Here is a 237,807-nt window from a genome sequence, read left to right as displayed (position 1 = left end):
AAATTTGATGAAAATTATAAATCCAGAGATCCAAGACACTCGACAAAGAGCATGTAGAATGAAAATAATTGGACACACCAGAGTGAAACTGTATAAATCAAAGGTAAAGAGAAAATTGCAAAAGCACTTAGAGAAAAAATATATACAAAGAAGCAAAATAATACTGACTGCAGACTTTCCAAAAAAAAAAGTAAGCCTGAAGGAAATTGAATGACACTTTTAAAGTGCTGAAAGAAAATGGTCAATCCAGAATTCTATATCCATTGACAATCTGTCTCAAAAATGGAGGCAAAATAAAGACATTTTTTAAAACAAAAGCTAAAAGAATCTGTCATCAGCATATCTGCATATAAAAATATTAAAGAAGTTTAGGCTGAAGGAAAATGGCATCAAATGGAAACTGAGATCTACACAAAGAAATGAAGAGCATCAAAATGGTAAATGTATTAATATAAAATATATTTAAGTGAATTTAATTAAAGACATTCTTTTCAAAAACGTAAAACTTTCCCAAAAAGCAAACTCCCACCTCAGATGGTTTCCATAGTCAGTTAGTTGAAACTTACAAGGAAAAAATAATACTTTTTTCACAGAATATTTTTCAGAAAACAAAAAAGGGGAAACATTTGCCAACTCATTTTATAGGACAGTAATAATATGATGCCCAAACCAAATAATAAAATTACAAGAAAAATATTCAAACTAATATCCTTCATAAATATAAACACAAAAGTGTTAGCAAAATATTCGCTAATTAAATTCAGCAATGTATAAAAATCATAATGCATCATAACCAAACAGGATTTATACCAAGAATGTAATACTGATTCAACATTTGAAAATCAGCCACTGAAATTTGCCATAAAACTTTGCCACAAAATAAAGGAGAAAATTACATGATCATCTCTATAGATGCAGAAAAAGCACTTGACAAAATTCAACATTCACTCATGATAAAAACTCTCAGTAAACTGAGACTAGAAGCAAACTTTCTTCAACCTGGTAAAGGATGTCTATGAAAACCTACAGTTAACATCATACTTAATGCTGAACACTAAACTCTTTCCCCCTAAGATTTGTAACAAGGCAAAAATATAAGCTCTCACTACTTTTAGTCAACTTTGTACTGGAGGTTCCAGCCAGTGAAATGAGAAAAGAAAAAGATATAAAAAGATAGCTGTTGGAAAGAAAGGCGTGAAACTGCTTTTATTTAGAGGCAATATCACGTACGGAGAAAATTCTAAGGAACCTAAGAAGTCGTTGAAACTAAGTAAATTTGGAATATCAGAGGATGCTAGGTCAACACACAATAGAGGATGCTAGGTCAGAGGATGTTAGGAAAGAGTCAGTTATATTTCTATACACAAAATAAAAAATAATATTTAAAAGCAATATAATTTGCCATAGCATTCAAAAACATGATATAATAAGGGATAAGTATAAAAATCTTTTCAAGACCTGCACACTGACAATGGCAAAGCAAAAGCATTGTTGAGAGAAATTGGAGAAGAAAGCCAAGATATGCCATGTTCATGGATTGAGAGACTAAATGTTATCACTCTCCCAAATTGATCTATAGGATCCGTATAATTATTTATTTATTTATTTATTTATTTATTTATTTATTTTGAGATGGAGCTTCACTCTATTGTCCAGGCTGAAGTGCAATGGCACAATCTCGGCTCACTGCAACTTCCTCCTCCTGGGCTCAAGGGCTCAAGTGATCCTCCTGCCTCAGCCTCCCGAGTAGCTGAGATTACAGGTGTGCACCACCACGCCTGGCTAATTTTTGTATTTTTAGTAGAGATGGGGTTTCACCCTGTTGGCCAGGCTGGTCTCAAACTCCTGACCTTGGGTGATCCACCTGCCTTGGCCTCCCAAAGTGCTGGGATTACAGGCATGAGCCACTGCACCCAGCCAGGATCCATATAATTTTGAGCAAAATTATAAAAGTTTTTTTTTTGTAGAATTTGACAAGCTGGTTCTAATATTTATAGGGAAATAAAAAATCCATAATGTATAATATAATTTTGTATAAAGAACAAAGTTGGAGAATTTATGCTGTCTGATTTTATATTTACTAGAAAATGACACTAACCAGTGAGGTTTGTGCTCACACATTGGTGTGAGGTCAGGCATACAAATCAATGGAGAGTATATAGGGTCCAGAAACAGACCCATACTCGTATTTGGTCAGTTGATTTTTCAACCCTTTGGTCAGTTCATTCAAACAGTTGAACTGCCAAGGTAATGCAATGGGGGAAAAAGCAGTCTTTTCAAAAAACTGTGTTAGAATAACCAGATGTTTGTGAAGAAAAACTTAAATCTTGGCTTCTATTTCACATCACAAACAAAAAAGTAGCTCAAAGTCCATCACTAAACTCAAAAGTTACAACTACAAAACTTCAAGAAAGAAACAGTAGAAAATGTTATCAATCTCAGGGTAGGCAATGATTCCATAATAAAGGCAAGTAAAGCATTAATCATGTAAGAAAAAATAATCAAGCTCCATCAAAATTAAATATGGCTGTTCTGATCTTTAATACTATTAAGAAAATAAAAAGAAAAGCTACAAATCAGGTGGAAAGAAAAACAAAACAAAACAACAATGACATTATATATATATACACACACACACATAGGGAGAGAAGAGAGAGAAGCTCAACCTCATTAGTAATCATGGAAATAAAAATTAATTGCCCAATAAGTTATCATCGCACACAATACCAAATGATGGCAAGTATGTAGAACAACTGGGACTCTCAGCCAAGGCATGGCAGAGGTGAGCTGCAAACTCCAGGTGAGGGCTACACACCGAATAGATCTGTTTTCTGCATCTCCAGCAAGGCATGGGAGAAGGCCTCAAGGGCCCTTTCCCAGCTCATGCCGCCAGCACTTTGCACCTGCTTACAAGGAAACCAGGAAGCCAGAGTGCATAGGTGTTGGTGCCTAGGACTCAGGGTTCAGGGTGCTAGACAGGCAATGCAAGGTGCACTCTCATACACTGCTGACAGGAGGGTAAAATCTGACAACTACTTTGGAAAACTGGCAGTTGCTTATACAGTTAAGCATACACTTACCTTATGACATACAAATTCCTCGCTTAGGCATTTACTCAAGAGAAGTGAAATGAATGGACTCATACACAAGGACACACAGACTCACAAGGACTCATACAGGAATATTTGAGACTGAGTTAATCACGATAGCCAAAAACTGGACATAACCCAAATGTCCATCGAGAGGGGAGTGCATAAACACATTGTGACAAATTTACACAGTGGAGTATTCTTTAGCAATAAAAAGAACAAATTACTTATATATGCTACCTCATGAGCGAGTCTCACAAACATTATGCTGAGTAAAAATGGCTGGATACAAATAGTACATAATGTATGATTCCACTTAAGTGAAACTCTAGAACAGGCAATACTCTACTAATCAATAGAGACAGAAGACAGAGCTGTGGTTGCCTGGATCCAGGAAGGGGTGAAAACTGCACACAAAGCGACATGGTAGATGGCAGAAATGTTCCGTCTTGACTGTGGTGATGCTTGCAGGGGTGCATGTGTTGGTCAAAATTCATCAAAATGTGCACTTTAAATGGGTTCATTTTAATCTATGAGATTTTTATGTAAATTATACCTCAATAATATTGACTTTCAATAATCAAAAAAGATTCTATAAAATGGATTAAAAGTACGGGGCTTTGTTCTTGACCTTGCCCTGTTCCACGTTTTCATATGGCAAGAAATCCTACTTATTAGATTTACTGGTGGCATTTAGTTGTGAGAGTTTCTTTTATGTGTTTATCCAACAAATGTTCTTTAAGCATCCATGTTGTGGTAGATATTTAAGACAATAATGATGAAGAAAAGAATGAGGTTTCTATTCTCATGGTATTACCGTCTTATAGGGGAAGCAGACATTAATTGAACAAGTAGAATGTATGATTTCAAGGTGAAAGAAGCTGAACAATTCTATGGGACCACATACAGAGGGACCTGGCCTAGCCCAGGAGAGCAGGGGAAGCCTCCTTGAGAAAATGACCATCCAGTTAGACGCTTAAGGATGAGTAGGTATGACTTCATCCAATTGGGGGAGGGGATGCATTTTGCATTTGCAAAGTCCCTGTGTGGGAGAGGGAAGCATTTTGAAGGAAGTATAGGAAGATCAGTGTGGTTGGAACTCTAAGAACAACAAAGCAAGATGAAGTGCAAAAGGCAGGAAGTCATATCCAAGCCATGTCCTGAGAACCATGAAAAGCCAGCCAGGGGTCCTACGCAGGAGCAAGAGTATTAACCAAACAGTCTGGGTGAGAGAATTGGCAACTTCTGCTAGGCCAATGGCAGTGGAGAGGGAGGAAGTGGTTGCATTTGAAAAATAGCTAGGAGGTAAAAAGGACAGTTAGTGAGGGATTAGATTTGGAGGATGAGAGACAAGGAGGTGTCAAGGATGACAGCCAGCTCTCTTCCTTGGGCAACACTGAATGGAAGCATCTCCATTCTTTATGAAGGTAAAGAGGCACTCAGGGGATTTTGAGGCAAAGATGAGGAACATATTCAACCTCACGTACCTAGAGGATGCTGATAGGAAAAAGTCCAGATTACTCCACACGGTGTCCTGAAGTTTGGGACATCCGGGCTGGAGGTATGGAGATGGCACCCATCAGAATAGAGCAAAACCTTTGGGAGGATGAGGTCACAGAAACAGAGCTGTAAGGAGAGAAGAGTAGATCCTGTAACAGAGCCCAAAGGAGAACCAGTCCTTAAGTGCCAGGCCAGAAAGAGCAGGGTCCACAAAGAACAATGAGAAGGAGTGCCCAGGAAGTGGGAAGAAAAACAGAAAAATGTTATACTGCAAAAACCAAGAGGGTGCAGCTGGGGATGGCGTCCCTTCTAACTCAAGGTTCCAGAACCATGCAGAAGGCGAGTGGGAGGGTAGTGATGGCAATGTCTAACATGATTGAGTGCTTACTGTATACCCTGGCACTACTCTAAGCTCTTTATGAGAATGATCTCATGTCATCACAACAGTGGCATTGCGTAGGAAAAGGGATCACACTCATCTAGATCTCTCTGCCAGAGCCAGGATGAATACAAGACTCCTGACTTCTGAGCCAGTACTCCTCGCTCCTCTTGCCTTTTCACTGGCCTAGCCTACCTGGCCATCTCTTTCTCCAAAACTGCCCCTCAGGCTAGGTGACCTAAGTCTTCTGTACCATGGGATGTGATACTCATCAAAGATATTTGAGACTTCGGACTTCAGGGTCTTCTTCCTGGCCCACGTTGAAGCCAGCTGACTCTGACCAGAAGGGGAGGCCACTGTCAAGCAAGTCACCAGAGAAAGAGCATCTACTCCTGCAGGAACCTGGTGCAGCACCCCGTCCACCTACCCGCTTCGGGATTCCTCCTTTATCACGCAATTGATGGCACAATTTCTGCAGGAGAAGTCACTGTCACTGCAACCTGCTGTGGGTGGATAAAGGGGAATATCTCTAGCTCTGCACCAAAAGTGGCCTTCCCTGCACTCTCCCCATTCTTTCACTATCCCATCCCTTAGGTTGGCATCATTCTCTTTCCTTCCCAGGCCTTATATAGTCATGAAGTTTCACAAGAACTCAGGCTGACTGTGACTGTCTGCCAGCACCTCTAACCACTCTACTGCCAAGGCATGGCTGAAGCAAGCTGCAAACTCCGGTCAGGGCCAGACACCAAATAGATCTATTTTCTGTGTCCCAGGCACCCGAGAAGGCCTCAGGGGCCCTTTCTCAGCTCATGCCGCCAGCACTTCACACATGCTTACAAGGAAACCAGGAAGCCAGTGTGCATAGGTGCCGGTGCCTAGCACTGAGGGGCCAGGGTGCTGGGCAGGCAATGCACAGTGCCCGTGGATGCCTGGCAGGTGCTGAGCACCCACCCTTCTCCCGCTTGCTGCCTGCACAGGCTGCAGTTCTTTGTGTCTGAGTTTCTGCTCCCTGTCTGCACTAGACTGGGTGGGGTGGGGAAGCCGGAAGTGTCAAATCAGCGTCTGGGTCTTGAGAAATGCCTAGAAGTGGACATTTGCATTAGAAACTTCGCCCGTTTGGACAGAACAAGTCTGCCTGTGCAGTTGTTTTCCTCTCCTGGCCTCCTTCCCTCCCCCGCACCCACTCCTTATCACCTTAGCTCCCCTTTCTGATTTCTCTACCAACCCCCTCCCTCCCTGGTCATCTGGATCTCGTTGTTCTTGCATTTCCCCAGCTGCCTGTCTGCATTAGCAGCCCTGCACGTGCACAGACACACACGTGCTCCCGGCACCCCCACCCTGTGGCTCTTTACCCCAACAACCCCACACCTTTTGCAAATTCACAAGGCAATTCCTTCCTTGGCTCCAGGATCCCCTTAACAGAATGGATTCTTTATTCCAAAGTAGGAATAGAAAGGGCCTTGGGTATAGTTAACTTGAGTGAGAGAAGCCACCAGGAAGGGGTGCATTTTTGTATGGGAGAGTGGGTGGGCGGCTTGTGTGGTTTGCAGTATTTTAGTCCTTTCTCAAAGACTATACCATATGAACAATCTACTTCTCCACTTCAGGGGCTTCCCTAAATGAAGACTGTTGAAAGGAATATATAGGGAACACCCTTAACAAAATGTGTTTCCCTCACTTCACCTAAAGGCCTTTTGCTGCATTCAATTACTGTTCATTTTATATTGCTTATGTTAACCAATGTGTTGAAAAAGATCAGCAAAAATCTAAGACATTGTCACTTTAAGAATCTAGACTAAAACACCTTAAATGAACTCTGCAGCAGACAGATGAAAAAAAAAAAAAAGCCCTTCTCTGGCCCTTGCTGCTTTTGCCGTTATTCATGATGTAATTTTTCAGGTGTTAGTTTGGCAGAGAAAGATTGGAACAGAGCTTGTTGCTAGGACATGAATGAAGAAGAGGGATCCCATTGGTTCTTTGGGACTTGGCAGAAACCAATGGGAATGAAGGGGATGGAGGGGGGAAAAAAGCCACCAAAAGAAAAAAAAAAAAGACTCTCCCGGCTGGACTATTATTGCGTTTTCTATGTTAAAGTGGGGTATTGTAAATTTATGGGAGATTTCGTTGGTCTATTTTTTTAAGGTGTAGGTGGGTAGTGGTGCTCGATGGACCAAGGCTGAGAATGAGCAATTAAGAGGCAGCTTTGTTCAGACTGTCCTGGGTTTCACTAATAGCTCACTGTTACTGGCAGTCTGGAGAGGTATGCAAACGAGGCCGGGTACATTTCACACCCTCGCCATGCTGCCACCCACCGTTTGGGGAATACAAGTATACTAGAGCTGGAGGCAGGGAGGCAGGGATGAGGGTGGAGGGGCACTGGGATGCTTCCTCCAGCCTCAAGATTAGGTGAACCCCAAACAACCTTTTACAATGTAAGTGAAACTGCTCTGTGTGCGGAAACGAGGGGCCCAACGTGTTCCCTGCCCAACGCAAACGCTTCTGAGCCGCCTCCCAATACGCTGCCCTAAGCATTTCACTGAGTCAGGGCAAGATGTGGCCCAGCGAAACCTCTAGTTCTGATAACACATGAGCCCACATGCTTGTTACCAGTGCAGCAGAGAATGTCACTGGGACTTCCAGACGGAGGCTATAAAACGTTCCCCCACTTAAGCCGTTTGCGTTTCAGCCTCCCAGCGAGCAAAGTAAGCAGTTCTGTGTGCCAGTCATGCTTAGCTGCTTGATTCTAGGCAGAGCCTTGCAAATCTGGGCAGGAAGAGAAATATCGATCTCCACAGGTCCCCCTCATCTCCTCCATTGACTGTGTAGACTTGACAATCATTGCCCGGCCTCCGTTGCTATATTCCATTGTCTGGGCTCCGGCTGTAACCCACATCTTTTCTTTAATACATGGGCAGGGTTTGGGCTGAGTGACTTGAAACACACACACATAATAAATTGACTTCTATTGGGTTATAGACCTGGCCAGTTTATTTACACCCTGGAGGGGGCTCAACCTCTGCCAGATTCCTAACATCAGAGATTTTGTGGCTGGAGTCCAGCAACATAAAAGGATTTCTTTTTGTAATCGGAGCACTTCCTAAGACCACAGGCAGTTTCAACCAATTAACATCTCTGATTGCAATAGAAACATTTTAGAAGACTCACAAGGACTAGGAAGGTTTTCATTCACAAGCCTTTATTGAATCCATAGCATCCAGGAATTGATCTGATTATTGATTTATGATGATCATCCAGGAATTGATCTGATTATTGATTTATTTCTTGCTGATTTCTGTGACTTCTCAGGTTGTTGGCAATTTGGGAAAAAGGAGGGTGGGGTGTGGGCAGAAAATGGGAAGAAATGAAACAAAAAGGGAATTGTTTTTAATAGGCCTGTCTTGTTCTTTCAGCCAAACGAATCCCACGCACTGTTCATGTCCACCCCTCAGCATTGATAGAAAACATAGCTCCAAGTACAGAGCTTAATTGCACTCTTCAGGTGACAGGTAGCTTGTGTGCCTCAGTTCAAAGCCAAAGTCCGGGTTGAAGAAATCTGATTTCAGACAGTCAGCATTTTAAAATAAAAGCATTCACCCTGAGCCCCAAATGGGAGGTCTCTCTGCAGCTTTTTTGTTTGTTTTTTAACCAGGAATCCTGTGAGATGCACTGCAGTCAAAGTCTCCACTCAGACCTCACTTTGTTCTCAGTTCTCATAAAACCTCAGACTGCTTAACAAAGCTGCCTCACCCAAACTAAGCAGAGGCTTCAGAGCCTGGTGCCAGGGAGGGTAAACTGTACAGGAATGAGGTTGCAGGCAGCCTCCACTGGGGAGTGGGGAGCTGAGCAGCCACCAAGGGGGACAAACAGGTCTCCGGAAAGAAGAAGGAAGGTGGCAAGGCGTCTCTTTCCCTATATCTCAATGCATTAATGATTTATTTATTAATTAGGAACCTTTCTATATTTACTGAGGAAAATGTGTGAAAATCATAAGATCTGAGCTCTCCCTTTCATGGAAAAAAAAAAAAAAGACAAAAAAGACTATCAGACCAGTTGAAGAATCAATACTAGAGCTCTGTCATTTAAGCAAAAGGGATTGTATTCAAAGACAGGCTCTAACTTGAAGCCTCCAAATATCCAACTTATGTATTATTAACTGTATAAAAGCGTTGTCATTCCTGGGTGCAAGAAATTAACAAGGGCCCCACAAGTTAAGAGAGCTGCTTAGTGACACCCGATCAACCTTGGTCAGGAACCAGAAAGGAGAAAGGAACACCTCCCACTTGGATCAGAAAGGACCCTCCACCCACGAACAGATTTTAGAAATGAGCACATTTTCATTGCCACTGCGTGACCTATAAGCTAATTATGTTTTCCTGCAAGGGAAGCAAATTATATTGATTGTACAATAAAAGCTATTGTCATTCCCAGTATATTCATCATGACTCAGAAAGATGCAAAAATATTGACTTGCTCTAAATAGCATTTTACTTTTGTCTCCAGACAACAGTTTTTAAGGCGTAGCATGACTAGAGATGATTTTGTTAACCAGTCATGGGGAGGGAAAGGGACGGAGGAGAAAGTAGTTTATGGGCATAACCTCGTCCACCATTTGTGAATGACAGAGAACTCTAAGGAAAAGCATACACATTTCCAAGTTCATGAAAGAGTTAACCTTGGTTATTACATATATATTTTTTAAATTCCCTAAAACTCCCAATAGTACGCACAGTAACAAGAAAATAACGAAGCCCACTGACATCTTTGAAAAGAAGGTGATTAATTAAAGTAATTAGGCTGCACTGAATTATTAAAATATGAAGTCTTCTGTAGGGACGACAAAAAAAGGCAGAACATTTTTGCAGTTCAAAAATTAAAACCATATTCTGGTTCATTAGCTGAGACGGGAACTCACACGTTTTAGCCTACAATCTTATTCACAGATGCGTAAGTGTCTAATATTTCACACCTTTGTAATGGCTTTTGTAAAAATTTAAAAAAAGAAAATACAACAACCTGACTTTAATTATTTTATTGCTTGTAGAAAAGAGGCGATCTTTTGAAAGAATGGCAATGAGCCTTTCGGGTTTGCTTTGAAAATGCCCCAGGCTTTGAAATGCCAGGTGTGTTGGGGCCGTGACTAGGCTCAGGCTGGGGACAGTGAAGGGCAAGGAGACACCTCTTAACACATTTCTTGGCTGTGTCTTCAAAGCGGTCCGTGTCTCTTTCCCTCTTACTAAATCAAACCGAACTCCTTAGTCTGACTTTAAAATCCCTTACCACATTGCTTTGCCCTATCTGTCCCCACTCTATGAAACCTACTCCCAACGTAGTCAAACAAATCTCACTATCTTGCTCCAATCCACATTTATTTCTTCTACCTCCTCAGCGGGCTTGTCCCTTGCCTGGAAAGTCCTTTATTTCTCTCTGATATGATCATAGCATCCCCATCACTCAGAATCCAGCTCAAGTCCCCTTCTCCTCTTCTCCCATGTCTTCACACTTTAGGGACCTGGGCCACTTATGATTTAATTACGAATCTGATCATGTCACTCTCCTCCTTTGAAGCCTTCCATGGTGCCCCCTGCCTTCAGAGTAAATGTTCGGGTGCCTTAGGCTGGTGTTCATTGCCCTCTGGAATCTGGACCTTACCTGTAACAGCACCCACTCTGGCCTCAGGGACAAGCTTAGCTCTGCCTTATAGTACTACTCTGGACTTGGGCAAATTAACTTAAATAATACTTAAAATCTTTGGGCCCCAGTTTCGACAAAGGACTATTGAGATGACTAAATGAGTTACTATACGTGAAGCACTTAAAACCGGGCCTAGCACATACTTGGCACTCAGTTATCATTGTCCTTCATATCCTTCCTCCTCATCTCAGATCCTGCCCTCAAGCAAACTATTTGCTGTTCTATGTTGCTTTTCTACCAGCATGCCTTTGTTCAAAGCCTCTATCAAAACCTACCAATCCTTCAGGCTGTAATGCCATGTTCTCCAAAATCCTGTCCTGGATTCAGTCCCACCAATCTGTCCAGTCTCTCAACTAACTCAGCACTTTATCTGTATCTCTCTGATGGTGCTTAGCACCATCTGTTTTGTGTCATAGTTTTGAACAGGAATTGAGGGTAGGGACTATATCTATCTTTATATCCACTCCCACGTGTCGCAGAAACTGTTAGTGTTCATCAAATATTTCATGTATGCTATATTAAAGTTCAGCCACAATATGGGGAGCTCCCATCTGTATGGGTCCCTGAGTGACTATGTGGAGCAGACAATTCCTTACACCCTTGTTGGATGTATTATCTGAGCAAAATTAACCCTTTGTTGTGTTAAAGCTTTAAAATCTGGGGACTGCTGTTACTTCAGCACAGCTTAGCTTATCCTGCCTATTTTGACACCCTACATTTTCAACACCTGATATAGGAAATTTAGCACATAGCAAGTATTTAATATTCAAATGCCGAATACATCATATACAGAACTACCTTTTTTTTTTTTTTTTTTTTTTTTTTGAGATGGAGTCTTGCTCTGTCACCCAGGCTGGAGTGCAGTGGCACAATCTCAGCTCACTGCAACCTCCACCTCCCTGGTTCAAACAATTCCCCTGTCTCAGCCTCCTGAGTAGCTGGGATTACAGGTGCACACCACCACATCTGGCTTATTTTTTTGCATTTTTAGTAGAGACGGGGTTTCATCGTGTTGGCCAGACTGGTCTCAAACTCCTGATCTCAGTCAATCTGCCTGCCTCGGCCTATCAAAGTGCATGGCATGAGCCACCATGCTCGGCCCAGAATTACTCTTTTTTATGAACCTGTCTAATCGTTTACGTAGTTCAGTCCAACTTTAAGCATTTTGTTTTGACTCCTTACCTAGAATGCACACCCTTCGTGGGTTTTCTCTGTTGTCCAAAGGACCTAGCATAGTACTGGACATGTGCTTAGTAAGACCTGTTGATTAATGGGTCAGCCTCAGTCCACCAGTTCACCAGAAGTCAACTCCAACTGAGACTACAAATTGGTAGTAAAGGCTCTGATGATAGCTGATTCCTCTGGAGCTACTTCTGGCTCCACACTCTATCAGGGTATAGTGGGATGATGGCCATGCAGTGAGGTAGCTGTCCCAGCTCCAGAGACCACAACTCTTTGGTGGACATAGAGGGCAAAAAAGATCAAACTGGTTTTCAGTATTTTTTTTACCCATACCATATTAGTCAAGATTTTGCTAGAATTTTGCTAGATAGTTTATATTATAAACATTCATTTTCTAAGCAGGAATGTATAATGAATATATTTTTCTGAAAAACACTAGATTTTTTTTTCCTCCTTTGCCCACTCTGGAGATTCTGATATCCACCAGATGGGTGGATATCGAGTTGAAGCCCTGTTCACAGTGCAGCTTTCTACCATCTTCATCCAAGATGGATGAGCCAGGTAATACATGTGATGCCTCCCACCCTCAAAGAACTTCTCCCTGTGGTGGAAATCTGAAGACCCAGGTTCAAGTCCCAGCTATCCTAATGGATAGCTCATTCCTTCTACATCTCAGTTGCCATCTATAAAAAGGTAAAAGGTGAGGAGGAGCAAGCTATTCCACTCTCCTTCCTTTCCCTGTAGGATTATTCTGGTAAGGATTAAATAAGATACAATGGGAAATTCTTGGAAATAAAAAGACATGAACATTTTCCTTTGGGCTTTTAAATAAAATCCCCTGTCCCCTAGAATGCTCACATGCACTTACCTGTTGGGGGCTGTCACAAGCATCTGGGGCATATGAGATAGTTTATATAATCCAATCCACCTTCAAGCATCTTATTTTGACTATTTACCTAGAATGCACACCCTTCATGGGTTTTCTCTGTTGTCCAAAGGACCTAGCATAGGAGCTCTTATCTGAGCACCTGATGAGAAGACGACACTCAGAAATCTAGGTATCATGCTCACCTTCACTGTCAGGGTCATCAAAGTTGACACAGAGGGAAAGATTAAAATATCTATAGAATAAAAGCAACTCAATTCAGAAGAAGGGTAAATTTTGGAGTTTCTCTACTGACTGGAATTTAAGAAAAAAGCTAAAAGGGTTAAGAGGAGGCAAATTTCGTCAGTTCAGCTGGAGAAAGCTCTCCATTCTGAGGTCATGCTCTGAACCAAGATGCCATCAATCCAAGGTCACCCACCCTCAAAAAGGAAAAACATTGAAATTCTTTTAGAGCAGGGAGAGTTCAAGAATAGGCACTATCTGGGCTGAGATGAACTGACTGAGGTAGGCTCTTTTCCAGGATGTCAGAACATTGTACAAAGAGAGCATCCAGGGATTCAGGTAATTACCGTCACCCTGACTTGGAAAGTCCACCAATGATAGACTATGCCACGGGTCCCAGCATCTCTGAACTGCCCTCTTAATTGGTTTTATCCTGTGCCAGTTACTCTCAAAGGCTCTAAATGCCAGTTTGCCCTGTGGGGCATTGCCCCTGAGTGGACAGAACTAGCTCAGAGCTGCCAGGGCCACCTGGATGTCAGGCTGCTCTGAACCACTACATGGGTAAGGCAGGATATCCCAAAAGGAAAGGGCTGGCTGAAGGCGACCAAAGGAAATCTCAGCCAGGAAAGATAGGCTTTGTCAGGTCACTGCTTAAAATGCAACAGGGAAGCAAAGCTGGTCTCTTGAGCCAGGTGGGAGCCAAGGCTGGTAATTAAGAGGTAAGAGACACTGGAGCCAGCGGGCTGGGAATTAACTAAGCAGATGGTGGAGGTGGAAGTGCAGTTGCTCCCCAGCCAAGTTCCCTTGTGCAGAAATGACATTGTTGGGTACGTGTCCTACCAAGGGCTCCAGCTCTTTGACACAGCAGTGCGACTGTCCTGCCTCCTGCTACATGGAGACACATTATACCATACCAGCTCCTACACTGTTCTGAAACCATGCTAAAACAATGCTATCTCAGCCCCCAAAGCCTCAGCTTTAAGGGTATTTTATCCTCCTGCTTGGCCTTTGAGATTCCTTCCTTCCTTCCTTCCTTCTTTCTTTCTTTCTTTTTCTTTCCTTCTTTCAATTCATTAGACAATGAGCAAGCACCAATTATGTGCCCGGCTTTGTGCTGTGCCCTGCCGATTCTAAGATAAATGGGATTCCTGTACAGTCTGAACTTGAGCTGGACTTGGAAAATGGGTCTAGTCAGTGAGACAGACAAGTAAATATGTGCATGAAGGTGACATCGTTTCTAGGAGTGAAACTTTACATGGCTGACCAGTGCTCCCTTAACACTGTCTGCTCTGGGCTTCAAGGATAGCACAGTCACCTGGTTTTCCTCCTAACTCAGTGACGCCTCCGTCTCAGCCTGCTTTGCTGGATCTTGTTCCTTCATGTCTCAGAAAGTCCTGTGGCTTATTCCCTGGTCCTCTCTTCCCCTGAGTGACATCCAACACAGTGACTTTAAGTACCATCTATGTGCTGACAATTTTCAAATTTATAGTTCCAGCCCAGTTCTCTTCTGAGCTCAGTTCCCTACATCCAACTTCTCTCTGACATCTATGTTTGGATACCTAATAGACATCTCAAGCTTATTTACTGTTTACATGTTGACTTTCCTCTTCTTCAGGTCTGCTCCCACATCCACCAGCAAATCCTCACTCCCTCAGTACATGGCAGGACACCCATCCAATCACTCAAAGAGAAAATCCAAGATAAAGAAAATCAATCAATAAATCAATAAGTCCAAAACAAAATCCAGCATCTGCTACTTCTCACCATCTCTTATGCCCTAACTCTCACAACAGTTGTTGACCTTATCCCCAAAATATGCATATATGCAACATTTTCCATATCATTTCAGAGGTTTCATAGACTCATTCACACACTGCTGGGGGAGAGGCTTGTCAGTAGATTTCAGGTTAAGAACCCAGGTCACACTGGCTGCTACAGATGAGTGTTTATATCTGTTTAGCAGTTTTAGATGTTAAGCTACTTAGGGACAGGGACCCTTCGTGTAATTATCTCAACAGAGCACCTGGCACTGTGCCTTATACAGCTAATCCTTTAATTAATTCTTTTTGAATATAATATGGAGAAGAAAATTAATCATTCATCCAATAAACGTTTATTGAACATATACCATGTGCAGTGACCTGTGCTGGTTGTCATGGAAAATACAAAGATTTACACAAAACATAGAAGGAAAATCAGCCAACAACACAAGGAATGGCATGAACAGGAAGGGAGTACAGGATAGAATGGGACAAGCTAGGCTTGTTAAAGAATAAGGCAACTCAGCATGGCTAGAACAGAGGGTGTGGAGAGGGCTTGCTGGAGCCAAGGTTAGGAGGTGACGGGCAGTGGAAGCAACTCTCAAGCAATATTTTCCTGTGGCTGAGTTGGCAGGAGGATCATTTGACAATGTTCAAAATACATTGACTCTGAAAGGTGGTGGGCAGCCTCCTTTATTTTCCTGTTTTCATGCTGGAAGATGGAAAATGGGTTGGATCACACTCTTCAGAGGACACTGGGGTATCCAGGTACTTACAGAGAGCACTGGGGCATTGGGTGCTTAATTGTACGATGTATTTTTGAGTGTTTTACAGGCGCATGTAAATTAATTTCAAACACCACTCCCTTTTAAATAGGGGTGCCTGAACTCCACTATATAAAGACTACTAACATTTTCTTTTAGCCTCTCTGAAAACCCTGATTGTCAACATCTGTCTCTCTATCAACGGGTCTTCATCCAGTGCCCCCAGTTCCAACTCTCTGTTCTGATGGCTGTGGATTCCCCACGAAAGTCAAGTGAAGAGGAATGTCCCAAAATAATGGAAGTACCATTTGTAGCACTCTTATCACCAGTCCTCTGAATGGCAGGCAGAGGGTGACTGTGTCTGAAGCCAGGGAATTTAGAAATAATCATATTTAGAAATAATATTTCTAAGGGAATGAGCTTTGAAAAATTGAATTCAGAGCCGGACTATTCTTTTGCATACCAGCTTTTATTCAAGATTCTCAACTGAATATAATCACCACTCATATTCCTATTTCCTGGGGTCTCCTTCCTCTACACCCAATTTATCTAACAAAATCTGAAAGAGGAAATCAGTTCTGTGGTCCTACAAGAAGTTGGGGTAGAGATGGCTATAGATCTAGACAGCCTTGAGGAAAGGATCAATGTCTAGTTCATAATACGACGGCCCTACAGCACCTGGTGTGGCATCTTATTCCTGAGAGTGCCTCAACAACAAATAATCACTGAATTTCACTGAGCCTAGCTGAATCAAAATGGCCCCATGAATACTGCTCAGCAGAGAGTGTGGTAGGTGATTCCTTGGTGACAGGTTTCATCATTAGTAGAGAGAGAATCCTGGTGCTCCTAGTTTGAGAAGGTGGAATCAAGAGATGACAAGACCTCTCTATCACAACGTCCAGTCCCTAAGCCCAATCAGTTTTCCAGGTATGCATTCCCGGGCAGTGGAATCAATCACCCAAGCCATTGTCAGTTGTCCTGCATGGGATTTAAGCTATTGTTGGATCCAGTATGAAACTTTTATTTTTCTATAAGAACCACATAAACATGGTCAGCTTGGTTCTGAATTATGAAATCAACTGGAAACTTGTTTCTTATCCTTTACAGATAGGGGCCTGGGGGTGAGGGGCAGGGACAGAGAGAATATTTTGAAAACAGTCATTAAGGAAACACTGCCAGGACAAATTACACAAGCCAACACAATTACTCACCATCTGTTACATGGACAAGGGATGGTTATTTAGTGATCAGAACAGATCCCTTGGTTCCTGGCCTGAGCTCTTCACGGAAACTGCTTTGTGCTCTGAAGTTGGTGCCTTCGTCTCTCAGCACACAATTTACTGGTGTGTCAAACAGAGGTGAAACGGCCATACCCTTGCGGATGTGATGACAAAGTTTTTTCCATACAGACTGAGCAGGAATGTGACGCTAGCAGTCTTTAATTTAATTAGTCTTTGCTATATTTTGGGTGGAATTGCTGGTGAAAAGGGCCACATAGAGGAGCAAAGTCTTGTTACTATAATTTATGACTCAACTCTTTTCCCAAGCTCTGTGTTGATACATTTTGCAATCCTGTGTGATTTCCACAGCAGAGTTCATCTCTTCTACATGCATTGGAAAAACAGCTTCCCAGAGGAACACCACTAGAGGCTCTCACTGTCTTAGGGAGCCATACTTAATGCATTAATACAAGTGCACACAGAAATGAAACTTCAATAAGGGAGACTCTCCGTGACCTATTTATGGCTGTCGGTTTCTAAACACATAATCAATTCTTAATTATGCATTCAGATAAAGGACAAATGATGTAGGAATCTAAATGGATGTCAATGAAAAGATACTTCTCCTTCCATCCATTCATTTATCCACTCATTCTTGCAATAAGCATTTATTGAGCACCTGCTAAGTATCAGGAAGCATGCTAAGTTCTGGTGATTCAAAGCTGACTAAGATATAAGATTGTCCTTTAAGGACTCATGGTATAGCAGAGAAAACAGGCAAAAAAAAAAAAAAATCACAATACAAGATGATAGGGACTGTAGCAATAAAGGTATACAAAATTTCCCTGAGAACATGGAGGAAGAAATGCTCTTATTTCCATGCTGGTGAAGTCCCACTGACAACCCAGCTGATGTGGGGCCCTGGCATAAGCTGGGCAGCAGCCAGGCCTCTTTCCTGCAAGCTCTCGATCCATGGAGCTGGCAAACCAAGGTAACATGAAGATATCAAAAAACCATGTGACCACTGGCTGGTTATCCCAGCAAGCAGACACTGAGGCAAGTAAGTGTGCGGAGCTGAGTTGTGGAGCCAAAGGACTGGTGATACAAAAAGGATAAGAAGAAGAAGCAGTGGGCCAGGCGCGGTGGCTCACGGCTGTAATCCCAGAACTTTGGGAGGCCGAGGTGGGCGGATCACTTGAGGTCAGGAGTTCGAGAACAGCCTGGCCAACAGGGTGAAACCCCATTTCTACTAAAAATACACATACACACACACACACAAAAGGCAAGGTGATGGACGCCTATAATGCCAGCTACTTGGGAGGCTGAGACAGGAGAATCACTTGAACCCAGGAAGCGGAGGTTGCAGTGATGCCAAGATCATGCCACTGCACTCCAGCCTGGGTGACAGAGCAAGACTCCATCTCAAAAAAAAAAAAAAAAAAAGAATAAGAACCAGTGAGTGCATTCTAGAGAAAGCAGGCAGAACTGGCTCTTGTCAAGACTGACCTTACCTGCTCCTGGTGACATCGCGATGAGTGTGAATGGACTTCAGAAACAAAGAGAAAAGGCCAGAGTGACTAGTTCTATCTGCAGAGGTTGGGTAAAACTTTATAGAGGAATCTTATGTGCTAGTTTTGAAGAATGGGCAGGAGTTTGCCACAGAAAATTCATTAGTTAGACAACCAAGTGTTGATGGTTATACTGCAGCTACTTGTGGGTGCAGCATGAAATACATGTTTGGTTTATCTCTTCTTGAGGTCAGAGTTTTAATTGCTTGTATAGCTTTTGAGGCACCCATTGTCAGACACCAAGCAATATTTATACCCCGTTACATCCCTCCCCATACCTACTACCTTCCAGTCACATAGAGTAATCTCTGTGCCCTAAACAACTTCAGGCTCTGTAACTTTGCTTCCATTGTCCCCTCAGCCTAAAATCACCCCCCCCCACACACAACCTTGCCCTTTTCCTGTTGAAACTGTACACACCTTTCTATACCTAATTCAAATACTGCCCCATTAAGAAGCCTTCCCTTACCCCCATCAAAGCCCTAGGAAAAATGAACAACTCTCCATTTTGGTCTTCCAAGATCTACCACTTACACCTCCTCTGGCCATGTATTCTATTCTGCCTTGGATTAAATATAGTGATTCACATGTCTGTTTGCCTTTGATAAGCAGCAAAGGGTAAATAAATGGGAAATGGAAGCCCCCTGTGGACAGGGGCACTCCCTTTTGGTCATGACTTTTTATTTCGAAAACTCATCTCCAGAAAAGTTGAGTTAGTCAATGAGCACTTGATACTCCCCATCCTTGATTCATCAATCATCAGCATCTGGTACATTTGCTTTTTTTTCTGAATCATTTGAAGGAACGTTGCAAACATCATGACACTGATCCTTAAGTACTTCAGCATGTAAAATGTCTCATGTAAAACCACAATGCTATTATCAAATCTAAAAAATGTGGCAATAATCCCATTACGAGATCTATATTCAGATTTCCACAGGTCTCTCAAAAATGTCTTCTCTGGCTTTTTTCTTCTTCTTGGATCTAGGATCCAATCAAGGTCACATACTGTATTTAGTTATAATGCCTCTGTAGCCTCTTAATCTAGAAGAGTCATTCCTAGAAATAAACATTCTTCCCCATCCTTTTTTTTAAGCAGAGTTGGTACTTAACAAATGTTTATAAGATGGAATAAATGGGTGGATGGACAAACAAGCCCCAGTGATGCAAGATCCCTGGGCAGTTCCTCTAAGAAAAGAAAGAATTCTAGAGAAGGGGCTTACAGCAAGTGTCCTTTGTGAAGTCACCAGGCACTGGGTAGGGAACCAAGTCATTGTTTTTGTGTGGCTGCTCATGTTCTGACCTCCATGTTTAAAAATCATGAGTTAGTCCTAAGGTCACTGGGGAAATGCCTCAAGAGTAATTGACTTAGAGAGAGAAGAGAATCCAGAGCCTCACATCTGACCGACAAAAGGAAGATCCCAGAGATGAGGAACTCGTTGTCCCATGGAATGTCAGAGCTGGGAGAGACCTCAGAGATCATGTCCAACTTCCTGGCTTTTTTCCAGAGGAAAAAACTTGGGCCCATAGTGATACAATGGCTTGTCCAAGGTCACACAGGACACCGTTGCCTGACTCCCTGTCCAGCTTCATTTCCACTTTACCTGGTGACCACAATGTCTGGGCTCTTTTTCTCTCTTGTTCCCAATGAGTTATGGTAATATGGTAACTTCCTCAACCTTCGAGCATCAAAGATCTCAAAATATTCAAGTCAAACCAATTCTCAGAAGCATAGGGTTAAGCCAGTGACTGCTTCCTTGCCCACAGAGAACAGACGTATTTCTGAGGGTGTTTGTTACCTCCAGCAGGTGACGACTAACAAGAAAACAGCACCTTGAGCAGCCCCAGGGGAAGAGAGGTGAGATTAAAGCAGTGATGTCACCAAGGGCTGGGAAGTGGGTGCCTCCATGTTCATTTTGCCTCTGCCATCTACTTTGGCCCAAACACGGCACTAAACTTTTCTAGGGCCCAGGAGCCTCATCTCTAAAAACAAATCATTGCAAAGCAGTTATCACCATGATGGCCATCTGCAGGTATGAATCCCTTTTGGGAACATAAGTGATAAATAAGGGACATCAGGGTTGGCGGGGGTTAGATTTTCATTTCTAAAGGTCTCAGTATAAGCCTTTATTTAAAGCTACAAAGTTGAAAATTCCCCAGTAAGTACTGTTCTCTCTCGGTATTTGTGGGGAATTGGTTCCAGGACCCTCACAGATACCAAAATTCATGGATGCTAAAGTCTCTTTAGATGAAATGGTGTAGGATTTGCATAAAACCTACACACATCCTTCTACATACTTGAAATCATCTCTAGATTACTTATAATACCTAATACAATGTAAATGCTATGTGAATAGTTGATATACTGTATTGTTTAGAGAATAATGACAAGAAACAAAGTCTACATGTTCAGTACAGACACAGCCATCCGTATATACATACATATATATATATTTTTTTAATATTTTGTATCTGAGGCCAATTGAATCCATGGATGAAGGACCCATGGATACAGAGAGCCGACTGTAAGAGGAATTTCTTATAGGCAACAGCAACACAGGTTGTGGCTGATAGAGGGTTTCATTAAACAGGGAAAAGAAGTGACTGGCTCAGTCATTAATGGGTTCAAAGATTGAGGAAAAGCCTCAATCATTGCTGAGGAGCAAGGAGGTCTTATACAGAAATTCCATACTTGGACTTGAATTTGTGTGACCTTGGCTGAGCCGCTTAACTCTTAGGAACCTCATCTGTAAATCAAGGGAATTTGGGTTAGAAATGCAGTGATTTTTAAATTTTGTTTTTTAGCTTCTAGCTGTACATTACAACCACCTGGGCAGAGAGTAAAATCATGACCCCTATCCCCAACCCCTTTTCATTGTGATTTCAGCAGCTCTGGGGGTAGGGTCCAGGCAATTCTTAAGTATGCAAGACTGAGAATTTCTGGATTATAGCATGTCCAAAAACTGATTCTCAGAAGGGAATAAAGTAAATGAAGCAATGGAAAGGAATACTGGAATTCCTTAGCCATTCTACACACACAGGCGTCCAAAAACTGATTCTCAGAAGGGAATAAAGTAAATGAAGCAATGGAAAGGAATACTGGAATTCCTTAGCCATTCTACACACACAGGCGTCGAACCATTGTACTCACCTGAATGCCTAATTTGCCTACTTCCCTCCAAGGCCAAGTCCCCTCTAGGATCAGGGTGAGGCTCCCGCCAAGACAATCAGCACTTTCCCAAAAATCTGCAGGGACACATGTAGTTTTCAGACTGAAAGGAGGATAGCAGGAAGTCTGGGTCCCTAAACACTCTGGAGGTATTGGACCAGATGTGTGCAGGTCCCACCATCTTTCCTACGCCTCCTCCACACAGTGGGGTGGCCCCTGCAGCAGGTAAGTGACGAGCGAGGCCCCAACCACATCTAACAAGATGGCCACTCTGTCTGCCTGGCTGGCTGATGCCAGCACCAGCCGCTAGCTCCCGACATGCAGGACTTAAAGCATCTGCCAGACTGGTGCCAGCTTTTGATCAGTACCATGTTGAGCCAGAGACCTGCAGGGAAACGGTCAGGCTCCCTGTAGTCGACTAGCAGGAATCTTACTGAAGAATTTGAGCACAGATTTAAAAGTGAGGTGCAGGCAGGGGGAAGGGGTGTGGGAGACTGCTTGACAGAGGCTGTCTTTTCAAGGCCAGGTTATTCCATCTCTGCTAAGGGAAGAGACACCCTTTCCTGGCTGGTGGTTGGAGCAGGATTTCTGGGCTCCCTTTGTACATTTTGCTGCTCTGCCCTGGGGGTCAGAGGGAGTCTTTTAGCCTCAGCTCATGCATCTGTAATACCCTGAGACCACCGGGATGGGTCCCTAGTCTCCCCCGTGTCCAGCTCCACGGTGTTGCAGTAAAACCACAGCAGGGCCGTTTACAAGACACTTGACGACTCCAGCCAGTCCACTCGCCAGAGGGCCTGCAGGAGGGCTCCTGCCTTCTAAACGAGTCCTCTGCGGCCTAGGCTGCTGTCCTTAGGAAACCCAGTCTACATCCTTGGCAGACATTCAGAGTGCCCCTAAAAGCTGTGTGCTAAGATGGGGAGCCCCCTCCTCCACTGCCCCCTTCCTGGGACACCAAGCCAAGTGTTAAGCAGAGGCCCAGCCCCAGAAACAACGCGTTTTGTGTCTGACAATAGCAGCCTACGTGACTTGAAGGACTCTGCTGTTGGTAAACCAAATGCACGCCAGTTTTGCTTATTTGCTCTAACCTTCAAAGAACCTAGAGGTCCCTTCCTAGTTCAACAAATAAATCCAGCTCCACTCTAGCGAGCCTCCTGAACAAAGTTCCATTGTTACGCCTTCCCTGAATGTCCACTGCTCGCTCCCTCTCAGGCACCCTAGCCCCACGCCTGTTCACCCTTCTTTCGTTTGGGGATAAATCAGCCTCCTTTTTTTGTTTTGTTTTGTTTTGCTTTAATTCTTTCAAAGGGTAAGGAATGTTGACACCCCCGAAACATGCCTCTGATGTCTGGTTAGACTTCAGACGGCTGTATTTGAACGTGCGCTGACGCAGTCGGGCAGATTGGGTTAAACCAAATATTACAATTGCAAGAACTCATCTGGAACTAATAATTTTGAGGCCACCGAAAGTAAAAGGGCCCTGCTTTGGGGCTGGCCAGCGGCAGAGGCCAGCTCGGGCCAATGCTGCCACCTGCCGAGGGCGCCGGGAACAGGGTGCGCCGCCGCGGCCTTCCTGTTTTGTTCTGGCCCCGCTCACCGGCTCCCACGCAGACAGGTTCGCCAGCCAGCCAGACCAGGGCTATTTTAAAAGGCTAGCGCCTCTTCCCAGCCCTTGGTGTAAAGATAGCTAGTCTGGCTGTCCCGTGTCTTCGCTGAAAAAAAGACAACTTCCCAATTATAGAGCCGGGGCTGGCTACAAAGGCAGTTGCAGTTGGAGTCCGATTAAACATGTGCCGGGTGGATTACACGGATCATGTGTCAGTGGCTCGCCTAGGAGGAAGGCTCGTTTAAGTTCAGGATTTTTACTTTGCGGGGGATGATGGGGACGTACAACTCTGGGTTATGTCGGCGCATTGCTGAACTGCGAGTCACATGCCAGATCCAGAAATGATGAAAACATCTGTTTTTGCTTTAGACCAGCGAGGCTCTGGCGGTGGGGAGGGGCGCGAGAGGGACGGGAATGGCTTTGCTCACCAGCACCATCTGCTGAGCCTGCTGTGGAAACGCGTGCGTCCCCAGCACAATGCAGGTTGTCACTCGCCCCGGGAAGGGGGAGATCAACAGGTGGGGGTCTCTGCCGGGGCGATCACTCTCCATGGAGGACAGCCCCGATTGTGCCCTGGGGACTGTGCAATCCCGTATTGTCTCGGAGTGCTCACAACAAAGAGCTTTGTCCCTGGGGACTGCCCGAGGGCAGAGGAGGAGGAGAGAGAAGCAGCAAATGAATTCCCAGGTTGGGAAGGAAGGAGGTAAAGGGGGAGGGGAGTAGCTCCTTAGTGGTTTGCAGACAGTAAAAATTTGCTGTTCTTTCTGGCTGAAATCTACCAGAACAAAGGAACCACGTCCCTAGGAAAACTCCCAGCTGCACTTCCCCCCACCGTCCCTCTTGCCTGCGATGGTAGCTTTTGCTCGGCATGTCTGAGAATGTTCCAGTATTCACAGAGACCTTTCTGGTCTCTATGACCAAAGTATTCACAGAGACCTTTCTGGTCAGGCAGGGCTTGACCAGCCCTTCAACGTGCAATCCTCCCAGCTTCAAGAACCCAGCAATGGGATGGTTCTGAATCGGAGCCATACTGACAGCCAAGCCAACGGCATTCTTTCGATGTACAGCAAATATTTACTGCCTGCCTGCTAGGTGTCCGGAACTCACTCAGCACAACTATTTGTCATACAGTTTAAAAAACAATACAAATATGTCAGAGAAAAATGTATGTTTAGTGTCAAGTGCGTGTTTGAGACAATGACAGCTCTGAGTTCAGAGGCAAGGAGAGGATTGCAGACCTCGAATCTACCTTTCCTCAGTATTTGGGGGCAGTTCTGAGAAGAAGCTGGATTCCTCCAGCTTGTGTTTTGGGTTGTGTAGTCAAATCCCCTGAGTAACTGATTTTAATCAACCTGCTTCAGCTCTGACCTCCAGCCCTCTGGCGTTAAAGATAAATCCTCTACAGTTCCCATCCAAACGGCATCCATTACTCACAATCAGAATTGGGTGGGGACCTAGATTCCACTCCCAGGAATCTCCTCTGGGCCAGGTACAAAATTCTGAGCTACAACCAGATGAACAGTACTTCCCAACAACACACAGAGAGGTTAATCCAAGGGAGAAAAACCTGGGTCAAATGAAAAGCTCGAGGCTTGCAGACCTCATTAAGCACAGTGCCTCCCTTTACACGCAGCTACCGAACACACCCTCAGTTCTCTGCTGCCCACAGCTGAGGTTCCCAGAAGAGCAAATGCTGCTGATCCGGACCGAAGTTAGTCTCTTCCGTAGGCTCATTTTTGCCCACTTACCTATAAACTCCCAAGTTCAAAAAGGAAAGGGATCCTCTCCATTCCATCCCTTCTTCCATCCATTTCACTCCCAAATAAGTATAGAAAGAGCTGCCATTTGCGTGGGAATGGGAACTTGACGCTAGGGGATAAGTCGGAAAAAAGCCTCCTTCCCATTTTACAGCTGGACAAAAAATGTAAGAACCATCCCGATCCTCACAGAGCTTGCCGCCAGCTATATCCCCAGTGGCCACATCCGTTCCCACAGGACTCACGTTCTCAAATTATGAGGGCGCAAACTAATCCCCAAAGCCATCTACAAGTCCGTTGGTCAGTCACCTGCTCCGCTCTGATGTTGAAAGATTACTAGTTCAGGGGAGCCATGCAAATCAACACAATCAACTTCACTTTTTGTTTCAGGCCTCAGAAGATTAGAACATGAGACAGCACTTTAATCTGGTTTGGTATTGGGCTGATGTGGAGAGTTCTGATGAATTTTCTTTGTTTTATAAACTGAGGAAACCTTGTCACTGACCCGTATTTCTTTTCTGGACTCTTCTTGACAGTTTTCCTCATTTCTATCTGGTTTTGCAACAGGTCTGTGTTTGAATCTATTGAGGGCTGAAATTTTTCATGCTGCATTGACAACTGTGAGCCCAGAATTTAGGGTGTTTTGTCAACATTCGGCAAAATAAAATCTCTGAACTAGGCTCCAGCAAGAGGGTAGAAAAACTGCAGATGAAAAAATATGTGGCATGAAAATAAACTTTGGTGATTTTGTGCTTTACTAGGCTTAGGATGCCAACCTCCCAACTATTTTTCCAGGCCTATATAAGACTCTCTTTTTCCTCATTATAAAAAATAATTTCTGTTGCCCCACTTCACGCCATACATCTTGGTGTGATTCTCTTCACACAGAGAAATAACCTTTGTTCAAAGCTCTGCTCTCCTAAGCTGCACTAAATTCTGCAAGATCACTCTCCACATACAAGATTAGCACCTCCTTTCCAGCTCCAAATAGACTATAATCCAAAAGCTGCTCTTTTAAATAGAGATTCCTTTTATGCTTAAATTCCTACATAAAAGAAACATCAATGCTACTGCTAGTCTCCCCAGTTAAATCCGATTTGCAAGAAATGCTGCATGCTCAAAAATCTGGGTGTGAACTGAAGTCTGGGCTAAGGGAACGCATTTGGGATTCTCCAGTCATTCTCTATCTGGAGGGCCCTCCAGTGGCCAAAATAATACCTGATATAAACAAAGACCACCAAAGCAAGTGTTACAACAAAGGCAGAGGATGGACGCTGGCCTGCATTTAAAATGCTGCATGTGAGCCCCACATTTGCCCCTTAGAGGTGTGTCTCATTTAAAGAAAGCCAAGACAGAATCTCAGCTCACAAAACGAAGACATTATTTGCATTACAAAAGGACCCTTCACTTGATTAAAAAGAGGCAGGTTTGAACTCCATTAAACGACAACTCCCCCTAATTTCTTTAAGATTCTATTGAATTTGCAGGAAATAAAAAGACTGACATACAAATTTGCAGAATGCATGTGCGGCGTAAAACAAGGTACATTTGTAGTCACTCTGCACTACCTGACCTACCCCACCCACATCTCCACCTCTGAAAGCCTAATAAGCACTCTGACCATGAGACACGGGGGGAAAGTGCAGGTCAGAACCTGTGGAGGTAAGATCTGAAGGCTCAGGGCAAGTTCAAGGTGCTCGGAGCCCAGAGCTGCCCTTCTGGAGGACTGTGAGGGAAGCAGCCATTTGTTCCAATACAATTTGCTCTGGACCTGAAGGATGCTGTTGGTTTTCCAGAAGGAAAGTTCTAGCTCTGTCGTGTATTGTCATCTTATGACACGCAGGCATGCCTCACTTTCCACGGGTGTAAAATGAATGGGTGGACTACACAAGCCAGATACAAATTCTAGAACCTTGGACTCCCAGACGTCGTAATGATCTTTTTTCCCTCGGAAGCATTGGGCATGAAGTGGGGAGAAAGGGGGGAAGGAAACTTTCTCCCATTAAGTCCTTTAGGTCCTTCTGACTTCTGCTTCTGCACCTCACCCTGACTCCAGTCCCCCAACCAACCTGTGACCTGCAGCAGCACCAAATTTCAGCACCCCACCACAGACCACAGTCTTCACACAGCCACCCTCACCTCACTCCCTGCTAGGCAGACTCCTCCTCATTCCTCATGGCCCAAGTCAAATGCCAGTCCTACCCTTAATCATTACCAACTTCCCCAAACACTGGGCTGTTTTCTTCCCCGCTTTATGTCCCAACAGCACTGTGCACCTGCCTCGGTCCTGGCGCTTGGCCATGCTGGTCCTCTCCAGCCTGAGGACTACAGGGCAGCCACTGCCTCCTTTGTAGCTACATCCCCAGGGCTTAGCATAGTGCTGGGGACATGAGGTGAGTAAACGGGGAATGAAAGCAAGGGATTCCTGAGAGCAGAGCTCCTTCCATTCCCTTGGGAGATGAGACAGTGGTTGGGGTCAGCAATCCCTTCCCCAGGCCTGCTCTGACCCAGGGCCATAGGCTTCCACTGCCAGATGCTGGGAGAAACAGAACAATGGTCCCTCCCTTCTGCACAGTGTGGTGGTGGTAATGGAGGGATGTCTTGTCCTCCCCATTCCTCTCTTTCAATCAAGCACCCGCCATCGGTCAGATCCCCCTTTGTGTTATAATGATCTGTGCTAGAGACTGAATATTTGTATCCCCCCAAAATTTATAGGTTGCAACCTGATCCCCATTGTGATGGTATAAGGAGGTGAGGCCTTTGGGAGGTGATTTGGTCAGGAGGGCAGAGCACTTATGAATGGGATTCATGTCTTTATCAAAGGGACCCCAGAGAGCTCCCTCACCCCTTTCTCCATGTGAGGACAGAGCAAGAAGTCTATGAATCAGGAAGTGGGCCCTTATCAGTCATCAAATCTGCAGGTGCCTTGATCTCAGACTTCCCAGCCACCAGAGCTGTGAGAAATACATTCCCCCTGTGAATCTGCCACCCATTCTGTGCTATTCTGTGACAGCCCCAAACAGACTCAGATCACCTGGGTTCTTTTTGCACTTTCAACGAGGCAGGTTCTCAGTGCCGTGGGGACATAAAGCAGGGAAGAAAACAGCAAGTATCTGGAGCAGCAAGTGTCTGTCTGGAAACTGTGCTAGTGCTGGGCCCAGCCACATCTAGTTCAGGAGAAAGGACACATCTGAACAAGATGATGACGTTCTGAGGCAGGTGGGGGTGCAGGCGGCAGAGCAGTGAATTCTGAGGTGGCAGAAGCCACTGAGCACACAGGTATAGGCTGCAGGGCTGGCCTCCTGCTCTTCAGACACTCCTGCTTCCCCTCTGCCCACCAGACATGCCCCGGTCTTCCCCAGACTATGAGATCTTTCCCTTGATCTTTTTTTCACATTGAACCTACTCTCCCCTTTCTCTCTTTTTCAACATTTGTAGAGATAACTCTAAACTCATTTCTTCTCCCCACCTCTCAATCCCTGCTCATCCTCTGCTAGTCTGGTGTCGCTGCATAGTGTTCCAAAACCCGCTTGTTGAGGACGCCAATGGTTTCTTTATCTGTCAAGGGCTGCAGGAAGGATGAAGGAGGGGCACTCTCACAGGCAACACTCATAGTCTTGGTTTCGATATGCATTATTATCTCCTTATCTAATTTCATCCTCACTACAACACTGTGAGTCAGGTACTAAACCACCCTCATTTACAACCAAGGAAACTGCAATGCAAAGGGTTAAGAAACCCAGAGTCACACGGCCCCTGAGTCCAGATCAAGCCCAGGCCATCCGAGCCCAGAGCCCAGACCGTTAACCACATGTGATTCTGCATGGAAAATGCAAAGAAGAGTTTCTGGAACAGAGGAGCTTCTCCACAGTCATCATCCCTGAACTCCCTGTGGTATTTGAGCCAGATCCTGCCTCATGAGCTCCCTGCGCCCCTTGACATCTGAGTGCTCCTGATCTCCACCTACCTCTCTGGCCTCCCTAGCACAGCCTGTCCCAGGCTCCTAATGTTGGATGTTGGAAGAGTCCTGGAAGTGTTGCTTTGAGATCTCTTCTCATTCCTGACATCCTTCTCCCAACTTTTCTCTCTACCCTCCCTCTTACTGCCACAATTCAAGATATAAATCTCCGGCAAACATCTCCAGCCTAGCTCTGCACTCCAAAAAAAACTGTCTAAACTGTCCTCCCCAACCGCCCCTCCCATGCACAATTCTCCTTCGAACTCTATACCTCCCGCAGCCCCGGCCCCCCAGCACTGGTAGCACTGACCACCTTCAAACATACGATGTCACTTTGTAATCTCTTGTGTTTATTGTTTGTCTCCCTCTGCTTGAGGCCAAGTTCCTCGAAGACAGCGGTTTGTGTGTTTGTTCACTGTATTATCCCCAGCACCTGGAGTGTGCCTGGTACATAGTCACTCAGTAGATGTTTGCTCAATGAAAGAAACCAGCTGTCAACCAGTCATGCTGCCTGGAAGTGCCACTAGCCCTTCAAACTCAACATTTCCAAAACAGAACTCACCACCTTTCCCAGCCCTTGTCCTCCTTCCGCCTCTCCTATCTGGGTTCATTCAGCCAGACCCTCAGTTTTACAGGCTGGGAATGTTGGAAGTGTCCTGAACCTCGCTCTGCCTTCATGCCCCTTCCTCTAGGGGCACACTGCTAGCTGTAGTGAGTTCTCTGCAGATGGTGTGACCTCTGAGGTTTTGCAAAGCAGTGATCTCTGTACTCAAGGAGACCCCTAACAACCTTATTAGCAAGGCATTTTCGTAGATGAAACAACTGAGGACCCACGTAAGACTAGATAATGAAATGGGCGGCACGAGTAGTGTGGTGAATGCAGTGCAGCAAAGTTGGTCACAAGACATTGGCCTGGGCTAGGTGATCATTTGCCAAACATTGTCTTTTTTCTACAAACACTTATAGAAGGGAAATTCATCTAGTGCCTTCCAGCTTAAAAGCACTTGTACGACCCGGTGCTGTGGCTCACTCCTGTAATCCCAGCACTTTGGGAGGTGAGTCCTGAGGTCAGGAGTTTGAGACCAGCCTGGCCAACATGGCGAAACCCTGTCTGTACTAAAAATACAAAAAATTAGCCAGATGTGGTGGTGGGTGCCTGTAATTCCAGCTACTTGGGAGGCTGAGGCAGGAGAATTGCTTGAACCCAGGAGGCGGTGGTTGCAGTGAGGCGAGATCACGCCACTGCACTCCAGCCTGGGCAACAGAGTGAGACTCCATCTCAAAAAAGAAAAAAAAAAGAGCACTTGTACATCTACATCTTTCAAACCTTCCAACAACCCTGTGAGGTCCGCTTCCACATCATTCCATTTTATGGACAAGAGAACGAAGGCACTGAGGTACTGAGGTGACCAGGGAAATTGTCTTAGTGGTCACCGAGCCACGAAGAAGCGCTGAGGCAGGCTGATGCCTCAGCTTATACTCGCTCCCCTGCACCGCCCTTTGGGCTAGACTTAGCTAACCTGGCCCTCCGTATAATCCGGCCTGTTTTGTTTTTGTTTTTTGTTTTCTAACTTTTCATTTGTTTTACTATTATCTGCCACAGACTGTATGGCAAAGATCACTAGTTGCCTGCTCAATATGGATTCTCCCCTTCCTCCTTCCAGCGCTAGAAGTGGCAATGAGCCAGGATAAATGCACGTGCTTCCCAGACTCCTTGCAGGAAGGGATGGCCAAAGCCACACAATCAGAAGTTGTTGGGTGGAGATTCTGGGAAAACTCTTTAAAAGGAGCCGACACAACAGTGAGGTACTCTTACCCACCTCACCTCTTCCTCCCTCTCGATGCCTGAAACTTAGACATGGTGGCTGGGATGGGAACTCCATGCAGGCTGCAGACAACGTGGGGATCTAAAGGAAGAGATTCACACTAAGGATGACGGAGCAGAAAGATGGGAAGATCCTGGATCTTTGATGGCCAAAGCTTCTATACCAGCCCAAGATTTCTTTTACACAAAAACAAACAAACACACAACCCCAGTCTTTTGAAGCCACTGTTATATGGGGTTTAGGTTATATGCAACTGAGCCACATACTAACTGATTGACTCTTCAAGAACAGGTTAATTAAGGCCTGGTGCAGTAGCTCACATCTGTAATCCCAGCATTTTGTGAGGCCAAGGCAGAGAATCACTTGCACCCAGACTCTGTCTCCAATAAAAATTTAAAATCAAATTAGCCAGGCATGGTGGCACAGCCTGTAGTCCCAGCTGCCTGGGAGGCTTAGGTGGGAGGATCGTTTGAGGCTGGAAGGTCCAGGCTGCAAGTGAGCCATGATTGCATCACTGTACTCCAGCCTGGGTGGCAAAGTAAGATCCCTGTCTAGAAAAGAAAAAGAAAAGAAAAGAAAAGAAACAAGAACAGGTTAATTCATCCCCTCATCCATTCAACAGATTCACTGAGTGTCAAGGATTGTTCTAGGCTCTATGGAAATAAACAAATGAGGAGCTCCAATTTAAAAGGTTCTGTATTTTCTACTTCTTCACCCTCACTCTACCCCTAACCACTCGGGATCCAGGGCTGACGAGTGGCAGGCTTTATTCCACAACAGTTTGCCCACTCTTGGGTAAGATCAATGGCCTTCACTTTTGTAGTCTCCCCAGCAAGCTCACCATCTCCACAGATGGGGTGACTTGTGCTCCTGAAGCAGAGAGGTCACCTTTTGTGCTGTCTCCCCCTATCAGAGCCACTTCTGGCCCATGTGTCTTTGTGTGAAGAGCAACCTCACATGACCTTGGAATGTCTTTTAAGAGTGAGCCCCCAAAGGACTACTTCAGTCTGGCACTTATTCAGAAAGTTTGCTACATCTTGAAAATGTGTCCATTCATTCCAACCTATTCAATGTATTACCAAATTTTGCAGCAGTAGAAATTTAAAGATCATGTAGCTATATAGAATAGATTACTCTGTGTGTGTTTGTCTCATTTTCAATGAGGAGTGTGATGGTTAATTTTATATATCAATTTAACTGCCCATAAAGTGCCCAGATTAAACATTATTTCAGGGTGTGTCTGTGAGGGTGTTTCCAGACGAGATTATCACTTGATTGCTGGACTCGCTAAAATAGATCCCCTTCCCCAGTGAAACTGTGAATCATCCAGTCCATCAGGGGCCTGAATAGAACAAACGTGAGAGAAGGAGGGGCTTGCTCCTTTTTTTTTGATTCCTACCTGCCTGCTTGAGCTGGAACATCTCATCTCATTGTCTCCAGCCCTTAGATTAGGATTTATACCATTAGCTCCTATGGTTCTCACCTTTTGGACTAAGTTACACAACTACCTTTCCTGGGTCTCCAGCTTGCAAACAGTAGATTGTAGGACTTCTCAGTCTTCGTAACTATGTGAGCCAATTCTATGTATATATTTCCTACTGGTTCCACCCTAATGCAAGGAGATAGGGAAATCACATAAATCTCTGGGCTCACTCTTCCTGCCATGTCTTGCTGCCTCTTGTAAGACATAATTACTCTGTCTTCTCCTTTCAATCTATCCCCCTCCACCCAGAACCTCTGAATACAGGAAACACTCAAGTAAATGTCGATTCCATAAAAGAGACCATCTGGTAACTAGCACAGTGGGGTTAACTCCAGGAAGGACCAGATAGATCTGGGCTCAAAACTGGCTTTATGTTCTATGTAAAACTTGATGATTATATTTATTCCAAAGGAGTTTTCATGTTTAATGATATGGCAATGCCTGGCACATCATTGGTCCTAAATAAATGGGAGCAATTATTAGGCACTCACCCGTCCATCCACCCAACAAACATTTCCAAAATAACCATAAATTCAGAGCAGTCTAGTGTCAGTGATAGAAAAGAAGTAGACAACATGGTCTTTCATTTTAGAGAACTTAGTTTTGCCAACCAAAATAGAAGTTAGGGGAAATTTTACCAGGTGAGAAGGTAAAATAGATTTTCCATCAAAGGGTTCCAATGGCCACGGCTCTCTGTAATCGGAAAGTTGATTCCCTGATGAATCCTCCAGTGTGATTTATTTTATTTTATTATTTTTGAGGCAGGGTATCAGTCCATCTCCTGGTCTCAAGCGATCTTCCCACCTCGGCCCCCAAGTAGCTGGGACTACAGGCGCAAGCCAACACGCCCAGCTAATTTTTGTATTTTCAGTAGAGACGGGGTTTCACCATATTGGCCAGGCTGGTCTCGAACTCCTGACCTCAAGCAATTGACTTGCCTTGGCCTCCCAAAGTGCTAGGATTACAGGCGTGAGCCACCACACCCAGTCAGTGTGATTTATTTTAGTAAGAAACCACATCACACCTCAGGCCCTGTGCATATATGCCATTCCTTCACACAGCCCAACTTGAGAGATGAGCAGAAGAGAGCTGCCCTTTCAGTGAAGGACTGAAGGATGCATTCTTCACTTTCCATCCTGCTGGTACCCCTGCTACAGAAGCTGACAAGCAGAAGCATTCAGGGAAGGACTCCGTCCCCTGCTCTACTGTGCAGGGGATGATGCTATTTTCACATCAACAGGCCATATGGGTGTAGGATGCAGCTGCTTGCACCATTGTTTCAAGGCTGTCTAAAAGAGTCAAGGAGAAGGAATCCCATCTATGGAGTTCAGAAAAGGGAGGAAGATCAACTTGTTAATCTGTGGTTTAGAGACTCATTTTTAGTATGAATTACAGAGTTTAGGGTGAAATGGTTAAGACAGACATATTACCTGTGCTCCATTAAGAAAGGGAGCTGAGAAATTCTGGAAAAACTTTAAAAGGTGGGTTATTCAAAAATGTATTTTCTATGTGTGTTTTATAAACAAAAAGCTTGCCTACTTGTGTACATTTTGCTGTTATTACAGTCAGCTTTTATTTCCCCAACATAAAATAACAGAATAGTCTTAGGTTGTAGGAGAGTATTTGGGTACTGGGATTCTTCCATTCATCCCTTTTTCCATTTGAGGAAGAGTCTACATATAAAAAACAATGGCCAAGGGGAATAAGGTACCACATTATTAATAAAATCTGGATCAACAGACAACAACACAACCCTTCCGCCCCAGTGAAGAAGGTTTCTCTGAGAAGCTGAGTTGCAGCCTGACTCAGGCTGGAAATCAAATTGGAGCCTACTGCCCCATCCCAGTAGAATCACAGGATGTACAGCACAGGCTTCACTTCAGAGCTTTTGGATTAAAACTGATTAGCTCACTGATGAGCCAAACTCTTAGGCAAGTCATTTGACATCTTTATTCTCCATTTCCTCTTTTATCAAATCATTTATACTACCTACATAAGACCCGAAATGGCCTCTCAACCCTGAGGTTTTATTATTTGTTGCTCTGGAGAGCAGGAATCATGCCTGTCTTATTCCACATTATATTCCCAGGACAAATATAGGACTGGATACAGAGGAAGTACTCAATAAGTATTTCTTGAATAAATGTTGCTATTGGATCTATGCATCCAGTGCCCTAATTGACCAGGGAGTTTTGAATCTTGCCAAGTAGAGCTTGAGACCTCACTTTCCTCTTTAATTTCTCCAGAAACTACTAAATCCTCAGGATTCTCTTTTTCTCCTACTTGAACTTGATACTATATCCTGAAGACTGCAGACATAAAAGATTCCAATAGAAGGCTCAGCATCTATTCACATAGAATCCGAATTTTACATCCTCTAGCTCTGGCATCATAATCTCTTTGTCTTTATTTTTTTTATTTTTTGAGACGGAGTCTTGCTCTGTTGCCCAGGCTCTGGAGTGCAGTGGTGTGATCTCGGCTCACTGCAAGCTCCGCCTCCTGGGTTCATGCTATTCTCCTGACTGGCATCATAATCTCTATAATATTCTTGTGCTGCAATTTAATACTAAGGAAAACCATCTTGCCCATTTAACACATTCCCATTCTGAGTTGAAATGAAGAAAGTATTCACCACCCAACACTAAATACCTCCAAAGCTCCTTTCATCTCTTTCTCTTCCTCCCTCCCCATCACAGAAACCCGCAAACCAGTCCCACCACTGAGCTTTTAGCAGACTGTAGACCATCCACTTCTCTGCAGAGTCAACACCTCCTTGTTTGCAAGTCAGGTTCCTTTTGTCCTAAACGTGCTTAATGTGACAAACATGTTTGCGACCCATCTTCTGTTTATGTGCCTATGTTATGCTGTCTCATATCTACTTCTGTTCTCCACTTTCATTGATGGGATGTGTTGATAGCTATTCCCCCAATCTTGTGAGCAGCAAAACACTGAATAGTAAAAACCTGGTGAGCCAGAGATAACGAGGTGACTGGAATGAATCCTCCTGGGAGCTCCATTAATGTGAAAGATGACTCAAAGCACTTGACTGTAATGATAAGAGAGGGAGACACACAGCTGGCGGTGCAGCAACAACCCCCTGGTGCCACTGGTCTTCCGAGTAAGTCTGTATTAAAACTGCTCACAGGGACAAAGGGGGAAGAAGATCCTGCTCAGCTTCTATCTGAATTCAGATTTGTCTTTATAGTTGGAACTAAGACCTAAGAGAAGTGACAGAGGTCTGGAACACTCCCACACATGGACTTAGTCATTGTCACAGCAGAACTGTAACAGATGCCATCACTCATACAGAACAAAGCAATAAAAGGACACATACCAAATGTTAACAGCCATTATCTCTGGGATTACCTGGAAATCTTATTTCCTTCTGGCTGCTTTTAGTTTCCAAAAATGTCTACAATGGATACAAATTGTCAGGCCTCTGAGCTCAAGCTAAGCCATCGCATCCCCAATGACTTGCACATATATGCCCAGATGGCCTGAAGTAACTGAAGAATCACAAAAGAAGTGAAAATGCGCTGCCCCACCTTAACTGATGACATTCCACCACAAAAGAAGTGAAAATGGCCAGTCCTTGCCTTAAGTGATGACATTACCTTGTAAAAGTCCTTTTCCTGGCTCATCCTGGCTCAAAAAGCTCCCCTACTGAGCACCTTGCCACCCCCACTCCTGCCCACCAGAGAACAACCCCCCTTTGACTGTAATTTTCCTTTATCTACCCAAATCCTATAAAACGGCCCCACCCTTATCTCCCTTCACTGACTCTCTTTTTGCACTCAGCCCGACTGCACCCAGGTGAAATAAACAGCTTTATTGTTCACACAAAGCCTGTTGGGTGGTCTCTTCACACAGACGTGAGTGAAATTTGGTGCTGTGACTCGGATCGGGGGACCTCCCTTGGGAGATCAATCCCCTGTCCTCCTGCTCTTTGCTCCATGAAAAAGATCCACCTACAAACTCGGATCCTCAGACCCACCAGCCCAACGAACACCTCACCAATTTTAAATCGTGTAAGTGACCTCTTCTTACTCTCTTCTCCAACCTCTCTCACTGTCCCTCAACCACTTTCTCCTTTCCACTCTTCAATCTCTCCCTTCTCTTAATTTCAATTCCTTTCATTTTCTGGTAGAGACAAAGGGGACATCTTTTATCCGTGGACCCAAAACTCCGGCGCCGGTCACGGACTGGGAAGGCAGCCTTCCCTTGGTGTTTAATCATTGCAGGGACACCTCTCTGATTTTTATTCACCCACGTTTCAGAGGTGTCAGACCAGGCAGGGACGCCTGCCTTGGTCCTTCACCCTTAGCGGCAAGTCCCGCTTTTCTGGGGGAGGGGCAAGTACCCCAACCTCGTATCTCTGTGCCCCAATCCCTTATTTCCATGCCCCGACCTCTCTCTGTGGCCCAACCTCTTATCTCTGTGGCCCAACCCCTCATCTCCACGCCCCAACCCCTTTCCCGCTTTCCTGGAAGGTAAGAACCCCTGAACCCTTTCCCTCCGTGTCTCTATTCTCTCTTTTCTCTGGGCTTGCCTCCTTCACTATAGGCAACCTTCCACCCTCCATTCCTCCTTCTTCTCCCTTAGCCTGTGTTCTCAAGAACTTAAAACCTCTTCAACTCACACCTGGCCTTAAAACCGTATCTTCTTCTGCAATGCCGCTTGACCCCAGTATAAACTCAACAGTGGTTCCAAATAGCCAGAAAATGGCACTTTCAATTTTTCCATCCTACAAGATCTAAATAATTCTTGTCGTAAAATGGGCAAATGGTCTGAGGTACCTGACGTCCAGGCATTCTTTTATACATTGTTCCCTCCATAGTCTCTGTTCCCAATGCAACTCGTCCCAGATCCTCCTTCTTTCCCTCCCACCTGTCCCCTCAGTCCCAACCCCAAGCGTCACTGAGTCTTCCTAATCTTCCTTTTCTACAGACCCATCTGACCTCTCCCCTCCTCGCCAGGCCAAGCCAGGTCCCAATTCTTCCTCAGCCTCTGCTCCCCCACCCTATAATCCTTTTATCACCTCCCCTCCTCACACCCGGTCCAGCTTACAGTTTCGTTCTGCGACTAGCCTTCCCCCACCTGCCCAGCAATTTCCTCCTAAAAAGGTGGCTGGAGCTAAAGGCATAGTCAAGGTTAATGCTCCTTTTTCTTTATCTGACCTTTCCCAAATCAGTTAGCGTTTAGGCTCTTTTTCATCAAATATAAAAACCCAGCCCAGTTCATGGCTCGTTTGGCAGCAACCCTGAGACGCTTTACAGCCCTAGACCCTGAAAGGTCAGAAGGCCGTCTTATTCTCAATATGCATTTTATTTTATTACCCAATCTGCTCCCAACATGAAAGAAAGCTCCAAAAATTAAATTCCGGCCCTCAAACCCCACAACAGGACTTAATTAACCTCACCTTCAAGGTGTACAATAAGAGCAGAGGCAGCCAAGTAACAATGTATTTCTGAATTGCAATTCCTTGCCTCCACTGTGAGACAAACCCCAGCCACATTTCCAGCACACAAGAACTCCAAACGCCTGAACCGCAGCTGCCAGGGGTTCCTCCAGAACCTCCTCCCCCAGGAGCTTGCTACAAGTGCCAGAAATCTGGCCACTGGGCCAAGGAATGCCCACAGCCCGGGATTCCTCCTAAGCCATGTCCCATCTGTGTGGGACCCCACTGAAAATCGGACTGTTCAACTCACCTGACAGCCACTTCCAGAGCCCCTGGAACTTTGGCCCAAGGCTCTCTGACTGACTCCTTCCCACATCTTCTCGGCTTAGCAGCTGAAGACTGACACCGCCTGATCACCTCAGAAGCCTACAGGACCATCACAGACGCTCTAAATAACTCTCACAGTGGAGGGTAAGTCCGTCCCCTTCTTAGTCAATACAGAGGTTACCCACTCCACATTATCTTCTTTTCAAGGGCCTGTTTCCCTTGCCTCCATAACTGTTGTGGGTATTGACGGCCAGGCTTCTAAACCTCTTAAAACTCTGCAACTCTGGTGCCAACTTAGAAAACATTCTTTTATGCGCTCTTTTTTAGTTATCCCCACCTGCCCAGTTCCCTTATTAGGCCAAGACATTTTAACTAAATTATCTGCTTCCCTGACTATTCCTGGATTACAGCTGCATCTCATTGCCACCCTTCTCCCCATCCCAAAGCCTCCTTTGCGTCTTCCTCTCGTATCCCCCCACCTTAACCCACAAGTATGGGACATGTCTACTCCTTCCCTGGCAACCGATCACATGCCCATTACCATCCCATTAAAACCTAATCACCCTTACCCCGCTCAACGCCAATATCCCATCCCACAGCACGCTTTAAAAGGATTAAAGCCTGTTATCACTCGCCTGCTACAGCATGGGCTGCTAAAACCTATAAACTCCCCTTACAATTTCCCCATTTTACCTGTCCTAAAACCAGACAAGCCTTACAAGTTAGTTCAGGATCTATGCCTTATCAACCAAATTGTTTTGCCTATCCACCCCATGGTGCCAAACCCATATACTCTCCTATCCTCAATACCTCCCTCCACAATCCATTATTCTGTTCTAGATCTCAAACATGCTTTCTTTACTATTCCTTTGCACCCTTCATCCCAGCCTCTCTTCGCTTTCACTTGGACTGACCCTGACACCCATCAGGCTCAGCAAATTACCTGGGCTGTACTGCCGCAAAGCTTCACAGACAGCCCCCATTACTTCAGTCAAGCCCAAATTTCTTCCTCATCTGTTACCTATCTCGGCATAATTCTCATAAAAACACATGTGCTCTCCCTGCTGACCGTGTCCGGCTAATCTCCCAAACCCCAATCCCTTCTACAAAACAACAACTCCTTTCCTTCCTAGGCATGGTTAGCGTGGTCAGAATTCTTACACAAGAGCCAGGACCGCACCCTGTAGCCTTTCTGCCCAAACAACTTGACCTTACTGTTTTAGCCTAGCCCTCATGTCTGCGTGCAGCGGCTACCACTGCTTTAATACGTTTAGAGGCCCTAAAAATCACAAACTATGCTCAACTCACTCTCTACAGTTCTCATAACTTCCAAAATCTATTTTCTTCCTCACACCTGACACATATACTTTCTGCTCCCCAGCTCCTTCAGCTATGCTCACTCTTTGTTGAGTCTCCCACAATTACCATTGTTCCTGGCCCGGACTTCAATCCGGCCTCCCACATTATTCCGGATACCACACCTGACCCTCATGACTGCATCTCTCTGATCCACCTGACATTCACCCCATTTCCCCACATTTCCTTCTTCCCTGTTTCTCACCCTGATCACACTTGGTTTATTGATGGCAGTTCCACCAGGCCTAATTACCACTCACCAGCAAAGGCAGGATATGCTATAGTATCTTCCACATCTGTTATTGACGCTACCGCTTTGCCCCCCTCCACTACCTCTCAGCAAGCCGAACCAGTTGCCTTAACTCAGGCCCTCACTCTTGCAAAAGGACTATGCATCAATATTTACACTGACTCTAAATATGCCTTCCATATTCTGCACCACCATGTGGTCACATGGGCTGAAGGAGTTTTCCTCACTACGCAAGGGTCCTCCATCATTAATGCCTCTTTAATAAAAACTCTGCTCAAGGCCGCTTTACTTCCAAAGGAAGCTGGAGTCATTCACTGCAAAGGCCATCAAAAGGCGTCAGATCCCTTTGCTCTAGGCAACGCTTATGCTGATAAGGTGGCTAGACAAGCAGCTAGCTTTCCACCTTCTGTCCCTCATGGCCAGTTTTTCTCCTTCACATCGGTCGCTCCCACCTACTCCCCCGCTGAAACTTCCACCTATCAATCTCTTCCCACACAAGGCAAATGGTTCTTAGACCAAGGAAAATATCTCCTTCCAGCCTCACAGGCCCATTCTATTCTGATGTCATTTCATAACCTCTTCCATGTAGGTTACAAGCCGCTAGCCCGTCTCTTAGAACCTCTCATTTCCTTTCCATCCTGGAAATCTATCCTCAAGGAAATCACTTCTCAGTGTTCCATTTGCCATTCTACTACCCCTTAGGGATTGTTCAGGCCCCCTCCCTTTCCTACACATCAAGCTTCAGGATTTGCCACCACCCAGGACTGGCAAATACCTCCAGTCTAGGTAGACACTAGGTAGAAACTAAAATACCTCCTAGTCTAGGTAGACACTTTCATTGGATAGGTAGAGGCCTTTCCCACAGGGTCTGAGAAGGCCACCACAGTCATTTCTCCCCTTCTGTCAGACATACTTCCTCGGTTTGGCCTTCCCACCTCTATACAGTCTGACAGCAGACCGGCCTTTATTAGTCAAATCAGCCAAGCATTTTTTCAGGCTCTTAGTATTCAGTGAAACCTTTATATCCCTTACAGTCCTCAGTCTTCAGGAAAAGTAGAACAGACTAATAGTCTTTTAAAAACACACCTCACCAAGCTCAGCTACCAACTTAAAAAGGACTGGACAATACTTTTACCACTTTCCCTTCTCAGAATTCAGGCCTGTCCTCAGAATGCTACAGGGTACAGCCCATTTGAGCTCCTGTATAGACGCTCCTTTTTATTAGGGCCCAGTCTCATTCCAGACATCAGACCAACTTGGACTGTGCTCCAAAAAACTTGTCATCCCTACTGTCTTCTCTCTAGTCATACTCCTATTCACCGTTCTCAACTACTCATACATGCCCTGCTCTTGTTTACACTGCCGGTTTACACTGTTTCTCCAAGCCATCACGGCTGATATCTCCTGGTGCTATCCCCAAACTGCCACTCTTAACTCTTAAAGTAAATAAATAATCTTTGCTGGCAGGACTATGCTGAATCTCCTTAGGCACTCTCTAATTAGATGTCCTAGGTCCTCCCAATTCTTAGACCTTTTATACCTGTTTTTCTCCTTCTCTTATTCCGTTTAGTTTTTCAATTCATATAAAACCGTATCCAGGCCATCACCAATAATTCTACACGAAAACTGTTTCTTCTAACAACCCCACAGTATCACCCCTTACCACAAAATCTTCCTTCAGCTTAATCTCTCCCACTCTAGGTTCCCACGCCGCCCCTAATCCCGCTTGAAGCAGCTCTGAGAAACATCGCCCATTCTCTTTCTCCATACCACCCCAAAAATTTTTTGCCACCCCAACACTTCAACACTATTTTGTTTTATTTTTCTTATTAATATAAGAAGGCAGGAATGTCAGGCCTCTGAGCCCAAGCTAAGCCATTGCATCCCGGATGACTTGCACATATACGCCCAGATGGCCTGAAGTAACTGAAGAATCACAAAAGAAGTGAAAATGCCCTGCCCCGCCTTAACTGACGACATTCCACCACAAAAGAAGTGAAAATGGCCAGTCCTTGCCTTAAGTGATGACATTACCTTGTAAAAGTCCTTTTCCTGGCTCATCCTGGCTCAAAAAGCTCCCCCACTGAGCACCTTGCCACCTCCACTCCTGCCCCCCAGAGAACAACCCCCCTTTGACTGTAATTTTCCTTTATCTCCCCAAATCCTATAAAACGGCCCCACCCTTATCTCCCTTCGCTGACTCTCTTTTCGGACTCAGCCCACCTGCACCCAGGTGAAATAAGCAGCCTTGTTGCTCACACAAAGCCTGTTTGGTGGTCTCTTCACACGGACGCGCATGAAACAAATTCCTTCTATAATCCATCCCCTAACAGAACATTACTGTATTGAAAAAGGTAAACTGGCTGGTTAAAATAAATTCCTAATGTATACACCCAAAACTGTGCTATCAAAAGGGTTGTTTGGAGGGGCTGTGCAGTGAAGTAATTGAAAGCAGTCCAGAGCCAGGTTACCTGGGTTCATATCTCAGCTCTGACACTTAGAAGCTGTTGTGACCTTGGGGGAATTTCTTAACCTTTCCGTGCTTCAATTTCTTTATAATATGAGAATAATAATACCTTCCTTAAAAGGTTGTTGTGAAGATTAAATGAGTTAACATACAAGAAGCCCTCAGAACGGTGTCTGGCAAGTAGCAATTACTTACTACTTATTACGAAATACTATTACTTATTGCTACAGTGTTGCCATTGCTCAAGATATTTTCGGACCACCTTTTGGGAGTCTTGTCATGAGTCTTAAACGCATTCTTTTGAATCACCTCAATGAGAACAAAACTTCTCCTTTGAAAATGTGCTAATTCTTAGGAGCAGTCAAGCAGTTTGGGGTCCAAAATAAGGTGTATTTATGAAACCAACAGGTTGTTCTCATGTTGTTCGTCTGCTGTCTATGAAGAATTCCATCAAACATAGCTGTGCACACACACCCAGACAGTTCAGCACCACCCAGGGCTTGATCAATCCCTGGGTAACTAATAAGTTCTGCCTCTGCTAGAGAGAGGTTGAAAAACAAGTTTTAATTATGAAACCTCTTTGTCTGATAGATCTTGAAGGCTTTACAGATTAGCATATAACCAAAGGGCAAATCTCATAAAAGGCTGATTTCTATTTAAATCCTAGTCTTTTTTCTTCCTCAAAGTTTGCTGATGCTGAGTTTTAAGTATGAAATGTCATTGTTTTCAAACAAATATTCCCAAACATTACCAGTCTTCATTTTGGCATTAAATAGGGTTGCAACATTACAACTGTAACATTAGCATTTTAAAAAGCATAACATCATTGTTCTGTAAATTGTTGCAGGCTCAAATTACCCTGCACATGATCTCTTAAAATTAATGGGCCACAAGCATCAAAGCCAGTTGGGGCTGGATGAAAAGCATGGGAGCCACCTCCTTTTGCTGGGATTTTTGATGGTCTCATACTAGCCCAATTATCACCCTAATAGAACATGTGATGATGTACCTCACTGCATATGTAAATAAAGGTGAATAAGATATTCACTGAACCTTCCTATCCAAAGATGCAAAGAATTTTGATAAAATGTAACTGGGTTGCTGCAAAACAAAAGAATCCTCCATGTTCCTAATTATTGAACTCTTTGCAAAAACATTTTCCAATAAAAAAGGCTTCATTGATCTACCATCCATAAGTAATACTGTGTTCCATATAAATGGCTGTGCAAAGAAATCTAAGTATACTTCTTTATGTCTCCAAACGTTGTTTTTAATCTTTCTAGTGGGAATCCTTGAAATATCACTATTACAGATTCTTAATATTGTACTGACAGGGCTAAATAGCATGACAACTAAGAGCAGGAGTTTAAGGATGCAATAAATCTAGGTTATTTTGACTCTTCCACTTTAATTCATGTGGGACCTTGGAGAAGTTACTCTTCTTTTAAAGCAACATCTTGTTTCTTTTAAAGGAAAGATTAATACCTAAATCACAGAAGCGCTTTTAGAATTAAAATATGTATATATATATTTAATATATTTATATTCATATAATATAAATATACACAAATATATTTAATACATTTGATATTTTAATTCTAAAAGCGCTTCTGTGATTTAGGTATTAATCTTTCCTTTAAAAGAAAAAAGATGTTTTTATATCTATAACAAGATATATAATCTTTCCCATAAAAGAAAAAAGATGTTGTTTTATATATATATATAGAGAGAGAGTTTAGCATAGTCACTACCAAAGAACAGGGGTTCAACGGAAGGGAATGATAATTATTCTAATTGGATGGGCTACTTACTGTGTAGGACTCTGGTTTTATGCCAAATATTCCCAATAAGCATATTTGCTGGAGTTCCTTTATCTCTCACATAGGTTTTCCAGCAGTCTAACTCTAACTCGTGGCTTCTCTTCTATTGTCCTCGGAGTAGCTGCCTTTAGCAGCCTCAACCCATGTTCAATTTGCTGTGGGCTGGGGAACCCAATAATCATAGCTGACGGATGTAGTCAGAATCTGGCTCTTAGCCAGGAAGATTCGATTCAAACTCAGTCCAAATGCATTAATTTTGCTATAGAATGTTTTCATGAGTGGGAGAGTTTACTCAACAACAGGACATGTAGAGATGAGTCAGAGTGACCGATGTGGGAGTGCCCAAGCCCTGTCCAGGGGAACCACAGTGCATGGACTTAAAGTATTAGATCCCATTGGCAAGATCTTTTTAACTAGAAATGGATACAGGGTGTTGCAATCTGACGGCTTCAAATACTAAGTTTATATGGAGTAGATTATTCCTGTTGTGGAGTGTCAAGCCTTTGTTCATTCATTCAGTATTTATTGGGCAACCACTATGATAACCCAGATCCCTCTTACTTTTAAAACTCTTTGCCCCTGCTCTCCAAGCAACCTTCTGGTGGTGACTGGCTCCTGGGGTAGATCTCCCTACAGGGAGAGAATGCACTGGTCATGCAGACATTGTAAGGGACAGGACACTTTCCCAGGGTGAATTAACAAATGGACATTATGACGTTGCATATCAACATCCTGAGTTTGGTTAAGGTGTGTTTGGCCATGAGAGATGAATTCACTATCATGTGTTGACAAAAATTATCTAAGCCTGAAAACCTAAGGATGAGGCCATGACCAAGGAGGCTCACCCAGGTGGTAGGTCTCCCCTTGGGATTTCGCTTGGTGCAATGTGTTGGACTAATGTGTTCTTTGTGACACTGAATGGTGACATGAGGCGCTGTGGCGTCGTGATTCAGAAGAGGATCTGGGATCGGAAACACCTGGGGTGGGAGGCTGGTTTTGCCTTTTATGCTCTGGTTTCTCCTAAATTACTTCACTTTTCTATGCCTCCTTTTCTTCATTCACAAAACCGGATGATAATACTTCAGGGTTTGGCTCTGGCTCAGTGTCTAAACAAAAGCAGCATACCAGAAGACCTGTTAACTTCTTAAAAACCTGCCTCCCTCCCCCACCCAGTTCCACAGCCTCCAATCCTGACTTACAGGCCCATGGCCATTCAGCTGCCCATAATAGGTACACACAGCGCTCCTCACAAGACTGTCTATGGAAACCCACAGAAGTGCTCTTAGACACACAGCTCATCTATACTGCTGTGCTTCCGCCTCTTAGATTTGAAAATTGCCGTCTTAGCAAACTGTCTCTTAGCAAACGTAGTTACAAATTTAAGGGAGCCACTTTAGTCATTGTCCCTACGGAATAATTCTGTTTACTTCAAAACAGCCAGCACATCTCCCCCCTCCTCAACCAACACAAAGACATCGTGTTCTTCAAGGATCCACCATCTGAGACCAGCTTGTTAATAACAAAATTATTCCAGGCCTTGGTGTTCTCTCATCTATGAAATAAACATCCGTTTAAAACAGACCAATCAAATGGGGTTTGGAGACTGCGTCAGCCATCTTTATTGCGCTCTAAAGAACAACTCGAGACACACAGAGACAGTGGATTTTCAAAGAGGTGTTTTCTTGACCCAGTTAAATTTTTATTCAGTGAAAAAAGTTGACATTGAGACAAAAATTATCTTAAAGTTGTGCAACAATACAGTAAAACCTTCAGCAGATTTCAGTGACTTGGAAACTTATCGAGGCAATTGAAATTATAAATACTTAATTTCACTTTGGAGAGAAACAAGTATACAGTGTTTCACTTTAAATAAGAGTAGAATAGGCCTTTATTTTGCCGCAAATACTTTTGATTTTGCCTAAAGTTTCTAATAGTTCATAACAAGAGTCTTTAAATGAGAAGTGACATAGAATATTTGAGGATAATGGTCCACTCCAGCATTCATGCTTATTCCATTTGAGCTATTACACATGAAACTAATACCATTCTTGGGTTATTACTCGGCTGTGATGATTTAATTCATAATATGGCTGCTCAAAATTAGTGGGCAGAAACATACATACAACCCATCCTCCCTCAACCCATTTTCGGTGCTGGTACTCCATCTGAAAACACACTTACTGTCCATGTACCCAGCGGTACATACTCTTGCTATCTATTCCATATCTCAGTCTTGCATAGAAAGTAGTCTATATAAACTTAATGCACTGGCTTTTATTACACAAAAATTGTACCTGAAAGGCAGCACACACTCCAGTTAAGAAAAATAACATAACAGGAATGTCAAGATACAATCCCAACACAAGATTCTGCACAGAGTTTGAGAGTCAATTCCTAAAATCAATATGGGATGATATTCAGTTTGGTTATGTCTCTGGATGCCTTCTCTAAGGGACTCATCCAACTGTCTGCAGAAAGAAGAAAATTTTCAGGAATTCACCATGACTCCCTTCATGAAGAAGGGACTGACCAAACCTGACAGGATGGTGTTTCTGCCCTAAGGAAGTGTACTGGAAATATAATCTTACTAGATGCAGTGACCACTTGGTGAGCATCTGAAGGCAGCATTCGCCAAGGAGGAGTAGGCGCTCATCTGTAAGGGGCTCACCATACTATTGCTCTCCCAAGCTTCCCCTGAAAATGGCCAGTTCTGAGAAGGGTTACATTCCCTAAATTGCTGAGTACAGCTTCATCTAGTGGGCCAAACATGATGGGCAGGAGAGAACAGGCAGCTGTGTGTCTTCTGTCTGTCCCACCCAAATATCCCTGGTGATGCTACCAAAGACAGAACCCCAGGAATTACTTGTCCAAAAGTCAGAGTTTCAACCAGTTACCCAGAATGATAACTATTTACCCAGCTTGTCAAGGTAGCCAGTAGTTCCTGGAGCTTCTCACCTGTCTGGAACTAGGACTGCACAGACATGGCCTCTTCCTGGAATCCTCTGTAGAACTCCACTCTCTAACATTTTATCCATGTGGACTCGTATCTCATAAAGCTCAAGGGGCATTCAATACATCCAGGAGTAAAACCGGTTTCCAGAGAAAACTCATAAGCAAACCCCCTGCCCACCAATTTTTAGAGGCCCATCGTGGTCCACATGGATGCAAGCATCTGACATTCTAATGTATGCCAGGAGAGAATAAAACCTTTTTCCTGCACAGTGTGAACTTCTGAGGTGGCACCTCCAACAAGGTACAAAAGCCCCTTCTTCACAAGCAAGCAGGGACTCCGATTGGTCACAGTGAAGACAGTTATCTGGTCACCTTCAAAGGCTGCCTGTAGTACAAGGCATTTGTTTTCATTTTCTATTGGCACTCCAACCTCTGGATTCTTTCAGACAGCATATATACATGAAATCCCCACAAAGCTACACAGAGGGAAACAGGAGTGTGTGCTTCAAAAGTTCATAAAAATATACAATTTACATATAGCTGCAGCTATCTAGCTTAGTCTTCAGGAACTTAGCTCTTCTGTTTATATAAAATACTCTAGCCCTAAAAGGCTGCTTTTTTTCAAACAGCACAGTGGCATTTTCCAAGGAGAGGGGTGATGGCCAGTCTACAGTACTGTGCACTAAGCATTGGGAGGCACTGGTAGCTAGAACCGGATGCTCGGAAATATCTCAAGCTGCCAACTGGAGACATATGCTATGTAAAAAGGCTTGCCTATGGAATAACTGAAAATAACATCTCAGAGCCTTTTATATCAGCTTTTACAAATGCCACCAAAAAGTTGGCAGAAAAAGAAAAGAAAATACACTTCCTAGTGGTTCAATTAAATGACTTGCCTCCCACCAGGTTGTTAATGATTCAACTATTTAAAGAGCTTATTAAAGGGGAGGTGGTAGGGCTTAGAGTTTTGAATAAATCTCTACGGTAAGACAAGATAAAGCCAAAAAAAATTCCAGTCTTTAAAAAAAAAAACTTAAAAAAGGAGAGTGACAGGAAAGAAGAGAAAATACGCTAGAAGAAGGCTTATCATTACCACCAGTTGTTAAAATGAAATACAGTCCTACCCGTATGGCAAACTAAAGGTCGACAGCTTAAAATACTCATCTAAGTATACATATAAATAAAAATTTCAAAAACTAAAAAATTTAATTGGCTCTTTCTTTGTTTTCTAAACAATCCCTAAGTAGAATGAAACTATATTATCACCCAAGAATGATACTTGTGGTTAAAAGAAACTAAACACTTGTGAGAAGGTGATGCCTCGCACCTAAGCGGGGATGGGGTTTTACAAAGCTTGCATATCAAGGACACATATTCAGAGACATGACTTTGGAATATTCCCAGACCTCACTGCTTCTTGGCTGAAAGGAAATTCTTCAGTGAGAATCATACAGTACAAGTCACAACGATGCTCGACATTGGTGCCTACAACACTAAGCCTAAAGGGCTTGCATCGGCCCACGATGGATTCTACTAACTATCAAGTGGCCATGGTTTGAATACACGGGTGGCATTTTAAAGGCAGAAGAAAAAAAGCACAGCTTGTTTTACAGAGAGAATAAATGAACAAACTCTAGTGCTCCTGCTGTTGTTAACTGGATTGAGTAGTCTCAACTTTTTAGATCTTCTCTATCTCTATGAGAGTGTACAGCACTGTCTCTTTAGATTGGGTGGGGGCATGGGTGAGGGAGATGGAAGAAGAGGGAAAAAAAAAAAAGAGAAGGCACTGTCCAATTCAAAATGACTGCATATATCAGTATGGATTTTTAAGGACAATAAGTGGCCATCTCAAACCAAATACATAATTTTACATTTGAGATCCTTCAGTAGTAAGTAAAAACAAAAAATGGAAAATGGAAAAATTATGTACTCTATTAGCCAGTGTATGGATCATGGCACAGATCTAGAACTCTCCCCCACAACCAGGGTAAGTTTTTGCAATGACAATGAAACCAGTGTGTAATAAAGCAGTGTTATCATTTTGTAGCTCTCAAAGCTACATCTTGTACAGAGGCACATACAGTAAAATTCCATCAATTAATATAAGAGAGGAAGCTGTGGGCTTACAGGGCTTCCCAAGCTGCAGCTCTGTTGAACTGAACTCCAGCAATGACTCAGTGCTCTCTCCTGCCAAAGACCATTACATGACACACAAGTGAATAAAAATGGATTGCTTCCGGAATGGCAAAAAAATATGCTTCTCTTCCCACCCCCAACCCTATGGGTAAGGGGCTCATAACACATGTGGTGTCTAATGACCACTAAAGCCTGGCCTTACACAGAGTCCCAATAAATTAACAAAATAACATAAAGAAACCTTCCCCCATAATACACCCACACACTTTCCTATAAACTATATCCAAACAAAATGGAATATCTGTACACACTTTCAAGGAGAAGGGGTTCCACCCATCACTCTCTCGAGGTTTTTATTAAATACATTTCTGTGTCTTAGAAAAATAAAAAGATTGGCCAATTTACTGAACCGAAATTATCTCACAGACGTAAAAGCATGCCCAGCAAGCACAGCCCTGTAAGACTACATTAATGTCAAATCAAAGCAATTGGGTTACTAAAATCAACCTGGTTTGAAGTTCACAGTTGATTACTACAAAGTTTATTCATTCCTTTCTTTCCTTTTTTTTTTTTTTGTTTTTTGTTTTTGGCCCATATAAAAATAACATATTGCAACTCAAAGTGCATCTTTTAAAATAAACCATCAACTATCTTTATCAAATAAAATATTTACACCATTTGGTTTCTAGTGAGGAAAGCTCTTTCAGGCTATCACCATGGGGACGTCATCTGAAAATCCAGTTATCATAGGGGCATCTTCATCATCTTCCCCTAGAGACAAAACAGTCAGGCCTTGGTGAGTTCCAACACATTTTAACCTGACCCCACATCCCACCACTCTACCCACCCCTCAACCCTACCACAACCCTCTAGCTGAGAAGGTCAATGCCATAGCCAGGCAGCCACCATAATCAGTTGTGAAACCTAGCCCAGCTTCCCACTGTCCCTCCTGGCCACCTTCTACCCGTCGATGGATCCTCACATTTATTTTAGTGGTCATTTGAACGTAGCCAAATTAGGAAAACAAAGCTTCTCAGGAGAAGACTCTTATTACCTACTCAAAAGCTAAGTGGGTAGTTTGGGTTCCCCAGTTTGAGTTATCTATACCCTACACTAGCACAGTGAACTTCAGTGTCTGCTTTCTCTTCTGAACCCAAAGTGCTCTGAGGAAAAGGATCTGGGAGGAGTTTAAGCATTTTGAGGACAGCTTCCCAGACTAACGGCTGTCCCCTTGTGACACCCGGTATAATCCTGTGTCACCAAGTGTGGACCGACACTCAGTGACTATCGCAGGGCATGATGATGGGTCCACTCCTGTTGCCTCCAACGGCAGAAGCAAAGAAGCCACCCCATTCACACAAGGCAGTCCAGGTGCCGGCTTATTAGGCAAGAAAGGAAACTGACAAGGAAAGGGAACAGAGCTAACATCACATGATCAGTGAAGGGGAATATACAAATGTCTTTATAAACATAGATAAATAATTGTAACTAGTTAACGGAAAAAAATAAACTTGTACATTCACAGTCATTAGTCTAAGTTTGGGGAAGCCTCGTAACACACCCACTTTAGTATATTACTATCTTACTATCTCTATTAGCATTTAGGGTTTTCATTGTGCAAAGATTTCAAAACGGGAAATTTCTTACTTTTTCCCTTGCTATGTGTTAAGACAGGGATCCCCAATGCCCGGGCCGAGGGCCATCAGTACCAGTACATGGCCTGTTAGGAATGGGGGGCCGCACAGCAGGCTGTGAGTGTTGAGTCAGAGCATTACAGCCTGAGCCTCGCCTCCTGTCAGATCAGGGCAGCATTAGATTCTCACAGGAGCGCAAACCTTATCGTGAACTGAGCGTGCAAGGGATCCAGACTGAGCGCTCCCTATGAGAATCTAATGCCTGCTGATCTGAGGTGGAACAGTCTCATCCTGAAATCATCCCCCAACCCTTCCCCCTCCACCACTGGTCCAGTGAAAAAAGAATTATCTTCCACAAAGCTGGTCCCTGGTGCAAAAAAGGTTGGGGACCACTGTGGTAAGGTACATAAAAGAATGGCTGGTGAGGTTACACTAGCAACCAGAAAGAGAAACAGCAAGATGGAAAGGGTCTCCTTTGATAGAAGCTGATTGGGAAAGCATTATTTTTTATCTTGAGTTAGGATCTCCAGAGATGTCAGACCTCCAGCTCAGTGAAGGATGAGACAGGGGTCAGATATTCTTGAGGATTTTCCGATACTTTGGGAGTCTCAAGGCCTGGGGCAAGCTCCCTGTTTCAGGCCAGAACTACACAATCAAAGAGAATACAACATTTTAATTTAACTTAAAAGTTAAACAGTGAGGGCTCTGAATGGTTTAACCAAAACTCATGGAATCAAATCGCTGGCTGATGAAGAGCTCCTCCAGGGTCAAAAGAGGAGCTGAAGGTGGGTGTTTCCTAATCAAGTCATTGGCTGCGTGGGGGTCAGCCCTGGGAGGAAGAACCGACTCTCCCTGCCCCACTTACCCAGGTCATCCCCAGAGGAGAAGATTGCGGACCCCAGCCTGGAGCTGTAGTGGCTGTTGGCGAAGGCGGTGAAGCTGCTCTGCAGCCTCCGGTGCTTCGTGTACAGGATGGCAAACCCCACCCCCAGGCTCAGCAGTATCAGGAATAAGATGGGCACCACCACAGCAGCAACATCCGTAGATCTGGCAGCCTGCGTTGCAGATGCATCTGCACCTGCCAAGGCAAAGTTCCCACCAATAAGCCCACCTGAGGGCAGGAGAACAGACCAGATGACTCCTCAAGGCCCCACCCACCAAAAAAAGCTGGGCGATCGCCACAGCTACGCAAACTGCCTGTCTGGTGTGAGACGTTTCTGCATGTGTGTGATGCCTGATTGCTTCCCCACTACTTGCCATGAGCTGATAGACCAAGGGCCTTGTGCATGCAAATATGGTAATTACATTAGACTCCTAATCACTGCCTTGTTGGTTATTTAGATAATCTCTTGGAAGGGAGACCTTTGTTGGGGTATCAACATTGATTTCATTAGCATTATTACTTAAGACCACTTGCTTGCCTTACATAAGAGGATGTGAAATCAGACCACTAATTAACGAGATTGCAATTATTTCCCCCTACTTGGCACCAAAGTCACTCTGAACTGCAATTACCTGAAGCTCCATTAAGTGATACAAACGAGATTCCTACACCACAATACAGACTTAACAGCTCATGAAGTTTTATGAGGTTTTTCACTTAAGTGAAAAAGAGAGTGAGGGAGAAAAACAACTTTCCATATACATTTAACATTTTTTAAAGTTCTCTGCAAAGCCATTTCGGCATTTATAACCTAACAAAGATGGCCCCTTCCTATTGACTTAAACAAACAGGCTCTGTGATGATTCACTAATAGATTTGTACCACCAGGGCTCTAGGGCAAAGCCATGCCCCACGTCCCATCCTGCTGGGGTAGGGGCCAGTCTCCTTGAAAACGGTAGACTTTTCATGTTAAAAATCCCAGGGTAAGTCTGAACTTGAAAATGAAACCTAGGAATCAGTTTTTGGCAAAGGAAACAGACTGGACTTCCCTCAGTCTAGGTCTCCATGAGGAGCCTCAACAGGCTCAGGGTTGCTCCCTGGTGTCAGGAGAGGTGGCGCAGGCCAGGTCTCTGCTTCACTAGAAAGCTCTGTCACTCCCCAGGCATTCACCCTGACAGGGTATTCATCAAGATGGGCCAGAGAACAATCGTTTCTTGCAAACCTAATCTAACAATTCAATATTCGTGTCTGTATTTACATTTCTTTCATTATTTCCTTGCCAGAAAAAAAAAAAAAAACTCTAGCAACATCTTATTTAATATGTTCCAACCTATTCCAACTGTGCAGTGGTTAATGAAGGGGGTGTGCTCGGCTGGAGCAGTGAAGAGGAAGTCGGCACAATGAAGGCTGGGAGCTCCAGGAACGAGTGCCCTCCCTCCCCCACCCCACTTCCAAGGGGAAGGTGAACGTGAAGGGGCAAGATGTTGGCCAAGAGCCCTTCTGCCTGACAACCTTGGTTCCATAAAGGTGGCCGAGAGGGGTCTGCACAGGAATTTTTCCCAAAGCATATTTCACAGGTTGCCAATTAGTTTTGCCTAAAAATGGGGCTCTGTTGAGGAAATACTAGGTCAACAAGAGTTGGGCTGGTTTTTGTAGGACCTTCTTAGAACCTCTAATATGTTAAGATTCTCCCAAGGGAAGTGGCAGGCAGTGTTTCCCTCTCTTAGTGGGGGGTGCCAAGGATAAATATTGCACGAGATCTCACCCTGAGAAACACTATGAGACGGAACATTTAACAACTCTAACACAAGATTTTGGCTTGAGCACTGGTTAGTTCTTGGCTGAGAGTAAATGGAACTAAAAAAGACCAGTGGCAAAACATTTGTTGAAATCCTGGCCAAACTACTATAATGTAAGCAGACTTTCTGTATGAACGGAAGGGTCCTCTCTTCCATCACTAGCATGGCCCAGCATAAGACATAAGACAGAGATCCCAGGGCAAATTCCAGTCCTAAGCTTATGCTGAGAGCTAAGATGAAGCCGGGGCGGGGCAGAGGTGTGCACTGTAAAATCAGTTATATGATTTTACATGTAAAATCCATGACAAGGAGATGATCTACTGGCTTGGAGATCCACAGGATATATTAGCATGTTAGAGGTGCTGAGAAGTCCCACAAAAAACAAACGAAACTCTTGTGAACCTTGAGTTTCCCTTTTTAAACAAAGCCTTGCCTTTCTTGCACTTTATGTTCAGAATCCGGTCCCCCTGTAATCTCAGCTTCCTGTACCATGTTCAGCTCAGGAAGTATTTGTTAAATACATCACTACCTGACCAAACTGATACATAAATTATTTTCTTTTAAGCTGAGAATATCTTCCATGTGTTTTAGAAAGACACATGGTCATCAAACCATATGACATTCTTGCTATTTCCCTAGAACTGAAGACAGAAACGGGCAGCAATCGCAACTCACCAGACCCCAGCTCATCGTACAGCAGGATGGCAGGCTCCCCACAGATCTGGCTGCCAAAAAGGCATCTTGCTTGGACGGTGAACGTGTAATTATGACCCATCTTCAGGTTGGAAATTTTAAAGAAATTGTCAGTAGTATTCCCAAGGTAAGCTGTGATATTCATGGCACTATCAAACATGTGTATCTCATAGCCCTGAAAACAAACACAAGAGATTGCTCAGGAGGTCGAATATGGAAACTGACAGCCTCTATTACTGGTTCCATCTTTATGTGAGCTCCTCACTGCGGGCTGCTACAGACGCGAAAGCGCCCTGGGTTTCTCCTTGTTCTTTTTACATTACCACTGAGATACTGGATTCAGAAAATGAAAATTTTCTCATCTCCAATATCTCAAATAACTGCCACACACCCCCCCTACAAGCTATATTGTGGAAATGAAAACTGTGGCCCTCAGGAAAGTCATTTTAACAAAGCCACACTCAGAGATTTGCTCAGCAGTCTGCCTGTCTCAAGCAATATTAAATGCCACCAAGAATCTGAACAGTTTGCCATAATGGAATTTGACTAATAATAAATCCAGGTCGCAGTGGACTCCAGCAATGGGGTGAGAAAGGGGAACTTGCAATTAGAAAAGACAAGACATTTGTCCCCAGAACAATATGTAGGAATGACCTTGTCAGCTCACTTCCTGTCTCCCTGCTTTCTAGCTCCTTCTGAGCTGATCTCAGCCCCCCAACAACCTGGCCTTGAAATCAGAAGCACTGCAGCCAGCTCAGGCCCCTGTTCACTGGAGGAGAGGATGAAATGTCTTCCTAGTTACAGCCCTGGACTCTGGTGCTGGGAAAAGCCATCCTGGGGACAGCCCTGGCCCAGGATACTAGCTGGGATGAGGGCTGACAACCTGACTTCTCTGCTGATCCCCAACTATTCCAGCGTCAAAGCTACTGACACTCTCCACCATCCCCCTGAAAAGACTCCATCACTTTTCTCTAGCCACATATTGGGCCCCCTTGCATAATCACAGTCTCTTGATCCCAATACCACTGACCCATCTATTCTTGATGTGGTTTGGCTGTGTCCCCACCCAAATCTCATCTTGAATTCTAGCTCCCATAATTCTCCTGTGTTGTGGGAGGCACCCGGTGAGAGATCACTGGATCATGGGTGCAGCTTCCCCTATACTGTTCTCATGGTAGTGAATAGTCTCACAAGATCTGATGGTTTTATAAGAAGTTTCCCCTTTCACTTGGCTCTCATTCTCTCTTTGTCTGCCGCCATGTAAGATGTGGCTTTGCTCCTCTTTGCCTTCCACCATGATGGAGAGGCCTCCGCGGCCATGTGGAACTGTGAGTCAATTAAACCTCTTTCCTTTATAAATTACCCAGGCTTGGGTATGTCTTTATTAGCACTGTGGAAACGGACTAATACAATTCTTTGAACTCCTTGTCAGAGGAAGGGAAGAAGGACATGCTATGCCTATGCCAGACCCTCCACTAGGAACGAAATACTAACCTAGAATCTTAACCTAAGAGCCGGGCTCCAGCCACCCAGGAAGGATCCCCTAATGGCGACTGGCTGCCGAACTGGGATTCCCAATACCTGCCTGGAATCTCATCCCCGCATTCTTTCCTATAAGCCAGCAGTTATTACCTTCCAACTAATAGATATCTGGTGTCGATCATTTGTAAAATACATAAAGGTTATAAAGAAAATAATTGAGATTACACAACATCAACCACCCATACGTTATTTAACCCATCCTCTTCTGTTCAGCATCTCGGCTGTTTCCTCTTTCTTGCTGTCATAAATACTACACACAAATTCTTCATGCACGTTGTTGCTTTAGAGTAAAATCCTACAACTGCTGGATCAATGGGTGTGAACACTTTCAATGTTTTTGATAGGTGTTACCCAAGAGCCTTACTTGAGTTTGAACCAATTCATATTCCCAGAACGTTTACTTCCCCAACTACTATTCATACCAGTTATACTCTTCCCTGCAAATCTTTACCAATTTAATGTGAGAGGGCTACCTCTTTGTTATTTAGATTACTGGTGAGGTTGAACTTTTCTCCTTTTGCTTACTGCTGCTGGAATTTTCCGCTTTGTTACATGTCCCTTCTTCAAAATTAGAATATTTCCATTTTGAACTTACTTGAAAGCTTTCCTTCTATTTAAGGATATTAGCCATTTAGATGTCATAGTTACAAGAGTTATGAGAATTCTCACCGAGTGTGTGGTGAGAATTTTCCAATTTTAATTTCACTTTGCTTTGGCATTGCACGGTGACTATTTAGAACCCATGGCTCTTTGCCTATGCTGCATCTCCAGGTAGCCATAGTTGATTCATCACATTCCTATTTAGCAAAGGCTTTGCTGTCTCTGGGGCCAACCCAGCTTTACTCAAGAATCTGTCCACCCTTGGGTGGTAAATCTACTCCCAGGTCTCACTCCTCTTCCCCTGTCTTTTGCTGTGAATACCATATTGGCCTACCAATAGCAAAACCAAACAAAACCAAGGTGTTCTTCATAAGTCAGCACAGTATCTTCAAGTGCCTCCTGCTCCCTGTAATTTATCTGGGAAGAGAGTGCTGAGATGCCAGGCTGAGAGTGCAGCTCAACTCCTGGTACTGAAGCCACAGTCCCACCCTCAGCGAGTGTGGAATAGGCAGGGCTCCTGGTTTAACACCCTGAGCCCCAGCCCAGCTGCAGCTTCTGCGGGAAGCATAGCATGGCCTCCAGCCCATTTGTCTTTCTTCAGGGGAAGACAAGTCAGGATTGAAAAGCGCTTAGTGCAGAGATTCTCATCTTTAACAGGCAGTATAAACATTTCGCTAATTAGCAATCCCACTGAAAATGGTCCTTTAATTCTCAAGTTCATGTCCATGTCCTATTCTTTTTCTTTCTTTTTTTTTTTTCTTTACACTATCTATGCCAGCATGCTGTTAACAAGCTCATCTCTGAAACAGCATTTCAATTAAATTTCCAAAGTCATTGAGAATGAGGGAGGAACTTACCCTGCTTTCATTAAAATGCTTTTCCTTTAAAGCCAGGCTTTTCCAAAACAGAAGAACATGGTCATTTTCTGTTATGATTTTTAAGGCATCAGGTGCTGATAATGAAACTGAAAATTAAAGATGAGATGGGATGCGGTTAGTGGATATACATTTGAAACTCCATTTTCTTGTCTGTCAAAGAGAGATTAAATAATGCTAGCCTTGGAGGGCTGGGTTACAGAAAAAATAAAACACATAGATTGCTGAGTACAGAACCTAGCACATGGTAGATATTCTTTAATTGGCATCTCTTTTATTGTTGTTATAACATCTTTAGCCAAGAAATTTGGACAGTACTTAATAGCCCTTGTAACCAAGTGTGTACAAAAACAAATGGGGTGGGGTAGAAGGGTGGTGAGGAAGGAATGGGATGGGATAAGGAGTTCCATCTGAAGACAGGACACTGGAGTGACAATGGCACATGGCCCAGGCCCACTGCACACCACCAGCATAAATGGGGCTGGGCCTCCATTACCCAATATCAAAACTCCCAATAATACCTGCTGCTGTCTGAGCAACGGAGCTTACTACCAGCTCTCTGAACTTGAGCCTGACTGCCCTTTGATCTACTGCCCAGCTGTGGGTCTCCCTCCATTTCAACATGTCAGATTGCCACAATGGACCACTGAGAACCTGTCATCCAGATTCTCAGACACAGCACTTGGTCTTAGTGCTAACTATTCAGTTTTATTTCCTCTCTTGGGCATCCCTCCTCTTTTCCTTTAGTAATATCAAAACCAGCGAGGGGAGTTAAAAAGACTTAGAAAATATAGAAAACGATAGCCACTCCCCAGCCCACTGTGCCCTGGCCACCACGCCATGGCCCAGACCCTGGAGCCTCTGCACTACTCTGCCCCTGTAGGGATATTGAAGGGCAGTGTTTGCACTCCCTGTGAAACAAACGCCTAATGAAAAGTCTGTCTCTGGAAGTCTAGCGGCACAGCACTGAGGGCAGGCTGTGTGAGAAGACCGCTAACCTCTCTCCTGCTTACCTGTGGTAATTTTTATGCTGGAATCTTTGCTCATGTTCCCCAGTTGGACAATGATGTGGTATTTCCCGCCAGGCTCCAACTTGTTAAGGGTGTATTCCACAGTGCTGTTACGGGATTTTACTTTGTAGCTCCTGTCAGTCTTTCTTATGAGATCTTTGACTGCAATTGCATACAACTAGGACCAAAAAAGAACATGTGAATGATAATCAGAAAGTTGACATTTTTCACTCTTTGTAGTTCAATGGTGGACAATGTAGTATATTAATAGCTGGGACCCACAGCAACAAGAGTTTGAGTCCCGAAATCTGACTCCATTCTTTGGAAGGCCTTTGGAGCGACCAGATCCAATCTTAAAATAACTATTCACTCATAGAATTGCACATAGAGTTATCAGCTAAAATTTTTTTAACCCTCTAGGGAGGGCCACATTCATCGTGACATCAGCAGGTAGGTTGGAACAAGCAAGCACATCCAAACTCAGTACTCAACTTCCACATCTCCACCACTGCAATAGTTCATGGATGTTGTTGGTGGAGAGAGAATGAACCAAAGTGTTCAATCCTGGCTCTAAAGGGCAAGGCTCTACTTACTTTCTCCCAGGCTGCTTCTGGGTATAGGGGGGCAAGGGGAAAATAACAGGGCATATAGTAAGCACAGGAAATTCAATCATGACAAGGAAGTGGAGAGTTGAGAGGAGTATTAGCAACCAAGCATTTTAAACCAATCACCGCTGGATGAAGGGGAGTGGAGAGAGGAGAGAGGGAAGAGCAACCCAGAGCAAGGAAAAAATGGCAGTTTTTTTGTTTTGTTTAGGATCAATGCTCCTTTTAAAGAGGGGTCAGAAACTTTTTGTAAGGGTTCACACACAGTAATACTGTAGGTGTTGAGGGCCAGATAGTCTCCACCACAACAACTCTGCTGATCATTGCATGAAAGTGGTCAGATATAATATATAAACAAATAGGCATGACTTGGTTCCAATAAAACTTTATTTTAAAAAAATAGGCAATGGGCTGTGTTTGGCCTGCAGGCCTTTGTTTGCTAATCCCTGTGTGAGAGGGTCAGGGAAGGAAATATCAGCAGCGGAGGAGAAAGAGGGACAAACCAAAATGGCAGCTAGGATAATGGAGAAGTGCCAACTAAGAAGAGGTCCCTGTACGGACCCCGTCTTTGGTCAGACAGAAATGGGAGAGAGGCCTCCTGCTGAGCGCCAGAAACCAGGCCTGTGTTTCTTGCCCCATTACAGGACCCCCTTCCATCCCACCCCACCCTAACCAGGCCAGGAATAAACAAAGAGGCCTGGAAGCCCAACCCACTCACCAAGTCCTGGTCAGGAGAGTCATACGGTGATTCCCACTTGATGACCACGGAGGTTTTGCCCGTATGAACCACATGCAGGTGACGGGGTGGAAGCCTGCTGTCCGGGATCATCTTCACTACAACGTAGTCAGAGGACGGCCCCTGGTAGGGTACCACTACACGGACCTGAAGCCCAAGCACACATGAAGGAAAAAAAATACATCACGGCCTTATGCAATCTTTATTAAAGTATTTTTTCAACAAAATAATGACAACGATTAAAATTCAGTTAGTACAAAAAACCATAAAATATAAAATAATTTCCCACCTACCCCAAATCATTTTCCAAGAGGTACCACTGGTAAGAGTTTTTGTGCTTCCTTCCAGAAATCCCCTATGCATATATAAGGAAGGATATGTATGTACGTGTATCCTTACACATATATGCACGTGTATATGAAGCCTATCTTCCTCAAATATTTTTTATACAACTGAGAAAATGGCACACATATTATGCTCTTGGCTTCTTTTATATAATAATATAGCTTAGAGATTTTTCCATATCAGTACATTTAGAGTTGTCACACTTCTTATGAACGGCTGCCCTGCATTCCATTGCATGAATAAACCATGATATGTTTAACCAGTCCTCTCTTCATAGACATTTAAGTTGCTTCACATCTTTTGCTATCATAAGAATAATAATGTACCATGTATCTTTCTCCATATATCTTGGCACACACATAAAAGTATGTAGGCTAAATTCCTAGAAGTGGAACCTGATAAAAATTTTTGATTTATCTATACTTGTGATCATCTGCCAAGTTATCAGTCCTCCATAACGGAGCTGCAGTTGGTGAAAGTGGCCGTTCATTCTGTATTTCAAGCAAGAACCTGATGATGCTTATGAAGAAGAGGAAGTTGCCTCTCGTCACACACATCAATCCTGGAGTCCAGGTATGCGAGCTCCCCAGGTCCTGGGTTGAGACCAGAGCCCAGGACTTAAGACATCCCTTAAAAAACTGAAACGGTATGGGAAACTTACCAGAAACAAATATTGCTCATCCTTACTGACAATGACCGTCTTGTTGTGGAGTGAAGTAGTCAAGCTCTTCGGGTTGCGATAGAGGTCAAGAAAGGACGTGGCATAGAAAATACCATAAACCTGGTAAAAGCAGAGAATGGAAGAGGACATCAGCTCATAGGCCGATGATCTCATTTCCTTGAAATCCCCAATTTAAGACCCTGGAACTGCTTCAAAAGAGCTCACAGAGAAGTCTTCATTCAACATTTATTACATTTACAGCATTTACAGAGAAGGCACTTGGGCCAGGCACTGTATGTAGAGCTACAAAAATAAATATGATGTGGTCTCTGTCCTCAAAGCGCTCCTTCTGGAGGAGAGGCGGGCAGAGAAGAAAAACATACATAATTATAAATAACAAGTGGCAAACATAGAGTGTTAGATGCTACACCAGAAACCCACATGATGAGCCAGGGAACGGGGGGGTTATTAAAGAGGGGGTGTCATTCTACCATTGGCAGCACAGACGTAGGCTCCAAGGGGATGTGCTGAGTGGGAAGGAAAGCCATGGGAGCTTGCACAGTGGATGCGAACACCCCAGGAAGTATGTGGAGGGAGGGAAGGAGAGCAGACACGGCTGGCTGTCCAGCAGGTACCCATCCTCCCTTTCTTCCTCAGAACTCTGGTTCTGACTGAGAATTGCTGCCTGGAAAAAGTCTAAACTGCGAACCTCCCTAAGCTAGAAGAGGCTAGACAAAGAGCTTCCAGCCATTGAGACGCAGAAGTGTCACAGGAAAAGCTTTAGGAGGGCTCATTACAACAGAGGGAGGAGCCCTTCTTCCTGCCCTCTGGTCGCCTGGAATACAGATCATGACTGCAGGCCCAGGAGGCCTCTTGTACCATGAGGTGAGCTTGAAGACACATGCCACAGGCTGGAGATGACAGGGCTCGGGTGCCCAATCAAATTGTGCTGCCACGACAGAAGCCCTGCACTGCTCAACTCTAAACTTCTTTTAATTACAAGAGGAAATAAACTGTTCGAAGCCACTGTTACTGTCACTTCCTCTGCTCTATGCATCCCTGCTTAGTCCTAACTGGTAAACGTTGGAAACTGAGGGAGTTTCAAGCAGGGAAGTGGGAATGGGATGAAGTTTACAGCAGAAAGTGGAAGACGAGGGAGTTTATAACTGGAGGGCGGGAGCCGAGGAAGCTTTCTTTGTAAGGCACAATCAAAGAGCATTTTCTCCAAGAGTTATGTGCACATGTAAGACAGGGGCTTGACGAGGACCGTAGGAGCTGCAGGATCCATGGGATGAGCAGGAACTGAGCGGGGATCCACAAAGGGATTTCCAAGTCCCAGGCAACAAGGTGACTTTCTCCAGCACTGCTCAGCAGCTGTGAGGACTAAGCTCTGATTTTTTAAATCTTGCCCAAATCCCTATCTAAGGGGTCTGGGGAGTCATGTCCTACAAACCATAGATTCTCATCAGATGGGTTTTATTTAATCCTATATATCGAGACTTACTTTCCAAGTTGACTCTGGCATAACATTATGAGACAAGGAAGAAAATCAAAATATTTTACCCCAAAACATGTTTCTTTGTCATATCTTGAAATGGCCCTGAAAAGCTGTCCTTTATGGGGGAAACTTCGCATCTGTAAAGAATCTCTATTAACATAGCTAGATCTTTTTCTTCCAGGCCCTCCCAATCCTAAAGACATTAGCTGAAAAGTCTTGCACCTTTTAAAGATCTGGATAGGAAACATTTGTCATCTATTTCCCCTAAGGGCAGCCACTAAAAGACGTCAAAAGAACCTTGGTCTCCACAATCTTTTATCTTAACCTGAACATCTCCTTTCTGTCAATCTCAGGTCTTTAGACAAACTCAACCAATTGACAACCAGAAAATGTTTAAATTTCCCTATAGCCTGGAAACCCCCGCTTCCCCATGCCCACTTTGAGTTGTCCTGCCTTTCTGGACCAAACCAGTGTATTTCCTAAATGTATTTGATGGATGTCTCATGCCTCCCTAAAATGTATAAAACCAAGCTGCATCCCAGCCACCTTGGGCACATGTTCTCAGGACCTCCTGAGGGCTGTGTCACGGGCCATGGTCACTCCTATTTGGCTCAGAATAAATCTTTTCATATATTTTACAGAGTTTGACTCTTTTTGTTGACAGATGAGAAAGGACAGACAGATGGGAGAGCACAGGCAGAGAAACAGGAAGGGAAGCCCCGAAGGGGGTGATCGCCTGGGAGGATGTAGGAAAGAGAAGCGCTGAGGGACTCAAAGGTGTCCCAAAGCAAATGCAAGTGGAGCTGCAAAGCATGAGATGGGAGTAGGCCAAGTGGGGGCTTAGAGTACAGAGGTAGGATGACATCACCGAGGACAAGGCTGGTGACCGCCCGGGATGGGGTGTCTCTGGAGAGGAAAGGGGTCCACAGAGCCACGGGAGCCAAGGGATGGGAGGTTCCCCACATGCACAGTGACAATGGCACTTCTCACAGTAGACAGGAAAATCATGAGAGCTGCCAGGGTCCTCAATGAACTAAAGAGGGGCAGAAGCAGAGAGCTTCCTACAGGTGATCTCATTTGCGCTCTCACCTCTGAAAGCCACCTTTAGTGTGACCAGTGCATGAGCTGAGATGAGAAGCAGGAAGCCTCCTCCAACTTCATGCACAATTAGAGACCCTAAATCAAGTCAGGCTTCAGTGTTCTGTGCAATTGCCCTACTCTGGAGAGATAGTTGGGGGTGATGAGGCGGTCATATGCTGCCAGGTATATAAATGGAAAGAAAGGGTTCTTTACGAGTAGACTCAACTTCCAGGTAAAAGAGAGCTCTGGGGATAGGTCAGGGCTTCTCATCACTGTCCCTGCCTCAGCATCAGGTGCTGGGACACACAAAAGAGCAGAGGCTGTTAAATTAGCCAGACCTGAGCTGAAACTCAGTCTACTGCTTGTGAGAGCTTTAACTCTGGCAAGTTACTTCGCCTCACTGAGCCTTAGTTTCCTCGCTGGCAAAATGGGAATATTTACCCACAGAACCAATGAAAGGAATAAGGGGGAACATGGGTTTATCGGATTTTATATTGTTCCTGGCACTTACTGGCTGCTCAGTAAATCTTACTTCTTCCTTCTTCTTCACTGATTTTACAGACAACTACTTGCAAACTTTGGTTATTTCCCTATGAATCAGCCCTGTGCCAAATGCACACTGAAGATATCCTCAGAAGACCAGACCTAGGCTAGTTCCTCCGCTCATCACTAAGGATTTACTAATTCCTTACTATAAATTTACTTCTGTATGCTTTTCCATTGAGAAAATCCAGAAAACAATCCTTCCCTTCAAGGAACTTACAAACTAGTTAGGAAGGTAAGAGTAACAGACAGAAATTATCAAATAGGGTAAAGCTGTATTTAATGAAATATCATGCTATATGGAACCAACTATAAATATATTAGGAGTTCATAGGGAGAGAGATCAACTATAGAAGGGAGGATTTTCTTGCATAGCAAGAGGAGGGAAGGACACCAAGGAGGAGAAAGGGCATAAGCCAAGTACAGAGGCAAGAGGGGGACGAATGTGCCAAGAGCCTTGGGACGGTTGATCTAAAAGCAAAGGGGACACACTGGGGAGGAGTGGAAAGTAAAACAGTAGACTCAAAAAGGAGCACAGATCTGATCATAGTGAATCATAACGCACGTATGAAAACAAAGGAAAAAGAAAGGCCTATATCCAAGAGCAGCAGGGGCACTGGAATATTTGCAAAAGAGAGAAAAGCCCTGGAGTTGTGTGGTGGCGTAGCATTAGGGGACAGTCCACACTCACTTTGTGATGGTCATTCTGGCTGACTCACCACATTCCGGGGGCCGGTCCAGGTACATTCCACTGCAGTCTGGTTGATGGCTTTGGCCTTGAGGCTAGGTGCAGGTGGGCGAACCCCTCTGGTCATAACATGCTCAAATGCCAGAGGGCTATCCCCCAAGTCAGTCTTGGCCCAGGCAGAAATCTCATAGGATGTATGAGCTGTCAGATTGCCAACTGTGAAAACAGGAAAAGGAGATTCCAGGAGGAAGTTGGGGGTGTGAGTCAAGAACGTGTCTTGGTACATGCACTTTTTTAAAAAAAAATAGTAATCTCTTGATTTAAATGAGTCCCATGTGCTGTAGGACTGTCATTAGATGACAAATTCATTCAACGTTTATGTACTGATGATGACGGTACATAACACACTGCACAGGCACTGGGTAATTTCTTTAAAGCTGCCCATCCGCGGATAGGAGTTGGTACAACGCTCCTGGAAGCCATTTGGCCTTGTATAACAAGAACCTTGGAAATCATACCCTTCAATCCGGTTATCCCATGAAGTCAGAGAAAGACTCAAAAGTGTGTTTAACAAGGATCCCCATCACAGTGTTACAGCAGGAAAAAACTGAATGTAATTTGATTGTCTAGTAACAGGATAATAATTAAATAATGTGCATTCCATCAACTACTGTGCAGGCACTAAAGGTTGTTTCAAAAATATTTGATGACACTGGAAAATTCTCACAATTTTATGTGAAGCGAAAAGGGCAGGATACAATACTATATATGGCATTATTCTGACTTTAGAAAAAAGATATAAAGAGATCAATCCATGGAAAAATATATTAGAAGATATCTGAAATGTAAAAGTGAAATTACAGGCAATTTTAATTTTCATTACACTCTTTTTGTTCTCTCAATTTTCTGAAACAAATATGTATCCCCTTTCTAATCAGAGGAAATGCTATTAAAACTAAAAAAAGAAAAGTGAGAAGGGGGAGGCTACGCTAACAGGATAGCCTTTGGAATCAGAAGGACTGGGGTTTAAGGCCTGACTCTATACTTTGTGGTTGTATAACCTTGGGTAAAGGATTTAAACTCTCTATTTCCTTGTTTGTAAGATGGAGAAAAAAATAACAGCACTTACAGCAGCTGCTGGCTGGCAGGGAGAAAAAAAGAAAATGCTTAGAAAGTGCTTGGCATAATGCCTAGCATCGCACTAGCCCTAATAGATTTCAAACAACAGCTAGTTAAGCCTTCTGCTCCTGACTCTGCCAGTTTCTACTGGGGCAACACTAAGGCCATGAGATCATAGGCTCTGGAGTTAGAAAGATGTGGGTTCCAATCCTGGCTCTGCCACCGTCTGAGCATATGACTTATTCTTTCAACTTCAGTTTTGCCTCTGTAAAGCGGGCATATCTCGCGGAATTATACTTGGGGTTATGTAAATAATATGCGTAGAATGCCTATGTAAATGCCTGTACATGGTAGGTGCTCAGTGTGCAAAAGTCAAAATAACAACCTTCTCGGGCACCTTGTAGACTTTCAATTAAAAAAAAAAAGTAACAATAGAACATTTGTAGTCTCTACTTTATAAGGCTATGACAAGGACTAAATAAAAACATGACTGAAAGTGCTTCACAGCCTAGAAGGAGGAGACAGGAAGAAGCTCCCAAGTCATTCTCAACAGTTACAGGCAGCTTTCGCCACTTAGAAATAAATTAAAATCCATCCTTTAGCACGTGTTTAGATAGAGGAATTTTAGCTGAGACTTGCTGCTGGTACATACATAACAGGGACTGGACCACTCCTCCCTTAGTTTGTTGTCCATTCCTCCAGTCAACATGTATTTACTGAACACCAGTTATGCATAAGGCCTTCTGCTGTCTCTCATTAGCAACGGGAGAGTGAACCAGACTAGAAAGGACAGACAGGTAACTGTCTACATCTAAGAACTCTTTCTTTTGGAAATCAAAACTCATCTGCAGAGAATTAGTCTTGCCTCTGTCCAATTTTCCTCCTTATGGCCCCCAACTTCCACTAAGGGTCATGAGGTTGGAGGAGGGCTCGAGGGGCCACTGAGTGAATCCCTCTGCCTAGGATCAGCAGCACACTTATAGGATCCTCAATGCACAAGAACCTGTCAACACAGAACAGCTTCTAGAGAATACCTCCCCTTCCCTGGCACCCACAGTCAAGCTCTATAGCGGGAAAGCATTGGTCCAGCCTTACCCCTTCCTGCTCACACACTGACCAGCACCAAAGTGTTACCTTTGTGTGACAATATGCTTCCTCGGAAGTTCAAAGTTCTCCTCTCTTGCTTGTGGGTGTCAAATGCCCAGAAAAGGTTCACCACATAGCCATTTACCTGCCGAGAACCAAGAAGCATGTTAGATGAACAGCTAGTCATGGGGCACACTAAATACAAAAGGCGGGATTAAAAATACACCTCTTTCCTGTTCTTTCCTTGGGTATCTCATTCTTACGGTGAACAGGTTGTTTTTTAAAAATTTTAAACAGGTTCTACTTGTGCTACCATTAGCTAATATTTAGTTGTACTCCACCTACTTCTAAAAACAAACATGAGACCATATTTAATTTATAGATTCAATGAAACAAAAAAGTGAATGAAGAATAAAAGGACAAGAACCAATTAATAAAGGTAGAAAGAGGAAACACTGGAAAGATAATTAGGCCATGGAAATTAAGGATAAATCCTTGCAGTCAAGGCCAAGAAGACAATCCATACAAAACAGGCTGGTTAGATCTCATTGTCCAACTACAGAAAATACATCCACCCATCAGGAAAGACTACCTTTTCCAAGTCCTGAGCTCATAAGAGGATTTGATCTGAAGATCGTTAAATATAGGACAACAATCAAAAATATTTTCAAGATCAAAGACTACAAGACAAGAAGCATATAAGCCCATTTCTTTTTTCTTTCTTTTCTTTTTTTCTTTTTTTTTGAGACAGAGTCTCACTCTGTTGCCCAGGCTGGACTGCAGTGGCATGATCTTGACTCACTGCAGCCTCTGCCTCCCAGGTTCAAGCGATTCTCCTGCCCCAGCCTCCAAGTAGCTGGGATTACAGGCATGCACCACCACACCTGGCTAATTTTTGTATTTTTAGTAGAGACGGGGTTTCACCATGTTGGCCAGGCTGGTCTCGAACTCCTGACCTCAGGTGATCCACCCATCTCAGCCTCCCAAAGTGCTGGGATTACAGGCGTGAGCCACCATGCCCGGCCAAGGCCATTTCTTATATCAACCCATTCTGAAGCCAAGGTCATGACACTAAATGGCAGTTAAGTAAATGGCAGAAAGACTCTGAAGGTTGCTTGTCCCAACTTGTCCCAACACAAATTCATCAATGGAGAGGCTGTGAGGAGGGACAGATAAGAAGGAACACTATGGAAAGTGGATCTCAGCTTGAGGAACCACATGGGCACAGATAACAATGAAGAAGTCGGCTATGCAGAGGGCCAGTAGAGGGGATGGCGGTGCTGGAAGAGGAAGATCTTAGGTGGATGCAAAGTGAATATGTTTCCAAGGTATCCAACTCTCCCACAAGAAGGTTGTTCTTCCACTGTGAGCGCCTCAGCATTAGCGCTTAGCACCAGGAAATCCAATAAAGCTGAAAATTACAGGGCATACATATTCTGTTAACACCAACTCTTTATTTGCACTGTAGCTGTGAACCATTTAATTATATGGTTAAGGATAAAAAGGCACCAGGCTGAGGCAGAATAATTACATGTGAAGACTCAAGTTGTTCTTCATGGGGGAGGGAACCACCCTAGTCCTGGTATTTTAGCTTCACTAGATCTAGCCGTTCGTTTTTTTTGTTTTTTGTTTTTTTTCCAGTCTTACTGTGGTGTGCTATGTCCTTTCAGTTCCCATACAAAATAAAGCCCCATCCAGCTGCTGGCTTGAAATTCCCACATTACCTTGATATCACTCTCCATGGTCAGGGTGAAGCTTAGATAATTTTCACCATAGCTGTCAATGTGGATATCTGGTGGTGGGATCACTGAAAACAAAAAGGAATTCAAAAACAGAAGCCACATGATGAAAAGCGAGGAAGGCAGGACTTAATAGTTTTCAACTCAACGGACAAAGCCATCTTTCAGTCGGGGAAGAAAGGGTATTTCTTTGGCAGTGTTCCTCATCGATCTTTTTTTACCACTGTTTTCCTGAAGCTAAGGTTGGTCCACAGTTGCTTGGTGAACACAAAACTATCTGGGCTCAGTCGGCTATCCTGGCAATTAGGTCAGGCAGAAAAGTTCCATTTTGTAAAGGTCCCAAAACAGCCCAGCTTCAGCCTGGTTCTTAAAGGAACAGGGATCATTCACTGCGAGTGGCATCTTGATTGGCACTAACAAAGTCCCACCAATCTCATGTCCTTTCGGAAGGCTGACAATGGAGTAAATCGTAAATGGTAAACGTGCGTGTGGCAAAATGGAAAGAATGTGGCCTCTGGAAGCTGGCAAACTTGAGTTCGAATTCCTGTTCTGGCAGCTGTGTAACCTAGGCAAGTTACTGATCTTCCTGGAGCCTAGATAGAGATGTTATCTGCATTTCACAGAGCTGGGAAGGTTAACTAAAATAATGTATGTGTGATGCCTAGCACTCAACTGATACTCTCTTTCTCTTCCTTTCCAATATAGCCTCACATATGGCCAACTAAACAACTAGAAACCACTGGTGCTCTCAAAAAGACTGGAGCTCAAGCTGAGAGTCGAGGGGGCAAGGAGAAGTGGCCAAGGAAAAGACCCCTCTCAGTTCAACCAATGAGCGCCATGCTTGTCATCTGGAAGGTCTTCCCACCAGAAGGCTGACAGTGCTTGGCCCAGCATGATCTAAAAGAGCTCAATGGATCAATATTATCAGAAAATATTATTTAAACGACAACTTGCATATTAGACTCTCCACACATATGCCCCTTCTATAGACTAGGCAAGAGAGACTCAAAGGAGCAGATAAGATTTGGTGGCAAAAGAGATGTGTCGAAGTCTGAAGAGGTCTGTCCAGATGATCAATCATGTAATAAAACTAGGCTTCAGGAAAATGCAATAACTGGAAGAAGAAAGGATATTGGAAGCTTCAGGTGGCCAACACAGAGCAAAACAGTGCGAGTGCTGCATATGGTAAAGCTGACTTGAATTATAATCATGGCAACCAGGGACAAGTCACAATCCACTCCAAACCCGTTTCCTCAGCTACACAATGAGGATAAGGATACTTATCTCATAGGATTCATAAGGATTAATAAGGGATCCATTCACGAGCAACAATAGCATGGTGCTTAGTGTATAAGAAGTGCTCAGGGAATGGTGGCTTTTCTCATTGTCATTAGTAATCCACTACATTCACCAATTAACCTGGCGCGTCTGGCTGATGCCTCTGCTGTCTTTGTCCTTTATCTTAAAACGTTATTATGATACTATGTCACAGATATTTTACAACAAACACTTTTTGGATGTGGCACACAGCTGCCTTCTGTACAAATCCTAGCCCAAATATATGCAAGCAGCTGAGATTCATCAAAATCACAGAAAAGAAGTTAAAGAGAAGCAACCATCCACTGAGATTTTCAAATGCAGTTGTGACTTGTGCCTTCGGAATTCAAGGTACATGTATTTGGTTGCTCTTCCAACATCCCTTCTTGGTATGTGTGGTCAGTGTTTTGAAACAGACTTTGTAGAGAGAAGAGATACAACAATAAAAACTCTAGGAGAGTGTGAATTCAGCAGGCTTTCTCTAATACCTGCAAGCACTCAGCTCCAAAGACCATCTGGTGGCACTACGTTTGGCCGCCTTGGGCCCTGATCTCAAAGGCTCCAGATTTTAGAGGGGACTAGATAGTGACTCTCCATGACCCAGAGCCTATTCCTCATAGTCTTAGGTTAAAGTAAAATCTTCCAGTCCTATTGCATGCCACAGCGTCCATCTGGTTTTAATACCTGGAAGTCCAGAAATGCAAGTCCCCAGTGTCAAGGCTAAGGTCAGGAAAACCACTCTGGAAAATGAGCTGTAGTCCATCTCCCAAACTATGCCAGAACCCTTCATTTAACTGCTTCGATTCACTCAATCATCAATTATTTCCTTAGTCTCTACTAGATGCCCGTGATAGAGTAGAGAAAAACAGACCAGATCTCTGCCCTCACGAGGCACTCGTGCAAGATGCTGAGCCCGCCACCCCCGGCAAGCAGGGCGGTCCAGTAGGCCGCATGTGTCTCAGCCCAGAGAGAAGCGTGGAGCACAGTGGTTAAGAGCACAGGCTTTGGAGTCAGGCAGATCAGGTTCCAGTGCCAGCTCTGTCACTTACTGATTGTGTGGCCTGGGACAAGTGACGTAACCTCATTCCAGTTCCTTATCCTTTCTTGTAGTTGTTCTGACTGTTCAATTAGATGAGCTGATGTACGCAAAGCAGTGAACACTCTAGAGCGTCCTGCCCTCGGCAAGCCATCAGTTATTACTAATATCAGCTCTAGTACAAGACAAAAAACCACCTACACACAGTTTGCCAGTGCCACTGGGAGAATAACAATAGTCAGCATGGTGCTTTCTTTAAAACCCCATAAATGAACATGCACAAAATCATCTTCAGCTTTGGCGAGAAGGAAGGACTCCTTCTATTTTAGATATTGTGACTACTCACAAAGGGCTGCGCATAATGGCCTTTGGAAATCCCTTTGTATGTCTGCATTAGAAGAAATGCTCAATACTAGGAGGAAAAAGACACTCAGTCACCCCAAAAAGACTCTATCTAAAGCACTACAGAGACACCCAGAAATGTGCGTGTGTTGGGGAGAAGGAAGTTGTGTGATGTTTTTCTAAACTACGTTTCTCCATTTTCCGGTCACACTGAAAGTCATTTGAAAGGGTTTCTATAATATTTTCTCTAAATCTGCAAATGCTGGGATCATTTACCTTTTCCTTTTATGGTGGTAATGGATTTAGAATCGCTCCAGTTTCCTATTCCACGACTAGTCACCGCAGCCACCTTTTCAAATCAGAGGGTGAATTAATATGAAATAAAGGCAATACACCATACACCATACAGCAAGAATACCGAATGAGCTAAATGGGTGAGCTTTTGGCAGTGAGGCTGGAAAAATTGTATACAGAGTGATCCAGAATATTCAGAGGCCCCAGCATCTGAAATAAGAGGGCAAAAAAGCCAAGGGAAGGAGCTTGGGTAAAGGGCATTATGACAGTCCTAAGATCAGAAAATTTCTATTGATCGACAAATATCAAGGTTCTTCTAAAGGGCAGGTGTATGGGGGGTGTGTTCATAAATACACACATATACAAAAAGGGTACTGACAAAATTATCAGTGTGAGAGTCACGAATGTGTACACTTAATGGTCTCAGCAAACATGTTGTTCACAAAATCTCTCTCTCTCTGCTAAAAATACTAAAAATATATTTCATAAGAACCCCATAAAATCAGTTTAGAAAGACTACTTATCATAGCTCTGCATCATCCTGCAGCTAAAGATAAGCAGAAAAGAGCTGAGTGCAAAAGTATAGGAGCTGGAAAGCTAGCAGAATATCGGAGTTAAAAGCAGGGAAAGCGGCATTCCCATAAACGCCCGGTTATCTACAGAAACTCTGATGTCAAGCTCTTTGTGGTGTCCATTTAAGAGACTGAAAGAAACTCTGAGCTCCCCCGTCCCAGGGCAAGAAGTTGGGTATTTTGCAGATTACTAATATGCATCTCACAAAGGTGAGTAGAGAGTTCTCACAAAACAGCAGCAATTTCGCTCAGTTCTAAGACTGCATGGATGGCTGGAATGGATGACGACACTCACTCTGACGGTGTATAGAGTGTTGACCAATAAGTTCTTGATTTCTGTAAAGTTACTAGCAGCCCTCTGGGAGGCCCACATCTTGGAACCACTCCTGCTGTATTCTACCTAAAGGGAGAAGAAAAAAATGTGAGTAAAGGGAACCAAAGGTCCAGGGCATCCTAATATCTTGCAAGGAGGCTAGAGGAGAGAAAAGAAGGTGAGGAGCAAAATGTTCTGACGGATGGGTCATCACCTACAAAGCTAAACCAAATCAACCCCCTAGTCATACAGAATACCCAGAAATCTCCTAGCACCCCCAACACACATACAGCCAACTCATGGAAGGTACTTACAATGTACTCACGGATGAGGCCATGGGTGTGGATGGGAGGAGCCCAGTGGCCTACAATCACACCTTCTGCTTCCCTGGGGAGTGACAGCTGGAGATTTCGAGGGGCATCTGGCACTAGAAAAAGAGTCAACTCAAAGTTAAAATCCATCTGCATAGCAGCCAACCAGAGGAATTTTCCTGGGCTTAGAACAAGTACAAGAATGACTCCACAGCAGGCATTGAGACTATCCACTAGAAAGGCTGCTAGCTTGGTCTTCACATTGACAAGACACTTTTCCTCTTCTTCCAAAAAGCAAGGTGTGCCATCCACACATCACATCATGGCTCAGTTGAGTGTGTGGTAAATTTGTGGCTCATAAGGGCTGCAGGATAGAATCATTTGGGCAGGCTGAGTCACCACTGACCCTGAGACTTCCATGCTGAGATCTTAATTGTCAATGACAGCACCTGCTGCCTCTGCTTCTTGTACAACAAAAACTGTACTGCAGGCATGACTACCAAAAAATAAGACTAATTTTGTAACATCACAGAATTTCTATATCCAAATGAATTTGATCATCTTCAAAGCAGGCTCCTTAATGAGTTTAGCGCTAGCATATTCAAGATACTTTAGGCAATGGAAAAATATGACATTCAAGCAGACAGTTGCTCATGTCAACTACTTTGCAGTAGGGAGGAGGCGAGGAACTCTCTTAGACACATAAATTTGGTAAATTTCTTAAAAACTTAGCCACAAAGCCAGGTGCAGTGGCTCACACCTGTAATCCCAACATTTTGGGAGGCTGAAGTAGGTGGATTGCTTGAGCTCAGTAGCTCAAGACCAGCCTAGGTAACATGGCAAAACCCTTTCTGTACAAAAATACAAAAGGTTAGCTGAGCATGGTGGCACACACCTATTCTCAGCTATGCGAGAGGCTGAGACGGGAGGACCACCTGAGCCTGGGAAGACTGAGGTGGTGAGCAGTGATTGCGCCTCCACTGCACTCCAGTGTGGGTGCCAGAGTGAGACCTTGTCTCCAAAAAGAAAAAAAACTTAGCCACAAAATTGCTGATATGCCTCATATTTTAACGACAATGACCTCCTCCTAAGTACCAAGTACTAGGAAATATCTAGAGGAGGAACGTAGAGGTAGAAACTAGACAAAAAACGCAAGAGGGCAATGGTGGAGAGAATCTTAAATTAACTTAAGGTACAAGAACAGTCTCTGATGCAGTAAGAAGAACAGATGTTTGACAACTCTGGCAAGACTATAAAGCTTAGCCACCATACTTCTGTACATGTGAGGCACACGTATGTTCCCACGTTCCTGAGAATACTCAGAAAGACCCTCACAAACCCCGACCTGAGGTCTTACCCATGCCATAAAAATTAACTGAAACACTTACATCCCTCCGGGGTCCTCAGGGTCACAAAGTCATTGGTGTTGTGTGCCTTGCTGAGACACTGAACCTGTACTTTAACCTGATACGTGGTATCTGGTTTCAAGACTTTTAATACAGTGTTTGTCTTATTGCTGTGGGTCTCCAGAGTCTTCCATATGCTCTCTCCAACCACCCTGGCCCAAAAAAAAATAAAGATATTGTCACACTGGAGCAGCATGGGGGGCTGAGATGTCTGACTCCGTTAATAGCATGGTGCATGCCACTAGAGAGTTTACAGAACATCCTGGGGCAATGAAGACATCATTTTCATCTCCCATGACAAAGATGGGACCTACCTGTAGTAGACATTATATACACAAGAAGCAGAGGGCATTTTTTTGGGCCTCATCCAGGTCAAAGTCACATCCCCAGAGAAGTCAGCTGTCCACTGAAGATTCTGTACTTTGTACACAGTCAACTCATCTAGAGAGATAAAGGAGAAAAAGTCAAAAAAAGTTACGTCTTGGCTGGGCGTGGTGGCTCACGCCTGTAATCCTAGCACTTTGGGAGGCTGAGGCGGGCAAATTGCCTGAGCTCAGGAGTTCGAGACTGGCCTGGGCAATGTGGCTAAACCCCATCTCTACTAAAAATACAAAAAAAAAAAGTTACATCTTACAAATCCTTAGATTTCAAAGGACTCCTGCTTTTAAACAGAACTACCATGATCTAGATTATCAGGAGGCCATAATCATTATCTGAAAAGAAATCTCAGAAAATGTAGTTGAAACCTCCCTATACAAGCCCTCCTAGGGTCTCCTACTTTTCCGGTCATGATATTTTCCCTTGAATTTCATCTTCCTCCTGCCTATGACAATTTAAGCCTATTTCTCAATAGAGAACGCTACAAGTCCAAGGACCATGTCATAGGGTCCGTTACTAGACACTCCAGAGATAAGAACTGAGTTAATCCCACCAGCAGATTGAGACTGTGAGAGCCATGGTGTATGGGCATGAGGTGGGAAGTCCATAAAAAAAACAAATCCAAGATTAGCATTTCACTAACAGGGAGGAGACAGCTGCATGTTATATCAGAGTCTGGCCAAGGCTCACCTCACTTGGGGCTCCAAAACTAGGCACAAATCTGTTTTATCCTTAGATTGAGCAACAGTTCAAGAGGGTCCTAGCTCAAGGTCTACACAGGAGGGGCCCTGGGGTAAGCGAGCCTCCCAGCCCAGCCCAGCCCAGCCCAGCCCGTGGACCGGCACTCACCACTGCAGGCCTTTTCATCGCTCTCGTCCGAGCAGTCCAGGAAGCCGTCGCAGCGCTCCGAGAGCACAATGCAGGCCTCCCCATCCTCGCACTGGAACTCCCTGCTCATGCAAGTCAAGGTGCTGTGTGTGGCTGAAACACAGAGAGGCTTCTTAAGTCCACGGGGAGGGGCCGTATGGTACTAAAGGCTGGGCCCAAGTTTATTCTCATTTAGGCAAAGTACTAATCGGCTTCTGCTTCAAAACACACCTGTGGAATGACCAGTGGTGGAATCTATACCAGCACTAAGGTGCCATCTCATCTAACATTAACAACTGGAATCTGCATTCAGGAAGAGTGAGCACTTTAGAGTCAAACAAACTAGAGTTTAAATCCTAGATCTGCATGAGCTTGAGCAAACCGCTTAACATCACCTGAGTTCAGTTGCCCTATAAAAAAATGGAAGTAACAATTCCATCACTATCATGTCTGCAAGGATCTAATGAGATCACACACCTGGAACACTGCCTGGCTCCTGGCCGGCATCAACAAACTGTAGCTATTGCTCTATAGTACTATTAATTATTCTGCTACTATTATTAGTTTGCAATCTAGAAAGAGGAGCTGATTTCTGGTTTGAGTAACAGAAATAACAGTGAGATGAATCCCAACAATATTAAGAGGCATGCATACTTTATGTAGTATTTAAAGTTGTTTGGCTTTTCAAAGTACTTGAACAGAAAATGAAATAATGCAAATAATGAGCACTGGTAAGTTAAGGGTTATGCAACTGTATGTCTAGGCTATTGACCAAAATGTGATGTGCTCTCCAGTTCTGAAAGTAGATTAAAACTGCATGGGAGGCTCCAAAAAGAAAGCAATGACCATATAATTGCAAATACTCCTGAAAAGAGAAAAGGTGAGAATGGCTGTAGACAGCAAATCTGCTATGCAGGCTGTGTACCTGGGTGGTACAAATCTGCTATGTAGCTGGTTGAGCCCAGGAACAGTAACTTGAGGCCTTCCTTATACAGATTCACACCTGCCTGCCCAGTCCTGGACAAGGAAGGGCTACATCAGAAATCCTATCCCACCAGTGATGAGGGTCTAAAATCAATCTTGCTCCTCCAAGTCAAAGACGTCCACATCCTAATCCCTGGAACCTGTAATATGTTACCTTATGTAACAAAGCAACTTTGCAGGTGTGATTAGATTAAGGACCCAGAGGTAGGAGAGTTCAGCCTGGATTATCCAGGTGGGCTCTGTCTAATGACATGGGTCCTTAAAAGCAGAGACCCTTTTCTGGTTGTGGTGAGAGAAAGAGAGAATACAGAAGAAAGGTGAGAGACATGCAACATCACTGGCTTTGAAAATGGGGAAATTATAACAGACAAAAGGAGGCTGAACATGAGTGGCTCCATTCTGCTCCCCGCACCCTGCCCCCTGCCCATGGTGACATCTTGTAGGTTAACGGCCTCTGCCTATCTCTGCACGTAGGCCAAGCTAACTATGGAAGGAATTTTGTTTATAGTTTAATTTTAAAGCAAGGATGATAATAGTCCCGTCCTGAAACTAAGCCCTGAGGAAATAAAGAGAGTGTACCCACAAGTAACAAAGTTATGTTAAAGGTGATATGAGCATTGTGACCTAAGCAAGGAAGCTTCATATGCCCCACTTCAGACCCAGACATGTGGTCATGGGTCACCTCTTGACCTCGACCCCCTCCCTCTTCTCCTTCCTCCTAACATAAACAACCACACTTTGAGATATAGGTAGAGAAACTGGATAATGTTCCCATGAGAGCAACCAGGATGGTCAAGAGGAATGGATAAAGGATCCAGGGGTATTTTCCTAGAGGTGAAAAGATACAAGGATGGGGGAGGTGGTGAGAAGACATGCAGACCACTCTGACAAGTGTTCTCCACTGATGAGTTTTCATGAGAAAGAAGAATTAAGACTTCTTTGCACGAGTCTCCAGGATGGAGGTACAGACTTCAGTTCACTACTTATCAAAAAACAATCCTGATAAAAAAATTGTCAGTAGGAGAAGGGAACTATCAAAACCACTTATGAGGCTTTTCACAAACTATAATCCCCCATTCTCCAGGAAGATCATTGCATTTCAGAATTCTATTATATACTGAGCTGAAATTGGTTTGCCATGGTGGGGGGAAGCTCATGACAAATAAACGTGTATTCAAGAATTAGAGAAAGGTTTGAGAACCACTACTGTAACAGTCTCAGAAGCCCAAGATGGAATTCTGTGAACATTCATGGAGGTCCTACCATGACTCGGGCACTGCTCCAGATGTTAAAAATATGGGGATATGTAAAACAGATGAAGGACCTGTCCTCAGGGAGTTATCTTCTATTGAGAGAAACTGCAAACAAGTAAATTAATCTGATCAGGTTATGCCATTTTATATAGGATTCCCAGGGAGAGACTATGCTCAGAGGGGATTATTTTGAAAAATACCAAAACCCCCATCACAGAAGTATTCTACTGGGTAACAATGTGGTCATTGTACCCAAATATAATCAAACAACAGCTAAGCAGTAGAGCTGAGGACGTTGGAGGTTTCTTTATAAAGTATGTCTCAAAATTTTAAGAGCAAAAAAGCATGGGCTTTAGACTCTGGAAGTAAGCTGGGTGCGGTAGTGTGCACCTATAATCCCAGCTACTTGGGAGGCTGAGGCTGGATTGCTTGAGTCCAGGAGTCTGAGACCAGCCTGGGTAACATAACCAGACCCTGTTTCTTAAAAAAAAAAAAAAAAAAAATCATTAAAAAGTCAGGAAACAACAGGAGCTGGAGAGGATGTGGAGAAATAGGAACACTTTTACACTGTTGGTGGGACTGTAAACTAGTTCAACCATTGTGGAAGTCAGTGTGGCGATTCCTCAGGGATCTGGAACTGGAAATACCATTTGACCCAGCCATCCCATTACTGGGTATATACCCAAAGGACTATAAATCATGCTGCTATAAAGACACATGCACACGTATGTTTATTGCGGCACTATTCACAATAGCAAAGACTTGGAACCAACCCAAATGTCCAACAATGATAGACTGGATTAAGAAAATGTGGCACATATACACCATGGAATACTATGCAGCCATAAAAAATGATGAGTTCATGTCCTTTGTAGGGACATGGATGAAATTGGAAATCATCATTCTCAGTAAACTATCGCGAGAACAAAAAACCAAACACCGCATATTCTCACTCATAGGTGGGAATTGAACAATGAGATCACATGGACACAGGAAGGGGAATATCACACTCTGGGGACTGTTGTGGGGTGGGGGGAGGGGGGAGGGATAGCACTGGGAGATATACCTAATGTTAGATGACGAGTTAGTGGGTGCAGCACACCAGCATGGCACATGTATACATATGTAACTAACCTGCACAATGTGCACATGTACCCTAAAACTTAAAGTATAATAAAAAAAAAGCCTTAAATTAAAACAAAAAAACAATAGAATCTGGGAATAAAGTTGTCACTAACTCTGAAAATTCTTAAACTGATAATTAACCGATGATTAACAGGCACTTAGAATAGAACTTAGTAGCCTTCAGGGGACAGGTTCTCTAAAAAGAATCGCACCACACTAATCTCATTTCATTTTTAGATAAGGTTATCAAATTAATGTTGGAAAAAAACCGTGGATATAACACATCTTGATTTTAAGACCCTTTACCAGGCAACATCCCTGTGAATAAGCCAGATTGGAAACAGGCTGAAAACACTGATTTAAAGAATGCCAATTAATGAATTAATATCACCCAGGAGGGAGGTCCCATTTCTTTTCTCTTTCTTAATTATCTCCAATGTTCATCTTATTATGTGGTTGCTTATTCGCCTCAGACGTTCCTACTGTCATTTTGGTGAGTGTGGGATCAACCTGTCCCTGTTGGTTTAACACTCTAGGAGTGTTCATTCCTTTAATGTAAGTGTAGAATTGTACACTAATCCCTACTCAGTTCATCTGTGTTAGTTTTGGTGTATTCTTCCCTGATGAGAACTTTCAACATGGCTTTCAACCTAAATAAATAACCCAATCTGGTACTGGCTAGGTGATCCTCTTGGGACCTTAATTCTCCTATCTCCACAAAGGAGGTAAGACCAAAATCGCAGTTATTTTGAGAATTAAGTGAAACGAATACATGATTTGCTTGAGAATAATGAATAGCACATTAAAACCCACCACCAAAGTTTAGCTTCCCTTTGTAAATCCTGAGTGTTTTGCCAGAAAATAAGCTATCTGGGTAACTCTGCATTACTTGCAAGTATGACAGGCATGCCTTCCAAGTTTTCATCTGGTCATTAATGACTTTGTAAAGAAGATAGGGCCACTTTAAAAAGCATCAGAAAATATTACCACAGCAAATAGAAAGAGTAAAGCAGAAGCAGCCTGAAAAAGACCACTTATGATAAAGCAAAGTGAAAAGCAAAACAGCCAAAATGCAGGAAAGCAAACAGGCATAAGGCGACAGAAAGAGAAATAAGAATCTTTTAAGGCTTATCAAAGGCTGCCGCATCCTGCTAAACACCGAAGAACTTCAAAAAAAAAAAAAAAAGTACACAGCAGGAGAATTAATTATATTGAAGACAAACTCCATCAGCAAATCCAAACACTTATTTGTGCAAACTTGCATTAACTTTGAAAGTAAATGACAAAGCTCAACCTTACAACTGAAAGACATGACAAAGAAATGAGAAAGAGATGTAATATGGAAATGTTAACCAAGGAGATTAAAATATCCCCCACCATCTGAATTTATTTGGTTTATTTTTTTATTTATTTGACAGTTTCGCTCTTGTTGCCCAGGCTGGAGTGCAATGGCCCGATCTCAGCTCACTGCAACCTCCGCCTCCCGGGTTCAAGCGATTCTCCTGCCTCAGCCTCCCAAATAGCTAGGATTACAGGCATGCGCCGCCATGCCCAGCTAATTTTACATTTTTAGTAGAGACAGGGTTTCTCCATATTCGTCAGGCTGGTCTCAAACTCCCGACCTTAGGTGATCCACCCGCCTTGGCCTCCCAAAGTGCTGGGATTACAGGCGTGAGCCACCGCGCCTGGCCTATTTGGTTTATTTATATAGATTCATTTATTTATTTATATGGATTTATACACAAGTATCAAGAGATATCAAATTATCTTAATCTTTTTGGTTCTTGGGTTCCAGATAACAAGTGGCATGTTCTGGACAGAGAGAACTCCATCCCCAAAATGGATCTGAGTTCCAACAGGAATAGTTTAGTAATGAAAGATTCCTTATGATTTTCCTAAACTAAAATAAACAAATAAATAAATAAACGAAACAAAAAGAAATCACCCTACCTTGGAAATTGAAGAATTGGAAAGACTCAAAGGGTGTTTCTTGAAAAAAAGACCTCTAGGTAGCAACTTATCCAATTCCTTGACTTTTAGTCAAAGAAAAGACCCTTCAGGCAGCCGAAACAAAAGCAAAAGTGACATTCCTGGAGAGGAAAGGACGCATCAACGATGGGGGTCCTGGGACCCCTCCGAAAAGCCAAGTGTTAGGAGAAAAACCTATGCATGGTGGAAATAAATTAGCTTCATATTTCAAGTTAAGGACTTGGCCAAGATGATTTTTCTCTCAAGTCAGAGCACATCAAGGCCTAGAATGAAATTCGTCTCCAGAAGTCCATCACCATAGAGATCATCACAAGGAACAACAAAAGTGTGAAAACTGGCAAAGACTCATTGCAACAGGCAAGCGAAGATCACTTGCATGGACAATTAATGTAGTAAAATGAAAAGGAAGACAAGAATGCCCCGGTTTCTGACCTCCCCTTTTCAGTTTCTTCCAGGATGACTTGCACTACCTCAGATGCTGATGTCAATCAGTGAACCCACCATCGTGCTAGCCCCACCCAGGGAAAGCTGCGACTCCTCATCCTCAGTAACCCCCGCATAGCTGGTAGCATCAGCTTTCACTGTCATCCTGGGGAAAACCCTCATTCTTCCTTTTTCCTTATTACCACAGCCAAAAAAACTCACTGGATGCTGTTAATAGTACCTCCAATATACAAAGAGGTCACTCTTCCTTTTTCATCTTCACAGTCCCATCAAATTAGCCTCCTAATGGGCACCTGGCTTCCAATCTCACCTCAGCCTTCTTCTAACCCATTCCCCCCATGATGAAGTCCAAGTGATCTAAGATATAAACACCCCATCTCTGAAATCTTCAAGGGCTCCTTAGGACCAGAAAAATAAACTCCAAGCACAGGGGTCGCCCTATCTACCTCATGCCTACCTCTCTGCACTCACCTTTGTCCCACCCACAGCCACTCTACAGGTCTGTTTTCTTATGCCTCTGAGCCTTGGAATATACATGCTGTCCCTTGTGTCTAGAATGTCCGTCATCTGCCATCTTGTCCCACCGTTGTCCAGGCACCATCAATGGGGCTGCCTCTCCTGGCCTGTCCCCACCTCTCCAGGAAGCTGGCCCACCTGCAAACTATGCCAGTTCCTTGGATAACTTCTGCTACTGCCTACACCACACTGTAGGATAGCTGCTGACTTGATGTCCCTCCCACTAGAATCTGTATTGCCAGTCACCGGGCATGGTGGCTCAGGCCTGTAATCCCAGCACTTTGGGAGGCCAAGGTGGGCAGATCACTTGAGGTCAGGAGTTCGAGACCAGCCTGGCCAACATGGCAAAACCCGTCTGTACTGAAAACATAAAATTAGCCAGGCAGGGTGGCGCATGCCTATAGTCCCAGCTACTCGGGAGGCTGAGGCAAGAGAATCACTTGAGCTCGAAATGCAGAAGCTGCAGTGAGCTGAGATCCCACCCGCCCCTGCACTCCAGCCTGGGCGACAGAGCGAGATGACATCTCAAAAGAAAAAAAAAAAAACAAAAAAACACAAAGAATTTGTATTGCCAGAAACCTGATCAATGCCTGCCAGAAAAAAAACACAAAGAATTTGTATTGCCAGAAACCTGATCAATGCCTGCCACGCTGTGCATGATCAACAAAAATTTGTCCAACCAAACTGAAGATGTTACTGGATCCACACTCCTTCCTCTTAACCAAGCCTCTCCAGGGAGAGCCCAGTCGGGCACCCTGTGGAGAACAACGCTACAGACAGAGAAGGGACAGCCGACTCCCTCTTCCCTTTCCCCCTGAGCCTTACTGGGTGAACTATTTAGGACAGAGCAGTATTTGCCAATCTTGTCTCATGCTAAGAATCAGACAGGGCACCTGTGAAAAGGCTTGGGTTCCCGAGCATCTCCTCCACCATTGCTCTTGATTCAGTGGTCTGAGGTGAGATCACCAAATTCACATTTCTTATAAGCACTTCCACATAATCCTGCTAAGTCCCATAAATTTTGTAAATACTGAATTAGAGGAATTAAGAGATGACTAACCTCCACCTCAGATTCTATTCCATCTCTAAATGGTAAGACTTGGTAGGATTCCAAGTGAGGCTCAGTTTTTCATTGGTTGAGGAAGTCATTATTTTAAGATTAAAAAAAAATGGGACCAGAACAGGGATCAAAGTGGAGGAACTGAGGTGTTTGCTGCTTAGGGTTAGGGCTTGGCGGCAGGGTGGCTCTCAGCAGAGAGTGAGAGGGGCGTCTTCTACATTCACCAGGACAGGAATCAGGCAAGCATGGACGAAGCCCTTATCCCGGCAAGGAAGGGAGTGTGACTGGCTAGGACATCTACTGTCTGCAGCCAGCAGGAGACTGGATGGAGGGGAGGCCCGCAAAGCAGGGATCCCCGAGCCAGAGCAGCACCCAACCGTCAGAGAGGCAGGCCGGTGGGGGGCTGCATAAGCACTGTCCAGCCATGCCCTCCCAAGTCTGCTACAGTAGGACAGACCAGCCAACGGCGGCATTAGCGTGCAGCCAGGGACTGAAAAGCACTGACTGGTCACATGAGGATAAACGCTTGCAGAAGCCAGTGTCTCCCTCCATCACTCACTGCAAAGATCCTCCCTGGGTTCATCAGAGGACCAAACACCAGGACCCACCAACTCCAAACCCGTAGAGAATGCATGCATCACCTCACACTGGGCTCAGATGGCCCTGTGATTATTCCCCATGTGGCTCGGCGCACTATCTCACCAACCATAATTACCCTAAGGACTAAGAATGAATTTTCTTAATGGGGTGCTAGAGGCAAACCCTCTAATAACACAGCTTCTATGCCCAGTAAGTGCTCACTAAATACTTCCAGAAGAATGAATGTACATACAGAAGAGTTGTGGCTTTCCCCAAGGGCGTTTTTAAAGAGTTAAACATGCTTATGAAACCTATTTAAAATATTTATCTTAGTCATTCAGAAAGTATTTTTATTGGACACGCTCCTGGTATTTAAAACGCAGTCAACTTATTAAAAAGAAGGTGACTAACGCAATGGTATGGGTGCACGTGGCAAAGCGCTTGTGGAGAATGCAGTAAGAGCATGGTTACGCAAGTACACAGACTCACACACAGGCGTGTGCTGATCCAGAAATGAAGCAGAAGCACCGGAACTGTGCTCTCTGCAGAAACGTGCCCAGGGGGTGAAGGGCTCTCTGACTACTCACGGCAATTGGCCTCGTCCCGGCCATCCTGGCAATCTTGGTGGCCGTCACAGCGCTTCCAGTTGGGAATACACTTCTTCGGTTGGTGGCATTCGAACTCAAATCGGTCACATCGCCCAAGTTGGGTGGGAGTGGAGGCAGCAGTGACGTTTGCTAAAATAAAAGATTTTTAAAATTTACTTTTTAGTATTGAGGGAGCTGGCCAATAACAGCAACCAATCAATATGCTAGGAGATTACAGTGCTTTAGAAATTACAATGGGAACCTGAAGACAAATGCGAGTTCCGGATAGACAGCAGAGTAGATACAGACATCTAATGTTGCTTCCCCACAGGATCCCACTAAAGCCACAGTCAAGAGATTGTTTTCAAAGACCTAAATCCACGAGGACATGGATAATGAGATTTGGGAGCTGGAAAGAAGACAGATAGCGGTATGTGACTAAAGAGGCCAGCGAAGGCTGCGTCCTACCCTAAGCCGTCACAGGAGAAAGCTCAGAACCAATCAGATCAACAACACACAGTCCTCCAAAAGTTCAGAAACTGTTATCTCCTAACTGGAAGTGAAGAAGGAGTTAAAATAAGGGAACTGACTGAATGATGTTTAAGATGCAGCTACATTCCTTATATCCCCTCCTGTCAGTCCCACGAGGCAACCAACCCATACGTCACCCCAATAGAAGAATGGAGGGTTGTTACTTGGAGAAAGTAAAAACAGAGAGTTGTTTAGATAGGCGTAGTTGACAGCAAGTATATCCTACTGATAAAAGGGGGATTAAACCTACATATGGAAGTCCCAGTCCTCTTCTCCGAGGAGCCTAGCAATAAGGTAATTATTGTCTAGGCAGGAGATCTAATAATCTTCTCTGGGGAAAATGACCAGCTTCAGAGACTAACCCTGAAGTAACCAAGATTCAGAGTTCCCTCATGGTTCCCAGCCACAAACCTCGAAGTTGACAAGCCCACCCATGTGCTCAGAATTACTTACCAGCACTTTAGTCCCCAGCCTTAAATACAAGCAGCAACCAAGAACTATCTGAGAAAAGGCTTTGACATGAAAGGCAGAAAGCCAAACAGAGCCCTAACCCCCAAAAAGGCCATTTGGAGGAAATAGAGGCTTTGCAAGAAGAAAACTTCAAAAACAAATATCCTTAATATGTTCAGAAAGAAAGAATATATTATTTATCCAAGAAAAAAAGAAAACAGGATACCATAAAAAGGGACAGTGGTAAAAATGGAAAAGCTCTTAAAGTTAAAACCATGACAACAAAGATGAAAAACTCAGCAAAGAGTTGAAATAGAAAGTTGAGTAAATCTCCTAGAAAATTGGGGGGGTGGGGGAAGGGAATTTTCAAAACTATAAAAGATTAAACAAAAAAATAAGGAAGAAGACCAGATCAGGAGACAATATATGAATGACAAGAGTTCCAGGAAATGAGAGAAAACAGAGAGGGAAATATCATTAATAAAAACTTCAAGAAAAATTCCTTGAACTAAAATATATAAACTTCCATATCAAAAAGCATGCAAGTGTCTGCTATGTTGGATGGAAAGGGTCTCAGAGCAAAGCACATCATTGTGAAATTTTAAAACACTGGTGCCAAAGGGAAGATTCTACAAGCTTCTAGAGGATTAAAAACAGGTTACATACAAAAAAAAAAAAAAAATCAGAATCAAAATGGCTTTTGGGTTTCCGAAAAGCTGCTTGAAGGCAGTGGAACAAAACCTTCAAAACTCTGAAGGAAAATTACTTACAATCTAGCATGCCAAACCCAGCCCAACTATCAATTAAGTCTGAAGACAGAATTAAAACACTTTAAGACAAGCAAGACCTCACACAGGCCTCCCACATACATTTTCTCAGGCATTTTCCAGAAAACGTGCTCTACTGAAACATGGGATTAAACTAAAAAGAGAAAAACTGGGACACAGAAAACAGGAGTTCCAACAGGAGATGGAGGTAAAGCAAATCCTGAGGATGATGATGGTGCAACGTCCTAAAAGGCAGTTGTGCCCCAGGTATACAGGGCAACCAATACAAACCAGAGCAGCAAAATTCAAGAGACAAACACCTGAGAGCTGTCATCACAGTGTCCTTGGCCACTGTGTCATCATATTCACCTGACAAGGCTACTGAAGGATGCACTCCACCCAAACAAGGGAGTAAACCAAGAAAAAGCAAAACACAAGATCCAGGAAACAAGGAATCTAAACTGGGAGAAAGGCAAAGAGAATTCCAAGGAGGCAGTGAAAGTCCCTGGATAACAGGCACACAGCAGGACTAGAGAACAATCTGTCCCGAAAGGAGAATCCAAGTTGTTAGAAGGAGTATCTCCAAGAGAAAAACTGGACTTGATAAATCCCTGGACATGTTGACCTGTGGAAAGTTATCCTGAGTGGCAATTGAAAGGCAGAAAGCATTGGCAAATGGTACAAAACAACCTAAGCAAACAAATGAAAAAAGCAATTATTAACTTCAGGATATTGTGCATATTCTATAGTTTTCATTGGATTTTCAAAGGGGCTTTCCCTAAATCTCAGAACCACTCTGCAGAAACACAAGGTACATGGAGACAGGTGATAAAAAATAAAAAGGGGGAGAACGCCAGGCCAAGGTAAATCATGCCCTGGACAATAAGGGAGGCATCAGAGGGCTCCAATACTGGGGAGGACATGATCATTCATCAGTATGGGCCTTATCAGAAGAAAAACTGAAAGGGGGAGAAATATGAGGTTGATAAGCCAGTTAGGAGACTTCTACACTAAACAAAGAAGATCCACGAGCTACAGATAACAATAAGTTTAAACTTGTCCCAGCATTGCACACAAAAAAGAAAGTACAAAAGCTGAACAGGATATATAAACAGAGATCTGCTCACTGGATTAGTCAGAATTTGCTAGAGTCTATTAATGTCCTGGTCAGAGTTTCAATAAGCAAAAACAACTTGAAGAGGATAATCAAGTTATTCAATAAATATGTAGGCCTTGAGGGGAAAGGACAGACACAAAGTTTTGTTTTCTCTTTTACAATTCATTTTAATTTGAGAAGCATTTTAGGGGATACTGACTATTTGCCTATTATTGTAGGAAACACAGAGCAGGACTCAAAGCAGTAGACAGCATGATTCCCAAACAGGAAATCCACACAATGGCTATGGAAGCAAAGATCAACACGCATGAAATAATTAGGAAGCAATATATGGCAGATCATAGTTAAGAATCAAAAGGTCAATGGGTAAGTTTAATGAGACTGGAAAAGAGATGGAAATCATTTAAAGGAATCAGTGAAAGCGCCACAGAGGTGGAGCTTGAAAGGAGAATAATAACCTACTTGTTCAAAGCAGAAATCCCAAACTTTTGTGAACCTAAGAATCATATGGGGATCTCCTGGGCTCCACCCAGAAATTCTGATTCTACATTTTTTTATAAACACCGCAGGCGATTCCATTAGGGTGGTCTTTGCATCACATTTTGAGAAGTTCTGATGATATGAATATATCAAGGTCTCTTTTGCTATAAAATCCATGCTTCTGTTTGCACTGAGGGATGGTGGGTTTCAGTGATAAGGAAAGTGGGAAGACAAGGTTGAGGGTACAGGAGTTCCTGCTGAGGGCAAAACCTTGCTGCAGGTGCACAGGCAGGAAAGAAGCAAGTCTATCTGAAGAAGATCAGGAATCTAGCTTGGCTGATGTAAGGAATCCAGGGAGGCAAGGAGCAATCAGCTCATAGAGGGCCTGGAAAATAGAAATTGTCAAAAATTGATCTTCTAGACAGGAGAACAAGAGGAAACTCAATATGGCAAAAAGACCACCCTAGTAAAAACATCATTTTTATAATGTTTTATAAAAAACATAGAATCAGAATTTCTGGGTGGAACCCAGGAGATCCCTATATGCTTTAGGTTCACTAAAGTTTGGGATTTTGTTGTTTTTAAACAAGGAAGCAATAGAAAGAACATGCTCACAGAAGAAGGGAAAAGATCATGCAAAGCATGCAAAAAATTATTTGTTCTCCTATTATAACTGAGTTTGAAGTAGACTCCTGCTTAGGAAAGAACACAGGATCCTCACCTCTGTTCCGCCTGCTGTTAGGAGCACACACGAAATGGGATTTCAAGGTCTACCCCACCTCCAACAATATGGTGACTACAGACCTTCAGCTGCCTCTTTGAGTTTAGCCACTAGATGGCAGTGCTTACCCTTCTTTTAGTTGGACAGGCCGGCCAACCAGCAAGCTGAATTGGGCTCTCTCCCCAGAGTTTAATACACACACAAAAAGTTCCACATTAATTCCAATTTGTACTTTCCCACTAAGAAGGCAGCAAAGATGGCATAACCACAGCCTGGGTGGAAATCAGGGTGGCTGGCATCTTGCAGGAAGGTCAGAGGCCAGTTATAGAGGATGAGATGCTCCCATTCCAATTTCCTATGCATCTATGATCCAGGAAAAAACGCTAGAAATCAGCCTTCCCTGGAGGTACACCATTAGTAACAGGCAACCTGGCCACACAGCAGAGTTCCAGACAGCAGGGCATGGGGCTCGATTGGACTGTGCCCAGAGCGCACCCCCAGAAGGTCCTCTCCACAATAGCAGGTACCACAGGAGAGGACCTGGGCCAGAACTCACCAAGCGAGGGGCAGGCTTCCTCGTCAGAGCCATCTGCACAATCTCGGTACCCGTCGCACACCCAGGTGTCCATCACGCAGGTCCCACTGCTGCAGCGGTAGTAATTGGGCAGACACGTGGAGGGCCCAGGAGTCGAGAAGGGAAGAATATGTGAATCTGAGAAAAACACCAAGCACGGAAACCCAAAACATTAGAAGCAGCTTGATCTTAGACCAAATATGTCCCAAACCTAGTGCGGATGTCCCAGTTTTAGCTGTACCTGCTGAGGGAGGCCAGTGACAGGCACAGCTCTGAGCAGCGGCTAATCTAGAAATCATGTATAATGGGTTGTCAGAAGAGGCAATATTCTTTTCCCTTTTGGGGAGTAGATTTCCCTTACTAACTATATTTGATTTCGGTTAATATTCAGATAAGTTTGCTTTTGCAGGGGCTGGTGAAAGAAACAGGTGGCTGAGGAGGCACAGGGTGGCTAAGAGAATTCCTACTGAGGCAAAGCATTGTGTTCTAGTTAATTCAACCGCAACTACCCCACGACCTGGTTCAGAGATGAGAATGCCAGAAAGGAAAGGGGCAAGTCTGCCTTCCACATGAGTGCTCCTCAAATGCATTGTGGAGCACACAGGACCTGGGGGCTTATTAGCATGCAGATTCTGACTCTGTAGGTCTGGGGTGAGGTCAGAGATTCTACATTTCTAACAAGTTCCAAGGAGATGCAGATGCTACTGGTTGCAAACCACACTTTGAGTAGGAAGGCTCTAGACTTCTCACTCTGCCCTGCAAATACGGAATAAATAGCCTGAAAATAGGAGAAACCAACCACACTTATTTCAAAATGAGAAAGAGGAACAGAAAAAATTTGAGTCACTCCTCTCACAAAAATATGCCCCCCAAAACACGGAATCAGCCAGGCACATCCTGCATAGCTGGTGGAACTATTCTGGCGTGTCTTGGTTGTGGGGCTGACCCAGGCCCCAGGGGCCTCTCACCTCCACAATCCTTCTCATCAGACCAGTCCCCACAGTCGTTCTCCCTGTCGCATTTCCATCTGTTGGGGATGCAGTGGCCATTCTCACACCGAAACTGGAAGTAGCGGGAGCAGTTTGGGGCTTCTGTGGGGTTTTCTGCAGAGATCAACCACATCATCAGTTGCTTTCCCTGCATCAGTGTGAACACAGGGCTCCAACTCTGGGCATCCTCCTCCAGACCCAAGTTCCAGGGCAACCCACACTTCCCACCCATAAAGAGATAAGGCAGCTTCATGGACCCAATGGGGAACAAAAAATACACCTACAAACTAAACAAAACCCCATCTTCCCAGCCCCTAACCCATGTTCCTCTGATCTATACTACAATATCCTGAGAACCATCACCTGAATTTTAATTCTGACATTTTACCAAAGGAATAAAACAACTATTGATGGTAATCCAATCATGACAATAACTATTACATTGTGGCCTGTCACTTTTAGGGGGAGGTCACTCCATAATATTTACCATAATTCCTTATCTACCACCTTCCTTATACATAATGTGGTCTTCCCAACTGCAGAAAGGAAAGGAGATCAAATAAACTTTTCCCTAGCACCTGCTGGGTGCCAGCTGCCCCCTTCAAGACTCAACTCCTCGTATGAGTATTCAGGAACTGGCAGCAACTGCTGCTGAGTTACGGGAAGGCCAAGTCTGCAGTGGGGTTGCCGGTGAGTGTCCCTGTAACTGCAGGCATCACTGTTAACTAGAGGATTAGGATGCGAGGAGGCAGATTGGACGTCTTACCGCAGTTGGCTTCATCAGAATAATCGCCGCAATCATCCATCCCGTCGCACTTCCAAATCAAACTGATGCACACTCCATTCTGACACTGGAAACCGAACTCGTCACATACCTTGTGGAACTCAGGATCTTGGGCTACAGAGGGAACAAACATCCATGAAGTACAGGAACTTCCATGCTGAGGGGTCGAAGCAGCAGTGCTGCCCAGAAGCAAGGGGGAACAGCAGTGAGTTCTGGCAAGGGACTGTCTGGCTAAACCATGCCTTGAAAGCAAAAGCCAAACCTAATCTAAACAGAGCACACACTTTGTTAATTAATCCATTCCATGAATCTTTACCGAGTCGTGTTATGAGCTGAGTTTATCCTCCCAAAAATCATGTGTTTAAGTTCCAACCTCTAGTGTCTCAGAAAGAGGACTGTATTTAGAGATAAGGGCTTGAAAGAGGAAACGTTAGAATGAGGTGATCTGGGTGGCCCGAATCTAATAGGCCTGGTGTCCTTACAGAAGAGGAAATTTAGACACAGATGTGTACAGAGGAAAGACCGTGTGAAGAGCCAGGGAGAAGGCAGCCAGGCAGCCGTCTATGAGGCCAGGGAGAGAGGCCTCGGAGGAACCCAACCCTGCCGACACCTTGATCTTGGACTGCTAGCTTCCAGACTTGCAAGAAATAAATTTCTGTTGTTTGAGCCATCTGGTCTGTGGTACTCTGCTACAGCAGTCCCAGGAAACAAATATAAGAGCTGCTCCAAGGAGGGCACTATTTTAGGATAGGGCCATAGCAATGCACAAAACAAGCCCCTGCTCCTGTGAAGCTCAAGCAGCAAAATGAATAGACAGGTCCAAACTGGGGCAAGTTGTGACAGGATCATCGAAGCAGGGTAAGGGGCTACGGCACGCTGGGAGTGCCATCTGATACAGTGCTGGCAAGAAAGGCCTCTCACTTTCAGCGACCCTTGAGCCAAGACCCTGGTCACTCGCCATCCTGCCCCTTATACATACACCCACAACTGAAAAGCAGGATTCCTTAAGCAACCAAAGAAAGTCTTCCTCAGAAAAGGCAAGCTTGGATGCTCAACCTAGACATGTAAGCTAAATAGAGGTGCAACTCCAGGGTGGTCAAACCCTCGACACTCAACCAAGACCTGTAAGTTATTAAATAGAGACACAACCCCAGGGTGGCCAAACCCCCATGCAAGTTCTTTAGTGACCGTGAGTCACCTCCCCTGCCTGCCCCAACTCACAGCATCCTGCAAACGCCGCATCCTCATCAGACCCGTCGCGGCACTGGATGATTCCGTCACAGACCATGGAGTGGAACAGGCACTGCTGGCGGTTCTTACACACAAAGTCCATGAAGTGCGTACAGAGGGGCTCTGTAAGGGATCCAGAGAAGGGAAGAGGCCATGAGCACTGCGGCTGGCTGGGCCCTCTAGCCCTGGGCAAGTGCACACGAGTACAGATGTGGCTTCAGGAAGCAACAGTAAAAGCCACCATTTATTGAGCACTTGTTTTCTGCCAAGCCTAGAGCTAAAGCATTTGACATAAAGTGCATCATTAAACCCTCAAGACAACATTAGGAGAGATTTTATTGTCACTAATTCAAAATGAGAAAACAAGGGCAGTAGCATTAAGTATTTTGCCAAGAGTACACAGCTGATGAAGATGAAGCCAAAAGTGAAATCCAGAGCTGTCTGGCATCAAACCCCCGATCTCAAGCATGATTAATAGATACTGACTCTTTAATACAGGGATAGGCAAATTTTTCTGTAAGGAACTAATATTATGGAATGCACTGTGTTCCCCCAAAATTTGTATGTTGAAGCCCTGATCCCCAATTTGACTGTATTTGGAGATAGGGCCTTTAAAAAGGTAATGGAGGTTAAATGAAACCTTAAGAATGGGGCCTAAACTCAAAAGAATTCGTGTCCTTTGAGAAGAGAGAGACACCAGGAATGCCCACACAGAGAAAGGGCCATGTGAGGACACAGCAAGACCTTCGTACTTGAACTGCAACTGGCTCTCTCCAAGGTTTGCAGCCTGACGGCCTTTGGACTTGAACTATATAGCCTCAGTGTGTCCCTGGGTCTCCAGCCTGCTGGCTCACCTAGCAAATTTGGGACTTGCCAGCCTCCAAAATTGCATGATAGTTCCTTAAAGTAAATCTATATATATACATATGCATATCCTATTGGTCCTATTCCTCTGGAGAACCCCAACTAACCCCAACTAACACAACTAGAAAGCAACTATTGCAGGGTTTTCAGGTCATACAGACTCTGTCACAACTGCTCAAGTCCACCACTACAGCATGAGAGCAGCCATATACAATATGTAAACAAATAGTAGTTACTGTATGCAAATCAAACTTCATTTAATAGAGCAGGTTAGGGACTGGATTTTGCCCACAGGCCAGTTTGCCACTCCCTGCACTGATAACATTAGCTCTCAACCCGGACTGCACAGTAGAATCACCAGGAGCACCATAAATGTCCCAACGTCCCAGCCACACCTACGCTAATTAAATCAGAATCTCTGGGGGTAAGGTCCAGGCACCAGGTGGTTTTAAAGCTCCCCAGGTGATTCCAATATATAATCAAGGATGAGCACCAGTGACCCAAGGCAATCTTTCTGGGGCTAAAGGAAACTGAAGATAAAAAGGGTCACCTGGCCAAAAAATGCCCCCCACCTCCACCCCCAGTGATACTCAGCAACACTAACAAAACCAATCAAGTAGAAATAAGTGGCCGATTCAAAACAACTGGTCAATTAATAGAACATATTTCAACTAAACAATAACTTTCACTGAAGTTCGATCTAATCCCACCATCGCCCCCAACCCTGCTTTCTTCCTTCCTGCTCTCCTTTAACCAAACCCTGTCTCTCTGCCACGATCAGCCTCCAGGAGTCCTAGCCAAGTACTCAGGGATCAACTCAGTTAAAAGCTAACCACAAGCAGGTACTGAGGAAATGAAAGGATTTAGTCAATATACGCTCTTCACTCATAATCACTAGGCCTGAGTGCTTCCTGGGGGCAAGGAATGAACTCACCGCAGTGCTGTTCATCGGAGCCATCAGAGCAATCACGCAGACCATCACAATGTTTGCTGGATGGGACACAAGTGCCATTTGGGCAGCGGAATCCATTGCACTTCTTCTCTGAAATAGAATTCAACAACACAGAAGAATGACGAGGAGGAAACAGGCAGGCACTCACACACAATGCTGGCGGGAGTACACACTGGTACCACCACTGGGGAGGGCAATTTGGCTGTAACTAGCAAAATGACAAATGTATACACACTTTGACCCAGTAATTCTACTTTTGTAGAAATGTATTCTACTTCACAACTGAAAAAATAATGTACATAAAAGTTTACAACCTTGTACTTAATATAAGTACAAGGGTTGCATTACAACACTGTTTGTAATAGGTTGAAAACCGCCCACAAGTACAAGTGTTGCATTGCAAAACTGTGTAATAGATTGAAAACAGTCCATCAATAACAGACTGTTTAATAAATTACTGTACACTGGAACACAGACAGCTATAAAGAGATGCAAGAAGTGCTCTATAAAAATTATGCCCTAGATAAACAGTTCTGTGAAAAAAACAAGGTGCAAAACAATACGCAAAGTTAAACATTACGGGTATGAAATAGGACAATAATACAGAGTATACTTAAATTTGTTCATATATGCACAAAAATATTCTGAAAAAATATACAACTTGGTTTCCTATTAGGAAAAAGTGGGAACTGGGCAGGTGAGGAGATCAACCTACACCTGAGAGATTATATCTTTTTGTATCTTTTCCATTTTGAACATTTCCATTTTGATAAGTGTGTGTGTGTGTGTGTGTGTGTGTGTGTGTATACTTTTTTTTTTTTTTTTTAAGGCAGAGTCTTGCTCTGTCACCCAACCTGGAGTGCAGTGGCGCGATCACAGTTCACTGCAGCCCCCACCTCCCGTGCTCAAGCAATCCTGCCACCTCAGCCTCCTGAGTAGCTGGGACCACAGGCGTGCGCCACTGTGCCTGGCTAATTTTTGTATTTTTGTAGAGATGGGGTCTTGCTATGTTGCCCAGGCTGATCTCAAATTCCTGGGCTCAAGCCATCCTCCCGCCTCAGACTCCTAAAGTGCTGGGATTACAGGCGTGAGCCACCATACCTGATCTAAGTATATTTTTTAGAAGAAAAAGAAAAGCTTCAATGAATAGAAAAAGCACAATATGAATCTTGAGTATGAAATCCTAGTTTTATAAAGCTCTTTAAATCACTCACCACCTTAATTCTGGAGGAATTCTAAAGCAAAGTTGTTTTGGAGAAAGTTTGCCTAGAAATGCTAAGAGCCTGAGGTTTCACAACAGTTCCAGGGGAAATTAACTACAACTAAGGTATCTTGATCAGAATCTTTAGTACTAGGTCACCCTTTCTCCTGAGCAAAAAGTTATTGCCAGGCATTGGACTTGAAAATCAGTTCTGGCCAGGCGCAGTGGCTCGTGCCTATAATCGCAGCACTTTGGGAGGCCAAGGTGGGCAGATCACTTGAACCCAGGAGTTTGAGACTAGCCTGAGCCATATGGCGAAAACCTCATCTCTACAAAAAAATACAAAAATTAGCTGGGCGTGGTGGCCAACCCCTGTGGTCCCAGCTACTCAGGAGGCTGAAGTAGGAAGATGCCTTGCGCCCAGGAGGTCAAAGCTGCAGTGAGCCACAATCATACTACTATACTCCAGCCTGGGTAACAGAGTGAGACCCTATCTCAAAAAAAAAAAAACAAAATCACTTCTAATAAGGCAGTCATAGATAGCCTTTTCAAACCGAGCTCTGTGTAGAATAGTTCCTTGAGGATTAGGTATAAGCATGAAAATGTGTTTTAATCCTGTAAAAAGTAATCACTTCTGGGAAATTAGCCAAAGGATATCAAACAGAAACAGTAAACAAGCACCACTATTTGGAGAAATGGTTAATGTCACTAGGTAGAAAAAGTATTTTAAAAGAGGTATAAATCAAAACTACATGAGGCAAACACACATATTACATTAGTGGAAGCAACTAAAAAGACACAAATCTAATATCAAGGAGACTTGGGTAAACATGCAACGTTTTACCGGTAGAGACGCATTTGATGTAATCCCTTGGAAACCCAATTTGGTAACAGAGAGACTCAAAAACTGGTCAGAACCTTTCACCTTACAACTCCATACTGAAGAACGCCTCTCAGAAAATATCTCAAAGAAAAATCAGGCCATTTCCAAGGACACGAATAGTGGTACTAGCATAACAGTATAAATCTAAAAACCTCAAACACCCAACCAGGAAGCAACCATGTAAACTAGGTTATGGTAGCATAAAGTGAATATGCATCCTCCATGAAAATGCTTACTACACAAAAACAGAGTTGCATAAACATCTTCACTTAAGGAGTAGAATGTATAACAACATGTAGACAACTAACATCCCCTGAAAACTTGGAATGTTTGGCAAAAGGATAGAGAACCTTAAACATATTTGGTTTCAAAAAACATTTTATATATTTTGTTTACGTGGCAGCATTTTATATAGTTTGTGTGTGGGGCAAACTGCTTGCCTGCAACTCTTAAGACTATATAATATAATCTGATACATCATATGGCAATATAACATAGAAAGTAGATGGGCTTATTTGGTTTCAGAGTGTAAATACAGGCATAGGAGAACAGCATTTCATCCCCTGGCTCTCTGTTGCCTCTCTTCCTGAACAGCAGACACTGGGGAGGCTCAGGGAGGGAGCTGGGGAATTTGCATTTACCACAGTTGACTGGATCCTCATCGGAACCATCCTGGCAGTCCGTATCCCCGTCACAAGCCCACCGCTGGGGGATGCAGTGCCCGTTTCGGCACTGGAAGTTGGAGGCCTCACAGGTGTGATAGATGGCTGTAACAGAGAAGAGAGACACAGTCGCACACCCCTCATCTCCATCCCCCGCCAACTGTCCAAGGGGGTGGGCTGAAAAGAGGTTTGCACGAGGTAGCAATAAGGTCTGAACTGTGGGAGCATCTGGGTTTCTCCTTGGCTGAGAATTGGGCACTTGGGCTGACCTTGGGCAGCTCCCTCAGTGGACTTGAGCCTATGGATTTATAAACATGACCCAGGCCATTGCCCAGGGACAGATGCACACGTTAAAAAATCACTTGCTCTTCACGACAACCTATGAGGTAAGGATTATTCCCCTTTCACAAATGAGAATAGGCTTACAGAGAATAGGAAAATTAGAGATCATTAAGTAGTAACACCAAGGCAGTCCAAGGCCCAAGCCTGCACTTCTTCTGCTATACCCTGGTAGTTTGCCTTCTCACCTAAGTCCTCTTACTCATCCAGATGCTGAGAAATAAGGAGCGGCAGCCTGTGCTCAGGAGACGGAGTCCTGGACCTGGTGCAGCCACTGTGTGGTGATCTCAAATTCACCATCCTTACAGTGAAACCTAAGGGCCCTGCTAAGTTCTGGAAGGCCATATGTTACAATTCTTTAAAAAAAAAAATCCAATTTCAAATGTGAAAAACCTCAGGCCAGAGGAATATAAAAGAGTCATCCAAAATCACAAAGAAAGCAGGCCTAAGAACCTGAAATTGTCTTTCTGTAGAGTTGAGAGCAACAACTACCAGCCAATAATATGTGGTGTCCACTATAATCACTAGAAGCAAAAAAGAAGCTAGTGAAAGAGAGTCACTGTTAAACATGAACAGCCTCCACTGCACACATGGGCTGAGGCCACCTGGAAGTCATTTAGAACCACCTCAAAAACTCAGTCAAACACTAGTTCAAATGCGTAATATGTGCCTCCAACCCAACCAACACTCCTAACGGTCCTCTCCATCTGATTTCCTCTTCCTCCTCTGAAACAGAAAGCTGTTTGTGTCTGTTCATTGCTGAATGCAAGCCAGGACTGGCCTTGTTTACAACCAGCATAAAATAATAGAACCTAGATAGATGGACTCTCTGTTAGTTTAACTGTGTGGAGAGGATGACACCACAACAGAAAGAAACAAAACACACAGAAGTGGGTTGCTGAGAGCAAACTATAGTTTTCTATTCAACTGAGACAGTTGGCAGTAAGCTGCCCAAGGACTGGGGAAATTGGTTTATGATGTCCTCAGGAATTTTACTGCATTTGAGGCTATTTTTTGCAATGGTCAGAAATCCAAAGAACCTGATTTTTCAAACCACTTTAAAACAAGTGGTGGCTCATTATCTATGTCTTCCCATCTCTCCAAGGACCAAGGCTGTATTTGGCAGCATGTATATACAACTATAAGAAGTTTCAATATTTACAACCTTTGGCACTCAGAATCCATTAAACATCTTTAAAAACTATACTTATTTCTGATAAGAGGAATAAATGTATCATGCATGTTACATGAGTTTCTGCCCCAGTAACAGCCATCGCCTGGAATACTTTTGATTTATTCGTGTCACAAGTCTGACAGCCTTTCAAAACATCCCTCGCCGACACCTTGCTCACATTCATAAAATATAAAGTTGCCTAAACCGATTGCTATACTAATCTAGTTATTATTCAGCCTCTGCATTTCATTTTTAATTGAAAACCATTTCAGAGTGCTAGTGAAGTTTCCAAAGGACAATTCTGGGAGGCATGGCTGAGATCTCCAGATTCTATCACAGAAGCTGAGCTCAGAAAGAGTAATCAGTTTGCATTCAAGTGGCCAGGTATGGCTGGAATACATAACGCATTATCTTTTTCTAGATTTTTCTATCTTCTTAGTAACTTACGAGCTCTGATTTTGAGTGCCCGGTAAATACTGCATGCTTAATACATAATTTTTTTTTTAATTACAAGGATGGAAGAGATGGACTTTAATCCAGACTGAAGAATTTAGGGAAGAAAAAGAATCTTCTGCATGGTAGGATTCATTGTAACTATAAGAATGGTGAAGTTCATGTGGTAAACAATCGTGGAAATCTAACATCAGTTTCTAATATAGGTCAATATCCTACAACTTAATCTTTGACTCAGGCAGAACTTTCCTGATTCATCAAGACCTGCTGGAACGCCTGATTAAAAGCATTAACCAAACATGAGCAGAGTAGAATGGATGAAATAAGTACTATAACAGGGAAAGTACTGCCTTATTTCTTACAAAGCACTAGACTATAAAGAAACGCATGAGGCGTGTTAGCTCACACCTGTAATCCCAGCACTTTGGGAGGCCGAGGAGGGTGGATCACTTTGAGATCAGGAGTTAGAGACAAGCTTGGCCAACATGGTAAAACCTCATCTCTACTAAAAACACAAAACTAGCCAGGCCTGCTGGCGCACATCTGTAGTCCCAGCTACTTGTGAGGCTGAGGCAGGAGAATTGCTTGAACCTGGGAGACAGAGGATGCAGTGAGCCAAGATCGCACCACTGTACTCTAGCCTGGGCGACAGAGACCCCGTCTCAAAAAAAAAAAAAAAAAAGTGTATGAGAAGGGGACCAGGTGCAGTAGCTCATACCTGTAATCCCAGCACTTTGAGAGGACAAGGTAAGAGGATCACTTGCACCCAGGAGTTCGAGACCAGCCTGGGCAATATGGCAAAACCCCATCTCTACAAAACATACAAAAATTAGCCAGGCATGATGGCACATGTCTGTAGTCCCAGCTACTCAAGAGGCTAAGGTGGGAAGATGGATTGAGCCCAGGAGGTCAAGGCTACAGTGAGCTGTCATCGCGCCACTACCCTCCAGCCTGGGAGACAAAACAAAACCCTGTCTCAAAAAAAAAAAAAAAAAAAAAGTAAGTGCATGAGGAAAAAAATGACTATCATCACAATTTGAATGATTAATGACAGAGAAGAAAAAACATAAAGTATTAAAAAAAGAACACTGAAAAATAAAAGGCAGATTTGAAAAAGAACCAAACAGAAATTCTAGATACAAAACGTATACTCATGGAAATAAAAAAAAAACAGCTCCATGTATATGTGAAACAGCAGATTAGAGTTAGCTGAAAAGAGAATTGTTGAACTGGAAGATAAATCTAGAGAAGTCGCTCAGATTCTAGCACAGAGTCATAAAGAGACAGCAAATATAAAAACAGGAGGGAAGAGAACAACAGAATGAGGCAGTCCAACGAATGGCTTAGAGTAACTGCTGAAGACAAGACCAGAGAAAGTAGCCAACAGGTATAGTTGAAGAGTTAGTAGCTGTAACTTCCCAGAGTTGTCTTTCGAAAAATTCTCAGATCTTAAAACAAAGTCTCAAGCAGGATAAGTAAAAATAATTCCACACCTAGGTAGGTAAAACTAAGAGCAATATAACCTAAAGGTAATTAGAAAGAAAAGAATGTCTGTTATTATTTGAACAGACAACTAAGAGCAGAATTCAAATCAACACAAAAGAGGCCAGGAAGAAATGGAAGAATTCTATGAAAATACGGAAAATTACTAAAAGCCTAGAAACCCAGACCCATTTGAATTCAAGATTGAGGATTAAATATATGTCTATAATAACAAAACCTTGAAAGAGTTTGCCACTCATAGACTCCTGCTGCAAAACCCCTGAAGGATGTACATTGGTGGGAGGCATTAGCAACAAGACACAGAGGTAGTTGGTAATACCTGTGTGCCTATGCAGAAGTGTGGTTATTTAAAAAGAGTAACAGTGAAGTTTAGGATTTTTTAATATAAAACTAAAATACTAAATATTTAGTGTTTAAAATACTAGGTATTTTAGTACTGGAACTGTAGGCAGAGATTTGGATCAAATTCTAAAGTCCCCATATATCTAGGAGAGAGGAAAGATGTTAAGAATACAAATAAAATGTCTACAGGTAATTGTCCTAAAAAAACACACAGAGATCAGATGTACACGTTTAAAAACAATAGCGGTGGGTTGAGGTGAATAAAGAAAACAGCCTCGTGGAAAGTAAAAGTGGCGAAAAGAAAAGCAAAGAGGACGCACAGCAGAGTGAGCATCCAAGCTGATGCCAACCGGAGGTCAGCTACCTTGACCTATTTCTTTTGGCACTGTACGCAGCTTAATTTAGTAGGTCTGAAAAGGAGGTGTCATGCCACACATCACCATGAGCTCACATCTGACCTCCAACTATTTTGAGATGACAGAGAAGGTGGATCATCCTTGAAAGGCTTGGAAGAACAGCCCTTGGAACAAGGCTGCAGCTGAGCAGCAAGGACTCTTAAGTTTTCTCCAGTTTGCCTTGCCGGAAGAAAATCAGAGAAAAAACCGGGAGTTTATACAAGCTTGCCTATAGAAATGAAGTTATCAATTCATTCTGTAAGACTGGCACACGCTGCTGAAATGCAAATTTGAGTAAGGCAGTTGTGTTAACAAGATGTTCAATCATACTGCAATTTACAAACTGCAATGTCCAAGTGCACCCTTCTAATCTATTAACTAAGTATCCATCCAAACCCGAAGCTTCCAAACAGCATTCACGTGTTTCCTGTGCCAACGGCAGCTCCTTTATGGGCCTCGGTTCTTCCTCCTTCTGCAGACCATGCTTTAATATACAGAGAGAAGCATTTTCCTGCAGTCTTTTCAGAAGCAGAGGTGCAGACACAGAGGCTGCGCCAGAAAGAACATGGGTGGACTTTACAAGCGAACAGGATTTGGTAACACCACAGAATATCCCATGTGATGTATATGGCATTTGAAGAGATCTATTCACTCCCTTAAGGCCATATGAGGTCACCTCCAAACTAAAAGGAATGGAGGGAAGCAGTTGCATAAAATTACTCAATCCACAAAGGTTCTCTGAGCACATACTCTATTATGTGCTGGACACTGCAGAGAATACAATAGAGTAAAAGAAGAGGTCATCTCTCTCCTTGGGGAAGCAAGTCTAAGCCAGAGCATAATGCACAGTTATTTATCCTTAGGTCTGAGATATAACAGATGTACCTTCTTTGTATTTCCTTTTACCAATTAGTAGGCGTGCTTTGAGCCGCCAGACGCCGGGCAGTGTAGGAAGTGCTGGGATACTCTGGGGGCAGAGGAGGTTAAGACATGAGATTTAAAAGTCCAATAATTCACAAGATTAATAGCTGGCTTCAGATAATTGAGAAGTTGACTCAACAATGAATTACACAATGAAGTCTGAATTATCCGAGTGTAAAAACAGATCTGTCCTTACCATGAAATGTTTAAAGGAAACATCTTTATCTCCCTAGTCCAAAATCACTAGAGGGGTTCAAGACAGAACTGAATAACAGCTTCTCAAGGAGGCTGTAGAGCAAATTTACTCAATGAGTAATAAAATCTGGAACAAAAATTCCTTAATTTTTGTTTTTTGGACAAATTACAATGGGGTACAAAGTGATGATTATAAAATGGAATTTGTTTTCATTTCTCCACAAGCTTCTCAACTCCTTGCACTACCCACTGCCTATCACCCCCAGTCTGCCCTGCCCCATCATAATATATCTGGCCACCATTCATCCACTCATTCATAAAAATAATGTAATGAACATAAGCGAACCCAACAAAAGAATGAGAACACTACCCGTACCTTATAGCACCTAGCACATTCATGTTGTTTCCATCTTTACTTTTAATAAAATCTTACCCAAAACGGGTACAAACACAGTTTACATTTTCATTGTCTGGGGAACCCCCTGATGCTCCATTTTAAAAAACATGAGCTAGTTCAGTGCTTACTCAAAGTATGGACTCCAGCCGAGGGGCTGGTCTGAAAACTGTTTAACACTGGTCCTGAATGAATAAGAAGCTTGAGCCAGAACATAAATCAACGATATCACTCAGAACACTGTTTAATCAGTTGAAAGCAGGGTGTTGATTTACATTCTGGCACAGGTTCCTTATCTCATCAAAGACCAGCTCTTTGAGAAGCATGAAACTCGCTGATTTCTAAGGTCCAAGCTAATTCTCAGAGCCTAGATTTTCCGATCGTTTAAAGCTATAATGTTAACCACTGCATGAACGGATGAGTGCTGTCAACTGAGTCCAGGAAGTACTGACCGGTACAGTTGGCTTCGTCAGACCAGTCCCTGCAGTCATTGTCCCCGTCACATACCCAGGAGGAGCGGATGCACATGCCGGAACTGCAGTTGAACTCGTCACTCCGGCACTGGTGCATTTCTGCAGGTGAGACCATAAACAGAGAGGTGAGGACAAAAACTTGTTCAGAATTTTGTCTCTGGTGTCAAAGCTCTCATAAAGGATGGAGATGGACCCGTGATCACCAATGATCCACAGAGACCATGAACGAAGAGACTTTACCAGGGACAAAAGGTCATTTAACAGCTTTCAGTCAGTGTGCCGCAAATGGGTTACAGGTGTGCTGAGATTCTGAGACCCTCAGACCCTTAGAGCTGCTTGCCTCTTGACAACAGCATCCTTGTCCATTCATCCCAGTGCTCTCCACATATATTATTTTCTATGCTTGCTATGATGGGAAGAAGGTTAGGAAGCAGTGATAGAGGAGGCCAGGAAGTAGAACTTTCAAGAAACAGAGGACTCCTACAGACACAGCCTGTGGTTTGAGAAAAGGAGTGCCGAGATGTCTGCATGAGCTGATCACCGTGAGATGCTCAGTCAGAGAGAGTAAAATCAGTGCTGAGCTCCCAAAACGGAGGAAACATAACTCGGGACTTTCTGTGGGCAGAGCTCCAGGGACACAGGTGGATGCGCTGTCTCTAGAAGGGTGGGGGCCTGGTAAGAACCAACCAGCAGAGCTTGACCAAGAAGGGGAAGGAGGCTGCCCTGGCAATAGCCTTCAAAGCTCCTGGGGAGATCATGAAGACAGAATGCTATAGACTGAGCTTATAAACAATAGCAATTTATTTCTCTCGGTTCTGGAGGCTAGGAAAATTCAAATGTTTATACTTCATATGTTGAAACTTCAAATTCGTATGTTGAAACTTAATCAGCAATGTGATATTATTAAGAGATGGGGCCTTTGTGAGGTAAGTAAGTCATGGGGGCAGAGCCCTCATGAATAGGATTAGTGTCCTTAAGAAAGAGGTGGGAGGGAGCTGTTCACTCCTTCTGCCACGCTTGCGTACAGATAGAAGCATTTCCCTGCAGTCCTTCCAGAAGCAGAGGTGCCATCTGACGCTGCAGTGAAGGTACCATCTATGAGGAACAGGCCCTCACTAGACAATAAGTCTGCTGGCACCTCAATCTTGGACCTCCCAGTCTCCAGTACTGTGAGAAACAAAATACTATTGTTTATAAATTACCTACACTAAGTATTTTGTTATCACAGCCCGAATAGACTGTGGCATAGAACTTTCACATGGAGTTTACAGAGCCTCAGAAAACAGGAGCAGCCAAGCGTGGGGCCCAAGGCAGCCGTCTCAGTCATTCTCGCCAAGAGGCTTGTTGATGGCAAAGCTAGTAAATCAGATATTTTTGAGGAAGAGTGTGGAAACTTACGAAGAGGACCTGCATCAGAAGAAGGGGCTAACTGGGACCCTGGGATGAATTCAGGACAAACTAGTAAGAATGGGCCATGAACAGAGGATCCGGGGGGCTGAAACTGCTTCACAGTCAAACATGTGCCCAGTATGTGAGCTCGATGATACCAGAAAGAGGGAACCACGTGGAGTTTCCTTCTTACTAGGGCAAAACTAGCTACACATTTCAACCTTCTAAGAGTGCTGGGAAGGAAATGGCAGGGATGAAGGGGAAATAGTTGCACATTCCAAGGACATGTTTTCAGGCACTTGAAGAAGGAAAACTGGGAATTTTTTAAAAACCTTCCAAGAGCCAGGCTAGGGGTATTTTCTGTGTGGAAATGGCCTAGGCTCTGCTCTGCTGGTTAACTTGCATTGAGATGATTTACAAGCTGCCCTTGCTCCCCTTATTTCAGCTGCTGTGAGTCAAACCACCTGCTCATAATCAAGCAGGCTGTGTCCATGTGGGTAAGCACAGCGTGGCTGGACCTGCCCCCCGTGGACAGGGAGAGAGGGCCCAGTAGGGCCCCGCCAACTCATCACCACGTCTGGGTCAGCGTCTGACCTCCACTCTCACTTCCCTCTCATGCCTCAATCTGGCACACCATGCTGATTGCATAATGTCTCCTTCGGAGGTCAGCAACTATGAGTCTGGGACCAGGGACTGTTAACTAAGATGGGTCTCATGAAACTGACAAGGAGGTACTGTGCAACAGAAATAGTGGAGGATTAGAAAACGGGAGACATGGATTCCAGTTCCCCATTCTGACACAAACTAATTGTGTCACCTTGAATAAGCCCCCTGACCTCTACAGACCTCAGTCACTTTAGAAAGTAGAAATTAAAAGGATTGGACCAGAGAATCTCTATCATTCCTTGGAATTGTAACCCACTGTTTTTCTAAATATAAAAATGTCCATTCAGAAAACAGATGCTCACTCAATGCCTATACCATCTGCTAACTTCTAATAATAACAGAGTTGAATGAATTAAATTGGTTAAAAAAAAAAGAACAGTTCACAGAGGTGCAGATTTGTGTCTTCAGCAGGCTAATCTCACACCCACTGAGACATGTGGGCCAAGCCTGTAGAGCTGTTAACAACCCCCTGAATTCATTCAGAAATTTACTTCCTTATCATCACCTTTCATCCTTATAGTATCTCTCCAAGGCAAAGCAGGGTCCATTTCCCCATTTTTCAGACTAGAAAACAAAGGCTAATCTAAGAGTAAGTGACAGGAGCTGAGTCCAGGCTCCATCTTTTCTGACCATGAATCATGAGGATTCAGTTCTGCTGGAGACACTTGATCCAGAGTTAATGGGAATCTAGGGTCCCATCCAGAGTTAATGGGAATCTAGGGTCCCAGTTCGCAAGTGTCTCCAGCGAACTGAATCCTCGTGAAAAGCAGCAAACAAACTCTTTAAGAATGGACAGAGAAATGACTCAACCCCACCATGTGGATGGAGAAAGCCATTCAGCTAGAATATCATAAATCCTGAGACGGCTATCAGAAAACCAGTACACACCAGTACAGCCCTGTGAGGGAGCACGATGACCCCCCTCTCCAGAGCAGGGTTTCAGGATGTGGTGTCCCCTTACCACAATGACTTTCATCACTGTTGTCTCCACAGTCATCCTCAAGGTCACATTTATAGGACAGTGGGATACAAGTCCCAGACTCCTGGCAACGAAACTGGGTGTCCAGGTCACAGATGGTGGTAGCTAAAATGGGATAGAAAGACAACATATTCCTTAGGTACAATTCATTTCCCACAAATGTAAACATCCTACTGGAAAACCAATTAAAAAATAGAAGAAAGCAGATATTAATTGTAGCAACAGAAATTAAACCTAGACTTACAGAAGAAATAAATTACATGAGAGCTTGAAATTTACAACTAAGAGAGATAAGGGCATATCTTTCTGTGGACAGCTTCCAGATCGGAACAGGGCTGGGAAAAGTGAGAAACTGTCATCTGTTGGCGAGAGAGAGTGACAGGCTAGGTGACCTCCTAAGATCCCTTCAGACGTGAAAAGTGTCTTCCTAAATAAGTGACAGAAATACCTTTATCTATGAAACTACGATTAGAGAAGCTCAATTTCACACAAGAAGTTAGCACTTCATTGTACAGATGGTAAAGGCAGCATGGAGGTAGAATTCTACAGTAGGAACATAGGCTCTGTCTGCAGTCAGTCAAGACTGGGTACCAAATCGTGGCTCTACCTCTTCCTGGGGAAATTAATTTTAATCTCCCTACGGCTGTTTTCTCAACAGTAAAACTGGGTAAGATAATGTGTCCTAGTGCTTGAGATCACAGTCAGAGAGACTAGATTTGTTTTTCTGTTTTTTGAGATGGAGTCTCGCTCTGTTGCCAAGTGCAGTGGCGCAATCTCGGCTCACTGCAACCTCCGCCTCCCGGGTTCAAGCGATTTCTCCAGCCTCAGCCTCCTGAGTAGCTGGGATTACAGGCACCCACCACCAGCCCCAGTTAATTTTTGTATTTTTAGTACAGATGGGGTTTTGCCATGTTGGCCAGGATGGTCTTGAACTCCTGGCCTCAAGTGATCTGCCTGCCTCAGCCTCCCAAAGTGCTAGGATTACAGGCATGAGCCACCATGCCCAGCCAGAAAGACTAGATTTGAATTGAGTCTGCAACCTACAACTTACTTAACCTGCCTTTACTTGGTAGCATTATTATGAAGATAAACCAGGGAACAAGTTTGGAACCAGAGCCTATTAAATAGGATGTAAATATAATGGGCTCTAAACAAATGTCACTTCTCTTCCTCATCATTCCTCATGTCCTTCTGGCATTAGAATGGATATAGAATTAGATTTTTCTTCCTCTCCTAAGTAGATATTTCCTGTGCTTAAGCACAATCCCTGGCACCCCGTGAAACACCCTCCAGGAAAGGCGAGGGGAAGGCAGGCTGCTCTCAGGAGAGTGAAAGGCTGACCCAGGAGGTAAAATGTGGCAGAACAGAATCCTGGCACGGGGGAGGGGTTGTCGTGCACGAAATGCCAAATAGCAATGCTGCCGTTAGACATCCTGGCAGCTCTTATTTGAGGCTCCATTTCTTCTCTGTAATTGAGCTCGTGGTGGGAGGCAGGGGATGAATGCAAAATGACAAGACTGCAGGGATTCGCGTCAAAACCCTGAGTGCCTGACAGTCACCCAGCTAGAGGAATCTGTGTAAGAGGGAGGGAAACCCACTGACAACACCCTCCTGCATCCCTGTGTCCCCCCTCCTCCACTGCTCCCTGGCAGCTGGCGGGGTGCCTCACTTAACTCCCCACATGGCAGTACTCAGTCACAGTGGTCCCGCTCCTGCAGCCCTGCTTAGAAACAGGGAACCTCTCTCCTCCACACGCAACCTCCTTGATGAGGGAGACACACATGCAGGCACAGATAAGCCCCTCTCTCTTGACTCCCAGTCTCTGAGTTTTAAATCCTTCTGGTTCCTCCTCTCCACGCCTCAGCTCCATCTGACATGTGTAGACCTGAGCCAGGTGAAACAGGGAGACGACGGAGCAGAAAGTAGGTCTCGGGGTCTCTGGAAAGTGAATCCCAGCTGACATTCACGCCAAGCTGGGAGGAGGGCAGGGCCAGCTCCATCCTTCATGCATAACTGTGCAGTCTGCAACAGAGCTCAGGGGCTGGGTGGGAGGAAGCCATTGGGGGCAGCAGGTGCCTCCCAAAAGATGCAGGTCTTCATTCCTCTCAAAACTCGGAGCCAATACAAGATTCAGCTTGTCCATTTAGTAGAAACCAAGCCCAAGGGCACAAGGAGGAATGCTCTGCCACCTGTGTCCCTCACTCTTGGATATGAGGTCATCTGGTTTGTATCTCACTGCTTCCACTGTGCCTAATTATGTCTGGGCAATTTCCTTCTAACTTGTTAATTCTAAGAAGCATCTTCTATCCCACCCAGATATGTAATAAACTCCTTTCCATTATCTGCTTCAATGCTGTTAATAAGCATTAATGTTTTTAAAGAGCTTTGGCTATTCCCCCACAAATATCACACCTTCCTGCAAATCTGAGAGATAAAGGAGGCTTTATAGGCCTTATTTTTTGCAGAAAAGACACAGAGAGCTAGTGCTTTCCCAAATCTGCCATTCAGCAAATAAGCTCTACTCCCTCGGTGTGAAAGGCACCCTCTGAATCCAAGGGAAAACGATTAAGGAAAGGCTTTGTAAATAACCCTCTATCAGCCAAAAGGGGGAGTCTATAGGATTGCAGGGCCCAGATGTGTTTAATGAGCTGGATATTTCACAAGTTGCTTTCTGGGTGAAGTGGCAGGGGAGCCGGGCACAGGCCCCACGGATGACTGGCTAAATGAGTATCTAGAGCTTCCCATTAATCTGTTCTTATAGTACAAATGGGTAAATGAGCCCCTGGGTTGCCAAAGGTAAAATATATAAAAGAGAAGCCTCTGACTTGGTTCCTGCTTCTGGTCTCTCTCCATCAAACACATTCTGCCCACTACTTATCCTTCCAAAGATGAACTTTTATCACACGACATCAGTGGTTCCCAATTGCTTCTCCGATCAAGTCCACAAAGCCCTTGCTGCCCTGGGCGCTGCCCACTCATCCAACTTCACCTTGGCCCCTGTGCCTATGCCCATTCTCCATAACTCAAACCAGTTTCCTGGCCATGCCAGCTTCCCCACATGCTGCTCCCTTGCCTGTGAATTGATTCCCTCCACCTCTGCTTGGTTCACCCCAGACACTCTCCAGAGCTCTTTGCTAGGGCCTGCCCAAGTTTGCTTTGGGTGCCCATCCTACATGCATATGACACTTCCGCATCGCAGTGCCCGTCACTCTACTGTAACTGCCTATTTTTCTGACTCCTACTTCAGACTGTGAACTCCGTTTCTGCCTTGATCGGCAATATAAATGCAGGCCCAGCACACAGCCTGGAACACAGGGTGTATAGCAACTGCTTGTTGAGTGAGTGCATGACTGACAAAAGGGCAAATCATCTCCTTATAAGATAATGTCGAAGCTATTAAAAATTAAGTGAAGAAAAGATAGTGAAAATTCATGGTTAATAAACTATCTGTTATTTGTGGTTGTTTGGTTTTAACTTCTGCTAACCACAGTCTTATACTTTAGAAGTCAGATCTTAAAAATTATACAGCCCAAAGATGACATTTACATGGCATGTACACCAATGGCCCCACACTGTAGGCCAAGCTATGCATTACTAACCAATGAAAACAATCTCTCTTGAGCCTGGTAGGTAGCCAACATCAACCAACTGGAGTAAATACTCATTTCCCATCCCTAAAAAGGCTGAATATTGAATTTCCAAATCAAAGAATATCACCCGTTTACTCGCCCCAAGTCACCAGCTTTATTACAGAGCCACAGCCAAGATTAGAGCCCAGATTGCCAAATCAATTCAGTTTCAGCCATGTGATGGTTATTTATAAATCTCTTGTAATGAGTGGTACCTCTGGGGTGGTTAAAAAAATATTATGTATATAATATTAATCCTATATATCTAATATCTACCTGTGTATGGAAATATGTTTTCTCTGTCATCTAGGCCCCATCAACTTAGATGGGCATCACCAATCATGGGTGGCCCTCGCCCTAGACCTTAGGCCCTCAGCCTGGGAAGAGCCAACCAGGCTTCTGAGTAATGGTAAGTGCTTAACGTCCAATCCAGAAGACTCACGGCAATTTCTCTCATCGCTCATGTCTCCACAGTCGTTGTCAAAGTCACACCACCAAATGCTGTTGATACAGTTCCCGTTGCTGCAGCGATACTGGTTGCGAAGACAGGTGTTCTCTACCCATCAGAGTGCGGCAGGGGAGGAAATGAAACCAATATTATTCTTACTGCTGGACCACAGGACTTTCTCTTTTGAGTTTCCCTCCCTTTAGTAACTATTGGGGGAAATTCAGCCAGATATCGGGTGAAATTCACCCCCGATATTTCACGTAGGTTCTTTTCTATTTTCCCTAAGTGTCGGCCGGTCTGAGAAATAAAGGGACAGCGTAAAAAAAGAGAGAAATTTTAAAGCTGGGTGTCTGGGGAGACATCACATGTCGGCAGGTTCCGTGATGCCCCCTGAGCCATAAAACCAGCAAGTTTTTATTAGTGATTTCAAAAGGGGAGGGAGTGTACGAATAAGGTGTGGGTCACAGAGATCACGTGCTTCACAAGGTAATAGAATATCACAAGGCAAATGGAGGCAGGGCAAGATCACAGGACCACAGGACTGGGGCGAAATTAAAATTGCTAATGAAGTTTTGGGCACGCATTGTCACTGATAACATCTTATCAGGAGACAGGGTTTGAGAGCAGACAACCAGTCTGACCAAAATTTATTAGGCAGGAATTTCCTCATCCTAATAAGCCTAGGAGCACTACGGGAGACTGGGGTTTATTTCATCCCTACAGCTTCGACCATAAAAGATGGCTGCCCCTTGAAGCGGCCATTTTAGAAGCCTACCCTCAGGGACGCATTCTCTTTCTCAGGGATGTTCCTTGCTGGGAAAAAGAATTCAGCGATATTTCTCCCATTTGCTTTTGAAAGAAGAGAAATATGGCTCTGTTCCGCCTGGCTCACTGGCAGTCAGAGTTTAAGGTTATCTGTCTTGTTCCCTGAACATTGCTGTTATCCTGTTCTTTTTTCAAGGTGCCCAGATTTCATATTGTTCAAACACACATTCTACAATTTGTGCAGTTAATGCAATCATCACAGGGTCCTGAGGCGACATACATCCTCCTCAGCTTACGAAGATGACGGGATTAAGAGATTAAAGTAAAGACAGGCATAGGAAATCACAAGGGTATTGACTGGGGAAGTGATAAGTGTCCGTGAAATCTTCACAATTTATGTTCAGAGACTGCAGTAAAGACAGGCATAAGAAATTATAAAAGTATTAATTTGGGGAACTAATAAATGTCCATGAAATCTTCACAATCCACGTTCTTCTGCCATGGCTTCAGCCAGTCCCTCCATTCCGGGTCCCGGACTTCCTGCAACAAGTAACATGATGGTAAAGGGGGAGGAGGAATGCCAAGCACACATGTCTACAGGGAAGGAAATGTCCCATACTAGCCTCTTGCTTTCCTCTTTTAGTTAAAATCAAAAGAGAGGAGGAGGCTGGAAGAAATATTTAGAAGCAGATACAATGCTTTAAGAAGGATAACCACAATACCAGTTGAGTCTATTGGGTAGTGAATACAGTACATCAACATTATAAAATACTAATTACACACAGAACTCCTTAATGGACTGTGTCTACACAGAATTAAAACATACAGATTCAATATATCTATAGGTATGTTTTTATATACATAGTTACATATATCCATATATATTCTATCTATCAAGCAAATGAGTTATGAAGATTTTCTCAATACTCTGAGAAATTTTTCTGCCCCATGACTACTTTAAAGCAAGCAATTAAAATTCCTTACAGAAAAAAATGTATAGTTTGGCAAACTGCATCAAGGACATGAGATGATTGGTCTCATATTTGGATAATCAAAGGCATTCTAATGGGAAATATGGAGTAGCTTTCTTCCCCTTCTCTTGGAATTTAGTGTTGATTCTATTTCTTTCCAAACAGTTTTAAGATTGTATCCATAGCCTGAAAGAAAGTCTCTTGTTTCTAAGAAAGAAAGGCTCATCTTTTTTCTGTTTATATTTCTTAAGGAAGATTGACTAAAAGGCTTGTATTGTGTGTTTCACTGCCTTGGACTTGGGCTGCTGTGAGAAGCAGGGTTAGGATTACAAAGCAAATAGAGTAGGCACAGTGGCTTATGCCTGTGATCCCAGCTCCTTGGGAGGCAGAGGAGGGAGGATCCCTTGAGCCCAGATGTTCAAGACCAGACTGGGCAACAAAGTGAGACCTCGTCCCTATAAAAGAAATTAGCTGGGCTCGTGCCTGTAGTCCTAGCTTCATGGGAAGCTGAGACAGGAGGATCCCTTGAGCCCAGGAGTTTGAGTTGAAGCTGCAGTGAGCCGTGAATGTGCCAGCCTGGGCAATACAGCAAGACCCTGTCTCTTTCTTGTCTCTTTAAAATATAAAAAAAAAAAAGGCAAATAGAATCACAGATAAGGAAAAGCAGAAATTCTGGCCATCAATCCATGCACTTCATGGCAAGGTGCCCTTGCAGGGGTTCACCTCACTCACAGAAACATGACGCTGGAGGCGGGGGAAGTGGTGATGGTAAAAATTACACAGGAAGGAAAAATTTTTAAATTTCGGAGGAAAGAAATGTTAAATCTCTATATTCAAATTCAGAGGGGGAGTGGGTGTAAGGCTGCTCTTGCCACTTGGTCATGGCATAAGGTCTAGACTCAAAGTGCTTTGCAAACATTGGTCTGAAAGTTCAGGACACACTGGGCTAGGCTACGGTGAGAGGATGGACAACCGTTAGGTGAGAGTAAGTCAACGCGGAAGGAGTCACACTGGTTATTTTTCCCAGTCAGGTTGGTCCAACTTATGCAAAACAGGAGAAGGTAAGAAACCTGGATGTGAGGGATGGGTGAGGAGAGGAAGAAGCAAAAGAATAAAAAGGGAGACCCTGAAGAAAGCCTGTGCCATCTGACATGAAACCAAAAACCACAGCTACTACTTAGAAAGGTACAGCGTAGGCCTGTTCTGAGTGAGGACTGAAGGGCCTCTTTGACCCTTACCAGGCCTTAGAACCCAAACCAGTATTCTTGTGAGTATCTGGTAGGTTTGATTTTTATCTTGGACTTTTTCCAATAACATGAAAAGGTTAGGAAACAGAGAGCTATCCCTCCCTCCCCTGGCGGGGAGCAGGAAACAAAGGAAGGAGGATGACAGGCAAAAAAGAAAAAGGGAAGTACCTTCTTTGACACAGGTATTGTTCTTGAGCTGATAGCCCTGAGGGCAGTCACACATCAGGTCCCCTGACGGAAGCACACTGCTGGACACGCCCTCTGGACACCTGCAGCTTCTACTGTTGTTGGCCTTGGGCAGGCACAGCAGGCTGCATGGCCTGGGCACACAGGCATTGCTTCCTGGAGGGAAGACAAACAGCAGCAGGTAGGTTAATACACACCATGAGGGAGGTACTGAATACAAGGAGACCCACTGCAACCTCCTCGTCTTACGGAAAGGACAGCGAGAAGCTCTCAAGGGTCAAGTGGCAAGATTTGGGGCGCCTACTGTGCTGAAAACTTCTGCTCAGTATAACCAGTGACTTGTATCCTGTCTTCAGCCAGATCAGACTGCCCCAGAGCCAAGCCAGGCAGCAGGGTTCCTCCTGGGAATTTGTAATTGGGTCACTGAAAGACAAGAAAGCAACCAAGGAGCTGGAGCCAGGGAAAGGGTCACAGAGCATGGGTGTTGAAGTGGCACATGGTAAGCCAAAACCGTGTGGAAGTCAAAACTCTGGGTATGCAGATAAGCTCAGTCTGCAGACTGTCAGGAGACTAAAAGAGACTTAAGGAGGCCAGGCATGGCAGCACGCACCTGTAGCCCCAGCTACTCAGGAGGCTGAGGCAGGAGGATCACTTGAGCCTGGGAGCTCGAATCCAGCCTGGGCAATATAGCAAGATCCTATCCCTTAAAAAAATTTTTTTTTAATTTAAAAAAGAATCAGAATGTCTTTGGACTTCTCAATTACAACACTAGTGGCTATAATATAGTTGAACATTGCCTTCAAAATTCTGAATAATTTTTTTTTTAAAAAGAAAGAGACTTACGGAGAGAAGAGGCCTAATGAGAGGGAAAGAGAAAGAACAGCTCCAGTCCCCATGAGGCTGTCCTAGACTTTCATCTTTGGGCTCCTTTATTCATTCCATAAAACCATTCACTTGAGCTAGCTTGAGTGGGTTTCTGCTCCTTAGGGCCCCAAAGGCCCTAATTAGAACATACACCTGGTTAATGGTGGGCCCAGGACAAAAATCCAGGCCTCCCCTTCTCAATTCCTTTGTGCCAGAGTGCCCCTCAAGAGCTAAAGGAGGAGCCAACCACAGTACTCATCAGCCACTGCTGTGCAATGTGTTCATGTAAGGACTAGTTCATGCTGATCTAGCCCACTCCTGCGAATCTTTTCTCTGGTTCAGCTTACTAAAGGCAGCACCGGAGAGAGTTCGTAAAATCCACCACTGCACTCTTGAGAAGGAGCCTTTGTGGATGAACGAGGATGGCAAAAGTGCCATCCTATCCCCTACATCGTTCCGGGGATGGCAGGTAAGAAGATGCATAAGCCATTTTATAACAATCTGAAACATGATACAACTATGGGGTCACAGAAACTATGAAATCATGTTTTTTCTTTTGACTGCAATTATTAATCATGAAAATGGGAAAAATGAACATAAAAACTTAGATAAAACTCAATTGCTAATTCTTCATTCGTGCTATGTCATGGACAGAGATGCCCTCCCACACTTCAGCACCATATCCAAATCATCTGTTGCCACCCAGCCAAGCATTCATCTAAGCCATGCCTATCCTGGCCTACAGGTTAGACGAAGTTCATTAATGATAATCAGTGTCGATATGGATAATATACGCAGTAGCTTTGGGTGTGTGGGCACATCATTGGTTAATTTACATTACAAATAAAACTAAAAATCACAATGCTATGGCAACAACGTTATTATGATGCCAAGGAAAAGAGTAAGAGGTATTACCAAAGAGAAAACACACACGTCCAGAGGAAGGGAGGTTCATATGATGAAACATTCCAAAAGATTCAGTAAATAGAGAGAAAACATACACCTCCAGAGGAAGGGAAGTCCACATGATGAAACAGTCCAAAAGGTTCAGTAAATAATCAATCATAACAGCTTAATTACCATAGCAGACTAACCAGCTGACTAGAGCAGAAGTCCCAGACATCCCTTCACTCTGATCCATTAGTGGGCACAGATGGCTCCTTTAGTTCAAAGGTACAGGCCACTGGCTACAAGAGGGAATGCAGAATTGACATAGAGCCACCACTCATGAGAAACAACTCAAACAAGGATGTGGGAACATGTGTTTTGTATTCAAAGGACAATATATCACTCAATGTTCCAAGATCCTGAACAATAATGGAATATGATGTTATTTTAAAATACTCTATTACCGGCTGGGTTCAGTGGCTCACATCTGTAATCCCAGCACTTTGGGAGGCCGAGGTGGGAGGATCACTCGAGCCCAGGAGTTCGAGACCACCCTGAGCAACATAGTGAAGACCGCCTCCACAAAAAAAAATAAGCAAAATTAGCTGGGTACACATCTGTGATCCCAGCCACTTCAGAGGCTGAAGTGGGAAGATTGCTTAAGCCCAGGAGACAGAGGCTGCAGTTAGCTGAGATGGCGCCACTGCACTCCAGCCTGGGCAACAGAGCCAGAGCCTGTCTCAAAAACAAACAAACAAACAAAACGAACAAATAAAAAAAACTACTCTATTACAGGATGATTTTTTTCACAGGGATCATGTCTGTAAAATCATTTAACTAACCTTTTCATATGCAGAGCAAATATTCCTATCCAAACAAGCAAGAAGAGCTAAGAGTAGAGAACTCAAAATGGGGTATCATATTTCAGGAGGCTGATCTAGGCAGAAATGTATGAAACTGTACTCTGAGGCAGTAACCAGGGGCAAATTGCAAAACAAGCTAACCAAGTCACTGATCCTAAGAGGTAGGCAGGGGCAGGAACGTCTAGGCTAGTCTGAAGCCAGAGAATGGAAAATGGGAAAGCTGCATCAGAGAGAAGCTGGAAGAAGATGGAAGGGTAATTCACCAACTCCTATGATGGCAGTTCTACCACAGCCACAGACCCTTTATACAGGATGACAATTGTCTTGAGTGGACCAGGCAATATGAAAACCGTCATCTCAATGTGAAGAGTGGACAATCATCTTCAAAGACATTCCCTTAGAAGATCAAACACGTAGCCCCGTGATGTCTTCACTGGGCATGTTCAGAACATTTTCACATTTCCTGTTTGGAAAATTCCTCCAGGAATACTTTAGGAGCCAAAAATGTCATCATCTCAAGTATCTATACACTTGGCAATTATCAAAATCAAATCTACCTCAAATAATAAATATGTGCCCTCATTATAGATACTTAAAAGCACGTACTTACTGCAGGCTCTAAAGGAGAATTCCAAAACTGCAAAAGAATTCCAAAGCTCCAAGAGCCATCGCAGGAGCAACTGAATACATCAACAATCTTGTAAAGTAACCTCTTTAAAGAAAAAACACACTTTACAAAGAATAAATTCCAGTTATACCATTTAAAAACCAGCTAGTGGCCAGACACAGTGGCTCACACCTGTAAATCCTAGCACTTTGGGAGGCCGGGGCATGCAGATTGCCTGAGCTCAGGAGTTCAAGACCAGCCTGGGCAACATGGTGAAACCCAATCTCTACTAAAATACAAAAAATTAGCCAGGCATGGTGGCACATGCCTTTAGTCCCAGCTACTTAGGAGGCTGAGGCATGAGAATTGCTTGAACCCAGGAGGCAGAGGTTGCAGTGAGCCAAGATCACGCCACTGCACTCCAGCCGGGGCAACATAACGAGACTCTGTCTCCAAAAAAACTAAACAAATAAAAAATAAAAACCAGCTAGCTATAAAGGACCAAATATTTCAAATTGATAAATGTTGCAACTGAACAACATTTTTATTATGAACCATCATCAATCAAAATCTAGAACAGTACTTCTGAACTGCTGTCATACTACCAGGGCACTGCTATTCTAGCAACACATGACAGAGGGAGCAGAGCCTGGTGGTTTTATCGAAGTTCAGGCTTTGAAGTCAACGGGCCACAGTGCAAATTCTTACCACTTACTAAAAGTGTGACCTACACAAGTTACTAAACCAGACTTTCATATTCTCATCTATAAAATGGAAATATTGATAGTACATATAGAAGTCTTTGGGAAGATGAAGTGAGGTTATACAAGCCCACAAAGCACATTACTGTGGTACTTATAACACAGCAACCCCTCAATACATGTAGTTACTATCAATTATTATTATTTAACACTTGATTAATATAGTAGTCCCCTCTTATTCCAAAACCCCCAATTCCAAGACCCCTAGGTGACACCTGAAACTGCAGATAGGACCAAACCTATACTGTGCATGAATTTCTTTTTCTTTCTTTACAATTTCAGAGATAGAAGGTTCGTTCTTACAGCAGATCTTAGCAAACTCGGTGTAAGATTTTTTTTCCTCCCTTATTAAGTCTAGAACTTTCACCCTTTCCCTAAAGGAAGCACTTTACAACCTCTCTTTGGCATATCCAAATTACTGGAATCACTACTCTTGAGGTGTAGGGTCATCATGAAGTAAAATAAGGGTTCCTTGCGTACAAGAACTGCAGTACTTTGACACCCTGATAACCCAGCCGGCTCCTAAAGGGACTAATGAGCCGGCAGCAGCAACAGCATGAGACGCTGGACAAAGGGAGGATTCACATCCCAGGTGGGACAGGGAGGAGACAGTACAAGATTTCATCACACTATTCAGAACAGCAAGCAATTTAAATCTTATACATTGTTTATTTCTGGAATCTTCCATATATATTTTTGGACAGTGGTTGACCGCAGGTAGCTGAAATCACAGAAAGCAAAATGGCAAATAAGCAGGAGACTACTGTAGAAAGTCCCGAATGTGTTAGGAGGAGACAACAAAAATAATAAAGATGGACAGGAGTCACATTCTTTCTTAGAGGAGTCACCTGTTTTAAAATAAGGAGAGTTGAAGGAATCTTGCTTCTCGGCTCCAGTGATTGAAATATTCAGGCCCTTGCTTGATGGAGGACACCCACCCCTACTGATCTGACTTGCTAGCTAGCAGAGTGGATTTTTAGCATTTCTCCAAGTGCTAGATCCAACACACACCGTGGATCTCTAATACAATGTCCAAAAAAGCAAGTGTCCTCTCAGTGTCCAAAAAAAGCAAGCAGGTTAGAGCAAACAAGTTCAAGGCCAAGAGGTGCGGAGTGCTCATAGACAGTGCTGACAGCCAGACACCACTGCAAAAACTTTGATTTGACCCAAACTGGGCTGCAGAGAAAGACAAAAACGTCTTTCTCCAGCCCTGTGTTTGGAGGCAGTAGGTCTCCTGGAAGTATCCTGCTCACAACCAAAGGAGAGCAAGAGAAAATCCCAAAGGCAAACAGAAAGGAGCAGAGAGGCGATAACTGGCCAAGGCCAAAGGGACAGTCACAGCCGCCCATGCACAGGTCCAGGTCTGTGTTCTACTCACCAACACAGATCTCCCCCAGACTTTTTTTTTTTTTTTCGGTGACAGGGTCTCACTCTGTCAACCAGGATGGAGTGCAGCAGCACGATCTTGGCTAACTGCAGCCTCAACCTCCCGAGCTCAGGTGATGCTCCCACCTCCGCCTCCTGAGTAGCTGAGACTACAGGTATGTGCCACTATGCCCTGCTAATACATATCTCCCTTTTAAACCAGCCTGTCATCTATCCAGACCTCACTCTGGGCCCCAAAATGACTCTGGCTAACTTAAATGAAGATGACTCTTTGAGGCATGAAAGGGAAACTACACCTAAGGTGAGGATTGCAGACCTGTCTGACTGGCACCAAGACACCATGTTTGCATGTGCTGAGACCACAAACTCTCTCCTCCTGCACTGCTCCTCAGTCACAGGTGTGACTGCATGTCAGCTGTGCCCAAGTTCTTGGGATGAAGTGGACAGTCAAGACTGGGAAGTAAGTTGTGACCGGGTAGCCACTGGCTTCATCTGCACACAGTGTTTCAGAAGCTCCTGTGTGCAAATCAAACACATGCATACAAGCACTCGTAAAAATGAAGACCCACTCTTCTGGACTAAGTGGTAACGTGGAGAAATGCTAAAAATCCACTTGGAGAAATACTAAAAATCCACTCTGCTAGCTAGAAAGTCAGATCAGTAGGGGTGGGTGTCCTCCATTAAACAAAGGTCTGAAGATTTCAGTCACTGGAGCTGAGAAGCAAGATTCCTTCTACTCTCTTGATTCTAAAACAGGTGCCTCCTCTAAGAAAGAATGTGACTTCTCCATTTAGCGGCAGAATTGCAACAAAAGGCCAGCCCCTAAACTAGTGAGGATATTTTGGGAAAGCTAATTCATATCTGAGATTTAATTCCCTAATCTATAAACCATGGATCATAATACCAGCCTTCCCTACCTCACAGGTCAGTGGTGAAGACATAACAAATAATATCGTCTTACATTTGTAAGACACTTTATAGTTTTCCCAGGGTGTTCTCATGCTATCTTCACAATCCCAAGAGGATAACAATGATATCTATAACAGTATTATTTCCCCTGTCAATTTTCTCCTAGTATAGGGTCAGCCAAGAACCATAAAACAATATCAACATTCCAGCTAAGAACAGAAAACTTAGCAGTTTGTCAATAAAGGAGAATCAGCAAACCCAGGATGCCATTTAATCCTGCTGAGATAAAGAGGGAAATTCTTAAAGGGACTATTCTTCCTGGTAATCCTCTGATCTTTCTCCTCTAGAATCAATAGTATGGCTGGGAGATAAGCAAAATTAAAGAGCAGTCATGAAATGATAAAGGCTTTCCACTGAATAGTCTCAGACTCCAGGACTAGCAGGTCAAAGCCTCATAGCAGTTCTTGAAGCCTCACCCAGTAGATCTCTAAGACAGCTACTGTCTGCACCCACTGCAATTCTTCCCCTCCCTTTTCATCCCTTATTCTTTCAACAAATATGAATTGAGCACCTACAAAGTGCTAGACACTGGCAAAACTATCGGGGAATAAAAAAGACCATCTCTTTCTTCATGGGGTTTAGAGTTTCATGGTGGGAAAAGTTAATTAAAACAATACCTAACTACACAGTGCCATTCCAGCAGAGGTAGGTACGGTCAATGAGCAATAGGTCATCTGGGCAACCGGAGAACAAGCAAGAGGCCCTGTCAGGAAGCAACAACTATCTGAGCACCCAGCACAGAGTCTCTTCCTGCAAGCATGCCAAACAGGGATTAAGCACATGTTAGGACTCTCCCAGCTGCAACAGAAGCCGCGCCACCAATCAGTCAGGGGCCAAGGGCAGGAGGAGGGTGTAATTACCCACCAAGCACCAACACTCTAGGCAGGCAAAAGCATGCTGTCTTCCAGCTGTTTGTGTATCATTAGAAAAGAAATTAAGATGTCATTAGGAAGAAATTAAATAATGTGCATGTTGTCGTGACAACAAAGATGCAGGCTGCCAGCTCCTACTCTGAGCAGAGATTGGCCACACGCAGCCCCTTTCTTGAGATCAACTCTACAGAGACAAAAGAAGAGACTCTGGCTTACCAGTGTTCTTCCCCTTGTAGAAAATCTTCATGTCCATGAGCCCCGTGAGCTGGTTTGCCAGAATCTCCATCTGGGACCCACTGTATTTGGAAGCTCGGAATATGCTGAGCTGTGACCAGTCATCCCAGTAGATTTCATTCTAAAAAGAAAACCTTTGCCCATTAGTCCAGCTCTTTCGTTCTTTATTCTGGTTCTCTCTAAGGGTAAGAGTTCCCCCAGGCAGGAGACAACTAACATTTATTGGCTGAATGACTGGCCTGATCAAGATTCTACTTAAATGCAAAGGACAGCAATTTTATCCAAACCTCACCATATAACCCCACAGAAGAAACTGCCCAAAAGAAACTATCTGATAAGCATTCAAGTTTATGACACACACCCAACCCCCTCAGTTTGAAATCTGCTTCCCAGAGTTGGGAAGAGCCATGTTGCTCTCCAGAGTCAAAAAAGAACTGCAAGGCACCATAGGTGGTGCAGAGCTCACCGGAAGTCATCAGAGAATAAAGTGAGCAAAGCGCACAAGAAATGAAGACACCACCCCGAAATGAGGCTACTGACACTGAGGGGCAAACTGGGAATGTTCATGGGAAGAGCCTTCACTTTTAACCTTTTGAAATGTGAACAGCAGGGGAGCCTGGACCCTTGGCGCCTCTGCCTGGCATCCCTCCATAGGCTGAAAATAAGTTATCTCAAATTTGGAAAAAAGGCAACTTTAAGAAGTTAAACAGCTTCTCTGCAAAGCCCAGGGATGCAGGCTCCTGATCTCATATGCTCCTCACCCGCTCTAGCAGACTGTCCGGCAGCAAGAAATGGACTCACCTTAAAGACAGCAATGGCATAGGGGTGTGGGAGGTTGTCCAGAATGACAGAGCGCTGCTGGCCACTGAACGTGATCCGCTCTATGCAGTCCAGGTAGGCATCTGTCCAGTAAATCCACTGGTCGTCCACAGAGATGCCATTGGGCCACTTCACATCCTCTGACACCAGGCGATAGGCAGCAGAACCATCCATATTGCTCCGATAAATCCCAGGCTTCAGGTCTCCCCAGTCTGTCCAGAACATCACCCTAGCGAAAATGGGGACAGAACACATACCTCATCAATACTAGAGAAATGGGAGCTCAAATACTACTCCAGAAAAGGTCAGAAACTCCTTTCGAATGATCCAGCTGGTTATTTCAGCGTTATTATAACAATATGTAATGATAACACCTGAAACTACTTAAATTCCTTCACCTGGAAATTCCTTTACTAGAATTTATCTATAGATAAAATCAAATTATGCAAAGATAATATACAAAGAAATGTATATGTATGTATATTAAACTAAATGTTAATCAGCAGAGGAAGTGACACATTATGGTACATATAATAGAATACTGTGAAACCTAAAAATCTATATATGCTCACACAGAACTATTTTCAATACATATTAAGTTTGTTTAAAAAGGTACAGAATAGTAACTATACTACAATTCTATTTGGCGTGTATGTGTGTGTATATGTGTGTGTTTTAAAGATAATACTTGTACATAAGTAAAAGCAATCATGAAAGATACACAAGACATTATTAACAATGATTACCACTAGGAAGTGTGAGGGTAAAGGGTTAAGAATGAAAAGGAAGAAAGCAAATTTTTTTCATAAAGTGCTGTTCTCTCTAAATATTGTCAACCAAGTACATACATTACTCTTAGAATTTTCCTTGAAAAAATTGTGCCAATTCTCTATCATAAATGCTATGAGAGAGGAAAAGCCAGAATGTCAAATCCAGAATTTCCCTCTTAAATTATGTTTCCTTCAGTTAATGAGTTAATAAAAAGCACCTTTGCCTTCCCCAAGTGCACACTGATTGTACGTAAGAAAACCTACACATGCTGGGAAGGCAGGGGAAAGATGGAATGAATTAAATGTTTGTACCATGCATGAAACTCAAGAGAAAGTTCTCACAATATCCAAGCAGGCCTGTCTATGTCTACAGAAGCTCTCTTTTAACATCGACTTTTCTAGAGAAACAACCCACAGATGCAAGACATCTGGATGCCTAAAGAGACTCTGACACTGGCTAACAAAAAGCGAACGGAGTTACCTGACCACGATGACTAAGCTGTGGTCTCAAACTTCTCAGTTAATAGACCATTTCAACCACCATCATGAGAAACAGAGTTTTTGTCCCGCAGTCTGTGTTTCCATGAGAATCTATTAGTGTAGCATTGGACGCAAGACTGATTTCCTTTTGGGGCAACACTTACCCCTCTTGGGGCACGAGGACCAGAGCCCTGGGACGATCAAGCACAGAGGAATTGACGATTGTGAGTCGGAAGTCGCCATCTGGATTAGCTACCTGACAAAAACAGGGGGAAAAGAGGCTGAGATGGATCGGAGCTCCTTAAAGACCCCCATTGCCAAAGATGGCTACTCAGCTTCTGCTACAGACATGCCCCCTCCATGCCTGCCTATTTCCCTGACCTGACCCATCTGGGAAACCAGCCCCAACTTCTAGTCACAATGCGCTGTTCCTTCCTCTGACTCATGGGACAATTTTCAAGTGGTCTGAAAGAGGAGCTAGAACCATGTATGCCCCAGTTTCCAGGGCATGATGATGTGGACAAAGCAGTATCAATAAGTAAATTACTCAAATAAGTAAATAAGCAAATGAGCATTTACTTATTTCACCATCCCGTGTCACTCCACGTTCCAAGGCAATCGATGGCTCCACACTCCCATAAAACAAATTCTCAATGTCACAGCCTTGCAATGAAGAGTCCACAGGTGGGACTCATATTCTTGCTCCTTCCCGTCAGCGAGGCTGGTCATCTCTTGCTTCTCCAAGCCTGATGCGGACTCACTCCTGTCTGCTCTTGCCACATCCCATCCTGGGCCTACCTGCCCCACTGCTTACTCTAATCAAGGCATAACTCTCCTTCAAACCTCACTGCCAGGCCTGCCTCCTTTCCTAACTCTTCTGACCCACCTGGACCAATAAGCATCAGCAGCTCTGCACCTTGGCTCATCTGACACCATTTTGCACCAACAGTATTTGAGTTGTGCAGTGGCCGCCCCACAGCCTGTGAAAAGGTGGGTGCTTGTGCATCACCTGCATTCTTCTAGCCCCTAGCCAAGTGCTGACCACATGCAATTAAAGAAAGGAGAGAAAGAGCAATAACACAACCACCGAGGCAGCATTCAGTAGATGCCAGTTCACTTCTATCAGCATCCCCAGGAGGTGGACACAAGATCATCCTCTTCTCAGCCAGGGCTCAGCTAAGACATCAACCTCAAGTTGCCTGCTCTGTCTGCCTATTCTAATGTTGCCCCACTCTCCAAAAGCGCAATCACACTGCACTGCTTCAGAGTCTTTGCAGCATGTACCACCAACAGAACTGATTTATTATTTTGCTTCCTCCACTAAAATCTAAGCTCTACTGGAATAAGAACGTGTGTGTCCTGCCCACTGCTTTATCATCAGAACCTAAACCACATGTATCATGCAGAGAACCCCTGTCAAATGGTTGCATGAATAAATGAATCTCCATCTAACGCATGAAGCAACTGAAGTTTAGAAAGCATAAGCACCTTGCCCCATGTCGCTGAGCTACTGGAATCAAGCCTACACCCGGGTCTATCTCTCAAGTCTGTGTCTTTCGTCTTGCAACTCCTCTTAGCTCTCTGCATCTCCCTGCTTCTACTGCACTTCCCACTTCACCCACATGCCATCTCTCCATGCAGAGTCAGTATAAAGAGGTGCTGAGGCAGTGAGCTGAGCACACTACATTCCCCCAGACAAAGATTTGGCAGTTTAGAGGTCACTCATCATCCTTGCCTTGGGTATATAAGGTGGGACAGGTTACTAGGTAGCTAAGTTGCAGAGAAATGGGGATTAATAACAGTGGCGATGATGATGATGATGATGATATTGTTGCTATCACTCTAATCGACTAAAATAATACTAGACGATTATTGTTATAGCATTATAATAATACCATGATATTAGGCTGATGCAAAAGTAATTGTAGTTTTTGCCATCATGCTTAATAAAAGTAGTAAAATAAAACAAAAATAATATATAAATAAAATAAATAAGTACATATATAAATAAAATAAAAATATTACCATTTATTGTTATTAGCTAAGCTTCTGCTAGCCAAAAGATCAACTCCCAGGTACTTACCCCCTTTTCTCTCCTCTCCAGAGGCTCAGCTGGTCCATTCTCTGGAAACTCGCAGTAAATTTCCAGAGTAATCTGACACACTGGCCCTTGCCTCTGTGTCAAATGTGGCTCAAAGCCCAGGTGCCCCGCCTGCTCCCTTAATTAAGAACAGCACGAAAATACACATACCTCAATCTTTTTGAAGCCTGCATCTACCCAGTAAAGCAGCTGGCTGAGGGGTTCAAAAGCCAAAGCTTCTACTGTCTCCAGGCCAGAATTGATGATCACCTCTTGCCCTGTGCTTCCATTCAAACAGAGGCGCTTAAGAGAGAAAAGTAATAATAAATGCTAGGAACTGTTCAAATGACCCCCTGCCAAGTCAGTCCCATGAAGGGTAACCCTTTATTCAACTGGCAGGACTGGCAAGGGATGAGATGTTTTACGTTAGTAAACTTTCCAGACACATGAAGCCAGGTTTTCATGAAAGCATTTCTAAAATGTACTACATTTTTGTTTTTTAAGCAGAATAAAGAGAATTTAATCATATATATTACTCTGCATTATCATTTTGAACACTGGTTACTAAATTATGCTGTATGGCAATAATAAAGTCGGAGATTACTGAGATTGTATGAGTCTGTTTGCTTTTAAAATAAGTGAAACCAGACTGCTGTTACATTTCAGTTCTTGTGTCTGCTTTTATACTCTTTCTTCCCTGTGAGGCTCTTAGCCATCAAGTGCTATTGTTGGACAGCTCCATTCAGCATCACCGCCATCCCCGACCCCAAGCCCCTCAAATACCCAGGCACTGTGAAATTTCTGTTGGGTTGGAATCTAGATAAAAATTTGTTGGAATTGCTTTTCTAAAAGGATTGAGTAGACAATGAATAAAGATCAAATAGCTCTCCTTTAAATGCATGGGTTTGAGCGTATGGCTATCTACCTGGCCCGTCCAGGGCTCTTTAATGCTTACTTCCTGGTTCTTACCTGTGTTCAGAACAGCTGAAGTGGATAATTATGTGAGCTATGGGTAAGTCAAGCGTTACTGTATCATGGCTTGGGAAGAAAGATGCTCAAGAGGCAGTTGGCACAATAGGGGGGCAACTAATCATCCTACATTACTAGTCCCAACACCTTCCCAGCAGGAAAAGCAAGACCTCACTTTCAAGCAGGTCTGTGGATTTAGGGCTTTCTTTATCCTTCCTATATGAACAGATGAAGACAGAGAAAGAAAAATACTAACACAGAAGACTGGAAACTTTCACCTGTCAGCCCTGAGATGAGTAACACCTACAAACTTCTAACTGCCCATTTCCATAGGCCATTCTGCATGCAGCTTATCAGGACAGGGCAGTCACGATGCACAGCTCCCACAGTCAGACCAAGCGCTGACTCACCTGGATGATGTCCAAGGCCAGGTCGGACCAATACAAACAGTTGTGCTCATAGTCAAAGTCCAGGGCCACTGCTGCCCGTAGCCCGGTGAGAGGCAACTGCTCGGTGGCTCCCGAGGCCAGGTCATAGCGGTAGATGGATTTCCTCACAGCATACAGAATGAACTCGTTCTCTTCTGCCAGACACACAAGACACGTGGGAGGTTGGACCCAGGGGATGCTGAAGAGGTCCTAGCACATCTGACCTATTTGTTTCTCACACACAAACCTCAAATTCATTGGCATGTGGTGTGGACCAAGTGAAGAGCACAGAAATCAAGACTCAGGAGGTGTGTAATGGAATCACATTTCTGCCTCAGGCAAGTTACTTAAACTCCAGTGAATCTGTTTCTTCATCTGCAAGTGTTTTACTTGTTATGTTTTTCTTTATTCTAAATCTCCCAATATGCATGCTTCAACAACCATACTTTGGGGCTAAGCCTGCCAGTCTTCAAGTCACACTTGCCAACCTAATTACACCAATCGCCCTGTTCTCCCTCCTCACGTGACTGTATCACCACAGCATCATCATCTTGTTGACGAGAGACCATTAGTCACTGAAGCTTTGTAACTAAGCTCTCTAATCAATTTGCTCACTTATTCATATCGTTCACAACACCATATGGCAATTCTATGAACCTCTTAGATCTCCAAAATAATACTAATAATGCATTTGTTCTTGGCTATTTACAAAATGTTCCACAACATAATCACCACAAAAATTCTGTTTCTACTCAACAAATATAAATTGTGTACACATTGTGTATAACGTGCTTACTACGTATTGGGTATTGTTTAAGACCCATAACAACTGCCTGATGGTAGAACTCTTGTTAACCAAATTTTACAAATGAGAAAACTGAGACCAGAGAGGTTAAGTAACTCACCCAAGGTCACACAACTAGCAAGTGGCAGAACCAAGATTGGAACCCAGGCACTCTGGATCCAGAGTCTATGCTTTAACCACTACACTGTGCTGCCTGTTATGATACAGACACTAGTGTGGATGATTTTTAAGATGTAGAAATGAAGGTCCTGAGTGCTGAAGATACTTACCTAATGTCAGACAACTGGAAATAGGAAGACCCAGTACACTCTCTTGTCCACTTAGGGAACGGCCTGGGAAACATCCAGATTCTTCCCCAGGAGTGGACACAAGCAGCACACCAGCCTCTGTGTCTAAAGTGTGCATCTTGACAGAGTGTTGCATATGGGACCAAGATGCAAATCGGAATTCTTTTGCTGCATGCCTGGGTTAGCCATTCCTGCCCACTTCCTGATTCCATACACTCAGTGACTTAACATGTACCACTCACCTTCTTTATAAAAGCTGTAATTTAGATACTGCATCAAAAAATAAATCTACCTACAATTTTTAATAAGGTAAGTTTTCCTTCTTTTCCTTTGGTTCCAGGTCACTTTAGAAGTATCTATGTTACCATCACATGGTAACCTACCTCCCCTTTTGGTTGTCAAGGAAACCTTCCCGCTGTCATTCCCAGGGAGGGGGCCAGCTAAGGTATAGGGACATGAAAGCTACATTTGCAGGAGCAAGGCTTTTGCCCCACATCTCTCTCCAGCATCTATAAACCTCATTCTGTCACTCTGGGCTTTTTTTTCCTCTAAGAAACTAATACCCATAAAGTAGAACCTGAATCCAGAAATACTTGTTTTAGGATTATGTTCAGAGCAGCATGCGGCATTCCAGCGCGCAATGCTTACCCTGGAAAAGGAATGGAATTCTTGGCTGGTCCTGGCCATACATACAGCCTAGGAATGTGTGTTTTCATCGTAATTGTAAAGGAAGAAAAATTCTTGCATTTAAAAAATCCTTCCAGATGCCCAGATTACCTCATCTTTGCAAAGATATTACGGCCCCCATTAGTCCTGTGAAAGCATCTTTTTCTTTCCCGGTATATCCCTGCCTCCTATTCCATGCCTTTTTTCTTTTTCTCTTTTACATAGGAGGTGGCCCACAATGGAATGAGATTTCTCCACTTCATTCCCTGTTCTATCTTCCAGTAGAAGAGAAAATAGCTTTCCTGCCAGTTTAGATGGCTTTAAACAAACTGTTTTGTCCCTTGCTGAATTATCTTCAGAAATATTTATTACAAAAGTAGGCACTCCAGCCCCTTAAGAGCAATCACTCAAACCCTACTAACCCACGCCCTCATCAATAACAGCTCTTGTGAGGGAAATATTTGAATATTATCTGCTCATTTGTTGGAATTTGCTGAAGTGGTGGTTCTTTTCAAGTCTCCATAGTGAGGTATGTTAATTACTCTGGTAATGATGAAAGATTAAATTAAGGGACTAACGAACTTAGCATGAAAAACACCAGGGCAAGCTGGCAGCAGTGAGCAAAAGAGAGGGCTGCCCTGCCCTGCCTGTGGAGACCACACACTTCTTTCATGATTCATTCGGTGCTTATGGCTGTCCACGTAGACACCACCACCCACCGCAGATGGAAGTTAACTCCAGCCATTTACCTTCACCAAGAGGTATGGGCAGGAAAGAGGGCACAGAGGGAATAAAGAAGCATTAAATGAATAAGAACTGGAAACAGTGAAGAAAAGCAACTAAGAGATTATTTTTCAAAGTATCATAATTTGATGTCTCTGTGGTAAAGACCCCATGTTACATCGCCACTAAATCTAGCGGAAACGTGTTTTAGAACACACTATACCTTTATATATCATTTCAGAGAAGTTTTTCTTAATTAGCATGCATAATGACTATCTAAAATAGTGAGAATGACATTTATTTGCCATTTGGGCAATGTCCAATGAAGAGCATGGGGCTTAGAGTCTGAATTTCAACTTTGTCACTTACTAGATGTGTGACCTTAAGCCATTTAACCTCCTCTGAACATGCTTCCTCGTGAAAAAGTAAAAAACAAAATTGATAATATCTGCTTCCCTGAGTTGTTAAAAGGGTTAAACTGGCAACACATAAAAAGTACACTGAAATCTATAAAATTCCATTAAAATTTTAGTTACAGTTAGTTTTATTACAAAATTAACATAGACTACTTAGCTACTTCCTAAGAAGTCACACACCTCTTTATACTCAACTTTGACAAACAGATTAAGGAACACACAAAAGCCTGTGGGGATCTTTCTACCCTAGTGGATGCTGAATAAATATTTTTCAATTAACAAAGGGATTTCCCTCAAAGAAACTGAGCTGACACAAAGTACTTTCCATTCCTAAAAACGGGTATGGCTATGTATAAGTTCAGTGTGGAAACCAACCTTAGGGAAAAGAGGAAGCCCTGTGATGCTTGTGACGGCCATTGTTTTTCTCCACTCAATTAAAGGAGCCACAAGCCCGGACTTGGGTGAGATCGTGATACTGCTTCAACCATGTCTCAAGAAATGAAAGGGAAGAAACCACCTCTCTTACCTGCCAGGGGACAGGGGACCAGCTCTCCTTCCAGTCGCGCTTCAACATCTCCTCCGCTACAAGTGTCCCCAGAAATCTTCCGGTAGCTGTCACCCCACCCCAAGAGCAAGAGGTCAGAAACATGGAAGAATAGCCACAAAGGCATCCCAGCTGGGAATACATTTACTACCCACGGCCAGTAGAGTCCATCCACTCATTTCCCTTTAGAACTAGAAAGAGGATGTTCGTAGTTCTGAGTCAGTTCTGCTTATAATTAGACTAGGCAGGCCCAGACAATTTAGGGCACTGTCCTGGCCAAGATTTTTAAATATATCTCTTGAATACATTCCTCTGAAGATGTTTCCCTGCTGAAGTTGATGACTTAAGATATTCCTAGAGTTTCAGGGATGCTTACAGACTTGCAATGTGGAGGTAGGAGAGTTTACAAATACCATAATTTATAATGTTGCCCAAACTACTTGCAGGCTGTTAACTTGGAATTCTAGAATTTAGAGTGTAGAGCAATCCAGACGGTCCTCTATGCTCTCTCGCTCCATGTGCGGACCCCTAAGAACCTGACAGGGCAACCTCTGTGATACATACCCTCTCGTTCTCCTGTAAGTAGAACCCACAGGGCAAGGCACAGGAGGGGAGTATGACTTTCCAGAAAATTCCGGATCTGGAACACAAACCTCTAATGACAAATCTTCACTCATCTTGAAACCGAAGTCACTAAAAAGGCAATTGGGCTTTGTTAAGGCCACTGTTTTATACATTTCAGCCATTCCTCTACCAATTCTGCTGACTTTACCTTACTACTTTTCACTTTTATTATAAGTTATTTAACATGTCCCTTTAAAGAATATTTACTTTTTATATAAAATACATCTTCAAAAGAAGATTTATATCAGAACCACAGTAGGAAAAACACAATCACATGCCATAAATAGACCAAAAAAAAAATAAAAATCATCATGCCAAATCAAAACAGTATTAAATTTTAGCCAGATCCAGTTCCCTACTCTAAGACTCTGGACCTGCCCTCTCTGTTAAAAGGGATTAGGCAAATGTTACAGTTACTAGCAACCAATGAGACTTTCTTTTTGACAGAATCTGAAGAAGTAAAAGAGAAATTTTAAAAGAATAACCTTTTTAAGAAATTATTTGGGGCTGGGCATGGTGGTTCACACCTGTAATCCCAACACTTTGGGAGGCCAAGGCAGACATATTGTTTAAGCCCAGGAGTTCAAGACCAACGTGGGCAACATGGTAAGACCCTGTCTCTACAAAAAAGAATAAAAAAAATTAGCCAGGTATGGTGCTGCACACCTGTGGTCCCAGCTACTTGGGAGGCTGAGGTGGGAGAATCATTTGAGCCCAGGAGGTCAAGGCTGCAGTGAGCCGTGATTGCGCCACTGCACTCCAGCCCGGGCAACAGAGCAAGCCCCTGTCTCAGAAAAAAAGAAAAAATTTGACTAGGGGTTCAATGTTATTTAAGAGTATATCCACATACTAGCTAAGTCATCCTGTACTTTGAGATACAGTAGTTAGGTTCATGAGACCTCCTGTGATCTGGAGTCACATCTGCCAAACCTCCCAGCTTGAAGGGCAGCATCCTGGAGTAGGAAGCAGGAGGCCTCAGTCGAAGACGATTCTAAAACGAGGTGACTGTACTATGAATGTTCTAAGGCCCTTCCAAACCTGTAAATTCTATAATTCAATGAATTACAGAATATATTCAAAGAATTATAGAACAGAACATATATTCCATGTTCATGTGCTCTACCAGAACACATTTATTTGCTCTATTCAATTCAACAAATATTTAGGTCCGGCATGGTAACTCACGCCTGTAATCCCAGCATTTTGGGAGGCTGAGGTGGGTGGCTCACTTGAGGTCAGGAGTTCTAGACCAGCCTGGGCAACATGGCAAAACCCCGTCTCTACTAAAAATACAAAAATCAGCTGGGCATGGTGGCATGCACCTGTAATCCCAGCTACTCTGGAGGCTGAGGCAAGAGAATGGCTTGAACTTGGGAGGCAGAGGTTGCAGTGAGCCAAGATTGCACCACTGCACTCCAGCCTGGGTGACAGAGTGAGACTCTGTCTCAGAAAAACAAAAAACAAAAAGAAAAACTCCAAATATTCATTAAACATTTCTGACACAAAAAGTATTAACAGATACACAGAGAGTGATTTGTGTGCATTATATCATAATCCACATTTAATAGTTTGTAAGAATTGTTCAAAAGGCAGCAGTTTTGTCACTATCAAATGTGCCTCTTTCATTACCTCAGTTCGTTATTACTGAACGGCCACTTTAAATCTTTTTAGGAACCAGATAAAGCATTAGCTAATTACTTATTTGCCTCCAATAGCAAAGCAGTCTTCCTGGGCAGCTTTCTTTGACCATAGGTCATGACCTAGTGGACTCTGAAAGTACTTGGGAGGCCCAAGACTAGATTCTTCCCCTCCCAAAAAAGTGCAAAAGATTGCAAAAGGCCCCATCATACATTTAAAAGTCAATGTTGTCTCCTAAAACTTGTGTTTTAATTATATGTGTGTATGTATATACACATACATATGTAAGTACAGGGTCATAAGAGAAAATGTATTATTTACTAGGGGTTGCAGTCAAGAATGTGAAAGCTGCATGACTTGGCAATGTCGAGAAATATAAGAATATAAAAGAATCTACCATGGAAATCAGGAAACATGGGCCAATAGCTGGGCTTCCCAGTGTGGTCTAAAAGGACTATCAGAAATAACCTGGTGTTCAAACACAGTTGTCAACCAGTACCTGAACTAATGGAAAGATACTATAAGCTTGCTCATTCTCATCTCATTTCCTGACATCTATCTTGGGACCATTTTCCTTCTCAGTGCCATAGTCCAATGCCATCAAACATCTCCAAGAACCATATAGTTGGGCTGGCTGCCTTCCAGCAGCTACAGCAAGCAGAGAAACAATTGGGGGTGGGGGTGGAGCGGGGAACAGCTGACATCCATATACCCCTTACCATTTCAGAGGGTCATCACCCCACGATCTCATTTGGCCTGCAACCCAACTCCACGAGGGGCAGAGCAGGTGGTTTTACTGGTCTACAATAAAAACACTCCCCATACAAGCAGGGTGAGCATACAGCAGGTTCCAGCAAGGCAGATGGGGTGGGCATGGTAGACCAGCAGGTCCCAGGCCAGTTTACCCAGAAGGGCACACCAAGCTCCATTTCTTTTCTTGTGTGTGTGATTTTTTTTTTTTTTTTTTTTTTTTTTTTTTTTTTTTTTTTGGTGAGGGTTGGGGAAATGTAGGGCAAGAGAGAAAATTTTAATGTTATTTGTTTTTAAGCCTAAATGTCATAAAAAAAAAAAACCCAAAGATTTGTTAGACTTTCTTACCTATTTTTTACTTAGTCTTAATTTTATTTTGAAGTACATATTGGGGATAGGAAGAGGGGAGAGAGAGGGCACTATGATCTTTTCAGGGATTAGGACCTCTCCAGTCTCAAGCCGGTCTGGGGAGGACTACCTGGAGCCAACAAAGCTCTCAGATTAGATTAGACTATAATGCAAAAGTGTGTAAGAAAGAGCAGAAGGCAAACAGCATGGAACTGACGTCACCAAGAACATCAGCCAGCTCTGTGCTTTTGCTGTTAAAGAGTCTGTGTCGTTACCTTGGGAGCACACACCTTTCTAAGGAAATGACTGTCTTCTCTGTTCTAAGCCTTGCTGCTCAAAGGGTGAATGTGCAGATAAGCAGCAGCCACATCTCTTGGGAGCTTGATGGGAATGCAGAGCCCCAGAACTCCTGAGGCAGAATCTGCATGTGACCAAGGCAGACTCTGCAAGTGATTCATATGCACCTTAAAGTTTCAGAAGCACTGGTCGAGAACAGAAGTGGCCAAACCTGGTTGGCCATTTTTGTAAATAGAGATTTACTGGATCACAGCCACGTTCATTCCTCTAGAGCTGCTTTCATTCACCCATGGGCACTGCCATGGGCAAAGTGAGGAGTTGTAACACAGATCATAGAAACCATATGGCCTACAAAGTCTAAAACATTTACTATATGACCATGTTCCAACCTCTGGTCTAGAATACATCAGAGGTTTCTGGCTTTAGTCAAGACAAGTACAGCTGCCCAAAGCAAAATCTAGTTCCTCTGTGCCTCAGCAACCACTGAAATATGAGTTGTGTATTTATATTAAATACCCATGGCTCTCTTGGTGCTCCTGACTAAACTACAATGATTTCATGCTGAATTACAGACTACAGTGACTGTCCAGGAGCTCTGAGATCCTCTGTACTCTGCCACTAGAATCCTCTTCCTACAGCTAAGCTCTGTTCTCATCATCAACTCTCCTCAAAAGCTCCTACAGCTAAGCTCTGTTCTCATCATCAACTCTCCTCAAAAGCCGCTGAAGGCCTCCTCCTAATTATAGAATAAGGTTCATCCCCTCTAAGGTCTCTCTCCCCTACTGTATTCTATCTTTTCAGCCTCATCTCCAATCGTCATCCCCATGTCATACACCCAACAAGGCATCCCAATTCAACTCCCAACCACACCCTGCTGCCTCTACACCTGCCTGTTGCAGACACATGGTCTCAAAACACTGCTGTCTGCAAATATTGATGCTCCCTGAGAGCCCAGCTCACACAGTACTTCTTCCAAAAATTTCCTCATTCTCCAACAGCAATCCACAGCCCTCTCCTTCCTTTCAATAGTCACAATTAAAGTACCAGTTCCTCCTCTGAGGCACTTGCTCTCTTCTATCTCCTGTGCCAATTAGCCATGCACAAATCACTTCTCCTACTTTTAGCATTCGCAGCAGTGCCTTGGATATTTTGCTTAAGGAATAATAAATGATGCAAACACACACACATATACACACACTAACATCCCTTCGTTTCAGATAAAGAAATAAATCCCCTCTAGAATAGGGTCCTAAGGAGAAGGATTAAAAACAATGAAACCTTCAGCATATTTTTGGGTTACCCTAATAGAAATAAATCCCAGAGCTATCTATTCCTGTAGAAATAGCTGCAGCTCTCCTAGACACCTCTACCGCATTACCTGGCTATAAGAACTAAAGAAAACAACTTACATGAAACATGCCTAGCACAGTTCCTGGCACATAAAAGATGCTTCACAAATACTTGTTTCCTTCTATTCCCTTCCTTTGCTCAGGGAAAGGGACCATGCCTAATCTCTTCCCGCAACACTGCTGAGTGAATAAAACACAACTCAGTCCCCAGCCATCAAAGAAGAACTGACCACTCATAGTCCTCCCGGGTGCAGGAGCAGTTGGACACGACCACCGGCCTGTCAAAGTCCTCTCCATTGAAGCATGTGGCATGGGGGGTCCTCCGTTTGAAAACAGTCTTGTGTCCCAGCAAACACTCATTCCCCCGCTCATCAGATGGTGACCACAGCTTGTAGTCATTCTCTGTGCAGGGAACTCCTAAAGAAAAAGGAACACAGCACGAAGCATTAGAGGCAGGCCTATGTAGGGTTTCCTGCTATGCCTCAAGGTGCCTAGCCTCAACCCCCACTTCTTGTCTATCTGTTGCCACCCCGCAAGCACACAGACCCTCCAATCAGCTTGCTTTGAAGCTGGGCAGCCCTATGCCAATGAAAAGGATACCTGAAACGCAGGCATTTGCCTGGAAAAGTTGGAAAGAAGCAAGCCACCTTTAGGCACTATCCAAATTTCCGAAACATTACAGAAGAGTCAGCAGTGCCCTTTAGAAACGAGTACTCAGAAGTGTTTCTCTCCTAGAGAACTAGGGAACAGCTGAATCCTTGATGAGCAATACCATTGGGGGTTAATGTTCCTGGCCTGCTTCCTCAGGCAGTGAGGGCACATCTGGTAGTGTGGCCCGAAGGCAATGGAGGGCTCGCTGGCCCTACTTGAAGGTACAGGATCTCCATGGAAAGAGGCTGGAAAATGCTAAGATACCTTGCACCATCACTCCATCTGCCACATTCATCGAAATGTCTAAGTAGGGTGCTTTCTACAAGCATTCCAAAGTATGCCTATGTCTATGTTGGCACTTTGTGTCTCTTATATATGTGTCTTCAGTCAGATTAGATACTACCCGAAGCTGATAAACAACCTTTGACTCAATGCCATGCAAATCAGTAAACTTATTAAACTCCTACAGACTGTTAGGCTATCAGGCTTTCCAGTAGGTACAATACAAATATGCACAGGGCAAGTTCTTATCTTTAAGGGCTTTATAATCTAGTCAATGGAAGGTGAAACACACCAAGTGACAGACACAAAGTTATGCATACACTTATGTTCTGGACATAGAGAAGGAGGGAGATGTCTTCTGGTTGGGATATCAGCCACAAATGTGTTGGATCCTGAGATATGAAAAGGATTTCGAGTAGGGGAGGCTGAATGGGTGGAGATGAGAAGAAACAGGGCACTCCGGGCAGCTAGAATCAGGTTAGCCAAGGCTGAGAGGTAGGAAAGGGTAAGATAACGTGGGGAAGCAGGGAGAGGATGCTGAAGAGTTTCACTTCTCCCTGCATACTTATGCATCCTGTATCTAGATTAGCAGATCACAACTACATCCTAGATGGCTTTGAGAGGACCCTGCATCGCTTGGCACACTGACTTACAGACAGTCAGGCACACTCACTGAATATGTCCAATTGGCACTGCTGACTTGGAAATATGTTTTTCATTCATGCATTTATCTACATATTCAGCAGACATATATTTAAACTTCTTATGTGCCAGGAACTGCATGAGGAAACTAAAATACAAAGAATAACACCCAGTCTTACTAAGAAGAATTGAGCAGGCCTTCAATTACCTCCCTATGCTTTTTGCTAACTCTTATGGGCCCATCTCCCCCAGTGAATGTCAGGATCTTCTGAGTACACAGTATCTAAGCTGGTGCTTTGCACATAACAGGAAGTCCATGCATATCCATGTGAAAAGGTCCAAGGAGGCAGCAGCTTACCCAAGGCATCCGTAGCATTGACCTGGAGGATCAGCCAGCTGTGGACATTCTCTTTGTTCGAGCCAAAGATGGTGAAGACAGTGCTCTTCTCCCCAGGTTCTGTGAGGAGGCCATACACAAACACTGGCTTCTCAGAGAAGATGAATGTTTTCCAGGTCTCCCCTTCATTGGTACTGTATCTGCCCAAATGCAAGTAAGAGAATCCTTGCAGTGAAAGTCTCTAAGGCAAAGGCTTGGTTTCCATATAACATTCACCAGGAAGAGGAACCAGGGCTCCTTGGAGAAATGGCTGATCCTGGGCTAAGGCAGGGAAAGTTTAAGGAAATGCTCAGAAATAAATGCAGTCATCTCAAAAGAACACAGGAACCAGCCTGATGGGGCTCCAACTGGCCGAATTTAGGAGAATTCAAACATAAAAAAGAAAAATGATGGTAACAGATTACACATTGAATGAAAATAGGACATGTGTCTCTAATGATACTAAAAGACAGAGGAGCAAAAGAGAAATTTTTTTCTTTTTTTTTTTCTTTTTTTTGAGATGGAGTCTCACTCTGTCACCCAGGCTGGAGTGCAGTGGCGTGATCTCGGCTCACTACAAGCTCTGCCTCCTGGGTTCACGCCATTCTCCTGCCTCAGCCTCCCGAGTAGCTGGGACTACAGGTGCCCACCACCACACCCAGCTAATTTTTTTTTTTTTTTTGTATTTGTATTTGTAGTAAAGACGGGGTTTCACCATGTTAGCCAGGATGATCTCGACCTCCCGACCTCGTGATCCGCCTGCCTCGGCCTCCCAAAGTGCTGGGATTACAGTCATGAGCCACCGCGCCTGGCCCCCAATTTTTTTCTTATATTAGAATGGCACTTAATAAGGGTTGGACACAACAATATATATATTATATTATAATAATAATATAATATAATATAATTACAGAAAAATTATCCCCACTGCAATAACTAAATCACACAAGGATCATCACTGGATGCTAAAACCATTCGGTGAAAGTGTTGGGGCCAGGATGTTCAGATGATCTGAACAGACAAATCATTCACCACAAATGGGGAAATAAAATTTTACAAAACATAATCTTACAATGAATGATCAGAGAGTCACAGTCTTAACTAAACATCATCAATAGCAGGACAACTTGATATTAGGTGCCTCCTGAATAAAGCATTGAGAATAACACATCCTCTGTGTACTAGTCTACACAATTGGACAAATCCAAAATGTGGGATATTCTACACGATAACTGCTCCAGATTCTTCAAAAAAATCAAGGCCACAAAAACCAAATAAATAACGAAAAAAGGCAGATAATGTGTTATAGATTTTAAAAGACTAAAGGAGTATAAAAGCCAAATGCAATGACTAAACAAATTTGCAATGTGTAAATCCAATCCAGGGTTTAGTTCAGGACTGGCTAAATGCCAGATTGAAGGGGAAAAGTGGCCATAAATAATTTGAGACAACTGAGAAAATATAGTCTATAAGTCATACCGAGTTCATGTTAATTTTCTTAGGTGTGAGAATGGCATTGTGATTATATAGGAAAATGCCCTTATTTATTGGAGATACACATTTAAGTAGCTGTGAGGGAGCATGATGTCTGCAACTTTCTTTAAAATGATTCAGCTAAAAAATAATGGATGGATACACAGGATAGATAAATAGACCAATGATAGAAGTAGAGCAAACCGGCAAATGCTAACAATTTGTGACTCTAGGTGAAGGTTTCATGGGTGTTCGTTATACGGTTTTTCCAACTTTTCCGTGGTCTTAGAAACTAAAAAGCAAAAAGTTGAAGGAAAGTATATACTGAGGAAAGTCTCCAAGACAGACTATAACAGAACCAGGAAGCCAGCCCTTGAAAAACTAAGCAGCGTTTGAGTAACTGCACTGATTTTACATTATCTTTGGTGTCGAAGAAGGAGAAGAGGGACGGAGAGGGAGGCAAGGAAGAAAATCTGCCCAACACTTGTTTTATCACCCAGTGGGCTGGTGAGACACTTGACATGAGAAATCACTCAATTCAAGCCTTCTTTAGAATCACAGGGCTTCTGGGTCCTTCTTAAATCCAAATTATATGCAAAACTTTTTCTTTCACCTTTCTCATGTTTTTGAGATTTTAGTTTTACACCTTTGGGATTCTAATCCTTGACATAAATCTTTTCATGACATCACTCCATCCAAACACTTCATCTTATATTGAGATTATTAAAATCTATTTGGCTAGGCGTGGTAGCACATGCCTGTAATCCCAGCACTTTGGGAGGCCAAGGCAGAAGGATCTTTTGAGGCCAGGAGTTTGAGACCAGCCTGAGAAACATAATGAGAACCCCATCTCTACAGAAAATTTTTAAAATAAATTAGTCACGTGTGGTGGTGCCCCCTGAGGTCCCAGCTACTTCTCTGGAGGCTGAGGTGTGAGGATTGCTTGAGTCCAAGAGTGTGAGGCTGCAGTGTGCCATGACTGCAACACTGCAGTCCCACCTGGATGACAGAGCGAGACCTTGCCTTAAAAAAAAAAAAAAAAAAAGATACTGCTACAAAAAGGCTAGGGGTTAAACCAACTGGTAGGGTTACAAGGCAGAATAATAAATGTCAATGGGAGATTAAGTAATCTCCCCCTACAAATCTCTCACAAGGGGAGAAATCTCACCTGGCAGATATGCTTTTGGTTTAAGAAAATTTTGAAACAGATATTTGGATAAATTAACTCATTCAGTCTCCTTCTTGTAACCAGTGTGATAAGCTAAAGGTTTATATTACTTTTAAAGCAAACTGAACCAACAGAGTCAACCTATTATCCAGACATGATGGTAGCCATCTGCCCACTCAGTGGTAATGCTAAAGTCCATCTATGTATACATTGCCAAGTTAATTCTCTTTAAGAGCTCCTCGAACCCAACATAACCTCAGGAAATGAATCACCCCACTTCTTGAGAGTTCCCAGAGGACTCTGACAATAACTCATTAATGAAATAACAAGCAGGTACATGACCAAGCATAGCTTGTATCTGAAAATACACTGCTCATTTAGAAAATGGTGCTCTTCAGAATTTTGGGGAAAAGGCTCTTGTCTTATCAACAGCAGCAGTTAAGAGAACACGCATTTTGGACTGAATTCTGACCCCCAAAGGAGAACTTGTATTGGTAAAAGTAAGTGACAAGAACCTTGTGAAGAAACAAAGTCATCTTTGCATTCTTTTTTTTTTTTTTTTTTTTTGTATTTTTAGTAGAGATGGGATTTCACCTTGTTGGCCAGGCTGGTCTCAAACTCCTGACATCAAATGATCCACCCACCTCAGCCTCCCAGAGTGCTGGGATTACAGGCGTGAGCCACCGCGTCTGGCCCATCTTTGCATTCTTAAGTTATGAAAGAGGATATAGGGCACCAGCCTTTAGGAATGAAGAAATCAAACTGTTCAGATAAAAATATAGACACAATCCCAGGGCCAAAAACTCTCAAGAAGATGGGAAGGTCAGATAATATAATAATAAAACATAATATAACCACAGATACTCTAAAAGGAAGAAGTGTGGTAGATACCCAACTTAGGACTCTAGCAGGCAGCTACCCAGAAAAGTTCCTGGTGAGTTCAGGTTTCTAAAGAACACATTCAAGATGGGAAAAAAGGTCATATAACCAAGAGCAACAAATTCAGTTACTGCTAGCTAATTCTAGCTGTAATTCTCATAGCCAGTAGTCTGTTGGAATAGTAGCAAGATAAGTTCAAAATGAATCAAGGTTTATGTTTCAAATTACCAAAATAATTGGCAGACTGGTGGGTCAGTGGATTGGTTATCTGGCAAGTTCTATAAAGAATCAGAAAGGAATAGGATCATTGCTCTGATGGCCAATAGAATAAATAATAGCAGACATAATCATATGTATCAATTTAAAAAAACAGAGCACTTGATACACATTCATCCATTCGTTCATTCATTCATTCATTTATGAAAACCATCACCCAGTTCTTCCTATCTTTACTAGAACTTTGAATTGAAAATACTTTATGTTTTCTGGCTGATTGGAAAGCTGAGAACAAAAGAAATAAAGACTTCGTTAGTAAAAAAAAAGAAAAAATCTTTGAATAACAACATAGTAGTAAAGCTGGGTCTAAAAAAAACAGAAAAAAATTTCTATTTTGCTTTTATCTTTATCAAGGAAAATAATCTTCAAATTGGACAAGAAAAACCATTTAAGTTAAAGGAAAATCAGTACAAAATAAATTCTAAGGAACTGAAAGACTTAAAGATAGGATGATTATAGCATCTTTTTCAATAATCTCTAGAAGAATTATGAAGAACAAAGATCTCAAAAACTAGAATAGGGAAAATACTTTTATTTCCTTAATGAAGAAAAGGTGGTTTCAAGAATGGATTATGAAACAGTTTATTTGAGAGCACTCAGACGAAAAGGAGGTCAAGGCTAAGAACCCAAATGGTTTCACACACAAGTCACAACAGACTAACTCCATTTCCTTTCCTCGTGGTAATTCTTGATTTGAAAAACAGGACAATGACACAGAACATTCTTTTTTTCATGAAGATCTTTGTGGACCACGCAGTCAGATAAAATTCACTGATGGTAAAATAAGCACATCCCAAGAGTGCTGACGTATGGTTTGATCTCAACCCAAGATAAGACTTCTAGTTCTCACAGAGCTCAACACATCTGTCAATGATCTGGATAGGGATCCGGAAGGCGAATCTGCCAAATTTGCAAAGGGTAAAAGGCTAATTGTATAAATAATATAATAAATGCTGGGGCCAGGCACAGAGGCTCACGCCTGTAATCTCAGCACTTTGGGAGGCTGAGGCGGGCGGATCACAAGGTCAAGAAATCGAGACCAGCCTGACCAACAAGGTGAAACCCCACCTCTACTAAAAATACAAAAATTAGCTGGGCGTGGTGGTGCATGCCTGTAATCCCAGCTACTCGGGAGGCTGAGGCAGGAGAATCGCTTGAACCTGGGAGGTGGAGGTTGCAGTGAGCCAAGATGGCGCCACTGTGCTCCAGCCTAAGCGACAGAGTGAGACTCTGTCTCAAAAAAATAAATAAATGCCAAAAATACAATTCAAACCAAAAAAAATAAGCAAAAATAAAAATAAAGCTCCACATGTAGTTTCAAAAACCTGTTTGCTCAAATACAGGACGGGGAACATCCGGTCTTTAATAAGATCCATAAGAAAGAAGGATCTCAGGTATTTTAGTTAAAGTGAACTCAGCCTACTGATACCAGTTAAAAGATTGATAAATCTCAAAATCATTATGCTGAGTAAAAGAAGCCAAATACAAAACATACAAACATGAAATTCTGGAATAGGCAGCTACAGTGATAAACATACCAGTGGTTGCCTGTAATTGGGGCAGGGGTTTGGGGGTGGAGAGCACTGACTGGAAAGGGGCACGTGAGTATTTTCTGGACTGATGGAAATACTCTACATCTTGACATGCACCCTTCAGAACTGATTAAATGGTGTAGTCAATATCTGAGCATCCTGTGGTATGCAAATGATACCTCCTCTCAAAAAAAAAAAAAAATAGGAGCCACCAGTTTGAGATGGCTGTTAAAAATGGAAACACTGTCAGAGGTTTTTATTAATAGATACAGAGTGTTCAGAATCATGAAGGCAAAATCTCAACATCTTCTGCGTGTTTCAGGCTATTGGGGCCAGATCCAGGTACCACATTTTAAGGCACTGACATCGTGAGGCAGACCTAAGGGAGAACCTAGAAGATGGAGATTGAGGATCTATAGAATATGAGGAAAGGAACCGAGGATATTCATCATGAAATGGCAGACACTCAGGAGAACATGACAGGGTCCTTAAATACTTGCAAGGCTTTCATGCAAAAGGAAGTATCTACTGTGCATCTCCAGGGAGCAGAACAAAGTCCACGAATAGAAGCTGGAGGGAGGAGAATCTGGGCTCTCCCTTACCAGAGAACTTTAATTCACAAATGAATTAGTGAACAAATGAACAGCAAACTGTCCCAAAGTAAAATGGAAGCACCTTTTGATATGGCAAATTCCCCATTAATAGAAATGTTCAAGTATAGAACAAAAGATTGTCTATCACAGATGGCATGGAGAAAATTCTTGCAAAGGGTGGCGGAAGGCTGCACCAGATGTTGTAATATGTCCAGATTCCTGCTGGACATCGCCCCTTGGACACACAACAGAGGCTTCAATTCAACCTGTCCATGTCTGCATTTAATATACAGCCCTGCAAGCCTACTCCTTTACCTCTGCCTTTCTATGAGCGGTATAATCACTTCTCCCATCATCCCAGGTGAATCAGAAACCATGCCCTGCAGACTTAGTCCTCAAACGCACCCCAGCATCAGCTCTCACCTCCATTCTCTCTCCACTGAATCCATCATCTCCATTCTGCCAGATCCATCATTCTATAATGCAAGTCTAGCCATGTCATTCCCCTACTAAAATCCTTCAAAGGGACCCTATCACCTCAAAGCAAACTTTAATCTCTTTAGTAAGGCACAGGTGAGGTCCCCCAGGACCTGGCCTCTACATACACACCTTCCTCCAGCCTCGTTTCTCACCACTTCCCACCTGGAAATTTGCATTCTATTAATACTCAAGAGCCGTGTGCATTCCCCACTGATCATGCTTTGGCCCTTGCTCAAGGTCTCTCTAGACCTGGAAAAGCATTCCGACCTTGCTTTGTATCCTTTTAGGCTCAGCTGGGGTTTCCTCTCTCAGAAGTCCTCCTTTGTCCCCCAGATAGCATCACCTGGCCCTCATTCTGGCTCCCACTGCACCCAGCGCTCTTCATAATCTTATACCTCAGTGTACTTCAGTGACTTGATTTTGCGAGTGTTTTCTACTGGATTGCCGTTCATCAGGAATAAGACCTCTTACTTTTCTGCCCCTGGCACCTCGAATCTTTCCTAGCACACAGAAAGGGCATTATTCATAAACGCTTGTTGAAGGAAGTTAAAGAAACTGCACTGCAACTCCGTTTCTCGGTTTCTTAACAGTTAAAAGGTGATAAAGACCAAGCTTGGTGGCTGACACCTGTAATCCCAACACTTAGGAAGGCAGGTGGATCACTTTGAACTCAGGAGTTCAAATGAGAACAACCTGGGCAACATGGCGAAACCCGTCTCTACCAAAAAAAAAAAAAAAGATATAAAAATTAGCCAGGCATGGTGGCTCATGCCTGTGGTCCCAGCTACTGGGAGGCTGAGATGGGAGGACCGCTTGAGTCTGGGAAGAGGAGGTTGCAGTGAGCCGAGATCGCACCACTGCACTCCAGAAAAAAAAAAAAAAAAAAAAAAAAAAACACAGTGATAAGAACACCTGCTTCTCTATACCTCAAGGGGCAGAAAAACCACAGGGGTTAGGATAAAGTAGGGGTGGCTCTCCCGATAACTGTACCATTGAGAGGTGCTGCAAGCAAGTGAAGACATTAACCACTGCCTCCCACATTCTGGAACTGTGGGGCTGCTTCCAGAGCCCAGGTCCAGAAAAGACAGCTGCTCTGCTGCGTGGAGTCTTTTCAGGGGCTTTTCAGGATTTCCAGAGAGAAGCCCCTATGAAATTGGATGTCTTAGAAAAAAAAGATGCTTTGGGGCAAGTTCAAAATATTATTACTGACTACGAATAATATCATCACGCTGACAAGCAAACCGCAGCGAAGAAACAGAAATTGATCTTCTCTTCCGTGATCAAGCTGACAAACGTGTTTGAATCTTCTTCGGTCGGGGTGCAAAAATGCAACAGCCCCTTCTCTGACGAAAAAGCCACTGCTCCTATGCCTCCCATGGGCAGGTACACAGGAGCAGCGGGCTGAATGAACGAATAAGTGGATCCCCAGTGCAGGTTCTTATTTACCCAGTTCAGACATGTAGACACAAGAGCAAAACAAAGTGTTCCACTTCTTGCTCTCAATTTCAATTAACAATAACAAAGGTAACAGTCTCAGAGGAGACTCAAGGCAGAAGCTGAAACAAACAACAGTCAACTCCTAGATATCTGTGCTAATCAGGGAGAGAAAGACATGCATAACTTAAAAGAACATCAACCAAAAAAAAAAAAACCCTAATGTTTACTTTGAGCAATGCTTCAATTGCTGTCCCCACTACAACCTATTTGAGTTACTAATGCTACTTTACTTGGCTTTCCTCCCTAAAGATGAGTAAAATCAGAGCAGAAAGCCCTCTTTCAAACAACCCCCTCCTCCCAGCCTCTCTCTCTGCATCTGCCTCAGAAACATCACAGAGCCACAGTGGGCACAGGCAGCTCCCGATCAGTGCCCCACTCGCCTTTGCATCCTTCGTATCTAGCACAGCATCTGCTTCATTGTAGATGTTCGACAGTTGTCTGTGTAATTGACCTGAAATGATTCCTAACAGAAATATGCTCAAGTTCCAGTGTGGGCATTAACTCCTGACTAATCCCTTATTCCCTCATGTGAAAACTAAGGAAAGTGGATTAGGTCATCTCTGGTGTCTCTTGGGTACCACCAGGTTGCACACATCCAGGAAGCCTCCACTCACATCTGTGCTCCAGGGGTTGTCATTGACATGGAGCACAGTGGCAGTGGTCCCCTTGGAGCTGTGCAATTGGCACACTAGCTAGGTCTCCTCTAGTTTTATAAATCAGTTTAAAAAAAAACCATAAGCAATCTTGAATGATTAAGTATGCATGACCTATTTCAATCAAATATTTGCTAAGTGCCTGGTAACCTATATCGAGCAGAAATATTTACCTACAAAGACCTTACTAAGGAGTTGCAGAATTCAGGCGCATCATGTAAAGGTAACTAACATAAGGAGTCAGAATATGATCAATGCCAAATGAATGGGACAACCTATACATGCTACGAGTCATAAAGGAAAAGAGATCTCTGTGATTGGGGAGGCCAAACTTAGAAGGGGCCTGAAGCCCTAGCCCAGCAACAGATATCCAGTCTTGTCAGAAGCCACCTGTCCTTGTGCATGGGTGTCACAGTAAATCACCACTGTAGTCTGAGAATATCAACTAACTTGAATGTTATTTCTTGCTTTTCAGAGCAGCAGGGGAAGAAGCAAAATACCTCTGTGAACAACACACTGAGTAAATGCCAGGTGGCTACACAGATTTAGGTCAAGCTCAGGTTGTTATGTGGGACACATGCACCTGTCAATAGGAGGCTTGTATGAATTTTCGTATTTTCAAATGTTTTATTTGAACTATTCAAACAGACACCTCCAAATGAAACCTATACAAATAGAGGAATGCTACAGTGTCCATAATCCCCCAAAGTCTACAACCCCCAAGTCATTTCAAAATGTCTGGGGAAGGCTTTATGATTTTCTGGCAGCAAGTTTATTTTCCTGATCATGTTTTGCTCCAGCTAGTGCAGAATGACGCTGCGTTCCCTGAGCACATATGCACCGACAGATGGTGTAAGAGGACTAGAATCACACTAACTCCTTCAGAGGAGCCAGTTTGGAATGCAAATTTAATTTTCAGAGAAGTTAAACAAGGCAAATCGAGAACTGACTCTGAAATCTGAAAGCCATACAAAGAATGAAATGTATTCCTAGGAAGCCAAACTATGTCCCCTACGTGCGTATTACACACATAGCAGTATACCAAACACTACAATTGTTTCCTCGCCCACCTTTCAACTACAGGGTGGCAGGCATCCTATTCATCTACAGATACACAGCATCTGGCACAATCGGTGCTTGCTGAACATGTGAAATGAAAATTAAATTAATGGGTATATAAATGATAGCACAAATGTGGGAAGTACTGTGCTCTGTGATGGTCGTTGTCTGAGCAAACACCAATCTGAATATGAATACAAAGTGTTGCACACAAACAGGACCTCTTCGGAGTATCGCCTCTAAAGAAATAGCTAACCAGTGCTACACAGAACAGAGAACAGCCAGGTGGAATGCCAAATACCAGTACTTTGCTTCTCTCTCCTTCTCTGAGGCCAGGCTGCTCAGCACATGTCAAATTAACCACAGGGGAAAAAAAACAGCTGCTAAGATCTCTTTTTCCAAACCACCCACCTCTCACTTACTGCTGGCTCTGCTTCTAAAAGGAGCAAAGAAAAAGAAAGCTTTGTCCTCGCAATAAACAAGATAGTTACAGAAGCCCTCTCCAGATCCTTCACCAATCCATCTAATGGGTTCAGCTCAAAAACAGGGAGAAGTGTGGTCCAGCATGAACTTGACCTAACATGAACCATTCAGAAACGAGCCAAAGGTAATCAGAGGACTGGTTCTGATAAAATCAAGAACATAAGGGTGTAGAGGTTACAAACTCTTGACAGTTTTGCTTTTCAGAACAATATATTGCAAAGAATGTAGGACGCAATCGAAAAACCCAAGTGCTAATCCTGTCTCTGTCACTAACAAAGAGAATGACCCTGGGCAAGTTACTTTGCCTTGCTGAGCCTGTTTTCTCATCTGTGAAATGATGCAGTTAACCCTAAACACCCCTTCCAGCTCCATGAGACCCCCCACCAACCTAACACACCAAAAGTCAATGGCTATCAAGTTGTATGCATTCTGTAATTGTTACTGATGTATTATTATTATTGCTATTTATTATTAGTCATTCTATGTAATAAAGACACAAAGCAAAGAAGGACACATTAAAGAGCCTCCACTTAATTATTTGGCCATTAGTATTAATTGCCCTCTTGCTCACAATCTCCCTTTGTGATAGAAAGGACAGGTTCTTATATTCCCATTTGGGAGATAAAGAGTTTAAATTGGGGTGGGCACAGTGGCTCACACCTGTAATCCAAGCATTTTGGGAGGCCGAAGCAGGTGGATCACCTGAGGTCAGGGGTTCGAGACTAGCCTGATCAACATGGTAAAACCGTGTCTCTACTAAAAATACAAAAATTAGCCGGACGTGGTGGCAGGCGCCTGTAATCCCAGACTCAGGAGGCTGAGGCAGGAGAATCGCTTCAACCCAGGAGGTGGAGGTTGCAGTGAGTTGAGATCGCACCATTGTATTCCTGCCTGGGGGAGAGAGCAAGACTCCATCTCAAAAAAAAAAAAAAAGTTTAACTCATATCCTGAGATCACAAATTGTGCTGTCAACAACATAGTGCTGTAGAGAGATAATCCAATTATAATCACAGACGTAAATTTCTGGGAGAAAGTTTGATGTTAAAAGGCCTCATCAGAGACACTTACTTTAGCTCATTGGTTTCCATGCCCTGGGCAATGGCCGTGATGATTCCGCCGTGGTCTCCCCACGTGTAGTAGTGAGGTCCAGGAAGTGCCTGAAGAGGAAAAATCCATGGTGACACCACTGCTGTGGAAGTAATTGTGCAGAAACCATGTACACACGCCCACAGGCATGCACACACGTGCACATAGACATAACAGCAATGACAACCACTTGAAAACAATTTTTCCGTTTACAGAAGACATTGACATCCATTATCTCATCTGTTCCACACAATCCTAGGGACAGGTGGAGCAAGTTCTAGTATCTCAATTTTTTTCCCAAATGAAGAAACACGGGTTTAATATTAAAATGGTAGACTGTGAACAGCAGAGGTAGGACTCAAATCCAAATCTATGACTCCCACCAACCCTTGATTAAAAATTAAGTAACTGGGGTTTCAGTTCTACTATGACAGTATTAGGCCTCTATAGCCCATCCTTCCTGCTAATTACAGCTGAAAACTGGACAAAAAACACTACCAGTGGATGCTGAAAAGTAAACAAAAGCAAGCCGCTTGTGGAGATTTAAAACCTAGAGAAGCTACACACACAAGTCATGAATATCCTGGTAAAGCTTTGCCCAAAGGAAAAGTCCCAGTCATGGGGTGCACCTCAGTCTCAGCCACAGCTAAAACTGCAATAGATATTATTTCCCCCAAAGGAACCAGAGAAAGGAGCCCCTATAGGGTAGGTAAAGTGTGGATGGAATCCCATAGCAGGGAGTGTCAAAAAAGTAAATCTCCTAATTTTGTATATGAACTTACGCAAGTCGCAGCCTAACCCCTGAAGTGTACGTGCATGAAACAGACACAAACCAGTGTAACAAAGGCTTAGCATACTGAACTGAGAGTTAAACTACCACCTACAGAAAGCAAGACGGAACTCAGGGTCAGAACCAAAACAGGCTGATTACATGCTGAGACAAAAATATCAATATCCTCCAGAAGGCTTAATTTCATGAATTTCATTCATATGTGCAGAATACAAACCAAAATTACTTAACATACAGCATACAAACATATCCATAAGATGTGTCCAATTCTCAAAGGAAAAGACAGTCAAAAGGTGCCAATCCCAAGTGACCCATATATTGGAATTTTTTTTTAATTTTTTATTTTTTGAGACAAATGCTCACTCTGTTGCCCAGGCTGGAGTGCAGTGGTGCAATCTCAGCTCACTGCAACCTCTGCCTCCTGGGTTCAAGTGATTCTCCTGCTTCAACCTCCCAAGTAGCTGGGATTACAGGCACGCACCACCACGCCCAGCTCATTTTTATATTTTTAGTACAGACAGGGTTTCACCATGTTGGTCAGGCTGGTCTCGAGCTCCTGACCTCAAGTGCTTCCACCTGCCTCGGCCTCCCAAAGTGCGGGGATTATAGGCATGAGCCACCATACCTGGCTGGAATTTTAAAATAGCTATTATAACCATGTCCCATGAGGGAAAGAAAAATATACATGAAATGAATGAGAGAAAAGAATTCTCCCAGAGAAGTGGAAACAATTTTTAAAAAGAAACCAAACAAATTTTATAACAGAAAAATATAATGTCCGAAATAACAAATTTACTGATGGGCTCAACATCAGAAAAGCAATGACAAAGGAATTAGTGAACTTCAAAATAAATACAGATCTGTAGAAATTACAGATCTATCTGTGTGTTCTAGAGAACATACGGGGGAAAAAGGATTTCAAAGAAAGAAAGATTGCCAAGGACACAGGGAACAATAACAGTAGGTCTAATATGTAACTGGAGTCCGAGAAGAACAGGAGAAAGGGATGGGAGCAGAAAAAAAATATTTGAAGAAATAATGGCTGAAAATTTCCCAAATTTGTTGAAAGATATAAATATAGATTCAAAATCAGCATCTACATAGAGAATAAACTCAAAGAAAAGCCCTCCTAGACACATCGTACCAAAACTGCTGAAAACCAATGAAAAAAAAATCATCAAAGCATCTAGAGAAAAATGGCATGTTACACACAGGAGAATGATAGCTAAAGTGAAGAGAGGTTTCTCATCAGAACCCACGGAAACAAGAAAACAGTAGACATCTTTAAAGTACTGGAAGAAAATTACTGTCAACCCAGAATTCTCTATCCAATAAACATATCCTTCAGGAATGAAGGTAAATAAAACAGAAATTTCAAAAGAGGGAAAAACAAGAGAATTCACAGCCAACAGATCTCACTACAGGAAATGCTATAGGAATTTCTGTAGGCTATAGGGAAATTTCCCATGGGTAAACAGAGATTTTTCCAGAACAAAGAGCAAGCAAGAGAAATGGTAAATATCTGGGTAAATATTTAAGTTCTTTGAAATTCATATGATAATTTGAAGCAAAAACAAACACTGCTTTGTGGGTTTTGTAATGTGTGTTGATGTGATAAATATGAAAATAACATATAGGTGGGGGAGGAGAAAAGGGACTTGTATGGTTGAAAGGGTTCTAAATTTTACGTTAAGTGCAATTATCAACTCAAAGAAGACTATAAAAGATTAGATATGTATGTTGTAATCCTTAGAGAAGTCACTAGAAATACACATAGATAAGCCCCTCCAAAAATCTAAATAAAAGTAGAATACTTAATGTATCTAGATAATACAAAAGGAGAGAGGACAGAAGGAACAGAGGAATAATAAATAGGAGAAATGAAAAGAAAATAAATGAAATATTAGGCCTAAATTCAAATATATCAATAATTATATTAAATGTTAATGGCCTAAGCATTTCAGTTAAAAAGCAGAGCTTGGCAGAATGAGTAAAAAAAGCAAGACCCTACTATATGTTGTCTAGAAGAAACACTTCAAAGAACTGGGCATGGTGGCATGTGCCTTTAAGTCCAACTATTTGGCAGGATCACTTGAACCCAGGAGTTTAAGACCAGCCTGGACAACACACAAGACCCAACTTCAAAAAAGAGAAAAAAAAAACACTTTAAATATAAAGACATATATAGGTTGAAAGCAAATGGATGTTAAAAGATGTACTATCCAGGGCTGGGCGTGGTATCTCACACCTGTAACCCCAGCACTTTGGGAGGCCAAGGTGCGTGGATCACTTGATGTCAGGAGTTCAAGACCAACCTAACCAACATGGCGAAACCCCGTCTCTATTAGAAATACAAAAATTAGCCGGGTGTGGTGGTGAGCGCCTGAAATCCCAGCTACTCGGGAGGCTGAGGCAGGAGAATCACTTGAACCCAGGAGGTCGAGGTCTCAGTGAGCCGAGATCATACCATTGCACTCCAGCCTGGGTGACAGAGTAAGACACCAACTCAAAAAAAGATGTAATATCCAAACAGTAAACAGAAGAAGGCTATAGTAACTATTTTAATATCAGATAAAATAGATTTTAAGACACATGGCATTACAATAGATAAAGAGAGATAGTTCATAATGATAAAAGGGACAATTCATGAGAAAATATTATTATAAATGTGAATACACTTAACAACAGAGACTCAAAATGCATACCAAAATAAAGCAAAAATTGATAGAATTTAAAGGAGCAAGAGGCAATTTCAGAATCATAGTAGGAGATCTTACCATTCCTCTCTTAGGAATTTAGAGAACTAGAACCCCCAAACATCAATATGAACACAAAAGATCTGAACAACATTATCAACCACCTTCATATAAATAATATCTACAGAACACTACCTCAAACAACTGCCTAATACATATTCCTTCCCAGTGCACGTGATATATTCAACAATATAGACCACAGGCTGGATCTCAAAACAAATCTCAACAAATCTAAAGGGACTGAAATCATACAAAGTGTCTTCTCTGACTATAGGAAATTAAATTAGAAATCAATAACAAGATATCTATGAAACCCCCAAATACCTGCAAATTAAATAACACTTTGCTAAGTAACTTATCATTCGAAGATAAAAATCAAGAGATATTTATGGATTGATGAAAATGTTCTGGAATCAGATACTGATGATGACTGAATAATACTAAAAACATATGAACTGTACACTTTAAAATGGTGAACTTTATAATATGTGAATTACATCTCAATTTTATCTGTTTTTTTATTTTTTTGAGACCCGGTCTTGCTCTGTCACCCAGGCTGGAGTGCACTGACACAATCACAGCTCACTGCAACCTTGACCTCCTGGGCTCAAGTGAGCCTCCCACCTCAGCCCCCAGAGTAACTGGGATCTCAGGTATGCCCAGTTAATTTTTTTATTTTTTGTAGAGACAAGGTTTTGCTATGGTGCCTGGGCTGGTCTTGAACTCCTGGCCTCAAGTGATCCTCCTGCCTTGGTCTTCCTAAGTGCTGGGATTACAGGTATGAGCCACTGTGTGCAGCCTATATCTCAGTTTTAAAAGGGGACATTAAATATACTCTGAACTTAAAAACACTAAAAACATATCTAAATATGTGGCATATAGCTAAATTAGTACTTAAAGGAAAACTTACAGCTTTAAATGCTTACATTAGAAAAGAAGATATAAAATCAATAACCCAAGGTTATATCTTAATAAGCTACAAAAAGAACAACAAAACAAATAAGGGAAAAAATAATAATAAAGAAAAAAAGCAACAAAACAGAAAACAGACAATAGAAAATCAACAAGAGCCAAAAGCAGATTCTTTGGAAAGATCAACAGTATTGAAACACCTAAACGAACGAAAAATAGAGAAAATACACATATCACCAATATCAAGAATGAAATCATCACCAAAGATCCTACAGACTTTAAAAAGATAAAGAGAATATATCATTGCTAACATAAGGCCAACAAATGTCACAACTTACATGAAGGGACAAATTTCTTGAAACACACAACTCATCAAAATTGAAACAAAAAGAAGAAAATCTGAATAGCCTTGTATCAACCAGAGAAATTAAATCTCTTATCAAAAAATATTCCCAAAAAGAAAACTCAATGCCTGGACAGTTTCATTAGGGAATTACTCAAGAAAAAATAACACCAAACTTTGTCCTAAAAAAGAGGAAGAGGGGTTTACCCCTCTGCTTGTTTTATGATACTAGCCAAACACTAATATCAAAACTTTAGAAAGATTTTACAAAAAAAACAAATTAAAGACAAGTATCTCTCACAAATAATGCAAAAATCTTTAACAAAATATTAGCAAATCAAACCTAGCTGCACATAAAAAGGATAATGCATTATGACCAAGTAGAGTTTGTCCTAGTAATTCCAGGTTGTTCTAATATTCAAGAATTAATTAATGTAATATTTAATCATCATAGTAATAGAAAAAAATCATTTTAATAAATGTAAAAATAGCATTTGACAAAATCCAGTATCTGATTATGATAAAAAAAAAATACTCAACAACTAGTGATAATAGGGAGCTTCCCAAATGTTGATAAAGAAATCTACTGCTAACACCATAGTTAATGGTAAAAAGGTTGAATTGTTTCCCCCAGAGAGAGAACAAGGCAAGAATGCCCACTTTCACTACTTCTATTCAATACTGTATAGAGGTCCTAGCCATTGTGATAAGAAGAATGAAAGAAATCAGAAGGGAGAAAATGGAGGAAAGGAGGGAAAGAGAAGAAAGAAGGACAAGAAAGAAGAGAAAAAGGAAGAAGAGAAGAATGAGAGAATACATAAAAGACATTAAGATCAGAAAGGAAGAAATAAAACTGTCACTCTTTGCAACTGGTATGATTGCTTACATAGAATCTAAAAACCTACTAGAACTAATGAATTACCTTAGCAAGGTCACAGAATACAAGATGAATATATAAAAAATCAGTTGTATTCTTATATACTAGAGCAAAAATTAGAAAATAAAATTCCATTTACAGTAATACCACAAAAAATTAAAATACCTAGGAATAAAGCTAATAAAAGATGTACAGGACCTCTACATTGGAAACTACAAAGTACTGAGAGAAATTAAACAAGAAATGGAAAAAGATACTACATTCATGGATCAGAAGACGCAATAGTATTAACATGTCGATTCTCCTCCAAACTGATTCTATAAATTCAAGGCAATTATAATAAAAATCCCAGCAGATTCCATAGAAATTGACAAGTGATCCTGAAATGTATCAGGAAATACGAACGACCTACAATAATAAAAAAGATTTTTAAAATAATCAAAGTTGAAGGACTTACCCTACTTGATCTCAACATTTACTATAAGGCTTTGGAAATTAAGATAATTTGGTATTAGTGAAAAGACAGACAGATTAATGGGACAGAATAAAGACCTGAAATAGACCCAATTGGCCTAAAATTGGCCCATATATGGCCAATTGATTTTCAAACAGGTACCAAGGCAATTCAATGGGAGAGAGAGAAGGGTTTGCAATAAATGGTGCTAAATCAATTAGATCTCCATATGGAAAAAATGAGTATCTACCCATATATCATACAAAAGACCTGAATCCAAAATATATTTTTTAAAAAACTCCTACAACTCAAAGAAGATAGACAACTCAATTATTAAAATTAGTTTTTAAAATTTATTTATATATTTATTGAGACAGGCTCTGATTCCATTGCCCAGGCTGGAATGCAGCAGCACAATCACAGCTCACTACACCTTCAACCACCAGGGCTCATGTGACCCTCTGACCTCAGCCTCCTAACTAGCTAGGACTACAGGCATGCACCACCATGCCTGGCTATTTTTATTTTTTGTAGAGACAAGCTTTCCCTATGTTGCCCACGGCTCCAGCAACCCTCTTACCTCAGCCGTCCAAAGTGCTGGGATTATAGGCAGAGCCACTGTGCTGCACCAACCCAATTTTTTCAAAAAGGCAAAAGATTTGGGCAGATACTTCCCAACCAGATTTTAAAATGGCCAATGAGCACATGTAAAGAATCATTACTAATCACACAAATGCCAATTACAACTACAATGAGATATTATCACATGCTTATTAAAATGTCTAAAATTAAAAAGACTAATCATACCAAGTGTTGGCAAAGATGTGAAGCAATTAAAATTCTCACATACTGTTTGGTGGAAATGTAAAAGGGACAATAATTTGGCAGTTCTTTAAAAAGTTAAACATATACCCACCATGCTACCCAGCTATTCCATTCCTAAGTATTTACCCTAGAGAAATGAATAAAATATGTACATGAATGTTCATAACAGCTATATTTGTAATCAGCAAAACTGGAATGTTTATCAACAGATGAATGAATAAATAATGATATATCCCTACAATGGGATACAACTAGCAAAGGAATGAACAATTGATACACGAAGCAACTTGGGTGAAACCCAAAATCATCGTGATGTGTGACAGAAGCCAGGCAAAAAGAGTATATACTGTGTGAGTCCACTTATCAAAATTCTAGAAAATGCCAATGAATAACCTATTCTAGAAAATGCCAATGAATAACAGAAGCAGACAAGGACAAGACTGGAGAGTGGGACGGATTACCGAGGGGCACAAAGATACCTCGGGGAGGGTGATGGAAATGTTTGTTATCTTAATTGTGGCGACCATAATTAATTCTGATCAAACTGTACACTTTAAATATGTGCAGTGTACTGTCCCCTTATCTGCTTCAATAAATTTGTTAAAGAAAAAAGCTAAAAATAAAAGAAATAAAAATTATTTTAAAAAGAAAAAAAGCACAAAAACAGAATTCTGAGGATCAGAGAATTTGCAGATGGAAATGTTTGTTATCTTCATTGTGGTGACCATAATTAATTCTGATCAAACTGTACACTTTAAATATGTGCAGTGTACTGTGCCTTCATCTGCTTCAATAAAGTTGATAAAGAAAAAAGCTAAAAATAAAAGAAATAAAAATTATTTAAAAAGAAAAAAAAGCACAAAAAAAGGAATTCTGAGGATCAGAGAATTTGCACAACTAATTAGGAGGAAAAGGAAAACAACAATTACAGTCATCAGTGCTCCAGGCAACATTCTGTCCACTACAGCCTCTTCCTCTGCCACCACCTGCTCCTGCACACAGCCCAGATTGTCCCTCTAAAGTGAAGGCTGCCCATGGGGACTCAGATGCCCACTCACACAGATAAACTCACAATCTTTTCATCCCCAAGTTAGTTTTCTGCTATGTCCCAAAATAAGGTCTCTTATGCACTGGTTGCTTCTTGGCAGGCACAAGGCACGTGTGGAGGGAGGCACTGACAGCTGCCCCGGTAATCGCCAGATGATACCACTTCACTGGAAGAGGAACAAGACACTGCTTTCTACCCAGAAGGAAATCACTTGCAGATGTGCAAATCCCAGATTACACCAACAGCAGAAGGCACAAACAAACCACAGGCCTATTCGCAGAGAAGAGGATACCCCATTTCAAGGGGAGCGTCCAGCTCCACGAAAGGGGAAAGCAGCTGCTTAATCTTCCCTTGGGAGCTGGACAAGGACAACCCGAAAATTTCCATTCAAACTGTTTGCACTCTGACTACAATGGCCTTAACAACCTGCCTCATCTGAACACATATTTGTGTTCGCCACATACAGTACACAGTGTCTGAGCCTCATCTCTCTCCTCGGGAGGGATGAGAAGCCCTGCCACAGTGAGAGAAGGCTTGTGACAGGCCTCTGTGAACTGCAAGGTGCCAAATGAATGTTGGTATTTTTATTACTGCTTTACGTATTACCTATTCAAATATCAAGGTGAGCATGGTGCATTCCCAGTAAAGCACCACGTGGATGGGAACTATGTCTGCTAGCTGTTCTGAGAACTCCACATCACTCCCGACGTGCTGCTCCGGCTGCCCAGCCTGCGGGGCTGCTCGATGACAAGGTGCTCATCCTGTCAAGTGATCTGTTGGGTTTTACCCTGGTGGCTCCTGGCATAACTAGAGGGTCACCCCTGAAAGCAACCCCTACAGAACGAGACCAAACGCACTTCCTTGGCCTTAATCAATGGGAGGCTGGCAACAACTTTTTTTTTTTTTACAAGTTTGGAAATTCTCTAATGCCCAAAGGTGAAGATGAATTAGCATTTTGGAACTAGGGAACTAGCCCTGTCTTAGGAATTGGTATAATCAGAATCGATATTAGTTATACAACCTTAAGGCAAAAAGAGAGTCTACTTCCATAGCACAGAGTGAGACGAAAGTGCCTATACAACATAGCCCAGCAAGGACAGGCTTCATCTCAACTTCAATAATATACAAAATAATAATAATAATAGCAGCCCATTTCAGGGCTGATACCAGTACGCTGTAATTTGCTGATACATGCAGCATATATGCCCTGAGCCCCCACTCCATGCCAGGCACTCTTAGGTCCTAAAGATAAAGAAGTCAGTAAAACAGACATTGTCTTTGCCCTCATAGAACTCATAATCTTAGAACGTTCAGTAAAATTCACACATTTGCAAAGGTCTGTTTTTAATTTAAAGTAACTGTGGATATAAATCAGTGGCTTCAGGTACCTTTCTTTACCTTATAGTCATATCTGGCATTACTGGTCTCTGCCATGGACCATTTGTGTCCCTGAAATGCCAAGGCACAGTCTACATTCTCACACAAATGGGAATGAGGGTGGAGGGGACGGGATTGGGGGAGGGCGCTGACCTCTCGCCACCTGGCTCCAGCACTGCTAGAGATGTACACGTTTGTCTTGCTAGCCAAGTTCTTTCCCACTGAGCCTAAAATGCAAGAGAAATAATTATTTTTAATTTCAAGAATATGTCAGATAATCACCTTGCCCAGCCAGAAATTCTGCGTAGTATCTAGCAACTAAGAATGCTTTCAAACCACAAAGCGTGGTTACTGCTGGAGGTGTGGGTGATAGCTCTGCATTTGGCTGCATATCACCAGACAGCTGAACCCCTCCCTTGTGAGAACAGGCAAGCACACTTACCAGTGGCGATGATGAGGCCTGGAGCCGACTCCTTGGACAGGATGGGCATTCTCCGGAGCTGGAGGTTGAGGAGCTGACTGAGGCGCTGAGCCAGATGAAGGGAACAGCCCTGGGAAAGCTATACAACCAAAGTTTCAGGCAGTGTCAGCACATGATACCATGCCTAGCGTTCCCTGTAAACCCTGCGGCCTGTGTGAGGGCAGTGCAGCTGACACGGGGCAAGGAGGCCTGGCCCAGGGGAAACCAGACTCACAGCCCAGCTGTCCCCACACCCCTCAGACAGAGAGGATCATCTGAACCCACATAAATGTCCCGTGGAAGAAGAGAACAATTACAACTTAAAAAGGCCTTCTGAGACTCTCAGGGAATAACAATTAGAAATCAGTGTCAACTCAAGTAGATGGGAAAGTCATCATCTCATCCTATCACTCAGAGATCCTCTCAAGTGACTCAGAACTAAAGAGAAATGAAATGATTTTGTCATATTCACTTTCTAAGTCAGAGACATATTTCAAACATGATTCCAGCAATTCTGTCATAAGAAAGACCAAGAATCAGAAGTCATAAGTCTCATGGAAAAGCTCCCCTGATGTACAGTATCAATGAGATATAAAAAGCAAAGGATTAGCACTAAATTTTTTCCTATGTATTTTACATTTGCACAAAGGTGTAGGTATACAGGGCAAGGCTTCAAGCGATTCAATCTGGTCTCCATCACTCATGTCCAGATTTTCATAGCTCTGCAAGCAATCAGGACAACACCTTTTGCCATATGGTCACACTCAGTTCTCCTGGTCAGAAAGAGCTTGTTCAATGTTACTCAGATGTGGCCAGGGTTCTGCACAGGAGGACTATGTGCTTATGTGGTTATGGTCAGGTAAAAATGGTAGCAAGGTGTGCTGGATTATTTGCTACTTATTTTTGTCATAAAAGGGTCTCTAACAAGTATCTGTCTTGCTAGAGTCTCAGTTTGACCAATGAAAACTGAAACAAATTAGGCTGGGTCTCAAAGAAATATTTATTTGCTCACTCCTCTTTCTGACTCATGCTTCTCTGCCTGCCAGGAAGTCTATTCATTGAAGAGTTTCTGTAACCTCAGGTAATCAGACTTACCCATTTCCTATACATTCCTTCCACCACCTAAACTCAGAAGAAGAAACCTATACCTAAAGCTGATGAACGACAGTTCATAAATAAACTGATTAGTCAGGGAAACAAAAAGCTGAATTTGAATGATACCATTAATTCAATTTAACTAAAGCCTGACCCCCACAGCACGCTCAAAAACACCCAAGTCCCAACCATCCCAGGATCTCACCAAGCTGCTGTAGAAGACACTATTGAGGGAAGAGGAAGTACCCAGATATTTGTCTATATCCATTTATAGGCTGCCTCTTTCCAAAATTAGATTTGATGTGGTAAGCCAAGACCCATTGCCAAATAGAGAAGAAAAACCAAGAAGTAAATTCTAAGGTAAGAGTCTCCAAAAGAATTTTCCCAAGGGCCACAGATACATTATATAGGGGAGTGTCCACATAGCCCACCATGGACAAACAAAATTCAAAAATCCAAAAGACCAAGTAATGGTCTAACTAAACAAGTAGTACTAAAAATGAATACTACTTTTTTTTTTTTTTTCTGAGTTGCTTCTGCCCAGAAGTGGTAGCAAGACCTTGCAGCAGTTTGGGAACTGCAAGTGTAGCAACACAAATAGAAGTCTGCTCCATGTGATATTAATAGAATACCATGTGATCTTGTATTTTTTCAATAAATACTAGACATAGGAAACTACCACAGAGCAGGGCTCTTTCCCTTATATTAAAAAGCAAAAGAAGATTAAAGCATCAATACCTCACAATTGATTTTCTCTCCATATCCCGTGAAGGCTGGAGCCTGAAGAAACTCCCAGGTTCCCCCTTTGTCAAAGGTGATGACCGATCTCATGTTCTCCTCATTCATAGAACCATTAATCAGAGTAGCAATGTAGACTCCTTGCAATCCTTCCACTCGGTGGAAGTCAGCAAATGGCTCATTTGCAAAATACCTACAATATGAAAATAAACAGCTATGAACCTGAATTGGTATTTGCTTGTTATTGTAAATAACATAAAATTTGACCATTTAAAAGTATACAATTTTGTGGCATTAAGCACATTCACAACGTTGTGCAACTATCATTACTATCTAGTTCCAGAACATTTCATCATTCCAAAAGGAAACCTCATACCCACTGGCAGTCACTCTCCATTTCCTCTTCCCTTCCCAAGCCCTGGAAACCACTCATCTGCTCCATGTGTTTATGAATTGGCCTATCTAGACATTTCATATAAATGGAATCTGCAATATTTGGTCTTTTGTATCTGGTTACTTTCACTTAGCGTAATGCTTTCAAGGTTCATCCACATTATAGCACATTGTTAGAACTTCATTCCTTTTTTTTTGGAGACAGAGTCTTACTGCTGCCCAGGCAGGAGTGCAGTGGTGCAATCATGGCTCACTGCAGCCTCAACCTCCCAGACTCAGATGATCCTCAATGATCCTCACACCTCAGCCTCCCAAGTACCTGGGACTACAGGTATGTGCCACTATGCCCAGCTAATTTTTTTTATTTTTTGGTAGAGATGGGGTTTCGCCATGTTGCCGAGGCTGGTCTTAAACTCCTTAGCTCAAGTGATCCACCTGCCTTGGCCTCCCAAAGTGCTGGGATTACAGGCATGAGCCACCATGTCCAGCCAGATAATCTGGTATTTTAAAAAATCTGTTTCTTTTCAACTTTTAGGGCCAAAAGGCTTGTCTGATCAACAATTCCTAACAGGGGGTTTAGAATGATGAATATAACATACAAAAGTTGATGAAAGAGTCACATCTATTACATCACTAACAAAATTGACTCCAAATCCTCCAGTGAGCCTTCAAAAACAGAAATCATTAAGTCAGACTTGCAAGACACTAATAACAGTGCTGAGGCTCAAAATTCAACCCAATCTGTAGGAACCTAGCTCAGGGTTACACAGCCCCTCTCCAGGTACTTACAACCTAATTATCCAACACCCTGATCAGATAGAAGCCCACAGGGTTTTCTGTCAGGAAGCTCAGCAGAACCTGTCGATTCTTTCCTAAAGAAACTGTACATATAGCAAGGATGGCTCTAGAAAGCTTGGGGTTATATTCTTAAGAGAATATGGACGGCATGAACCCGGGACGCAGAGCTTGCAGTGAGCCGAGATCGCGCCACTGCACTCCAACCAGCCTGGGCGACAGAGCGAGACTCTGTCTCAAAAAAAAAAAAAGAGAGAGAGAATATGGGCTTCCCAGGCTTTATCTACCATGCGGATACCCTGATGCCACAGCCACAGGGAAGTGGTTTTGCACTAAAATGATACACGTATTACAAATAGAGCGGATCTCTGAGAAATTGTAACCAGGGTTCATAGGTGGCTGTTAAGACTGGAAGCTTGGCCGGGCATGGTGGCTCACACCTGTAATCCCAGCACTTTGGGAGGCTGAAGCGGGCAGATCACAAGGTCAAGAGATCGAGACCATCCTGGCCAACATAGTGAAACCCCATCTCTATTAATAATACAAAAATTAGCTGGGCATGGTGGCACGTGCCTGTAGTCCCAGCTACTTGGGAGGCTGAGGCAGGAGAATCGCTTGAACCCAGGAGGCGGAGGTTGCAGTGAGCTGAGATCGTGCCACTGCACTCCAGCCTGTTGACAGAGCGAGACTCCAACTCAAAAAAAAAAAAAAAAGGAAAAGAAAAAAGACTGGAAGCTTGCCCTTTACTTCAGGGGTTCTAAGCCACGGGCTACACATAAAGCCGAGAAACGCTGCCCTCCATCAACCATCTCCACACAATCTCTTCCGCTGGATGACTGCCCTGCCACCTCAGACAGAAAGACCCAAACAACAACCTCTGAGGCAGGAAAAGGAACACTAGGAGCCCCACCAAAGCTGCTTCAGGCTGAGGGACTGAGCAGAGTGCCGAATGAAATGCTGGAGTTGAGACCAAATTCTCTGACATGTGGTTTCCTTAGGTCTAGTTCAGTTATTTTTCAGGGGCTTCCTTAGGAACCAGCTGAAGGTCTCGATTCCTCCTTCTCTGTTGACCTCTGCTCTACCTCTCTGAGGGTTATCATCATAAACTTGTCATCCCACTGGTTATGGGCTTCTTCTAGATACCTGGGAGGCCTGAGTTTCTCTCATTTAGATGAGCCGTTTCTTTCCCGAGTCAGATTCCTGGAGTTTTATCTTTTACTTCTAAGCAGAAGCCTGTCTTCCTGTACCTCACATGCTCCTTCACCAGAAGTCCCAGCCCATCCTTTCCTTTCCCCCACTTGACCTGCCCTGCAACAATCTGCCCCACCCTAAGTTCTTTCTCTGAGAGTCTACTTTCTTCCATTTTATCCTCACTGGCCCTCCCCAGGGCACTTCTCCCCTTCTTCCCAGAGTGCCCTGGGCCAAGGCTTACCAGGAAGCTCACCAGGTCCCCTATAGCCCCACTCAGTGCAGAATCCATGCCCTGGCAATACCCCCACCAACTGGGCCCATGCCCCTCCCTAAGGTGACCCGCGGGGCTGACATCTCCTCGGCACATTAGTTCCTCCAAAGCATCCAACATCTAGCTAGTGCTTTCCATGAGACTCCCACCTGACACATCCCACCAGGGCCAGGGTCATTCCCTAGAAAGAGCTCTTTCTCCATGTCTCTGAGTAAATCAGAAGCAGTTCCCAGACACCATTCTTTGCTATTCAGTTCAAAGACTTGCTCATTTCACATACCAGTTTACTCTAAACCAGCCTGCCCACATGATGTGCTAATTCACCTTTATCCCATTTCATCTGGCTGAGATTGAGATGCAGATGACAAAACGTCACTCAACTGAGTATAATGGAACCTCTCTAGTCCTCAGATAAAATCTGAGAACAATGAGAAAACTGAGTGGGACGTTGGCCTATAACTCTTGATGTGAATCTATTTCCAGTTTCTTCACTGGACTGTGCGCTCAGGCAAGGAGGGGAGGCCTTCATAACTCTGTAAAGGGCCATCGCTCTGGCTTCTGGCTCATACTCTGTCCCAGCATGAAACATTCACCCTGAATATCTGACAAATGAGGAAGACGAGAAAATATTTAGCAAGCTGTGACTTTTCCATTCCACAGCCAGGGGCTTTCAATGGTGAAAAAAGAAAAATTAAAGAGTCAGTGAAAGGTCTGAGGGATAGTGATTCATTATTTTAATTATTTTTAAAAGGAGAATATTATTCACCCATTAAAATGAATGAGGCACTGATACATGGTACTCACGGATGAACCTTGAAAACATTAGGCTAAGTGAAAGAAGCCAGACACAGAAGATCACATATTATTGTATGATTCCATTTATATGAAACATCCTGTAAAATAGGGAAAAATCCACAGACACAGAAATCAGACTGACAGTTGCCAGGGGCTGGGAGAAGGGGATGGTGGAGAGAAGCGGCTTAATGGGCATGGGGTTCTCTTTTGGAGAAATGAGAAGGCCATGAAATTAAACAGAGGTGGCGGTGGCACAACATTGTAAATGTATTGAATGCCACTGAATTGCCCACTTTAAAACGATTAAGCTGATGTTATATACATTTCACCTCAATAAATAATTTTTTTTTTTGAGATGTAGTCTCGCTCTGTCACCCAGACTGAAGTGCAGTAGCACGATCTTGGCTCACTGCATTCTCTACCTCCCAGGTTCAAGCGTTTCTCCTGCCTCAGCCTCCCAAGTAGCTGGGACTATAGGTACGTGCCACCACGCCCAGCTAATTTTTGTATTTTTAGTAGAGATGGGGTTTCACCACGTTAGCCAAGATGGTCTCGATCTCCTGACCTCGTGATCTACCCACCTTGGCCTCCCAAAGTGCTGGGATTACAGGCGTGAGCCACCATGCCCGGCCAGTAAATAATTTTTTCAATAAAAAACGACAAGAACCAAACAGAAGGAGGTAGGGTCCGCCACTGACCAAACCAGGACAAGCTGAGCATCAAAATGTATCATGGCAGGAATGGTTTATAACACATTAAATAATAATTAATCCATGAGTCTATGTCAGGGGAGGAAAGGAATAAAAGATGACAGCACCTCCAAAAGAGAAGAAACAGGAAGTGGAAAAGCACTATCAGAGACCAGGTAGAAAGCTGGGCACATGGATATCCAATAGGCCTCTCCAACCAGGTAAGTCCCAAACCAAGCTGGTGATCTCCCCCCAATATTGCTCCTGCCCCAGCTCTCCCTGACTCCCTATGTGGCCATCTCTTTAAAGGCAGCTCGGGTGAAGCAGTAGCAGTCCCCTGGCTCCTCCTTCTTTCGTACCCCTCGTCCCATCTACCAACAAATCCCATTGGCTCTACTTTCAAAATATATTTAGGGTCTGACCATTTCCAGCATCTCTAGTGTGACCACCCTGGGTCCAGCCAACATCCATCCCTACTGGCCTGTATCTCTGCAATACTTTCACAACTAGTCTTCCTGTTCCCACCTTTGTCCCCTACAGTAGTCACAGGAGTCAAATTCCCACACAGCATTGAGGATAACTCCTGTAAAAGATAAGCCACATGAGTGCTCACTTATAATTATTTATAACACTATCCATTTATGTTTTATATTCTTTTCATTATATAATGCAATTCACAGATTTTAATGGAAAAAAATTGAAAGGTTAAATCAGATCATGTCCGTCTCCTGGTCTAAACCTTCCATCTCATTTAGAAGGAAAAGACAGGATTGAGTGTGGTGGCTCATATCTGTAATCCCAGCACTTTGGGAGTCCAAGGCGGGCAGATCACTTGAGGTCAGGAGTTTGAGATCAGCCTGGCCAACATGGTGCTGTCTCTACTAAAAATATAAAAATTAGCCTGGCCTGGTGGTGCACACCTGTAATCCCAGCTACTTTTGAGGCTAAGGCAGGAAAATCACTTGAACCCAGGAAGCGGCGGTTGCAGTGACCCAAGATTGCGCCACTGCACTCCAGCCTGGGCGACAGAGCGAGACTCCATCTCAAAAACAAACAAACAAAAAAACAACAACAACAAAGAAAAAAACAAAGTTCTTCACAAGCCCCTGAAGGCCCTATAGGATCTGAGCCCTGCTCTCTTAGGTCCTGTTTCTTCCTTCTCTCTCCCTCTCTGCAGCCCTTCCAGCCACCCTGGCCTCCTCCCTGCTCCTAAAACACCAGTGCAGTCCAGCCTCAGAGTCACTGTGCTTCCTGTCTGCCCTGCTTGCAGCGCTACTCCCCCAGGGGTCTGCCTGGTTCCTTCCCTCATGTAATTCAGGCACCTGCTTAAATGTCCCCCTCCTGAAGCAGCCAATAGAATAAAAGAACACCGTTGCAAATCCCCATCCCCTGATCTTGCTTTATTCTTCTTTTCAACATGTTACCAGGCAGATCACATATTTGCTTATATTCTATCTTCCCCAACTAGAATATAAACTCCATGGAAGAGGGACTTTGTTCTGATATTTTATTGCTTCACACATTACTTTGTGGCTATACCTAGAACACTGTCTGGCAGAGAGCAGCAGCATACTTGTGAATAAATTGACAATGGAATGAATTGCCCAGAAACAGTGGGCACAGGGGCATGCCCTCAGACCTGGTTGTCATGGCCGGAGAGCCAGACCCCACCCCAGACCAGTCAGCTTCACACAGGAGACTCTTTCCAGGAGCAGAGGGGACTCTAACCACAGCCACACAGGTCACACAAGTCTGGTTGTCAAACGACAAATCAGAATAAATGGCCCTGAACGGATCTTAAGAACCAATTCATCCCTCCCAAACCCCCAACTCCTCCACCACCCTTTGATGGGTGTGGTGGTCAGAGACCGCCCACTGCTGGACTACAAAACAGCTCTAAACACATGATTTACAGACAAAGGATCAATGACGTTGGTGCCTTTCTTTACAAAACACCGTCCGATTATCTCTTAAAAAGAGTAATGACATCAATTAACCTGATCCACTGGCCGCATATGCCAGCTCTCACTGACTGATATTTACCAAGTGCTGTTTTTCACTGCTCAGAAACCGCAAAACCAGAAAACTGAACAAAAGGAGCTCAAGGGAGTGATTAATACAGTAGCTTGGACCCTAAATGTTACCTAGAGCTGTAGTTCCCAGACTTGGCTGCACGTAAGAATCACCTAGGGTGCTTCTTAAAATCCTCATAACCTGGCCACACCCCAAACCCATCCCATGGTGATCTCTGCGCACGTGAGCCAGGCATCGGGTTTCCGAAAGCTCCCCGGGTGTATCCACATGGGCAGCTAATGTTGAAAACCACAGAACCAGAGAGAAGCTAATGGTTGTGTTGGCCTAAGAAGGCAGGAGAAGGACTCACAGTCTCCTTACCTCACCAAGGTGTCACTGCCGGCCCCTCCTGGGCTGTAATAGAGCACGTTCTCCAAGGACAGGGAGAACTTCAGCCCCTCTGCCTCTGAGATGTATAAATTGGTGCGGTTGTTACTGTGGCTGACACAGACAAACACCTGGTCCTCGGAGGCATCTGCGATGTAATATTCCTTTGGAATCAAAAGTCAAAAAAGATACGTCAAAAAACAAATGTGCCCTGTGGGCTTTTACTATACACATGGAAGCAATGACTTTCAAATGTTCTAGCAACGAATGTTGGCCTAAAGCCCACGGGAAGCTCCCTAACCTTGGCAAAGAAGATTTGGCGACTTTCCCTTTGGAGAACCTGAGGCAGATCTGCAGCTTAGCAGGCCCCTTACTGGCAAATGGGGTACAAAATAATGGGCCACTGCACTGCACAAATGACCTACAAACCTCTTTCTGTTAATAATGTCTCCCTCATTTTCCCATGAGAACTTTCATTCGTACAAAGTACAATACGGGTTAATGCACTTCCCTTTATTTTTCCTAAGGTGACCAAAGGAAAGCAGAATCCATAGAAACTAGCAAAGGACTGGCAAGACTGTTCTCCATATGATCCCATTCATTTGGTGGAAGGTAAGTAAGTGAGCTACTTACCTTTCACCAAACCACCTGCCAATGTCAAGACGTTTCACTGTGACTGCCTCCCTGTGGCAGCTCCTCTAATGACCCCATCCCATGCAGACTTTTCCTATCCATCTTCATGTTATAAAGTTGCATATTTAAGCATTTGCTTATGTCTGGTTTCTTCTGCTACTCAGTTCTTAGTCTCTCCAGCCTGTTTCTAAAAGGTGGGACCCAAATCCTATCCTCTGTTGGAATTCACCCCCTGCAAGCAATCCAGCAGTTACTTAATAAAAAAAAAATCCTATCATGCACAAACTTCCCATTGCTTCAGTACTGGCACATTGCTCAGATGGCACTGACTCTGTCTCCAATCTCTCTCTGCCAGTGCTGCTCCACTTAAAGCAAACTAAGTCTCTCGTTCAGCTCTGCTTCAGTGAAGTGGGAAACACAGACCACGATGCCCAAAGCATAGCTGCACTCTCTAGAGACCTGACTTCAGGGAGGCGCCATAAAATATCCACTCCAGCAGGCCATCCCTGCAACAACCTTCCTCTGACCTCTGCATAAAGACAATGATACTTCTTCCCATCCTCAAGCAGACCCCACTCACATTAATAGGATGTCTTGTGACAAACTGGGCTGCTCGCATGGGCTTCCGGCCAAAGGAGACCCAGAGCTGGACAGAAGACTGCTGTTCACTGCCCAAGAGATGCTGCCAAGGAAGAGGAGAAAAAAAAAATTAATGGTGCCACATTACAGTCATTCAAAAGCAGCAAAAATAAAAATAGAAGAGTCAGATTCTTCCAGTTCTACTGGAAACACAAAATAGAGACTGTGATTGCAAATTCATATTTTTGCAATGTCTGCCATCACTGGGCAGTTTGGGTTGTATTGCTTCATCTTAGATACCCGGTTTGCAACAGACACTAGACACTCCATGGATATTAGATAAGGAAATGGTATGATGGTAGAACTTGGACTAAAGGAGGTTTTTGGAGGCTGCCAACACTTCAACAGAGTAAGAGATAGAAAGAGGATTGTGTGATGAGGCTGAAGAAACACGCAGGGAGGAGCCTACAGCCCCCAAACCACTAAAGGGTGAGATCAGCCACACACCATGCACACAAAACATGTTCTTTTCTTCTTTCTACTCCTATTTTTAGATTACAAGGATGCTCCAGTCACAAGGTTTTAATTTGCACCAAGACTTGAGAGAATCTTCATTGATTCTGGTTTTCCATCTCTGAATAATCTCATTGAGGAAGGTCTTTTGCTAGAATACATATTCATTGGTAGATTATTCAACATGATGTTGACCACATCACATTGCATTTTAGAGATTTTTAAGTCACAGCAAGAATCTTGGAAATGTGTATAAAAGCATAGATTAAGAGCTAGCTCTACCAACTGAGAAAATGACAGAAATCTCTCTAGCTTTCAGTTTATTCACATACAAAAGGAGAAGCTTATTTGGATCAAGACTTCCCTGTAGATGGGTTTAAATGGTCCAGCAACCCTGTAAACATATATGCAAATTTTTTTATATACACTCATTTATTTTGCTATGGAGGCTCCGTACGTTTTATCAGATTCTCAAGAAAGTCCACAACTCAAAAAAGGATAAGAACTGTTATAAACACTCTGTGTGGTTTCTTCCAGCTCTAAAAGAACATGGCCAGAAGCTGAAGGCAAATGTTGCATATCTATCAGGAAAGACACAGGGAGGCATACCCTCATGTGGACATAATCATACAAATGACTATTAAACGTATTGAGATGTTGGGATTCCCAGCCAGAGGGGTTACTTTGGCTTCACTTATCCTTGACTAGGTTGCTGTTTATTATAGATATTAACTTCCTATAGAGTAAGGAACATATCCATTTATTTTATCTGCAATATAACGATTCAGTACCCTGTGCCCATACATGCCCCATAAATACTGTGAGGACCCAGCTGATAAAGACAAAGTTACTTTTAATCCATTTGAGCAGCAGACATTCAAACCACCACTGAACAAATGGTTAAAAGTAGTTTGTTTTAAAGAAATCAGGCAGAGAGGTACGAAAGACTGCCCACCAAAATGGAAACCTGAAAACCATATTAATAGCTTGTACTAAACATAGGACCGTAGGAAATGATGGAGCTATTAAAAATGTAAAAGCATATTAACTGAATAAGAAAACAGTTCCCAGCAAAATTGTTACATATAAATTCCAAAAGCCTTCATTAAGTTGATAAAATGTCATGGCTATGTCAGATGATTAGTTTAAGTCAGCCTATACACATACATTTTTGTGAATATATAGAGGAACATATCAATGAAATACACATTTTTATGCTTTGTTTTTTACGACTTCCAACTGTGAGTATGACTTTAAAAAGAGTGATTTCTCAATGACACCCAGGCCCATTATTAGTTAAAAATACTTAACGATTGCTGCTGGGAGGCCTGAGTATTAAGAATATATTTCACAGGTCGGTCTTATCTCATAAATGCAAAAATCACAGAATACTACAATCATCAAAAAAAAATCTCAAAATGCATAGATCCCACTACCTTCTTGGAGAATTATTCCTAAACCTGGACAATTCAGGTTCATTCTTAATGGATTTTTAAAGAGTTACTGTATTGCTTTACTGCCACCAAGAAATATATTAACAATTAAACTATGGCACACTAGTGATTATAAGATGTATTGTAAGGCTCTGAGATTTTTCTTAATAAACCATAGGTTTCGGGTTGGTTTGTTTTTTATCACTATTATTAAAAAGCAAAGCATACTCATGGAAAATATCCAACAGCACAGATGGGTATAAGGTAAATGCAGAAGCTCTGCTCTGATCTCCACATCCCTCCTCCCACTCTACCCTGCAGAGTGCCCAGTGGCTAACAGCTCTTGTGCATCCTTTCAGAAATGTACTGTGCCACCACACACAAGCATACGTAGTGACAGACACTGCTACACCTACCCCCAACACCCATTATCCCTTTCCTCCCGAGCAGTGGGACCCTGACACCACCCAGAATAAATGACTGCACTTCTCTACCATTTTTGCAGCTATGGGAAGTCACGTGACTAAGTACTAGTCAATGAGATAAAAACAGAAGTTTCGTGCTGGATTTCTAAGAAAGCTGCCTAAACAGACGGAATTGGTGGGAAGAGGTCCTACTTGCTGTCTTTCCTTATTCTTCTTAACTGCAATAAGGACTTGAAGGCTAGTATGGATGTCTTGAACCATGAGGTAATCTTGAGAATGGAAATCACTAGTCAGGATGGTAGAACGTTAAGACAGAAACCTGGGTCCCCAAGAACATCAGGACACCAACATACCAGCCCGAGACAGCCTACCTCCAGGCAGCAAGGGGGAGAAAACTAAACTCCTGACTTGGTTAAGCAATTTTTATTTCTAGTCTATTACCAGCAACCTAATATAGTTCTAAACTGACACAGGCAATTTAATTTTTCACATACAATTTGGATCATGATATAAATGCTGTTGTATTACTTAACTTTTTCCATTAACAGTGTATCTTACTGTCCCACAATTTAAAATTTTATCATTGGCAATGTATCTTAGACATCTTTCCACTTAACAGCTATTGGTGGGCACTTTAGTTATTTCCAAAAACATTCTTAAACACACACACATATATATAGGCATGTATTTATTACTTTTTCAGAACTGCACAATACCATTGGTAGGATGCAATCTTAGAAGAATTATTAAGTCAAAATTTGTATTTTTGATAGCTATCATGAAATAGCCCTCCTGAAAGGCTGTACCAACTAATACATCCACAAACGCACATACTTCATCAACTAGTAGGAATGATTTAAATATTTGAATCTAATTCAATCTTATAGAGTCTGAGAATTTATAAGAAGATTTTTTTTAATTTTGTGTTTTCATTTCTGATAACTAAAAATAAATTCTGCTGGGTGCAGTGGCTCATGCCTGTAATCCCAGCACTTTGGGAGGCCGAGGTGGGCAGATCACGAGGTCAAGAGATCAAGATCATCCTGGCCGACATGGTGAAACCCCATCTCTACTAAAAATAGAAAAATTAGCTAGGCATGGTAGAGTACGCCTGTAATCCCAGCTACTCGGGAGGCTGAGACAGGAGAATCACCTGAACCCAGGAGGCGGAGGTTGCGGTGAGCCGAGATCATGCCGCTGCACTCCAGCCTGGCAACAGAGCAAGACTCCATCTCAGAAAAAAATAAATAATTAAATAAATAAATTCATCTAGGTATCTGAATAACATGAATTTCCATTTAATATTTGAGATTGTGTCAAGAGCAAAAAGAAACGGAGGATCAAGGAGAAAAGAGGAGTAAAGGAACTAAATAAAGGACATTCTTATCAAGTAAAGGCCAAAGGATACTGCAATGAGCTATCCCACTGAAAGTTGCATGGCAGCTCAGCTAGAGAAAATGGGTAAAGAACTAAGCCCTCCCAGGGCATGTGGAAGCACAGGGCCACTAGTTCAGAAGCACCAGAGCCATGGGTCACATCCTCCCTTGGAGCAGCAACAAGGGTTCAGCAAAACATCCTCATCCACCTTAATGTTGTTTACAAAAACAAAAAAATCATAAATAAAACATAGCTAAAATCCGACATCTGGGATATTCCGGGGGGGGGGAGGGGGAAGTGGTGAGTAGATAGCTAAGGAGAGGTTGGCAAATGTAGGTAAGTAATATTGAAGTTGGATGAGGGCACGTGGGGAGGTCATATCAGCATTAACTGTTCTTTTGTGTAGGTTGGAAAATGCCTATAATAAAGTTTACAAAGTTAATATTAATTGGAAGCATTTCTAGGAACTCTAAAAATACACTTATCCATAAAAGCAAGAAAAACACTGACAAAAATCCTCAAAATCAACTTTTTCAGAATTCTGCAAATGAAATAAAGGGTTGCAAAAATCCAAGGCACATTTACTCAAGAACAATGGCTGAATCTTGGCAAAAATAGCCAGCTTTGTGATGTTTTCATTTGCCCTAATCCCATCCCCCTCTCTCTAGCTCTGTGGTAGCCTTGGAAACCCACAGCCTCACATCTACAATAGCTGTGAAAAACAGCAGCCTAGCAGCCACTGGAGAGGACAGAATAGGTCTGGAGTTCCCAAAAAGCCTGACCTGTCTGGGGACTCGCAGGAAAGCTGCATTATCAGCTCTTGTCTTTACATAGCCTGACTTGGTTCATGATATAGACAGCCTTATAGCCAGCCAAGGCATTTACTGAAAATAGTGAATAAAAATTAGCAAAGGCTTATCACTGTAACTTCTGAAGACAGTATTACCAATTGGGAATTAAAAAGAGGCTAACTAAAAAGCTTAAAAGGAAAAACTGGGGAAGAAGATGCCCTTAGGAGGCTTTAATAAGCTCTAGAGTATTCCTGGGACTCTACAATGTCAAGCACATAAGAGCCGTGAGTATGCTCAAGAAAGAAATGAACGGGGTCTAGTCTCTTACCTCCAGCTAATCTTGAAGCTCTACATAAGCAGGAAGTGAAGGCTAGGACAGAGTTGTAAACTGCCTGCGAAAGCATTGAAGGTATACTCTAACACACACCCAGAGGCCATTAGCAAAGGCTGAGAGACTTAGTGGTTCAAAGAGTTTAAGAAAATCTCTGTCTTATCATTAGCTGACCAATAAGCTATATTACAAGACACTTCAGTAGCAAAAACAATAAAGAACACAAACTTGATAGCAGTACAGGAAACTCCCTGAACAACAATAACAACAACAACAAAAACAGCAACAACAAACAGCAACAACACAAAACCCTGAGGAGGGGGTGTCAGTGGTTCGGAGCTGCCACAACATTTAAAATGTCCAGTTTTCAACAAAAAAAAAATCACAGGACAAGCAAAGAAACAACAAAGTATAGCCTATACACAAGCAAAAAGAGTAGTCAGTAGAAATTGTCCTTAAAATCTCAGACATTAGACTAAATTAAAAAAAAATTAAATAAGCTATCATAAATATGTTCAAAGGACTAAAAGAAATCATGTATAAAGTATGAAAGCACAGTATGAGAACAAAGCCTTATCAAATAGAGAATATCAATAAAGAAATAGAAATATTTTTTAAAAACCAGTAAATAGAAATTTGGGAGTTGAAAAGTATAATAAATCAAAAGAAAAATTTAGTAGAGGGGTTCAACAGAAGATTTGAACCGGGAAAATAAAAAAGCAGTGAACTTTAAGACATGTCAATTGTGATGTCTCAGTCTGACAACAACAACAAAAAAGAATGTTAAAAATAAACAGCCTAAAAGACCCAGGAAACACCATCAAGTGTCCTGACATACACATTACCGAAGTCACTGATGAGATGAGAGAATAAAGGAGAAAGAATATTTGAAGAAATAATGACCCAAAACTCCCCAAATTTGATGAAAAACATAAATCCAGTAAGCTCAATGAATTCCTAAAAGGATAAACTCAGAGACCCATACCCAGACACACCACAGTAAAACTGCTGAAAGCCAAAGATAAAGAACCTTGGAAAGCAGCAAAAGAAAAATGACTCATCTAAGGAGTCCTCAATTAGACTAAAACTGTGCTGATGGGCTTAAAGAGTATAAAGATGAAACAATAATAGCACAAAAGCAGGGACACAATAAAGCTATATAATGACAAAGATTTTGTACACTACTGAAGTTACATTGTTATTAATCCAAATTAGATTTCATAAATTAAGATATTTATTGTAATCCCCAAAGCACAGATTAAGAAAACACCTGGGAAAAATTTAGTGAAAGAAGGTACAAGGGAATTTAAATGTCACCCTAGAAAATCTGTATTTAATACAAAAAAAGGCAGTAATGAAGTAATAAAGGATCCAAAAAAAATTTATCAGGAATATAGAAAGCAAACAGCAAAATAGCAGATATGTAGTCTACCTTTCAGAAATTACACTAAATGTAAGTAAATTAAACATCCTAATCAAAAGGCAGAAATTAAAAGAATGCATAAAAGACCTGACACAACCATATGCTATTTACAAGGATTCAAAGATACAAATAGATTGAAACTACAAGGATGAAAAAATGATATGCCATGTGATATGGTTTGGCTGTGTCCCCACCCAAATCTCATCTTGAATTCCCAGATGTCATGGGAGGGACCAGGTGGGAGGTAATTGAACCATGGGGGCAGGTCTTTTCCATGATAGTGTTATCACTGTTCTCCTGATAGTGAATAAGTCTCATGAGATCTGATGGTTTTAAAAAGGAGGAGTTTCCCTGCATGAGCTCTCTTTGCCTGCTGCCATCCATGTAAGACATGACTTGCTCCTGCTTGCCTTCCACCATGATTGTGAGGCTTCCCAGCCACGTGGAACTGTAAGTCCATTATAAACCTTTTTTGTAAATTGCCCAGTGTTGGGTATGTCTTTATCAGCAGCATGAAAACGGACTAATACACCATGTTTACTGTACCCAGAAGAAAAGAATAGCTATAATAATAGGCAAAATAGAATTTAAGACAAAAAATAGTTACTAGAGACAAGGAAGGACATTTAATAATGATAGAAGTGTCAATCTAGAAGAATTAACAATCATAAACATATATGCACCTAACAACAGAACTCCAAAGCACATGAGGGAAAACTGCCAGAATTGAAGGGAGAAATAAATAATCAAGATGATAATACTTAAAGATTTCAACAGTTGAAGATTTTCCCACCTTCAATATAGAACAAGGCAGAAAAGGAAAAAGATAAACTGAACATCACCATCAGCCAAGTAGATTTAATAAACATTTATAGAACATAATACCCAACAACAGCAGAATACACATTCTTCTCAAAGCACATGTTTCATTCCACATGTTCAGCCACATTCTCAAGGATAACAGATGTTAAGTATTAAAATAAGCCCCAATACATTTAAAAAGAACTGAAACCATATAAAGTACATTCTGTGATCATAATAGAATAAAATGAGAAACCAAAAAGAGAACGAAATTCACAAATATATTGAAATTAAACAACACATTCAAAAATCATCAATGAGTCAAAAGGAATCACAAGAGTCATTAGAAAATACTTTAAGATGAATGAAAATGAAAACATAAGCATATGAAATGCAGCTAAAGCAGTGATTAGAGGAAAATGTATACCTGTAATCACTTATATAAAAAAAGAAGAAAAATATCAAATCAATAACCTGACTATCCACCTTAAGAACATAGAAACATAAGGGCAAACTAAGCCCAAAGCAAGCAGAATGAAAGAAATATAAAGATTACAGTAGGAATAAATGAAATAGAGAAGAGAAAAATAATAAAGAAAATTACTCAAATAATACATTGATTCTTTGAAAAGATTAACAACGTTTAATAAACTAGACTACAAGCTAGACTTACCAAGAAAAAAAGACTCAAATTACTAAAATTAGGAAATAAATAAGAAACATCATTAACAACCTCACAGAAATAAAAAAAAAGATTAGTGTGAACACTATGAATAATTAAAAATTAAATAACCTAGAATAAATGAACAAATTACTAGAAAGATACAAACTGCTAAAACTGAACCAAAGAGAAATTTTAAAAACTGAAAAGATTGAATTAGTATCCAGAAAACTTCCCACAAAGATGGTAAATTCTGCCAAACAAATTAAAGGATAAAAATGATTATAAACCAAGAGCATGTGGGATTCATTCCAAAAATGTGCATTGGTTTAACATATGAGAAAGATCCATCAGTGTAATATTCAATGTTAATAGACTAAAGGAGGAAAAAAAAGAAACATATGATCATCGCAACTGACACAGAAAAAGCACTGACAAAATCCCAGATTTTTTCATGATAAAAACACTCAACAACCCAGGAATAGAAGGGAACCTTCCTCAAATTGATAAAGGACATCTAGAAAAACCTCACAGTTAAAAATCATACTTAATAAGACTGAATGCATTTCCCCTAAGATCAGGAATAAGACAAGGACGCCTACTCTCTCCACTCCTAGTCAACATTTTACTAGAGGTTCTAGCCAAGGCAGTTGGGCAAAAAAATAAATAAATAAAAGGCCTCCAGACTGAAAAGGAAGAATTAAAGGATGATGTTGTCTCTTTTAGCAGACAACATCATCTTGTAAACAGAAAATCCTAAGGAATCCACACACCAAAACAGTTAGAACTAATAAAGTTCAGCAAGGTTGTAGAATATAAGATCAATAATACAAAAATCAATCATGTTTCTATATATTAGCAATGAACAATCTGAAAATGAAATTTAGAAAAGAACCATTTACAATGGAGCCAAAAAGTATACTTAAGAAATTTTTTTTTTTTTGAGACAGAGTCTTGCTCTGTCGCCCAGGCTGGAGTGCAGTGGCACGATCTCAGCTCACTGCAATCTCCACCTCCCAGGTTCAAGCGATTCTTCGGCCTCAGTCTCCCGAGTAGCTAGGACTACAGGTGTGCTCCACCACGCCCAGCTAATTTTTGTATTTTTAGTAGAGACGGGGTTTCGCCATATTGGCCAGGCTGGTCTCGAACTCCTGGCCTCGTGATCCGCCCACCTCAGCCTCCCAAAGTGCTGATATTACAGGCGTGAGCCACCGCACCCGGCCAGGAAAAAATTTTTAACTAAAGAAGTCCGGGACTTGTACACTGAAAACCAGAAAACCCAGTTGAAAGAAATTAAAGAAAACCTAAATAAATGGAAGAATATCCTATGCCATGCATTGGAAGGCATGATATATTAAGATGATAACACTCTCCAAATTGTGTTGAATCTGTAGATCAATCTCTATCAAAATCCTATCTGTGGTTTTTATTTTGTTTTGTTTTGGCAAAAAATTGACAAGCTGATCTTAAAATACACATGGAAATGCAAGGAACCCAGAATAGCCAATACAATCTTGAAAAAGAACAAAGTTGGAGAGTTCAAATTTTCCAAATTCAAAACTTATTAGAGAACTACAGTAATCAAGACAGTGTGATGCTGGCATAGGGATAGATATATAGATTAATGGAATAGAATTAAGAGTCCAGAAACAGGCCAGGCGCAGTGGCCTGGGCAACATAGTGAGACCCTGTCTCTTCAAAAACCTAGCCAGGCACAGTGGTGCATGCCTGCAGTTGCAGCTACTCAGGAGGCTGGGGCGGGAGGACCACTGAGACTGGAAGTTCAAAGCTGCAGTGAGCCATGACCATGCCACTACATTCCAGCCTAGGTGACAGCAAAACTGTCTCAAAAAAAAAGAGAGAAGGAGTCCAGAAATAAATTCTCATATTTATGAGAAAATAATTTCCAACCAAGGTGCCGAGGAAAAAGTATAGCCTTTTCAACAAATGGTGGTGGGACAACTGGTTATCCACATGCAAAAGAATGAAGGTAAATAACTATTGCACACTAGATACAAAAATTAATTGAAAATGAATCATAGACTGTAAGAACTAAAACTACATAACTCTTAAAGGAAAGGGAAGTGTATCTTCATGACCTCAGATTAGGCAGTAGTTTCTTGGATATAACAATAGCACAGGCAACAAAAAAAAATTGATAAACTGAACTTCATCAAAATTAAAAACACGGCTGGGCATGGTGGCTCGTGCCTGCAATCCCAACACTTTCGGAGGCCAAGGTGGGAGGACTGCTTGAGCCCAGGAGTTTGAGACCAGCCTGGGCAACATGATGAAACCCTGTCTCTACAAAAAATAAAAAAATTAACAGGTATGGTGGCACATGCCTGTGGTCCCAGCTACTTGGGAGGCTGAGGTAGGAGGATTCCTTGAGCACACGAAGATCACGGCTGCAGTGAGCCACGATCGCTCCGCTGTACTCCAGCCCGGGTGACAGAGGAAGACCCCCGACTCAAAAAAATTAAATAAAAATAAAAACGTCAGTGCTGAAAAAGAAAAAAGTAAAAAGATAAACCACGGAATGGCAGAAAAGATTTGCAAATCATATAACTTGTATATAAAGAATATATAGAATAAAGAACTATTATAACTCAACAACAAAAAAGAACCCAATTTAAAAACGGACAAAGGACTTGAATAGACATCCATCCAAGAAAGACATACAAATGGCCAACAGCCACGTGAAAAGATGTTCAACATCCTTAGCCATCAGGAATTCAAATGAAAACCATGAGATACCACTTCACACTTAACTGGGATGGCTATCATCCAAAAAACAGTAGCACATGTTGACAAGGATATGGGAAAACTACACCCTAATACATTTCTGGTGGGAATATAAAATGGTACAATAGTTTTGGAAAACCACTTGACCCATTCTCGAAAAGTTAAACGTAGAATTGTCGGCCAGGCATGGTGGCTCATGCCTGTAATCCCAGCATTTTGGGAGTCCAAGGTGGGTGGATCACGAGGTTAGGAGATCGAGACCATCCTGGCTAACACAGTGAAACCCTGTCTCTACTAAAAAATACAAAAAATTAGCCGGGTGTGGCAGCGGGCACCTGTAGTCCCAGCTACTCAGGAGGCTGAGACAGGAGAATGGCATGAACCCGGGAGGCGGAGCTTGCAGTGAGCCGAGATCGCACCACTGCACTCCAGCCTGAGCGACAGAGTGAGACTCCATCTCAAAAAAAAAAAAAGAATTGTCACATGACCCAGTAGTTACGCTCCCAGGTATAAATTAACAGAATTAAAACATAAGTTCACACACAAACGTGCATACGAACATTCACAGCAGCACTGTTTGTAACAGTAAAATAGTAGGCACAAGCCAAATGGCCACCAACTAATAGATGGATAAATAAAATGTGTTATATTCATTACAATACTAGTCAGCCATTAAAAATGGTTAAAGTAATGATACATGCTACAATATAAATGAAACTTGAAAACATTATACAGTGAAAGAAACCAGTCACAAAAGGTCACTGATATGGTTTGGCTGTGTCCCCACCCAAATCTCATCTTGAATTGTAGCTCCCATAATCCCCACGTGTCATGGGAGGGACCTGGTGGGAGGTAACTGAATCATGGGGGCGGGTTTTCCTGTGCTGCTCTCATGATAATGAATAAGTCTCACAAAATCTGATGGTTTTATAAAGGGCAGTTCCCCTGCACACGCTCTCTTGCCTGCCGCCATGTAAGCCATGCCTTTGCTCCTCCTTCACCTTCCGCCTTGATTGTGAGGCCTCTCCAGCCATGTGGAACTGTGAGTCTATTAAACCTCTTTTTCTTTATAAATAACCCAGTGTCAGGCATTTCATCATACCAGTATGAAAATGGACTAATAAAGTCACAAATTGTACGATTTCCATTACATAAAATGCCCAAAATAGAAAAAGCCATAAAGATACTAGGTTAGTGGTTACCAGCATCAGGGAGGAGAAGGAAGTAATGGTAATGGGTATGTGGTTTCTTTCTGAGGTGATAAAAATATTTGGAATTAGGTAATGATGATCATTGTATAACCTTATGAATAAACTAAAAACCACTAAATTGCACACTTAAAAAGGGTAAATTCTGCAGAATGTGAATTGTATCTCAACACAGTTGTAACAAATATTAATTTTAAATGTATTGTTATTATAGTTTTATTTTTAATCTGTAAATATCTGGGTTTTATTGATCAGGTATGAGAGTTATAAGCATTGGGTGCTTATACATTTAAGTAACATAGTTAAAATAATTTATAAGTAGTTTGGTTTGGGTCAGTTATCCTATAATTCACAACACAGTTTTGTCAGCTGATTTCTCATCTAGAAGCCCACAACACCCTGTAGCAGTTACTAAACTGTTCTGTTACCTCTGATCAACATTAGAGAGTAAATTAGTTTAAGGTTGAAAATTGGTTTTCAATAGTGAAATTCGTGGTTGCTTAGTCAGAATCATGAAAATACACATGGACCCTCACTTGGGAGATTGGTGTGACATCAAAATACTTGAATTGGGCATAATATTCTAAAGATACCATCCTGTCATTAACAGGGCATAACAATTTAGAGAGGCCCATAACCTATACTTTTCTGGATAATGCCTGGGACCTGTCAAGACATTGCGATTCCAGTTACCTGATGCCAACTGAAGGGGTAACAGACAACTATCAGCATAGTCAGCAACTACAGGAAGTCAGACAACTATCTGTAAAGGTCCAGATAATAGATATTTTAGGCTTTTGGAGCCATACTGCCTCTGTATAGGTACCTATGCAACTCTACCACTGGGCATGAAAGCAACCTTAGACCACAAATAAGCAATGAGCATGGCTGTGTCCCAGTAAAACTTCATTTACAAAAACAGGTGGTGGGCCACAGTTTCCTAGCATCCACTCTAGAACACAGCGTCTGCAGCATGCAAGGCGTGGGTGGCTGCATCATCTGTAAGGTCACAGAAGAGACTTCAAGTCCACAGATCATGTCTTTGCTTACTGATACACATTTGTGCAAGAAATACCTGGGCCTGGCTTGCATGATAATCTTAATCTGGTAGTGAGGTTATGAGGCTGTGAGGTTGTAGGGGAGTAGCTAACCCTGACCCACCTCAAGCTTTTCAGCAATTACTGTTATCTACTGAAAGAGCCTAACAGTTGTATATTACCAAATTAACAAATCACAGAGGAACCTCATTGTTTCTTTAATGGCCCTATCATTTTGATGTAGACTATGAAAACAAATAAGTGAACTTTATGTCAAAAAGCAAGAAATAAAAATTAAACAAGGCAACTTAAGGGCAAAAAATACAAAGCATATTACAAAGCCAGAGCGAGGCCAACAGGGTACCAGGAGGTTCTGAAGACCTGGACACCAGCTCCAGTCCAGTAGCCAAAGCTACTTTGAAACAGTAGCTTGCAAAGGACTGTAATCATTCATGGTGCTGGAAGGAAGCAAAAGAGTTAATCATGCAAAACCAGCTTTCTGTAGCTTTAAAATCAGTTCTTTGATTTTCCCAATTTGATTTGAATTCATTTAACACTAAAGCCAGCTGGAATTTCCCAAGCTCAGGCAGCCTTAGAGCTAGGCAGACCCCAGATAAAAAGTTACACTTGCAGGTTTCAACACTCCTACTGGGAAGGGATTATCTGACCAAGGCCAACTTTGTTTATCCTTGTGGTTTAGCAGTCTGATGTAATAAAAAGGAGGAAAGCACATATTTTATGTGCTATCCACAGCCACTTGTGTTTCTTTTCCCACCAATCCATCCCTTGAGAAATATTCCCTAGACAGTAGTACAACTCTGTCATTTGAAGCATCTGCCTGTAGAAGGCTCAGGGCAGAGTTTGTCAAACTGGTGATTGTTAGACAACCTTGGGATGATCTGGGGAAAAGTGCATTTGAGCCCTGCAATCTGCACTTGTAACAACTGTCCTTGCCTGATGCTGACGTGGGTACTCCTAAGACCACAATTTGGGAAACACCTCTCAGTGGTGGCCTAACTCATCTTACCGACATCCTCTCGCTAACACTACTGACCCTGGAATCTGGTGGCTCATCCACGTGCAGAAGGAGGAGCCAGCTCATAACTACAATTTTGCCACCAACAGCATATAAATAAATCAGCCATACAGAGAGTTAAGAATTGCCTATAAAAGTACCAAAAATTTAATACCTCTCCCACCAAATTTCTAAAAATTGACTACTTTTTAAATTAGGTGGGCAAACATGGCATTTATTCAACTCTATTGCGCATCTGCTGCGTATCAAACATAGCGCAAGGCACTGGGTACTGTATCAGTGAGATCAAAACAAACATGACCCCTAATCTTACCACTGGCCAGGTTTAATTAAAAACTCACCACAGGCAGTCTGTAAATCAGATATATCTGGAGAACAGACATAGCTGTTAGACTGGAATGGAGGGCACAGAAAGCTCCAGCTAGAATATAACTTTTTTTTTTTTTTTTGAGACAGAGTCTTGCTCTGTTGCTCAGATTGGAGTGCAATGGCATGATCTTGGCTCACTGCAACCTCCACCTCCCGAATTCAAGCAATTCTCCTGCCTCGGCCTTCCGAGTAGCTGGGATTACAAGCATGTGCCACCACACCAGACTAATTTTTGTATTTTTAGTAGAGACGGGGTTTCACCATGTTGACCAGGCTCATCTCGAACTACTGACCTCAAGTGATCCACCCACCTCAGACTCCCAAAGTGCTGGGATTACAGGCATGAGCCACCATGCCCGGCCCAGCTGGGATATAACTTAAACTCTCGACCGTGACACCTAGAAATAACCCAGTTAAGAGAAATGCACAATAGCTATCCATCCTGCCCTGGTTCACGCAAAAAGGAGGACAAACCAGGCAGTCAGTCAATGTGTTTTAGAGTTCAGAATTAAAATCACACAATAACTCCAGGCCCAAGGCACTAAGGCAGAAAAGGCCTATAAACCCTGGAGAACTGAAGACAAGGTTTTAGACCATACTGAAAACTCAAGACTGTCCAACTGATGTCACAAGGCACCAGTGCTTGGGCCTGATTTCTCCTCTGTGTGTTCCCATCACCCCATCCCTGCCCAAAGCCATTCAAGGATGCTTATGTTTCTGGGCTGCTGTACATATTTGTGCATGTGTGTTTAAGAGAAAGATAAAGAAAGAAACAGTCAAGGCAGGAAGGCACGGAACCAATGTCTATGGGTCAATGCAAATGGCCTGACAAGAAAAACTGCCATAGGCTAATGGTTTTTCAGAACATTTTGCAAGGTATGTAACTGGAAATGCCTCTAGCCTTTAGCCACCCACATCTCTCTTCTCATTCTGTCCTTACTCCCTGCTTTTCCTGCTGGGGAGATCCTCTCTTGACCCTAAAATCCTACTAAGAAGGTTGACCTACTTCCACCTGGCCTGCTACCAATTATAGAAGTAAATGAGAACCTGAAGGAAAACATTACGTCTGATTTCAGTCTCTAAGGTTAACAGTGAAAGACAACAGAGCAACCTCCCAGTTAGCAAAGGCCTTCAACAGACCCTGAGTCAACAAGGGAAGGGCACCATCAGGAAAGCAAGCTAGTAGCCTCCCAGAAATAAGAGCCCCACCTGCCCTTGACTGGGCCTGGTTTTTTCCTTTACAACCAGGGTGATAAAGACTGAACTCAATACAATTTCAAGACAAGTCCTGTTAAGTAATCAACTCTGGTTTTGAATGAGCAAGCCCACCATTTCGGCATCTGGCTCCAACACATCAAATCAAGGGGAAGATTTTCCCAAAGGCTGAGAGTTAAGCTACTTACTGACAGCTGGAAGCTTAATTACTGCTTTTCTTAGAGCATTAACTCCCACTAGCCAATGACTACACATCCTATTAGCCATGTAAATTAACATGTGTTGAAAAATCTCAAAGAAATCAGCCTAAGTTTAAAGGAAATCAGGCAGTGGGATTAAAGGAAAGAAGCCACTGAGCCACCCTCCCCGCTCCATTCTTTGTTCTTTTCATTGGGATTTCAAAGAAATACGTCTTTGTCAAGGATGCTTGGCTACCAGGAAACAACCAAATTCCTAGAGCCTAGAGCCACTTTGAGTGTTTGTCCTAGGCCTCTCCACTCCTCTGACTTCCTAGCACCTGCCAAGCCCTTTGGGAATGTTCGTCAATGTTGTCAATGTTGAGATTCCTTCAGTCAATCTGTCCCAAGCACATCCTTCCAATTCCTGTGTATGCAAACTCACCTGTTTAATCACAGAATGCCAAACTTCACAAAGGAAACTCAAAAGTAGTTTATTCTTTAGTACATTCAACTTACCACCACCTTTGTAGCAAACATGTACTTGTCCCGAAGCTGAAAATCTCTCACTTCCTCAAGGATCACTTCCTGGTTTTCCCGGGACTGGAAGAAATCTGTACTTCGGAAAACAGTGGAGTAGCCAGAGGGTTCATGTCGTTCAATGTAGATGGTATTTGGTTTGTCATAGGGATCAATTCCCCTGGCAGAAAAAAAAAAAAAAGGTTGTTATCATTTGCACATTTAATTACTAGAGGCATGGAAGTTTTGCAATGAGGATAATCAACTAGAGTTTAGGCCTACCATGGTGTGACCCACAGATCATACTCTCTGTGCCTCAAACATATCCCTTTGGTTACTCCTTGACTCAGGATAGAGGGGACAAATTGCCATTTGTAAGGTGTTTTATGTTGTTTTCAAAGCATCCTGGGTTTAGCTCAAGGCAACCCTGCCCTGCTTAGGAAGAGCAAAAAGTAGTAGTACAAGATAAAATGTTTCAAAATTAATAAGCAAGGGACTGCTTGAAGCTATAAGCAAGTTTCTGGTCTAAAGTTATGAATCTCAGAGGAATGAAGGAGAGTTTTCCCAAGGTGCTACATCCTCTGAAGAACATTACTGGAGAAACCACACCATGAACCTCTGAGCCTGATCCTTCCAAGTGACGCTGCCCTGTCTCTGCCCTGTCCCCTACCAATGTCATGGATCTAGGCAATCTGGAGCTGCCTGTGCATTTCATCTCCCATGAGGCTCTTCCACAAACTCTTTCTCAAACATACTGATCTCCTTGATGTCCTTCAGAAAGGGAGGGCACCTTTCTCCCACTGTGCTTTTGCAAACACCACACTCTCGTGAGGAGATGCCCTCTGCACGCACTCTGATCCCTCCATCCAATTCCTACTCTCCTCTGTCATCAAGTTCAAGTCTTCATCTTCCAGGAAGCCTTCCTCAGTGCTGTCCTCTCTTCTCCCAACACTAGCAATAACATCCCTCTGCAGCATCCAATTCCAAGCCTTTTACATGAGTTTGAACTCCAAACAAAGGTATAAAACCCCTTTAGTTGGGTGATTTTTTAGAATCAGTCTTATTCCTTTATGCAGTAATGCCTCTTAGACACTGTATTTTATTGTTCACCATTATGTATTTGTCTGAGCTTCCTAGACACAGTATAGATGCCTCGGAAGGCCATGTCTTAGATTTCATTTTACCCTATAGTATTCCTAGCTGAAGAGATACTTTCTGCATTGGATCTGTGGGGCAATTCAAGAAGCTAATCCAAAATGAAAACATAGAATGACCAGGCCAAACTACCTTGGAGAAGAACTTCTGAGCCAGTGATCCCCCAAGAATCCCCACACAGCAGCTCAGAGGACAACTTATCTGCTCCAGGTCTCCTAACATTCTCAAGAACACCAAGGCCATGGGAACCATTCAGCAAATGGAAAAAATAAATGGTAAAGTCGGGAAGATAGTCTTGTAGTGAGAATACAGAGTGATGACTCAAGGAAAAGCAGAAGGCCTCAGTTAGGTAACTGCCCTTATACAATCCCATATGCATGATGGCTCTCAGAATAATGAAGGTAATCGTGTCAAATTCCTTCAGAGATATACTGTCAAGAGCATATTCCCCCCACCCCTCCCAAAAAGGAAAATAAGAAACAGAAAAACAAGAACCTCTTTTGCCAGATGTAGTGGGTCACACCTGTAATCCCAACACTTTGGGAGGCTGACGCCAGGGTAGGGAGGGGGACCATTTGAACCCAAGAGTTCAAGACCAGCCTGGGCAACATAGTGAGACTCCACCTCTACAAAAAATAAATTTAAAAAAATTAGCCAGGTATGCTGGCGTACACCTGTAGCCCCAGCTACTCAGGAGGCTGAGGTGGGTGGATTGAAGCCTGGAAGTTTGAGGCTGGGTGAGCCATGATTGTGCCACTGCACTCCAGCCTGGGCAACAGAGCAATACCCTGTCTTGAAAAAACAAAGAAAAAAGAGCTTCTTTTTACAATGGGAGCAAGACTTGAGTTTTGCCCTACAATCTGGATTCTTAGGGCAACGGAGAAACCAGCAGCTTTGGTCCTAGTGTGGGAGAACACTATTCTTCATTATCAGATCCTCTGTGTGCATGTGTGGGCGGGTGGTGGCATGTTCTCTTCTTTTCCACAATTAGAAGTACTGATTAAAGTACTTCCTCTAGCCAGAGGATATGCAAATTAAAATGAGGCTGCTTGGTATTTTTAAAACGGCAGAGAGGAAGGAACCTCTATTGAGCTATTTTGAGACCCAGCTCACCTCTATTATTCCTTCCTAGCCAAAAGCAGCAGCCAACACCTAGAGATAGAAAGAACTGTGACTTTCATCCCAATTTTCTTCCGTAATCCATATTTGGACCTCCCATTTCTGCAAGCTGCTCCACCTACAAGTTCTCATACTTTGCAATCACTTAGACTTCCAATGTCTTACGCTCACTGACACCTACTTTCTATTGTCTTTGTCCTCATTGAGAAATTCCAATCCTTGCTCTATCTCTGAGCAGTCACCAGCCTCACCTGGCCTCACCTGAAATCCCTCAATGATGCTCCACAGGGTATCTTTGAGTCCCCTCAGCCCCCTCCAGGTCTTCCACTGTTCTGTCTTGCCAATCTCAAGCTCCGGACCATGTAAATTTTTAGCTTTCCCACTCCTGCTGCTCCCAACTTGCCAAGCATTGTTGAACAAATGTATATCATTATTCTGAGAGACTAGATTACACTTTCACTTATTATGGGGAAACCTAGAGGGAGAAATCCCACAAATAGCCTAAAATCCCCTAACCGACATGTCATTAGCTTCAGTGAGATAAACCAGTCCTTTCTCCCAGGATATCTGTATATCTACACAGAGGCAGAAGGTACAATATGATTTTAGAACTTAAAATTTCTAAATTGTATGTTCCCTTATCTAGTAATTCTGCTGGTTTGCCCTCTTAATTTATAGTTTCTTAAGCAGATAAAAGAACAATTTTTCCCCTTAAAATTCAAATAAAGCAGAAGAAAGTTCTAATGGTTCTCCTTGAGCAGAGGGTGTCCTTGGATGAGACTGTGGTTATAATTTCACTAAGATCCCACAACTTTTGCTCAAGGAAAATAACAAAAGGGTCAGAAACAGCTACCCTCTGTGGAAACAGAATCTATGGGTGTCTGATGATGGTCAGCTGTAAGGCTCCTCAACATACCAGCTCCATCTTTACCTCTATTACTAAGGAAGCAATACCAACTAAAAGACATTTCACTTTACATGGAGAACTAAAAGAAACAAAGGCAGTATCTACATCTTCTGGGACCATTACACTTAATGAGGACTAAAATTACAAGTAAAAGTCTAAAAACAAATGAAAAACTAGGAGATAGAAATATAAATACACACACATACGATCTATCTCATATCACAGCCAAAGGGCTAATCTCGAATATATAAAGAGCTCCTTGAAACCAACAATGACAAGACTAATAATCAAATAGAAAACAGGCATGAGATCAGGCACGGTGGCTCACACCTGTAATCTCAGCACTTTGGGAGGCCAAGGTGGGTGGATCACCTAAGGTTGGGAGTTTGAGACCAGCCTGGCCAACATGGTGAAACTTCATATCTACTAAAAATACAAAAATTAGCCAGGCATGGTGGTGGGTGCCTGTAATCCCAGCTTCTCGGGAGACTGAGACAGGAGAATCACTTGAATCCGGGAGGCAGAGGTTGCTGTGAGCCAAGATCATGCTACTACACTCCAGCCTGGTCATACTTAAACAGACAAACAAACAAATAAATAAAACAAACCATAATCCCAGCACTTTGGAAGGCCAAGGTGGGAGGATTGCTTGAGGCCAGGTGTTTGAGATCAGCCTGGGAAACATAGGGAGACCTCCTTTCTACAAAAAAATGTAAAAATTAGCTAGGCATGGCTGCACATGCCTGTAGTCCTAGCTGCTTGAGAGGCTGAGGTGGGAGGATCACTTGAGCCCAAGAGTTTGAAGCTGCTGTAAGCTATGATAGTGTCACTGCACTCCAGCCTGGGTAACAGAGTGAGACTCTCACTAAAAAATATAAAATAAAAATAAATAAAATTAGCCAGGCGTGGTGGCAGGCACCTGTAATCCCAGCTACTCAGGAGGCTGAGGCAGAGAATTGCTTGAACCCTGGAGACGGAGGTTGCAGTGAGCCAAGATCACGCCACTGCACTCCAGCCTGGGCAACAGAGCAAGACTCCGTCTCAAAAAAAAAAATGACCCTTAAGCAGATTAAAAGATGTTCTAACTCACAATAAGGAAAATGCAAATTAAACCACAGAGATAATATTTCTTCCCTAACACATTGGCTGTGGAGGGAGACACTATTCTATATTGTTGAGATGAGTGCAAATTTGACACTTTCTATATCAAATCTGGCACTCTCTACCAAAGTTATAATTTTAAGGATTTATTCACTGTGGATATATCAGTGCACAAAACTTACAAAAGTCCTTGCCCTTGGGAAGCTTTCATTCTATTGAAGGGAGAAAGACAAATAATAAGCATAATAATAGTATATTAGAATGTGGTAAAGTGCTCTGCAAAACAGAACAGAACACAGTACAGGAGATTGGGAGTAATGGGGGAGTAGGTGCAATTTTATTTTTATTCATTCATTCATTCATTCACTGAGACAGTTATTATTTATTTATTTATTTATTGAGACAGTGTCTTGGTCTGTCGCGCAGGCTGGAGTGCAGTGACGCAATCTCAGCTCACTGCAACCTCCACCTACCGGGTTCAAGCGATTCTCCTGCCTCAGCCTCCCGAGTAGCTGGGACTACAGGCGCCCGCCACCATGCCCAGCTACTTTTTGTGTTTTTAGTGGAGATGGGGTTTCATCATGTTGGCCAGGCTGGTCTCGAACTCCTGACCTCAGATGGTCCACCCACCTCGGCCTCCCAAGGTGCTGGGATTACAGGCATGAGCCACTGCACTTGGCCAGGTGCAATTTTAAATAGGATCCTAAGGTGGGCATAAATGAGTTGGGCTTCATTTAGAAGATGTTATTTGAGCAAAGACTGGAATGAGGTAAGGGAGTAAGCAGTAAGTATATCTTTGGTAACAGCATTTTAGGCAGAGAAAACAGCAATTGCAAATATCCTGTTCCCTGTGGTAAGAAGGTATCTGACATTTAATCTGAGAGAAATGATGAAGCATTAAAGGGTTCAAAGCAGAGGAACAAAATGATCTAATTTATTTGAATAGACTCAAACTGACCACATGCTGAGAATTAATGATAGAAAAACAAGAGTAAAAGCAGAAAGACTAGTTGGGAGACTAATGAGCAATGACACTGGAGGCTGGCACTAGAAGTGGTACCTGAGTAGAGGATTCTAGATATATACTGAAGGTGAAGCCAATAGGATTTCCTGATAGAATGAATGTAAAGCATAAAACAAATGTGAAATCAACGATAACTCCAAAGATTTTGGCCTGAGCAAATGAGAAAAATTATAGGTGGAGCTGATTTGGGGTGGTGAAGATCAAGAGTCAATTTGCGAGGGGTCAAGTTTGCAATATCTGTCAGTCATCCATGTGAGTGAATGGATAGCTGTTAGATAAACCCACTGACCCAGCATACCCACTCCTAGAAATCTGTCCCACACATTTGCCTGCACATGTACAAATTCATATAATTCAAGATCCTATACTACTTTATCACTGTAATAGTAAATTACGATAAGTATATTACTATTTACTTCTAGAAGTACTTCTTGAAGTACAGCCTGTTTATTTCACTCCTCTTCTCACAAAACTACAGGGGTACCTCATTGCTTTCAGAATGTAGCCCAAATTCCTTTATCAAGCAATGCAGATTCTAATACCAACTTCCCTTTCAAAACTTCACCCAATACACTGTCCAAAATTAAGAGTTCATCTTCTCTACCCAAGCACCACATTGGCGCATCCCTGTGCCTTTGGCAAGTCACTTTGTTCCTCTGCCTGGAATTCCTGTCCTCCACACCTCCACACAGGGACATCCTACCTGTTGTGCACATCCTGGATCAAGGGCCACCTCCCCTACACAGCTGTTTATGATCCTCCCATCTGGAAGGATAAATCCTCTCTCTAGCTTCTCATACTATGTCTGTTACCTCTGTGCCTCTTTCACAATGTGTGTTACGTACCTGAAATGTCTTTCCTTACCTCTCCTTAATAACTATATCCATAAATTATTCAACTTCTTATACCCTTAAGAATCTAGTAGGTTTTATATTTAACAGACATTCAAGAAAATGTTATGAACAAATGCAGGAATTTTTTTTTTTTTTTTTTTGGAGACAGAGTCTCACTGTATCGCCCAGGCTGCAGTGCAGTGATGCGATCTCGGCTCACTGCAACCTCTGCCTCCCAGGTTGAAGCAGTTTTCTTGCCTCAGCCTCCCAAGTAGCTGGGATTTATAGGCACATACCACCATGCTCGGCTAATTTTTGTATTTTTAGTAGAGACAGGGTTTGACCATGTGGGCCAGGCTGGTCTTGAACTCCCGAGCTCAGGTGATCTGCCCACCTCAGCCTCCCAAAGTGCTGGGATTACAGGCGTGAGCCACTGCACCCAGCGAAATGCATGAATTTTATATAGAGAAAAAACTCCCACTTCTAATATGATGCTCTAAAAATGAAACTCTACAAACACACAAGGGCCTCAACATTCCCCTGGGTTCCCTGATTGATTGAAAAATGCAAAAGCTCTACCACTCCTCTCATAAATACCTTACTTTCTCCTCCCCCCAACTCTCTCCCACAGTGAGATCATTGTACTTGCAGCTCTAATTCTCAGATCTGGAAAAATGTATTTCCTGAATAAATGCTGGACATTTCAGGGGAGGGCAGTTTGTCCACCATGAAGGAGCTAGAACTGGAGAAAGGAGGTTACATATATCAAGATTTCTTAGATGACACAACTTACCAAGAAAAGGACTTGACATGTTCCTGAATCATGATCCAGGTCTGGCCAAAGTCATCTGACTTCCACAGCTGCAAAGACAAGTGGTCATGATGCAAGAGGCATGTATAATACAACCTGAATGGCATCACCATCAAACACCCGCTGAAATCCCACCTTCCATGACACGCTGTCTGTGAAGGCAGGCACTGAGACTGCCAAAGCCAGCTCAGTTGCTCCAAAAGCAAACAAGGGCAAGAAAGGAAAGGCAACTGTGTACCTATGTGTTCTCTCAATAGCAACTGGAAGGAAAAATGAGTAGGACTTGCCTTCCATTTATGGATTACCAAAAATTATATTTCACTCAAGACTAGCCTCTAGGTAATGGTAAAAACCAAAGGATGATTATACTCAGCACTTTTCAACGAAGAAACAGTGTCCTTAAAAACCTTTCACAGATAGCAGCATTATTCACAACAGCTAAAATGTGGAAGCAATCCAAGTGTCCATGAGGGATAAGCAAATAAGCAAAATGTGGTCTATGCATACAATGGAATATTATTCAGCCTTAAAAAGAAAAAAATTGACACATGCTACAATATGGATTAATCTTAAGGACATTCTGCTAAGTGAAATAAGTCCATCACAAAGTGACAAATAGTATATAATTCCACTTAGGAGGTACCTAGAGTAGGCAAAAGCATAGAGACAGAAAGTAGAATGGTGGTTGCCAGGGGCTGGGGGCAGAGAGGTATTATTTAATGGGTGTAGCGTTTCAGTCTTGCAAGATGAAAAGTGTTCTAGAGATGGATGGTGGTGATGGCTGCAAAACAATATGAATATACTCAATATCACTAAACTGCATGCTTAAAAGGGTCAAAACAGCAAATTGTACGTTATGAGTATTTTAACACGCACAAAAAAGAGGAAGAAAACAACAGTAATGGGCCCTGATAATTAAAGATGAATGCAGAGGACACCAGCTAAGTACAGAGCCCCACAGAGAACCAACTGAATACACGGCTGTGGCAATGAGGAATTAACCTGCTGATCTTTGCCAAAGCCCCTCAACTTCCACAGATGGAATCTGAGGGTTCCTCCGGCCCTAGCAACCATGTATTAAGAAGCAGGAGACCCAAAATAACAATAATTCCCCCTCTGCTGGTAAACTGACCCAGCCCATACTTAGGTTACTCCCTAAGGCAAGCAAAGGTAAACAGATCTGTGTTTTGGTTAAACAACCTGCAAAAAAACGTTCCAAGGTTTCTCTGAGCAAAAACATTCAAGGCTCACTGTAAATCCAATCGTACAGGATCTACAAGTTTCACAGATTTTTGCCAAACTAATATCCTTGACTTGGCAAGCTTCAACCTTGAGATACAAATCTTACTCAGGCTCTTTCCTCATCTCTCAGATTTCCTTCAAACCTGGGTTGAAGGAGGAAAATACACACATGTATATGATACACACGCACGCACTCGAAGGAAGACTATTACTGTTAGTGGTAACTTCAAATAAATGGGAGGCAAAAGCAGTGCTTAAGGTGGAGGATGGAGAAAGCGGAACAGAAATTCAACAAGCGGTCCCTGAAGAGCTCAGATTCCAGCTTTCTCTACCTGGCTCTCTCTCTGATTAAATTCCAGAGCGTCGATTTACCCCAAGGGCTAACAAAGGTGCAACTGCATGGAGAAGGGCATGATGTTTAACTCACAGGGCCTGCCAAGTGCTGGGTGCTGATGGCTGGCTGGGCTGCCAACTGAGAGTGCCAGGAGGAGATATTTTTCTTGAGCCCTGGTAAGTGAAATAGTAGCTACAAAGGCTAGGCCCGAGAGAGAAGGAGGGAGAGGCAGGAGGCAAGGTCACTCAAAGGACACACAATCCACACAGGCAGAGGAGAAAACTAGAGGAGCCCCATGCAACTGGGTTCCAAAAGCCCTCTTACCTGCTTGTTGGGGTGGGACCTGTCGAAGCCCAAGAGAAGGTTGGAGGCCTTACTGTGTAGGAGGAGATCAGCTGCCCGAAATGGGATGGAAAAGCCTTGAAGAGTGTTGCAGAAGTCAAACGTGATCCAGAGGTACTGGGCATAAGCGTCTGCAAAGATGTACTGCAAGGGAAAACAGGTAAGTTCAGAGCAGGCCCTGTCCAGAGCTGCCCAACACTCCCCTAAACCATGTGCGAGTCCACACGAGTACACACATGTGCAGGGGCCAGCTGGCACCAACAAGGCACCACAGCCTTACAGGGCTTCCACAATGGCTTTCTCCCCATCTCTTGGCAATAAAAAGACACTGGCATACTCCAAACAGGGCTCAGCGAAAGAGGAGGCCTGGAGATGGACCAGGATGAAGCTACAAGGTGGGCTTGTTTAACCAGGTAATGAAGTGGGCCTTTCTGTTTTTTCCTTTCAATGGAATTAGCAATTCCCACTCCCTAGTGGGTCACTCAGTCACAACCAGAGGGTAGTTACTGGCATCTGGGACACAGACGCCCTACTTTTCAGATTGGCTAACACAGATGGGATGGTTGAGTCTCCCTGCATCCTCCAAGCAGCTATGGGACATGGCTTTCCAGGAAAAGCACTAAAATCACTTCCATCTAAGAAGATAAGCTTCTCTTTCTTGCTGCTATGCCAGGTGACCGGCAGCTCTGGGGACCAGGCTGCCACTGTGGCTGGCAAGCTCACTCTGGGGCAGAGCAGTAAGTAGCTCTGGTGAGCATGGGCCTCATCCTACTTAGCTTCTGTGTGGATGAGTGAATCTGAACAATTTAGGCTGGATAGTGGCTGCGGCTGAAAGAATTCCCTGGGGAGAAGGATCCAGGCAATTCAACCTAACACATGTGTGCTGCATTCCCACCACGGACCAGACGCTCAGGAGCTGCCACAAAAACCCAAGATGCCTTCCCTCAAGTAGCTCAAAATCTAACATGGGAGACAGACATGTCCAGGGCTAACCACCAGTCAAGAGAAAGTGAGGCTGAATGAGAAGCCATGACCAGAGTCCTGTGAGTGCCTCTCCAGGCTAAGAGATGAGAAATGATTCCATGGAAGAGGTGGGCCTCGAAGGGCAGGTGAGACTCCCGCAGGGAAAGAATATTCCACGTCTAGGGCAGTGTGGGTTTGGGCACAAAGGGGGAAAAGAGATATAGCATGGGTTTGATGAGAGTCTTGTTTATTTGAGACAAGGTCTCACTCTGTTGCCCAGGCTGGAGTGCAGTGGCACAATCATGGCTCAGTGCAGCCTTGACCTCCCCGGGCTCAGGAGGTCATCCCACCTCAGCCTCCCAGGTAGTTGGAACTACGGGTGTGTGCCATCACACCCAGCTAAGTTTTTGTATTTTTTGTAGAAACAGAGTCTCACCGCCGGGCGCGGTGGCTCACGGCTGTAATCCCAGCACTTTGGGAGGCTGAGGCGGGGGGATCACGAGGTCAGGAGATCGAGACCATCCTGGCTAACAGGGTGAAAACCCATCTCTACTAAAAATATGAAAAATTAGCCGGGCATGGTGGTGGGGGCCTGTAATCCCAGCTACTCGGGAGGCTGAGGAAGGAGAATGGCGTGAACCCGGGAGGCGGAGCTTGCAGTGAGCCAAGAGCGTGCCACTACACTCCAGCCTGGGCGACAGAGTGAGACTCCGTCTCAAAAAAAAAAAAAAAGAAAGAAAGAAACAGAGTCTCACCATGTTGCCCAGGCTGGTCTCAAACTCCTGAGCTCAAGCCATCAGCCTGCCTTGGCCTCCTAAAGTGGTGGGATTACAGGCATGAGCCACTGCACCCAGTGACAGTCTTGAGGGCCTGAGAGAAATAACCAGAAAACAAGGCTGGGAAGCACAGATGATGTAAGGCCTCGCATGCACACCTGGCAAGACCCGGAGGCCGGTCCCTGCTCCTGGAAGAATGAGGAAGGCTCAGGAGATTATGAATCAGAAACCAGAGCAACAGGGACCTAGTTCTACCCAGAGCCAGTCATTGACATCCTAGAAGTCAAGCAATCCTGCAGGATAAGCCCAAGGACACTTTCTCGAATGGACTCCACCTGACCCAGATCAATCTCCAGCTTTGAAACCTTTCAGCACCACAGCCTCGGTGTGGACCAGCACTTTGCACTTGTCTCATGCTGCTTTCAGATGTGCTCACTCCTTTTCATTTGCACTCTCTCCCCAAATCCAGACCATAAACTTCCCAGGGACATATTTTGTGGATTCGCTCTCTCACGTTTCCTCCCCAGCATCTCAGGTAAATCTCTAAACTCTGCAGAAGCCTCATTAAATCGAACTGGAAAAGGTAGTAAATGTTTTGAAAGCAAAAACTACAATAAAATGCAATGTTATAAAAAACAATTATGATCCTAAGAGGATCATCATAATTTCTGGCATAAAAGTATTCCCCAGAAATAACATAGTCCATCTTCCTGCTCCCAAACCACCTAGGTTATTGGGGAAGGAAGCATTCTCAATTTGAAAAGATTTCCCCAGAAATCTGTTCCATGGCTTCCTGCAGTCTCACACTGGAGAATCCAAAAATCACGCACCCCGTCATAGAATGTATTATTGTCCATGGTAATAGCTAAACGTTTTCAAGAGCACTTCCTATATGCCAGGCACTGAGCTAAAAGTTTGGCATGCCCTATCTCATTCAGGGTTCACAGTGACTCAGTGCTTTGGATATTACCGTTATACACTCTTTTAATAATGAGGACACTGAGACTGAGAGTAGTTTACTGCCCAAGGTGACGCAGGACTAGGCAGCATTGACGTCAATATCTGACTGGTTCACATGTTCACATCTCACCCCTTAACAGCTCTTTTAACAAAACGGCAACATTTCCTGAACTTCATTCATAGGTCTTACCTTGTACCATTTAACTCATTTGTGTGCCTTTTCTCCTAATTCACAGCACCCTCTCATTTCACCTCTCCATCCCCAGCCCCTGATCATCTCAAGCCTTGATTCTCCTCTGCTGGCTCCTTGGTCCTCCCCACTCCCTACGCTCATATAACCTCATTCTTCTTCCATCCTTTGCTGCTAACCTTGGCTTATCCTTTCACAAAGCTTCGACCACCGCCCTTAAGAACAAGCATGGGGCCGGGCGGGGTGGCTCATGCCTGTAATCCCACCACTTTGGGAGGCCAAGGTGGGCAGATCACTTCAGGTCAGGGGTTCGAGACCAGCCTGGCCAAGATGGCAAAACCCCATCTCTACTAAAAATACAAAAAATTAGCTGGGCATGGTGGTATGCACCTATAATTCCAGCTACTCAGGAGGCTGAGGTGCAAGAATCGCTTGAACCTGGGAGGCAGAGGTTGCAAAGAGCCGACATCACACCACTGCACTCCAGCCTGGGTGATGAAGTGAGACCCTGTCTCAAAAACAAAAGAACAAGCATGGCATGACTTTCAAATCTACAGTCTAACCCTCAATTCTTACAGAGATTCCATTTTTGTTGACCTTCTCACCATCTCCACTTTTGATGGGCCAAGATATTTTACTATACGCAAAACTTGAGTTCTTCAAAACTTTCCCAACAAAACCCAATTCTCCCTCCCCACGTCCCAAGTCCCCTGCCTGCTATGCCTTCTCCCAGCCCCACTACTCACAAGCAGAGATGGGTTTTTACTCCAGTCCTTCCCTTTGGCCCTCACTATCAGCCACCAAACCTGTTTTGTTTTCCTTTAAAATCTTTCTCAAAATATGTGCCTTCCTTTTTCCTCTCAGTGCTATTGGCATGGCCCACGTCTTCACTAGAGACTAAACAAACTGGAGGCAGGCAATGGGTCTTCTTCATCCTCATGTCTTCCAGGGCCTAAATGAAATACTTAGAGGGTGATACCAGGTTTGATTGAGCAACTGAGCAACTTCATGCCTACACTGCCACAATAGTTCCCTTTCTAGACTCTTCCCTAATCTTTCCCTGCTAAAAGGGAAAGTCAAGAATATTGCCAGAAGACACATTTCCCTAAAGGACACTATTCATTTACACCCCTACTCAAACATTCTTTCCTAGCTCTGTTCAGCCCTCAAAGCAGAAGACAATCTCCATCTTCAGACAAGGGCCTGTTTGACATTGCACAGCAGCTCGATACAAACTCTCCACCACCAAGAAGTGAATCTCCTCGCTGTCCTGCACAGAAACCACATTTTGGCACTTTGCAGTCTCTGCTGACGCCCTTCTCCTGCTTGAGGGCTCCTGCCAGCTCTCCTCTACTTACTGGGGTCACATGCCCATCCTTGAAGCTCATATCAAATCCTAAGTACCCCATGAAGACTTGGCTTCTATGATCCAACCTCATTTGATTCCCCTAGCTCTATTATTTGTAGGTTACATTCATCACTTGAGCACATGGTACCTCATGCTGTGATACAAAGGGTCAGATATGTACATGTTAGGGAGACACAGTATTTCACCCTGGCTTTTAAGTCTCTGTGCTGCCTGGCTGTCAAGTTTACTGGAGGCCAAACCTACAGACTGACCAAGAGCTGACCTACAAGGTGCTTCCCAAACTACGCAATTTCAGGAGTGCCTTTGTGTACCCCAATCTCTCCAACCCTGTTTGCAGTAACTTAATATTCCAGAGGAGCTTCCTCCTTTGGTTAAAAGCTGTGTTTCCTCTGAAAATACAAATACCTCTGGAAAGAAAACAAACTAAGCTATAGAATGTATCCACAGTCTATTAGCATAAGTGACTTTCTCCAGTTTCAAGTGGAGAAACCAAGAGTACAATGAGAGGAGGAAGGGCAGAGAAGGCAATGAAGGAACATCCCTCTAGAAGGTGGGAACGAAATTTTACCTAGGACCAACCTCTGCCTGGAAAAAGGCAGGACTGGCTCTTGCTTCTGCTGAGGCTGAGGCTGTGAGGCCTAACTGTACATTCAGTGGCCTTTTTTAAAAAGCCCCAGATATGCAGTGGCGCTGGCCCGTAGTCACAGCTACTTGGAAGGCTGAGACAGAAGGAATACCTGAGCCCAGGAATTTGAGGTTACAGTGAGCTATGATTGTGCCCAGGATGTATGGCAGAGCAAGACCCCTGTCTCTATTTTTTAAAAATTATTAAGTAAGCAAATAACAGAGCCAAACATATTTCAATTCTGTCTGACCAATCTCAGGGGCCCCACAATGTTGGCAGAACTGCCATGTGGCCAGCACTGCACAATGGTTCAGGGCAGCACACAGGAGACCAAGAAGGAAGTGGGACTGCTGGCTAATGCAGAAATAGACCCAAAACTCATATGGGCCCACAAGCACCATCTCCATCACAAGGCAAAGCCTTCGGACTGGAACTGGATGCCGCGCTAGCACCTTCTCTCCCCTTCCACAGGCACTCATGTTCCTAGACATCCACGCTGCCCTTTCCTGACATCTTAACCTTTCCAAGCAGCTGCTAACATTCATTTCGACCATTTCAAATGCTCCTTGGCAGCTCGCATTTCCACCTGGGTGATTTGCCTAGGCAGAGCGCCCTGCTGTTGACAGCAAGGCACCCAGCCTTGTGTGATTTTTCTCAGGAAGTGGTAGGTCTGGTGGGGCAATTTGCCTTCCAGGGGACAAAGGCAAAAGTAACAGAAGCAATCGGCACTGTTAAGAGTCATCATTTCCTTCCTGAGAGTCTGGTGGGGTGGTGAGGAGCAACCTTCTCTGGGGAATTAGAAACTATCTACAGAGAATGCTGCCCGCACCAACCCACTCAGCCTGTTCCAGGCCTGAGGTCCAACTGTCAACAAATTCTCCAAGAAGGCAGCCTTTTTTCTCCTGACTTCTCCATCCCCACCAACTCCAAAGAATATCCACCCATGAGAATCTAAGACACACCACTCGGAGGTACACAGCACTTGGGCTGCAAACATGTCACCCCCATTCCACAGTGCAGCACCTAAACTCCCTTACTGCAATCACCCTCCAGTTTCCTCTTGCTCTTGCCCCAAACACCACGGCCCCTGCTCTGCTCCTTCTCCAGATCCAGTGCTTCCAAAGCCCCAGTCCTCTGCCTGCACTAACCCTCCTCCTCCAAGTCCAAAACATCATCTGTCCTGTCTTCTGACTCTTCAGACTTGTGGCCTTAGCAGTTGTTCACCACAACCCACAACAAGCAGAAAGGAAGTCAGAACCCACCTACAGGCATCTGTGTACTACGGAAGAAGCTGGGGAAGAAGAGATGGAGCCTGCCTATAGACATCTGTGCACTAGGGGAGGAGCTGGGGAGGAGGAGATGAAGCCTGCCTATAGGTATCTGTGCACTAGGGGAGGAGCTGGGGAGGAGGAGGTGAAGCCTGCCTGTAGGTATCTGTGCACTAGGGGAGGAGCTGGGGAGGAGGAGATGGAGCCTGCCTATAGGTATCTGTGCACTAGGGGAGGAGCTGGGGAGGAGGAGATGAAGCCTGCCTATAGGTATCTGTGCACTAGGGGAGGAGCTGGGGAGGAGGAGATGAAGCCTGCCTATAGGTATCTGTGCACCACAGCAGGAGGTGAGGAGGAGGAGATGAAGCTGAAAAGACAGATTCCAGAGGGACAACAAGGCATTTTCGAGGCCACAACCTCTGCAAGAGTGAGCTCTGAGACAATGTGTAAATACAGTAATCATCATCAGCGTCAGGTACGTACAACTTAATAAATGGAGAAATCCAGGTGTTATTAGTTTGCTGCAAAAGAAATTGTGGTTTTTATCCTTACTTATGATAATATTTGATTAGTTTTTTTTCAAATTTAATTATTTAAATAGACATACTATTATATGTATTTATCATGTAGAACACAATGTTTAAAAACATACATACATTGTTTAATGGTTAAATCTGGCTAATTAACAAATGCTTTCCCTCTCATAGTTATTTTTATGTGAGAACACAAAATCCACTCTGCATTTCCAAGCATACAACACATCAGCAGGTGTAATTTGATTCTTGAGAGGTGGGGCGCATATGGATCCATCCACAGAAGAGGCAGCTATGAGCTGGACCCTGGGCAGGGCTCCTCACCTCACGGAGGAGCCAAAGGCAAGGCAAGCAGCGGGGCCCACCCCTCTCTGGGAGTCCCGGGGACCACACTGTGTGGTGGGGCAAAGGGGCACAAAGGCTGGCTGACCCGTCTATGGGGCCAGTTCCCTCCAACACCTTCTCCTTGCTTTTCATCTCAGGGGGAAAAATTACTCCGTCACCCTGGAGTTAGGTAAGAAAGGGAAGTTTCCTCCTAACTGCCACTCCACTCTGAGATCATCAGGCAGAGCTGATATTTTAACAAGTATGTACCAGTAATGACCATTCCAGTTGTTAAAAAACAACTGCTCTGTACCAACTGGTCAATAGCCGCTGCCCTGAAACCCTTAAGTGGCCCTTCCTAAGCCTACCCCACAACACTTCCCATGGCCTGGTCCCTTCCCCAGGATCTCCCTGAAATTCAGCAACTCAAAAGTTAATGCATGGCCCAGCAGGGGACGTCCAGGACCCAGCCTCCTCCAGACAGGATTTGTTCTGATTGGTCAGTGCCCAAGCCACACCAGTCGCTAAATATTTTGAATGCAGCCCCTGCTAGGAGACCTCAAGCAACCTGAGAAGCCAGCACTAGGGACTGGAAGGAGGACCCTGTAGATCTTGCTTGCCTGTTCCTTTCTGGAGCAGAAAGCTTTTGCTACTAGAATGTTTCTCTTAGTTTTTCTACTAAGGGTCTTTCCGTAGAAGATCTGGCCTGGAAACAAACACGGTAACACAAGAGTGGGGAAGAAAGCAACGAAATACAACTCTCCGAGCTAAGAGCTACCCAACCGGCAGGAAAGCCTTGCCGGCTGCCCGGTTCCTGCCCTCCCGCCTCCACCTCCCTGGGGGCCCAGGGTCAACGCTTCCTCAAATCAAATTGCCTAACTGAAGAAACAAAGCCCCCAGGGCCAGCCAGCTGGGAAAACAAAGCAGGAGGCATAGCAATATCTGCTGCTTTGGTTTTCTTTTCCATATCGGTACAGGTTCAGAGGCCGGGGGACAGAGGGTTGCACCAACACACACACGCAGGTACCCACGTGCACACAAGCATGCGCATGCACGCAGGTACCCACACACGCACATGGGTACCAATGCATGCACACAGGTATCTGCACACACACACAAGCACACACACAGGTACCCATACGTGCATAAGCACACACACGCAGGTACCCATACGCACACAAGTACCTACACGCACACAAGCACACACACAAAGGTACTCACATGCACACAAGCATGCACATCCACACAAGTACTCACACGCACACAAGCACACACACACAGTTACCCACATGCACACAAGCACACACACACAGGTACCCACACGCACACAGGTACTCACACGCACACAAGCACGTACATGCACACACACGCATACAAGCACGCATAAGCACGCAAGCAGACACACTGATAGTATCCTAGAAAACATGAATTAGACTGCAAGGTTATTCTCAGTGTACCTGGGAAACATTTTTGCCATCTGCGAGTCGGGCAAGGTATTATAATTGTTGGCTGGTTTTCTGTGGTTTAACCTGTCATCGTTTGTCTAGAAATCCTGCCTGACCAGTACTTGGCCTGCCTGATTGTGCAGAGACCCACCCTGAGAACAGCAGTCTATCACAAATGCCCAGGTTAGCACAAAAACTCACTAGCCATCAGTCATGCTACAAAGATCACAGAGAGCGCCATCTCCTAGCTCCCCCTTAAGTGCGGCAATCTTTCCAAAACCCAGTCCCATGAAGTCGGGACAGGAGGGATGGCCACTTCCTTACCCGCTTGTTGTCCGCAGGGCTGTGGTAGAACTGGGCGATCACAGCTTCACTCCTATTTCCCACGCCAAAGTTTAACTTGTCTGAAATTTTCTTGAATGATTTTCCGTAGTCGTAAGACACGTACACCTGGAATACAGAGAAAAGGAGATGAAAAAGAAAGAGTTGGTGAGAAACTGGCAGAAAGATCTCTTTCTTTTTTTTTTTTTTTTTTTTTGAGACAGAGTTTCACTCTTTTTGCCCGGGCTGGAGTGCAATGGCGCGATCCCAGCTCACTGCAACCTCTGCCTCCCGGGTTCAAGCGATTCTCTTGCCTCAGCCTCCCAAGTAGCTGGGATTACAGGCACCTGCCACCACGCCCAGCTAATTTTTTTTTGTATTTTTAGTAGAGACAGGGTTTCACCATGTTGGCCAGGATGGTCTCGATCTCTTGACCTTGTGATCCGCCTGCCTTGGCCTCCCAAAGTGCTGGGATTACAGGCATGAGCCACCGCGCCCAGCCAGAAAGATCTCTTTCAAACATCCCATCCTGGATCCTGAACGTGGCTCCCATTAGGTGCCTGATAGGAAATGACAGATGTTACCAGATAACACACAAAGGTGAGGCAGGGCACCTCTATGTCTGTCCCCAAGCATGTGGGGGCAGAAAGCATGGGACCCCTGCAGTCCCCACTGCCTGGAATACACAAGCCTCTTTTCTGAGGCCAAGGCAAGTCCCTGGAGCAGGAGACAAATGATAGAAACAGTAATAACCTCCTCACCGGGGCTGAGTTCAGTGTTTAACAAATTACATCCAGAGGAGGGAGAATGTGGCTAGCTGAGGGGAATGGAACGGAGGATTTGTTTTGCCATCTGTTGAATGGTTCCCAAAACGTATCTAATTCTTCATTCTTCTGCTGGGAAGTTCTGTTTGTATAGCATTCCATACAAAAGAGAAGAAAACCCTCATGGGTCTCCACCACGTAGCCCAAGATGGAAATGAAAGAGTGCTGAGTGACGTGAAAATACTGTGAGATGTACCTACCTGTGAGATGTGAAATAATTAATATAATCACGGGGTTAAAAACAAGCCTGATAGGTGAATATATTAATAATAACTTAGTTATTTTTCAAATGATTCATGGAAAAGGGGATTAGGATGAGCATTAAAGAAAAATGAGGCCAGGAGCAGTGGCTCAAGCCTGTAACCCCAACACTTTAGGAGACTGAGGTGAGAGGATGGCTTGAGGCCAGGAGTTTGAGACCAGCCTGGGCAACAGAGTGAGACCCTATATCTACAGAAAATATAAAAATGAGCCTGGCTTGGTGGTTTGAGCCTGTAGTCCCAGTTAGTTGGGAAGCTGAGGTGTGAAGATCACTTAAGCCCAGGAGTTTCAGGCTGCAGTGAGCCATGATCACACCATTGTACTCCAGCCTGGGTGACAGAGCGAGGAAGGAAGGAAGGGAGGGAGGAAGGGAGGAAGGGAGGAAGGAAGGAAAGAAGGAAGGAAGCAAGGGAGGAAGGAAGGGAGGGAGGGAGGGAGGAAGGAAGCGTGGGAGGGAGGGAAGGGAAGGGAGGGAGGAGAAGGGAAGGAGAGAGGGAGGAAGGGAGGGAGGGAAGGAAGGGCAGGTGAATTCAAAGTGGAGCAGGGTGTATTCCAATCCTTGCTTGTCTGAGTCATCAGCAAACATGTTTTGAGGGTTCCATGTGGGCCAGGTATTGTCTAGACACCAGACAGACAAAGACTAATAAAAGACATAGTCTTTAGACACGATGGGCATGTAAACATGTAAATGTCTGCAAACAATGCCCTATGTCAACACAAGGTATGTAGAAAGGGAACAGAGAGCACATGCATGTCTTTAATACTTACTAGATGTTAAGGTTAGAAGAGGCCAAGACAGAGCCTCTGCCTTTATCTGGGTCACAGTTGAAGAAGCTATTGGAACACACAGTATGTGTTCCCAACTACCAGATACACAGTAAGGGGCTGCCACAAAAGCAGCTTCAGAAATTGTGCAGGCTGAGAGTTCACAGATAATCTGAGTGGGTAAAATGACGAAGTAGCACTTTCTCACTTCTATTCTGCTGGCCAAGCATGGACATTAGTGTCCCGGTTAGGTTCAAACATCACATGGAGCAAAATAATGGCTTCTCAGGAAGGAAACTAAAGTCCCTTCCAGCTCTGACATCCCATAATTTGATAACCCCCCATGTATATCTTCAGGGGCACAAAGGTGATAATTTACATTAAGGTAGCATTTTTCAGTATGTAATACTCCTTTACAAACATTCTCTCTCTTCATCTGAAAAACCGGAGTTAGTCTCACCTTTGTCTCTTTCAGTGTACCTGGGGCATAGCAGGTGCTCAACAAAGATTTCTAGGATGAATAAATATCATTATAAACCAAAGAGCAAGTAAACAAATGTGATAAATAAATGAATAGAAAAGAATGAATTGAATGAATCAGTGAGTCACTAAGAGATTTCCATTTAAGAGATAAACAAAAACTAAGATTCCCAGAAGTGAATGGCTAGCTCTGGGTCATACCGCTAGTAAGAGACAAAACTATGACAGTTTCCTCCAATTCCACGTCCAGTTGTCTCTCTACTCCAACAAGTTACCTCTAGGAGAATGTTCTCTTCTCCATCTTAAAGTTTCTCTGCTAAGTAGGAAGGTCTTATACCAAGTCTACAGGCCAAGCACTGGAAGGAGTGCTGGCCCGCAGAGAGAAAAGACCCACATTAACCAAGTAGGAAGCCTTCCTGAGATTCTCAGCCATGCCGCTGCCATCATGCACATGGAGGTAAAACCACCTTCACTATCAAAGAGCTCTTCCCTAATTCTCACCTACAAACAAAATCCATCTCTTTGGGTCTTCTACTTAACAGAAGTGAAAAGCAAGTATGTAAGAGTCCGTCCTATGCCTGAAGGCCATCATGAACTGTTCATCAACTTTCCTTCCCTTGGCCAGGTTGAAAAATTCCAACATGACATTTTTATCCTACCTTCACAATTGTTATTTCTTTCTCTTTTTTTGACGAGACAGGCTCTTGCTCTATGACTCAGGCTGGAGCACAGTGGCACAAGCACAGCTCACTGCAGCCTTGACCTCCCGGGGTCAAGCAATCCTCCCAGGGTCAAGCGATCCTCCCACCTCAGCCTCCTGAGTAGCCGCGATTACAGGCAGGCGCCATCACGCCCGGCTAATTTTTTGTATTTTTTTTAGAGATGGGGTTTCCTAGGCTGGTCTCCAACTCCTGAGCTCAAGCAGTCTACCCACGTCAGCTTTCCAAAGTGCTAGGATTACAAGCATGAGCCTCCGCACCCAGTCCTTAATTCTTATTTCTACTTAATTAGCATAGACTATAAGCTCCATAGAACAAGGACAATGCTTAAAGCTGGTGCACAGTTATCTATCTTCCCCCACATTGAACAGCCCAGAAAAGGCCTCTGCCAGTGTGCAGTTAGCTCAAGCGGATTGGTGGCTCCACCCCGACTTGCGCTTTCCTTTCTAGCTGTCTTTTCTTCATGGCAGCACCATGCTGCTGACTCACAGTCCAATACCATCTCCAGGTGAATTTGAGAGAACACCCCGGACTCACTCATCTTGTGCTTCTAGTTGGTTTTTCATCCAGACGGGATTTCTGCACTAAATAGTCCCCTCTGACCTCAATATGATGCTACTCCCTAAAAAGCAAAATAGCACAGGGGAGGAGTTACTGAACTGCCCACAGTTTCTGGTTAGATCCTTTTTTACCTACAAAGATTGTCCTTGAAAGTGAGTGATTTTTAATTCTTTCCCTTGTACCTCAAAACTACGTAATAATAAAGAGGAGGGAGAGAAAGGGGAGAAACAGACGACAGCTAAAATGTACAGAAAACATCCCCATATCTGGCACTGTTCTAAGTACTTTACAGCAATGTTCTCAAACTGTAATATGCCCACAGACTGCCCCCTCTCCGCCCCCCACCTGCCCCCTGGCCCCGGCAAGACACCGGTCAAGTGCAGGTTCTGATTCAAGAAGTCCGGACGGGACCTGAGATTCTTTTCTAACCAGCTCCCAGAAAATCCCCAAGGGCTGATCCACAGACCACAACCACACTTTGGGTAGCAAGGTTTAACAAGCACTATGTCAGTGACAGAGGAGGACAAGAGAAGGTACATCACCTGGCCCAAGGTCAGATTGCTAATGAATGGCACATCCGGGATCCCAGCCCAGGTGTTCTGATTTCAGAGCCTGTGCTCAGCCAGACATCAGCCTCCCTCTGTTAGTAAGAACTGACACTGCTCCCCAGTCAATCCTGAGGGGTACAATCATGATGTCACACTGCTCTAGGGACAAAAGCAGAAAGTCCTATCCTGCACAGTATCTTCCCTGGTTGATTCTTTTCTTTTTTTCTTTTTTTTTGAGACAGGGTCTCACTCTGTCACCCAGCCTGGAGTGCAGTGGCACGATCACAACTCACTGCAACCTCTGCCTCCCGGATTCAAGTGATTCTCCTGCCTTGGCCTTCTGAGTAGCTGGGATTACAGGCTTGTGCCACCACGCCTGGCTAATTTTTATATTTTTAGTAGAGACAGGGTTTCACCATGTTGGCCGGGCTGGTCTTGAACTCCTGGCCTCAAATGATCCACCCGCCTCGGCCTTCCGAAGTGCTAGGATTACAGGCATGAGTCACTCCTCACCCAGCCCCTGGTTGATTCTGATCTTCTGGTGGACTGTACCCCTGGACAGCTCTTCAGCCAATTATGTTGCACCTGAGCACTTTGTAAACCTAGTGCTTTGTAAAATACATCATGAGAGAGCAGAAACAAAGAGTTAGGAAAAGGTGAGATAAACATCTATTAATTCTTTTGTTGATTTATCACAGGACAGATGAGTCCTGCAGGAGCCGTTCTCTTCATGGAATCACACTGCCTTCAACTTCATCAGTGGATAATGATTCATTTTTTCCCCGTTTGAGAGCAAGACTTTCTGGATTCCAGCTTCCAGAGCCATCCCTTTTTAGATACTGAATATGCATGACTTTGGCCGCTCACCAACACCCACACAGTTCCTGATTTGTTTAGGTTCTTTCCCTTCTGGACTGCTGATGGGACCTTACAAACCATGCTCAGTCTTCTTTAAAGAGAATTTGGATTGTTATTGCCCCAACTACTGCCTCTGAGTCATCATTTCTTTTCACATTAACTTTTTACATCAGGCATCTCACTTGCATCTGCCAATCCTTTAACACAGTTTGTACAGAGAGGAAGGCCATTTCTGCCATCCCTACTTATTAACCCTGGCCATTGCGTTTCCTTCCCATTTAATCTACCTCCTTTTTTTTTTTTTTTCTTTTTGAGACAGAGTTTTCTCTCTTGTTGCTCAGGCTGGAGTGCAATGGCATGATCTCAGCTCATCGCAACCTCCACCTCCCGGGTTCAAGCGATTCTCTTGCCTCAGCCTCCCGAGTAGCTGGAATTACAGGCACGCACCACCACACCCAGCTAATTTTGCATTTTTAGTAGAAATGGGGTTTCTCCACGTTGGTCAGGCTGGTCTCAAACTCCCGACCTCAGGTGATCCGCCCACCTCGGCTCTATCTCCCATTTCATTCCACAATAGTGTATCCCACTTCAAATGTTCAATGGGCTCTTAGTCAGACACACCCAAATATACAGAGAGAGCAAGAGTTGGGTTTCAATAGACTGGCAATACTTAGGGTGACAAACCACCCTGGTTCACTCAGAACTAAGGGAGGATCCCAGGATGTGGGGCTTTTAGTGCTAAAACCTAGACAAGTTGGTCACCCTGCTAATACCACATCTTCGCACACTGAGTACATGATTGAGCCTTGATTCTCATCAGCCCCGACCTTCCCACTGACATGCTGAGTGACCTCATGCAAGTCTCTTTACACCTCTTGGCTCCTGTTTGTCCAGCAAAACTATAAAACAATGCTTAAGGTCTTTATCTACCTCACAAAAAATGTTGTCTGGATTAAGAGTTTTTTTAAACGCATAAAAATTCCAAGAAGGATTTCTCAACACGGTATAGCACAGTATATATATCTCCTGTGCCCAGGAGGGATATGCCCATGGGCAGGGACTACACACAGGTGTCTATGAAGAGTCTCACAGGGCCAAAGGCATTCTTTTCTATTTTTTGTTTTATTTTTTCTAGAGAGAGGGTCTCACTGTCACTCAGGCTGAAGTACAGTAGCACGAAGATAGGTCACCGCAGCCTTGAACTCCTTGGCTCAAGGGATCCTCCTGCCTTAGCCTGCTGAGTAGCTGGGGCTATGGGAGCAGGCCACCACACCCGGCCACCAAAGGCATTCAGACACAGCTGTCTGTGGTGGCCACAGCTGTAACTTGCAAAACCTGATCATATTTATAAATGGGCCAAAGTCATTGCCCCAAACAAGTCTAGCCCTGCCCCAGAGCACTACACCCAGACTGGCCATCAGTAGCGGTGGTCTCCCACACAGCATGGCTCAGAACCCACCCCGGGCAAAGTCATGCATCCTGACAGCCAGCCCTTCTGTCTTCCCTTCTGTGGCTGCCCTAATTCAACTCCCTGGAAACAGTCCCTGAGACAACTTCCCAACACCTGCTTCTCAACACACCCAACCCAGACAGTGGATATACAGAGAGGGACCTCACAGAGACCAAATCCTCATTCAAGAATTATAAATGTATCCTTAAGGCTAGTGTGAAAGTGCTGGCAAATTCATCAGAAGGTTCCCCCGGCCAGAATGCAGGGTGACCGAAGCTGTAAAGCATGGTGTTCCGTCCGCAGCCTCGTGCTGCCACAGTGTCAGACCCCAGGCTGAGGCAGGGGCTGCTCCTCTCTCCCACAAGGAGGAGTCCGGAGCACAGGCCGCAGACCTGGGACCAGCCGTTGGGCGAGCTTTGGCCCTTACATGTGTTTTACTTGGCTCACGCGGTGTCTGTAAAAACTATACACTGGCTGCCAACTTGTAAGACTCAGCAGTTTTCACATGAAACTCCAGACCTCTGGGTTCCTCTGGAAAACCAGAAGATGTGGCAACACTGGGCCCAGCATCCTGCACGGCAACCAGAGCCTGGAGCTGACAAGCAATGCTCCTCGGAAGCATGCTTCTCCCGGTCCCCAAAGGCCCTTCCCCTTCCCCAGGTCTCTCCAACACAGGAACCAAGTATCCATTAGTACGTTCAAATTAAGATATGGGAGAATGTTTCTTGAATGTGCATCTCCATCGAAAGTGGAAATGACATATATTGTCCAACAAGGCCACAGACTTCAAGAAAAATGGGAGAAACCGTATTTCTCTGAGGAGGTAGAGTGTTGTAATGGCCAGGTGTGGTGGCTCAAGCCTGTAGTCTCAACACTTTGGGAGGCCGAGGCAGGCGGATTGTTTGAGCCCAGGGGTTCGAGACCAGCCTAGGCAACGTGGCAAAACCCCATCTCTACCAAAAAATATATATAAGCACAAAAATTAGCCAGCAATGCTGGTGTGCACCTGTAGTTCCTGCTACTCTGGAGGCTGAGTGGGTGGGAGGATGGCTTGAGCCCAGGAGGCGGAGGGTGCAGTGAGCCAAGATCACACCACTGTACCCCAACCTGGGTAACAGAGCCAGACCCCGACTCAAAAATAAAAATAAAAAAGAGTGTTATAAACTTGAAGGTGGCTTCACTCCTGTCCTTTACCTGCCCGGCCTCCCACAGGCCTTTGAGTTTATAACCCTTGGCATCTTGAGTCTTCAAAGTACCTCACCTACTAAACATCATAAATACCCAGCTATAGAAATTAAGAATATTAGAGAATCAGTTTCAACAGCTCATCCCACTATAATGGGTTAGAAGAAACCAGCACATGGGAAAGGCCAATTTGATTCCATCTGGCTCAGCTGCAGGCAGGCAGCTCTGCCCAGGAAGGCACTCTGGTATTGTCTTGGGCAGATGCAACAATCCAGTCCATACGCTATTACTTCCCAAAGGTAATCACACATTGCGTGGATCTGTCTGCAACACTGACTGCACCTCCCTGTGTTCAGCAAACAAGAGATATATCATTTTCTAGATTATCTTCCCTGTCATACAATTCATCCCTTCCATGTTCCAATTACCCACTACTTTTTCCAGTACGATAATCCCAGTGGACCAGAAAAGGGCATGTTGATGGCACCAAGGTGTGCCCAGAGCCAACACAATACTTACATCACTGCTCTTGGGCCTCGCCAATGCCAGGCTATCTCGGGCCAAGGCCACGATCACGTTGCTTTTCTCTCCAGCCCAGTGCACCACCATCTGATTGTGGGAATCATTCAGACTAACCTGAAAGAGATCAATGTAGGAATTAGGACCCACGATAAGTGATGGCCACACACATTCTAAATCAAGACTCTTTCCTCCTTTGTCAAGCAGAAATGATGAAGATTCTGCCATCTAAAGCATTTGGGCCAAGGTGGCCTTTTCCCCTCCCACCTCATGCATATTCTGTCACACTCAACTTCCCCACAAAGAAATGAGTCCCCTGCTATTTTGGATGTAAACAGATTGTAGAAAAGCTTCTTGGGCTCTCATTGGCATAACCAATTCCTTTGATTATTTTCATCCTTTATGATACCAATCTCTGGTTACTCTGATCCTTACTCTACGTATGACATGCACTGGTAAGATTTTAAACCAAAGCATGGAAACATTGCCCTTGTTCAAAAAAAATTCATAGGCCAGAAAGATCACATGCTTTTCAAACTTCTGTTCCAACTATGTTTTTTCTGGCTTGGTGGTACTGTCATTCACTTTCAGCTGGTAATGAGAAATGAGAGAAGTATCATTGTGAAGCTTTTCAAAATTATTTTTGAAAGGTCTCAAATAAGGAAATATTTTAGTTCTCAGACTTTTAGATTTGGTAAACCGATAAAATAAAAATGAGGAAGGCCAACAGAGAACTGGTTGGCAACTTCTATTCCGCCAAGTAAGGACATCACAAAAACAGGACTAGCTACTCTCTCAATCTCTTTCCTCTGCTTCCTGAGGACACCGCAGACTCTGGTTCAGGCTGTGGGGCAGAAGGTGTGGCCTGGGACTGAGTTCCAGCAGGTGTAATGTGAGAGAAGTCATCAGGGCCACTATCAGCCTGGCCCCCATACAGTCCTCTTTTCTTTCCCCATCCGCAGGCCGCATTCAGAGGACTCCAAAGCCCCAGATGAGGGCAAAGCCGAAGACGGAAGAAGCCTGCAACCCCATGGAAAAGACCTCCGCTAACCAGTAGCACTCATCCTGAACTTCTCATAACCCGGAGCCTCAACTCAGCCACACCGCTGAGCCTTTGGGATTTGTCTGTTACGCAGCTCACCTTACAGGGCAATATGACCACTATCTAGAGTCATTGTCATTTTTTCAAAGATGTGTTAACACTGAAAACTGAGGAAGCATATCACCTCAGAATAAAGAACCATTGTTTCACTGTATGGAAAACTACATTACTTTTATTTTCTTATTTCACTGTTGGCTGATGGACACCTGTCTGAGGACTGGCATTTGAACACCTGAACCATACATTCCACCCACTCTGTGGAAAGCAAAGTCATGACAGGAATAACAAAAATTCTGAGAGCTGGTCAGGCTCGGTGGCTCACGACTGTAATCCCAGCACTTTGGGAGGCCAAGGCGGGCAGATCACCTGAGGTCAGGAGTTCAAGACCCGCCTGGCCAATACAGTGAAACCCCATCTCTACTAAAAATACAAAAAGTAGCCAGGCATGGTGGCACGCACCTGTAGTCCCAGCTACTCGGGAGGCTGAGGCAGAAGAATCGCGTGAGCCCAGGAGGCAGAGGTTGCAGTGAGCCGAGGTTGAGCTACCACACTCCAATCTGGGCGACAGAGCAAGACTCAGTCTCAAAAAAAAATTCTGAGAGGTGGTCCAACACTCAGAAGCAGGACAATGCCATGAAACCAGGATCACAGGCTGCCTCTCTTGCTGAGCGATGTCTGAGAGAAGCCTATTCCACCAGCCTCCTCAACCTCAGCTGTCTGAGGCACATGTGGAAGGAAATCAAGCTTCTGGGACTCCAGCCCGCACAGTCCATCCCACCCACGAGTAAGCCTAGACTGATGACAGTTCAAGCCTGGGCCAACCTGCCCTCCGAGCTGTCTTCTCATCAAGGCTCTGCAGCAGAAAACCCACAGCTCCTTTCTCCTTCTCTTGCTTCCTCCCCCCAGCACACTCGAACTTTCCCCACCCACTCCTTGAGGTGCTCTCAGATGTCATCAGGGAAAAGAGAAACACCTGTGCCACATATATGGCTGGCAGAAGGACAAAGCGGCTAATCCTTAACGAGGTTACTTGGGGTTTTAAATACCTGCATTTAATTTGATCCAGGATCAAACTCTTTTTGAAAAACATTTGAAAGGCGACCTTACTTTAAAGAAAAGGACCTAGGAATATGTGTCCTTCCAAAATGTCCCTCCTCATTCCCAGATAGAGAAGTCCAGGCAAGCACTAACAGAGAAGTGCAAATAAGAAATAGAAGTAAATAAATTATTTAATCCAGAATGCTACAAAGAGAAAGCAGCTAAAGGAATCTCCTCCGGTCGCTGAAGCCTTCCCTTTTCCTCCTCTCTCTTTCCAGCCCAATCCCCTGGATCCATCTGGAGATCAGAAACTCACAACACATGTGCCCTGGGAATCCCAGCTAAAAGTTTCCTCCCCTCCCAAAACATCTGCACTCTTGAACCAGAGTGGGGATTGAAAACTACGCAAATGCCAATACAATAAAGGACTAGGAACCTAGAAAAAAAAAAAATCACCCATGTTCCCCTGGGATCTGGGATAAAAAGTCCTCAAATATTCAACTTGGGCATCCTCAAAGATGACATCAAAATGCTCCCTCTGGCAGGTAACACTCAGATAATGCTTTGAGTAGGTTGCAAAGCTTTCAGTGATCAGAGTGGGCAAAAGGTCTGAAGATAACTTGCTGAAATCGATCTACTCAGAGGACAGGAGACCTCCTCACCAATCCCAAGGCAGGTGAAAGGTGAGAAGAGCACCAAGGGCAAGCCTCAAAACATCCAAGGGCTTTTCTACAAGAAAATCTCCCATCCTGGTTAACACGGTGAAACCCCATCTCTACTAAAAATACAAAAAATTAGCCGGGCATGGTGGCGGGTGCCTGTAGTCCCAGCTACTCGGGAGGCTGAGGCAGGAGAATGGCGTGAACCCGGGAGGCGGAGCTTGCAGTGAGCCAAGATTGTGCCACTGCACTCCAGCCTGGGCAACAGAGCGAGACTCCACCTCAAAAAAAGAAAACCTCTAGAAGGCAAGCCTGGTAAAACACCTGTTTGTTTATTACTTTGTTTCTTTCTCTTTTTTTTTTAAGAAAAGCTTTTTTTATTAGATGTCCCTTTTACTCATAAGAGCAGACTGAAAAGGGGCAGCCCAGTAGGGGGATAAAATCCCTGGCAAGAAATGACTTGTACGAGGGCCACCAGGCACTCGCAGGAACAGCTCAGCTCCTTTGCTTGGCGAGATGTCAGGCACATCCTGGTCATAAGAATAACTCCCTGGTGAGTCACAGCTGATCCCCAAGGCAGCCCAGGTGCCCATCCCCCCACAGCAGACCTAGTTGCAGGAATCAGGAATGGATGCGCGCAGGACAGGGGAGCCAGCACGCAGGCTGACAGGAAGTAAATTTTATTATCAAGACATGCATTCTACCCTCTGGCCTCACCTGTCTCCTCTGTCTCCACCTTGCCCCCATCCTCACCCCCAGGGGAAAGAAAAGAAGTCAAAAAAGCAGGCTTTTCCTGCTAGCTCTCCATGGCATGTGGCCAAGATACCAGCAGCCCAGGGCAGACCCCAGCAATCAAGAACAACCCCCAGGTCCCTAGATCCCTTTACTTAATCAGTGGCTTCCGGTTTGTTTGGTTCCTTTTCCATCCATCCCCAAGGATCTCCCCCTGATCTCCCCTTTCCTCCTCCCCAAGCCTTTTTCCATCGCCAATCCCCCACGCAGGTCCCACACCCAGAAGACACTGGCCTGGGAGTGGGTGGGAGGGTGGTTTTCCCAGGAACATAACCTTGACGTGCAATCAGCTATAACCACAACCCCGGGGTGTGAACAACCTTCCCTCTCCCCTGTCTAGCTCACAGGGCATAGCTGGAGCTTGATAAATGAGACACAATTAATTGGAGCTGTTAAGGCAACAGGGAGGGGCCGAGTGCCTCCCCTCAGAAGGCAAACAGAGAAAAATTACATGCCACAGAAACCTCTGAACACAGAAACTGCATCATAAACAACAAACAGCATCTGGCTCATTGGCAGGTCGTTAAGAGTCAAGATAACTCCTCCCACCCCACCCCCCAAGATCACCTGGCCTAGGCGGGTCCCATGCCCCACTGAAGGTCAGAATCACCTAAGAGGCCCCACTCCACGCCTACCGGCTCTGTCGCCCTCTGCCTGGAGCCCAGGAATCAGTCTTTTTTAAAAGACACACCCAGCCAGGCGTGGTGGTTCATGCCTGTAATCCCAGCACTTTGGGAGGCCAAGGCAGGCAGATCACGAGGTCAGGAGATGGAGACCAACCTGACTAACACAGTGAAAAACCGTCTCTACTAAAAATACAAAAAATTAGCCAGGCACGGTGGCACGTGCCTGTAGTCCCAGCTACTCGGAAAGCTGAGGCAGGAGAATTGCTTGAATCTGGGAGGCAGAGGTTGCAGTGAGCCAAGATCATGCCACTGCACTCCAGCCTGGGCGACAGAGTGAGACTCCGTCTCAAAAAAAAAAAGGAGACACACCCCAACCCCAGGTATTTCTAATGCATCCTTTGGGAAACAATGAATCTAGTTGATTCCCCTGCCTCCTGGCAGGAGCTGGAACTAAATGACGGTAGCTAGAAAGATGTACCATTTTTGGCGGGGGGCTTGTCTTTGGGGATTTGGGATGGTCATTAAAACTCTAGGATATACTGATGATATATGCTACAATGTGGCTGAACCTCACAAACAATATGCTAAGTGAAAGAAGCCAGATACAAAAGGTCACATATTGCATGATTGCAATTTATATGAAATGTCCCGAATAGGTAAATCCATAGGGAGAGAAAGCTGATTAGTGGTTACGAGGGGCTGGGAGATTGGAGAGGAGGGAATCACTGCTTAATGGGTAAGGGGTTTCATTTCAGAGCGATGGAAATGTTTGGGAAATCATGGTAGCACAACATTGCGGCGATATTAAGTTCACTGAACTGTTCACTTTAAAATGGCTAATTTTATGTAATGTGAAATATACCCAAATTTTTTTAAGGCCTCTAGGACCTGCAGAGAACATTATATTTCTCAAGTGCTAATCAAGAACCTAGGAGCTTCCACTCTTAAGAAGTGCTCCTTTTATCTCATCTCAAGCCCTCATGCTACCAAAATATGCAGCTAGAATGAGTCATACAGGAGGCAGGCTGGGGACTGGGTCTCTGGCCAAACCAATCCTTCAAAGTGCTGTCAGCGGCATCTGCAGAGCCACAGCATCCGCACAGGCCTCCCTGTCCCCAGCTGGAGAAACAGCCGCAGGCCCAAGGCTAGCATCCACCGCCAGCTCACAACAGTGGATGCCACCCACACCTTGACTCGCCTCGGCATCTTCATCGAACAAGTCCATATCACCCCACACGTGTTGTCCCTCAGCCCCCTGCGTGCCCTGGCAACCCGGAGAGGTGAAATGATTCACCTCCTATTATTCAGAGTGAGGGGAAGGACCTGCTACCACCCAGTCCTCAAGTTCTGGGTTGTTATAAATAGAGGGAAGGAAGTCAATGGCTTGGATGAAGGGACTGATTACTCATGCGTTCACTTGCGGATGAAGTAGGCGCTGAGGTCTGCTAGGTGCCAGGCACCCTGTAGGCTCTTTAATCACTTCTTACCTGTTAGCTCACACAGAGCACTTCTGGGGGAATTAGGGTTGCAAGTCTAAGCCAATGATGAGAAGTTTCCAATAAAACCCCCGAAATCTGTATAGTTGTTGAGGCTTATGCAGGAGGTGGGGCCACTGAATAGAATGGGTCACAGGTACCCTCTCTACACCTCTTTCAAATTGGTCAAACCCAAAGATCAGGATGTCCTAGACTCCCACAGCTTGCAGTCCTCACAACTCCTACACAGCCTCCTCCCAAAACGCAGTACAAGGAGGACAAATAAGGCAGTCTGATTCATTTCTCTGCTTCACTAGCAGTGAAATACAAAGAAGCGTTTTCAAAATTCTACAATATAGCATAAAACAAATATCCTGTCCTTCAACTGTGAGGACAGAAGGAGCCAGGCACTCCCCTGAACTATATGACGAAACTGAGGAAGCCAAAGACAGCCTCCTGAGGTCCAAGGAGAACAAGGTTTTCCCAAACCATCCCTTTGCATGGCCTAAATGCTAGGTATGCAAATTGCCTCTCACTGTCCCCTTTCAAGACTGTGTTCTCACTATATTTAGCAAGCTTATTATCCTCCCTGGACTGCTCACCTCAGAAGGAAAGCTGAAATCTAGTTTACGAGCACTCCCAGAAGAGAGGCCCAGTTCATGGAATCTCAGCTCACTCACTTGACTTTTGAGTTTGCTCAAGATGCTTCACCTACAGAACTCCTGAACTACTTTGCTGATGAATTCAGGCTGCCCATTTTCCAGATGAGGAAACAAGGAGAGAATGACCTTGGACTAGAACTTAGCATTCACTACTATCTCCTTCACTGGAGCCATGACCATTCTACAGAGAAAAATACAAATATGCCCTTTCCTTTCTCTTTGCTAAAAGGATGATAATCATAATCTCACTGCCTTATAATATCAGTTTAGAGAGCTGATTTCCCTTTCTGATTGATCCTTGGCAGCGAGAACCTATCTACCGTTTACCTCTGTGTGCCACTCTGTCCTGGTGAACCCACTTTGTCAATGAGCGAAAGTGCTTTGCTGTTTTGGGAGGGGCTCCCTACTAAAAAGAAACTGTGGAAAACTCTCTTTCTCATGAACATAATATCACCCCTTAATTTACCAGTTGGTAAAAAAAAAAATGAGGAAAATATCAAAGCCAGAAAGAATCTCAGAGAACAATTAAATGAAATGCTACCTTTTGCAAATGAGATTAAGCTCAGAGACAGACTTTAAGGCAATGTGGTGGTTCTCACTGCCTGAAAACACACGGCCATGTGCAGGAAACACAGTCAGAGTGAGCACAGCAAATACCCCCTCAAGAGAGCGCACCCTAAGCCAGGACTTGCCCTACGTGAGGATTTCCCTGTGAGCCCAAAGTCATTTCTCACAGCTCTTCAGGATGGTTCCAGACCACCGACTTGCCCTCTGCAGCTTCACCATAAATAGCCCCTCACCGCGTTCAGTCAATAAGTATTTATCAAGCACTAACTATATACCAGATGCTATACTAGGTGTTAGTAAAATGGCAGACTCACATCTGCAATCCCAGCACTTTGGGAGGTCAAGGCGGGTGGATCCCTCGAGCCCAGGAGTTCAAGACCAGCCTAGACAACATGACACAACCCCATCTCTACAAAAAATACAAAAATTAGACGGGCCTGGTGGCGCATGCCTGTAGTCCCAGCTAGTAGGGAGTCTGAGGTGGGAGGATCACTTGTGCCCAAGAGATCGAGGCCGCAGTGAGCTATGATCATGCCACTGCACTCCAGCCTGGGCGACAGAGCTAGACCCTGTCTCAAAAAATAAAAAAGAAAGAAAAATAACACAATTCTAGGTCCTGCCTCATAGCTCTGAATATAGTAGGGAAAACACGCATTAAACAACTAATTCCAGGAATGATGATTGAATTACTGTTGTTACACAGGGGACCTAACCTCATATCGGGGAGAGAGTGAGGCTTCACTGAAGACCTGACCTATGTACTGACACCATAAGGATGAAGAGGGAGGAGTTAGGGAAAAGGGGATGGAGAAGTGAGGCAGAGAACAGAGACCCAGACCTAAGGCAGGGCAGAGCAAAAGCCAGGAAGGAGAAGGGCCTTGAGACTTGCTGTGTTTGAAAAATTACAAGATCAGTGTGGCCAGGAGAAAGTGGAATTATGTGAGATCTCCAGGTTTTAAAGGTGGAGAAAAAAAAGTACTGCAAAAAAGCTGTGGATGCCTGCCTGAGATCAAAAATTTCACTAGATTACTTAGGATAGACAAATATGCCTGCATAAATCTGAAACAAGTTAGCGGGTTGGTTTGAGTCTTGTTCTCTCCGGTTTACCACCTGTCTAACTACGGGTAAGTCACTTCACCTTTTCAAGCTTCAAGATACTCATCTCTGAAATGAGATGAATAATCATTCTTATCTTCCCCATTTTTCAAGATTGTCGTAAGAATCAAATGAGATGCAACCTGTGGATGTCATTTCATAAACTTCGACGCACTAAAACATCATTTCTTTTCATTACCAAATGCCTCTCAACCAAAATAAGCCATTCCTCACAAAACGGCTCCACATAAAACATTAACATTAGCGAAAGGCCTAAGAGCAAGTGATGACATATATAAAATGACAAAACACTGCACGCCTGAGTCAAGCTAGGAGCTCCTGCCTAACTGAAACTCACAGGCAGTTTTCTCCTTGATTCCCAGCCGAACTCTGAAACCTGGGGAAACCCAACCTCCAGGTCCCAAGGCTCCAGCCCAGAGGCGACACTGTTTTCTAGCACTTTCCTAACTCCAAGAGAAAAGCATGTAAACATTACATCCCAGAACCGAAGGCCTCTATACCCTACCAGTGGCTTCTTCACCACCGTGAGGGCAGCTATAAACAAGACTAATGGAGAAGGGGGAGTGCATTAAACCCATGGCTTGGCCAATTTCTCAGTGATAGGAGATGCCCTCTGGGCTACCAGGAGGTGAGGCAACAGGCGGATGTCCCACAGGCTCTGGTCTGCTAGCTAAACTCCCCCAGCTCTGTTTAGATAGCTCTTTCACCTCTAACCAACTTTCCACATCCACTGCTTCATTTTTCTGCTCTAGAGATTGAAGGCCTTGTTTCTGCAGTAACCATCCCCCTCCACCCCACCCATCACCACCACCACCAACAGCACACCTTGCCAAATTCAGCAAACCATGTGCACAGTTAACTGCAGATTTTTTTTTTAACCACTCAGTGAGAGAATTTCAGGGAACTAAATGTACACAGATGAGGTAAGTCATAGGTACAGAGTCTCAGGTTACTCAATTAATTGAGCACAGGTTCAAAGCATGCAAGTCCTTCCAAACACTCCTGGTTTCACAGGACACTCACCCCACTCTGCTCTGTCCCCACTCCCTGCCATCTCGGGCTCCTTGGCTGAGATCCTTGGGCAGATCAGCACTGGCCTTTCTTCCCAGGTCCCTGGGGCAGAGACAGGTGGAACTGTCTCGCATGTGTCTCCTGGGCTAATAGAGAAATGGGGTCCTTAACTATCTGGGACCTTAACCCTATAGCTTGCTATCTCACAGGTACCTATTAAAGTCTTCCCAGCCACAGTCCCCAAGCTAGCCTTTCTCCACAGGTGGCTCTTAACCCAGGGCCCTCCAGGCTCAACCAGATCATACCAGCCTTTCCAATGCCTCTGGGCACAGAGTTAAAAATTTCATCAAGGCCAGGCACGGTGGCTCACACCTGTAATCCCAGCATTTTGGGAGGCCAAGGTGGGTGAAACACGAGGTCAGGAGTTCGAGACCAGCCTGGCCAATATGGTGAAACCCCATCTCTACTAAAAATACAAAACAATTAGCTGGGTGTGGTGGTGCGCACCTGTAATCCCAGCTACTCAGGAGGCTGAGGCACAAGAATCGCTTGAACCTGGGAGGCAGAGGTTGCAGTGAGCCGAGATAGAGCCACTGCACTCCAGCTGGGCAACGCAGCGAGACTCTGTCTCAAAAAAAAAAAACAAACAAAAATTCATCATGACACTACACCTCAGCTCACCAGCCCACCAAAGTCAGAAGGAAATCATCTCAGTATCCCGAAAATATTAAAATCCCAACTGAGGGCCCACCCATTGATTCACCCCCACATTTATTTCATGTAAGATTCACCCTAGTCATCTTCCCCCAGGGTTTCTACTCAACAGGCTAGTCTCTCTTCTAAATAATAGAGGTCACATCAGTTACCTTCTTCATTTAAAAAACCCCCAGAAAGAGGGGGAGATAATAAACAACATACTGGTCTCTACACGGCACAAATGCATTTGATATAGGTACATCTTTTTATTGCCCTTGTCAGCCACTCAGATTTGGGATATAATCACATCAGCCTGCCTTTCTGAGAATTCGTAGCTGTGTTTTGAATCTAATTCAGAGGACTGGAGATAAATCATTGTGAAGGGTCCTGATTTTCCAAGCTAAGAGCCTGCAGCAGCAGCAACAGCAATGGCATGCTAAGTTAAAAGGTCAGCCAAGAAGGGGGGGAGGTTTATATGCAAAGATGAAGACCACACGCCTGTAGTGTTTGTCTTCATGCCAATCTGGAGGGTTGAAGGGAAGAAAGACAGACCCAGCTACATCAAGGTAAGTCAACAAAAGCACAGGAAGCAAAGGGCAGGGCAGGGAGATGGCCCCACTGTTAAGGCACTGTTTACATCTTTCATTGCTAAACAGAATGTGCAGGGTCTGCACTCCACCTTAGCGAAGCCCGATACAAGTGCAGTGTTTGCGGAAGTCCAGATGAGAAGTGAAGCCACAGAGATCTGGTTCACCCTGTGAATAGCCAGCCTTCATTGACTAAGTGACTGACAGAAGGAGGCAACTGTGCAGAGGCATGCCCTAGAGCCAACCACCGGACCCACTTGGCCCTCCACTGTCCCCCTGGTGAGTTCCTACCTAGGAAAGAAGGACCACTGTCTCCTGACACTCAACTTGGCAGCAGCAGCCACCAATACCTAGGGTCTAGACCCAAGCCCTCCACTCTTGCTTTTATTGCCCTGTTTGCCATGCCTACACGAGCAGGTCTTTGCAGGAACTTCTCTCTTGGGTGAAGCAGAGGTTGCCTACAGGTGGGAAGAAGAGGCCTCGTCAAAGCTTGTGCTGTCTACACAGTAGCCAAGAGCCACATGTGGCTATTTCAACTTTAAATTCGTTAAAATTAAGTGAAAGACACTTCAAATCTTCAGTCACACTTGCCACATTTCACCTGCTCAATGGCCAGATCTGACTAGTGAACATGGTGAACAGCACAGACAGAGAACATCACTATCACAGAAAGATCTATTGAACAGTGCCACATCGGAGGGTCCAGGACGCGGCCAGGAAGATAGGATCTTCCAGCTCTTGGCTAGTAGCAGTGCTATGGGCATGGAGGTTACCATTATAATAAACAGTTACCCAGTGGATAACAGAACTTTGTAATTATTTTTTAACACACTATTGTACTTGTGATCATTACACAGTCCTATTTTTATGGAACCCACCATAAAATGCACAAAGCTTTGGTCATTTTACAGTTAAAAAAAAACTGAGCATCTCACAATAACACAGGAGGAAACTCAAATCTTGATCTTGCTCGGCAGCCCACCCTGCCTTTTCTGGATTTTAGCTTCATCAGCCACTTCAGTGCTTGAAGGCCGCCCATGCCACTTCTTCGAAGGCCCAGGGTTCACAGGTCGATAAACCAATAAATTAGGTCGAAATTAACTGTGGCTCATTTTAAATTGAGGGAAATTGATTTTTGCATGTACGTGGCTAGACTGACTATACCATCTGCCAACAGTGTCTGGCATACCTAGAAAATGCATAGGAAGGTCCCATGCTCATCAACAGAGAATGCCTCACCCCCACAGCCCAGACCACCTCTGGAGAAATACTAATCCCCGAATATTCAAACCAAAAATGCAGTGAGCTCTCTTTTACTTTCCATCACATTTATTTAAATCCAAATAAATGGAGGAAAGGTCAATGTAATGCCCCCAGGTTTTAATACATTTTTATTCATTTAAAACATTTAATACATTTTTATCAACTCTCAATTATCTGCATCTGAATTATTGTAACAAATTCTAAACTCCAAACTGCCTTTCCCTGAATACATTTAGGCCAGCCATTTCCCTTATCAATAGATCAAAGAATGCAAACTCATTTTAATATTCACCTGAGCAAAACTTAATTAGGAAGGTAAACGAATGCTTTAAAAAAAAGACTACATAAATACATAGCAAAAGCAAATCGATTATTTTTTGGATTACCTGCTCTCCAGATTATGATAAGACTGCCCCCTGTGTCCCTCCATTACAGTGGGTGGAACAAAGCTGGCTCCAACTATCTCTGCCCTGGGATTCAACAATGACACTATAAAGATGGCCGTCATCTCTAAGGAGGAACAGACCAAAATCTGACAATGAAATGTTCCTACAACATCCACCTTTTGCCTTGAGATGTTCGTTGCTATAAGGATCTGCCTCGTGGATCCCAAGTCTCAAAGCAATTTATTAAGCATACCATTAACTTCATTTTACAGAACATAGAGAAAACATTCTCAGACAGAACACAAATTAAAACCAAGATCCATGATCACTGTATTCTGATGCTCTTACAAGCCTGGACTCCACATCTCAAGGGAACTGTGCTCCAGCATCTCTCCAAGTTACAAGAGGGCTACATCAGGCTGCTCTCCTGCTCTGCAAGAACGCTTGAAGTGAAAGGAGAATGAGGTTTTTCTCACCTGGCCTGGAAAAAAAGTAATCATCTATTTTATATTATGATACTTCAGGTAATTTTCTAACAATTCACCATCATAATATCACAAATATAATTTAGAGCTAAAGTTAATCTCATTATTCAGGATACCAGGGACTACAGATAACAGGAAGCCATTTATAATTCAAGTTTACAATTTTATGTACATACGTGTTGTACATGCATAGACTGTTTCTGGAAAGATATACAAAAATATTGATAACAACGGATGCCACCCGGAAAGGAGCTCTGGGTGAACAGGGGGCATGAGAGGGAAGGAAATTTGTTACCACATACTCTTTTGAACAAATTTTGTTTTGTAAATGTGCATTACCTAATCAGACAGCTTTTTATTTCATCCCTCGAAATTCCACCTCCTTACTCTTCTCACCAACCCCTTTCCTCCATTCCTTCCACCTCGCAAAGCCTCCACCTTCTTTGCCTCTAACCATGCAAGCTATTTATGAACTAAAAGTGGCCAGAGACTGGGCACAGAGCTCCCTAAGAAAAGACGCCAAGTGGAACCAGGAAGAGCTTTTCAAGGTCACGTCCCTTATTGAGCCAACCCAAGGCCCCGAGCAACTCTTCAGCTACATAAAAGCCAACCTGAAGCAGCACATTCTTTGCCTTCTCATCTTATTCTGGAAGCACACAGGTCAAACATCCTAACTTCAGAATCAACCAGCCAATTCTTTCCCAAGCAAGTGTATCATGGAAGAATCTACTCAAAAGAGATCTAAAGCTGAACGGTATTCCACCCCCAAAGGAGACCCTTTGTCCCAGGGCCTTGTGCTGTAATAGACACTTTATTTTCAGTCTCAAATCAGGACACTGAATACTCCCTGGCTTCTAAAATGTAGGAATTATGAAGAGAGAGCTTGTTGGAAGGAAAATAAACCTGTAAATCCTGTTAGGCTTTGTGCTTTATTCCAAAGGATTTTTCCCCAAAACAATACCATTAGCATAAACCAGAATGATAGCCCTAAAAGGGAGGATTCTGTAAAACAGAATCCAAGCTCTTCATTGAAAATAACTCCCATATAGCACAGGAAAATCAGGGCTCCACTATCTGTAGGCCATGCCGCTTGCATCCTCACTACCGAATGAGCCATCTCATTTTCACTATCCATGTGTGGGTTCACTGTATTCCTCCTTACAAATACATTTTATATAATGTGAATGTGCTTCCTACCCTCTGGGCCTCTCTTCTTCCAGGTGCGTGGCTGGTCCACAAATACTCATTAAGGGCCTCCCAAGTGCCAGGGAAACACAAGAGAACTTGATCCATGCCCTCAAGGAGCAAACAGGAAGATGAGACAGTCGAGCAATTCTAACACAAGGCAGTAAGTGCTGCCTCCAAGCTCAGAAGAAACTCTTCCCACCATAGCCTGAGAATACCAAGAGGTATTCCTTGGATGTTAAAGAATGGAATAAGAGCTTCCCAGGCAAGGACAAGAGTTGGGGAAGATCATTTCAGGCAGAGGAAAAAGCAGGTATGATGGCGCAGACAGACAGAGCTTATGAGAAATCAGGAGGAAATTCAGTGTGGCATGAATTAGGGAATCCCTCTTCTTGGACCTGGCCTTTAAGAAGGGGCTCAACTTCTAAACTTTGCCTTTTTTTTTTTTTTTTTAGATGGAGTCTCACTCTGTCCCCCAGGCTGGAGTGCAATGGCGCGATCTCGGCTCACTGCAACCTCCCCCTCCGGGGTTCAAGCGATTCTCCTGCCTCAGCCTCTTGAGTAGCCAGGACTACAGGCATCTGCCACCACGCCCAGTGAATTTTTGTAGTTTTAGTAGAGATGGGGTTTCCCCATGTGGACCAGGCTGGTTTCAAACTCCTGACCTCAAGTGATCCACCCGCCTCGGCCTCCCACAGTGCTGGGATTACAGGCGTGAGCCTTGAACATGGGCAGAAAAGTCCAGATATCTGCCAGCAAATTATTTTCACCCCTACAATCACATTTCAGTATCATAAATGTGCCTTTAAGTAATCATGGCAGAAGCCGGTCTCCCCACCTTAGAGAAATTGAGGAGGAAAATGGTCAAAATAACCAAGCCTAGTTTACCCAAGCCATTAGCGAAGCAGAGGAAAAAGGACCGACATTGACTCCAGCACAGGGCTCTTTCTCAAATGCAAGTATTCCCCTAGAAAGCCTTCCCTTCTCTTCTCCCTGAAGCTGGTGGCCTTAACAACGCCTCTAGGCCTGCTTCCTTCAGGCAGCTTCTGCTTCCAGCCCTAACCTGTGCTGCCAGTGTCCTCTTAACCTCACCCAAAGGTCAGAGGGCAAGAAGCTGGACAGTGTCTGAGCCCACCACCCCTTATCTCTCCATCTCCCATGCGCTGCATGTCACACAGCCCGTTATCACACCATTGTAGAGTTGTGGCTGGTTTCTTGTGACCACGTTTCCTGGTTCCCATCCTGGTACATTGACATGCCTGTATCTGCATCTGCTTGCTCTCCTCCTTAAATTGTAAATTTCCTAAAAGCAGGAATGAAATTTTATTCCCCAGCTCACTGCACCCCCATGGAACCACACTCAAGTCAAGCAGTACTGTTGGAAAACATCACCATTCCTTAGGTTTAAACGTTGAAGGGGAAAGTCGTGATTACAAAGTGGAACTTGGCTTAAGGCTAAAAGTAGGACCATATAATTTATTGTCACATCTTGACACTTTTGAGAGTGAAGGGGGTGCTATTCATAACCACCAGAGACAACTTAGACACCAGGTCTGCCCCAGGGAAACACAGAGGCAATGGTCATCCTTGCTAGAAAGATCATTCCAAATAGATGTTAGTTACTCCAGAGTTCCAAGAGGGGCACCTCAAACCCCTTCAGTCACCAACCTGTGCTTGCATTCTGAAGGGTCTGCACCAGATAGAACTTGTGGCAGAAAGCCCAGTACAGGGAAGTTCTTCCTTTTATCTGACTCAAATCCTTACAGATTCTAATTAATTCCACTTCTTATTAACCTCAGAGCAAGAGGCAACAATGGCATAGGAAGGCAGCCACAGAGAAGAAAAATCTCACCCTTGTATGCTCACCCTCCGGTTAGGAATTCCTCATTATGAGTTTGACTGCTAGTTCTCCATCCTTCAGCTGAACCAAACTCAATCTGGCCGGCCCAGAAACTCAAAAGCCCAGGGTTTGGGAGTCACTCCCAGTGAGAACAGAGTTCATGTCCAACCTGCCCCACATCCCCTGGAGCTTTTCATAAACCAAACCCAAGAAAGAAATGGCACATGTACACATATTTTTGAAACCAGAAAGCTTTTTCCTCAACCTAAACTATAGCTTCAGGGGACCTGAGCACTGGGAGGGATTGTCTCCCACCAGCCCCCAACTCCCAGTTCCCAGAATGCTGATTCAAGAGCACAGCAGAGCTGGGCTGACTGGGGAGGCCCAATGAAGAAGTGGGCCACTCCTCCTCCTTCTCCCACCCTCCATCAGCCCCATGCTGGTGTCGCTGTTAAGAGCAAGGACCTTGATGACTTCTTTTTGTTCATACACATATTTGTCATATGGGGTGGGGACAGGGGGACAAGGATCTGGGCCCAAGAGGAACTGAGCATGCAGGTTCCTGCAGCCTGTGGCCACCATTAGTTACATGCCCTGGGGCACACATTCTTGCCCAGGGACCAATAGTGGAGGGAAATCCAACGCTCCCACCCAGTCACCACCATCCTTTCCCCCTTTATACCAGATCTATTTTATTTTAGAAAGGAGGTATTTCAGCAGCATTGCATAAAGACAGGGTGACTGCAATCAAGCAAAGGTCACTGAGACAATGCAGACAAAAACTAGAGAGCAGGCCACCTTCCCGGTATGACCTTGGACTAGTCACTTCACCATTCCACGCTTCAGTTTCTTCACCAACAAAATGACACAATAGGGTGATATGTTTATAAGGTTCGTCCTGGATCCAAGGGTTGAACATTTAACTCTGTATTTCCTGAAGAAATGGCTAAAGTGAAATTAGTGAGAAAAGGCAGAACTCAGGGTAATCTTTTATTAATAATTTCTACTTCAAAAGGAACAATTTGACTCTAGAAAACAAGTGTATTTACCCCCTCCTCTGGTCCTACTTTTTCTCCCCTACCGACCTTATACTTTTGCTGATGTCAATCTTAACTGCAGGACTGGGAGTCTCATGAGGCAATAACACGGTCAAATTAATTTTGCCAGTGCTGATCCTAACCTACAAACTCCATCTGCAATTCCTCGCAGTAAGTCTGACCATAAAAGTGAAATTCACGTTACTTATGATCTAATAAACCTATTGCCTGGGTAGAAATAAATCACTTATAGAATAATAATGCCCACCAAATTTCCTGCAGTCCTTTCAAATCTCCAAGTGCCATGAGGGGTATTCCTCTCCAAAATAAAGTTATCTTGACGGGGGTGGGAGAGTCAGCATCTTGAAGGGTGGGGAAGAAGGAATGGAGAGCATCTCACACCCTCGCCAAAAATTAGAAATTAAAAATTCAGCCTTTACACACGCACACACATACACACACCTCTTGTCTGACTGTACAGAGATAGTCGACAAGCTTTCAGGTTTGCCCACTTTTATTGTGCTAATAATGCTAAGTGTGGAAACCCCCACCTCGTGCTGTTCTGTGTAAGTGTACCGCAACTGCAGGGTGCTCGCCTCCACTGCCAACTGATGATACACTAAAGAAAGCCCGTTTTTTATCCAGATGTAAAATGAAGCTGCACCCCTCCTATACCTGCCGGAAACTACATCTCTCTGCACACACCCTGGGGTAATACGCACTGCACCCGGCGAGTTACCTGGAATACGTTTACTAAATCGACAGGAAGAAGGAAAGATCAATGCGATTCAAGTGCTGACGGTTGTACTCGTGAAGGAAAAAAACAAATGCAAGCCGGGAAGTCCCCAGTGGTGCCTGCACCTAGGAGGCGACTGCAACGGATGGATGCGGGGGTGAGGAAGTGCAGGGAGAGGAAAAAACTGGAGGGAGGCGGGTTGCGAAACTGCTCACCTGTCCGTACACCTTGATGGGCTCGGGCTGCAGGGCAGCGCTCCGTTTCCTCCGGAGCGGCTTCTCGTCCGCGCGGCTCGCCCCCCTGGCATCCCCGCGCTCCCACAGCCGCAGCTCGCGCGGGTCGCCCTGCACCACGAGGAAGCCCCGGTCCTGGGGCAAGGGCGCGCTGCCGCCGTGCAGCCTCTGCGTCCAGACTTCGCAGAGAGCTCCGGGCGGCAGCAGTGCGACCAGGGTGAATAGGAACGGGAGTCGCGACTCCCTCCTGCTGCTCCGTGTCGCCATGTTCGGGCGAACGCTACTGCAGGTGGCGCCGCCGCCAGGAGAGAATGTGCAGCGCGAGGCCAGGAGAGCCGCTGGGCCGGGACCGCGCGCGCCGCTCCCGGGGCTCCAGGCCGCCCGCGCCGCTCCGGGCCGCCCCGCTGCGCCCGCCGCCGCTGCCGCCAGGTCCCGCTCGGTTCGGCGCGGCGCCGTCACGTGTGAGGCTCGCAGCGCGTCCCCTTCGCGCACTTTCTGCGCTCGGCGGCCTCGGCGGCGACTCCGGCCCCTCCCTGGCGCGGGGATGGGGAAGTTAAGGCAGCGAGCGCCGGCGGGGGTGCGTCCCTTCCCTGGCGGGCACACCTCCTTGTTCTCCCTGCAGGAATGAAGAGTTGCGTGGGGCTCGCTCGTTTTCTCTGGAGTTAGTTGCCTCCTATACAGGGTTGTGTCGAGGTCGTCCTAAACCGTGGCCACTTTCCTGAGTGCACAGCCCGCAGTCGCGCCACAAGACCACCTCCCCCCGGCCCCGGCCTCATCCCCACCTCCAGGGAAGAGTCCAGAGCCACAGAATTAGCTCCTAGAACGCAACCAACAAGAGTCCAGATGAACCCGCTCTATTGGGAAACTCACAGTTTTTCATCTACTCTGGGCACCACAACGTATTTGCAGGGGCCACAGCAAAAACTACCCTTGATCAAGCTACGTGCCCCCGCCTGAAGCACAGCAAATAAACATCCTGCACAGAGGCAGTAAAAACAAGGGTACATCTGACAAAGAATGCACCACACCTGGACAATTATTACACAGCTATACAGGGTGTGCTTGCACGCACGCATGAATACCTGTGCGTGGCACAGGGCCCCAGCGGCGGCTTGCTTATGATCCCTCCAAGGTGACCAAGCACTGAGCCACCCTGCCTCAGCAGTAAAATAGACATATTTACCAGTCCCTTCAACCCACAGCCAGGAGCTAGGCAAACACCCACAGAGGAGGGAGGACACACTTTAACCCTACATTCAGCTTGACGAGCCAAACTCTCTGAACCACAGGAGATAAAACTTCTGCCATGGAACTGCTAAGGTACGCCCAAGGAAAATATTTTTTTTTGCAGGTTAGTGGGAGCAGCCAAGGTCTATGTACTACTGCAACCTTTCCTATTTCATTTTATGTTTCACTGCCCTCTGGACTCAGATCCTGGTTTTTGATAAGAATAAAGACACAGCAAGCAGGGCTGAAAGGGAGACTACCTCTATAGTTGCATACAAGCTGCTGTTCAGGGGAAGGAAGGGATGGTCAGTTCAATTTTCTAAAAACGTTCCTCATCTCCGATAAGCCACGGTAGCCCGATTCCTACCCCGGCCCACTCTAGTACTTTTCAGGTAGCTTAGCAAAGCCCCCTCCTCTACCCAGGACTACCACTGACAACCTGCCAGAGTCAGGCCAGCTTGCCTCATCTCCCTGAAGCCAGTATTCAACCACCCTACCCTACCCCATGCCAGACTTGCTGGGGACCTCTGCCTCAGGTTCTGCACTCTCCCACCTCCTCCCACACCCGATTTTCTCCCCAAGCCAGATGATGTCTTTCTGTCCATCTCAACATAATTACAGAACCATCCAGTTCTCCCCACCAAGCAAATCATGCATTCTCTATGTTAACCACCCTGCTTTGTTCATTATACATTGTATACAGGTATCAAAATATCACACTGTGCCCAGTGTGGTATTATTGGGGTGCCTTCATCCTGCACCCCAACTTTGATGTTATTTCAGAGGGATGGAGGAAGTGGTAGCTTGTTTACAACCCAGAGCTGGTTTTGAAGCTGAGAGGAACGCCTTGCTCATATTGTGCAATTCAGCTCTAACTCATATATATAACATATATATTTATTATATACTTATATATGTCAATTAAAAATAATAATTCAAACAATCATGCATCCTCCAAGAAAGCCACTGAACCGCTGTCACCTCCCACCCCTCATCTAGATCAGCTCTGTCTGGTCAGCATCACCTTACCAGGAATGGACAACCCCATGGTCTCTCAGGACCAGCAGCAAAGATATCTCTACTCCCATTTAGCCCTCAAAGGAAAATGAAGGCAATATGGCTAAAGTGAGAACATCCTGTAGATGATTCAATTATTGGGGTTTTTCCAACATATATTTAATGAGAACCTTCTCTGCAAGAGCAAGTGTCAGAGTCCCAGCAGAAAACAGACAGGAGTCTCCTAAGTGTGGATTTGAAGATGGGGATCTGTTTGCCCACACAAACTGCTGGCTTAAGGTTCAGATGGCCCCTTGCACAGAAGGACTAGTAGTGCAGGGCCAGCTACTTGCTCATTTTGATGTTGATTTGCAACTTGAATGCTAGAGAATTGGTAAGAATATTCAAACATGGTTAATTAACTCCTTGCAAGCCCTCCTATCTAATCATTATCTACATTCCAAACCATTCTCAAGTAGATAATCAGCAACCCCCCAAGACTGTGCCTGCTGCACAACTACAGAACGCAGTGGAAGACACGCTGAATTCTGAGTCAGAAGGTTGACTTTCTAGCTGTGGGGACTTGGCCAAACCTCCTCAGAGCTTCAGTTTTCTCATCTGTAAAATAGAGATCTTAATCCCTACCAATCTCACAGGACTGCTGAGAGTATCAGATGAGGTAAGTATATGAAATAGCTGTGCAAATGTGTGTGAAGGCCTCCAGAGAGAAATAGTGCATGCAGGTGGCATTAGAGACATAGATTCTAGTCCTGGCTTTGCAACCAAATTATTATGTAATTTTTTGTCTTGATCATCTTGCCTCTTACGATTTCTTCATAAGTTAAATGAAAAGACACCTTTCAGCCCTGACCACTCCCAAACCTTCAGGACCCCCACTGGGTCGTGAGATAGGAGCAGCCACAGGCAAGGTCACCCAGGACAGGAGTTAGAGCTGAATCGTGCAATATGAGTGAGGTGTTCCTCTCAGCTTCAAAACCAGCTCTGGGTTGTAAACAAGCTACCACTTCCTCTATCCCTCTGAAGTAACATCAAAGTTGGGGTGCAGGATGGAAGACAGTACCATATCCCCCTCTGTCCCATCTTGCATGGCCTTGCTTGGATGCTGCCCAGCATCATGACGAAAACCAACATGCACGGAAATGTAATGATAGACTCACGGCTGTGTATAAAACAGTCTTAAGCCTGTTGTCAGACTTTAAACTGCCCTCCTCTGTCCTACTGCCCATCTTAGGCCACTGGAGATGGAGGTAGAGGACAAACACACAGAGGTCACAGTGTCCTACATTTTTATCCAGGTGGAGTCATGTTTAAAATAGCAGCAAGGACAGCCACGAAGAGGAAAAAACTCCCCAAAGCCTAATTTGACTTCTTTCTGTTCTTTCTCTTCCTGTGGCCTTCTCACATGCTCACCTCCTGGCTGGCCAACTTCTATTCATCCTTCAGGTTTCAGAGCAGCCTCCTTAGGCACCTAGGCTAGGTTACAGCCCTCACTCTAAGGCTCTAGTCCCCTGTAGCCTTTGATACTTCCTCTCTGGTCACTTGCTTAATCTCCATCTTCCTCTTAATCTACAAGCAGCAGAATGACAAAACCAGTCTATCTCATTCAAGTCTAGACGCCCAGTGCCCAGCATACTCTTGGCACATGGTGGCACTCAATGATATTTATAGGATGCATGCATTTAAATGAAGGTGAGAAGTGACACCACCTTTGTCCTGGTGGCAATGGTTGGTTAAGGGGCCAATGTAGTTGAATCTCAGCTCTTTTCTTACCACCATCTGCTTCCCACCTCGTTTTCTCCCCCAAAGCAGGCCTCTCTGAGTCACGCAACCAGACCAGAGTCATTAAAGCAGAAAAGGGACTTCCCTGCCCTTAGGAGAGTAAACATTGTTCCCTCTTCCATGTTACTTTGGCCAAATAGCTACCATTTACCTCACCAGCTCAGGCAAAATAGAAATACCCGCCTGCCCTCAAAGAAATAACTCCTTCTGCTGTTGCCAAAATCTACTTCAGTTAGGAAAGCGTCCAAGATAATTGATGAGGTTTAAAATACAAATGCACCCAGAGCATAGAATAAGTAACTTATATTCTCAATCTTGATTAAATTAAATCCAAAGAGGAGTTTCTGGAAATAGCAGTAAGTTATTTTGCATAGCAGTGATTTACATTTGCATAACATTCTAACAGCATTATCTATCTCATTCCATCGCACAGCAACCCTTTGAAGTGGGCCAAAGTGAGAATTATTGTCACCCCCATTTTACAGACCTTAAGCATTGAAATTCAGAAAGGAAGACTATTTGCTTTGCCTAAAGTTAAACAGGCTTGCTAAGTTACTGTTAGTAAGGGATAAATTTGAACCCAGGCTCCCTTTTTCTGCCACATCTGATACCTCTCTTAGGAAGAGAAGAGCTGGTATTTCAAGTCCTGGGTATAGTGGAACAGCGGGAACTAGGGCAGAAAGAAGGAAAGGGAGTGGCTGTAGGCCTCACCTCCTTCACAACTCAGCCCTGCCTTAACCGGCGCTGTCTCCCTTCCTAGGTACCTAGCCTAGGTGAGATGCTGTATCTGCTTGACCCTCACGCCCTGATTGGGACAAGTTAGCAGTAATGTTACAGTTACAAAGCTCACAAGTCCAGTCCTGTTTTCTATACTTTTCTAGGAGATGAATTTAGCGAGGGATTTGGTTTCCAATGTGTTTCAAAACCTGTGAGAGAGCGCAAGTTTTAGAAGGTCCCTCGGACAGGCACAGTGACTTATGCCCTTAATCCCAGCGCTTACAGAGGCCAAGGCGGGAGGATCGTTTGAACCCAGGAGTTCAAGACCAGCCTGGGCAATGTGTCGAAACCCCACCTCTACAAAAAATACAAAAATGAGCCAGGCATGGTAGCACATGCCAGTAGTCCCAGCTACTTAGGAGGCTGAGTGGGGAGGATCGCTTGAGCCCAGGAGGTCAGGGCTGCAGTGAGCTGAGATCGCACCACTGCACTCCAGCCTGGGTGACAGAGAGAGACCCTGTCTCAAAAAAAAAAAAAAAAAAAAGCCCTCAAGTTTTGGTTCCACTGTTTACCCTTGTCTGGCCTTCATCCCTGCATAACTCAACTTCCTGAACTTCTAGATCAAGAAAGCATTTAGACCTTTCTCACAAAGTGTGTAAAGCGGGAACCTAGAAGTTTCTTATAATTATGTAGACCCAAGGACAAACCTCCTGACATAAGACAATGGGTTGCTGAGGGTCCCTAGGAAATTACCTCTTTCCCTGGGAATATAGAGGAGTAGGACTCCCCCTCCTGGGTTTGAAGTGAATGAGAGGAACTTAAGCTGAAGATTATTTGAATATCCCCGTGTACTTACATATCAAGGCTTGTATCTTCTTCCCTTGAGGCCTTTGCTGTACATTCACTGGGGATGCATGCGTTAGGCACAGATGAGCCTGGGGATGTGACCAATCAGCTTGGACACAGCACAGTTGAAATGTGATGCGTTGTTTCAGCAGATGCCTCTGCACTCTCTTAGGGCCAGCAAGACAGGGAAAGCAGACAGTCAGACTAGCTTTTTGGCCCACGTCTCCTGGATACTTTCCTTTCTTTTTTTTTTTTCTTCTCTTAAGACAGAGTTTCTGTCACCCAGGCTGGAGTGCAGTAGTGCGATCTCAGCTCACTGCAACCTCCACCCCCTGAGTTCAAACAATTCTCCTGCCTCAGCCTCCCGAGTAGCTGGGATTATAGGCATGTGCCATCACACCTGGCTAATTTTTGTATTTTTAGTAGAGACGGGGTTTCACCATGTTGCCCAGGCTGGTCTCGAACTCCCGTCCTCAGGTGATCTGCCCACCTCAGCCTCCCAAACTGCTGGGATTACAGGCATGAGCCACCATGCCTGGCCTTCTCCTGGATACAGTCTAACAGAAACCTAGGATCCCCCAGACCCCTTTTCCAGTCAGAACAGATTGAAATGCTCTCCCCTCTGGCCTTGTTTATTCATTAACTAAAAGGCCACTTCTTGACCTCTTCCTGGATTTCCCCCAACTACTCCTAGAGGCCCTGAAACTTGCTTTAGGCCTCTTTTCAGATGTTGATCATGTTCTGCCTTCCATTAGAGCAACCATTTTGGTACTTATCTCCTTTTCTAAATTGTAATGATGTCTTGGAGTCTATTCCCCTGTCTTGTACTTAACAGAGACAGAGTAGATCCTACAGAATTGAAATAAAAGTGAAGGGAGTGGTGAGAGAGAATTACCCCCACCCCCGCTCCTCACACCCTTCGGCAGTTGGTTCTGGAAGGAGGAACAATTTTGAATCAATGCTCTGGGGAGACTGAATTTTTCATTCTAGTTTTCACTGCAAAGAATGTCAGAGAGGCCTCTGAGGGCCTGTCAGCACCAGGGCAGCCAGCCTGAGCAAGAAGGGGGTCCTTTCCCTGCAACATATTTTTATGCATGTCCTAGTCATCATCTGCCCAATAATAGGTCCAAATGCCTATAAAGGACACAGCCACTAACTGCAAGGAACTTGAGAAAGAGAAGAAAGATAAACATGAAACTAGCAGAAATATGTAAATACAAAAAGAATTCTGTCTTGAGGGGAAAAAAAGATGAGTACTGGCTTTGGGGAGGGTGATAGGCAAACTCTCTGGAGAATAAGACGTTATGGGCTGTGGTTTCAGGTGTGTGTGTGGAAGTTGGAACGGGACAAGCGGAGAAGGCTAAAGTGCTCTGGTTCCAGGAGGAAGCAGGAAGTTATTTTCAGCATCTGAGAAGGAGGAAAGGTTTCAGGGTAGAGTGGCGGCAAGGTAGGGTGTGGGAACAAGTAGGCGGGGTGGTGCCTGCTATGGGAGGCTGGGAAGGCCAATGGAGAGAGACACCAAAGGAGAGCTGTGGGGACAGCAGAAGCTGGGGTGGAGCACCCAGCTCGTCCCTTTCAGCACTGTGGTGCAGGGATCCGTGGAGGCTGTGCAGCCAGGGGTTCTGAGAAGCGCTTCTTCCAGCACCTGTTTCACCAGGGCCACAACACGTGTTCCAAATGCCAGTTTTGCCCATCTCCTGCTACAGCTCAGGAGAAGTGGGAGGACCTGTGTATCATGCATATAATCTCCCAGAGGGTGCGACAGATCATATCTCTCACTGTGCGCCTTCTCTAAATCCATCACCCTGGAAATTTTACGTGGTGTCATCAGCTGAATTAACACCTGTTAAAATCATCATTCCCACCAGACTCAAAACTGCAAGTGCTTTTAATGAGGCTCCACATAAAATAATACATTTTCTCAGAGCCCTTAAATTACATTAAATCCTCCACACCAAATAAATTATTGAAACTGCGATTAGAGTTTGGATCATACCAACAGACCTGCTCGGAGGCAAATTTTCAAACTGCCCAACCACCTAAGCAAAGAGGTGAGTGAAAAATTTGTTCCTTTTCAATGGTTATTTCAACAGAAGCTTCAGTGCTAAATTAGCAGTGAATTTTGTGTATGAATTTTCTTTGAAATCTAACATTATGTAAATGAAAAACCCAACACAGCACAAATTAAGACTATTCTTAATTCTAAAAGGCTGCTATTCTGTGATAATGACGCCATGGAATACTTACAGTCTGCCAACCATGGAGTGTGGTTCCTGCTCCCCCATCTGTCTTGGATGCCTCCCAGCAGGGGGACACCCACCGTGTCCTCATTTCTTTATCCTGCCCACTGAAGTCAGATCCTGTCCACCCTTCCGCCCCTCTTCCACCTCATAATTTAATCTTGCCCAGATCATTTAATCACCTAAAATGGAACCAGAGATTGAAATGGGCTTAACCTGCATCCATGTGCAGTGTAAAGTACTAGAGGCGTGACGTCAGAAGCCCATTCACCTGGGTTTATATCCGGCTCTGCCAGAGACCTGCTGGATCTGCTCAGGCACTTTCTCAGAGCCTAAGTTTCTTCATCCGTAAGTAAATATGAATTACCTACATCTGCAGGTTTAAAGGATTAATTGAGATTTTACATGTCAATGGTTTAGAAAGTGAACGCCTGGCACATAAAACTTGTTTAGCTAATGATGCCTATTGTTATTGAGCAAAGCTCGGGTTAGGTATTGTTGGTAAATCAATTTGGCCATTCAGCAATTTTTGGGTTTTTATTCAGGTTTGTACATGTCCCTTCAACCTCACTACCAGGTGATATGTTGCTATAAAAACTGAGATTAGTTTTTATAAATTAAACCAGGTTTCTCTCTCTCTCTCTCTCTCTGACACACAGACACACACACACATGCACGCACACACACACACACATTTCTTAGCAAGCAGGCTAGAGGCCATCACACATCCTGTACCAGAAGGCTCAGGGCACCCCTAAAACCCTTACAGGAGAACCTAGACCCCAAACAGATGGAGCAATGTTCTGAGGCCAGGATCCACCAAACTCCTGGTCAAATCAGAGAACAGTTTCCCTTTAAGTGGAGAGACAAAAGACCAGATGAATTCAACAGCTCTGGAGGAGGAATCAGCCTGCTGGGTCTGCTGGATTCTTACATCTTGTCCAAGCAAGCCCACTCCAGCTATGTTTCTTGAGCAGCGCTAATTTCACCAGTGAAAAATAATAACTAATATTCCTTATGCTGATTTATACACCTTCTGATTCAAATGTACATGATGTTCTCAGCGCAGCTCCCTGAAAAGCTTGAATTCCTGACCAGGATGCTTTAAGTGCCGATCACATTTAGAGCATGGATTTCTGATGAAGTCCCTTCAAACGTGAGCTGTACACCCCTAGCATGGATTAAAGTTAATTTATACACATATACACAACTCTGTTTATATTGAAGTATTTAAAATCTACTACAGACAATATAGCAACTATGAATAAGGAAAAGCTTCCAACATCAATGGAACAGGAGAGTGGTATAAAACCATGGCTTTTCCTTCAGTGGGAATATTCATGCCTTAGGTTCTTGTCTGTTTGACATGGCATTGTGAGAATTTATTTTAGATATGCCACTGTAGACAGCCAGATTTTACTGTGTTTGTTTGGCCAGCAACCTGGGGCAGTCATTTGTCCTAATCAGGAATTCATGCCTCAAGGGTGGTCAGCTAGCACTAGAAAGTCCAACCCTAGCTCCAGGGTAGCTCTAAATCTCAATCAATGCAAGTGATTTTTTACTAATTAGCATAACGAATGTTGAGAATGAATTTTCATTAGTAGCTTGTTAGTTAGATTAATAAGTATTAGAAACGGGCTGTCATTAGTAAAGTCAGAAGTATTCAAGACATATGGCTTGTCAAAAATGTCTTATAGACACTCTTTTCCATCCCACATCTTCATGTCCTCTAGCCTCAGAGATGCCAATTGAGTCTTTTTTTTTTTTTTTTTTTTGAGACAGAGCCTCGGCTGGGCGCGGTGACTCACGCCTGTAATCCCAGCACTTTGGGAGGCCGAGATGGACGGATCACGAGGTCAGGAGATCAAGACCATCCTGGCTAACACGGCGAAACCCCATCTCTACTAAAAATACAAAAAATTAGCCGGGCGTGGTGGTGGGCGCCTGTAGTCCCAGCTACTCGGGAGGCTGAGGCAGGAGAATGGCATGAACCTGGGAGGCGGAGCTTGCAGTGAGATCACGCCACTGCACTCCAGCCTGGGCGACAGAGCAAGACTCCATCTCAAAAAATAAATAAATAAATAAATAAATAAATAAATTTAAAAAAGAGAGAGAGACAGAGCCTCACTCTGTCACCCAGGCTGGAGTACAGTGGCACCATCTCAGCTCACTGCAACCTCCGCCTCCCAGGTTCAAGCGATTCTCCTGCCTCGGCCTCCTGAGTAGCTGGGACCACAGGTGCGTGCCACCACGCCCAGTTAATTTTTGTATTTTTAGTAGAGACGGGGTTTCACCATGTTGCCCAGGCTGGGCCCGAACTCCTGACCTCAAACAGTCCACCCACCTCGGCTTTCCAAAGTGCTGGGACTACAAATGTGAGCCACTGCGCCCAGCCCCAATTGAGTCTTAATCCCTAGCTCTTCCTGTGTCCTTGGGTTTAAGGATTCTAGTTGCTCGTTACCAACCATAAGTTTAACTGAATGCCGACTCTGGAATGTCGCATCTGCGTCTAGTAAAGCACATTCAAGTAAGGTGCAATGAAAGCACCTCAAAGAGCTGAGAGACTTCCTATGCCTTCTTGCTAATAAATATTTACTTAATAAACATCTGCCTGTATAGCAGAATCTGGTGCAAGGTTTGCTATCATTAAAATCTGGCAGTGAGGTTGTGGAGGATTAACTAAAGCTTACATGCTCCAACTTGGCAGCTACTCTGTCTATCAAAAATAACTAATGATTGGGCATGAATAAACTTATCTAGGTCAATTGCAATATATTACTAAGTGCTCCTGTTGGAAAACTAGGGTAAGAGTAGGGGTAGTGGCACACGGGTTTTTAGGATCAGTGGATTAGTTGGGATAAAACTTTAGCTGCATGCCACAGAGACCCAAAATGATGGTGGCTTACACAAGACAAAAGTGTGTTTCTCCCACACATTAGCTGGTGTCTCTGCTGTAGCTCCATGCAGCTGTCGGGAGTTCAGGCTCCTTCTGTCTCATTGCTGTGCCATCCCAGGGTGCCTCCTTTGTCTGTATGATCCACAATGGCTCACCAGAACATCCTCAAGCCACTCAGTGGGAAGGAGAAAGGGCACAAGCCAGTGCATACACATCACTTCTGCTCACATCCCATTTGCCAGAACTTAGTCTCATAGTCACACCTACCTGCAAGGGATGCTGGGAAATAGAGGCCTTATTCTTTTTTTTTTTTTTTTTTTTTTTGAGACAGAGTCTCACTCTGTCACCCAGGGTGGAGTGCAGTGGTGGAATCTTGGCTCACTGCAAGCTCCGCATCCCAGGTTCTCACCATTCTCCTGCCTCAGCCTCCCGAGTAGCTGGGACTGCAGGCGCCCACCACCACGCCCAGCTAATTTTTTTTTTTTTTTTTTTTTTTTTTGTATTTTTACTACAGATGGGATTTCACTGTGTTAGCCAGGATGGTTTCAATCTCCTGACCTCATGATCTGCCCGCCTCGGCCTCCCAAAGTGCGGGATTACAGGCGTGAGCCACAGCACCTGGCCAATAGAGGCCTTATTCAAAGCATTCATGTACCCACTTACAAATCAAGGGTTCTTTTCCCTTTAGAAGAAGTGGAAAACAATACCAAGAACAACCAATAGTTATTTCCAAAATCAGAAAGTAGTAATGGAGATAATGGGCCTAAAAATTAGTAGGCAAGCTCTGTTCCTGGGTCTCGCTTCTAAAACATTGAAATACTTATATCTCCATTGGTAAGTAGTTACTTCTGCAGCCAGTAGGGGCAGAAAAGGAGTGATCCCTTTCCTCACCCATCATAAGGGCCACAGCCAACACTCCTATAACAAAAGACAAGTTAGCAAGAGAAAAGCATAACTGTATTTAATCATAATTTTATGTGACACAAGAGCCTTCAGAAATCAAGACCCAAAGACCCAGGGAAGACTGTCTACTTTCATGGTTAATTTTGATGAAGAATGGACAGCTACGTAGAAATGCGACTGGACAAAAGGGTATAATCTAGTGGTAATAGACTGAGAAGGGAACCCCAGCAAGTCTTGTCTGTTCAGATTCTTCCTGACCTCCTTCCTCCTGAGTATGGAAAGGGACCGCTCTTGAATGAAGGTCTTCAAGAAAGAAGTTTTAAGGGAGAATATGATCTTTCCAGGCTCATGGCTTGCTTTGGGAGAAAGAAATTCTAGTTTCTGTGACCCACCTTGGGAAAGAGGAATTCTGGTTTCTATGAGTCAGGAGAGAAAGAGGGACAAGAGACAGGAGGGCAAGAACTTGTTTCTGAGGCTGCTGGTGGGGCTTTCCCATCTTCTTTAGTTCAAAGTCTCAGCATGCCATCCTCTGGCCCTCTGGAGGTTTTTATTTGTTTGTTTATTTATTTATTTAGAGACAGGGTCTCATTCTATCGCCCAGGCTGGAGGGCAGTGGCATGCTCTCGGCTCACTGTAACCTCCGCCTCCGGGGTTCGAGCAATTCTCTTGCCTCAGCCTCCCGTGTAGCTGGAATTACAGGCCATGTAGCATCAGGCCCAGCTAATTCTTATACTTTTAGTAGAGACAGGGTTTCACCATGTTGGCCAGGCTGGTCTCGAACTCCTGACCTCAAGTGATCTACCTGCCTTGGCCTCCCAAAGTGCTGAGATTACAGGCATGAGCCACCATGCCCACCCTGGGGTATCATTTCCTGAGCCCC

The 237,807-nt window shown here is 43.8% G+C and overlaps 1 protein-coding gene across 1 annotated transcript; it reads right to left on the bottom strand.

Annotated features, from left to right (window-relative positions):
• Positions 1-45,350: 45,350 nt before the first annotated feature.
• Positions 45,351-225,718, bottom strand: SORL1 (sortilin related receptor 1). The gene is made up of 48 exons (XM_003819971.5): positions 225,285-225,718; positions 207,807-207,923; positions 199,640-199,765; positions 190,845-191,006; positions 188,927-188,994; positions 181,995-182,175; positions 165,936-166,037; positions 164,717-164,886; positions 158,189-158,381; positions 156,338-156,455; positions 156,049-156,122; positions 146,496-146,584; positions 135,317-135,495; positions 133,614-133,800; positions 128,942-129,070; positions 128,360-128,445; positions 124,919-125,091; positions 123,711-123,842; positions 121,624-121,715; positions 120,192-120,438; positions 119,373-119,511; positions 111,929-112,102; positions 108,772-108,885; positions 104,683-104,805; positions 101,646-101,765; positions 95,457-95,582; positions 92,714-92,821; positions 90,907-91,038; positions 89,668-89,799; positions 88,881-89,015; positions 87,895-88,050; positions 83,273-83,422; positions 74,718-74,849; positions 73,805-73,931; positions 73,473-73,642; positions 72,088-72,200; positions 71,756-71,860; positions 70,871-70,943; positions 67,885-67,967; positions 66,209-66,305; positions 63,987-64,171; positions 60,147-60,266; positions 59,123-59,287; positions 57,803-57,977; positions 56,772-56,878; positions 53,755-53,947; positions 51,263-51,475; positions 45,351-49,534 (listed from the first exon to the last, which is right to left on the bottom strand). The coding sequence occupies exons 1-48, from the start codon at positions 225,567-225,569 to the stop codon at positions 49,467-49,469; spliced, it is 6,645 nt and encodes a 2,214-aa protein (XP_003820019.3). The 5' UTR covers positions 225,570-225,718; the 3' UTR covers positions 45,351-49,466.
• Between the last annotated feature and the right edge of the window lie 12,089 nt (positions 225,719-237,807).

The sequence above is a fragment of the Pan paniscus genome, chromosome 9 (genome assembly GCF_029289425.2).
Source record: "Pan paniscus chromosome 9, NHGRI_mPanPan1-v2.0_pri, whole genome shotgun sequence".
Classification (NCBI taxonomy): Eukaryota; Metazoa; Chordata; class Mammalia; order Primates; family Hominidae; genus Pan; species Pan paniscus.
Note: the sequence above shows the minus strand (reverse complement) of the source record. Positions and strands in the feature narration are given on the sequence as shown.

What these genes read in the sequence shown, in the direction of transcription:
- SORL1 (XM_003819971.5), bottom strand. Translation starts at nt 225,569, where the DNA reads ATGGCGACACGGAGCAGCAGGAGGGAGTCGCGACTCCCGTTCCTATTC. An exon ending in CCATCAAGGTGTACGGACAG is followed by an intron (nt 207,924 to 225,284) that starts GTGAGCAGTTTC and finishes GATCTCTTTCAG; the next exon opens with GTTAGTCTGAATGATTCCCA. An exon ending in TGAGGATCCAGTCAACTGTG is followed by an intron (nt 92,822 to 95,456) that starts GTAAATGCAAAT and finishes ATTCTATTTCAG; the next exon opens with AGAAGAAGTGCAATGGATTC.